Here is a 282,752-nt window from a genome sequence, read left to right as displayed (position 1 = left end):
CTTCTTTCTTGCTTGTCATAACTTTTGTCCTCCCGGTATTTATCGTCATTCCATACTCCTCGCCCATTCTTGCAATACCCTTCAGTATCTGCTGTAGATCCTCTCCTGATTCTACCAGCACTGCCTGATCATCCGCATATTTTAAAGTCTGACATTACACTTACATAAATTCTCCATATTCAGTACAAAATCATAAATAAACATAAATTATAACGAAGTATTCACAAAATGCTTGTAGAACATTGTTTACAAACAACTGAAAATAACGAGTGGCATGAAGTGTTGATGTTAAAAGTAGAAACGAATGAAGATTAGGACTTAACTGTATATAGAATGGCAAGGGCGAGGCAAGCAATGGTGAAATGGTTTTCCATAAGCTCAATACATATTAGCGTCAGCTAGTTGTGACAGACGAAAATTTATGCCATACAGTAACTCGAACCCGCATTTCCGGTTTCTCATGAGCGGTCGCTTAACCACTTCGGCTACCCGAGCACGTCCCCAGTGTCGCTCTGAACCTATATACACAGTCAAAGTCCTCTCACTCTATGAAACAAAGCATAGGAAGACTTATTATTGGGTTGGTGCCTAAGTGCATAGCGTATTTCCAAAAGCTTAAAGAACACAACAGATCCACATAAGAGTTTAGTCATCAATAATATATTCTCCTTCTCTATTTACCACAGTCTGCCAACGCTGGGGCAACTTTTTGATTTCGCGACGATAGAAATAACGTTTCAAGGCAAAGACCTCATCGAGTCATGTTCGGAGCCCATTTTCATCAGCAAAGGAACTTCCTTAAAGGTTGTTCGATAGACGGCGGTAAAGGTGAAAATCCGAGGGCACAAGATCAGGTGAATAAGGTGAGAGCACAATGTGATGGGGCGTTATCGTGGAGTAGCATCTGTTCATGCAGTCTTCCTGGACGTCGTTCTTGGACTGCGCCTGCAAGACGTCTCAGTTGTTGACATTTATTGTCAGCAGTGACGGTTATACCGCGGGGAAGCAATTCGTACTACACAACGTCCTTTTTCGGCCAGATGCGTAACATTCCTTTTTATGGATGCACGCAGGTCCTCGTAAAGGGAGTTGTTGTTTTGTGTGGCCTCAACCATTCCTTTCCGTTTGATATGTTAGCATAAAGACACAATTTCTCGTCATAAAATGGTTCAAATCACTCTAAGCACTATGGGACTTAACATCTGAGGTCATCAGTCCCCTAGACTTGGAACTACTTAAACCTAACTAACCTAAGGACATCAGACACTTCCATGCCCGATGCAGGATTCGAACCTGCGACCGTAGCAGGAGAGCGGTTCCGGACTGAAGCGCCTAGAACCGCTCGGCCACATCGGCCGGCTTCTCGTCATTAACGGTACAGGGTAGGAGTAAAGGTGTTATTCAGAAGCCAACTGATGACAAGCAACCAGATATGCACATATGGCCAGCTGTTTTTTATGAGTTTTGGCTTAGAGGATGCGGTACGCGTACACCCGATTTTTGACTCTTCCTCATGACATGCAAGTATCGCACTCTGGCGGCATGGTCACAGTTCTTCACAGTTCACTGACGTGGATCATCGTGGGTTAATGCGTTTAAACAATCTTCATCAAACCCCGAAGTTCTTCCTGAACTTGAAGAGTCACTGATGTCAAAACGATTCCACTTAAAAGCAGAAAACCATATTCTTGACGTGCTCTGTCCAACGGCACTATCCCCATACACGGCGCAAATGGTTGTGGCTGCCTGGGCTTGTCACACCTTTACTGAACTCAGACAGAAGACAGTGTCGGAAATCTTCCGATATCTTCACCCCCCCCAGGGGGTCCACAACTCTTCTGTGGATACGTGCGTGGCGAGCACGGGGCCCCGAGCCATTGCAGCCTTCTTTCTCTCCCGGGCTGCATTTCCTTTCCCTTCCCCTCGATGCTCCTTTCCCCTCGCCCTCTCCTCTCCCTCTATTGGTGTCCTTGCTTATGTTGGCCCCCGCTATCCTCCTGGTTCTGTTGGTTTTACACTCCGGCTTTGTTGCGTAATCGTCTCCTCCTTTTGGCATTCCTTGGTCCCCCTCTGGGGTTTGACCTCCATTCCAAAATTTCTCCTCCGTAGTGTGAGCCATTTGGGGAAGAGCACCTTACCTAGTGTCTCCGACGTGCGCCCTCCTAGTACATTCCACCTTTTCTTTCACGTCGTTGTTTGATGCTAGGGTGCATAGCCAGCACGGTAGCCAGCCCGTGTGGTGGGGGTCGCTATGTACCCTTTTGGTTGAGCCCCCTGAACACACAGGGATCACACTTCTGACACCTGAGCTGTGACCTCCTCATGCATGCCTTGGAGTGGTTGCTCGTCATCCTGGAGCATCGGAACTCCCGGCAATGGCCACTGTACCAGACGGCCCTTGCTGTGGCTGGGTGGCGCCCGTGAGGAGAGCCCCTGATCGGAGTGGGTTGTATCAGGGCGGACGCTATGCAGATGAAACGCATACGGGTCCAAAACTCTAGCCGTTCTTCTGCGGCCGTCTCTCTGCGTGGAACTGATTCCTCAAGTGCTGCTTCTCTTGCTCCTTCGGCCTTCCCTTCCATGGCTACCCCCTGGGAAGAGGGTCAGGCCTGTCGTCTAGGGGCAAAACCTTTCCCTCGTTTGCACCAGGACTGATGGAGATACTTTCACCAGTGTCAAACCTTTATTCTTTGTGGAACACATTGAAGACAAGTTTGGCGAAGTGGACTCCCTGAGCAAGATGCAGTCGGGTTCGTTGCTGATAAAAACTGCTTCAGCTGCCCAATCTGCGGCCCTTCGTGCCTGTACCCATCTTGGCACAATTCCTGTGTCCATTACCCCTCACCAGTCTCTAAACATGGTACAAGGTGTGATTTTTCACAGGGACCTCATCCTTCAAACTGATGAGGAACTTCGAGACAATCTCGGACGGCGGGGTGTTCACTTTGTTCGGCGTGTTCAGAAGGGTCCTAAAGATAATCGTATTGATACTGGTGCCTTTATCCTGGCCTTTGAAGGGGATACCCTTCCTGAGAAAGTTAAGATTATGGTCTATCGCTGTGATGTGAAGCCGTACATCCCACCTCCTATGAGGGGTTTTAAGTGCTTGCGGTTGGGCCACATGTCTTCTCGCTGTTCCCAGGACCCTCTCTGTGGTGACTGTGGACGTCCACTCCACGAGGGGAGTCCCTGTGTTCCCCCTCCTGTATGTGTAAATTGTCATGGTAGTCATTCTCCACGTTCACGAGATTGCCCAGTATATAAGAAAGAAAAAAAGATACAGGAGTATAAGTCCCTCGATCGTTTAAGCTACACAGAGGCCTGTAAGAAATATGCACGACTGCACCCTGTGTCCATGACATCTAGTTACGCCTTGGTTACATCTTCACCCCCTTCCTCCCCCTTCCTTACCCCCATCGCGGACCCCTCTCCTCCCCCCTTCCCCTGCGGCTCCCACACCTTCTCCTATGGGCGCTGCTCCCCCTCCACAGCCGGAGAAGTGTCCCACTCCTTCGGCGTCTGCCAGTCAAGGGCGCCTCTCCCGGGATGCCCCTTCCCAGCACCTTCCAGATCAAAGGTCTGCTGCCGCGCGGCGACCGCGAGAGCCGCGGTCTGTCGGCCCCCAGGTCGCCCGGTCTCTTTCTGTTCCTGATCTTGCTGCTGCTGGCTCCTTTATGCTACACAGCCCTCCTCGATCTCAGCCTGAAAAGAAGAAGAAACATAAGTTCCGGGACAAAGAGCCTCTGGTGTCACCGGAGGTCCCTTCCTCGACTTCAAAACCGGATTCTGACCTGTCGTTCATGGATGTCGCCCCCTCCTTGTCGGTGACGGGTGGGGACCCGGCGGTATGACTGGATTTAGCGTGTTCAGCCCTCACTTCAACCATCGTTCTGTGGTTCTCCAATGGAATTGTAATGGATACTATCGTCACCTTCCGGAATTGAAATCCCTTCTTTCGTCCTACTCCGCAGCTTGTGTGGTTCTCCAGGAATCTCATTTTACTGATGCTCACTCACCGACCCTCCGTGGGTTCCGTGTTTTCTGTCGAAATCGGGTCGGACCCTTGCGGGCTTCTGGTGGCGTTTGTACGTTGGTCCGTACAGACATTGCTAGCACGTGGATTCCTCTCCAAACTACATTGGAAGCGGTTGCTGTTAGGGTCCACTTAGACTCTGCAGTCACAGTTTGCAATCTTTATCTCCCTCCTGACAGGACTCTTACACCTGCTGCCTTAACCACCCTTCTTCAGCAACTTCCTCCTCCCTTCCTCCTCCTTGGGGATTTTAATGCTCGTCATCCTTTGTGGGGCAGTGCCTTTCCATTTAGACGAGGTCTTCTTATAGACCAATTTATTGCAGACCACGACCTGTGCCTTCTTAATGATGGCTCCCCTACTCATTTCAGTGCCGGTCATGGTACCTTTTCTGCCATTGTTCTTTCTCTTTCTTCTCCCTCTCTCCTCCCTTCATTACACTGGTCGCCACACGACGACCTTTGTGATAGTGACCATTTCCCGTTGATTATCACGCTCCCTTCCCGCTCCCCGATGGACAGGTTACCTCGTTGGTCTTTCCACCGCGCCGATTGGCCTCTATACAGTGCACAGGTCGAGTTTTCTCCCTCTTTGTCGGGTTGTATTGATGACGTCCTACGTGACGTGTCTGACGCGATTGTTCGCGCTGCTAACATTGCTGTCCCGCGCTCATCTGGACCATTTCGTTGCCGGCAAGACCCGTGGTGGAGTACGGCCATTGCCATTGCCATCCGTGATCGCCGTCGAACTTCGCAACACTTTAAGAGGCACCCATCCGTCGCCAGCCTTACTACCTTTAAACGCCTCCGTGCTAAAGCCCGTTATTTAATCAAACAGGGTAAGCGGATATGTTGGGAACGATTCGTTTCTACTGTCCCTCTGTCACGGGTATGGGCTACACTTCGTTCTCTCCAAGGTTTCCATCGGCAGTCCACCCTCCCAAGCCTTCACCTCCCAGATGGCATTTGTACGGACCCATTAGTTCTTGCAGAACATCTTGCGACCCATTTTGCAGTGGGGTCAGCGTCAGCCTCCTATCCAGCTGCTTTCCTTCATCAAAAACAGCTGGCTGAAGCTTCCACCTTATGTTTCACCCCTTGTGAGTCAGAATCTTACAACGAACCTTTTACTGAATGGGAATTTCTTTCTGCTCTATCTTCTTCTCATGATACGGCACCTGGCCCAGATTCCATTCATAACCAACTGCTTCAACATCTCAGTGCTCCACAACGCCAGCATCTTCTTCGGGTGTTTAACCGTATCTGGCTCCAGGGTGACTTCCCTTCTCAGTGGAGGGATAGCATTGTGGTTCCTGTCCTTAAACCTGGTAAGAACCCCCTATCTGTTGACAGCTATCGGCCAATTAGTTTGACCAATGTTGTTTGTAAGCTACTTGAAGGGATGGTAGCCCGTCGGCTCGATTGGGTCCTCGAATCTCGGGATCTATTGTCCCCTTACCAGTGTGGCTTTCGAGAGGAACGGTCTCCAATCGATCATTTACTCCGCTTGGAATCCGCAGTCCGGCAGGCTTTTTCCCAGCGCCGCCATTTGGTTGCAGTGTTTTTTGACCTTCGCAAAGCCTATGACACGGCCTGGCGCCATCACATCTTACTTACCCTTCATCAGTGGGGTCTTCGGGGCCCACTCCCGATTTTTATCCGCCAGTTCCTGATCCATCGGTCATTCAGAGTTCGAGTTGGTACTGCTTTTAGTTCTCCACGGACCCAGGAGACGGGCATCCCACAGGGTTCTGTCTTGAGTGACCTTCTTTTCCTCATTGCTATCGATGGACTTGTGGCCTCTGTCGGTCCCTTGGTCGCCCCTGCCCTGTATGTGGATGATTTCTGCATTTGGGTTAGTTCCTCCTCGATGGCATCTGCAGATCGGCAGCTCCAGGTAGCTATACGGCGTGCCTCTGCATGGACCCTCTCACACGGGTTTCAATTCTCTCCTTTAAAATCGCGAGTGGTCCACTTCTGTCGCCGTACTACGATCCACCCTGATCCAGAGCTCTATCTCGTTGCACAAAGATTGCCTGTGGTCCCACAGTTTCGTTTCTTGGGTCTTCTTTTCGACAACAAGCTCACTTGGCTGCCCCATATCAGACTCCTGAAGGTAGGTTGTTTCCGTAAACTCAATGTCCTTCGCTTCCTTGCCCACTCCTCTTGGGGTGCGGACCGTTCCCTCCTCCTCCGTCTTTATCGTGCTCTAGTTCTGTCTCACTTGGACTATGGTTGTGAAGTTTATGGTTCAGCTGCTCCTTCCACACTGCACGTGCTGGATCCAGTCCACCATCGTGGTATCCGTTTGGCCACTGGTGCCTTCCCTACTAGCCCTGTTGATAGTCTCCTGGTTGAAGCTGGGATCCCCCCCCCCCCTTTCTGTTCGGCGGTCCCAGCTTCTGGTGTCTTATGCACTCGCTATCCGTTCCTCTCCCACTCATCCTTGCTATTCTATCCTGTTCCCAGACCATGGACGTCGCCCACCCGACTCCCGCCCTCGGGCGGGTTTACCGGTTGGGCTGCGCCTTGCGTCTCTTTGCCGTGATTTTCAGCTTCCTTCTTTGTCCTGTCTTCCTCGCTCCCTCCCCTCTACCCCTCCTTGGTTAGTTCCTCGGCCTCGAATTCGGATGGATCTCCGCCGAGGTCCGAAAGATTCCATCCCCCCGGTGGTGTTCCATTCCTTTTTCCGCCAATTTTTATGGGAGTTTCGGGATGCTGTTGTTTTTTACACTGATGGCTCTAAATCTGCTGATCATGTTGGGTATGCCTTCACGTCCTCTGTTGGAACGGAAAGTCATCTGCTGCCACCTACATGTGGGGTGTTTACTGCGGAATTGATGGCAATTTCTCAGGCCCTTACCTTTATTAAACAGTCCCAACACAACCGCGTTTTGTTATGTACGGACTCGATGAGTGGCCTTCTTGCTATTGACCGGTGTTTTTCGCGCCATCCCTTGGTCTCTGCCATCCATGACCATCTCGCTGGTATTCACCGTGCTGCTTGTTCCATTGACTCCCTTTGGGTCCCTGGCCATGTGGGTATCCCGGGTAATGAGCTCGCTGATCGTTTGGCTGGGGGAGCAGTTACTTACCCTCCGTTTTCTGTAACCCCTCCTGCAGCGGATTTACGGCTTCACATCAAATCCCACTTCGCACAGTCATGGGCCAATTCTTGGGAGGCTACTCCCCTGTCTAATAAACTTCGTGCAATTAAGGTGACACCAGGCCCGTGGCGTTCTTCCTTTCGCCTCTCCCGAAAGGACTCGACCACACTGTGTCGTCTCCGCATTGGCCGTACCAGGCTGACCCATGGTTTTCTTTTGCGTGATGAGCCACCCCCACTTTGTGGTTGTAGAGCCTTCCAGTCAGTAGCCCACATTTTGGTTGAATGCCCCCTTCTTTTGGCTCTGCGTGCTAAGTACAGGCTCCCCCGCACTTTACCTTTGCTGTTGGCTGACGATTCCCGGATGGTCTCTCTGGTTCTCGGTTTCCTCCGGGAGAGTGGTTTTTATTCTCAGTTTTAAGGTTTTTAATCTCTCTCTGGTGTTGGGGCAGGGCGGTGAGTGTTTGGGTGTCTCCCACTGTAAGCAGTGTTCGGAGATTCCCGATTACCCTCCCTGACCGACATCCTCTTTTCTTTCCCTTTTACTCTGTTTTTACCATTTTTTTACGGCTTGGTTAGTCTTTTTATTCCCATACGTACTTTCTCCATTCTAGCAGTTGTACCTTTTACGTCACAGGTGGTCTTGCCTATGCTGCTTCAGCATAGTGTTCGTTCTCTTGCCGACTTCCCTCCTTTTGTTTTTTACCAATGACAACATGACTGCCCTTTTCCGTTTTTACCTTTTTCCGTTTTATTTTTCTGACTTTACTGAGATGTCCCATTAGCGGAATGGAGCCTATTTGAAACAAGGGACTGATGACCTTGCTGTTTGGTCCCTTAAACCTCAAACAACCAACCAACCAACCGATATCTTCACTTGGCACTCAATTTTCCAGCGTCCACATCTGCACCCATTATCTCCATATGACAAAATGACAGCATGCAAACTGAAATAGCAACAGTGAACTACAAATGAAGAATGACAATCGATAAATAAACCTATAGCAGCCGGCATACCAACAAGCAAAACAAACGTTGCGAACGTATACACCAATCTAATATTTTTTGTATCGTTATTTTAGCCCCGCCGGGCGCGATTATATTATTTAAAGCGACTGTGTCTGTGTTGATGCAGTAACTGCATTTATTACAATACAATCTCCTTCAGGTATGCATCCATGGTGAGAAGGGAGAGCTACGCGAGGAGTGCAACGTTAAATTTCTCGTCGATGACGCAATGATTAGAGGGGGAGCAACAGTCCCGGATAGAACAAGGACGTTCTGGAAGCCGTCCATGTCGGTTTCGAAGTATCCACCCCTACATTGGCGATAAGCGATTTCATGGAACTGCGGGAAAAAGGAATATGAGTGGCGTACGGCGGTCTGAATGCGTCTTCTCCCATATATGCATATCTGTCCAGCATGCCAGGCGAGAGGAACAGTCGGCAGCGTGGGTTCAGCCTGTCCAGCCCGTCAGCTGCTTGCAGCCGCTTGCGTGGCGGTCTCAACCCGCAAGGCGTTGACAAGCAAAAACAAAGCGGCCACTGTGAGGTCGAGCTGCGCAAAGCTGTCCGTGGGAGCAAGGTTCAGCCGAGAGTCTTGGCTTTTACGGCTACGAGAAAGACCCAACATCACCGCAGAAATAAGGTGATCTCACTTTACTGGAGAACTATTGGTCAGGTTTCTTGCCATCATGACGTAACTGACACTGTGCAGGAGTCTAACGGGTAGTTCTTTTGCAATCTTACGACAACTGTCACATACATCCGTTTTGTCTCAAGAGCACATTTCAAATACGAGAACGTGCTGTAAAGGAATGCATCCGAATTTTTTATATGAAAACTCTTAAAGCTTTTTAAATAAAGCAAACTTCATTAAGGTTTATAACTGCCCACTGTAGCTTGAATGGATTTTTAAGTTTGTTTTATATGCCCGACTTCTAATTCCACCACACAAGTCTCCGGGGTTGAGCAGCTATTGCCCGATGACGACACGCAATACAGTTTGTTAAAGCGGAGCTCGCCGTTATTAATTATGTTTTTAGATTTAATTTTATTACTCGTACAGAGACTCAACGTTCCTTTGTTTACCAGCGCGTCATCAAAATAAGTATGAAATGCTAATATCTTTGCAATACATAATGTCGACTGTTGAGTTAAAGTTCGTACTTATTTTGCCATTTTTTTGAGAAGAGGAACTTTAAGCGCTTGTGCTTCTATAGTCTCAGTATCAAATGTTCACTAATTTCAATTTACTTCCTATCTCAGTTCAGTATTTGACACAAATTATATATCAATGTCATTTCAGAGATATTACGTCGGTTCCACACTAACGGAATAACACGTAATTGTCATTTAACATCACTTTTATTAATAATCCTTTTTCTTATGACATTAATGTTAAAGAATGATCACTATCTAGGAGGAAAGAGGGATTGATCCTAATCATGAGATAATAGCTTTTAATGAGCCCGCAATCGTTAGTTAAATAAAACGTCAAGTTCAAGGACGATATGCGAAGAACTTTCGTTACGTCCGTTATCACGTACCTGTCAAAACTAATCCTGTCGCCCACAATTCAAATTAACACTGACGTTAACCCCTTTTGTCGGAACATCGAATCGTAACTATTATGTGAAAGTTTATTATAGTCCCCGAATTAATTCCTTTCAGATACGTGCATGACCGAGCAGCAGAACGGAACACAAACGACATGTTTTAACAACCGAACTACGCGACGTTACATTACGACAATGTCCGCCCAATGAACATCTCTTTGACTTTATCTTTTCTACTCTGCTTAGTTAAATTATGCCTAATTACAATTTATTCAGCTATTTAACGAAAACATTCAACAAAAAATAAAATAAATTTATCCCAACCTAAAAGATCCGTTATAGGTTCTAAACTTTTTTCTTCATGTCAGCATATTTGTAATGCTCTGCCGCTAGGGGGATCCAAATTGTAGCATGTGACATTCTGGTGTGTGGTGCAACTATGTCGGCACGTGAGATATAGCGTGCTGTAATCCAGTTAAGAGTTAGAAAATTTTGTACACAAACGGAGCAGCCTCTCCTTCAGCATGCCAGTGTCAGACTACACACGAGCGCTGCGACATCCACAATAATCAGACGCCTTGGTTTCACTGTCATCGATCGTCCGTCACACAGCCCCGGCTTCGCCCCGTCTGATTTTCATGTGTTGTGAGCGACATGTGGGTGCTATTCTGTCATTCTGCGCAACGGATTAATCTGAGATGTACCCTTTACCCAGTGGCCCCTGCAAGATGCAATTTCCACCCCCCACACTACTACAGAAATCAGACAGACGCTCCTAACGTTCTAAAGAGACATGCCTGAAAAACTTTCAGCAATAAATATCTTCTGGAGTCGTCCGTTGTAAGGAAATGACACAAAAATTCAAAAAAATTCTTACCTAACTAGTGGGATACTTGGGTACTGGAGTAGTGCTAGTTTGTGTAAGAAAAACATGAAACTAACGGATAATTATTTGTTTTGCTAAAATTCTGAGAAACCACAATGCCACTTTTAGTTATGAACTGAACAAGTTATTTCCAGGTTCTTTTCGAAATGTGAAGTTACCTCTCAAGGATAGGATTCGCTAATGAAATTTCTATACAAAGTTTAAGATTGTTATTGACTTGGCAGAATGGCTGAGAGCCGCGCCTACTCAACTTGAATAATCATCCGTTACAATGTTGCTAGGTACGGTCGAGGCTGTCGCATGTGAAATACAGTGAAGTGTACTGTTGTGGAGGAAATATGGGGCTCGCAAAAGCTGCAGCGCACAATACCGTAACCTGTGATGACTGCTGTCTCTGCCGCTCGCTGCTGACAAATAAGATAACTCTCCTATCTGGATTGACCTTCGCCAATCAAAGTATCCCTACGCCTTGATGAAGTCAAGGACTCCTATTCGCCCCTAGTCTAACTATTGGCGTGGTACACCGGTCAGATAACCAGTCCACCGCGATGCCACTCAAAAATTCGCTCACAGGCGTTTAACTATAACTCTGTCCGTTCACGCCGCGCAAGTGTGGTGGCCAACACAGTGAACAACGCTTAATCGCAAGGACTCAATATAGTCGCTCTCGTCAGAAGTGCTTTCCCAGTGAAGTACTGAGGAGAGACTTGTTCCTCGCTCTTTGAGTACACATACGACAGCACACGCTCTCGTTATGTGTTCTCGTTCCAAGCGCGACAACAGAACGGCCCCTCTCCATGCCAGACATGAAGGGGTATATCTTTCAGTCTCTTCCATTACTCCTTCAGCTCGAGGCATCAGGAATATCGCCTGCCAATCAGCATTGCTCTTCTAAAACGGGAGGATGACGTTTCGTTTAAGGTGATCAATCTGGAAATCTGTAGCATCGGCGTTTGGCGTTTGCTGTCTCCCTGTGAAAACCTCAAACTGCGTGCTCTGTTTCTAATGAATGCATGGGCTGGGCACTCCCACACAGTGTAGTGTAATTTGCTTTTAAGCTGAACATGGCGTCGTTCTTCCTTTCGCTCGGGCTAACGCTGTCCGCTCCACGGGCGGCCGAGGTTGACTCATCCTCTGAAGGGACCGGTCTCCCGGCGTGTGGTCTGCCTATCTCGAACTAAAAGCTCCTGTGACCGTCGTGTGTGGAATGTGTGTGTGTAAACCAGCCTCGAGTATTTAAACCACGGTGAGCTTAGTTATTTGCATATCGTTTACATGAATTCATACAACATTGACTTTATCTTATCGAGTTTGGGTTCGAATGAAGCGTCTTGATGTGCAGAATATAATTGTGAGGGCGGAATATGTAAGCAATGAAGGTCGGAAGACCACGACGTCTTACACTGTTCCCAAAACTTCGAGGACTTCACGTTGATAGTGATGAAGCAATGCAAGCAGAGGTGAAGTTGTGGTTCCATCAACAAAGTCAAACGTCCTACAGTGACGGTACGAACAAACAGATCTCTCGTTAGGAGAAACTTGTTCGTCACCAGGGTGACTATGTTTAGAAATAAATATATAGAGATGAAGAATAAAGATGTAAAATGTTAATGACGTGTATTTTATTTAGAAAGGTGTAAGAGGCATTACTTTTCAGTACGCCCTTGTACATACATCGCAGCACCTTAATAAACCATCGTACCTTACGTATAATGCTCATTTTCGGTGTATTGTGAATGCGGTTATTAAATATATACCTAGTGTCGAACGATTAATATAGTCGAGATTCCGCCAGTGGTCTCATTCAAGAGAATTTGACTTTTCGTATGGAGTTTACCTCTGGAGAGTGTTTTTAACATGGTACTCTGGGTAGCCTATCTGGTTTTAGGTCACATGAAGACACTTACGAACTCCAGTATCAGTGGGCGTTAAGTTTTTTCGCTATGGGGTAAATGCGCCAATAATTTAAAAAAAATGGGCCCACCCTTACTATACAAGGACGATCAGCATTTAATGTCCCTTCGACGAGGTCATTAGAGACGAAGCATGCGTTCAGATCGTTTGGTTAAGGATGTGGACGGAAATCGACCGTGCCCTTTCAAAAGAACCATCCGGCATTTGCATGGAGCGAAGTGAGGAAATCACAGGAAAGCTAACTCTGGATGGTTGGACGCTGATGCGAATCTTTGTCCACCTGAATGCGAGGCCAGAGTATTATCCACTGCGTCACCCCGCTCGATCACCCGCCCCTCGTACTTGATACATGATACGTAACTCAATGTTGACCACCAGAATATCGATGGATGATTCCTCTGAATCACTGGAAAAGTTCTTAGACGTTAGAAACGCATCAGTTTCATCAAGGTAGACTTGCAATGGATCGACGATTGGCGAAGACACCGGCAGATGACCTTGAGCGTAAGTAAATGCAACTTATTCCGTATAAATTAGTGAAGAAATTGGTTTGTTTGGTTACTCCTTGCTTTGCGTCTGGGGTCCTGTGTCGTCCGAACAAGACACAGCCAGGGCAAAAGCCCCACACACGCAGAGATACAGGCTGGTGCCAATGCAGTAGATACTCGCCACTTAACGCGAGCTCCACCAGCGCCGCGGGCGGCGCTGAGAATAAAGATATCGACTTCGCCTCGGACAACTGCCGACCGAGTACAATCCGCCAATGACCGGACGACAACGGAGAATGTCTCTTTGGCTCTTGCACACTTGGTTATAGAACATCGTCTATGGCTGACTTACACAGGGAACGTCATGTAGCGATCTCTTAGAATTGAACAGACAGTTGCAAATTCCTTTTTATATGTATGATGATGTTTACCTACCTAGATCATTTGCACTTAGACATTTCGGGCCATTACATGCAGTGCCGCAGACTTCATTATTCGACAAGTCGCAAAGATACGTAAACCTTTCAACTCACTTGTGGGAATCTGTCACTAATTTGTTGGAGTGTTGCAGAACATTCGTTCTCCTATCCCGTTACCTGACCCTAGGGCATTGCTGGATAATAGTGGCACGGAGAAATTATCTTAGCTACATACTGCACCAGAAGCCGTTCAAGAACTCGAAACCTGCCTACCGCAACAACAGTGGCAACGCGGCTTCCACAGCGGTAGCGACGAGGCCTATACAAACTGACAAGGGCTTACAAAAGACTCAAAGGCTCTTTTCACTACAAAGAAACAATTTTAGCGTGGACGTAGGCCTCTTGGCCTCCAGATATACTTTTTATGGACTTTTTATAAGCGGGCAAGATTTTTGATTACATCACGGCTCATAGTACAATATTTCAATATTTTTGCAATGAGGTCAGAAAATACCGCAGGTATACAACAAGTGATTTTGTCATTTTCCAACATTATTACGAAAATAAAAACTTGGCCTCAATGCACATTCTCTAGAGACATTTACGTCTCTTGTTGCAATCAATTCGTAGAAAATACATACATATGCATTATTGAAACTAATTAATTCACAGTTAGGAATTACTTTTTGTTGAAGTAAGACATGGTATCATATTTTATACATAATTGATGATGATGTACGCTATGAAAGGTGTGGTGTCACCGCCAGACACCACACTTGCTAGGTGGCAGCCTTTAAATCGGCCGCGGTCCGCTAGTATACGTCGGACCCGCGTGTCGCCACTGTCAGTGATTGCAGACCGAGCGCCGCCACACGGCAGGTCTAGAGAGACTTCCTAGCACTCAGCCCAGAAGCTACAGACTTTCTTACTAGACTCAACTCCTTTAACTGTTCCAGACCTCACGCCAGCCTGCGTGTGCTTAAACGCGTGCCTTTCGGCTATCTCATAGTGGCTTGGCTGTCTTGCCAAGTCACAACAAAAGGGGCTACAGGCTCATGCAGGCTTTGGCAGATAGACACAAGTAATAAATTTTTGGAAATGTGGATCGGAGTGATGAGTGATGCTGATGTAGAAATGATAGAGGAATATATAGAGGTCGGAGAATATGCGGATGTAATGAGTGTGAACTTCGTAATGGTATTCAGGAAACTAGTGCGGCTATCCTTGCATATCTAGAAGTGGACAGATAACATAAGACATACCACCACTCGATGTTCCCAAGAACGCTTTCAAGAATACAATACGTGAAACTCCACATATCCCAAGTCACCTTAGACCACAACTGCATACAAGGGCAGATTGTTTCAGACTTTTTGTCACCACATAATGTGCTGAGTGCAACAGTACTGTATAACAGTAATCGTGCAGAAGACAGTAAAATTCTATAGCCATACCTTGAACACTGAGTTGAACTTGACTCTACAGAACTGCAGATACTCATTCTTTGGTCTGGTTTACACAAGGCACGTGGGAAACCTCTGAGTGAATTTTGGTCGGATGAATACGGCTTACGTATATTTCGGTTGTCCCTGAGACGTTCTGATGTGGCTCCGGTTCGGTGACAAACTTCGGTGACAAACTTACAGGAGAGAAAAGAAAAACCGTTTCTGGATCCATTGCTGAACCTATAGTGTCTGTGTCCGAAATGTTCTTTGATGCCTGCATTTCTTCTTATATTCCTGGGTTGTATATTATTACAGTTGATGAGCACCTGTCTAGTTTCAGGGGATGGTGTCTATTCAAGCTGTACATTTCTTCAAAGCCTGGAAAGTACGAAATAAAAATGTGGGCTGCTATAGATTGAGAGACCAAATACCTCATAAATGAACGACTGTATACAGGGAAATCTGCTGAAGGAAGGGAATAAATCAAAAGAAACAAGTGGTGCATGTTTCAGTTGACCACTTGAGGGGAAGAGACTGGAACATTGCCTCTGATAATTTTTTAGAAGTTTGCAGCTTAATTGGAGCATGCAAAAATGGAGAAAGACCTCATACATACGTTTTTCCAGAGCTGATACCATGCGAGAGTTACGTTGTTGCTGATAATCTTCGGAAACTGTAACAACCCTAAAATACTTAGGAAATACTGCTCAGAGCGACATAGAGTGGGAACATTACACAAAGCTAGTAGCAGGAAAACAGATGTCACGCTGAGATGTATTGGAGGTATCTTAAGGGAATGTAACTTATCCATGCTCTCAACACATCCGTTAGGCCGATTCTTGAACATTGCTGACCAGTCTGTGACCCTCTTCATATTGGGTTAATGGAAGAGACAGAGAAGATCCAATAAAGAGATGCACATTCCCTAATGGTAACATGTAGTAACCGTGAGAGGATTAGTGAGATGCTCAACAAAGTCTGGTGGCAGACGCTACAAGAGATGCGTTGAGCATCATGCACAGGTCTGTTGTTCCAGTACCGAGATCGTACTTTACAACGAGGGCCAAGAAAGATATCGCTTCCTCCTAAATGCATCAAACATATTGCTTCCCCCTAAATATACCCTCCGTAAAAACCACGAAGAGAACATCAAAGAAGTTAACTCATGTAGGCCTTACTTGCAGTCGTTAGCACTACTCACCATTCGCGAATGAAACACGGAAGGTACCAAGATAGAATCACCCGAAGAACTCTCAGCTATACACAGTAAGGTATGGATATAGATGACGACGTTCCTGTGGCATTTTATGTGCCTGTGTTCCGGTCTGATCTTGAAATCTTGTTCCTGGAGGAGGTATTGCTGCACAGGGATCTAGTGAATTGCCTCACTGTCCTGACTTTCGAGTAAAGAATTCCTTCTGACTCTCCTTGGATGTCACAGGGTCCACCCTCCATTGCTTACTCGCGACAGTGGGAATCTTGCGCTCAAGAGTAACTTTGCACGGCGCACCTCCACTGTTGAGTCATTTTGATGCTTTATGTAGAAGGCTTCTAGAATCTGACCGTCCTTTTAAATAATATACTGAAATGACATAAACTGTTTTAAAAGAACGAATTACTCATGACTTAAGCAATGTGGGAGTAGCTATGTTCCCACTTCTCAATACTAGGAAAAATGTACTTTCTATGTCGTTGGTTTTCGTATTTGGAAAGCAACTTTTGTATGAAAAAACCCACTGCCTGTTCTTAACAAAACATAATTTGCTTACACCATGAGTTTATAGTAATCTAAGGACCTAAATACGTAGGCAAAAATAAATGACTTAAACTGAGTTTGCGTTAAGTTCTGATTTGGTATTCGACTACCGACTAAGTAATTAATGAGTATTTTTCACCATGGGAAAACTTGTGTATTAAACAATGTTAGTTCTTGGAAGGACCTTTCGCAAACTGAAGACTGTTACTGGCAACGGGCGGCGCTAAAGCGTAAAGATAGAATTTTCTCGTTTTGAGAGTACTGAAGGATCGATCTGTTTTATTTGCTAAAAAATATTCATACGCCGAGATCGCATAAAATATTCTTTATTTAAGACACAGTTTCGATAGACTTAGCTGTCACCTTCACGTCTTAATGTTTTATTGTGAAACATATTCATTTTATGTTGAACCTCGCTCCAAGTTGTCAGCACAAACCTTTTATAACGTGCTGATTTTTATCCACTTGACAACTTGGGTCCCAGTTTTATATAAAATGAACATGTTTCACAACAAAAGATTTTTAAGAGCTGAAGATGACGTCTAAGTCTGTCGAAACCGGTTCTCTTAAATACTTTATGCGATCTATGCTGCTGAATGTTTTCATATGAAAGAAAAACAAAATGAAATTACAGGTGTATCACTGAAACACCGTAAACTGACAAATTATATATACCCACAAATCATATTCATATGGCTTCCAAAGATACGTGTAGGGTGTTTATAAACAATTTACCTCTATTTTGCTCCATCCTGAATACCCACAAATATTAAGCAATATTTTCATTATGAGCTACTTGCCACAGAAATGATAGGATAATTAGGACTCAATTCATAGAACTTTTTAAAAGGCGATAATTCAATGTTTTGCTGTAGTAGTTTCGTTGGACAAGTTTCAAAGAAATTATTAATCGTGTTGTGAATTACATATATTTTACCTCTGAGTTTCTCGTGTAACGAATGAATCGTAATTGTAAATGGTTAAGTAAATAATTTTATCGCCTCGGCTCCTCGAACGAACTTGATGCAATAATGTGTGAATTGAAACTTCCTGGCAGATTAAAACTGTGTGCCCGACCGAGACTCGAACTCGGGACCTTTGCCTTTCGCGGGCAAGTGCTCTACCATCTGAACTACCGAAGCACGACTCACGCCCAGTACTCACAGCTTTACTTCTGCCAGTACCTCGTCTCCTACCTTCCAAACTTTACAGAAGCTCTCCTGCGAAACTTGCAGAACTAGCACTCCTGAAAGAAAGGATATTGCGGAGACATGGCTTAGCCACAGCCTGGGGGATGTTTCCAGAATGAGATTTTCACTCTGCAGCGGAGTGTGCGCTGATATGAAACTTCCTGGCAGATTAAAACTGTGTGCCCGACCGAGACTCGAACTCGAGACCTTTGCCTTTCGCGAAAGGCAAAGGTCCCGAGTTCGAGTCTCGGTCGGGCACACAGTTTTAATCTGCCAGGAAGTTTCATATCAGCGCACACTCCGCTGCAGAGTGAAAATCTCATTCTGGAAATGTGTGAATTGTCTGAAAATTTCTCGGAAGAGCTTTGAAAGTGCTCTACACTCAGATACTCTTCGAAAGGCAATTACTATGATTCAAAAACTCACAGATGGCTTCGTGAATGTAGGTAAAATGAGTATGAGGGAACAGAACATGAGGGACTTATCGTAGTGCAGTCACTGGTCGCATTCTGTCGCCCGTGTTTGACTATCTGTATTTGTTTTCTGTAAACCATCGTACGGTCTAAGTATAAGGGCACACTGCATTAAAAGTATATATTTCCCCACTTCCTCCTGTATCCACGGACAGTGGCCGAAAATAAATGCAGTCTACATGCCATCGTATATGCCTGAATTTTTCTAATTATATAGCCATGGCCCTTATTTGAGATATAAGTGCGGGAAAGTAATTAGTTTCTTCGCTCACGTATGCACTCGGAATGTTAATGCCTTACCAAGATGAAATAGCTCCTAGTTGCTATAATTAAAACTGATACAAATGATTAATCACAGGTGATGTAAACAATACAGGTATCTTTGCTGTTCTGCACTCATCCCGCTCCTGTTATTTCCTCTCCCTACTGCCCTGACGTATTTTTTCTTTTGCCTGTTGTCCCTTTCCCTAGACCGGACCGGACTGTGCTGTTTCTGTTCTTCCCTTGATTTCTGCCATCTTAGACCATGGAACCGATTACCTCGCCGTTTGGCCCCAACCCCATCAAAATTAACCAATCTTTGTCTGTTCAGCGCATTTATTATACGTTCATATGCTACGCTGAGGGCCTACTACCAATCATAGCACCAAGCACTGCTTTACCAACAAGTCGTCTTAAAACTTTCTTACGATGGGTATCTGGCAAAATGATCCTCTATCCTCTTCACAAGAGCAGCATTTCATCACTCACGTTTATCAAAACATAACTACGCATTCAAAAATACTCTATATTTGTTCGCTTTTCTCTACTACTTCATTGATTTGAAAGACTTAAATCACTACAACATGCTCTGAACAGAAATGACGTTATGCTGCCTAATAGCGTGTTGGCACATGCAGTACTGGACCGCTTCTGCGAGAGAAGTCTTTGGTAGATTTCGAAGGTATGTGACACCAGATGTGTAAGCACAGGTCACGCATTTCCTGTAAATTACAGGCCGGTTCTTTATGGCTACGGAACTGGCGCCCCATTGCTGTCTCAGATGCGACCAGTCGGCTTCAGATCCGATGAATCTAGTGGCAAAGACACCAACGTGACTTCACTATTATAACCTCAAACAACTGTAGCACGATTCCGGTCTTTGACGCAGCTGAAGACACCTTCGACGCCGGAGAAGACATCAAGCATGGAGGGCTGCAGGTGGTTCCCAATGATACTCACGTAGTCGTGATGGATTCGATTACCACCACAGATCTCTCCCATAACTTAATACTGACTCCACCGGCCTGTGTTCGCGGTGCGATGCATGTTTCGAGCAGCTATCCACCTTGACACGACCATCCGATTAATACAATGACAAATGTAATTCATCCGACTAGGTGACACGTTTCCCACTGAAATCGTAGTTGACATCTTTGGGTCAACAGGGGAGCCACATATTCAACAATGTGCCCTGAACTGTGAGCTCTGAAACATTTGAGCCTGCACCAACGCTGTAATCTCGTGTAAGATCCACAACAGATCCTCGCCTATTCTACTTAACAGAGCAGTAAAGTGTCTGACATCCACATCCTGGGATGAGAAATGAACGTCCAAACACCGTGTGGCCTCCTCGTGGTTTCACAGTCCTTCAGTAAGTTTCCATAAATACTCGTGACAGCAATCGGACAGCTGACAAGCTTAACCGTTTGCGAGTTTCTTGTTCCCAGATACCGAGCCATAACCTTCTGCCATTTATCTAAATAGTTTTTAACCTCCCAACAGTTAAATTATTTTCGTAACCTCACAATAAAAATGTGACTCATATATAGCCTATCAATAATTGACTGTGAATCTAAACTGGTGAATCTAGACGTCATCAATGCTGCGGCATTGCCCTGAAAAGTCATTCTGAATAAACTGAAAATTCTTACCTTAGTGATGTCGCCGGATAACGCGTATATATATATCTGCTCCTGTAAGAAATTTTTCTGGCACAGCCCAGTGCAATGCTAGCCACTAGTTTTTGTTATGTATGAAAAACAACTGATTTTATTTACGATAATTGGCTTGCCTATGGATAGGAGAAATTAGCAAAAAACTTTAAATTCAGGTGAATGACTGTCAAAAGTTATGTTTATAAGAAAGATTATTATTGAAAACTTGTTGAAAAAATATTTACATGAGACTTTGATGTAACAATAGTGCAAAATGAGTTGTTGCAAATTACATATGCGCGCGGCAATTAATAATAATAATAATAATAATAATAATAATTTTTTGCTTTTACCTTATACTACATCGCTCGGGCACCGCCATCGTTCTCCACGACCGGCCTTGGTAATTCCATACAGGACACAAGTGCTCTCTGTGAGCTACACAACTAGACAACTGCTCTATACGAGCGACCTGACCCCAACCGCCCGACTGCGAGCTGCTGCTGCTGCTGCTGCTGCCGCTGCTGCCGCTGCCGACATTGCTCTCAGGTCTGCGATTCTGTTGTAGCTTACATACCTCAGGCAGCGCGTGAGAAATCCATCGAAGTTACATCTGCTGGAGTGCGCTAGCAATAAATTCCTTAGTCATGTACGTCTTACAAGTTTGTCAGCGGATTTCCCCATTTTAGACCCGTATCGTCGCTAGAATGCTCCCCCATCTTCTCTGCTCCGCTTACATACTGAGATGACGAAAGTCGTGGGATACCTGCTAATGTTGTGTCGGACCTCCTTTTACCCGGTGTAGTGCAACAACTCACTTTGGCATGGACTCGATAAGTCGTCACTTGAAGAAATACTGAGCTATGCTGCCTCTATGGTGGTCTATAATTGCGAGTGTGTTCGCCGGTGCAGGATTTTGTGCACGAACTGAGCCTCCGATTACATCCCATGAATGTTCGCTGGGATTCGTGTCTGGCGATCTGGGTGGCGAAACCATCCGCTAGAATTGTTCAGAATGTTCTTCAAACCAACCGCGAACAATTCTGGCCTAGTGACAAGGCGCATTGTCGTCCATAAAAATTCCATCGTTCTTTGGGAACATGAAGCTCTTGAACGGCTGCAGATGGTCTCGGAGTAGCCGAACATTCAGAGAATCCAGACCATTCCATGTACACACATCCCACATCATTATGGAGGCACCACCAGCTTACATAACGCCTTGTTGACGACTTAAGTTCATGGTTTCGTTGGGTCTGCACCACGCTCGAACCCTTACCATCAATACTTACCAACTGAAGTCCGGACTCACACGGCCAGGAAATGGTTTTCTAGTCGGCTAGGGTCCAACCGACATGGTCACAAGCCCACGAGACACACTGCAGGCGAGTCGTGCTGTTAGCAAAGGTACTGGCTTCTTACGTCTGCTGCCATAACCAATTAACGCAAAATTTTACAGCCCTGTCTCAATGGATGCGTTCATCGTACGTTCCACATTTATTTCTGCTGTTATTTCAAGAAGTGTTGCACTGACACCTCTACGCAAACTCTCGATCGTTAAGTGAAGGCCGTCGGCCACTGAGTTGTCCGTGGTGCGATGTAATGCCTCAAATTTGGTATTCTCGGCATACTCTTGACACTGTGGATCGTGGAATATCGAATTCTCTAATTTCCGAAATGGAACGTCCCATGTGTCTAGCTCCAGCTACCATTCCGTGTTGAAAATATTTTATTTCACGTCGTGCGGCCATAGTTATGTTGGAAATCTTTTCACATGAATCACCTGATTACAAATAACAGGCCCGCCGATACACTGCCGTTTTTTACCTTGTGTATGTAATAGTACCGCCATCAGTAAATGTGCATATCTCTATCCCCGTGAGTTTTGTCACCTCAGAGCATACTTTACAAAATATAATGTGCAATAGTGTAATGTCAAACAACAGCTCCGCCATTACACCAGTGATGCAAGCGAAGCAGCAGGATGATTAAATTGTAAGTGATCAACTGTCATATAAAAGGCTTTCACACTATTTTCGTAACACATAACTGATGCAAATCTATCTGCACCCTATACAGGCTGCTACAGTAAAAAATAATGGACAAAGTTTTCTAGATTAATCTAGTTTAAGACTGTTTATTTTTAAGTAACATTTCTCTATGTGTATGTATGTATAAACGCCTGAAGATGAACAGGACGTGTTCGAAACGCGTTGCATTGTGTTAGATTAAGCATAAAATAAAAAGTGACTGGCAGCAGAAACTTAAAATAAATAATTATCCCACACAATCACGGTTCACAAACAGCCATTATGGCTGAAAATAATACTTTACAGAGTCATGTGGCCTCAAAGAAGTTCAATCTCCCGGCGGGCAGTAAATATGCTTGGGCTCAGTGTACAAGTACCTACCGCGGTCAAAAAGTATTCTTTCTGTCTGAACAACTTGAACGTAGTTCCTCATCCCAGTTGGCATCGAATCGCGAAAGTACGCGCAGTGAACAGTTTGTGTTTCACCGATGCTCATTGTAGATGGTACTCTGGTCGTACAGGTAGATGCATTCGGCTTCTGCAGGATGGAGTGTCTTCCACGGGAACGTAATTTTTACAACAGGTGTATTTCGTGGCGAACAAGCTGGACCGAAGGTATGCATGACGCCCGGCACGTGGCCTTCCAAGCGAGAGCAGGCGAAGCCTGCGGGCAGCGAGTGCTTGCAACACCACCGACGTCACAATTGCTGGCCGCAGTCGTTGGCTGCAGCACTGGCGTGATGCAAGAGAGGAGAAATACCTGAGGCTCCGCGAACCTGTCTGCATGTGAACGCTGTGATGACTCAGCAACACGTCCACGTACAGTGCTGGAGTAAGAAAATTGCAATATTGTGAGAAACTCATCTGAAAAACACCTATTTCAAACGGTGAATGCTTTGAACGTAAAATTATCGTTCCAGACGAGTACCATTACAACGCTGAAAAAAAAATCCTGTTTAGAGTCCAGGTCACTTAAGGCCTCTTCGCATCAATGAATTCAGTAAGAGATGTTCTGACATGTTTCTGAGAAACTTACTGCCAGGTTTTGATGTTCTAGTTGACATTCGTTTTATGGGCAGTTGCCAGTTCTGTAAGGTATGTTTGGCAAAGCTCCAAGGCATATTTTTCTGCCTAACGTTTCGTCCGCTACTTCGGGAGATATCCTCAGAAGCTATAAAGATGTAATAACTTAATTTTCAAACTTAGCCGAAACTATAGAATTTTTTATTGGTAATCTCACAGCTAGCAATTGTGACGCCACCCGACCGCTACTAACAGTCATGCTGACGCGTGTTCCGTAACTTAAACAGCAGAAGAGTTAGCCGTCTTTTATTTATTTATTTATCTATCTATTATTTATTTATACTGACCTATTAGAACCTTCAGGCCCTCCTACATCGGACTGGGGTTTCTCACATACAGTATAAATTACATCATAGTAACCTAAATAATTAACAATGTTAGTATGACGACTGGTATTAAAATGATCAGAGTGTCTGCAGTGCCCGTGTGAATAAATTATACTGACTATGAAGTAACAAAATTAATATTGGCATTGCTTCTACTACAGCTGCAGTCATTAGTAGTGACAATAGTAACAGTAACGGTGGTGGTTGTGGTGGTAATGATGGTGGTGTTAATAAAAGTAGTAACAGCTACAGTATAAAAAGATAATTTATACGTCTAGCATTAAGGTATACAACTTGTCTGACTTTAGTTTTTCCTCTTATTTCCTTTTAACGTTACTTTTTTTAAGTTCGAACTTCTGTGACCTCTGTACAACGGCATGATAGGAACTTGATAAAAGTTTAGGCACAGAAAAACTCCTGAATTAAGCCCATACAACACGTCTCAAAAATAATATAGGAATAACGGCCGTGAATTCCTGTATTGCTATTCTTATTCTGTTTGTTATTAATATACGAGCTGTCAGGTTAAGAGAGACGCGACACAGTTCGTCTTGTGGAGAAGGCTTTCATCTGAACATCATGCGGTGTTTTTCTGTCGAACAAAGCCAGCGGTAAATGAAAGAAACAGCAAAAGTTGTATGCGGGCAGCCTTCTGTCTGTAGCAACTTGGAAAGTGTGCAATCTGCAGCCACATGCGTGTAATAGGACCAATTTACAAACGACCTCAGAGACACTGCGATGGTATCTTTGTTCGCCAGAGAAACATCGAATTTGGAGAGAAATGAGGCGGATGGTTAAAATCATATAAGGTGGGAGAACGCCGATTACTGGCTCTTTGCAGACTGCGTCTTTGCTACGCTCTTGTCTAATAAGAGTTGCAGAGTCATGAAGCAGTAGTGACGATGCACGATACGACGTCACTCACTCCTTCAACGTTTACTCACCTGCGAGACTGGTTTTTGTCTTCAATAGACTCGTGTAGTTGGATGTACAGAGAGAACACCCTCCTGTTCCCTTAAGTGAATTCCGATAACGTTTTTCAGTATACTCTGGGACTGGCAACCGTAATTTGTTTAACTAATTGTGTACAGAAGGCTGGAAAAGGAAAATGAATCTCTTTAGATGACAACCCGTGTCCCTTCAGGAAAGGTAAAGGCATCAGAAAGGCTATTCTGATGTGCTTGATACTGGAAAGGAGACTTAAAAAAGAAACATAAAGACCTGGAAGACCTGGTAAAAGGATTTGTTGACCTAGGAAATGTGTTCCACAATGTACAGCGTTGGAAGATGTTCGAAATTCTGAGAAAAATATGTATGAGCTATAGTATGATTCAGTACGTAGAGGGAGACGAAAATCTAGTATTCGGGGGGGTTGGAATGCAATTGTAGGGGAAGGAGTAGAAGAAAGAGTTACGGGCTTAGTATTGGGACTGTGAGAGGCGAAAGACTGAATTCTGCAATAAATTTCAGCTAGTAACAACGAATACTCTGCTCAAAAATCACAAGAGGAGGAGGTATACTTGGAAAAGGCCGGGAGTTTGATTACATAAAGGTCAGGCAGATATTTCGAAATCAGATTAAGGGTTGTAAGGCGTACCAAGGAGCAGATATACACTCATTTAGACCAATATCACAATCTAGTAGTGATGAAGAGTAGGCTGAAGTTTAAGAAACTAGTCAGGAAGAATCAATGTTCAAAGCAACGGGATACGGAAGTTGTACTGAATGAAGGGATACGCTTGAAGTTCTCTGCCAAGGAATAGCTCAGTAGGCAGTTCAGTCGAAAAATGGTCATCTCTCAAAAAGGACAGTTGCAGAAGTTGGGGAGAAAAAGATAAGATAGGTACAAAACGGTAACTGCAAAGAAACCATGGGTAACAGAAGAAATACTTCAGTTGATCGATGAAAGAAGTACAAAAATGTCCAGGGAAATTCAGGAATACGGAAATAAGTCACTTAGAATTGAAATAAATAGGGAGTGAGGGGGAGCTAAGGCGAACTGGCTGCATGAAAAACATGAAGAAATTTGAAAAGAAATGATTGTCGGAAGGACTGAGTCAGGGTTAAGAAATGTCAAAGCAGTCTTCGGTGAAATTAAACGGAAATTGGTAATTCGGATCTAGTATTAGAATTAGAATTTAGAGGAGATTTGGAATAATTAAGACTGAATGAGGCAGAAGGGACAGATAACATTCCGTTAGAATTTCTAAAATCATGGTGGGGGGGGGGGGGGGGAGAGGAGGAGGAACAAAACGAGTATTTACGTTAGTCTGGAGAATTTCAGACTTGAGATATACTAGCTGACTTTCGGAAAAACATCATCTACACAATCCCGAAGATTGATAGAGCTGACAAGTGCGAGAATTTTCGCGCAATTAGCTTAACGGTTCATGCATCCAAGTTGATGACAAAAATAGTTTACAGAAGAATAGAAAAGATAATTAAGGTTCTATTACATGAGGGTAATTTTGGCATTAGGAAAGGTAAAGGCACCATAGAGGCAGTTCTGACGTGTTTGATGATGGAAGTAAGACTAAAGAAAAATAAAGACACGGTCGTAGCGTTCGACAATGTCAAATGGTGCGAGATGTTCGAAATTATGAGGAAAATAGGGGTAAGTTTTAGAAAAAGACAGGTAATATACAATATGTACAAGAACCAAAAGTAAACAGTAACAATCGAAGACAAAGAACGAAACTCTCAGATCAGAAAGGGTATTAAGCAGGATTGTAGCCTTTCACCCCTACTGTTCAATCTAGACATCGAAGAAGAAGTGTCGGAAATGAAAGAAAGAAAGAAAGAAAGAAAGAAAGAAAGGTTAACCAGTGTGAATGAAAATTAGGGTGAAAGAATATCAACGAAAAGGTTCACTGATGACATTGCTATCCTCAGTGAAAGTTAGAAAGAGTGACAGGATCTGCTGAATGGAATGAACAGTCTCTTGAGCATACACTATGGTTTGAGAGTAAACCGAAGAAAGATGAATGTAACGAGGAATAGTAGAAATGAGATTACAGATAAATTTATCACACAAAATGGTCACCATGAAGTTAGAGAATTCTGCTACATTGAAAGGAAGATAACCTCTGACTGACAAAACAAGGATACAAAAGCAGGTTAGTACAAGCACAAAATGGAGTCCTGGCCAAAAGAAGTCTACTAGTGTGAAACATAGACCTTAATTTAAAGAACGAACTTCTGAGAATGTACGTTTGTTACATAGCATTGAATGAAAGTGAATCGTACACTGTAAAGCCCGAGTACACACATGAAAATCCACTAAAAACGATACTTTTGTCTAGAGATGTTTCTGTTGGTCAATCTGTCTCATTTCATTTCTGTCTTACCGTGCAGGTTCTTTCTTCGTCTATGTACTCTGATCGTCCCATGTAAGGTGAATTATTTACTGTTTAATATGTACTGACAGAGCTGTTTTCGAAAATGTCTGGTTGCATGTATTACGGGATTACCATTTCATTTCAAACGTGCTCTCTTATTTTTTTCATTTGTGTCCAGCTATTGTTCAATTCATCTTCCGCACCCACTGCTGACACTTCCAAAGGATATTGGATATAAATAAATTGTTGTGGGTCTAGTTTGGCCATAATAGACCGTGGTCTTATAGTAGGAGCAATCCTGGCTTTTGACTGCAGTAATTTAGGGAAAGCAAGGAAGATATATAGCATGATAACCACATGGCTATTAGAGCCTGTGTCTTCCCGAATACAAGACTACTCTGTTAAAAAGGTGCAAATTCGTTCGGCTTACCCGTACAGTATAATACCGTTTCATTTATTCATATTTTATGCATAGTCTATTTGCAAGAAAAAAGTTATTTCATAATTTAAAAAGTTGGTGCTATGCTGTTCATTTTTCAACAAGAATCACACTATTCGCACAATCAGATGAGATCAGGACCACAACAATGATTTTTGATTTCATATTCTGTACAGCAGCTTCTTATTTGCTTGCCTAAAAATTGAGTCAATACTTGTGTATAAGAGTGAGATGTCGAGTTGAGAAAGAGTTTAAGATGTTAGTGTTATCCATTGAAAAGATTTGGTGTAAGTTTATCCGAAACTTTTGTACTGTAAATGCGTTTTCTTAAACTTTGTGATGAGTTGTTATGCGACCTACGTCATAATTACTCTGCGTGTAGCTTGTTTTAAGACACTTACTGTATGTCTTTATTTTCACAGTTAGTAACTGCAGATCACCTAAGGAGGACCTAGGGGCCAAAGACAGTTTTCTCAATAAAAACCTTTTTACGCTACTGGAGCTGATACTTTATCAATTACTTAATCATCTGGTGAACTGATCCTTCCGCCGACCGGGAAACTGGAACATCAAACGTGACAAGTGCACAGAAAATACCCTCCGCAGCGCACCATAAAGTTACTTGCGGAGTATAGATGTAAATGTAGATGACGCAGATGTAGTAGCTTTCGAGTTTGTTAGTGACGTAGAAGCAAGTCAAGTGTGGAAGACTCGAGATTTCTGACAAATATGAAATATTCAGAGTGTCCGTGGAAACAGTACACGGCAAACCTTTTTATTGGGGTGGGGGGCTCAGGTACAATGGCACCCGACACTGATGTGATGGAACGGCAAAAGAAGGAAGTAGCGGGCTTCAAAGTTGTGTCGCCACTAACTGTCGTACGATATTATCGGCAGTGGCAGGAATACCGGCTTCCTTTGAGTTCATGGGACAACTATGGGCACAAACCTAAATAGACCCCCGAAGAATATGCTAACATACCAGAAAACTAATGACTAATGAGGAAGAAAGTGCCGAACAGTGCTGGGAGGATGAATCACAAATGCTTAACAATGCGCAAAAAATTGGTAAAAACTCCTTCCGCTCCTCTGTATACGTGTCTGATGACGCGGGTAAGAAACTGTAGTTTCGTAGGATTCATGGAGCGGTAGTCAAGTAGAAGAGACGCATAAGTGATGTTTTCAGTACAGGTGTTTATTGCTGGGAGGGACGGCTTGATGAAGTACCTCATCAGCGTGATTTGCCGTGACTGGTAACGTAATGAGGCACCGGAAGACGGAAATTCACCCCTCACTGCGGGAGACTGCTAATGCAGTTCGTTTGTTCCACGATTGCGAACATACAAACACTGCGAGAGGATTGTTACGTATCAGAGAATGGTTGTTCATAAAATCATGCTGTAGCGATCGCATTTAGGTTTGCGTCAAAATAAGTGTATATCCTATTATTAGCATTTACCATCCTCATCATTAGCAGCAGCAGCAGAACCAGTCCGTGAGATTTGTTCAGGCGTTCAGTCTTTGTTTACTCGTTTCGTCTTCGATTTTTTAAACTGTAAGGGGCGATCAAAAAGTCTTCGTCCGAGGGTGTGGCTGTAGCCTGTATGCAACGAAGCGCGACTCTGATGTGGCACCGACATGTAGGCTAGGGATTAGAGTGACATTCGTGTCTTTCCGGCGTGCGTGCGGCAAATGCGTGAACGTGGAACTACGGACGTAGACGTCCATCGGAGAATGAAGAATGTGTAGGGAGCAACGGAGCAGCATGCCTGTGGAAAGCCACCGTTGTCGGGTGCTGCTGCTTCATGACAACGTACGTCCCCATATCGAAAATGCAGAAACGCAAAAGTTACGCCGACTCACGTGGTAGACAGCCGAGCACCGGCACCATAGGCCCATTCTCTCCCCATACGATTGTCACGCCTTTGGTCCCTTAAAGAAACACCCTGAAGGGTTGACGATTCCTGTCGGACGAGAATGTGCAGCAGGCAGTTACAGACTTCTTTACGTAGCAGAACACGGTGTTCTGCAAAATGGATATCTTTATCAGCGCTAGTTGGATGATTGTCAATGCTCACGTCAAATTTGTCTGACTAACATTCAGATTCTGGACACTAAGACCATTGAGTGGAAACTTCTTGATCGTTCCTTCCATTTTTGTTGTTGTTTTGCATCTATCTCAGCTATATCATCGCGGTTCTGTCAATTCCGCATCTAGCCATGCGTTCCTTTAATTCGTTCTCATATATTACACTGAGGGGACGAAAGTCATGGGACACCTCCTAATATCGCGTCTGGCCTCCTTTTGCTCGGCGTAGTGCATGTGGCATGGACTCAACAAGTCGTTGGAAGTCTCTTGTAGAAATATTGAGACATGCTGCCTTTATTGCCATTCATAACTACGAAAGTGTTGCCGATTCAGGATTTTAGCACGGACTGACATCTCGATTATGTCCCATAAATGTTCGATGGGATTCATCTCTCGCGATCTGGTTGGTCAAATCATTCGCTGCCGGCCAGAGTGGCCAAGCGGTTCTAGGCGCTACAGTCTGATGCCGCGCGACCGGTACGGTCGCAGGTTCGAATCCTGCCTCGAGCATGGATGTGTGTGATGTCCTTAGGTTAGTTAGATTCAAGTGGTTCTAAGTTCTAGGGAACTGATGACCTCAGCGGTTACGTCCCATAGCGCTCAGAGCCATTTGAACCATATAGTGTTTTCTTAAGCGCAATAAGTGCACCGCACTGTAACACTAAAAAGACGCCTATACTGTAACGTCATCTTCTCCATTTTGAGTGTTGGGATTACTCTTGATGAGAGGTAAAATTCTCCATGCATTAGGCAAACCCAAACCCTTCCATTGGATTGCAGCAGCGTACAGCTTGATCTTCTTCTTAAGTTGCCAATCCTAAGATTGATTTGCAGCAGCTCTCCATTCAGTGCGATTGTCGGCCAGCCTCTTCAATTCCGTGAAACTTCCGCATCCTAGGTCCTGCATTATCTGGCTGATGTACTTTCTTCTAGGTCTGCCTCTTGCCCTTTTGCCCTCCACAAGGCCTTCCATTATAGTGTGGAGAAGACTTTCATGTCTCAGAATGTGTCCCATCCATATATCTCTCCTCTTCTTGACCGTCTTCCAAAGAACTGGAACTTCCTCCGCTCTCTGCAGGACTTCTTCATTTGTCATCCTGGCCGTCCATGGAATTTTTAACATCCTTCGCAGACACCACATTTCGAATCCTTCAATCCTTCTTCTTTCGTCCTCTCCAAGTGTCCAGGTTTCGCTGCCGTAGAGAAGCACACTCCCAACAAAGGTCTTTATTAACCGCTTCCTTAACGCCAGACTTATCATATTTGATGTGAGGAGTCCTTTCCTTTTATAGAATGCAGTCTTTGCCTGATTTATTCTACTTATTACATCTTTCCTACTACGACCATCTGATGTTATTCTGCTTCCCAAGTAGACAAAGTCTTGTATTTCTTTCAGCTTCTCTCCATTCAGCTTGATTATTTTGTTTGCTTGCAACTAAGATTTTTGTTTTTGACTTATTAATTTTCATGTTGTACCGTGTAGCAAGAGTGTTTTCCATTTCCTCCAACACTACTTGTAATTCTTCCTCATTTTCCGCTAGGACAGCAATGTCATCCGCAAAACGCAGCATATCAACTATTTTTCCCTGGATCCTGATTCCATTAGCTTGTCCTAACTTTTCTCTGACCTCGTCCATTGCTTTCTGTATGTACATATTAAAGAGGACAGGGGAGAGTGCACATCCCTGTCTGACACCCTGTTTAATTTTTGCTTGTTGTTGATGTTCCCCACATCTCACTATTGCCACCTCTTCTTTGTATAAGTTCCATATCGTTCTCCTGTCCTTGATGTGACACTCCAAAGCACTCGTTTCCACTTATCCACTTCCACTTATCCACTTCCACTTATCCACATCCACTTATCCACTTCCACTTATCCACTTCCACTTATCCACTTCCACTTATCCACTTCCATTCTCCAGTGGTGTCGCTCTTCACACCGTCTTAAGTGTGCGTTCACTACGCAAATATATGTCTTACGAGGAGCTGCCGATTCTTAGCTCCATATCCAGTCACTGAAAGTTGGACTGCTGGTAGCACTGTGGATCACATGAATGATTCCTTCCGCTGATTTTATGCGATTTTTTACAGCCCTCAGCAGTCTACGACGGTCCCTCTCTATCAGCACATGAGGTCTGCCTGGTCATGGTTTATCTGTGGTTTTCCCTTCACATTTCTAATCCATTCACGTCGCCAGCAGTAGATTTGGCTGATTTATTACGTTACCATCGACTATCCCACGTTCGAAGTCACTGTAGTCTCCTGACAGCTGTCTTTTACACTGGCGGTCTTCCTCTCGTGACTTCTAGTTGTCAGTTCCGCATTACATAGGCATGTCCAGATACTTTAGATTCGACAGCATAAATGTCACTCGTATGTGGTGAGGCTTCTGATAACAGATCTCACCGTCTCGCCGACATACACTGTTCCTTACTCGCAGCTGCTTTCATTGACTCCAGACGAGTGCAGTTTAGCACCTTTCTTTGTTGGTCCTAACACATTTCTGACTTCATGAACAGTGTGCTACCAATTGTGATTTTGGAGCACGCGTCACGGACGTGCCCGAGCCGTTTGGGAAGGGTTGAGGTCAATGGAAAGTTGGTTTAGGTCGGCTCGTAAGACTAGCTTGGACAGCGTAGCTCAGAAAGTACTGTCAGGCATCCAGGTTAGAGTGCCAACACAAATTAGAATTTTGCTTCATAAGTATTACCGATGAAATGTATACCTGGCACAAGATAAAGATTCGGTGTATTAACGAATGGTATCCGGAGATTAAAATTGAATCGTTATGAATCAAGACACACACACACACACACACACACACACATGATTGATTTAAATGGTGAAGTTTACTACATTAAAAAGAATCTAGTGTATTATAGCTGTAGTTGATAATTAGACAAATCAGAATGGATTCAAACCTTAGAGTTCTTTGAAGTAGGCGAAAGAGAAAAATGCCAAAATGTTTATTATTATTTCAGACTAGTTTCCATCTTACATCACGTTCACACCAACAAATTTAAACGAATCTTTCTGCCGTGTTGTGTCGGTACTATTTGGCAACATGATTATTTACAATCTATGCCAGTAAAAATAATAATAATTAATATTATTGTTAAAATTTCTTCAGAAACAACTGTAACCATTCGCCTTTTGTGATTATTCATTTTTTATTATTTTTAGGGCTGCGTGCCTCAGTCTGTAAAACCTCAGTCTGTAAGATCGCTTTGTTGTCTGTCCATCAATTAAGACCATTTTTTTTCTGAAACACGTTGGCGTATCAAATTCATATTTATTTTACATACTAAAGTCTAAGGTCACAGTGTGGTTTAAAAATATAAGCTTATAAGTCAATGCAATCAAAAGAGTCATTAATATCACATATTTTGATAAAAAAATTACTCATCAAAACCAATAGGGTACTTTTCGTTGACCTATAATCATGAAATCAAGGTTTGACAGGACGAGTGAAGTAAAGATTCTGAAACTTGTTAAACTCTAATAACATCACATAAAAATCTTTTGCCATCTGAACATACTTTGCTTTCATCATCACTCAAAAGCCTACGACGAACAGTCATGCATTCAAACGTAAAATGTAAGTTGTAATCAATTTTTAATAAATAAACAGATGTTTTGTTAAATGTTACCTCTCTACCTATACACACACTGAAGTCCCCTGCTCGCCTCTTTCTGTGTGTCCGGGCTAATCTGAAGAATTACAGCGGAGATTCTGATATGATTTTGAATCCTTTGGGCTAATATCTTGCAAGTATCGACATCGATAACAGGCAAAAATCGTAGATTCGTAGACCTTCTCGAGTCATTATATATATACCTAATGATTCGCTTTCTAGTATTTTTCGACAGGCATTTTTTGTTGTAGAAGTCTCGAGTTATACCATATGCGCTTCCCATTTCGTTTCCTTTCCTTCATAGCAGCTTTTTACAAACAATTCTCGTCCATTGTCTCACCAAGAATTTAAATTTTAAAATTTTTCATTTTGGTCAATATTTGTTTTCAGAAATTTTTGTGCATTTTTAATGTTTTTAAAAAATATTATTTCTTTCTCTACAGAAATTCTTGAGATAGTTTTATTTACTATGTTCTTCTAAAACATTAATTTGTGTTACAGCAGATGTCACATTTTCAGAAAGAGTAGCAAAGTCAGCCTTCTTCCCGACGTTGTTGGAGAAATATTACATTCATTCGAAAAAATTTAATAGTCAGTGATATTTATTCCTTGTTATGGGTTTCAACAGACTGTAGTCTTCTGACAGATAAAGAACTTGCTGTTACGCGTCCCGTTCCATTATGACTATCGCACATACCATGTTGACATCCTAGTGGATATTGTGTTGGATATTCCACACAGGTTTGTCAAAATTAAAACTCAGTTTGTCAAAATTAAAACTCAGTTTGTCACAAATAAAATAATTACTGCACTTGTTTACATTTACATGACGAATTAAATACTCCATTGATCTACATTATTTAACAAACCTGTGTCAACAGTCCTACATAATACCCACTAGAATGTCGACATAGTATGTGTGATACAGTAATAATGGAACAGGACATATAACAAGTTTTTTTAACGAGTCTTAACTCTTGAAACTGTTAATCAGGAATAATAGTACTGAATACGATCTTGACTATTAAAATTACTCCAAACCAATTACGGATAGCTGCTCCTTATCTCTATTATGAGAAATTTGTTACATTCATTCAGCCTTTCATACCAAATTCGCACTGTTTTCTCTAGAACACAATCTGAAGGAACTGGGTAAAGGTCATCACCTTGCTATATACCTGTAGTTATTCTGAAGGCTTCAGATATTTTTCCCATAAATTTCAGTTTAGATACTGTTTTTATTTATTTTTTATTATTATTATATCATAAAGCAATGCTCTTGGCGGTTTTAATATACCTTTTCCGAATGTTGTTATGTAAAAATTTAGTCATACTATAGCATTTCCTGATTTAACGTAGTATGTGATTCTTTTGTTCCGAAGGTCGTGGCACATAAATCAGCCATGTCGAGAGGAGATGGAGCGAAACAGGTGACGCCACCGTCTTGGCTGGACAAGGCCTTTGTCGCCGACGCCCTGAAAGCTTCTGACCCAGCAACCGATGAATCCAGCGTACAGATCGTCTCTGTGGCGGAGGTGTGTGGCGGCTACCTGAGCGAAACCTTCAGGGTTGTCGCGCGGAACACTGTGACTGGGGCGACCCAGAGACATAAGACCACGTCGCTGATTGTGAAGATCGCGCCGAACTCCGACGGTCTCCTCAAGGAGGTAATCGAAAGTGGAGTGTTCACCAAGGAGAAGATCGCCTACAGCAGCTTCCTCCCGGCCGTGGAGGCTGCTCTCAGAGCGGTTGACCTTGACGAGTGGCAGCCTGTGTGGCCCAAGTTCTATTATCAGGGCTCGACGCCGAGCGACTTTCTGGTGATTGAAGACCTGGACGCTTCCGGGTTCCGTAAGGTGGACGAGGCCGTCTCTCTGGACCTGGAGCAGTGTACGGTCGCAGTGCGAGGTCTAGCCCGCCTGCACGCCGCCTCCGTCGCCTTGCTGGACGACGAGCAGTATGCAGACGGTCTATTCCACCAGTCGCTCATCTTCAACGAAAAGATGCTCGAGAGGTACGAGTCCTCAATGGCGGACGGATTTGGTAAAATGATAAAGATCTTCGAAGACTACGCTTGGTTTCACAAGTACAAGGGCAAGCTGAGCGATTTCGGGCTTCCTCTGCTGCGCACGACAGTGGATGTGGTGACAAAGTCGAAAGTAGATTTCAGAGTTATGCTACACGGCGACTTCCACAGGAACAACATAATGTTTCGCAGGGACGGTGAAAGTCTACAGGTTCGCGTCTTCGATTTTCAGGTGAGATATTGGAGAACTTTTTCTTGTTGTTAAATTAATCAGTATAGAATCCTTTTGGAGATGCACCATTATACCAGTAAACCGACTCTGAGAAAGTGGCAAAAAGGAATAAGCAGTTGATAACCGTATACATGAATGTAATTTGTATGTGTGACTCGAGACTGGGGAGAAACTCTGCAAAGGTGTCTAAGAGGTCAGTGCGAAAAGTAACCCCCATTTCCTCGTGGAGGTAGCAGAACAGTAACCACCTTTTCTAAACCAGTAGGTCAGCGTGTCCATAGCTGCAGTAATGAGAAAGTAACATTGAATTTCACTCTCATACGGTTTTTATAGTCAAAATGTGAAAATAGTTGAGATTCATCATGGAATTAATGCTGTATATGGACCGAATAAGTGGATGTGATAGTCACTTACAACGTTAGTTAAGATTAGATGGACAAATGCTGGTCATCTATAGTAAGCAAAAAAACTGGTGCAGGAAATTGATGAAAAAGTTTGCGACAACCGGTCTTTCAGGATATTTAAAATGTCCGCAGAATTTCTCGATTATTTTGTACGAGATAATGACAAAAAGACTAAGATGTCACATGTTCTGTGTTCTTTGAGTTTCAAAACTCCATTATGAAATTCAACGGATAACTGCAGTTCTTTTCCTTTATATAGTGTTGTCAGCAGCGTCATGAGGTCTCTACCCTTTCGCGGTTTGGTCGAAGCTTGTCAAGGTACCCGTTTGAACCTCCAAGTGTGAATTCACTAGTGGGGTGTGAATTCACTAGTGGGGTGCCAATGATGATCTTGGTAAAATTTCAACAATGCCCCAGGTTCACGTCCAGGGGGGAGGGATGGCGACGAACCCACCGTCCTCAGTGATAGTATGCCATCATCATCCCGCCTGTGGCCATAAACAGCGCAGCATGATTCAGGATCAGAGCATTCCTGCTGCACAGGCAGCTCAGCAGCTGCTGGTGCCGAGTTAGTGATGGTGACTCACCTGTATTTCCTGTCAACACGGTTATTTATTTATTTATTTATTTATTTATTTATTTATTGTATGGCTTTACCAGTGCAAGTGCAGTATTGACATCGTAAGTTTACATAACATAACACATAAATACAAATATACATATACACACATACATAATAATATAACCAGAACAAACACCAGTCATTATTAAATCTGAGCAAAGTTGAAATATAATCACAGTGACAATTCGACAAAAAGTTATGTCCAAATGTGACAGCCATTGAATGGCAGCAGGGCTGGCCTCCACGAAGTGTCCCCAGTCACCACAGAATCTTCGCAGTGGGCGATCTTGCACTAGACGTTGTAATGTTTGTTCATCAGTTTCACAGTCACACATTGGGTTATCATTGGCGCCCCATTTGTACAGCATGGATTTAGTTCTCGCGTGTGCAGTTCTCACACGGTTAAGCTGGCACCAGATTTTACGAGGAAGCTGCATTCCTGGGAGTTGTTGGCTGGGGTCCTCTATATTGTTTTCACTATTGTTCCACTTGGTTTTCCAGGATTTGTGGCAGTCATAGGTATTTCCTTGGGCAAGTGTTCTGTCTTCCCATATTGAGGCTCTTGATTTAAGGCGATATCGACAGCGGTCATCTAGTACTTGGTGTATCGGTAGTACTCTTGCCTTATCTGCATGATTTATTTTTTGCCATTCCTGAATCGTTGCCTGCTGTCTACGGATCTCAGGCGCAGTGATGTTTGAGAGGACATGAAGCCATTCTAGAGGTGTTGACTTTAGTGTCCCTGTTATTGTCCTCATGGCTTCATTGATCTGGGCGTCAATCTTCTTTACATGGGCACTCCTACTCCACACAGGGGCACAGTACTCTGCCACGGAATTGACGTGTGATATTGCTGCAACACGTAGTGTATTTGCATCCGCTCCCCATGTGGTACCTGCTAATCTCTGGATGTTATTTCGGGTTTTCAATTTCTGGCTAGTTAGTTCCAGGTGTTCCTTGAAGGTAAGTGACCTGTCAAGAGTTATACCTAAATATTTGGGAAATTTGTTATGTATAATTCGTTTTCCGCAGAAAGTAATATTTAGTTCTCTATCTGCTAGTCTGTTATTTAAATGGAAGGCGCAGGTCTCTGTTTTATTTGGGTTTGAGCACAGTCTCCATTTTTTGTAGTACTGGTTTAGTACTTCTAGGTCAGCAGTTAGAGTTCTTTCACCATCTTCTAGCCATTTGCATTGAGTAGCTATAACCATGTCATCAGCGTAGCAAAACTTACTTGACTCAGTGTCTATATGTCACTGTTGTAAACATTAAAAAGCAGTGGAGCCAATACAGATCCTTGGCGGAGTCCGTTTTTTATTCTTATTGACTTGCTGCTTTGTGGCCCCAGGTTTACTTTGAGATATCGGACTTTCAGCATTATTTTCCAACAGGTTTGTCACTTTCAAGCATGGAATCATGTTGGCAAATTTCAAGATAAGACCATGTATCCATACCGTATTATAAGCTGCACTGAGGTCGACAAAGACTGCTAATGTTTTCAATCCGTTTTGGAATGCCGATTCTATGTGTGATGTGAGGGCTAATACTTGTTCGCAGCAACTTCGATTCGTTCTGAATCCGGCTTGTTCGTGAGGCAGGTGTTTGTCTATCATTGGGCATATCCTATTGTAGATCAGTCTCTCCAGCAACTTATAGCAAATGCTCAATAATGCTACTGGGCGGTAGTTCGCAGGGTTTTCACCAGATTTCCCTGGTTTAAGGATGGCCAGAGTAAGAGAAATTCTAAATTCCTTCGGGATATCTCCAGTTTTTATTATGTCATTGAAGTAGTCTTTAATCCAGGTTCTTGCTATTGGTCCCAGATTTTTTATAAATTCAAGAAATATATTATCAGCTCCAGCTGCTTTCCGTAGTTTGAGGTTTTGAAAACTGTTTTCTTGTAGAGTGCGCTTTACATCTTTGAGTGACTCCTTAACGGATGTTCTATTCTCTTGACTCAACATTACATTTTCAGCTCTCTTTTATATGTGAGGCAATCTGGTTGGGTGATATTGGTGGTTTCGGGGATGGTGTATGAGCAGCTGCCCCCAGACGTCTTAACAATGACTAACTTTTCCGGCTAGAATGGGTGAAGTTCATATTTACAGTGGTTTCTTCCCATGTTTTCTTCCTTTGCTCATTGAACGACTCTAGCAATTGGCTTCCTAGTTGTGGGTTACTTGTTTCCTGGTATTCTCTGTACAGTTCTTCAGTTTCAGAGTTCCAGCATGGTATGTACTGCTTTATATATCCCCTTGGTATGTTTCTCTTCGCCGTCGCTGTTATGAGGCCAGCAAATCTCGCATAATTCTCTTTGCTGGAATAAACCGTATGTTGGTATCAATTTCTCTTTTATATGTTGTCCAATTTGCTTTTCTGAAGTTCCATCTTGGCTTCTTGACTGATTCCATCAGTGGGAGTTCTATACCCACATTTACTGAGGTTGGACGATGTTGCGTATTGAGAAAACCGGGCAGTACCTTTCTCGTGTGGACTATAGGTATTCCCTCATTGTTGGTGATCACAATACATAGGTCAGGATAAGTATCTGTCTGCCAGTGTGCTGAGTGGAAGGTTTTTTGATCTTTAGCGTCATAGCTGAGGTATAAATTTTGTTCTTCGATCCACTGCTGTAAAGCTTCACCATTCTGGTCATTAGTACTGTATCCCCAGTTGATGTGGCGGCTATTGAAGTCCCCAAGGAAGATTGTTGGTTTATCTTCAACTTGCAGTGGAGGATTTAGGCGTGTTGTTTGGTGGTTTATATACTGACACCAAGTCTAGCTTGGGAAGTTCTACTGTTATCGTTTCAATATTGCAGGTGTTGGACTTCTTTACCACTTCATAGTTATTGATGCCATTACGTATGTATAATTGACCCATACGTTTCTGAGAGAACTGTTTCCACCACTGTATATCCTTGAATTTTGGCCCTGGTTAAGATATCCGTTTCCTCAGATAAATGTGTTTCTTGCAGTGGAATTATATCAACTTGGTGTTCCTTAGCCATTCTACCTAGGTGCTCACATTTACTGCGACTGATGCCTTCTATGTTTAACTGCATAATATGGACTGATGGTCCGATATTAACTGTCTTAGCCCTCAGACGGTTTCTTCGCTGAGGATGCACTTGCTGCTGTTGACCGTGAGGGACTCTCCGTCCAGTTCGGTCGCCGTTTCTGTAAACTTTCTGCCGTGCTGCTGTCGCAGCCCGTTGCCCGGGAGACACCATCTTGGAGGTTGTTTACACACGTCTCCCGTCAACACGGTGAGCAGTTGGTACAGATAGCCTTCCTGGTAGTGACTTCAGTTGAAGGCGATGTCATCTGTGGAGCAAAATCTGTAACACCAGTCCTGCCAGCGTCCAGCGACAGCCTAGTATGGGTCCAGTTTAAAGCCCAGGACAGCCGATTGCAGATGGAGAACCTATGGCAAAGTCTCGTTGAACAATACTGACATCGATTACTGCACCAGCGGACAGCGATTGATTGACAGTCTGGACGATAGGGCGGTAACCCAATGAAGTGGCCACTGACACGCTGCCCTGTGCTGCTTGAGAGGGAGTTTCTTAGACGCGACCTTGATCCAGCCTGTTGTGATGTAGGTGCTGAAGGTATCCTCTGGTCACATGTTGGAACGCCCAAGCGTCATGCTGAACAATGGTCATAGCGACATAATGGGGCCAGATTGAGTGGTTTAATGCAGAAACAGATCCCTGACGCAATATGCTGTAGTTATGCAGTAGTTAAGTGGTGACTTTCAACTGTTGGCTAGTGGTGTTACATTTATGATGTGGAACATGGGTTTCCTGTTCCGTTGGTTTTCAAACGTTTGCAATCCACAGATCCCTTGACATAAGAATAGTTATACATTATGAACTGCTGACACAATACATTTTAAGCAACTTAAAATGTTATTACATCTTATTATTTCAATGCAATCAATTCGAAGGATGAGCTTGCTTCTGTATATCAGTCCCACAAATCTTTGCAAAACAATGGAAATTACGGCTCGCATCTTTCTCCATATTCGTGTACAATCTATATTTCGTGTTGATAACTGCGAATGCTGAAAAAGCTACCCAAGTACTAAGTTGCAAAAAATTACAAAACATGTGTGGTCTTGTTACCTACTTGGAGATAGTTCTGTTTCACTAAGCTCCGAAACGAAAGCAATGATGAGGAAACAAATTATACTGGAAAGATCTTTGATACAGTAGTGTTGATCAACTTGTTGTGGAAATTGCTACAAAACGTTTTTTTAACGTTTTACATGCCCAATCGTGTCTTCAGTATTCAGATTTCCAAAGAATGTGCTATATTTACTGCAGAGGTCCATGCGATTCTAAAGGCAATGAAGCAGATGAGACATCTTTTGGGCAAACAGTTCATCTGCCCCAGTTCCCCTTCTGTCATAAACTCGTTGCAACACACATACCCGCAGAGAAAACGGCCCAGCTCATACATGACAAACTGTACTTGCTTCAGCAGTGGGGGTGGTGGGTATCATTCTGCCGCGAACCAGGGCATGTGAGGGTTCGGCAGAGTAAGCCGCCAAGCAGGCCTGCTGTGAACATGGCATGGCACAATGTGCTATTCCCTTTCAAGCTGTCATTTAGTTTGAGTGTCAGAGATACACACATGAGGAGGAGTGGCTGCTGGTGATGGACAATAAGCTGTGATTGATTGAAGCCAGCTATTTAGCCTGGCATTCCTCCTCCTGGTTGCACAGGCAAGATGAGTGTCCCTGATCTGAATCGAAATTGGAAACTGTCCCATCACATATGGGTTTGTATCTTGGCAAGAGGATCACCCCCACCAGTCTGTGATGCATGTGTTCTACAAATTACTGAAAGCCACATTTTCACTGGGCGCCTTTTATATTGTATTAAATGGATAGAAGCTGGTTTAGTTGTGAACCTGCCCTTTGATGGTGAATGTGGTGAAGATTTTAAAGTTTCGTGCTATGTCTGGCCTATTGTGGAAATTTCGATTTTAGTGTACTACAGAGTGGCTGGCTCATCCTCTTTATTCTGGTGATGAACTTTAACAGTTGCTTGGTAGATGATTCAGTTGTTATAATATGTAGTATGTCCAGAACAGCTCTTAAAGTATAAGATTTTCCTTTGTTACATGCTAGACAACTTTTTAAGATGAAAGAAGGGCCTCTGTAGGAATCGTAGCTTATTTAGTGAATGCTTTCATTGTTCTGTCATTTCTTTTAACTTGAGGGAACATTTTTTCATTGGTTTGTTTACTGAATTACCGTGATTCGACAACAGTCGTTACGTTTTACTAGGTAACATACCTTTATTAGCTAGGATTTTGAAACAACTGATGCTCCCAAGCAACAGTACACGTAAAACTGAAATCAAAGTAACTGTCGGAATGTTTCTTGCATTGTCGTCTATTCATGTCATTAAGAGCGCATGATAAATTTGAAATTTCACTTTTTGTACGTACATTTAAAATTTTGTTCATGCTGACAAAAATTAAAAACGATCTGCGTTTTACAAAGCAAACATCCAAACTGGATTGTTACAGAATAAAAACAAAGGAGTCACATAGTAAGATTTGGCTGCCATCTACCACGCTACTATAGTAGCAATACCTACTTGCTGATCCCCTAGATATCAGAATTAATGCACACGTCATTCCTTCTCTCAGAAAGAGAATAATAAATGAAATTATTATTTTTATGAAACCACTAAGATGCCTCTACTGCAAAGCCACATACATTCTAACAGCAAGTGCTTGAAAAACCAAATCGTCTTACAATATGATCAGTACCAAGTCAACATTATATCTAGCTGGATAAATAAAACATAAGACGTGATGTTGGTGAAAGAAAACGTCCAACTGAAATACAAGAAGACAGAGCATCTGAATACTAAAATACACATAACATACCTAGAAAAGGGCAGGCTAGCACAAAACACAGTATTTAGCATTACGATGAACATTACTACATATAACATAAACGATTGGACATCAACACAGTAAGAACATTAATTCTTCACTAACTAATAAATAACTCATGTAACGGACAACAAATTGAAATTGAAAATTTGAATTCTACAAGAGTGTAAGACTTCTCAACATCGATCTTATCAACTAAAATGTTTACAGAAATGTTGAACTTACAGCACTGTATGAGATTCATACCAGAGTAGTAAAGCAGAAATGATTGAACGTGTAAAAATTGCAGTAGATGCAACAAAAACCCAGCAGCAGAATAAAGCAATGTAATTTGTAAAAGATCGCCGATAATCAAGAAACAATTATAAAAATTCCAATAAGTCAATTGATCACAAAAAGCAAAATCGTAAATGCTATTAATGACAAAATAAAAGATAATGGTGCTGTCATTTCAAAACCAGACAAAGCAAACACCATTGTAACAATTAAACAAGAATACTTCAATAAAACACGAGCATTTTGTAGAAACAGAAGATGCATTGGCAGAAACCCAACAAACTTATTTCAGGCACTTATTTAAAAAAGCGTTAAACGGTAAGGACACCTTATTTGACAATACTGAAAGATGATGGGGTAAAATGATAATCTGTCGGTTCTTAAATTACGATCTTCAACAAAAAAAGACACAAAGAAAATGTACCATGTAGGCCTATAGTTAACTGTATGAAACGTCTAGCCTTTCACTTGAGCAAAAAGCTAAACAACATTCTTAATAAAAATTACGTTCCCGACAAGCGAATCTATGGTCCCAACATCGTGGCGTCCCCTTGTTAGTAGTACTCGATATGAATAAACTGACTTACAAAACGAAAATTCTGTAAGTATCTTTGTACAAAGAAGACGCAAACATTTAAACTAAACATAAACAATGCTATGGTAATTATAGTATACATTTTAGTTTTAAATTAATTGCATTTTATATATTAGGGCGTGGAGAAAAGTAGTGCCTTCAATTTTTATGTGAGAGCTCTTAAAGCTTTATGAATAAAACAAACATTCTACATCTTTATTCTTCATGTCTACATGCTTATTTCTCGACATAATCACTGGTGAGAAGCACATTTCTCCCAACGAGAGACCATTTGTTAAGGATGGGGAAGCGAAAGGAACCATGCTGGCATGGCGATCTGTGGAACTGATGGACTAAGTAAATGTGGATTGTCGGACTTGGCTTTCAACCATCGTCGTCCCGAAAGCGAGTCTTACACACTGATGGCTGCGCCAGTTCTCTCGGTATGTGTTATGTTGGTGTGTAAGGTCATGGCGTTTTTGTTTTGCTTGCTGGTAATACGGTTGCTATAGATCTTTCTATTTTTTTTGTAGTAGACGGGTGCCATTTGAGTTTACTTATTGTCATTATGTCATTTGGAGATAGTGAGTAGAGCTATGGAGGCTAGAAAATGGAGTGCCATGTGGATAAATCGGAATATTTCCGACATATTCTTCTGCATAAGTTAAACAGAGAGGTGACAGTAGCGGAGGCAGCCGTGTGTGGGAATAATGCCAGTACACACAGCATTGCAAGAAAATTGATGATCATTTAAAGGTATTAATCGACAACTATACACGCCCACCCACATTCTAGACCGACAAAAGAGCACTATACAAGAGTTGGATTGGGAAGTCATTTCGCACTCACCTTATTCAAATGATCTTGCGCCCTCAGATCTTTCACTTTTTCCACTCTCCATCTAACAACCTTCAAGGAACTCCCTTTCCGGATGAAAAAGTGGTACGAAAATGGCTGGAGCAGTTCTTCACATCATAAGCACGTGATTTCTACAGTCGCGGAATCGAAAAGTTAACCTAACGATGTCAGACTATTGTAAGTAGTGAAGGAGACTGTTGTTGATGACTAAAGTCTCTGTTCTGTTAAACTTATAGAAATACGCCGCAGCTTATGCACCAACCTAATACTTCCCTGCGAATAGTGAATGTCACAGGTTCGACCATCGGTCCGCCACACAGTTTAAATCTGCCAGGAGTTTTCTAGTCTAAACTTGTGTGCACGACACCTACGGATCAGTACGTAGGGGTTGTGGTATACTCCTAGATTTCTCGCCGCGTGGGATTAGCCGAGCGGTCTGGGACGCTGCAGTCATGGACTGTGCGGCTGGTCCCGGCGGAGGTTTGAGTCCTCCCTCGTGCATGGGTGTGTGTGTTTGTCCTTAGGATAATTTAGGTTAAGTAGTGTGTAAGCTTAGGGACTGATGGCCTTAGCAGTTAAGTCCCATAAGATTTCACACACATTTGAACACTTTTTTCCCTAGATTTCTCATTTAAAGCTAGTTGGTGACGTCTGTAAATAGGCTTTTGGGGAACAGTTTTTATCTATATTAAAGTGTCACCTAGTTATGATTTTTTTGTCTTGATGGGTCGAGCAATCCTGTGATCATTTGTGCTGCCGTTCTTTATATAGCTCAGTAACCGCTGTAATCCTATTTGATACAAGTCTCTCACTATAATAGATAACATGAATGTTTTGTAAACAATCTCGTTTGTAGACTAATCACGTTTTCCTGATTTCCTACCAATGAACAAACGTCTGCCACATGCTTAACTTTAGACGCACCGCTATGATCATTCCATTTAATATCGGCTCACTGGACATCTCCAGAAACACCTTAGAAAAGGGATGTGAGGAATCTCAGGAGGGGCTGAGCCGGCCACCGTAAGCACGGTTGCTTGAACTTTGCTTCGACATTGCAGGGTATGTACGTGGGGTGTCCGGCGGTGGAGCTGCAGTACTTCCTGCACACGAGCGCCAGCCTGGAAGTGCTGCGCGACCACGTGGACCAGCTGCTGGCAGAGTACCACGTGGAGCTGCAGCGCGCGCTGCGGGCCCTGGGGCGCCTCCAGCAGGCGGACGCCTACCCGCTGGACAGCCTGCGCCGCGACTTTGACCGCTTCGGCATGGTCGGCGTCTACGTCACCTTCCACATCTTGCCGCTCATCCTAGACACCCACATGGCGGGGCAGATGGCCGACATGACACTGGAAACTTTCCAAGAGCAGGCGGACGAGTTTTGTCAGAAGCACTGCAGAAATGAAAGGTTCCTGCGTTACGTCGAGTACCTGATCCCTCATTTTGACTCCAAAGGGTTGTTTGAAGTAAAGGTAGAATAAATCATATGCAGTTCAACGCTCTTGACGTAAACATTTTATGTAAAACGAAGAAGGGGTGGGATATGACAGTTTAATGTCCGGCCGACGACGTAGTCACGAGCTCGAATTGGGCAGCTGACGAAATATATGAATATGGATGGGAGGACATGTGGTTGAACCGGCGTCGTCGTCTCGAATGCGAGTCAAGTGCGCTTATAACTGTGCCATGTCTGTCGGTATGTAGGAGGAGGCAGAACTTGGTTCTAGCCGGTCTTGGGATTGACAATCAGTGTCTGTGTCAGCACTAAAACACTCACGCCGATGCTCTTCCTCCAACTGAGGAAAGAGGCTCAGTGAGATCGCAGTAGTATAGATTTGATTAGAATTCCCTTCCGGCCATCTAGATGGAAACTTTCCACGCTTTTCCAGCATCACATAAAGGCAAATTCCGGTACTGTTCCTTAAAGGACACGGGCGATTTCCTTGCCCCTGAGGTTCCGTATCTAATGACGGGATGTTACAAGCTAACATTCCTTTCTTTTCCTCCAGTCACAGCCTGTACTCTATCTCTGATGATCTCGCCGTCGATGCAACGTTAAAGCACAATCTTCCTGCCTTCTTTCTTGCTATTCTCACGATACACAGTTGTTCGTAGCCCATCTGAATGTGGTTCTTGTCTAAGGAGCAGACCATGACTTGTCGGTTATATTTCGACATATATTTTAAAATATCGTTTAACCACACCTTCTCTAAAATCGGTCAGCCTGTAGTTGACCTATTACCATTAACACATGTAGGTCAGACTGACCTCTCGTGACATTTTGATGTGTCTTTATATACGCCGTCGCACCGTGGAGTAATTCACTGTCACAATTTTAGTTCTGATTATTGCAATTTGGGTTCCATAAGTAAACATCTTCGTAGCGCATGACGTTGTTTACTTTAACGTCAATAGTAACAATTGCACTAACGGATGCAGTCCCGCGTCCCATCTCCTCTGCATCTGAGCGTCGCTTTCTTGGGAGGAACAAACTTCGATTACAGCAGAACGCCAAAGACGCACGACTTTGAGGTTGGCAGAGATTATAGCTAAGCTGTTGTTTCGACGTGAGAACTTTTAATGGGCAGCTGCATGAAGAATATTAAGTCACTGACATAGGCGTTACGAATTCATTAAAATCTCCCAGTTTCTATTATTCGTGCGACTGTGAGAACAACAACAGGGAATGTGGGTGAAGGGAAAGAAAGCGTAATAAGAATAATTTGCTACTTAAGAACATGTCGGAAACCAATCAATGCTTATTCACAATTTAAAGTTGAAGAAAACCAGTTAGATGTTCTTATGTAGTCATATCCTTGCAACCAAACAGCAGTGGACAGAAGTAATATCCAAGGGCATATAAGGAAAACCATGTTTATGGTGTAGTTTGTTCTGTCACTCGTACCTGTCTCACTGGGTACATGAAAGTTTGCCTGTCGTTATGTCTTTGCCACGGATCGACACACACGCCAGCTCTCTCATTTCACATATACCTACCGCAATAAGGCTGTGGTTAAAATACTGGTTCGCGTTCGGATGCACGTCTCCCTTCGGCCACTCGGATTTATGTTTCCCCTTGATTTATCTACACGACTGAGGCGAATGTCAGGATGATTTCCTCAGTATGCTGTCGGATAACAGTGATACCCAAACTACGTTCCCTCCACTTCGTTGCATTTATACTGGCTAAAACAAATACATATCCCACTGATATAAGGTAAAATAAGACACACTGTACGTATTTTATATTTGTGCTTGCTTTTTGTTAAGTTACATTTTGTTTAATTAAAGGTTGCTCATATACTATAGTACTTAAGATGTGTACATGCATTATGTATAAAATGTGTATTTCGCTTTGATTCGTACATGACTTAGCCTGCATTGTAAGCTAGAAACAAGAGTTCTATACTAAATAAAGCTTTCTAGATACTTTTATCACAGTAACTACGACATTATTCTTTGAATTTAGCACAGAAGGAAATTCTACTGCCTCTGTATCTTGAATCATACGTAACTATAGTTCTCTCAAAAATATGTTCTTATTCCAAAAATTACATTTTACTTATTAACGACGTTCATTCTAGTACCTGTTTATGTATTATCGATACGTATTTTTCTTGAAATATGTAGAATATTGACACAGTTGTTACAAAGATGCTTTCATGTGTACTCTGTCATCTGTCGCTTCAGCGTGTTACTCTATAACTAACTCATTTAACTTCCTCATCAATCATCAGAAATCTTATATATTTGTAAAGCTTATTCCATTCCATGATGGTTTGAATGTTACAGCAACCGGTTTTTCATAATTATTACACATATAATGTAAGTTCCCTGAAAAACAAAAAAGCCAGTGGAGAAGACTGTATTACAACTGAACTTATAAAATGGTCTCTCCCCTCCCCGAGAAAATAGTAAGCGAATGGAAACTAAAAGAACATTGCATCAGTAACATTGGGGACTATAAACAAAGATAGTGAAATTCAATCTAGCATTTGCAGATGATTTTGCCGTTCTTTTTAAAACCTAACTAATGCAGTAATAGAAATCAACCTCTTAGAAGCAACTACCAACAAAGCAGGTTAAAGAATTTCTGTAGAAAACACAATGTGGAAAACATAAGTTAATATCCAGAAATTCTCATAACATATATTGGACAAATAGAGGATTAACAAATTTGAATTTTTAAGAGAAGTGATTCCAGAAAATTGTTTAGAGAAATTCGCTGTGGAAGAAAGAGTACGTAAAAAGGAGAGAGCATTTGGTACAACCAGAAACATTTACAACAAGAAGTCTCTGCCTAAAAATTTGAAAATACAACACAAGACAGCAGTAAAAACAGAATGTATCTGTGCAAGTGAATGTTAGTACTAAATTACCCATTACACAAATTGAAGTCCTAGAAAGAAGAATCATTAGGAAAAAATACACGGTCCGCTAAGAAATGCAGAGGCATTCATTAAGAAGTAATGAAGAATATCGCAACATAGAAAACATAATTGAAACGCAACAGAACAGGTGATGGATGTTTCTTTACACGTTTATACAGAATGAACGGCAGCAGATTAACTCAAAAGATTGTTAAATATCCTGGGGACAAGAAGTCAACAATAGCCTGGATACAAGAAGTTAGGAAAGATTTGGAAAGAAACAACATAAGTGAAAAAATGCAACAGATTTTTAAGAACTTGTTAAATATTGAAGCATTCCAAGGCAGGAGGGCGAAGAGACGGACAAAATGGTCTGAGGATAGGGGGATACATGTTGAGAACATGAAAGAATATTGGAAGAAGAACGAACAAAAAAGGAGGAAGCATTGAAATCGGCACCTGGTTCTTATGACTCAAACGGAAAAAGAAACAATCTCGGTTGCAAAGCTAGTTTATTATAAATAACGCGTTTCACATGGTTAAGCCTCCCTCAGGTTTTCTAGAAGAAAAGAAAAAGCAAGGATGTAGTTATACAAAATTAAGAGTTAAGGTGCGTGGTATTAAGATGCGTGGTATTAAGATGCGTTAAACGTTCCAGTTTACTTTAAAAGTGCAAATTAACAATTACGAAAGGCTTTCAAAGCATTACATTTCACCGGCTGGTTGGGCTGTTAGTCAGAAAGATGGTATCAAACCATTTAAAGGAAGAACTGTCGTACAAGATACACTGGAACAAAACAGTGTAAAAAATTCAAAGGATAAAAAACGGGGAAAACGGGGATATATATATATACGTCCGTGGGAGGACTAGAACCTTGGGCGGGAGGGGCCGTGCAACCCGTGACATGAAGCCTCAAACCTCGCGGACACTCGGTGCGGCAAAGGGGAGCAAGGTGCACAGACACAAAGTAACGGAAAATACAGCCGCCAGGTGTGAAGTGCTGCGTAGAGCCACACGAGCATCGAATGACCTGGCTATAAGATGACTAAACGGTCTAATAGATGGCCAAATTGAAGCGGGAATGCAGAGGAAAACTGTTCCCCGTGTTATTAGGTTGCTATAACAACAGAAGGCAATAGTATCGCTAAAACTTAACTAATCTCGGCCGATGTTTATAAGAAGGGGCTACAGGAAATAAACAATTTTCAGTTAACATGCGATCTAATTAGGATACTTTCATTTATTACTATACCGTAACTATAGAAGAGAGAATCCTGTCATAGACTACGGCTTAAAAATTATCAGTTGTTAAAGTATTTTAATGATAAACGTTGATTTAAAGCGGTATTACAACACGTAGAGCTGCTAACTGTGTGCTTATTACAATAAGAGAACTGTTTCCAGCTTTATTGGCTGTAGTCATTATCAAGCAACTGAAATTCTTAAAAATGTCCTGATATTCCATTTGTGGCTAATCAGCTTTTTTCTTTTCCTTTTCTTTTTTTTTTCTCTGTCACCACTTAGTGATTTGGTTACTGAGTTAACATTCACGAAAATCATTTAGCGAAGATATAGCTCTAATTAATACCAAATACCTATTTTACCAAATCGTAAGTCCGAAAGTTTGTTCCAAGTATTTAAAGTAATTAAATCTGTTTCTGTAGTTCTTTTATGGTAACCTACTTTTAACGCGCAACACAATAGCATTTACCTCTTTGTTTCTCGCATTGGGTTATCGAGACTTACAAATCTGAAGCTATGTCTATTTCCTGCGATAACCAAATGAGTTATGAAAGAGGAATGTCAAGAAAGACACGTTCGTATTAAGAACAGTGTAAGGCAGGACTGCAGCTAATAGCTACTGTGCTTTGCCTCCTGTATTCGAGAAGCCTTGAAAGAAAGATCGAAACTAAGTTTCACCTTTCTCACTGAAAGTAAGGAAGGCTTCAACATGGCTGACGAAATTTGCAGAAATTAAGCATTGTAGGTAACAAAGCGAAGAACAAGCGATGCTGACTGATTGAAAGGAGAACCGCGAACTGGGCGTTTTTCGGTATCACAGCTCGCGAAAAAATTCTCCTGTTTAGGAAGTGGAATCACACAGGGTGTCAGAAACACCTCTCCGAAACAGTTATTTCAAATGGAGTAAGAATTGTAATCCATAAAGCTTTCCCAAAGTAATGAGTATAACGTCAACATATTGTTACAAAATTTCGGGTGGCAGCCATCGAGCCATCTTCAAGTGAGTGTCTTACACTGAAGATTGCTGCTCCACGTCGCTAATTTGTGCTGAGGCCGTAATTTTAACTCCACAGCCGCAAGTCAACAGATGGCATGCATGCACTATCACCTCCAAATCGTTAGCACACGACGGAGCGTGCATTCGAACATCGATCTTTGAGCGTGCCGAGTTCCTGACGTTATAGCATATTAAAAATACGCTGGGGAGTCCACGCAGGGCTCACTGCTGCTGCAAGCCGGTGACTGGCTGGCCCGAGCTGCGCTCCAGACGCGTTGCAACTGAGTGGCAGGGCCCGACTCACGACCCGAACTGCAGCCGCGAACTCTGCTCCTCGCACGTTCCGACTCACTCCACGACAGATGACAAGCGGGAAGTCATAGCAGCCGAGCAAAGATCCTGTCGTAAAGCGCTACTAGCGCCGATGACGGTTAGGCAAAACAGCAACTCAGTAACACCAGTAATTTAAATAAACGTGGTGAGATGGAAATACGTTAAAATAGGATGTAAAATACCAAATGATGGGGCGTTGAGCCATGCACGGCTCAGCTGGAGCACATGACTGTCTAGGCATGAGACGTGGTCAGTGTGGAATCCGAAAAAAAAAAAGACTGGATGTATCTGAAATGTGGCTCAATCGAAGAGTGTAAATAAAAAAAAAGTGTGAACTGACAAGCGAGGATATGAAACCGTCGTAATGACAATGGGTGAGGGAAGAAATCTCTGGAAATAACTGACACAAAAGAAGCGTTAGTTTGGAAAAATATTGCCGTTATTAATGTAGACCACACAATTTATTGATTTTCCGAAACTATTATTGTGCCGACATCTGCCTTGACGTCTAGAAATATGAGTACTTGGTTTGAAAGCATCTGCCAGGCCATCACGAAACACTTACTTTGGAAGTAAGTAAATGCGGAGGAGGAAAACTGTAAAATTAATAGGGTTTTGGATATAGTTGTTACTTGGATATGAAAAGAGAAACGTAGAGGAGAAGGGAGAGGCTTGATTCGTACAAAACAAGGAAAATATCCACAGCTTCTCAAAGTCAGTAATTGCAATTAAAAATTTTCATTGCGGAAATAGTTTGATTCCTTCCCTTAGGCATTTTATTGGGAAGTCGTTAAGCGCTTTCTAAATCTCTGAGACGCCTGATGTAAGCATCTTCATACAAATTCTCTAAGTCAACAAGGAATAGAATCATTTTCGTTACAAACGAAATGTTCTCTTCTTGTCCTGAAAGAACAAGATTGCTTTTGGCTTGCAGCTAGTAAATGACCTGATTTATTTGTAATATGAAGTCCATTTGAGATCACACGTTCAACAAATTTTGATGATCTATTAATTATGCTTGCTGAAAAAATTCGGTCTCGAAAAATTTTCAAATCTGGGATAAATTTCCCAAATAACTATCAATCAAACGTTTGAAAATTGAAGGAACTTAGCCTGTGCGTAGAACTCTTACAAAGCATAACTGAAACATGAAAACACTGTATCAAGGAAAAAAGTGAAACATTATGCTTGAAAGCTCCGTCAATGACGTCTTTAGGACAAGGATAGAGGAGGCCGAAGTCTTTTTCAAAGTAACAGCCGCAGCGTTTGCCTTAAGCGATTTGCAGTGTCCACGGAAATCCTGATTGGACACTCTTTGTGATTATCATCGTTTTGATTGGTTTGATGTAGCCCCTTTACGAATTCCTCTCCTCAGCCAGCATCTTCAACTTAGAGTAGCACTTACACGCAAACTCCATCTACCCCTATAGCTTTTACGCTCTAGTGGCACGGAAATTACTCATTGATATCTTCAGACGTGTCTTTAGCAGCCAATCGCTTCTTCTTGTCAATGATTTGCACTTGTTACTATCCTCGAATTTCCAAATTTCTGATATCATTAATCCACCAAATTTTCGTCATTCATCCACACCATCTCGTCTCAAACGCATCAATTCTTTTCGTTTTCTCCATCGATCACAGTACACTTCCATACATGCTGAAATGTTTTCCTTTACTCTCAATATGTAGTATCTGTTCACTGGACTGTTTATTTCACTGCACTGGCGTTGCAGTTTCTCAGTATCACTGAGGATAGCTGAGGATCTTATAGATATACTTTCAACCTCAATATTTCCGCCATCGCTCTTTCGATGAATAGACTGAACAGTAGTGGCTAACCACTACACACCTGTGTTGTACCCCTTCTGCTTTGACCATTACGTTCTCGGCCTTCTATTGTTATTGTTCCCTCTTGATTCTTACACATATTGCGTACTTCCCGTCTATCCTTCTAGCTTACACCGTTCTTCGAGATAATTTCTGACATCTTGCACCACTTTACATTGTCGAACGCTTTTTCTAGGTCAACAAATCCTATGGAAATGTTAAGTCTTGCTTCCATTATGAAACGCAATCTGAGAATTGCCTCTCTTGTGCCCCTGCCTTTCTTGAAGCCAAACTGATCGTCATCCAGCAGATCTTCAATTTTCTTTTCCAGTCTTCTGAATATTATTCTTGTCATCAACAAGGATGTTTGAGCTCTTAAGCTGATTGTGCGACAGTTTTCGTACCGGGCTTGCACTCTTCGAGATTGTGCGGATAACATTTTTCCAGATGTCTGACGGTATGTCTCTAGATTCTTCTCCTCAGCTTGAGCAGTCGTTTGCTTTCACTTCCTGCAAAGATTTTAGAGATTACGAAAGGATCTTATCAATGCCTTCCAGCATATTTCACATGTTTGACAAATAAAAATTTTGCATCATCAGTCTCGTTTCCTTGTGCCAGTCCTCTACAGAAAAGAAAGTCAAATGGATTACTCGCACTTAGAAGATAGCTTTAATCGCTGTATCTAGGAGCGCGCAGACAGAACTGGCCATGACACAGTTGGTGACTAGGTCACTGCAAGTGGCTAGTGTGACTCACCATGAAGCGTATCGAGGTCAGACTGCGACCACTGGCGTCCGGGGCCATGACAGCTGTCAGTGTCTGCAGCTGATTGCGCAACGGAAGCAGCCGCTCTTCGCAGCTGGAGAAGTACCGAGACGCGCGTGTGGAGGTTGATCACCATGTAAACGTTTCCGTGATGTCACTTCTTAGCATCGCTTAATGTAGCAGCTGACTTACATTTACCAGCACTGCCAGATAATGCTTCGCATCACCTAAACAACTGCAGTGTCTTTGAACAGGGATCTCACCTAATCGAAAGCACTCAACTCTGTATTGATATACTTCACATCATGAATACATCCAGTCACGTATTACTGCTAAAACTTCGTATTAAGCCTTTAGAGAGTTAGCAAGTTGTATTCGAACACACGTGCTATACAGATGGTCTGGTTTTTCCTTGAGCAATGTTATTTTGGTGTTTCAATAAGGAGAAGCACGTCAGATGTTAATTACTCCGGTGATGTTAACGGTTTGATTATTTAACGAAATAATGGAAAAACTGGTAGAAGCGGACTTCGGGGAAGATCAGTTTGGATTCCGTAGAAATGTTGGAACACGTGAGGCAATACTTACCTTACGACTTATCTTAGATGAAAGATTAAGAAAAGGCAAACCTACGTTTCTAGCATTTGTAGACTTAGAGAAAGCTTTTGATAATGTTAACTGGAACACTCTCTTTCAAATTCTGAAGGTGGCAGGGGTAAAATACAGGGAGCGTAAGGCTATTTACAATTTGTACAGAAACCAGATGGCAGTTATAAGAATCGAGGGGCATGAAAGGGAAGCAGTGGTTGGGAAGGGAGTGAGACAGGGTTGTAGCCTCTCCCCGATGTTATTCAATCTGTATATTCAGCAAGCAGTAAAGGATACAAAAGAGAAGTTCGGAGTAGGTATTAAAATTCATGGAGAAGAAATAAAAACTTTGAGGTTCGCCGATGACATTGTAATTCTATCAGAGACAGCAAAGGACTTGGAAGAGCAGTTGAACGGAATGGACAGTGTCTTGAAAGGAGGGTATAAGATGAACGTCAACAAAAGCAAAACGAGGATAATGGAATGTAGTCAAATTAAATCGGGTGATGCTGAGGGAATTAGATTAGGAAATGAGACACTTAAAGTAGTAAAGGAGTTTTGCTATTTGGGGAGCAAAATAACTGACGATGGTCGAAGTAGAGAGGATGTAAAATGTGTAAGTAGGCTGTTTAGGTTTTTTATTGGTAACGCCACCTCTGTATGAAAATCACTGGCTGTGCTGTGTGCAGTCTGTGGCTGCTTTGCATTGTTGTAATACTCGCCATTGTAGTGTTAGGCAGCTGGCTGTGAACAGCGCGTAGCGTTGCGCAGTTGGAGGTGAGCCGCCAGCAGTGGTGGATGTGGGGAGAGAGATGGCGGAGTTTTGTAATTTGTCATGAACTGCTATATATATATTATGACTATTAAGGTAAATACATTGTTTGTTCTTTATTAAAATCTTTCATTTGCTAACTATGCCTATCAGTAGTTAGTGCCTTCAGTAGTTTGAATCTTTTATTTAGCTGGCAGTAGTGGCGCTCGCTGTATTGCAGTAGCTTGAGTAGCGAAGATTTTTGTGAGGTAAGTGATTTGTGAAAGGTATAGTTTAATGTTAGTCAGGGCCATTCTCTTGTAGAGATTATTTAAAGTCAGATTGCGTTGCGCTAATAAAATATTGTGTGTCAGGTTAAGCACAGTCGTATGTAAAATTGTTCTAAAGGGGACGTTTCAAATGTAGACTGACAATGGAAAGGAAAGCGTTTCTGAAGAAGAGAAATTTGTTAACATCGAGTATAGATTTAAGTGTCAGGAAGTCGTTTCTGAAAGTATTTGTATGGAGTGTAGCCATGTATGGAAGTGAAACATGGACGATAAATAGTTTGGACAAGAAGAGAATAGAAGCTTTCGAAATGTGGTGCTACAGAAGAATGCTGAAGATTAGATGGGTAGATCACATAACTAATGAGGAGGTATTGAATAGAATTGGGGAGAAGAGGAGATTGTGGCACAACTTGACAAAAAGAAGGGACCGGTTGGTAGGACATGTTTTGCGGCATCAAGGGATCAAAAATTTAGCATTGGAGGGCAGCGTGGAGGGTAAAAATCGTAGAGGGAGACCAAGAGATGAATACACTAAGCAGATTCAGGAGGATGTAGGTTGCAGTAAGTACTGGGAGATAAAGAAGCTTGCACAGGATAGAGTAGCATGGAGAGCTGCATCAAACCAGTGTCAGGACTGAAGACAACAACAACAACTAAATAATGTCTTTTGACTTCATAGATCTAACTATTCTACATGAATGCAGAAACATGCACGCGTCGGACATGGTAACATTCCCAGAATTCACTTATTCTTAGTAGTGTCCACTGATACTGGCGAAGAAGGTACTGTAAATGTAAAAATTGGGCAAATACGCTATTTCTACCTTTTCGGCTTATTTGAAAATCAATGTCAATTTCTTTTTAAACACATATTTTCATCGTTTTTTTCACGCTGTGGTCTTGATGTTCAGTTATGTGTTTCAAAATTGTAAATCACGGCGCCTTAACATGTCATGAATAACGTATAGTTGGAATTTTAGGAGTATAGTCTGTTCTCGAAGCTGAGTGGAGAAAGAATCAAGTGCGATATGGGTCGCGTTTTGTATTGGTTGAAAGTGGACTTCGCCCTCGCTAGTGGACACACGCTGCAAAATATGAATATTGGGTGAAACTAAGCGTCCCTTCTCAAGCCAGAAAAAAATGCAGAAATCATGTATGTTTTCTTACCTAAAAATATCGTTCAAAAGTAACTGATCAGCCAATTACTTTATTACCTGAAGCTCAGTTGTTAATACCACTATGTTAACTTTATTATTAAATCATTATGACGAGAAAATCTTATTTTCCCACCAAAACTTGTTATTCTTTTTTGACAAGTCTCTTTATCCAATGGAAGCTTACAGCGATACTTTGATACGACCTGGATGACATAGTGCTTTCTCGTTTCGTATGTAAATTATTTATTATAATCCTCCATTAGTTTGACATCTCTCTCGAATAAATTTGTTTTTGGTTACTTTCCGCCTTGAGCAAACACAAACTTCCATTTTAACAACTTGGTGTTGAGCGTTGATGAAATCTTCATTTTCATTCAACTGCGCAGTATCTGTGTTAAGGAACTTGCCCCTCATACCATTAAATCTGGCAAAAAATACTCTTATTTTTATTAGAAACATTCTGTTCAATTCCATTATTTATAATATTTGGTATTTTATCGAGTCTTACTTTAATCCTCTTAACATTTCCAGAACCGATGGTTCTGCGTCATGATGCAAAGCACCAACAATTAGTTCAAATGGCTCTGAGTACTATGGGACTTAACATCTGAGGTCATCAGTCCCGTAGACGTAGAACTACTTAAACCTAACTAACCTAAGGACATCACACACATCCATGCCCGAGGCAGGATTCGAACCTGCGATCGTAGCAGCAGCGCGGTTCCGGACTGAAGCGCCTAGAACCGCTTGGCCACAGCGGCCGCCTGCAAAGCACCAACAATTTTCGTTTTTTTATTTATAAGTCTAATTAGGATGAAAGATGACTAAGGCGACAATAGGAGACAGATATGGTACACAATTTTTTAATTTTTATGACACAATATTAGAAATAAATAAAGTGGAGATCAAAGTGCAAAATGCGGCGAACTGACCTGTCTGAAGAGCGCAAAGCGCAAAGCGCGAGCTGTCGTACCGTTGAGTGCCGAGGACTGGCCTCCATACCGTGTCGAATTTTCTCGATGTTTTCTGCTCTTCTAACAATCCGAATACCTCCCCGAGCTGTTGCAGGGCTCAGCGTTCCTCTCATTCTGAAGTTGTGGAACTACTTTATTATTGAGAACCACTTTATTATTGTTGGTCGAGATGGGACAGCACCGTACATCAACCATTGTTTACGCGATGTTTCCGCCACCACTTAAGTTATAGCGGAGTCTGATACGTAATACTTCCCTGCCAGACCCTGTGTAATAAACATACGCTGCCGCGTTATCTGAGGAAACAAATGAAATATTTCGTCTTGTGCGTAAATCACTTTCGTAACATTCTTCCCTCTATTCAATTGGTCGGTGCATCATGATTTTTCCGGAGATATGTAAAGGTTGCAGCTTCCTGTTTCAAAAATCATTAAAAAAACAGGGGCACTGTATCCTCTAATATTTCAATTAAAATATTCACCAATCAAAGTTTCATAGCATTCTTGTAGTCACTGACTGGGTCGCTAAGTTATCCAGACATACTCATACTCTGCAAATCACATTTAAGTGCCTGGCAGATAGAAATATGAAAGTTAGAGCTCTGAATCGAAAGGGAGCTAGGCTAGTGAGTGAGTGGTAAGGTGGTGGATCGTGTAAATCGACACAGTTTCAATTACGTTATATTACGTTTATCGTTTTCCATGGATCCCATGGAGAGGAGTCTCTGGGATGTGGAAAGAGTCAGTTTTTTCCTCAGATATATGGATATTGTACAATTCTAATGCAGACAGTTATGAGCTATAATCCTTCTGAAGATATTCATCGATGTAGTTGGCCAACAGGAAGTTTTTTAATTCACTCTGAAACCGATATTCATCACTTACAAGACCTATGATATGTTCTGGGAAGTTATTGAATATATGAGTACCCATGTATTTGACTCCTTTTTGTACTGATGTTAAGCTTTTATAGTCCTTATACAGATTGTTTTTGGTTCTGGTATTATGATCACGTTTTGCACTATTTTGTGTAAAAAGAGACATGTTGGAAATGACAAAGGACATCAATGAGTACATGTACTGAGAAGTAATAGTTAGAATACCAAGTTTCTTAAAGAGGTAACTGCATGATGATCTAAGACTGACACCAGATATAATTCTAATGACTCGTTACTGAATTTTGAAAATAATCTCTTTGTGAGAGTAGTTCCCCAAAAGATGATTCCATAACTCATTAGTGAATGGACGTAGGCCGAATAAACGAACTTCTTCATTTTTAAATGACCTATTTCTGCTATCATGCGTACTGCAAATGTAGCTGAATTAAGGCGTTTCATTAAGTCTAGAGAGTGAGTTTTCCAATTTAGGTTGTGGTCAATTTGTAGCCCTAAAAATTTGAATTTGTCTACAGCTTTAATTTGATTGTTTGAATACATTATGCTTATATGATCATGTATTCTTTGTGAGGTACTAAACTGTATGTACTGGGTCTTGTAAAAATCCAGTGACAATCCATTTACTGTGAACCACCCATTGGTACTTACAAATATTTCATTAGCTGATTGCTCAGTGAGATCACGGGTGCTGTTTTTTTATACCAATACTTGTACCATCTGCGAATAAGACAAAATTTGCATTTTGTGACCCTGCATATGGAAGGTCATTAATATATAATAGTAACAACAAGGGACTAAAATAGAGTCCTGGGGCACCCCTTGTCTGATGGTTTCATATTTTGAATGACTATTGTTATGTGGTACTAAACTCACAGTTTTCTATTAAAAAGATAGGATGAGAACCATCAGACTGCTACTCCTGTTATCCCATAATATTTTAACTTTCGTATAAGGACATCATGCTTAATACAAAAGCTTTAGCTAGATCACAGAATATTCCAAGTGGTAATAAATTTTTTTAACGATAAGATCAAATACCGAAACAACAATAAGTTTTAGCTCTGTTAATGTTCCAGACGGACACTACAGAAAAGCAATTGACGTTCCATTAAATTTTATGATATGAAAAACACTCAGAATAATGACGGCACCAGCAGTAAAATATGAAAAACTATTCTAATTATTGGCCGCCATAAAAGGCAATAGAAAAAAAAGTGATTTACTAAACGTCTTCTTAGTGACTAATGTGTTTAAATACCGTTTTAAAAGTTACGACTAGCAGCTTGTCTTAGTTGGCAACCAAAATAAGCAAAACATACGAAAAAAAGCACTTAGGAACAGCTTAGATAGCAGACAGAACAAATTACCAAAACGAAGAACATTACAATTTAACTATCCTCCTCAGGAGATCAACTACGTTTCAATTGAGTTGCCAAACTAAATACTCCACGCGAACTGCTGAAGCCATTCCCTCGGCATTACACGGAGCAATTAGAAAAATGTCACCTGCAAGTCACACTACTACAGTAGTAGCTCAACCAGCCTTCTTGCATTGGCTGGAGGAGAGCTTTTATCCGCGCAAAGAGCAACGTGGCTGCCAATTAGCGGGATGCCCGAGGTGCTATTATCATGCAATGGACCAAAGATGTTAGGCTACAGCGGCAGCTATGGATAAAAGCTCTCGCACGGCTCAGGCTTTGTGACATTTATTTAGCGTTCTTTTCCAGATATTGATAGCTGAACGCTGCACTATCTGTAACATATAGTTCATAGATCTTTGTGTCTCGTACCACACTGAAAGATTCTTCCATATGAACCTATCATCATAAATCCAGAGATCACACTATAGCAACATGTCGTCGTCTTATTTAGCCTTTAGTTTCTATTCTGCTTCCAGAATTTAGATAAAGGTTTCCAGTTAACATGATCACGGAATTGGTGGTAACAGTTTCAATCGTTTATTATTCATTCACAGGTACATTCTACTACCACATAACAAAAAAGGTTACGTTAATTCACGAAAGTCTGCTAGCAAACATAGCTGACACTAACTGATACGTCATTTTTACAATATGGATCACATTCTTTATTTTTTAATTTCTCAGGCATTTTCAGCTGCGTTTTGACTCAGCGGAAAGCATCATTTTGCCAGAAATGGTTGTCGGGTCGGTAGTAGATTCATCCGTTGACTCGACAAACATGAAACAAACAGAAAAAGTCGAACGTTTTGTAGAATTTTGCAACACAGACTTAATGCAACAAAATCATTTATCGTTCGATGAAATAAATGACTTAATTTACTGCAACTCATACATCGTGACGGCGGCATAACTCGTAGGGGAACAGCTTCCATTGTTGAAACACTACTATACCACATTCATAAATATGGTATTTATAATGTTTTGAAAGAATGCTGAAATCCATATAAGGCGCCATGGCTTCAGAAAGGACTCAGTTTTCGGAAGGGGTTTGATACGCACAATCATAAAGAAAATAGAAATACAGTGAACTGCTTCCCTCATTGTAGTCAGATTTCATATTCATTGCGGCATAAAGATTTTCAAGCAACTAAAAGATTTCTCTCTTTCTCTAGTAACACAGATAAGCCCTAGAACAGGAGGTTCCGAAACCTTTCCTCCGACGCAACACTTTGAGTAGCCTGATACTTTCATGGAATGCTTTATTTTGAAGGTTAGTAACATTTTTTAAGAAATGAGAAACTTGTTCTATTCACTGATTACTTTAATTTTAGATCATAACTAATTACACAGAAAATTAAGAAAATAGTGTCCTCAAACTGTCGAAATAACCGCCATCTTATTAACAGTTTTTCGTGTAGCGTTTCTTCATTTCCCGCGGCACACTGGTGTTGCATGGAACTAAGTTTGGGAAACACTGCCCTAGAGCACGAAAAGATACTGCTTGAGATGATCGACAAGAGAGATCGCGGTTAGTTCCGCAAGAGCTCGATTTACAACGTTCACCTGCTCTTTTCCATAACCCACGACGGTAGCATGCATAAAATAACCATCACTGAATGGGCGATCATGCATTGGACTAGAGAGCAGCACGCATTCGCCCTGGCGCCTTACTTTTCCAGTGACTAATCTGTCGTCGCAACCCAGAGTGCACTCAGGGTAAAGTTTAATATCGCGCCTGCAGGTCGTGTCCCTGACTGAAAAGTGATTGTTATGTGGGTGGACACGTTTATGGATAGTACTAGTGAGCAGAAAAAGCGACCAAGACCTTCGAGAACCACCACGACACCGGCAAAAGAGAAAGGAAGGCTGGAGATTTTGAATTCCTCCAAACGATCTGCACGCAAACATGCAGCTGCTCTTGCAGTTTGTGATTTCACAGTGACGCGAATTTTTCATGAAGACTTGAAATTTCATCCACAAAAACTGGCAGTGATGTACACACTTAACCAATGCTGTTTTGTTTCACGAAAAAACGCACGTGAAGCCTTGTGCGAAAACCTGCTCCATGACGCCACTGCACTGTGCGTGAATCAGTTGCGATACTGTTGTGACACGAACCATCCGAGAGCTTCTCGAGTAGCCCCTGAGTACAGAATGTGTGACTGCATGATGTTCATTACCCAAAATTGGCATTATTGGCCAATGGTATTTCGAAAAGAACGCTAGGGCTGTTACGGTTACTTCTGAGCATTATGTTCAGAAGAGGTATTTCTTCTTTCCGAACTTGAAGAAATGGACGTGGGGGATGTCTGGTTCCAATAAGATGGCGCCCGGCTCATACGGCACGAACGTTAATAACTCTCTTGCGCGAACACTTCCCCGACTGCGTCACCTCTCTGATGGGCGATCTTCCTTGGCTAGCACGCTCGGCAGATTCCTCCCCATGGGACTTTTTCGTGTGAGGCTGACTTAAATCGCTGCTGCATACCAATCGTCCACAAACCCTGGTGAGCTGCGAAACAATAAATCTTGCTGCTATTGCCAGCATAGACAGAGACATGCTGGATAAAGTGGACCGTAACTTCTGATTTCGACTCTCCAAATGCATTGATCTTAACGGAGGCCACCTTCAAGAAATAATTTTCAAAACCAATTAAATATGCCTCTAAGTAAAGAAAATAGAATTATGATGTTTCATGATTTCTTTTTTTCAAAAAATAAGGAAGTTCATAAATACATACAAAACTTACTGAACCGTTTAATTATCTCTTTCTTCTCTCCTCTTCACACTTGTCTCTGTTCGCTCAGAAAATCTCTTTTTCAAACAATTGTGATCGATTCCATGCATGAGGATGGTCCTCCTTTCAACTGTTGATTGATGAATAACTGACTACCTTCTGGAATAGCAAGGGCCTTTAAAGTATTAGCATGTGTTCCGTCCTCAGGACTGTGAAAACAATTAGTTCCTTTTCGTTTATGAACCTCCAATGACCATTCAGCATGTTTTTGTAGTTGCCTCCGTTGTTTATACAAAGCTTCTGAAATCAGCTTCTCAGCTCCTGTGCCATACTTTTTACTTTTCCCAAGAAACCATCACTTTCCAAACATTGCTGTGGCACATTAATGCGCAGTTAATACAGACACTTGCAAACTATTAAAAAACCTATAAATTGTTTTGACAGATGGCAGGCTATTCCCAGTTGCTTCGAGCATAAAGCGCGAGAAAATATGTTATGTCTCTTAAATGAAGACATTGTACTTGCTACGATTTCTGCCATCCCAGAAAGTAAAAGACTGTTGGGATTGGTCAGGACTGGCGGAAAAAAAAAAAAAAAAAAAAAAACAAACAAACAAAACTGCTCGGTTCGTTCTGCAGCCTCGTTACGTGCCTTTTGTCATTGTTTCCTCACGTCACCAACCCGCTAGATAGGAATGCATTCAGTTAAGGAAACTGAAGTAAACAACCTACATTAGGTAAAAGATAAATTTATTATGCGTATATAATATTTTGGCAAATTACCGATTTTCCTATTCTGAAGGCTCAGGGCCACCCATCCTTAGCCTACAGAATCTAAATATTAGATTGTCATTTTTACATAGAATTGAACGTAACGGGAGAAACTCAAGAATAATTTTAATTTTTGAATTATCACGATGTCCACATTAAAACAATTCGTTGTCGAAGAGCCAAGTATTTTTACGGAAAACTGCGCCTAACGAACTGGGTTGATGGTACATATTTCATATATTTTCATTCAGAATCACGTCTTCTAATGAGTATCTTCATGTGTACGTTGAAGCACCATCTGTCAGTAAAACTGGCCGATGTGAACTTTGGCTCTATTGCGACGTCACTAAACTGAAACTTCGACACATTTACTGAGAAACTTTTTGATCTCAGTGTATTTATCTTATACTTTGCCATACTGTAACTGGGTTTTCTCTTTTGATGCTGGCCAATTGTCAGGAAGAGCATTACTGCAAAGGGCATTTGATTCTAAAGCATTATGTCAGGGTGAAAGACACTAAATAAATTACTTTTTCTCTCTTAACAACCTGTGGGCAGGGTGGGTTCTTCCTTGGCTCGGGTATGAGGTAGAATGAAACAGCATTTTTACATAAGATAACGTTTATTGAAAGATTTGTACAATGATTTTCTTACTGGATTGTTCTGGCTGGGAGAGCGGCAGCTGTGTCGTTTGCGAAGCCTTCTGCTGCGACAGTAGCGGCGTCTGATTACGCCTGGCGGTGTGTATCTAGTGTCGCCGTCTCGCCCAGTTGACTGGAGACGTACATCGTGAAGGGGCCCGTTTAATTATTGAGAACGAAGTCGTGAATCGGATGGTGATACCTTGGATGTGGCGTCCCAGTGTTTCTCTTCTCTATGCGGCTGCGTATGTCAGTGTTGTGCGTCGGCCAGCGGAGCGGCGCGGCGGGGGAAGGCCAGTGTCCTGGACTCGAACAACGGACTCCAGCTTGCCAGTCTTTGGCTGTCAGATCTTCATCCCAGCTCACAGGTGGTCTGATGTGAGGCCGTCTCCTTCCCGTCCTCGCGAGTCACCCGGGTACGTAAAAGTCAGTCTTCAAATACCTTCTAACTTCTGTCTTCTGACGGCGAGGCTGCTGCCTGCTATTCCATTACAGCGGCGAACTTGGTGCTTCTGTGTACGATGTAGTCTCTTCCTGCATGACAGTCTTCAGCTCCGAAACTGAACTGAAAATTACTCTCTCTCGGGCCCACTGCGTCTCGCGTATTTATTCACTTCAGTTCACTGGAGGTGAACGAATTCACGGTCATTGCCTCTTCTGTCACGTTGAAAAGCTTCTCGAAGAATGTTCTTAACGTCGGTCATTGGCTCTTGGAATGTAGGCGAGGGCCTGTGATCACATGTGACAATTGAGAAACACGTGAGCCGGTCGGGCGATGCCCTGACGGCTGAATCGACGGCATCCGCTTATGTGGGGAGGGCGATGGCTTCTCTTGAATGTGCTGACTTGCAAGCACCGGACGTTGCCACTGCTGCTCTGTCTGCTGTTTGCCAGTGTGTAATTCTTCTAAACTAAGCTTTTCATTTATTTTCTAATTTCTACTTCACTTCACATTGATTTCACTGATTTATTTACCTATCTTAAGTACCACTCAACAATATCTCTTCACGACAAATGTGCTACTCAGGATTCGTTGCAGCCAAGTAGAGGGCAAATGGTATCCCATTCGCTCTTTGGGTGTTGCTTGATGAAGAAAACTGTGAAGAAATCAGATCGTATTATTAAATGTCAGTCTATTTGCTACTCTTATAGCACCGTGTAGTGTTCCTTAAGGGTATTAGCTGAGGGAAATATACTTTAAATGAGCTATTTTAAATGTATTCTAGCAGCATATCCTACTGTGGTCACTATTATGGTGAAAAGCCAGGTCGAAGTGATCGAGCTATTAATATACATCGATGGTAACAAATATAGGAAAAATTAAACTGTAGATATTTATTGAACTGAATTATGTAAACATAAAGATAGAACATTCCCTGAGGTGATCAAAGGTGGATTACAAGAGTCTGACGTTAACACTCTGCTTCCCTCGGCAGGATTCATGTAACGACGGCCACCACCACTATCCTAATCTGGATTCATTTATTTGATCATCGAAGATCTTCTTCTCAATTGTAATTTCGTCACCCTCGCCTAATATGGGCTGTGGGTGAGCTGTCAATGGTACAACATTCCACTCTTCAGACAAGAGCTTTTCAAAATATAACAAAGACAAAAAACAAATATTATTAAAAGGAGAAATTGTACAGCGACTTTCGAAAACTATAAAAGGATTAAATTTTGTCGGTGTTTGCGTAAGAACAGTAATACTGTTGCCTTTTATTTAGGTTAAATTCAGAGGACTAAAAGTTAAAAATGCAAAAGATGTAATTTAAAAAAAATCAGAGAAAGGTGACATTCCTTTTAGAAGCAGTGCTACACTTCCATTTAACACCTAAAGGGTCTGCACTTGAAGGGAGGGATTTGGGGAGGAGAGAATATGTTCTATGGGGTTGAGTGTGATGGATAGAAAAAATATATGGGGTTTATAAGGTAGGAACTATGTAGGTGAAGGTAGGTGTTGGAGTGGACAGTGAGAAAGTGAACAGGAGTGTAGCAGGTCCGTAATGTCACAAAGGGACAGGACTAGGAAGAGGGAGGGGGCAAACCTAATGTTGAGTAGGATAGGTGGCGAAGTTATTGTTGGTAGGGCGGATAGATATCAAGTCAGATCGCATTGTCTGGTAGAGGTAGTTGAATTTGGAGTGTGTGTAGGTGTAGGGACTGTGGGATTTGTTGTTAAGGCGCCGCTGTGTACCAGATTGATGATCAGAGGTGAAACAATAGGGTTTTTATGATTTGCGAATAGTGTAAGATAGGCAGCGGTGCTATCTGTGGGCGAGGAGGGGTGAGATTTAATGTCAGCGGATTCACATGGTGGCAGGGAAACTGGAAAGCGAGACAAGGTGTGTTTCGTTAAAGGATTTGGAGGAACTTACGGAGCTTTAGTAGGGTGGATATCCTTGTAACATTAACATGGATTAGGATAAGAGAGAATAGATCGGACTAACGTTTTATATGTGTGGCGGATGGTGGAAAGATGTGATTGCTGGTCAAGGTTTCGTCCGAAGTATTTTATGGTACTATGATAGTCATAAGAGGTAAGATAAGTCATGGGAGGTGCACGTGGTTCATTCTATAATTATTGCCTGGATCTTTTGAGGCAGCGGATAATAATCCAATGGTCGATGCTTCGCCATGAAAAGACTTAAATTGGGCGATACGAGGAAGCATCAGTAAGGGATTTGTGAGGAAAGAAGAAGTGCAGGATTTTGGAGGTTTTCGATAGGTAAGTATAGTAACCTGTGGAGATTATTATAAAAGGTTGCAAGGTTGTCTCGAAAGGCTGGGGACATTCTTTGAGGTTTCGGTAGGTAATGTGGTCATGACCTGGGCAAGTGTTGTCTTTTCTGTACTTATTTTATGCTTTGTGCTGTGTTTGGTACATTTAAGTCTGTTTGTTGTATGTTTCCTAAATACTGTGTGCTGGGAGCCAGGAGTGAGACAGTGGTGTTTTTGCGTTCACAAACTGTGGGGAACAAGGAGTAGTAAAATTGGGGTAACCAGGAACTGAGATGTCAGAGAGATAGGATGTAAAGCGTCCAGCTCCATTTCAGGTTGTCATTTAAGGGGTAGATGTTATAGAGGAGTAGGTAGTGAGGGATAGAATTACTATCAGTGTGTCGATTGAATGCTTTCCAGTACTTGGGAGAGTTCATGAGGACTGTAGCATTGAGTCTGTTGCATGTCTGGCGCCACTCCCTGCATTTTTTTTATCACTGAGTAAATTCCTGATGTTTCTCTGTATTTTCGGAGTTGCGCGTGAGTATATCCCAGTCATGAGTCCTTAGGAAGGTGCTGTGTAATTTACAGGATTCTTGAAGAAGGAATAGAGCTTGTAGAAGATTGGGATGATGAAGACATGTGGGCTTGGTAGGACTATGGGCAGATATTTTTTCTGATAAGGTCTGTGGCAGGTGAACATGTCTAGTGTGGGGGGCATCATCATGTTTCTAGAGAGTTATGGGGTGGCTTCCAATCTGAGTATCGATGAATTACTGGTAGGCCTTCCAGTTGGGACTGGAGTAATCTTGGATGGCTTTTGGACGAGGATGAGGTAGTGTGAAGTAGTGCATAAGAAGTAGTGATGTGAACAGGTAGGTGGTTACTTTTAACTGGACTGAGGACTTGTGCAGTGAGGTGTCCAAGGAGGTTGGGAGATGCTAGGGTGACATCTGAATTAGTGTTGCTTTCTGCATGGGTGTGCTGTGGGATGGGGTCAATGTCGCCTTGGGGAGACCCTGTGAACTCATGCCACCATTGGAATTCTGCAGGGGATCTGCTGTGGATGTTGAGCAGCAGTAATAAAGTTGGAAAAGATACAATCGATGTTAGTGAGGAGGTCATAGGGAATGGGATGATTATGTTAGATTTCGATGGTGGTACAGGTAACTGTTAAGATTCTGAAGAAGAGGGTAGGGGTAAAGTCTTCAGTAGAAGTAATGTACGAAGGCTGTGGCCGAACAGGGCTGGTAGCAACTCTGCCTCTGGCCGGGGGAAGGGGATTATCTTTGTAAGTGGAGGATATAGGGAGAGGTTCGGATGATGTGGTAGGGCTGAAAGAACATCTTATTAAGGATGGACATTGTGTTGGGACGGGATATGCAATGAAAGAGGCTTGTTGGTGAGTAGGGAATGGACATTGTGGTACAGGATGCTACAATGCTCTCGTGCCAAGATGAAAAGGTAGGTGGTGGGCTGAGTGGGTGAGAGGCAGAGTGGCTTTAAACGACCATTTCAGCATAATATGAAATGCACTTGGTGTCTGAGGTAAGTGGCTTGGATATTGGTGTGGAATACGGAGTGGGTGGCAAGGCATATGGTCATCTGAAACGATAGGTATTTTGGAGGACGAAGGTAAGAAATCTGATGATATCTTTGGCAATGGAAGATGGTAAGAGGGAGTTATTGGGATGTAGAGGATTATCAACACATCAGACAAGAATTGTTATTTCTGGCTTGATGGAATTAGGCTTGGCTTTGCAGTTGGCAGAATATGTCTGATAGGTATCATTGCAGGTATTACATGTGGGAAAGGAGGTAAGGTTTAGACGTTGTTTGAGGAAGTGTGAGGCTTTACAGTGAGAACCGGTCGATTAATTTTTGCAGCTGGGAGCCAGATAGCCATTGTAAAAGAGGCACTTTTGGCAATTGTAGGACTCTGGGAGGGATTTCGAGGGTTCAGTTTCGTGGCGACCATTGTAAATCAGGGATCTCTCTGTAAGAAAGTGGTAGATGGTGGGTGCAGACTCAGTGGAAACGTACATGAGGAAGGTGGGGCCTGAGTCACTGTAGATGTGGAGGGCTGTGCGAATTTCTATGGCAGGATGGGATTAGAGTTTGGAGGCCATCTCCTCTATTATGAACTCAGATCAAATCTTCGTTATCAAGACAGTGAGGGTGGTGAAATGGCGAGGAGTCTGGAGTTGTTTGGCTTGGGGGGTACTGTTGAAATGGACGAGGGAGGCATGTGAACCGATGGTGAGGCGTGGGATTTTGAGGATAAGACATATGTCGAAGTTAGAATTCATGAATTTATAAGAAAATCTTTGTGGTGTTTGATTTTGGGTAGTGGGAATGTGTGGTAGGTACTTCTTGATTGCAAGGGTAAGGCATTTGGAGTAAAAGAATTTGGAGTAAAGGAATTTGGGACCAGGACAGGATAGGAAGGTGTGAACAGTTAGGGAAAAGATGGAGGAGGGGGGAGGGAGGGGGATAAGGAGAGCAGTGTCCGTATATTCAGTGGGACTGGTATTTATTTATTTGTTTTTTATTTTTGGTCATACTGCTGGTAGTGTGGTCTATGCTAGGATGATTTTGTTGTTTGCCAGCTGGAGTGGCCGAGCGGTTCTAGGCGCTACAGCCTAGAACCGCGTGACCGCTACGGTGGCAGGTTCGAATCCTGCCTAGGGCTTGGATGTGTGTGGCGTCCTTAGGTTAATTAGGTATAAGTAGTTCTAAGTTCTAGGGGACTGATGACGTCAACAGTTAAGTCCCATAGTGCTCAGAGTCATTTGAACCATTTGTTTGTTTTTTTTTGGAGACGGTAAGATGGGGTTTTGGAACTGCAGTAGATGGAAGTTGTCATGGTGCAGGTAAAGGTGACGGCGTCGGCGACATAGACGAAGCCAGCGATCGACAGTGGCAGTGGTGGCAGCGAGATATGAAAAGACTGCAGTGGCAATGGCGAGACGGACGTGGAGAGAAGGAGACGCCGACGACGAAAGGGCTGCGACAAAATGAAGTCAATCACAGGGGATATGTGGAGTAGAATGATGATCACCACACATCCACACACAGAAGAAGACTCAAAGATACATATTAGATACACACAATCGGTACAAATGTGAAGCGTAGAGGAGTACCCCTACCAGTCTATGCAGGACAAGTAGATGGATGAGGTGAACCATGGATATAGAAGTAGGGAGTGTCCTAGCCAGTCTTTTCCAACGGCTGATGGGATTATCGTCTTTGAAGATAATTCTCTACATATATAAATCAAAGTCCTCTGCTATCTTGTTTCTGTACATTACAGCTAATCTCAGGAACTACTGTAATGACATGATTTTTGCTAATAGGTAGACCGATTTATGAAGAAGGTTTGCATGTACAGTTTATAAATATTTCGAGCAAAGTGGCTGAACTATGATGAATTTGTGAACGGCTGCTGTGCAGATGATGCCATCGCCATCTAACGTGAGCGACATAACTCAATGTACCCAAAGTCCTGTGCAGCACGATGTACCCATCGCTAAACTGTCTGTGAATACGCTGCTTTGTTTGGTGTAGTGACAAGAAGAAGAACGTATTCGGAGTGGTGCAGTCGGTGGGACACGACTCAACGTACTGAGATGTTATTTATTTGGACACCAAAATTAGGCTACATTTCGTGCACAGCACTGATAGTATCAACTGAACAGTAACAGCATTGCTCATAAATGTTAGTAGATGTGTGAAAAAACCACCAAAAAGAACGGCTGTTTCAGCTCACCGTGGCTTGCGAGCTAACCGTCATGAGATTGAAGTGGGCGCGATGGGCATGAAACGAAAAAATTACCATATTTGGCGAGTAAGCGAGCGTCAGTGACGTCACAACCAGCAGCACGGCTAGATAACGTCGCCGCAACGCTGACGCAGCAGTCATTTACTATTTGACACTGGCTGAGGAAAGCTCAGTCGAAATACCTAACGCGGCTGGAAGCTCGAGAAATTTTATTAATTGTCCACATTTGTCTCAGAATTGCAAGCTTCATTTTTCATCTTATTCTGAAGAAGGTTTTGTCTTGGTTCGCAAAGTGCAGAAAAATTCATTATCGTTAGTCTCCTTTGCATAACTAAGCACACAGTCAGTATTGCATTTTTCTTTCACAAAACAAAGCTGAACTTCATCCGTAACCTCTTTAATTTTCCTGTAGCTATTTTTTGCATTATTGTGGAGAGCAGTTTATAAACGTCACATGCCAGACACAATTAGTTTTCATGTTTCTCCGATTGTGCTTTGCTCAGTGGCCTTCAGTTCGGACTATCGGATTTGGTATTATATGCATCGGCCGAGTGACACTAGCGGGTTATCTGATTGTTCTGGTTTAGGTCCACTTTCGTGTCCCTACATGACTTCATGTGAATGTCTGTCGTTTTTAGGATTTCGTACTACAACTGGTAAAAATGGGACACTTACAGGACTATATCTGTATGGGGCTTTTAAGTGAGCATGAGTATTTATGTTCTGTGTGCTGTGTGTGATGCTTCACGTAATGATTGTTTTGACATGCCGATGTACTACGCCACGCATATTTTTGGAATGTATTTATTATGTGACACAAAGTATTGGGCACATGGAGAAGATGCTTTGAAGTGTAGTGCATGAGGTCCGAAGATGGTAACATAATTTTGTCGAAATCGATAGCCTGAATAAATGCTGTATAAAAACGATCCTGGCATTTTGAAGTTTGTCGCTTCTAGAAGCGTTCCGTGCCTTACTTTGTAAAAACGGAATCCTTATAGGCACACGTGGTTGTCCGTCTGCCTGCCGGTCTCTCTGTCCGACTGTTCGAATATTTAGAATCCTATTTGTCAGTAACGTAACAAGACGTATCGAGTTCACATTTATGTCATACAATACGAACAATGCTGTTGGTGGAACATCCGCAACTGAGCATGATAACAGAGAATGAAAATACCGCTACAGTTGTAAAGTTCTTTTTATTATCACACGACCGGTTTTGGGCTCTTCTACGCCCATCTTCAGGTTTTGTAATTTGGTGCTTTGACCCCCGAACGCCGCGGAGCATGCTGCGCTCGTAGGTAGCACACCGCGCCTTGTACACGTCCTCCGCGGCGCTCGGGGGTCACAGCACCAAATTACGACACCTGAAGATGGGCGTATAAGAGCCCGAAACCGGTCCTGTGATAATAAAAAGAACTTTACAACTGGAGCGGTATTTTCAGCCTCTGGTATCATACAAATCGGTCTAAGGTAACTCGGCAGCGGGAAAGTTTTGAGCTTCTAAGTGAATGCAAACAAAAGATACACCCCTTTATATCACATACTTTGATACTCGGAAACCAACCCATCAAAACATTTAGGGTACTTCCCCTTGACCTGGAATCACGAAATTCCGCGAGAAACAAAGTTTCACAGTACAGGTAAATTAAAAAATTCGAAAATTGTTAATTTGTGATTATGTAACACGAAAATATACTATTTTCTGTTTTTCTGTCCGTTTCATTACGACCCCTTTTTCTCATGAGTAGGTTGGCGTATCGAATTGAAATTTGTCACCAAGGTCTACGGCCCCGTGGTGGTATAAAAAATTTAAAATCGTAAGTGAACGTAATCAAAAGATTCGGCTCACAAAAACCGATAAGATATTTCCCGTTGACATTGAATCATCAAGTTGTCAAGAAATACGGTTTCACAGTACAAGCAAAGAAAAAAAAAATCTGAAAATTCATATCAGATAACAACATCGCTTTGCCGTTAGGAAATACATTGTGTTCATCTTCGGTCAAAAGCGTAATAGACGAACATTACTGCAGGCAAACATAAAATGTAAGCTGCAGTCATGTTTTAGAAATAAATAACAAAAATTTTATTAAATCTTCTACGTTTGCATATATATACTCAGTTCCCCTCAATTCCCTTTATCTTACCAGTATCTCTATCGAAAACAGAAAGTATTACTTATGTATTTATTTTACATTTAATAATCGATCACACATATTGTACAACCTTCAGTTTACCACATAGTTACTTTAAATGTTGAAAATGTTCACCGTTGGCAGCTATACACATAACAGAACGACGAGCGGTCGCCGCAACTACATCAGTCACTGTTACAGTGGAGATAGCTGCACATGTCGCTGTAATTTCCTGGCGAAGTTCCTCCAGCGTGCGTGGCTTACGTCAATAGACGTTATTTTTCACAGTTCCCTCAAGTAAAAGTCCTTAGGCGTTAGATCTGGAGACCGTGGAAGGAACTCATAATGGGCCCTCTTCGTCCAGTCCAACGCCCCGGAAAACTGTCATCCAGGGAAGCTCGTACGGCTAGGTGGTAGTGTGGTGGCGCCCCGTCCTGTTGGTAGAAGACATCTTCATCAGGTCCATAAAACGCATGTATACCTGGAAAAATTGATGTGCTTAACATTTCCAGATACACTTCTGCAGTGACAGTAGCATCAAAGAAAAAGAGTCCTACATAGCCCCTAGATGATAGTCCACAACACACATGAAGCCCTGGAAGATTGACCGCTTTATCCAGATAAACATGCTGATTTTCCGGTGCCCAATTCACACTGTTATGCCGATTCACGGTTCCATTAAGTTTCAATTGTGCCTCGTCACTCCACACTACCTTCGTCACAAATTGTTCGTCATCAGTTACCATTTGCTGATACCATTTGCAAAATTGCAGTCGGCGATCAGGATCGTAGTTACTGGTAGCAGTTACTTCTGTAAAATATCTGAGAGTATGCGTCCGGAACGATTGGAAGTGGAATGATCATATAAAATTAATTGTTGGTAAGGCGAGTGCCAGGTTGAGATTCATTGGGAGAGTCCTTAGAAGATGTGGTCCATCAACAAAGGAGTGCCTTACAAAACACTCGTTCAACCTGCACTTGAGTATGGCTCATCAGTGTGGGATCCGTACCAGGTTGGGTTGTCAGAGGAGATAGAGAAGATCCAAAGAAGAGCGGCGCGTATCGTCACAGGGTTATTTGGTAAGCGTGATAGCGTTACGGAGATGGTTAGCAAACTCAAGTGGCAGACTCTGCAAGAGAGGCGCTCTGCATCGCGGTGTAGCTTGCTGTCCAGGTTTCGAGAGGGTGTGTTTGTGGATGAGGTATCAAATATATTGCTTCCCCCCACTAATGTAAAATTAGAGAGATTCGAGTGCAAACGGAGGCTTTCCGGCAGTGGTTCCTCCCGCGAACCATACGCGACTGGAACAGGAAAGGGAGGTAATGACAGTGGCACGTAAAGTGCCCTCCGCCACACACCGTTAGGTGGCTTGCGGAGTATAAATGCAAATGTACATGTAGATGTAGATCGTTATCATTAATCACGTGCAGTAATCGTGGAATGTAAACTTTCCATTTTACAGCTTTCAGAATTCTTCGTGCACTTGTACTAACCCCCACTTCACGTGCACATTGCATAGCAGACTTCTCTGGAGAATTAAAATCGTTTCCGACACGAGAGCCGACGAAGCAGGACTTGTAGTAGCTGTACGCTGTCTCCCTGATCTTCCTTTGTGAATATCACAAATTGTTCCATGCAATTCGGACTTGACAATGAGATGTTTATTGTTAGGCGGGTTGGCGGTTCTGTTTCCTCCCTCCCCCCTCCACTGACGTTGCATCTTCAACGGCATTATCAAACTTGAAAAATCACTTCGTTGTTCGAATGTCAAGCATGATCCAGGTATCTTGTTTTCTCAATACCGAGATAGATGTACTAACATCTGTTCAGCCAAAGACCATACTGCAACACACTCGAACTCAAATCGAACGACAAAGTCGACATCTCGATAGAGCCTCCGTACGTCCGAATGTCTGTCTAACTTAAGGGACGTGTACACGTATGAATATGCCACGTATTTTGAAATCTTTCCAGTATCGGTACCGATAACAGGCAAAAAGGATCAAAATTTTCGATTCCCAGGGTGGATGAACTATCTGTACTCGTAATTAAGTCTGTACGCAAACCTCCGTGTGCGAACCGTACTCGCTCTCTTGAGGATTTTGTTTTCGTCAATACTCATATGACTTTCATAGTCGTCTTTGCATAACTCAGCAGTCATCCACCTCCAATTATTTCGCCATCAAGGGAAGATTGAACTATAATTTCCCTTATTTCTTCATATGTTGAATTACTAAATAATTAATATATTCCTGTATACAATGATACCAATATGATCGACGGTGTCGCCTCATTGAAAATTCAGTAACACTAAGAGAATTTGTAGAACTTGTGGAAACCTTTCAGGAACATGTCTTCCTTTGATTTAAAATGGAGACTTAAAATACATTTTTTTAACGATATCACTCTTTGGAGGAACTGAGACAAGCTGTAAAAATAATTTTCAGAGAATGGATACAATGTCAGAAAAACGAAATAATTTCTTCTAACATTAAAAAACGGTGTTTCTTCAGCTGTGAAGTTGTAATCTGAAATTATTAGTGATTGTACTGGAATAAGTAATTACAGTGGCAACAAAGATGACAGTTGTTGAAAAGGGCAAAAAACCGTTCTGTTGCGGTTAAGTAAGGGGGTAATGGCGTTTCCAATCCTGGTGGTAATTATTTTTTTTAGTCATTCTCTCAGTAATCTCACCGCACAAAACATTCGTCACTCCCTTAAAAGCAATCACTGGGCTCTTAAGAAAGTTGAAGACGACAACAACCGTGTTAAAAGGACCGCTTTCCTACGTTCATAGTTCGAAGGTCGCCGAGCCACCTATCCCATCCCTACTGGCCCGCAGGCATCACCCAAAATGAATTCAATAGAAATCGTCTGGGACTATTTTGAACAGCAGGCGAATCTTAGAAATCAACAGGCCACAGTTGGATAGCTCTGCGATGTCTCATCATCAATGACTGACTTCATCAGGTTACGGCTTACCAGAACAGACTTGTGCTCTCTCTTCCCGTCATAGTTGAAAACGGTGTAAGCGCCATGTCTTCCAAGGGGTGCTTAATTTTTTTGTCTTGTGCGCTTTTCTTTGAATCGAACATCCTCGCTTTTGCTGTCATGAACATCGACAATCGTTGCCTTGAGAACCACACAACTACTGTATGTTACCCATTTTTACCAACGATATACTTTGACCCATGACAGCTATCATTTTTCCTTAACCCAATATCGACTACTATCCCCGCGGTGACCACACAATATGTAACACATTTTTTCACACGCGTGCGCTAATCACGCCTGACACTGTTCCACAGAAAGGCCAAAACGCAAGTTTCTTGCTCTCTCCTTCGGTGGTGTTTCTCTTGCGCATCCACCAGTAACGGCCTGTGATACCTGGCAGTGGTTTTAGCCATTTTCTCAGAAGATTCTTCGGAGGTGGCTTAGTTCTAGTGGCAGGTTTTAGGCACTGAGTCGACTGTAGTTCAGATCTTCGCGTTTTTATTGCCGGGTGATAGAGACTGACAGCGTGCTGATACTGATCCGTGTGTGCAGATTTCCTGTAGGCTATGTGGCTAAGGTGCCCACTGGTTGGCGGCGAATGAGTACGTCAAGGATAGAGAAAAAGCTTGGCTCTGAATATACCTAGCAGATTTGCCACTACCACGCGGTCAAACTGGTCGAAATGCTGTCCGCCATCTAGGAAATATGATACTGTCAATGTGTGCTTAAACAATCCCTCTGCTGTACTATCAAATAACTGGGAGAGGAGATCTATACAGTCTTTGACAGGAACACGCGTAAATAGGGAGACCACATCAAAGTTCACCATTATGTCACCTACCCCAAATTGTGACTGACAAAATCCTCGATTTTCTTGTGATGCACACAACTACCCACATGCGGATTATGGGATAATGTTATTAAACGAGCTATAAAAATAAATATATCTGAAAATAGCTTTAATAAGGACTGCCGTTTGCAGCTCAGCACGGTCTTGGACCCTATCATGTTGAGGTTGAAGCAGGTGCGACGGACGCGGCAAGGAAAAGATACCACATTTCGTGAGGAAGCGAGCACCAGTGACGTCACAGGCAGCAGCGGAGCTATATAACGGCGTCGGCACATCGACTCGGCAGTTATTTACGAGAGTAGAGCCCTGTCAAAAGCTCTTGGGATTTTTAACCACCTGATGTGGCTGGAAGACCGAGGAGATTTTATTGATTCGTATCGCCGCGGGGCAGTGCGTTCTTACAAATGGGCATGCAGAACAGACGAAAAATACGCAAAACAACAAAACACAGAAATTTGAGAGAAAGGTCAGTAAAGATAATTCAGCGTTAAAACGGATGTAAGATGCGGTCACAGTTTATCACTGCTGTTGCTCAACCTATATGTAAAAGAAGTTATGGAAGAGGAACAAAATTGTAAATTCCATAATTTGCCGTGCTATTAGTAGGTGGGATCCTGTCGTTCCCTTCAGTTCCTGAGATAACAATTTAAGCTGATACTATGTTAGGCTACACAGAGAAGTTATAGAAATTGGCAAATTCGATAATAACATCACTAGGAAAGAGTAGGTATTATCGTCTTACGTATTTGGTCTCCAGCACCGAAAAGTAAGTCCAGTTGCGTGTGATTTAGAAAACTGCGTGACTTCACTCGCTGACACAGATGTATCTTGCTACGAAATTTGTCTTGATTTAACAGTGAGTCACTATGTGCAGTGAATCGAAGCCATAAACTCACTCTCCACTCTCCTGAAGATTTTCTTTGGAAACAGAGATGGAACGTTGTGTTAATCCATAAATTCCATTCGGTCTCAGCTTAACAGAGAATAAAATTTTAATAACTGTACCATCCGCGTCCTTCAGAGCTAACATTTTGTGGATCTATAGGTAACGAATAACTAGCTTTGCTGTAATTAAGCTTAGCCCCTCTGGCTGGAAGTAATGAAACTTTATGAAACCTGTTAGACGGAATTGAGTTGGTAGAAGCACATGTCAGCTAACGTGATATTAATCAGTAGGAAGGAGAACGACGACGCAACGTCAGAATTTGGAATGACATAGTAGAGGCGGAAATGAAGTAATTCACTTAAGTACGAAGTAAAATTGAAAGGATGTCCGAAGCAAGATAGCAGAAACAGATTTCCGTTGGCAAAAAAAAAAAGCTTTCTTAAATTAAACATCTCCACAGTGAAAGTGTTCGCTGCAGGACTGAGTGCTACAGCAGTGAAACGAGGGCCATACGTAATCGTGAGTGATGCTAAAAACTACAGGTTAGGAAAGAAATCTACGGAAAACCACAATAAGAAGGGAAAGTTTCGTGGGGTATCTGCTACAACGTCCGGAGATGGTTAACTTAGTACTTGATGAATAAAATCTTCCGCGCTGGCTGTCAAAATACTTTTATTAAAAAGTCGCAACCGGTTTCGCATCACTGGAGCTGCATCTTCAGGTGACAGGTTTCTTTATTTTTTTTTTTTTAACTGTAATGGCGCGGCAAAGTAAATGCTAAGAGTCAAGTCCCATCGTTCACCGTTAAGATCCACTTGGTACTAGCAGGAGCAGTGGGGAGAAATACATTGACAGAAACAAGTGTTAATATCGTGTGGCGTTAAGTCCAATATTATAAAACTTTAGGGAGGAGCAAAGCTGAATTAAATGAACTTCCATTCCATTCGGAAAAGATGACCATCATCGACAACAGTATGACTGGTAACCCCCGTAGGCAGCAATAAAGTCCTGTATTCATCATGGCATGGAGGCTAACAGCAACCGAGTGGTATGTTGGGGAACTTCTTGAAATTCCTGAAACATATACTGTGTCAGTTCATAAAGAGTGCTGGCTGAATGCTGGTAGTAAAGTGTGCGTCCTGTCATCGCTTCCCAGATCCTCCATTCAATAATTAATAAATCAAACCTGTATCATACCCAGCAGGAATAGATCCCACATTATGGTTCCAGGAGTTGGTTGGGTCTCGAGCATCGCAACATCATCTACATTTATATGACTACTCTGAAATTCACACCAAGTGCCTGGCAGTAGGTTCATAAAAAAATTTCACACTAGATATCTACCATACCTCTCTCCAAAAATAGAGGGCAAAATCAACACTTAAATCTTTCCGTAGAAGCTCTGATTTGTCTTATTTTGTTACAAAGATCATGTACGTGGACGTCAACAAAATGTTTTAAAATTTCGCGAAAAGATCTCCCCGTAACGAAAAACGCCTTTGTGTTAACGATTTCCATCCCAATCCGCTTTTCATACCCGTGACACTCTGTCTCCTATTCAGCGATAGTACAAAACGTGCTGCCCTTCTTTGGACGTTGTCGATGACCTCCGTTAAGCCTATGTGGTAAGAGACCCACACTACACGGTAATATTCTAGCAGAAGACGAAGAGGCGCGATGTTGGCAGTCTCTATGGTAGTCCTGTTGCATCTTCCAAGTGTTCTGCCAAGAAATCGCAGTATTTGGTTTGCTTTCCCCACTACATTATCGATGTGATCGTTCCAATTTAAGTTGTTCATAATTATAGTTCCTAGGTATTTAGCTGAATCGACAGTCTTCAGATTCGCATGATTTATCGTGTAGCCAAAATTTAACGGGTTCCTTTTAGTACTGATGTGGATGATCTCACACTTTTTATTATTTAGGGCCAATTTGCTTTTGATCTTCTGATGACTGTACTAGACGGTACACAACAGCAAACAATATAACAGGGCTGCTAAGATTGTCTCCTACATCGTTTATGTAGATTAGGAACAGCAGACGGTCTGTAAAAATTCCTTGGGGAATACCAGTTATCATTTATGTTTTACTCAATGATTTTCCGTTAATTACTACGAATTGTGACCTTTCTGACAGGAAATCATGAATCCAGTCGCACAACTATGACGATGCTCCACAGCCAAGCAATTTGATTAGAAGCCGTTTGTGAGGAACGGTAATAAAAGCCTTTAGGAAATCTAGAGATATGACATCAGTCTGACTTCCTCTGTCGATAGAATTCATTACTTCGTGAGAATAAAGCACGATGTAATTTTTGACAAGAACAATTTTTTTTCGAATCCGCAGTGACTATGCGTCAGTAGATCGTTCTCCTCGAGGTAATCCACAATGTTCGAATACAGTATATGTTCAAAAATCCTGCTGTAAATCGACGTCAGTGATATGGGTCTGTAATTAGTGGGTTTACTCCTATTTCCTTTATTGAATGTTGATGTGGCCTGTGCATCTTTCCAGTCTTCAGATACGTATCTTTCGCTGCGACCGGTTTTACGTGAGTGTTACGTACGGAGCTACTACATCGGCGTCCTCTGAAAGGCGTATCATTGATGTAAAACTGGAACGGAGGACTTGCTAAGTGATTTAAGCTGCTTTACATACCGAGGATATTTATTAAGCTACTCACGTCGACAGCAGTTCTTGATTGGAATTCTGTTCTTTGTTGAAGGAATTTCAGAAGACCGCATTTAGCAACTCGGCTTTAGTGGCACTGTCATTGGTCAAATTACAATCACTGCACAGTGAAAGTATTGATTGTGTCTTGCTGCTGGGTACTTCACATTCGACAGAATCATTTTGGATTTTTCGCTGACCTTTCAGCAAGTCGCTTACGAATACACAGTGGAGACTCATGCCGGACACCGCAGACCGCCACTCATTGTCCCGGTTGGCTCTGGCTCTGCAGCATGCACAGCGTCTGTGGACTGGTGTCAGAGGGAAAAGGCGCGTGTTAACGCGAGAGCTCAGCGAAGACTCTAGTGACTGTGCCGACAGTTCGGCATGGCCCTCTGTCTGTAACCTCTGCCCGGATTCAAGCTGTCATTATCCACTGGTAGGAGGCAGTTAAACAATACTACGATCTTTCCGTGGTGCAGTCATTTTGGAAGAGGCCGTGCCTACCCTTCTCGCCTTCTCTTCACCACCCGTTCTTCGGCTATTGTACTTTGGTAAATTGAGCGACCTATCAACATGAAGCTTCCACGTCACTCATACCAATGATTCGATCTTTCGTGAGGTTCAAAAGATGGCACTAAGGTTCACATAGTAAGGTAGAATTGAATAAAATAATTTATTTTACAAAATACCTTTACAGGCTTTCAGAGTTATCTCAATTCTTGCTTATGACAGCTTCCCAACGTTTTGGCTATCTGATTATTCCGGTCACGTCGTTGGAATCTTCATCAACTGAATCAAAACGTTTTCCACGGAGTTGCTCCTGCAATTTGGGAACAAATCAAAGTAAGTTGGGCTCATATCAGGACCGTACGGTAGGTGGGAAATATTTACCACTCATATTTGTCGAGCGGTTCTCTCAGGTAGGTCAATATGCGGTCTTGCATTAGTGTTGAAAATGAGTGGTTTTAGAGGAGGCTTTGGTACCAAAACATTTTGCAAAAGCAGCTTGAAGTACGCACCTTTTACAGATGTCCTTAGGGTACTCTATTTGCAGCTACGTCTCTATTCATGACATACGCGAAAATCATCATTATCTTCACCTTTGATTGCCGCCGGCGGAAATTTTTAGGCGTGGAGGATCGGGACTTTTCCATTGTGACGACTGACAGCAGCTCTGGCTTAAAATGTCATATCCAGGTTTCTTCAAGTGGAACAGTTCTTTTCAGATACTGTTCTCCTTTTTTCGAGAACGCTGGAGCAGTTCTTCTGCGATTCCTTTGCGACCTGTTTTCTGCTCTTCATTCAGATCATACCGAACCTATCTGGCAGCAACTTTCCTCATCTTTAACTTTCCGGTAATGATTCTGTAACCTAATGTGACAGACATTCTGGCCTCATATCCAATTTCCTCACATGTTTTTCGTTGATCCTCTCCCAAAATGTCACCATTAATAACCTGGAGGTGTAGTCTGTTGCAGAAGATATCTCGCCACTTCTTGGGTTGTCGTCAGAGCTTACCCAACAATCACGGATACGAGCAGACCACAGTGATACTACGACCCATTACACTATCCTCACACCCCCTCCCAAAGCGATGTAACTTTCCATTGGGTTCTTTCCATGCAGGGATTACTGAACACACAGCCCCGTGAACCAGCAAATACATATACTACCGTCACGCCTAAAATCTCGCCCACAAGTGACATGAATATCAACTTGATCACGCACTGTGACGATTGCGCATACGCAGTATGCAGGACTTTTGAAGTGACCGTCATATTTCGTAATGTTTACCACAGCTGTAATCGTCAGTGACAGTGTCTGTTCCTTGAGATGTGTATGCAAGTCTGAAGGACATCGTATTGGTGAACACAGAGACATTGTATAAACACAGTCAGTGTAACAATAAATGATGTGTTCTTTCAGACATGCATTATAAAATTTATGGGCTAGGTTGTGCAAACAGAGCAGCTAATTAATAATTCGTGTGAACACTTACTGAAATGAACTTTGTAGCGGAAAATAATGTGTTATTATCTGAACCAACGACATGGCAAATATAAACAATAAGCATCATGTACTCACACTGTTGTTCATTTGTAGGAATGGCTTTTTCTGAGCTTCTGTTAAGGTCGCATAAGGATCAATGTTAAATAAATATAGCTCACAGGCATATAAATCTTGGAGAATCATTTTGAATAAAATAATTTGGGGCATTAGGTCGCGTCATTGCAAAACGCTAAATCGACTAAATCGCGCCGCGCGGGATTAGCCGTGCGGTCTCTGGCGCTGCAGCCATGGACTGTGCGGCTGGTCCCGGCGGAGTTTCTAGTCCTCCCTCGGGTATGGGTGTGTGTGTTTGTCCTTAGGATAATTTAGGTTAAGTAGTGTGTAAGCTTAGGGGCTGATGACCTTAGCAGTTAAGTCCCATAAAATTTCACACACATTTCAACATTTTTGACTAAATCGCAGACGTTTTGACCAACTTGCTGCGGTCCTCTTCATGGTGGTTGACTGCCCTGAAGACGACCGCAGCAACTTGGCAGTTTAATTGCCTTAATGTTTTACTATGGCGGGTACTAATATCCAAAATTATTTTATTGAAAATGACACTGACGGTGGAAGCCTACTAACTTATTGGAGATTCCGTTCGGTAGCACCCTGTCAAGGCGTTCATGGTGTAACAGTTAAAATTTCCAATTGCGTATTCCTAGGGACAAAGAATAAAAAATATAGAACAATATATAGGAAATATTGGGCGTAGTATTTATGTAAAGATGCAAAGACTGTCGCAGTATAAGAAGAGGTGAAGGGAAAATTAAAAAGATATCTTACCTTATTAAATTCAGTTTAATTTTCTTTCTTTGAAAATGTGAGCTTTTGCTGATCGCTGTCTTGCTCTATGGACCTTCGTTATGATGGTAGCAGGATTGTAAGTAGATCTGAAAATCGACGGATCACAGAAGTATCTTTCATTGACCTTATAGTTACAAATTACACAGTGAACCACAGTATACTCTCACAGAAATGGTTTGCATTCATCAAACTTACCAGATTCATGTCAATCTTGCCATGGAATCGTAGATTTTTGTTGATATTCGGGGTCAAAAAATTAAGCGGAGAATACAGAAAAATGGAATGCCCCAGGGCAGCGTGATATCTCCATTACTATTCAATATTTGCACCAACCACTCCCCAACAACAAAAGACTTTTACCTATGGAGACGACCTTCTACTAGCTTGCCAGCACGTAACCTTTGAAGAGGTAAAACTCGTAAGGCAGAACTAACCCTTAATAGAGCTCTAAAGAAATTGTCACATACTGGAAGGCTAACGATCTCAAGCAAAATCGATCAGAATCCCAACTTCGAGCTTTACACCTCAGGAATACTAGGCTCCAAGAAAATTACAGCTCTCCTTTCACCCCAGAGTATCTCGGAATAACGGTGGACCACTCACGTAATTTTAGAACACACTAAATCCAACATTAGGCATAAAGGCAGTGCCAGAAATAACATCCTGAGGAAGTTAAGAGGTACAAATTGAGATGCAAAACCATAAGTTCTCAGAACCACAGAATCGGCTACGTGTTATTGTGCTGGAGAATATGCATCGCCTGTGTGGCATACGTGATCCCATGCCAAGATCATGGATCCTGCCTTGAACGAAGCTTGCGACTTAATCAATGGGTACCTAAAACCCACTCCTGTGTGGAAAGATAGACTGTTTTGCTGGCACTGCAACTCCAAGTATTCGTCGAGAAGTCGCTGCTAATCAAGAACGATTGAAGGGAGAGAACGTTGAAGCGCACTTACTGTTTGGCCGTCAATAAATTCAACTAGGCTGAAATCGTTGAAAAGTTTGATCCAGATACCAATGTCTTAGGAAGTAGCGCCAGATAAGGCAAGACTCACTGTGGAAATACCAGCACCAAAACTGGATGGAGCCGGGTGAGCATCTTCCGGCTGGTTACAACGAGGACTGGAGACCCCTTAATCGAATAAGAATTGCTGTCGGTAGTGCTAAGTCATCATTTAAGTCTTGGGGCTTTTGAGGACAGCAAGTTCGGGTGTGGTCAAGAACAAACAGCAATATGTGCCACTGCCCTCTCTGTCTGTTTTCATGTTCGGAAGTAAATTCATTGCTTGCCGGTGATATTGCCCTTGATGTGACTCAGTTTTGGAAAAATGTTATGTGAATGCAGATTGGGTCAATTCCTTTGTCTTGTTAATTTAGCTTTTTGTAATCTACGTATATGTCACTGTGATCGTTATGTAATCAAGTATATATTTAATTGTATGTGTGCACGTTCTGATACGAGCAAATAAAAAAGCAAGTAGATTGATAACAGAGCCTATGAAGCTTACACAAAGTATAGTAACAGCAACGTACGTGCTGTGCTGTTACTTGGTGTCACTACTTTTAATGTTTAAGTTTCGTTATGTTCTCTTCGTAGCTTTCATATCTGTATCTTATTGATTATTTATTGACATACGGGAACAAGTGCTGACATGAGATGATATCAGACCAAGGAACGGTTTGCTATGAGAATCCAATAGCGCTTGTATTTGGATAACAATATGATTTTTTACGATAAAATTGCGATCTTTTATAAAAATTATTAAAAACGAGTTTAGGAACTATGAGTCAGTGCAAGATCTGTTACTGGTAGAAACTTGATCATAAATAAAACTGACATTGTTTACTGAATGCGGCATGATGCTTTATCTAGACCGGATATGGTAAGAGCTAGCAGTTGTAGATAAGGAGGCAAATGGCGTTACGTCATTCCCTAATGCGCTTCGAATGAATGAGCGTCCTTGACGAATATATTTGCAACGTTATTTCGCTCAGTATATTCTGAGGACGTCTTGCTAACTGTTTTAGTGTCGTCCTGTACACCAAGCAACGATTCCCTGCTCATCAGGGACGACAGATGTTTTAGGATGGATCCGCTGGATACACAATGGGAACTGTGAAGCTGAGTTTCACTGGAAATTTGATTCATTTTTTAACGTGGAAAACAGAAATGTACCAGAATGCTCAGGGTCAATAATATTTCAACAAAAGAAAGAAGTGTAGACATACAAGTGTAATTCAGTTTTATGGGAAAATCGTAATGGAATATAATTATATAAATGAGGTGCACTGACGGTACAGCTTCCGTGTTAAATATTAACTAATATCAGAACATTATTCAATGTGGAGGAAGGCTACTGAAGACATGTCTTTCTAGTACTTGCTTACCACAGCACAGAGCACAAATAAATTATCGTTGGTGAACGTGCTCCATTAGGGTCGTGAAACTAAATAAGCTGTTCTGTGAAACTATTGTGCGATACTGCGAACAGTGCTGCAATGAGTGACGTCACAATATGTGACTTGCAGTTCCAACATACGAAGTTAACAAAATGAAAATGAAACATAAAATTACTAATTGAACTTTGAAAGAATGAATCACCCAAACGTTTCTCTAAGATCCCTTGTGAATTCACGTACGTAATCTGACTGAAAAAAATTGCAATCCCTGAATAATACACAGGCAAACGTAACAATGCACTGTGAGGGTAGCTGTCTACATATGAAATGGGATCTGAAACAAACTGATCTGGCAATGAACTTTGAAAAGCATAGCTAAATGAATGATCTAAATGTACTGTAAACTGATCCTAAAAGACTTCGTGTGGTTTACCTGTGACAACGAAAACTCGGTACTGCTCGAATTGTACATAAAATAAGCAACTGCAGCAAGTAAACTGAAAGGAAAGAAAAGCCATGTGCAGCACAGCGCAAGTTCGTGAAACTGTTCTAAGCAACTTGTGCTTCAACCACTGCGTTCCGCAAAGAGCAATGCGGCGACACGAACAATTTGAAAAATGACTTCCTTTCGTGTGGAGACGCTGCTGGAACTTGATCTTGGTAAATGTTTGACCTTTAAAAAACTATACTGCATAAACTGAAACTCATTATCTGACTATTACAGTCATTATTACAAAAAAAAATATCATTTATAACACATTTTGCTCTGCCAAGATTACTTCATGGAAATGGTAAAGGAGTGGTAAAATCTACAACCTCTCGGTGCATGCCAGGTGAACAGATAACCTTACTTACTCTGGTCTGAACAATGAACTAACTAACCTACACCAATAAAGAAGAAAATTATAAAAACTTTCCATCTTTCAAACACATCACGATTACGTGCAAGTAAGCAACGCAGCAACACGTTACCAGAAATCTCTTCACCTCTCCAATTAATCTTTATCAAATCATAATTCACAATTCATCCTTTTCTATATCTTTATCTCTGGGACCTGCAAGCCATATCCATCAGCACTATATCGTAGCCAACACCCGACGTTTTCACTGTCTGCTCCGTGAATCCCAACTGCAACGACAATCCTACCAGCAAACAGAGATCACAGTGCTTGTGCTCAAAACCTCTGTGGTGTAACATACCGACTATTAAAAACCAATGTTTGAAAAATGTTTAGCGTAGAATTATGAAATATGACACACGCAATGAAAATATAAAGCTCACATCACTTTCCTTGAATACAAAAAGAAAAAAAGAAAAAAAGAAAAAAAGAAAAAAAAGAAAAAAAACTAGAAACCTTAAAAGTGACGCGAATGAAATGCAAAATGCCACATTTTTCTATATACCTTTCGAGCATGCAGACGAGTAAGTATTACTTCAAATGTTTCAGGGAACTAATCTTGTCAGTAGTTCAGATCTGTTCCAAGAAGGTACGTCGAAGAATGTGCTGCTGTTACCAGTATATAGATTGCATGTTAAATGAATATATTTAAGCTCGTAAATGGTCACTGTAGCCGAGTAAACAACGTACAGCCTCAACTTCGAATCCATGTCATTCTTTTTTTTTTGGGAGGGTAACAGTTTGTTGTCTACGAAGCCCTCCATTCCATTATTTGAAACGCTTTTCGATTATGGCAGCTAATATCCCACAGAAAATACGTCAGAATTTTGGCTACAAATTGATGAGATTATGGTGGGGAATGAACTCCTTGGAGTGGAAAAATATTTACTATCTCTATTCGACTCAATTCGTGATAATCATTCATACAGTTTCATACGGAAAATACGGTAAATGTCTGACAGTCTGTCGAGGCGACTTGGGTATGTAAGACAGTCATTTGTCACCTACAGTAGTCAACGACAGTACAAGAGTAAGGTCAGATACCTGCACAACATTGTTTTATGTAAAATCACATTATTTATGCTCCATGCCTCGTCGTAGGCCGAGACACGGTACAGCGTTCACAAGGGCACTGCGTGATAACGAATAAAATCCAGAATGCGTGTGGGAACTGGACTTTGGCGTGAAACAACACCTATTCAGGATAACGAACTTGTTAAAACGTCACGGCAAAATCCTTTTTTTAAACGCGGTGTGGTTGCAACATACCATTGCGTTTCCCTGATCAGTGGTTAGAGTTCGCCGCCGGCTTCGGGAGCCCGGATTACTTAGCAAACGTTCGGCCATCAAGAAGAGAGTCCGTGATAATTCTGCTCAGCCATTTAGCGTTTGCTGAGGACGATGTCAATTGTGATTGACAGAACCTGATACTTTCCGACGAATTGGTATTGTCCTCAGCGAATGATGGCCCAATAAGAGCATACAGACCACAAGGGGCCCCTTTCAAATCCAAATATATCCATGAGTCATCCCGCAGTGGCTTTGTGTCTGTAGCAGTTTGGGCCTGGATGTGTTCCCGTGGACCTCACAGGATGGATGGTCGACTTGATGCTGTTCGGTATACCCATATTATAATGTTATGCGCCCGTCAGTTCGACAACTATATTCTGTGAGACCAATCTCCTGTGTACGTGTCAGCGATAGTGAATGAGTGGAGATTCCTCTTCTCGACTGCCTTCGTTCCGCAACATACCTATCGCTAAACGGGTCTAAGGCTTCCATTCAGTCCCTTGTCGACCAGTTTGGTGTGGCAGTTGAAGATAGCCAAACGAAAGCCGAAGTTGTAAATTTCACGTTCAAGCAATCGTTCACACAGAAGAATCGTACAAACATCTCGTCATTTGGCAATCGGACAGACTCCCGTATGGACAACATAGTAATAAACATACCTGGTGCAGAGGAACAACTGAAAGATTTGAGAGCATCAGTTTCGGATGGAATCCCAGTTAGATTTCACAAATAGTACTAGCTTCCATTTGTCGTGAATCTCTCGCCCATCACAAAGTGCCAAGCGACTGGAAAAAGGTGCAGGGGACTCCAGTATACAGGGTGGTCCATTGATAGTGACCGGGCCAAATATCTCACGAAATAAGCATCAAACGAAAAAACTACAATAAACGAAACTCGTCTAGCTTGAAGGGGGAAACCAGATGGCGCTATGGTTGGCTCGCTAGATGGCGCTACCGTAGGTCAAACGGATAACAACTCCGTTCTTTTAAATTGGAACCTTCATTTTTTATTACATATTCGTGTAGTACGCAAAGAAATATGAATGTTCTAAATAAAACAACACTTGACAATGGCCAAGGAGTGCTTGGCCGAAAGCTCGTGTAGTTTTAACCAATTGACGCGGTTGGAAACCCGAGAACATTTTATTCAATGTTATCGCCGCGAGACTCTGCATTCATACATGACTGTTTTAGTTGGACCACTTTTTTCGCTTTGTGATATTCGAAATGTTCAAATGTGTGTGAGATCCAATGGGACTTAACTGCTAAGCTCGTCAGTTCCTAAGCTTACACACTACTTAACCTAAATTATGCTAAGGACAAACACACACACCCATGTCCGAGGGAGGACTCGAACCTCCGCCGGGACCAGATGGCGCTGTACTAGTCACAAACGTATATGTACGTGGTATCACGTAACATTCCGCCAGTGCGGACGGTATTTGCTTCGTGATACATTACCCGTCATAAATTGCGGAAAAGGTCGATATCGTGTTGATGTATGGCTATTGTGATCAAAATGCCCAACGGGCGTGAGGTATGGTATGGGACTCAACTTCTGAGGTCATTAGTCCCCTAGAACTTAGAACTAGTTAAACCTAACTAACCTAAGGACATCACACACATCCATGCCCGAGGCAGGATTCGAACCTGCGACCGTAGCGGTCTCGCGGTTACAGACTGCAGCGCCTAGAACCACACGGCCACTTCGGCCGGCCGGCCTGCAACAAATGATGATGCCCAAGTAGGTGTTTTAGCTGCTGTCACGGCTAATCCGCACGTCAGTAGCAGACAAATTGCGCGAGAATCGGGAATCTCAAAAACGTCGGTGTTGAGAAGACTACTTCAACATCGATTGCACCCGTTCCATATTTCTGTGCACCAGGAATTGCATGGCGACGACTTTGAACGTCGTGTACAGTTATGACACTGGGCACAAGAGAAATTACGGGACAATAACAGACTTTTTGTACGCGTTCTATTTAGCGACGAAGCGCCATTCACCAGCAGCGGTAACGTAAACCGGCATAATATGCACTATTGGGCAACGGAAAATCCACGATGGCTGCGACAAGTGGAACATCAGCGACCTTGGCGGGTTAATGTATGGTGCGGCATTATGGGAGGAAGGATAATTGGCCCCCAGTTTATCGGTGGGAATCTAAATGGTGCAATGTATGCTGATTTCCTACGTGAAGTTCTACCGATGTTACTACAAGATGTTTCACTGCATGACAGAATGGCGATGTACTTCCAACATGATGGATGTCCGGCACATAGCTCGTGTCCGGCTGGAGCGCTATTGAATTGCATATTTCGTGACAGGTGGATTGGTCGTCGAAGCTCCATACCATGGCCCCCACGTTCACCGGATCTGACGTCCACGGATTTCTTTCTGTGGGGAAAGTTGAAGGATATTTGCTATCGTGATCCACCGACAACGCCTGACAACATGCGTCAGCGCATTGTCAATGCGTGTGCGAACATTACGGAAGGCGAACTACTCGCTGTTGAGAGGAATGTTGTTAGACGTATTGCCAAATGCATTGAGGTTGACGGACATCATTTTGAGCATTTATTGCATTAATGTAGTATTTACAGGTAATCACGCTGTAACAGCATGCGTTCTCAGAAATGATAAGTTAAGAAAGGTACATATATCACATTGGAACAACCGAAATCAAATGTTCAAACGTATCCACGTTCTGTATTTTAATTTAAAAAACCTACCTGTTACTAAATGTTCGTCTAAAATTGTGAGCCATATGTTTGTAAGTATCACAGCTCCATCTATCACAAAGCGAAAAAGTGGTCCAACTAAAACATTCATATTTCTTTACGTACTACTCGAATAGGTAATAAAAGTGGGGATTCCTATTGAAAAAAACACAGTTTATATCCGTTTGACCTATGGCAGCGTCATCTAGCGGGCAAACTATAGCGCCATCTGGTTTCCCCCTTCAAGCTAGACAAATTTCGTTCTTTGTCGTTTTTTCGTTTGATGCTTATTTCGTGAGATATTTGGCCCGGTCACGATCAATGGACCACCCTGTATAAGAAGGGTAAAAGCACTGTCCCGCAAAATTACAGACCACTATCCTCGAACATATTCTCAGTTTCAATATAATCAATTTTCTTGAGACTGAGAAGCTTATGTCCGCGAATCAGCGTGGTCTTAGAAATCACCGCTCGAGCGAAAATCAGCTTGCCGTTTTCTCGCATGATATACTACGAACTACGGATGAAGGGCAACAAGCAGATTCAATATTTCTAGATTTCTGGAAAGTATTTGACATAGTATTTGACACAGTGCCGCATTGCAGGCTGTTAACGAAGATACGGGCATGTGGAATAAAAAAAATGGCTCTGAGCACTATGGGACTCAACTGCTGAGGTCATTAGTCCCCTAGAACTTAGAACTAGTTAAACCTAACTAACCTAAGGACATCACAAACATCCATGCCCGAGGCAGGATTCGAACCTGCGACCGTAGCGGTCTTGCGGTTCCAGACTGCAGCGCCTTTAACCGCACGGCCACTTCGGCCGGCCATGTGGAATAAGTTCACATATATGTGAGTGGCTCAAAGACTTCTTAAATAATTGAACTCTGGACAGTGAATGTTCATCAGCGACAAGGGTATCGTCAGGATTGTCCCACGGAAATGTGATAAGACCGCCGTTGTTCTCTATATACATAAACGATTTGGCGTACACTGTGGGCAGCATTCTGCGATTATTTGCTGATGATGCTGTGGTGTACGGTTAGGTGTCCATGTTGAGTGTCTGTAGGAAGATAAAAGACGACTTGGACAAAATATCCACTTGGTATGATGAATGGCAGCTAGCCCCAAATGTGGAAAAATGTAAGTCAATGCGGATGAGTAGGAATGTTCGGTACAGTACTACTAGTGTCCTTCTTGACACAGTCAAGTTGTTTAAATATCACGTTGCAAAGTGATATGAGATGGAGCGAGCGTGTGAGGACTGTGGTGTGGAAGGCGATTGGTCGACTTCGGTTTATTGGGAGAATTTGAGGAAAGAGTGGTTCTCCCGTAAAGGAGACTGCATGTAGGACGCTGGTCCTGGTGTTTGGGATCCATACAGGTCGGACTGAAGAAAGACATCGAAGCAATTCAGAGGCGAGCTGCTAGATATGTTACCGGTAGTTTCGCACACCACGCGTAAAAATTGAGATCAATTTGATGCCTAAACATTATCATGTTATGATTCCAACTTTTATTATGAAACGTTCATAGGAAAGATGTCACAGAAATTTTCAAAAAATGGTTCAAATGGCTCTGAGCACTATGGGACTCAACATCTTAGGTCATAAGTCCCCTAGAACTTAGAACTACTTAAACCTAACTAACCTAAGGACATCACACACACCCATGCCCGAGGCAGGATTCGAACCTGCGACCGTAGCAGTCCCGCGGTTCCGGACTGCAGCGCCAGAACCGCACGGCCACCGCGGTCGGCAGAAATTTTCCACAGACCAGCAAACGTGTACTGCAAACCATAGAGAAGCAGTCAAAGAATAGCGATATTGGTATTAAGTATCGAAAAATCGTGTTTTTATATGTTGGTATCATAGTCGTTGTATATATTCATGGTGACTGGTACAAATTCTGTAGATGGTGTGTGGCAATGCAATTAGTAATAGATAAAGTTTTGTGTTTGTAGTTAGTAGCATCTCCAAATCTACTCCACTTCCTTACCAAATCTTGTACAAGACCTGTCCTGACCCATTTCTCAACGTATGTAAAGCTGTGTCTATGTTATATAAAAAGTATCTTTGTTGTTTGAATTTTGGGTTCAGTGTCCCTCTTGTGAAGGGAGCTTAGGTAATTTTTTTTTGCTCGGCGAAATTTTTAATCACCGAGATGATTTCCTGAGAGTTAAATTCGTTTCCTTTTACGGTTAAAATTAACCCTAATGCTTAATAATTGCTCATATAAGTTTTCTTCTTTTTCTATATTTTTATGAATGACCTCCATGTAAAACCATTTTTGGCCAATTCTTCACGTATTAATCAGTAGTAGTCTTTTTTGTAATATATGCATCATATATATGTGAAAGTCTCTGTGAGTGCAACTATTAAAGGGCAGAACATCGGCGGGCCGCCTAGTGAGCCTGCGCATCAGAGAGTACGGGACTTGCTGCAACGGCAGGTCTTGTGGAGCCTTGCTATCAGCTGTAAGGTAGTGGTGTGGCGAGCGGTCGTGGCTGTTTCCACGCCAGAGGGGAGCGGATGCTGGTTTTGGCCCAACCCCAGACTGTCGGCAAGCGCAGATGGCGTGGCGCGGGGCAGAGCATCACCCTGGTCGCTGATCCAGGCCAGGTGCAGGCATGCGGCGCTGGGTTAGCGTGATGCGGAGGAGCGTCGCTCGCGCACACACAAGCCAGATTTGGGCACTGCCCGTGGTACAACCTGAAAACATAAATACAGTCTGGCGGCAGCATGGCTCCTGGTCTATTGAGACGCAACCATCTCAGGAAGACGTATCATGGCACAGCGGGGGGGGGGGGGGGGGGGGGGGCATGCGACAAGTACAGAGCTGTGCATCTGACCGCTACCAAACGGCACCTGAAGTGGACGTTCCCTGCTTGCTGAGCGAAGGCTTGAAGAAGAGCTTATTAGTGCCTTCCTCGTGCGGGAATATCCTGACGAACATTGCATGGATCTACCAACCGAGCAGTGCGCAAACGATGATGATGATGGTATGAAGACCGAAGTGACGAACCTGAATTAGTGAGCATAAAAATAGAAATCAAAATCGCATTATCCTATAAGTAAACACATAAAAGATTGTAAAAAAAATCAAATCATTTGCCCATGACCATAATTTCTCATCTTACTAATTGTCATACGATACTCACAACCATTGCACTATTAATCACCACGTGTCGCAGGAATCCCCACATACCTTCACTTTATTTTGCAGCCGGCCGGTGTGGCCGAGCGGTTCTAGGCGCTACAGTCTGGAACCGCGCGACCGCTACCATCGCAGGTTCGAATCCTGCCTTGGGCATGGATGTGTGTGATGTCCTTAGATTAGTTAGGTTTAAGTAGTTCTAAGTTCTAGGGGACTGATGACCTCAGATGTTAAGTCCCACAGTGCTCAGAGCCATTCGAACTTTAACTTACAGATTGTTGCCTTGATTATTTACCAAATATAAAATTGCATGCAGTTTGTTTTGATATTCATCTTCCAGGGCTTCCATATTCTGGTCTTAATTGTACCTAGTTGTAGGTGGTGGCAAATTGCAACTTCTAATCATCTTATAATGTGGCGTCACTGAAAATCAAACACTATTAGTCCCACTTCATACACAAATTCATCAACCAACAAGTGGTGAAATCGACTCACAAACATCCCAGTACAGTTGCAAACCTCACAAAATCATCCTCACTAAGAGGGAATAAATACACCACAACTGAAATTTATCATAAACAACCACCTTACAACCATTTACTCGCCACACCACCACATTCTATGCCGTTTCACTCATGAGAATAAAAGTTTTATCTTACTGTTAGAGATAGCCCCTCATTTGACCCTCATAACCATTCATAGTCTGATGTTATAAAATTAAGCAGCACGCTCCTTTTCTGCTGAAAATAAGGCACAACAGTTAACATATTGGGAAATTCTTCATAATTCATAGGAAATAATACACTTTAATTTCACCCACACAAGAAATGAATCAAAAACATAGGGGAAACACTTCGTTGCGATGTCAGAGGTGCATGATCGTCTGCTGCTTACTCAATATACGGTTTTACGTTGTAGATGTGTGCTGGCCCTTCGACTTGCCAGAGCGAACGGTTTCTACTTCAAGTGCGTTCGGATGTGGAATACACTTGATTCTGTATGGCCCATTGAATAAGATAAAGAACTTCTTTGATAACCCAGCACTGTTATTTGAGTGCTTGTGTGAGCGTACAAGTAATTTCTGACGTATGTGAAAAGCTGTGTTCCGCACCTTCTTTTTGCAGGCTCTTACGCGAGCTTCTGCAACACTCTATATTTTTCAGGGCAAGCTCCACAATTTCAGATCGCCGTAACCTCGGTTCCGCTAGCCAGGGAACCACCTCTTTTATCTTACTTGGGGGATCCTTGTTTTTCAGGACTAGAATCGGTGGAAGCATCGTCGAGGTATTTGGTAATTCATTCAGTATATTCTGGAAACCGGATAGTTTCGTGTCCCACGTCCAGTGGTCACGTTGGCAGTATAACTGACGCAATTTCCCAATTTCCTTCATCCACCTTTCTGCTGAAAGGCAGAAAAGGGATATAAAGATCGGCCTAACCCGCTTTCTCCGAAGCATACACTCCCAGTGACGTGATCTAAATTGTGGCCCGTTGTCCGAGATCACATGCTTCACAGCCCCATCCTCCTGTAAGAAGTGGTTAGCGAACACGGCGGTACGGCCTCCCCGATGGCCCTACACATTGGGCTGAGACAGACGAATTTTGACGTCTGCTCTACTGCCGTTCGTGGAGCGCACTAGTGGCCCGAATAGGTCTATTGCCGCGAGATCCCTGAGTTTACTGGGAACGATTGGGTGCATTGGTGCGGCAAATGATACAGTGGGCAGCTTGGTTTGCTGACAGGGCCTGCAAACCCCAATTACTTTACGGACACCCGAAAGCATATTATTAAAATAGCAGGTTTCCCCCAGTTTCTCCAAGCACTTCCGCGCACCAAAGTGACCATAGCTCACATGCATGTACAATATGAGCTTATTCACCAGTTCCTCAGGAATCGTTAACAGCCACCTAGAGTCATCCAGGGCTCGCCTCTTAAATAGGACACTATTCTGTACAATATAATACTGCCTGATAGCTGCACGAGATTTATCGTGCCATTTCTCCTTGATGTCACATAAAATTTCGTCCTTGTTTTGCTCCACCCCCCCCCCCAATTCCTAGTGATGTAGTGACATAATTTTCAAATGCCTTGTTCTGTAGGTATAAATCACTAAAATTGTTTTCATCTATTGCACTATCCTCAGCATGGGTGAGCCCGATAGGCATCTGAGACAGAGGATCTGCAATAATGTTCTTGTGCCCAGATATATTCAACCGTGAAATGGCGTTCCTGGAGAAACACTGTCCACTGTCCTAGCCTACCATAATTAATCTTGGCACTCATTAAGAATTGTAAAGCCCTATGGTCACTGTACACCATAGTTGTGGGTCCGAACAAATAGTGCTGGAATTTCTTGAACGCCCAGACAATCGCCAGGGTTTCAAGCTCTGTGACAGAGTAGTTCTGATCACTCCGTGAGAGCACACAGCTGGCGAACGAAACAGTTTTCCAGGTAGACGAGTCCTTTCCACCTTCCGTCTGGAACAACATCACTCCCATCCCAATCAGTGAGCTATCTGTCATCAGACAGAACACCTGATTCAAATCTGGGCACATGAGCAATGGAGCGCTAATCAGTGAATTTTTTAGCCCTTCAAATTCGCTGTGTGCTTGCTTGTCCCAGATCCCGTCAGTGCACACAAACGAGGGGTTGACAAAACAGTGAGATTTAAAAATCTTTTGTAGAAGTTGCAGTCCCAAATAACCCCTGAGCTGGCACTTTGAAGCAGGTGTCACACACTCCACAATGGCTGCAAGTTTGTCGAGGTCTGGATGAATCCCATCTACTGACACAATATGATCCAGAAACTTTATACTTTATGTGTCTGAACTTTAATTTGTCCAGATTCACAATCACCCCAACTTTCTTGAATACCTTGAGCCCAGTTGTATTCCTTTCATGACTTCTCTGCAATGAGAATGTCATCCACATACACAGTTATGCATGCTCTCAGGTCATCAGGTAGTATGCTGTTCAGGCCTCTTATGAAGGTGGCTGAAGAAACATTCAACCCAAAAATGAGGCATTTAAACTTGTAGCAACTTCCATAGCAGAGGAATGCAGTGTATTGCCTCCATGACAAATCCAGCATTAGTTTGCCAGTAGCTGGACCGGAGATCAATAGATGATAAAACTTTCACACCGTGAAGGCATTACAAAAGTTCCTCCAGTCTTTCTGGCCTATCCATTTCCGACATATTAATCATATTTATTTGTCACGAGTCCAACACCAAATGCACAGACTTCTCCTGCTTTGGTACTATGAGTAATGGCGAGTTATAGGAGCTCCTTGCTCACTCTATTACACCCTGTTCCAGCATCCTACTTATTTCAGCTTACTCTTGTACACCAGTGGAATATGGTAGGGTTTAACAAGAAACGGTAGATGTTCACACAATGTAAAGTGGTACAGAAATCCACTGATCACCCCAGTGAGTTAGAAAATACTCGGGCATGGCTTCTCAGAACATGACACAGTACCACTGGATTAGTGTCTGTGGCTCTCGCACCGGCAATACACCTGTCCACAATGCCCATGAAAACAGCATTCCTCTCATGCTCACTAGATTGTGAGTCCAGGTCACTAATCAGATTTGCAAAAACCTCCTGCACAGGTCACAACTCAGTTCTAACATGTAATTTCAGACAGCTCACCTCAGACTCCTTGCACAAAACACATTCCTCAAAAATTAGACTGACGGGGCTGCTCCTGGTGATGACAGTTATAACACCTCCAGCCACATCAATTAAGGCATGGTGTGCATTCATAGAGTCAGTTACCAATATCATGTTCATTAGAGGCATCACAAAAAAAATTGAACTCAAACTCACGACCTTGACAAATGAACTTTACTCGAGCCTGTATTTTAATTTTGATGCTTTTTCTGTATATTGTGCCCCTGAACGTGGTTCTTCTCGCCTGGAAAGTCGGCCAACTCCCCGTCTATTCACGCCTTCGAAACGCTGCCTGTCTGATAAGTGACAAGGGGCTGCCTGTATTGAGGACACACCTAAGGTTGACTTCTCGAAAGGAAACAGACAAGACTGCACTTACCACTGGCACACAAATACTGTGGCCCTCCCTCAACAAATCTTCCCTAATGCTGTCTTCCTCTATCGAACGTGCTCCATTGTTGTCAATAGCACTGGTCCTCAGTAAGTTGGCGCCTTCTGCGTCAGTCAACTGTCATTGTTCCATTTGATTAGGGGAATTAGGCAGATTGGGTCAGGGGTTTGCCCTGTTCTCAGGTGAACCATGTTTGTGGTATAATTGGTTGTAGTTGATTCCATCTGAATAGAGGTTGGCCTCACAGTGGTTTCATGTAAAAGTGAGACTGTGTTGTAAAACGAATTAATTCAAGGAAATATATGTATAGCCTCTATCCCAATGTATGCTTTGCCTATCAAACACCACTCCTTCTCTGATTTGTGTTTGTCATTTTTGATGTTAGAATTATCAGCCAGTTGCAGTTCCAGAAGGAGTAATAAAATTTGTCGTTATTTTGTAAACTTAAATACACCACTGTTCTCATGCATACTCACTCTAGTATTGACTGTTTTTATTTTATTGTGGTGGTACATGGGTACACCAGCAATTTAAGGTTCAGTCTTATTAAATTCATGAATTTCATTATTAATTTGAGTTCTGAAAGTGACCACAGGCATTGGCAACGAAAGTTCAGTGAGTAAATTCACTAATTCATTTATAAAATTAAGGGTGGAGCTCAAGATTTGAGGTTAATATAATACATGTAAAAAAAAAAAACATTTAGCATCACTCAGACATATAATTATGCGTGAAGCAAGCGTCTGCTTGCAAATGTGCTATTAGCCGTCTTTAGACATCATAGAGAGGTATTGTTAGAGCGCTTTCATTGGGGTCGTTTCAATATAGATAACAATATTTCCATGTGATACAACGAATTTCAGTTGTCATTAAATATACACTGATGGAAAAAAATCGCATCATGAACTATTTGAGCGACGTAAAGATGGCATCTCTTCAAATTTAACGCCAGTCGTATAATAGTGGCGCTAGTAGCTGTTAGTAAAAAATGCCTTTAAGCCGACAAAGAAACCGTTATCAACACCTGACTGAGTTTGAACGAGGTTGTGTAACAGGGCTACGCGAAGCTAGATATTCCTTCTTGCTGAAAGGCTTGACAGGAATGTAGCCACTGTACATAACTGCTGGCAGCCATCGTCACGAGACAGTATGGGCTCTGGCCGGCAACGTGGCACTTCCGAGAGGGAAGATCATCGTGTTCGGAGCATGGCTTTGGCACATCGCACTGTTTCTGCAACAGCAATTTGAGCAGCAGTTGGCACCACAGTGACACAACGAATTCTGACAAATCGATTACTTGAAAGATAGCTCCGAGCCAGAGGCCCCGCAGCGTGCATCCCATGTACCCCAAACCATCGCCATTTGAGACTTCAGTGGTCTCAAGCGAGAGGGAGGGTGAAGGTTTGTTGTTTTCTTCTGAAAACTAGTTCTGCCTCGGTGCCAATGATGGCTGTATGTTGGTTACAAGGAGACCAGTTGAGGACCTGCAACCAACCTGTCTGGCCGGCCGCGGTGGTCTCGCGGTTCTAGGCGCGCAGTCCGGAACCGTGCGACTGCTACGGTCGCAGGTTCGAATCCTGCCTCGGGCATGGCTGTGTGTGATGTCCTTAGGTTAGTTAGGTTTAAGTAGTTCTAAGTTCTAGGGGACTGATGACCACAGCAGTTGAGTCCCATAGTGCTCAGAGCCATTTGAACCAGCCAACCTGTCTCTGTGCTAAACACGCTGGATGTAAGCCTGGAGTTATGGTCTGGGCTGCGATTTCGTGTTACAGCAAGATCACTCTCGTGGTTATTCCAAACACTCTTACTGCAAATGCGTAAGTCAGTCTGGTGACTCGCCTTTTTTCTTCCATTCATGGACAGTATTCCAGTGAGTGTTTTCCAGCAGGATAACGTTCACCGATATACCTCTGTTGTAACCCAACACACTCTACAGAGTGTCAGTAAGTCGCCTTGGGCTGCTCGAACACCAGATCTCTCTTCATTCGATCACATATGGGACATCATCGGACGACATCTCCACAAACAGCATTAACCTGTCGCGTATTGACCGACCAATAGCAAAATTCATGAAACTCCATTCCATTAACTGACATTCGGTACCTGTGTAACACAACACGTGCACGTTTTCATGCTTTCATTCAACGTTATGACGGTTACACCGTCTATTAACGTACCAGCATTTCAAATTTGGAATGCCATATTTTGCGCATACGCTAACCTGTTATCATGGAGTGTAAGTACCTACTGCGTTACCTAGACAAATATATTCCCGAAATTTCATTGCTCTGCATTATCTTTCGGTGATGCGAAGCTTTTGCATCAGTGTAGATAAAACTGTAGTGCCTACAGCAAAGAGAAAGAACCCAATGTTATCTGATTACAAGATTAGTGGTGATCGTCAAGAGCACGTCAGATCATGGAAGATTTTAGGAGGTAATTCTAAGAAATCATTGGAAATACTCTTCTTAAAATGTAGCACATCTGTAAAGGAAATCAATACAAGACGCTAGTACAACCAGCTATAGCGTGTTTTTCCTACGTTTAGACCTTATCGAATAGGCATAGCAACAGACGTCCAACGAATTCAGAGAAACGCTGCTAGGATTGCAACATGTTTTGCAGCCTATACTAAAGTCTAGCAGAAATTCTGTGGGAACACAAATGGGAATTCCGTGGAAGGAAAACGATGTTGTCCACGCGAAATGCTGTTGTGTGAATTGAAAGAACCCATATTCGAAGTAGACTGAGAGACCAACATAGCGTACACGTGCCGAGATCGTGACAACAAGATGAAAGACGTTAGAGTACTTTACAGGGACATACGGACACTGGTTTCTCACTTGATCAGGACCAGAGCGGGGTAGGAAAGAAAATCAGTACCACTGGTTTCTTCCGTCATGCATTGTACAGCTACTTACAGAAAATAGAGCTACAGAACAAAATGAGATGATCACCTCTCTGTTTGCGGCGTTCGCTGCTAATAAGTTACATTGTTTTTTCAGTTTCGATGGACTGTGAGCGAATGGAAGCGATTGTGTCTGCCTGTGATTGCTCCGCTTCGGACGCCTTCCGTCGTTTGGAGTTTTGTCGATAGTTGTAGAGCTAGACTTTGGAGCACTTCAGAGATATTTGCAATCCTCAATGGCTCTCTATGAAACGGATCAAGTAAACGACATTCTGAGCCAGTGCCCGACCTCTAGTCGAATCGGCGTATCCCGACCACAACTCCTGGGTATCTAATACCTAGGAAAAGACTGATACTTATGTCCTAAACACAACTTGATCACCACGATGTTTAGCCTATCTGTTTTAATCCTCTGATTGCTGGGCTAGTGTGGATTACGGAGGTAATGCTTTCGTGGCGCTGTGTTTCTTCATGTTGAAGTGGAGCGTGTCTTACTGGTATTTCGCGCAAGCGGCGGGTAAATAAATAGCCGTAAAGCATTTCCCTGGTCACCAGTCTCTGCTATTCTCACTCTTATCTGTAGACTGACGAACCGCGCGATATCATTGTTACTTGCTGTGTGCTTCGTTGTACCAGCGTACTTCATACCAATCTGCTGCTGACGTCTCTGCTACACAGGCCATGTTTGCTGTTGTGTAACCTGTGACGGTGAGTGAGCTGTAATTATGGAACCGGTCGTGGGCTGGGACCCAACCGCATGGGAAAGAGATATCTTTGTACCGTCGTTCTCGGAAACGCGCACATTGAATTGTCACCTCCCCTCGCAGTATATAAACAGGGGACATGCTCAACAGCCTGGGGCGCGTGCGCAGTCGATGTCTAGTGCACGCACAGGGAGCAGCGTGGCAGCCCCACGTTCAGTCGCAGTATTCCGAAGTACGCACGGACGCCTTGCTAATCTCCGAGGGGAGGAAACCGCAGTAGACGTAAGCTCTATTCTTACTGCTTGTCGAGTGAAGCTATTTTCAGTAGCTATGGCTGAAACAGAAATCGAGAGATATGTAATATTGTTTTATTGTTAATATCCATCTCTTGCTGAAACATTTCACTGCTAATGTCACTGTGTTCTTTTGCTGTTTCTACATATAATCGGAGTTGTAGCACGCCTTCTTAATCAACGCACACAAATTAAAATGCGAGCAAACAAACTGTACTTTTTTTGCCATTTTACCTTTAGACAATGTATGTAAATGAACTCCCCAAACCATATGAGTTACATAGTACGTGTAGTGGATCTTATCACATTGGAAGATGGAAGCTATTTGCCGCAACCGGTTATGTAATTATTTTATATGCATTTAAGCGATCGGGACGTAATAAATTAATATGCAAACACAACGATATCATATTTCCTGCTGACAATTTGTCAATTTTTAACAAACTTTCATTTGCGCCAGGCAATGAGTGACCGGGGTGACCGAGCGGTTCTAGGCGCTACAGTCTGGAACCGCGTGACCGCTACGGTCGCAGGTTCGAATCCTGCCTCGGGCATCGATGTGTGTGATGTCCTTAAGTTAGTTAGGTTTAAGTAGTTCTAAGTTCTAGGGGACTGATGACCTCAGAAGTTGTCCCATAGTGCTCAGAGCCATTTGAACCATAAACAGAAATCCTCTTCAAAAGCTATTAACGTCTTGCTATATACTGTTCTGATTATATTGTGATAATTAGTTTCACTAGAAACCGTTATTGCAATAAAATGTTCCTTAAGCAACACAGTGTGAAGACATCTACGGGTTGTAAGCAGTGTCTGAATTCGAGTAAAACGCTTTAAGTATATGTGAATTTATTGCCACTGTATGTTTTGGGAAGGTAATTAATATTTCGTGTAACTTTAATATACTTCAGAACTGCTTAGATGACTGTCAGTAAACTGCTATAGGATTTTTAATAATCACTTGCGTAAAGAGTAGTAGAAAACGTAACAGTTAATGTTATTTTTCATGATCGCAAACGCACGTTTCCCTTGCCTGTTAGAAACATTTAAGCAGCTTGAGACATAGTTGTCATCATAGGAAATCAGTGACTTGAAACTATAAGTCAACTGTTTGACTTTTCATTTAGTTGGACGTAGAATCCTGTCACATAAGTTTTCAGACTGTGAACCAGAGTATGTGCGCTGCTACCAAGTGCAGATCCTCCTATAGGTAGCTGCCAAAATGTGACAGTGTTGTGACCGTGTTCGTGATCTGCGTGTGTGTACAGTGAGTCAAGTGACTGTCAGGAGACATATAAGGTATCTTTAGCTGTAGTAGTAAAAAATTCATTTCTGATCTCTGTCATAGTTGCCAACACTTTGGTCTACTTCAGAGTTGGTAGTATGAGTATATTCTTAGAGAATCTTTTCCTCCCCGGCCACTGGAAAAAGATAAGGTGCGGTAAAAAGGAAATTACTGTGACACACTGTCTGAAAATTCTCCGACATTCACGAAGGGCAAGCGCGTCACCAAGGTAGCTTTCCCAAGCGACATGCATGTTGGATGCCAAATATGTACCCGTTATTTTACTAACACTGGGAAGCCCGTCCTCTGAAAGGACATGTCTACTGATCAGGCTGCTGAGGCATTGATGAAACGGGAGTTACACCCACGTTGCATCACCCATTTGCCTCTGCAGAAGAAATGTGTAATTTGAGTCTTTGTAACAGAAAGGCAGACAGAAATATTTCTCCGAAAACCTGTCGCAAGCAACGAAAATGAATCATGAAGGGTGAACATAATATCTCCCTTTAGAAATGCAACAAGAAGAACAATCAGAATTAAATAAAAGTATGCAATACTAAATACAACCATTATCGCGAAATACACTCCTGGAAATGGAAAAAAGAACACATTGACACCGGTGTGTCAGACCCACCATAATTGCTCCGGACACTGCGAGAGGGCTGTACAAGCAATGATCACACGCACGGCACAGCGGACACACCAGGAACCGCGGTGTTGGCCGTCGAATGGCGCTAGCTGCGCAGCATTTGCGCACCGCCGCCGTCAGTGTCAGCCAGTTTGCCGTGGCATACGGAGCTCCATCGCAGTCTTTAACACTGGTAGCATGCCGCGACAGCGTGGACGTGAACCGTATGTGCAGTTGACGGACTTTGAGCGAGGGCGTATAGTGGGCATGCGGGAGGCCGGGTGGACGTACCGCCGAATTGCTCAACACGTGGGGCGTGAGGTCTCCACAGTACATCGATGTTGTCGCCAGTGGTCGGCGGAAGGTGCACGTGCCCGTCGACCTGGGACCGGACCGCAGCGACGCACGGATGCACGCCAAGACCGTAGGATCCTACGCAGTGCCGTAGGGGACCGCACCGCCACTTCCCAGCAAATTAGGGACACTGTTGCTCCTGGGGTATCGGCGAGGACCATTCGCAACCGTCTCCATGAAGCTGGGCTACGGTCCCGCACACCGTTAGGTCGTCTTCCGCTCACGCCCCAACATCGTGCAGCCCGCCTCCAGTGGTGTCGCGACAGGCGTGAATGGAGGGACGAATGGAGACGTGTCGTCTTCAGCGATGAGAGTCGCTTCTGCCTTGGTGCCAATGATGGTCGTATGCGTGTTTGGCGCCGTGCAGGTGAGCGCCACAATCAGGACTGCATACGACCGAGGCACACAGGGCCAACACCCAGCATCATGGTGTGGGAAGCGATCTCCTACACTGGCCGTACACCACTGGTGATCGTCGAGGGGACACTGAATAGTGCACGGTACATCCAAACCGTCAACGAACCCATCGTTCTACCATTCCTAGACCGGCAAGGGAACTTGCTGTTCCAACAGGACAATGCACGTCCGCATGTATCCCGTGCCACCCAACGTGCTCTAGAAGGTGTAAGTCAACTACCCTGGCCAGCAAGATCTCCGGATCTGTCCCCCATTGAGCATGTTTGGGACTGGATGAAGCGTCGTCTCACGCGGTCTGCACGTCCAGCACGAACGCTGGTCCAACTGAGGCGCCAGGTGGAAATGGCATGGCAAGCCGTTCCACAGGACTACATCCAGCATCTCTACGATCGTCTCCATGGGAGAATAGCAGCCTGCATTGCTGCGAAAGGTGGATATACACTGTACTAGTGCCGACATTGTGCATGCTCTGTTGCCTGTGTCTATGTGCCTGTGGTTCTGTCAGTGTGATCATGTGATGTATCTGACCCCAGGAATGTGTCAATAAATTTTCCCCTTCCTGGGACAATGAATTCACGGTGTTCTTATTTCAATTTCCAGGAGTGTACAATATAGAAGAAAAATAAAAAGGGGTCAGTTTCAATGTGTGGTATAGTTAGAAGAGGCTGACCATAGTGTTTTCATAGATAACTCACTTCTGCGAAATTTAAACTGACATACAGTCACAATGGATTTGAGAAAAAAAAATGACACATCTTGCCCCAGGTCACTGTAGATTCTGTGGTGTCACCGCCAGACACCACACTTGCTAGGTGGTAGCCTTTAAATCGGCCGCGTGTCGCCATTATCAGTTGCTATTGATATTGTGAAGAATGTACAGACAAGAGCTACGTTCAACATTGATGGATTAAAGTTAAGTATTCCACCAAGTACCATCTTTTTTCGGAAGTCTGAATTCCTTGTCCTGTTCCAGACCTCACGCCAGCCTGCGTGAGCTTAAACACGTGCCTTTCGGCTTCCTCCAAACTCCGTGGGTTGGCTCCCTCCAATCAACAACAGATTCAAATAATCAGTCTGAGATTTTCTGAAAAATAAGTAGTTCATGAAAATAGCAAATGATCTTGCACAAATAAATTTTTCGAGCATGCACATAGACTAATCAGTGCAGTTTGTGTCATGTGTTCCTGTACAAAGGAAGTAAACAACGATAATGATGAATGATAAACAATGATAGAAAATATCTGATACACTTCTAATATTTTTAAGTCTTACACTGAGACAATGACATACCCAACAGTGATAAAAAATTACAAGTACGCTCCTCATGTTATTTCAGAATTATAATGTAGTGATACGTTGCGAACAAAAAACAAGAAGAAACACTTTAAGTCTCTCTCACTCTTCCTCTTTGTACTGTTTCATAAACGTGGGAGAATCACAGGGTGAAAAGAGGCTTGAGTTTCGATGTTTGTTAAAAGAAAAGTGATAGAAGAACAAGAAAGACCTGCTGTCTTCTGTAGGGCAACGGTGTAATGAATCCAGTCCGTAATAATGGAAAACGATCGCGAAACAGAAAACGCTTGCACGAAGGGAGCAGGTAACTAGGAACCATGTGGAGACCAGCAGTATCACAATATTGCTAAGCCAGAACAGATAACTGAATATAATTAATTTTCCCATGATGTGCTACAAATACAAAAGTGACAAGTCCTGGATTTGGTAGAGCTTTGAGGCTAATGATCATCGACTGAACTCTCTATAATGCAAATGTATTATATCATTAGCCCTTATTAATTACGTGAGCTACAGAAATACAGTTATTTGTTTCTTTATGTTGGTATTTTGGGAAATAATAGTTCTCTCTTGGATGTGATAAGCGCTTAAAATCTATTACGCAAATTTGGCACCTGTGCCAATAATCGACATACACAGATTACACTTAGTACAACATACGTATTCTAAAGGAATGGGGAAGTGAACTCATACCCATGATCAGATGCATTCAAAGCAAACGAGATTCATACACTCGGAACACACAGTGCGACCTCCAATGAAACTATGGGCTCGGCTCTGAGCACTATGGGACTTAACATCTGTGGTCATCAGTCCCCTAGAACTTAGAACTACGTAAACCTAACTAACCTAAGGTCATCACACACATCCATGCCCGAGGCAGGATTCGAACCTGCGACCGTAGCGGTCACGCGGTTCCAGACTGAAGCGCCTAGAACCGCACGGCCACACCGGCCGGCATGAAACTATGGGAAAAGCAACCCAGAAGGATGTTCATTAATGTAAGTGCTAAGAGGAAAGGCTGTATTCCGAATGATGGCCAGTGGTCTCGGAAATCACTCCACTTGAGACGGATCTAACACAAACAAGGCTTAAAAAACAATAATTTTAAGAAACCGCATGACTGCAATAAACTGGCGGAAATGATGAACGTATGTGTGTTCAATAACCAGGTCAAAGTGCTATGAAACGCGCAAAACTAACATTGACTAGATATTCGGTGAGCAAGGAAAATATGCTTCCAGTTTAGCCCATAAAAACTAAAACAAATATAATGCATAAAACTTCAGTTAAGAATATATATGGGCGTGTACATATGAGAAGGTTAAAAACAAGTTATCAGTCATTATAACGCTGACAGGTTGGTATCGGAAGCAGAATGATTTTTCAAACAAAACCTGGAGTTTAACACCAATAATAATAATTTCAAGAATTATAAGGAAAATGAGCATGAAAGATTCCACCAATCCCAATTAAGGGGAGATTTCAGTAAAAGACATGAGCCGTGGCTGGCTCGAGTCCTGCTTGTCTTGGGTTAAACTATAGTTGCCGTATTATGGTTTTATTTCTTCTGCAGTTATCGCGATAATATTGCTGTCCTCTCCATGAGTGGCAGCAGCAGCGTGTATCGATACTAGTACTGCTGTACTATCTTTGGTGTGGCGGATGTAGTTTCCGGCTGGGCGGTGTGTGACCAGTCGGTCGGTTGGCATGGAGCAGCAAGGAAGTCTCCATCTTCCATAGTAAACCGAGACTAGCAAATGTCTTTGCACACAATATTGCACAGGTAAAAGATACACCAAATTTATGGTACGCGAGAATAGGGACAGAGTAACCTAATTACAGGTGAAGTCTACCGATTGGAGATTTCAGATCATTAAAAGGAAGCTATTTTCTTTGATCAAATGAAACTGTATGGTTCTTGAGACGTTTTCAAGTCTCAAACATCTGTGACGTATACAGGGAGTTCAATTGACACATGGAAAGTACAAGCCAAAAGTAGCTAAAAAGCTGCAATAAACATGTGTTCACAAATGAACTGTTGTCCAGATACAACACATTTTCCGTTGCGGTTCGTCGGTGTCTACGAATACTTGGAATATCTGAACGTTAAAATAGGTGTTCGAAATCTTGTCCATGCGTCTGAATGCCACATTGAACTCGTCTCTTAACTGAGTTGCGACTTCTCTCAGACAGTCCTTGGGAATTCAGTAAATGCTGGAAGGCTGCTTCAATCCGCAAACGTAATTCCTCAAGAGAGTTGACCTCGGTAGCGTAGACCAGACTTTTGACATGACCCCACATACAGAACACCCTGGGATTTAAATCCAAAGACGTTGGAGGCTATGGGTCAGGCCCTCCTCTATCTATCCCATGTTGAGCATACGTCCGAGCTAGACGCCGGCGCTCCCGTAAAAGAGAATGTGCTGCAGAACCGTCATGCATGAACGACATGTTCAGGGGTCGGTTCAGTGAAACATCGTCATGTACATCTGGAAGTACAGTCCGCAGAAACCGAATGTACTGTTGTGCGGTTAGTCTCTGTGGTAGCAAGTATATCCAATTATGTGTTCTCCGAGCAGTCCTGCCCAGAGGTTCAACGAATAACGTTTCTGATGTCGTGATACTTGTATTGCGTTAGGATTGACATCGGCCCAAATCTGACAGTTATGGTAGTTATAAATACCGTCATGGGTAAATCCAGCCTCATCCGTGAACACAATACTGCTTACAAACAGGGGATTCTGGGTACACTGTTACTGCATCCATTGGGAGAAATTCTGTCTTGGCGGGAATTCCTCGTTTTTGAGGCTTGCGCTCGCTGGAGATGATATGGATAGAGGACTTACCGATGTAAAATCCGCTACACACTGCTATGACTCAGGAGACGCTCTTGGGTAGAAATCCTCCTTGTTGAAATACTCGGACGTTCGTGTACAATGCGTAACATACTTTCCTCAGCACCGGCTGCTATGGATGGGGGTCGACCTTCTCGTACATGGTGTGCGAAATTCTTGGTTTCTTTAAGGCGCTGATGTAACCAGCTAAATGTGCGCCTCAAGGGCAGCCGGCGGAGAGGAAAAGCTTCTCCATGCAATGATGGAGACTCAAGGGCACTGTTATTCGCTTTATCATACAAGAAGTGCATGTCAACATACTCTTCACTGATGTAACCTCTGTCCATGGTGCCTTCACGTTTGTAATTGATTGTGATGCCGATACGGCACAGTGCACGGAGGGGGAAAAGGGAAGTAGTTGCGCATGAGTAAACAAAAAAATTGTCGATTGAAAATTTTGAGATGCCAACGTGAATACTGCAGAATCCGGGGGCGTTAGTTCTCACCTCGAATTAATGCGATTCCACGCTACGGTTGATTTGTGGACACAGGACCTTTTTAGCTACTTTTGGCCTGTACTTTACATGCGTGAATTATTGACTGTCACTTCTGAAACAACGTGCATGTGCAGACTAGAAGGGACGAATAAAAATTTGTACCAAGGTCAGGATTCGAAATCCGGTCTACTACTCACTATTAGGCAGATGCACCAACCGCTACGCCACCCTGGCGCAGTAATGATGCCCAACTGCACGTGACCTAGTGGTTAGCGCATCTGCCTAGTGAGCAGAAAACCTGGGTTCGAATTCCGGACTTGGTACAAATTTTCATTTCTTCTTTTATTGAGACTTGAAGCCGGCCGGAGTGGCCGTGCGGTTCTGGGCGTGGCCGTGCGGTTCTGGGCGCTACAGTCTGGAACCGAGCGACCGCTACGGTCGCAGGTTCGAATCCTGCCTCGGGCAGGGATGTGTGTGATGTCCTTAGGTTAGTTAAGTTTAATTAGTTCTAAGTTCTAGGCGACTGATGACCTCAGAAGTTAAGTCGCATAGTGCTCAGAGCCATTTTTGAGGCTTGAAAAGGTCTCTGGAATAAAATCGTTTCATTTGATTAAAAGCACCTATGCCTAGGTTCCAGGCAGCATCCTCCCTTTTCGTTCACTGCCGAGGTGCCATTCCAATATATTTGTACTTCTAGTTCAAGGACGATACCAAGTGGGCTGAGGCGTGAATGAGAATTTTGATGAGGAGGGAGGCGTGCTAAGGTAGTCCGCGCAGTTGTGCGAAACCACTGTGCCTGGGTGGCGTAGTGGTTAGTGCACCTACCTGTTGAACAGGAGAACTGTTGCAAATTTCCGTTTGTCGATTCAGTCTGCATGTATACGTATTTTATTTGAGACGGAAATTCACGAAAAGGAGATGAATGAGGGAACAGAAGTTATTAACCAACTCTACGGCAGATACTGAATTTAAGGCCGTAGTGAATTAAAGACCGTAAATTCAACTAAATACCTAGAAATTACAGTGATGAACAACTTAAATTGGAAGGAACAGATAAAAAATGTTGTGGGGAAGGCTAACGAAAGAATACGTTTTATTGGCAGGACACTTAGAAAATGTAACAGATCTACTAAGGAGACTGCCTACACTACTCTCGTCCTTCCTCTTTTAGAATAATGCTGCGCAGTGTGGGGTCCTCACCAGATAGGACTGACGGAGTACATCGAAAAAGTTTAAAGAAGGCAGCACGTTTTGAATTACCACGAAATATGGGAGAGAGTGCGTAACCACCCTCTTACTAATCGGCCTAGCCTGCTTGCGATATAAAATATGACCGTGGATCGCGTGTATGCCTAATGGACTTTTTTATAATTGTATAAGGCTATCTTTCCCGAAGAAGTGACACCGATAGGTAGGAGGAAAGTATACAACCGACCCTTCTGATGGAAAGTATATTGAAAATGAAAGTAATTAAACCGAACAGGACTATAATTTGGAAAATGAAAGTTATTTTGTGCATTCACTCGCGAATAACACTGGACAGAAAGGGGTACCACTGATCATGAATCCAAAACTTACACTTATGAACGAAAAGGCAGTAATTAACAGTCGCCAGCGCACTAGGGCAATTTACATCCAAAATCCTGTACAAGATGATGGGAAAGAAAAATATGTATTATTAAACACTGACGTGGCAACTAAAGGTTGTCACGGTTTTTTTGTTTTTTTACTAATTTTAAGTGACTATGTAATGATAAACAAATCTGAGAAGTCACTGTTAGGTTATTTTGAAAAAGGCAATCGAGTAGTGATTTGAAAATATGCAGTTAAACTATATGTTAGTACTGAACTTCGTTACGTGAACAATGACTGTCGGTGACCTCAGCACAACGCCATCAGAGAAATTTAGAAAAAAAAAGCAAGCACTTTGTTTCTTTGCCATTAGTTATTTTGCAAATAGGATTTGATATTATTGTCTGAACAACTGAGCTTTTTTAACTGACTTGAACAGAACTAAATACTAGAATACGTACCAAACCAAACAGCCATATGCTCCAAGCTATATGTAAAATAAATAAAACTTCTGCACTCTTAATTTATGCATTTCATTAGATTTGGATTTTTTCCAGTGATTGATTCTCAAGCTTGAAAAATGAAAAAGCTTTACTTTAGTCATATACTGAAGCGTCAGTTGTACAACAGTTAATTGAAATAGACTGGGGCTAAAATTCTTAAAAGAGAAATTATTCATTAATAAACTGGCTGCAAGTATTCAGTTTATTTCTTATGTCACTCAGTTAGCATATTAGGAAAACAAAAGGAACAAGGATCCCGCTTGGCAACAATGTCTGGGGGCAATGAGGACACAATCGCCCTGAGTTTAACTGATTGTTATTTAAATAAATAATATCCATCAAATCACATTCAGTTGTGCTGCTGGGTTAGCCGTTAATACTTTCTACTAATGAACAGTCTTACTTCAGTGCTGTGCATACGACGAAACTCGGAGCCGAAGACGAAACTGTGTTGCTGGAACTGCTGCTGTCGTTGAAGACGGTAGCATATTGTGGAGCCATGGTTAATTATAGGAATGGGCAATCGTAATTAATGCAGCCTCTTCCGCCCGTCCACTGTCCATGCTCCTGCTCTAGACATCTGGCCGACGCGTGTACATGATGCCGCCGAAATGGTACACTCTACTGCGAGAGCGTTAACACCACACTTCCGCACACTACAAGCGCTGGAACCCGTCTCCTCTCTCCGCGCGCTCTGCGGAACAACTCCCTACCCAAAGATTTTACAGCGCACAAGCACTGCTATTATCGTTGCTAGTCGATGCAAATAACAATTCCTTTGGCTTTTTCCCAGAACTTATAAGTTTCACAGTAAAACACAGATATATACAATGAAACGTCAACAGACTTCTACCTAAATGTACACATACAGTGAAGCAATGTCGTTACTTATTAAAAGAAGCATTTAAATTATAGATATTTACATACAATTAAAAAAAATTATATATCGTCAGCAGGTGCCATGCATCCTGCATTTTCGGTGTTACAAGTGTCACTGAAATGGTACAGGATTTGGGATGGACATCATTGAAACAAAGGCGTATTTCGTTGCGGAGGGATCTTCTCACGAAATTTCAATCACCAACTTTCTCCTCCAAATGCGAAAATATTTTGTTGGCGCCGACTTACATAGGGAGAAACGATCACCAAGATAAAATAAGGTAAATCGGAGATCGTACGGAAAGATATAGGTGTTCGTGAAAGAAAAACGTCTTCTAACGCAATACCACTGTTACTGGTAGATATCCCGAAATGTGAACGCGCAGTTCTGCATAAGTACTGAAGCAACAATATAATGCTAATACAAAAATTGTTACAACACACTATAAGTCAAACTAAATACTTCTATGACTGATGCTTAAGCGTAACGGAGAGAGAAGGTCTTACCCAGCAGATGCGGTGCAAGTGTAGCGGGCGCGTTCATGGCCTGCGTGTAAGAGCCGTGGGGTGACAGGTCAGGTATCTTAAGCAGGAGTAGTAAAAAATTTCGTTTCTGAGCCCGGCACAACAGTGACCATCGCTGGAAGTACTCTAATATCCAAATTTATTTTTAACGCTTAAAATAGCTTTGTGTCTGTAGTTCCATCTACAAGATTACGTCTATTACAAAAAAAGGCCAGTTTTCATATTCATACAGCTTTCTTCGTAATGCTTCTCATAGATTACTACGCCAGATGCGGAAAGTGTGACGTTACAGTTGATGTTACATGCCATTTCATGATTATAGAATGTAGACAAATAAGCACGTTCAACAGGAGATTTCTCGCTGCGTTTATGTAGTCACTCCCATGGTTCTATGTTCAGAAGGAGAGGCTGTAATTAAGAACTTTTGCTCTCACTGAACCCTTTCCAGCCCACAGGGTCCAAATGGACCCATTTCAGTTTTCGATATTTCTGCAATATCCACGAAAGCCCATTGGTTCCACAAGGCACCATTGCAATCTTATGTGTAAACAAGATAACTAGATGTCAGCACCAACAGGATGAGTACTGAGTCCGAGAATTTTCAAGTCGAAAATAATATTTTAATTTTTTTTTTCTACTCCAACATAAAATCTGCGCTGCAAAGGGTTAATCGCAGGTGGATATTCCACAGTAATAATTTTTTCTGCTTTATTATATACAAATGAAAAAAGTCCATCTTTTGCAACTGAATGTTTAATTTGTATGTACCAAACATGTTTCGCCTATTCATGCTAGGCACCTTCAGTGATCTATGATATGCAACAAAATAGTACATATTTTAATTAGGAATCTTTAGTGATTCTTAACAGCTAATTTAAATTACTTAACTGTTTACAAATATACTGTTGTGTGTTTTTACACTTACATACATTTGCATGTACTTTTCATGTATTCATCTGTTCCTTTGCATGTACTAGAATCATATAGTAGCGATTTTTCCACTCAATAGGTCACATCTAAACATTTCACCGCACATTACCTAAACTGTAGCATACTTGCATGTGGTCCTTCTGGAATGCTTTAGGGATGACTGAGGGATCATGGAAGCTGTAGAGGGTGAGAGTAAAATGGAATGTTGGGCTGCGGTGGAGGGCGGATGGGTGGTGGGGCTGTGAGTGAGCGTGTGTGTTGTAAAATTTTATTATTATTTTTTTATGGAAAACTGTGAATCAATTTGAGTACTGTACTACTTTTACTCTTTTGGTCTTGAGGGTATTGTCGTTTCATTTAGGAAATTCTGTAGAGTAAGCATTCCCTTTCTTTTGCTGTTCTGGCATAAGACTACCATATCTATTTTTATCCCAGTGTGAAGGTGATTTTCTTTTATTAGACGTTGTGCATTAAGTGTCCTTATATGTTATGTGTACCTGACGTTAAAATTTCTTGCGGTCATCCCGTTATATTTAGAGTGTTGTATTTTAATTTATACACTGCTCGGCCAGAACATTATAACTAACGACATGTTACCGGATATAAACCCGTCCACGCGTTAGCAGTGTCAACTAGCTTGGGATGACTGCTAATCAGACACACACACACTGTGCATGTAGTATCAGTGAGCGTGCTTCAAATGGTTGAAATGGCTCTGAGCACTATGGGACTTAACATCTGAGGTCATCAGTCCCCTAGAACTTAGAACTACTTAAACCTAGCCAACCTAAGGACATCACACACATCCATGCCCGAGGCAGGATTCGAACCTGCGACCGTAGCAGTCGCGCGGTTCCAGACCGAAGCGCCTAGAACAGCTCGGCCACCGCGGTCGGCAGTGAGCGTGCTATCCGAGAGTAGAATGGTGTTTGAGCCAGGGCTGATTGTGATGGCACGGAGACGTGGTATGGGCATTTCGAAGAATGCACGACTTGTCGGGTATTCGAGGAGTGCTGTGATAAGAGTCTTCAACACGAGGAGCAACCAAGGTGAAATCACGTCCAGACGTCGTTGGGTAGGGCAGAAATCCCTTATTGCAGATATTGGACGTCGTAGGCTGGGCAGACTGGTGAAACAGGACAGGCGGCGAACTGTGGCGGCACTAACATCAGACCTTAATGCTGGGCAGAGTAAAAGTGTGTCTAACACGCAATGGTTCGAACATTCGCAACAAAGGGCCACCGCAGCTGAATACCCATTCATATGCCAATGTTAATACCACGACATCGGCAACTACGACTGAAATGAGTACGTGACCATCGGCACTGGATGTTGGTGCGTGGCAGAGCGTTTCATGGTCTGATGCATCCCGGTACCTTTTTCATCACGTTGACGGGAGGGAGCGAATCCGTCGTTTTCCAGGGGAACAGCTCCTTAACCCATGTAATGTTGGACAGAGACAAGCTGGCACCGGCTCCATTATGCTCTGGGGAACATTCATGTGAGCATCCATGGTCCAGCGCATCTCTTGCAAGGCACCGTGATGGCCAAGGAGTATCATACATCCCTTCATGACGATCATGTTTTACGACAGCAGTCACATTTTTCAACAACACAGTGGCGCGTTCCAATTGATGTGCTCATTAACCCCCCCCCCCCCTCCCCCCCCCCCCGTCCCCCACAACTCGCCAGATCTGAATCCGATATTCTAACTTATCTGCGATATTCTTGATGTCTAATTCCATTGGGAACTGCGTGCACCACGACCCTATTATTGTCAATATATTTTGGATAAATGGCAGCATCGGATGTAAATACTGAAATCCTTTATTTCAAAGTCCGACTTCGGTCACTGTGTGACAATCCTCAGTGCAAATGATGGACATATCGGCTATTACTTGAAGATGGTGTCTGGTGTTTCGGACATGTCCGAAAGAACAGATAGCATTGGTGATCTATCAGCTCTCGAAGAATGGAATTCAGACCATTAACTGCTTACAGGGATTCATAAATATCAACGGGGACAGTTGAAAATGTCTGCCCCGACCGGGACTCGATCCCGGGATCTCCTGCTTACATAGCAGACACTCTATCCGGCTGAGCCATCGAGGACACGAAGGATAGTGCGGTTGCAGTGACTTATCTCTGGCACGCTCCCCGTGAGACTCACATTTCCAACTTACTGTCCACACACTACATTTGTAGTGCCCCTGCCCACTATACTCATTACTCGCGGCAGTCAGTCTACCGATTGCAGTAAGAGTTTGAGCAATGTGAGTGCATCCGCACTAAGAAAATCGTTAGCCGGTAAGCCTTATCTATATAAAGATGGTATCTGTTTTTTCGGACATGTCCGATTCATAGAGGAATTAGAGAAGACACAAACAATAGCGTGTTTCGTTACACGTTTATTTGGTAAGCACAGAAGCGTCGCTGATATGATCATCCAGCATCACTGCCAGGCGCTGAAAGAGAGGCGTTCTCCATCACAGTGTGAATAATTGTTAAATTTCCGAGAGCGTATGCTCCTAGAAGAGTCAACAAATCTGTTGCTTCTTTTAACATGTGTCTCGGGAAAAGACCATGAAGACAAAAGCAGAGAGCTTCGAGCCCTCACAGAGGCTTACCAGCAATTAGTCTTCCCACGAACCATCCGCAGCTCGAACAGGAAAAAGACAAGTGACACTCCGCAACAATGAATTTGCTGCTGTGTAAAAACAATGCGAGCGTTATGTAATAGAGTGCGTTGATTCCGATTTTGCAATCGGATATGTTGCAGCACGTCTGGATTGAAAGTTATAGCTGAAAGTCATATGATATTAAAAGCATGTACATGGGTTAATATGTAGCTGCATCAACGAGTCGTGTTTGACATACGATTGTGTGAGTGTGTATATGTGTGGGTATTCTCAAGGTTACTCTGCTTTATGCGTCTGTGGAAAGATAAGTGTGCACTAGTAAAAATAAAAAGACAGGCGTGGACAACTTCTAACTAGTCCGCTCAAGTTCCAACTTGTCCATAAGCTACAGAATGCAGGCATGTTTCAACATGTCTTATAAAATTAGTTCCAGTGCAGTTTCTCCTGTTTGTCCATTAGTCTGATTCAGAGGTGACTGGAGAATAGTTCGTACTAGTGTGGTTCTGTGTTTTAGTAATCAACAGTCACAGTAAATTGCGTTTAAGTGATTTCGTATAAGACGATTCGGTAATTTGGTATATGGGGAATCAGTAACCGAAATATGAATAGGCGAAGTTGTGTGAATTTCCGGACTGCTGTAAACGACGTCCGACTAGGGCAAGAACATGATCAGAAAGCTACATATAGCTTACAAACATTACTTCGGATGTGATATCGTAGATCAAACAAAATCCTGGGTTCATCATGTCTGTTGCATCGTCTATTACCCCGGCATAACCCAGTGCTTAAAGGATAAGCGAAATCTAACGCCTTTTGTTGTTCCCATGATTTGGCGGGAGCGGAAAGACCACTATTCGGATTGCTGTTTCTGCTTGACCAACATATCCGGGTACAGAACAAGTCAAAAATGGTGTATCCAGATTGCCAGTCTGCCCTAAAACCTATGACGAATCGTACGGATTACCCGGTATCAATTCCTCTTTGTACCGATGCAATTAACAACGAAGAAAGTGATGCTGAAGGCAATGACAGTGACGCCGGAGCTATGGAATGCACGAATGATTCCGACAATGACATTAAAAAGCCACATTTGATCAGCCAAGCGGAACTGGATGAACTGCTTCGCGATTTGTCCCTATCGGAAGAAAAGTCTGAACTGTGGGTTCCACACTGAAGGAGTGGAACTTACTCAAGAGAGGTGGTACAATTAAGCATTTTCGAGATCGCCACGTGAAATTCGATGGACTCATAAAGGAACTAGATAACAAATACGCAACAGAAGAGTGCAGCTCAAGTAGTCTCAGAGCTGCACTATTACACAATGGCAACCAGAAACCGTCAACTCCTATTTCTCATGACGTGGGAATTCAGGAAACCTACGAAACAATGAACACTCTCTTGATGCTGATTAAGTATTCTGAGAACACTTGGAATATATTCGGTGATTTGAAGATCGTTGCCCTTCTGCTAGGAATACAGACTGAGTATACAAAGCATATGTGCTTTCTTTACCTGTGGAGTAATCGCATTGACAAGAGTCACTATATAGTCAAAAATTGGCCACCCAGAAATTTATCTGTAACCTGACAACGCAACGTTCAACATGTTCTTCTTGTGGATCGTAAGAAGATTATGAGACTGGGTCTTATGAAACAGTTTGTTGCAGCAATGGCTGAAACAAATAGTGGTTTTCAGTACCTAAAAGATATGTTTGGAAAGTTGAAAACTGACGCAAAATTCAAAGCAGGAGTTTTCACTGGACCAGAAACACGGAAGTTGATTCGAGATCCACAAATCAGATTGGAGCTAACGGAACGAGAACTAGGAGTTTGGGACACATTTGTGCTTGTCGTGCACAACCACAGAGTAGACAACTATGCAGAAATTGTGGACAACTTGCTAACAGCCTTCCAGCACCTTGGGCGCTGAATGTCACTAAAGATGCATTCGCATCTCACCTTCTTTACGAGAAATATGGGGGCCGTGAGTGACAAGCACGGTGAAAGATTCCATCTCACTTTTAAACCACGTCTTTGTCAATCTTAGTGTAACTAAGGCCCCCTAAATCATTTCAGAGGTAAATAAACATTTTATAATTCACTTCTTAATTATAATGTTTAGTGTTTTCATTCCAAAGTACGAACGTTAATTTTCCAAAAATTTTTCACATTCGCAGTTCAACCTAGTTAATAGCATTGTTCTTGATAACTTTTACACGTACATAACATCTTTTCCTGACGTGCCAGAACAAATCCGACAGCAGTTCTGTATTCAGCGCCTATGAATTACTATAAGGGACATATTTTAAACCCAGTAGAAGTGAAAATATTTTATTTTGTTGCATGGTGCAGTCAACCCTTCTCCGCATCTCATAAATTGTCTTGCGGTTTAGAATTGTACTCATAGATGCAGAAAAGCAGACTTGGTCGTAGGAAAAGTCAGTATTCTTGTTTTATGGAAAAAAGTGTAGGTCGCATCTTTGTTTAACTGTTGATCGAGACTCTTTTGTTCGTTACAGAACAAATAAAATATTATACAGCCTGTGTCCGGAAGAAGTATGACCTCGAGTCAGACTGTATGCTTTGACATACAGGAAGTTTGCATGCTATGCAGCATTATTTTGTGTTGTGGTGCAGTATTGAGTCTTTGCACTTACGTACTGAGGTTCAGGCAACCACAGTTGTTACAGGGTTTGGGTGGTAGCCGTCATATCAGGCGCGAGTGCCGTGCCCTAGAAAGCTTGATTACGTTATTTTTGGCACAGAGCTTGAATAACGTGTTACTTTGTTGAGTTAAATAATAGTGTTGCAGGAGGGATGGTCACTGCTGAGGGATACGGCAGGGAAGCAAAACATTCTAGTAAACGTGGGCCCTAAAACACGTACCACAGGAGCTGTAAGTACTTCGGTACTTCATCATTGACACTGTAAAACAAAATTCTGCAAGCTCTTTGCTTTCCAGATTTTGAGAAACTGTAGCATGGAGCAAAACAAGAAACAAATTTCCAATAAATATGGGCTCTAAAGTGCATATGTTAAGAGCTGTGAGCACTTGTTCATCTTCGCTACTGTGAAAGGCATTTCTTTCTCTGAACAAGTGCTCGAAGCTTAGAGTCTTTCCTATCTACGAGCCACTGAATAATTTTCCGCTCACATGACTAAAATATAGAGATCCAGTCTGGGTAAAAACTGGTCAGCTGGTCCCACAATGCAATGATGAAAGCGAAGAATGAGGAAATCAAAGGACATCTTTCCATAGTCATGAGAAAATATGTAAGGCAGATGAGTTATCCAATCCTCGGAAAAAAACCACCAAAGAAAAATATGGAGCTCCCTCAACTATGTGATAACTGGCGATGCTGTGACCAAAAATTCTATACACACTTTGGGAATGATGAATAATGGTCAATGTGGCTGCTTAACATCGGAGCAACAATTGGACCACATTTTGTACGACTGGCCAAAAACAAAATTTGTAGGTACTCGGACTTCGCAGGCGCAAAACCTGAAGCAGTCAAGTGACTAGTCTCTGCTGGGATGGAATATAGTTATCTCAACATTTTATAGTTACTGTCAGTTCTCAAAATTACGCAGGTTGAAGAAAAATTGGCGCACTCGGATTTTGCAGTGCGATTGCTCACCTTCTAGCAACACAAAAATGTCTGTTACAGACTTTCATCTGCGCATATTTCCGGCAGTAAATGGAAGTTTAAGATTGGCAATCTGGCAATCCTGTAATTTCTTATATGGTAACTGCCTGATTCTGTGCAGTTGGTGCAGTGGAAAGCGTTGCGGGTTAGCATGTAGGAGGTCGATGGTTCGGTTCTGGGTCGAGGTGAATTTGTTGCTAAGCGTAGTCAGCGAGGTACAGTATCTCGCGCCTCAGTCGTCATACAGAGATTACAATGGGTCTTCTACAAAATATTTGCACTTACGTACTCGAACACAGAAATTAAAATCCAATCGTTTTCATTTGTCAGCTTTAAAATAAGCCTTTTGCACATCGTGGACGCGAATTATTTCGCACCACTGCATCTGCTAGATTTCAAACAGGTTTTCTGTGTACCCTCCCCCAATGGCCCCATCGGTTAGTACCAATTTTTATTCTTGCTCAGGTCCATTACATTTCGTTAGGGCCTTAAATCACTAGGAGGGCTGGCAATGAGCTTTGCAAATAATTTCCAATCTCGATTACCAATTGTTCGTATTATCACCATGGAACCAGTAACTATGCCCATGGACATTGCGTCTGATAAGCGCATACTGCTTAGTAAATATCTCCATGCGTTAATATTGTTATTATTATTATTATTATTACTATCGATGGAAATGTGGAAACATCACGTCCATTACCGTGAGGGAAACAGCGTGATTCGAAAACGAACATTTCACAATACACAACCAGTGTCGGGAAGAATCAAACAGAATAAATGCTGTAAGAGAGGTGAAGCGCGTTAAGTGGAGCAGACCGCTGCGACTAATGATGTGTTTATACTGTTTGCGCTGTTCACCAGACAGTTGCTAGCGGAGTAACGCGACCGTAATAGACTTCATGTACGTTCATAAACATGTTGTATTTTCTTCTTGTGTCATTTTCAAAGATTGTGGCAGATGTATGGCACACACACATTATGAATATGTGGATATGCTTCTGGTCCTTGCTGCATCTGATAACCCGTCTGGCGTTGCCGCTCGCGAATATGCTGCTAGATCTGCTAGATATCCTGGTTGACGTCATGTAGATAAAAATGTGTTCTGTCGACTGGAGCTTCACCTTCGGGAGAGTGGTTCTCTCCTTCAGCCCTCGCGTGACAGACGTTGTCCATGGACCCTCCTACTGCAACTACTGCGGAAGTTATTCTGGAGGTCATGCACCAAGATCCCTGCGAAGTACATGCAGCGTAGGAAAGCAGCTGCTCGTCTCTCAACAGACGGTCGTTGACGAGAGGCAGTTCTATGAATAGTTCCAACAACAAGGGGCAGCCAACAAAGACTTCATAAACACTGTAATTGGGTCGGATGAAGCAGTGTTCACTCGTCAGGGTTGTATGCACAACGTGACGTTAACCCGAACGTCTCCCGCGACCTTGGATATCAGGTTCGCTTTGGCATCAACGTCTGGGCCGGAATTTTGGTAGACAGGAGTTTGGGCCTGTACTTGTTGCCTGACTGGTTGACTGCACGAAGGTATCATGTATTCCTCCCAAATTATTTACCTGAAGCACTGGAAGATGCTCCAGTTCATATTCGGCGGAGGTTATGGTTCCAACACGGTGGTGCACCTCCACGCTTTGGAATTAATGCGTCACGATATTTACACAGAATATTTCCAGGGAAATGGCTCCATCCATGAGGTCCAGTTGTACGGCCTCCGCGTTCATCTTACCTAAATCCTCCGGATTTCCACCTGAGGGGACACTTGAAGAAGCATGTGTATTCTACTCTACTAACACCTGTGGTAGAAGTGATAGGGGGTGATCATGCTGATCGTGTATCTGTGGTTGCAGCCATGTTGCGAAGAGTCCAGAGCTGTATGATCCAGCGGGTCTTGCAATGTTTTGACGTGCAGGGATCTGCTCTGAGGACAACGTATTCTTTTGTAAACGTCATGCAGTCATTAATTTGAAAATTATTATTGTCACTGTTTGATAACGTGTTACATCCGAGCGGACGTACTGCATGTAGCACAAATGACTAGTAGAGGCTGAGTTACTTAACTGAGCAGTCAACTTTAGCACCTCATTGTTTTTGTAGTTATTCTGTCCTATGACGGGTCATTTTTTTAGCCGTTTCTGATTTGCTTGACCGCGTTTTTGTTATGTTAACCATTACAGAACACTGTAGGAGGATACAAGATGCCTTGGACAGGATTTGTGATTGGTGTAAAGAGTGGCAGCTAACTCTAAATATAGATAAATGTAAATTAATGCAGATGAATAGGAAAAAGAATCCCGTAATGTTTGAATACTCCATTAGTAGTGTAGCGCTTGATACAGTCACGTCGATTAAATATTTGGGCGTAACATTGCAGAGCGATATGAAGCGGGACAAGCATGCAATGGCAGTTGTGGGGAAAGCGGAAAGTAGTCTTCGGTTCATTGGTAGAATTTTGGGAAGATGTGGTTCACCTGTAAAGGAGACCGCTTATAAAACGCTAATACGACCTATTCTTGAGTACTGCTCGGGCGTTTGGGATCCTTATCAGGTCGGATTGAGGGAGAACATAGAAGCAATTCAGGAGCGGGCTGCTAGATTTGTTACTGGTAGGTTTGATCATCACGCGAGTGTTACGGAAATGCTTCAGGAACTCGGGTGGGAGTCTCTGGAGGAAAGAAGGCGTTCTTTTCGTGAATCGCTACTGAGGACATTTAGAGAACCAGCATTTGAGGCTGACTGCAGTACAATTTTACTGTCGCCAACTTATATTTCGCGGAAAGACCACAAGGATAAGATAAGAGAGATTAGGGCTCGTACAGAGGCATATAGGCAGTCAATTTTTCCTCGTTCTCATCTGGAGTGGAACAGGGAGAGAAGATGCTAGTTGTGGTACGAGGTACCCTCCGCCAAGCACCGTATGGTGGATTGCGGATTATGTATGTAGATGTAGATGTACTATATAAAAGTTGGATTCGTGTGGCTTAAGAAGCGATGTGTACTCCAGTATTATATGGCAGAATGAAATTGGCAAATAAAACCACTACGCCTCCACCCACAATCGAACCCTAGAATTCCTACATGCTAACTCAACCGATATCACTGCACCAATTGCACAGCACTAATGTGATACGCCGTCGGAGGTAGTTACGTACATCTGATTACAGTGTTGCCAGATTGCCAATCTCTAACGTCCATTTACTGCTGGAAATATGCGCAGGACGAAATTTTGTGATAGCCCTTTTTTATTGCTGGTATGTGAGAAATGGCGCTGTGAAGTCCTAGTGCGTGAATTTTTCTTCACCCTGAGTAATTCTTTAAACCATACACTAAATAAATAATCTTTCCCCTTAGCAGTCGGCTGCCAGAATCTTGTGCCAGTTGAGAGATCATGAAGACACTTTTCCAGTTCTGTGGATACACATTACTTGCCTTTTTCATCTTTATCACGAAGCGAAGCGGCACGTTAATTAGCATGCTGGACTAGTATTCGGGACGACAACTGTTCAAGTCCACATCGAGCTATCCACTTTTAGATTTTCCATGGTTTCCCTAAACCACTTAAGGCAAATGAAGGATGGCTGCATTGGCAGGGCGGGGTCGGTTTCCTTCCGCATCCTTTGCTAATCCGAGCTGGTACTCCGTCTCTAATGAGCCCGTTGTCGACAGGGGGTTAAGCTCTAATCTTCCCGGCGGAGGTTCGAGTCCTCCCTCGGGTATGGGTGTGTATGTTTGTCCTTAGGATAATTTAGGTTAAGTAGTGTGTAAGCTTATGGACTGACGACATTAGCAGTTAAGTCCCATAAGATTTCACACACATTTGAACATTTGAACATCTAATCTTCCTTCCTCCTTGCAAACGCATGTTGTTGATTACTGCTTATTCTCCCACCTTTGCAAGAGATTGCCCTGAAACTCTGTCCACTCCTCTGCATCCTCTGACAAGGCTTTTGGAAGAACAAGGGAAGTCTTCAGCCTTTATTGGTGATAAATCCTGTTAAATATTTATACAGTGGCTGGGCTCGAACCCAGGGCACACGTTTGAAAGTCAAAGATTCTGCCATTTCACTGTAATGGGTCTTTTGTGTCGCAAATCCTCAATATAATTATCTGTGCCTATAAAAAGTATATTCTTTGTGCAGGAAACCCAGACGTATTGCAGCAGTGATGGGAACCGTACCAGATGAGCAAAAGGCCATTCCATCGTGGCTGGACAGAGCATTCATCGTGAGCGCACTTAAGTGTGGCGACCCGACAGTCGACGAATCAAGTGTCCAACTAAAGTCGATGGGCCAGGTTGGTGGTGGACTCCTAAGTGAAACTTACAGAGTAGTCTCTCAATTGCACTCTCTCGGAGAGTCCCATGAGCGGGAGACATCAGTTATCGTGAAGAGCTCGCCAACAGTGGGTGGCTTCATCAAGGAACTGGCGGACAGCGGTGTGTTCACCAAGGAGACGGTCGCCTACGGTAGCTTCCTGCCCGCCATGGACTCCGCGCTCGAGACCATCGAGGGCGAAAGCTGGAGGCCACTGGCTCCCAAGTTCTACCACCAAGGGTCGCAGCCTACCAGCTTCTTGGTGGTCGAGGATCTGGACGTCTCGGGATTCCACAAAGTGGCTCAAGGTGTCAGCCTGGATGTGGACCAGTGCAGAGCTGTGCTGCGAAATCTGGCTCGCATGCACGCCGCCTCGGCGACAGTACTTCATGACCAGCAGTACAACGAGAAACTCTTTCATCAGTCACTCATCTTCTCCAGAAGACTGGTGGACACTTTCCAAGACAAAAATCAGAGGAACGTGGACGGTACATTCGATTTCCTGGAAGATTACACGTGGTTTCAGAAATACGTAGACAAGATGGAAAAACTGTCGACGCATTTTGTGGGAGAGGCAGTGGATGTGGTGGAGCAGTGCCAGGTGGACTTCAAGGTCATGGTGCATGGAGACCTGCACAAGAATAACGTGATGTTCCGGGAAGATAGCGACGGCTTGCAGGTCCGGTTCTACGATTTCCAGGTGAGGAACAAGTACACGTTACTAATTATATATTTAACTGTCTACGGAGTTGGTAAACTGCAGAAACTCACGGCATTATCGTTCACTGTTATGAAAGCTTCTCACGTACTGTAACATCTACAGGTCTTCTTCCTCTTGTTCTTGTTCTCCTTCTTCTTCTTCACTCCAAGGAGTATAGGCTTGTAGCATGTTCCGTCTTCAAAAAAGCCAACTTTTCCTTATGTTCCTATATTTCTGTTTTCTATAGGGCTATAGTCTATGACGTATCCGACTATTCTTTCCGTCCCCATTCTTTCAATGTTCTTCTTCTAATTTCTTATCTCGTTTTCTGTCCTTCCATTCATGCAGAATATATTTCATTCGTTCCTTAATGCATTATGATCTCTCAGAGTGCATCCTTTTACTTTCCTTAACTTTACGGTATATTAATAATTTTTACTTATAGACCGTCTGACAGCAACTGAATAAAACACAATTTTAGTGCCATACGCGTTTCGCCTTTATTTTCTGCAAGGCATCATCAGTGGCCTGGAATATGTACATATGTTAGCTATTTTATTTACATTTTTGTCATTGTGCCTATAGGTTATAAACAGTTCTGGTGGTTGGTATTTCCTATTAAGTAGTAATGTTTTGAACTGTACTTACAGGTTGCGTGGACTATTTCCTACATATTACTCTCCTGTTGCATTTCTGGTGTTGTTCTTCTTCTTATGAACGCCAATTTGCGGTTTTTTCCCATTCCACAACACTATGCACTGAACGCTTGTTTTAAAGCAATGTTTTGGTTTCTGTTGCCGATTGTCAAATGTTTTTACCAAAGATCGAATGTTATTGCCAAACTTATGAGTGTAACTATTGAAGTATCTGTGGTCTGTTCGTGTATGCATTTGTGTGTGCGTTTGTGTATGTGTGTGTGTGTGTGTGTGTGTGTGTGTGTGTGTGTGTTTTGGTGTGATATACACTCCTGGAAATGGAAAAAAGAACACATTGACACCGGTGTGTCAGACCCACCATACTTGCTCCGGACACTACGAGAGGGCTGTACAAGCAATGATCACACGCACGGCACAGCGGACACACCTGGAACCGCGGTGTTGGCCGTCGAATGGCGCTAGCTGCGCAGCATTTGTGCACCGCCGCCGTCAGTGGCAGCCAGTTTGCCGTGGCATACGGAGCTCCATCGCAGTCTTTAACACTGGTAGCATGCCGCGACAGCGTGGACGTGAACCGTATGTGCAGTTGACGGACTTTGAGCGAGGGCGTATAGTGGGCATGCGGGAGGCCGGGTGGACGTACCGCCGAATTGCTCAACACGTGGGGCGTGAGGTCTCCACAGTACATCGATGTTGTCGCCAGTGGTCGGCGGAAGGTGCACGTGCCCGTCGACCTGGGACCGGACCGCAGCGACGCACGGATGCACGCCAAGACCGTAGGATCCTACGCAGTGCCGTAGGGGACCGCACCGCCACTTCCCAGCAAATTAGGGACACTGTTGCTCCTGGGGTATCGGCGAGGACCATTCGCAACCGTCTCCATGAAGCTGGGCTACGGTCCCGCACACCGTTAGGCCGTCTTCCGCTCACGCCCCAACATCGTGCAGCCCGCCTCCAGTGGTGTCGCGACAGGCGTGAATGGAGGGACGAATGGAGACGTGTCGTCTTCAGCGATGAGAGTCGCTTCTGCCATGGTGCCAATGATGGTCGTATGCGTGTTTGGCGCCGTGCAGGTGAGCGCCACAATCAGGACTGCATACGACCGAGGCACACAGGGCCAACACCCGGCATCATGGTGTGGGGAGCGATCTCCTACACTGGCCGTACACCACTGGTGATCGTCGAGGGGACACTGAATAGTGCACGGTACATCCAAACCGTCATCGAACCCATCGTTCTACCATTCCTAGACCGGCAAGGGAACTTGCTGTTCCAACAGGACAATGCACGTCCGCATGTATCCAGTGCCACCCAACGTGCTCTAGAAGGTGTAAGTCAACTACCCTGGCCAGCAAGATCTCCGGATCTGTCCCCCATTGAGCATGTTTGGGACTGGATGAAGCGTCGTCTCACGCGGTCTGCACGTCCAGCACGAACGCTGGTCCAACTGAGGCGCCAGGTGGAAATGGCATGGCAAGCCGTTCCACAGGACTACATCCAGCATCTCTACGATCGTCTCCATGGGAGAATAGCAGCCTGCATTGCTGCGAAAGGTGGATATACACTGTACTAGTGCCGACATTGTGCATGCTCTGTTGCCTGTGTCTATGTGCCTGTGGTTCTGTCAGTGTGATCATGTGATGTATCTGACCCCAGGAATGTGTCAATAAAGTTTCCCCTTCCTGGGACAATGAATTCACGGTGTTCTTATTTCAATTTCCAGGAGTGTATATTTTTTTGTGCCGATATATATTTTTTTGTGATGTGTGTGTGTGTGTGTGTGTGTGTGTGTGTGTGTGTGTGTCTGTCTGTCTCCAGATGATGTGGGGAAGAGTTTTCTTTTTTTTCTTTTTTTATGTTTTTTATTATTTTTTGTTTTGTGTTATCATTTCCTTTTCTAAGTGTAGTAGGGAGCCTGTGCTGATGTGTGTTTGTTCATTTATCACATGTTTGTTTTCTGCTATGGCTTTCTGGATGTGGAAGTTTTCTTGCATTTGTACAAGATGTTTGTCATGGTTGCTTATTCTCATTATTTTCATTTCTTGTTCCATGTTTGTAGGATGATGGTTGTAGTGTTTTAAATGCTCTGCAAATGTAGAATGGTTTGTTTCATACTTCCAACATCTGATATGTTCTTTGTATCTTGTTTGAAAATTCCTGCATGTCATGCCTATGTATACTGCATCACAACTTTGACATTCAAGTTTATATATTCCTGATTGTTGGAATTGCAGAAAATAAAGGCGAAATGCGTATGGCACTAAAATTGTGTTTTATTCAGTTGCTGTCAGACGGTCCATAAGTAAAAATTATTAATATACCGTAATATTACACGCAACTGAGGAAGACAGGACTATAAAAGTTGAAGATGTTCCTTAACTTTTTTTTTATTTTTTCTGACTGTATCCTTCTTTGGTGTTTCCTGGTTGTTATCCAGGTCTCACTTTAGTATGTGAGCATAGGCGTTGTTATTACCTTGTAGAGTTTTGTCTTACTGTCTTTCTTTGTTTTATTGGCTAATGTTCTACGTATACTGCCACATGAAACATATTCAAATTATTGGAGATGTCATTTTCATATTGATAACATATATTAGATACCTGTTCAAATGATTTTCAATTTAGCATTATTTTAGAACATAGTATGTGCTTTCCTCTAAAAGCCGTACATTTGGTTTCATTTTCTGATATTTTCAAGTTACAGAGTTTACCCATTGAGTCCAAGCGATGAAGAGCAAATTGTAAATCACCATATGTCTTCCATATAATTATTTGAACGTCAGCAAATAGTATAGTATTTAAATGCGTTAAAAACTTTTTAATATTACTGGAGAGTACCAGCGATATATAGACGGTTAAAATTCTAATCAGTCTCGGTCGCAAGGGTTTATTAAAATTAATAATCGTACGTCCAAATGGTTTCGATTTTATCAAAAATTACCTTGAGACCATGTCTCGTCGGATGGTGAAAAGAGTCGACGGCTGGGGCACTGGTCACTGTCGGAGGACACAACTGGTAACTGATCAATCAGGACTGAATAGTATTTTAATCTAAATGTGTATTTCTAGGAACTAAGTTTACCGATTAATCAAAATTTCGTTGTTTAAATACAACTTCTTATGACCTTTAGTAAGATTCTTGTTCTGGTCTCTTTTCAGTTATCTGCCGCACTATTCTAATATTACTGCATGATCACCCTTTTCTAGAACCATTTTGCTCTTCCAATAAGAGGGCGTCAGCTATTCTTTTCAGTCGGTTATTAATTATTGGTGTATGTAATTTATACCTAGTGTTCGACAGTCTTATTCCTCTGTAGTTTTCACAAGCACTTGTAATTCCCTTTTTATAGACTGATGTTTTTTCCGTCACTCTCCAAGAATCAGGTATCATCTGAAAGTTCCAACTTCATTTAACAGATGCAGCAGCCTCAGCTCTAACATTAAAACACAATATTTAATAATTTCTGCTTTAGTATTATCGCATCCTGCTGCTTTTCTATTTTTCATCTGCTTTAATGACTCTTGGGTCTAAGACGGTGCAGTCATGGACTGTGCGGCTGGTCCTGGCGGAGGTTCGAGTCCTCCCTCGGGCATGGGTGTGTGTGTTTGTCCTTAGGATAATTTAGGTTAAGTAGTGTGTAAGCTTAGGGACTGATGACCTTAGCAGTTAAGTCCCATAAGAATTCACACACCGAGCGAGGTGGCGCAGTAGTTAGACACTGGACTCGCATTCGGGGGGACGACGGTTCAATCCCGCGTCCTGGCATCCTGTAGGTTTCCCGTGATTTCCCTAAATCACTCCAGGTAAATGCCGGGATGGTTCCTCTGAAAGGGCACGGCCGACTTCCTTCCCCATCCTTCCCTAATCCGATGAGACCGATGACCTCGCTGTCTGGTCGCCTTCCCCAAAACACACACACATTTTGAACATTAATGACTCTTGTATCTTCCCCAAGGTAATGTTGTCATCTTGGTGTATTTCATCTCTTGTTCTTTGTTCTGGTCTACTTTCATTAGTTCTATTTTATCATTGTTTTCTTATTTCATCCTCTTGTTCTGGTCTATTTTCATTAGCTCTACTTTTTCTACCATAATGCCTGATAGCGTTTTATCCATGCTTCTTTGTATATGACTTGTAATCGTCCAGAATGGTTCTCTTGTCTGTTAAGTTTTTTTCAGGAATTTATATTGCATGTCTTGTCTACTATGTAGATCAATTTCAGTGTTTGATATCATTCTATCACGGGTTCTTGATGAGCTGCTCTCACTATTTTATTTACGGTAGAAGTGTACAAGTTAATGAGAGAACTGAATCGGAGTCGCCAGTAAGCGTATTTGAGGGTATTGTTGTAAAATCCAGTTAGGACTAAGAGCACAGGTCCTCAGAAAATTGAAAAAAATTGACTTTTCTGGCTCTTGCACCAAAGATATTGATATTTTCAAGTAAATTCTACACCGATATTGAATTCTTCATCACTCAGAAACCAGTAATGAGAAAATAAATTAATAAACAGTACTGAAATAGGAATTTCCCAAAGTTTCACCAAGCGTACGTTTGTTTATAAATGTTGCACGTAGTGTTCTCATTGATTTTTTTTTGAGAGACATGCGACAGTTTATCATAAAAGTAGGGGTTCACTGATGGAATGCAAGCACACCAAGTAAAGAGTTAGTAACCCTAGCCGACACCGCGCTGATACCGAGTAACGCAGCGTCCAGTCTTGATAATGACCTCAGTTCGGTGAGGAAGTTACTTGGGTGTATTGTATTTGGCGTCCTGCCCACTCCTCACTTTCGGGTGCTTAAAGGACCCTGCTTTCTCGGATAGTTATACAATAGTTCAAGAGATTCACATTAATGGTTTCTTATTACAATAAAGTTTACTGACAATACTTAACTTTGATTTACAACAACGTGTCGCAAGTTATGGGCGCTATGCAAACAGTCAGGGTCCTTTTCTGTATACAATGTACATGCAGGAGATTAATACAAGGCACAGGTATCAGTATAACAGTTAGGATGTCCGCGTCTTCTACTCTCCGGCTCTACTATTGCCGGTCTGCTACCGTCACGCCGAGGCTGGCGGGAAAGGCACTTATATTCTCTTCTTGTAGAGGCCACTCCTGTCGTGGTGACGTCCTAGTCAGCATGCTGTTGGCTGACGCCGTCTCACAGCCCTCTCTGCTCTTGCGTTGTTTATCTTCGTGCCGGCGTTTGTCGTTAGGCCGGGACTTTGTACACTGCTGGAGCGTCTTATTGATGGCTCGATACCAAACTGTGAGGACATCGACTGCTACGTTTAACCTGTTTCAAAATAGTCCGAGCCACTTTTTGTGGGATTATGAGCAGAAGATTTAGCAGGGTACTCGATGTGTGACAGGGTGCCTGAGTGTTAGCCAAACACATACGTACACTCCTGCGAACACTCCGATTGTCATCTTGTAAGAGGCAGTGTCCACAGTATAGCTCTAGAAGGAAGTGTGAGACTTGCGCAGCACGAATGTTAAAATAACCATCCTCCTGGTTCAAGTTCACGATAACCTGAATGAGTGGGGCCAAGTCATCGAACGAAATACGCCCCCAAACATGACAGCACTGCTTCCGGCCTGCACGGCACCTTACGGGTTTAAAGCTTCACTGGGCCTCGTAGCATTTGGAAAGAGACGAAATCGCCACTCGACGTCGACACTACAAGCCTCTAGTCAGCTACCGTCCGTTTCCTGTGTTGTATGGCCAACTGGAGACGTGCACTTACATTTCCCGAGGTGAGAAATTGACTTCTGGAAGGCAGCTGAGTGGAAATTATTACATGCAGCTCTCTTCGCAATATTCGCTCGTGAACTGGAAGAAACGGACGTGCATTCACTGACGGCAGGAGTTCCTGTCGGGATTGACAGTGTTTGTCACTGCTGAAGCTTGACACTTTTCTTCGGTCCATGTTCTCACGTGTTACGTAACTGGGAGACGAACACCAATTCTTGTAAACACTCTGGACAGTCGCGTTTGTAAACCAGCAAACTAGGAAACTTCATTCACACTGTGGGCACAGGAACGTCCAAAGACGATAACTACTTTCTGCCATTTTGTCGCATCTCCATATAGACCCATATATTGAACTGCGGGCAACCGCAGCCAAGTGTCCATATTGTTACATAAACGCAACAAACACCGCTGTGACTGTAGAAAGTTTATTAAAACCACAAACGGTTTCATCCCAATTTAGGTGCATCCTGAGGTCACCTAAACAGGGGTTGCAAAGAAAGTATTTTCATTTTTTCTTTTTACATAGGCTTAATGAATATTGTTACATGGAGTAGAACAGACCAGCACATTAGGCACTTACATAATTGTGTCTACAACATTATTTAACGCTTTCTTGAAGCCTCTCCTCGTCGTTCACGTCGTTGCTTAAAACCCGCTAGAAGCGTTTGTGAAATAGACAAAATGCGGTGTCCATAAAACAAAATAAAATCATTATGTGGCGCGGGAGAGTGAAATAAGCCCTTCAAAGCGTATGAAACCGTGTATAAAGAACAACAGAAACACACGATAATATCAGCAGCAGGCGATGCGGGTTCAGCCATAAGGAATACTAAACTATCTGGAACCCTATGCAAGCAGACACCGCGGTATCCGAAAACCCAGCGATATGGCGCTAGAAAAATTAGGGATACTGGACCGAACAGCGAAACGTGGTAGAGGGGGAGGTGCTGTACATAAAATAATTACAATTTACATCAGCAGTTGATGTAAAACATGGAATATGGTTGGACAAAAAACTAACACTATCAATGTTGTATGATACAGACCACTATTATTTTTAATGGATATTGTACCTTACATTGTAAGAAACAATGGAGAATTTATAAACAGTAAAAGCTTTTACTCGCAGCAAAATACGTTGTCGAAAATTAGGACAATGGGCTATGTGGATAGGTAGTCAAAATTTCCTACAATATTCCAGTGTCTCAGTTCCGTCTGGATGTTGAAGGTGAGCTGAGGACATTTTTGTAAGGCTCGGAAAGCCGCAATCGCTTCTAAAATACTAAGGTTGGTTCAAAATGGCTCTGAGCAGTATGAGACTTAACATCTGAGGTCATCAGTCCCCTAGAACTTAGAACTACTTAAACCTAACTAACCTAAGGACATCACACACACCCATGCCCGAGGCAGGATTCGAACCTGCGACAGTAGCGGTCGCGCGGTTCCAGACTGTACCGCCTAGAACCGCTTGGCCACCACGGCCGGCTACTAAGGTTGTTACCCTTATTTCCCACATATATGATCTGAATACTCTTGTGTATGTACGTCAGTTATCTGATCTCCTGTGTCCCGTAAATACGCCCTTAATGCTGACCCTGAATTCGTGCAATCGGTATGCTCTTTAAACAGAGTTGAAAAACTTCTGCCGATTTGGCCTATATATCTGGTTTCAAAATGCAGTAGACGTACGATGACTTAAACTTAAACCTCTCACTCACCCTTCTTCCTCTCATTGTTTACCGTACGTTATTTGCTTCGCCGATTCTGCGGAAATTTCTTGTAACTCCAGTTGATTTTCAACAGTCTTCTGTAGAGCCACGTCCCACTGGCTTAGAGTCTCTTCTCTTCCGGTTTTTTCACTATACATGTCTCACTGCCACCCCACGCTGTGCTCCAAACGTATGTTCTCAGAAATTTGTTCCTCAGTTTAAGGCCTATGTTTGATACCAGTAGACTCCTCTTTACATGAGGCACACTGATTCTTAGGTCCTCCTTGCTTTTTCCGTCTTGGGTAACAGAATTCCTTAACTTTGTCTTCCACGTGACCTCCAGTTTCTAGTTTAAGTTTCTCGCTGTTCACATTTCTGGTACTTCTCATTACTGTTGCGTTTTTCGCATTTACTTCCAATCCATATTTTGTGCTCATTAGACTGGTCATTCCGTTCAACAGATCCCAAGCTGATCTACACTCTCACTAAGGGCAGCTATGTCGTCAGCGAAACTTATCATTGATATCCTTTTACCATGAACTTTGATCCCACTCTTGGACCTTTCTTTTATTCCCATTCCTTCAATGTATAGATTGAACAGCATTTCGTTCTTCGTCTTTCAGTTTTATTATTCCCGCTAGCTCCCCTTCACACTGTCAGTTGCTTTATCTGTATGACAGATCTTTTGAGTGTGACATGATTTTTCTTCAGTCTTGCCACCATTACCAAGTTCAAAGTTAGAACATGTCTGTGGTGCCTTTACCTTCCTAGACCAAATGATCGTCATCTAACAGATTTTCAGTTTTCTTCTCCATTCTTCTGTATATTATTGTTGTCAATAGCTGTGGTGCATGAGCTCTTAAGCTAATTGTCCTTTATTTGCCGCACCTACCTGACGTTGCTACCTTCTGAATTGTGTGGATGATATTTTCCGGAAGTCAGAAAGTACGTCGTCGCTATCATAGATTCTACGCACCAACTTCAATAATCACTTGGTTTCCATTTCGCACAGTGATTTCACAAACTTCGATGGAATATTGTGCATGCCTTCTGCCTTTTCTGATTCCTAGTCTTCCACAGCTCTGTTAAGGCCCTCCTCTAATTGTGGATCTCCTACGTCTCCCTTATCAACTCCAAATCTTCTTCCATCAAGTCATCAGACAATTCGTCCGCCTCCCAGAGGCCTTCACTGTACTCTTTCCACCTACCAGCCCTTTCTCCTCCGTTTAACAGCGGAAATCCCATTGTACTCTTAATCTTGTCACCTTTACATTTAATGTCACCCAAGGTTGTTTTGACTCTTCTATATGCTGAGTCAGTCCTTGTGCTGGTCTTGTCTGTTTCGATTTCCAGCAGTCATTTCACATTGGCTGCCCGGCACTTCCTATTAATTTAATTCCTAAATTAGCCATATTGCTGTTACTTTCCCCGTATTTATGTTTGAATGTCCAACATTTGTAATTACCTTTTTCAGAGAGTTCCAATCGCCAACAGCTAAGCCAGCTTCTGTTGTTTTTCTTATTGCAGATCCAGATCCTTAGCGAACTTCAAACACATCTCATACGTCTCGTAATTTCTCCCTACCATAGTATCCCACTTTCTTCGACACCGATTCTTCCAGAAGATTCTTTTGAACTTGAGTCTGCTCTTCATCATATTTAGTAAATTGTGATTGGAGTCTATGTCTTCCCATGGGTTCGCTTTAAATTCAGTTCATGATTTCGGAATGCCTGTGTGACTATGATGTAATCCAGTTGGAATACCTGTGTCTCCGGGTACTTCCAAATATACGCCCCCCTCTTGAGATTCATGAACCAGATATTCTCCATTACCATCTAAAACTTATTGCTGCACGCAGTTAGTCTTTTTCCTCTCTCATTCATACTGCTAATCCTATATTCTCCCGTAACGCTTCCTTCTATTTCTTTTCCTATAACCGCATTCCAGTCCTCCATGATTACTGGATTTTCATCTCTATTTATGTACTGAATTGCACGTTCTACATCCACATATACTTTATCTCTTCATCTGTGCTTGCGGCATCGGTTTGTATACGTAAGCTATTATTGTCAACTTTGGTTTGCTGTCGAATCTGATGACAACAACCTATCACTCAACTGTTCACAGCAGCCCTACTTTCCCATTCATAACTATATCCCGGAAAAAAAAATTGAGATAACAGCGACGGCACTGTAATGGTTTCTAGCAAATCTCGATTTACTTCTGGAGGATGGATACACACACAAAAATATTAAATCAATTTATTAAAGTGTGAAGTCTGTAATATACTTAACTGGGAAACAATCCACGTCCACAGGAATGTCTATGTATTCGTTACTGCCGCAGAACACTTTATCACTTGATACAATACATAATGAAAGTCTCTTCTCAACGTACAATTGGCTATGAACTTCGATTGGCACTTCTGACTTCTAATGCTGCTCTCGCTGCTGGATCTGACGTCAGATGATGCTGTGGTCGTAAGCGATGATCCAGACCGGGCAGAGCGACGCTGCGCTCCGACGTAAGTACACTTCCAGCAGCAGCGGCTTGTGGAACGTCCTCAGGTCGTGTCTTCCCCGTCGTCTCTCATTCGTAGAAGCGTCAGGCAGCGACTGTTCTTGCTTGTGGTTTCGGGGACCTCGTTCTCCCGATGACACCACAATAACAAATGCTACTCCCATTACACCACTATACGCTGCTGTTGATATTACCCTGTATTCGACTGTCTGGAAATCCTTGTCTTCTTTCCATTTCATTTCACTAACAGCGTCTAAACATTGAACCTTTGCATTACCCTTTTTAAATATTCTAGCCTTCCTACTACGTTTAAACATCTGACATTCCCTGCTCTGACTCATAGAATGTGGTTATTCAATCTGTTTCTCACGGCCCCGTCCCCCTTCACAGTTCCCTTTCGGATATCCGAATGGCGGACTTACCCGGAATCTTTTGCCAATGGAGATATCATCTTGACTCTTTGTTAATCTAAGGTCCTGTGGTTGCATCTTCCTGCCACTGATCATTGCTGATTCTTCCGCCTTTAGACGCAGCTGTGCACCTCAAGGACAAGACAGTGCTGTGAACTTCTGCCCGCTCTTCCGCCCTCATTGACAAGGCAGCTGGTTTGCTGGTATTCGGCCACCAATGCTGATGATTTTTATTCAGAATTTAACCAGTGGTTAGATTCTAATGCGGGACACAGGAGGAGTTGATTACTAGTGAAAGACTCTTCTGCAGCTAGCTGTTGTAATCTGTCTGTGTTGGAGACTATGATCGTGGTAATGGGCTTTCCTTTTGAAGAGTGAACGCATTTATCGCGATGCGTAAACTCACAGGTTGACAGCCTCAAAAACCTCATCAGCTATATCTAGAGCCCGTGTGTGTTTTGAAAAGTGGAGTGCAGTGCGCAGTTAGTGCAAATAGAACTACTGGGCTGATCTTTTACCATCAAACCATAACTTCTGACAGACGTATGCTGCAGTCTTTTCCTCAGAGAACTAACAAATAACGAAAAGACCTACGCTTATTTCATGCACCACAATGCGAAAGGATACACAGCCAGTGCATCTATGACAGTTCTTTTGGTGATAAAGTATACTTAGATCTTTTAGATACTTACTAGTTCTCTGAAATGTTTCAGTACATTGTCCAAATACGTATTAGATGTTATATAATGGTGGAAAAAAGTCGGTCCAGTATCTTAAGTAGCACTAATTGCACACCACCCTCCTGTTTTGACATCATGCTGAGGCTTCTGATGAGGATTTTCGAAACTGCAAAGTCTTTTGTTCTCCATGTTCATGTGCCGTACAACAATGAATGTTGGCAAGATCCACCAGTACAAGCTCTACCTCACAGACTGCAATTTCCATCTGCAGTACTAGTACTGACAGACTGGACTAATCAATCTGTGCATTGCCATTACTTTGGACAGTTGCACTCTGAATTTGTGTACAGCTGTAAGTTCGTATGGTTCCAAGGCCAGTACCAATTCGAATAAAATGATTTGGGCATTACGCACTGTCATTTTTAAAAGCAGTACAGCAACTAAACTGCCGACATTTCGACCGACTTTTCAGCATTTCTGTTCAGGGCGGTTAACTGAAGAGGACCACTGCGAAGTTGGTCGAAACTTCGGAAATTTAGTTGCTTTAGTGTTTTATGATGACGCGGCGTAATACTCAACATAATTTTATCATGTACAGCTGAGTAAGCTGATGCTAAATGGCACACCGATATTTTTGAGTCTCTTTCCGATGCCACTTCTATTTTCGGTTTAAGAAGTTATGCCATCTGCCACACTGATCGAGGAAAGGGGGTCACAGCGTCTTGAAATTCCTGTGCAACACCGATGACTGATCTTTTATCTTTCGTGAAATACTCTGAAAGCTTCTTGTTCTTCTTTTTAGGATTACGTTCCTCAGTCGGTAAAAACGGAACCTTTATAGGTTGAAAGGTATGTGCTAAGGTCTGATCAGGGTAGATCCAGAAAATAAAGTCGATAGTTGCCACCGCAAGGTGATATGAGTATAATATCTTTGAGTAGGAGGATCTTTGATGTTTAAGAGAGCCGGGTGCGCTCAGTAAAAAACTCTGTCGTCGCAGCTAGGTGCTCCAAGGAAGCAGATGTGTTATGACAGCTTTAAGTTAGGATTCGTGCTACGCAGTTTTCAGGTTGTACACTGAGCAAACTTGAGCACGTTAATGGGAGAAGCTATAAAATGATTTAAAAATGTTTTTTGTTAGATAATGTTCGAGTTAGGATTTGCATGTCCGAGTTTTGACGCAGTAAGCGTTTTGTAAAATTGTTTGTAAGAGTGAGTCATGCTATATATATATATATATATATATATATATATATATATATATATATATATATAGAGAGAGAGAGAGAGAGAGAGAGTTAAAAATGTAAATCTTATACAAAAATTACCATTTCCAACATCTAACAGCCTGAATCATAATCCACACCCTTTGTTTGTATTGAATATGAAAATGAATAGTAAAGTAAAGTTACCCACCAAATGAAAGAATATAAAGAAATGAGGCCTCTACTCAATATATATGTGCAGTTCATGGTTTGAAATCGATTTTGGTATAACTAAAATTATCAGAGCAAAGTTATTTCAAATAACTAATTTTATGCCATTGCACAACTGGAATTATTCAAGTCAAAATATAATTTCATTAAGTAAACGTCAGGGCAAAAAGTTAATTTTTCAGTACCATCATGCCACTGCACAAATGGCACTATTCTCTTAAACTTGATTGCTGACACAAATACATGTTTCGTTACTGGCAAAATGGTGGAGTGCACGAAACAAGTTCACAGGCGCAGTCAGATGCAGGTTTGCTGAATGATAATTTTGGAACAATTTTACCTTTGATACTTTCACTAATTAAAAAGGAAACAGTTTTGGGTTAGATACTTTCACTTTTAAAGATAATTTTGGACATGATACTTTCAAGGTTCACTTTGTTGTCTGTCTGTCTGTCTGTCTGTCTGACTGTTCAAAACCCTTTTTCTCAGAAACAGGTAGACGTATAAAGTTGAAATTTGAATCACATATAAGGTCTTCGGTTCCTTGTCGAAGCAAGAAAACGTTGAAGTCAGTGCAATCAAAATATACAGCCATTTATGTCACACATTTTGAAATTCGCAGAACTCACTTATTAAAACTTGGGGATACTTCTTCTTGAGCTAGTATTATGAAATTGGGCAAGAAATACTTGTACGATACAAGTGAAGGAAAATAATTAAATAATTATGAATTTGTAATTATGTAACCCGAAAAAAGATATTCCTTTACTCATTTGTTAGCCGATTTCAAAATTGGAATTAAAACATTCTAGAAAGTCTTCCATTGTGGCACCAATATCTTCCCATTATCATATTTGTTAACAGGCCAAAATCGAAGAGATCCTTGATTTGTGGAATGGGTGAACTGGCTGTGTACATAACTAAGTTTGTATGGAACCCTGAGTGGGCGAATACTACTCGACCTGACCAGTTTTTTTTTCCTCACTCCCCTCATTGTTTTGATGCTATCCACCACGAATTCCTGTTCATCTGAAAGTAGCGCTTGCATCCAACACCCTCAATTTTTTGTTGGATGTAGTTCAATCCGTGTCTCCTCCTGCAGCTTTTACCCTCTTTAGCTCCCTCTAGAACCATCGAAGCTATTCCTTGATGTCTTAACACATGACCTGTCATCCTATCATTTCTTCTTGTCAACGCTTTCCACATGTTCCTGTCTCCACTGAATCGCGCAGATCCTCCCAATTTCTGATGCATCACGTCTTTAGGACCCCACATACGGGTGACTCATCAGAACGATCCGTCGTATGGGCGACCGATAAGCTTCATAGATCGCGCGTGTGTACGCAGATCGCAGCGATCGGCCGCTGATCTCTGGACCCATTGAATTCCCAGGCAATGTGGTGGATTGCATGCGGTTCGTTCACGCAATATGACTGCCTGGTTGGTAAGCAGCAGTGTGGTGCAATGTGGTTGCGACTCGTTTTTCTCTTTATTAAGAGTGATTGTGCAGTTTTGTTCCGTTTCACTTTGTCCACATTGAGTAAGAAATTTACGGTAGAATTTATAGTTATCGAGGAACCAGGAACTACCCTGAGAAGTGAAGTGGAAGCCAGAGTTTCCATTTGCATTAAGAAGTAATACATAATACAGCACCCTGTTTTGCAGTGAATAACATTGTGAAGCTTGTGCTATAAAAGTAGAATTGATGGTAACTTCATAGTAATAATCGCGATACAGTGGCTCCCTCTTATCATTTTGAGTTATTTATGAAATAATTATAAGCATTATTAATATTTGTAACTTCTAACCAGAATGACGCATGTGCCTATTGTAATGTTAAGAGGACACTTACAATGTTAGGGGAAATCTGATTAACAGTTACAGTCAAGTTCCTTATCATTTGATATAATCTAACTCTCCTTCAAACAGTTTATGACAAGAGTTACAGTAATCGGCAGTGCTGCTGTTAATAATAACTTTATAGACACACCCAGTAAATTATTCAAACACTTGCAGTTAAACTATAATACTAATGCTTAAAAATGGAATTGTGGACTAATAAAAGTAAAACGAATTACATTGGCACACGGAAAAGAAGCACACAATCCATTTGGGGCCATTGAATAATCTAATACATTCTGTAAAGTAGCCTACAGTTCCCAAGAAAACAATTCAAACCCAGTTTCATAATCTATAATTGCGATTTATTCTAAATTTGTGTTTAACAAGTATTTGTGTATAATACTGACTGGAATTGCTTGGCAAATCGCTCGTGTATAGGGTGTCAAGGCAAGCGACATTGTATGCGACGGATCACTGCAGTCAGTCTCTCGTGTGTGCGTCCCTCTAAACGCTTCGATTCTCTTATTTTCAGCCTAAGGTAATTAAAATTTGACATATTGTGATATGTTTGGCCTGTGTGCTGCAGGGAATCCACATCGGGTCTCCAGCGGAGGACCTGCAGTACTTGTTTCACACGAGCGCCAGCCTGGAGGTGCTGCGCGACCACACGCAGGGCCTGCTGGCCGAATACCACGCCGTGCTGCAGCGCACGCTGCGCGCCCTGGGGCTGCAGCGGCAGGCGGACGGCTACCCGCTCGAGCAGCTGCTGCGAGACATGGACCACTTCGGCATGATCGCCGTCTTCGTATCTTTCACTATGCTGCCTTTTATGCTCAATTTCGGCGAAATGGAATTTGCAATAGATACTTCGGACGATCAGTTTGAAGAGAAATCCAAGAAATTCTATGAGAAGAGTTGGCGGAACGACAGATACCTTGCATATCTTCAACATCTTTTGCCTGTCTTCGATTCGAAAGGGCTCCTTGACCAGAAAGTTTGATTCGATAAAAAATATAGGGGTAATCAAGTAGTTATATTGGTTCCCATCTGTTTACACGTTGCGTATACTGAGCGAGGCTGCCCGGGGTGGCCGAGCGGTTCTAGGCGCTTCAGTGTGGAACCGCGCGACCGCTACGGTCGCAGGTTCGAATCCTGCCTCGGGCATGGATGTGTATGATGTCCATAGGTTAGTTAGGTTTAAGTAGATCTAAGTCTAGGGGACTGATGACCTCAGATGTTAAAGTCCCATAGTGCTTAGAGCCATTTGAGCCATAAGACTCGTCGTGTATAGAATCTCCTTATGTGGAAGGACGAAAATATTGATTCAGCAATTATACAATTAATAGTTGCTCTGTATATTTCCCGTGATAATGTCGCAATAAAGATAACTTTAGGAAACAGTTAGGAATCTATGTTCAGAATATAGACAGCTAGTTTTCACTTGGGGACCTACATCCTGAACGGTGCCCACATACAAAAAGGTAGCGTTTTTACAATACGCCCTTACATATTACACAATTTCGTTGATCGTGTAACATTAGTAAGACGAAAGGAGCACAATGACTGGCGTGTATAAATCAGTGAACATCACAGAGATAAAACAATTGTAACATTAGTAAGACGATAGGAGCACAATGACTGGTGTGTATAAATCAGTGAACATCACAGAGATAAAACAATACGTGCTCAGTGGTTTGTATGTTAAACTTCTGAAGTGTTCGCAGAAATAGCAGGAGCAACGATTGGAAAAAGCTTCGATGGTATAAATGAGGATCCACTCAATGTTAATTCTCAATAATGGAGGCAAATAAGCCAGAAAAAAATGAAAAGAATTTCCTAGTATTCACAATAAAAAATGGCGCACGTACATGTCGATTAAATGTATATTGAAAGAATAAATATTTATTTTAACATGCTGTGAAATTGTTCTATTTTAATTGTACTGAGTCCTAAATTATATATGCTAGTTATACACTGAAGAGCCAAAACATAAAAAAATTAAAAAACTTGTATAGCCATCCGTATTCAAATACAGAGACATGTAAACAGGCAGAATACGGCGCTGCTGTCGGCAACGCCCATGTAAGACAAGTGACTGGCGCAATTGGTCGATCGGTTACTGCTGTTACAATGGTAGGTCATCAAGATTTAAGTGAGCTTCAACGTGGTATAATAGTCAGTGCACGAGCAATGGGACACAGCACACGGCACAGCATACAATGGTAGGTCATCAAGATTTAAGTGAGCTTCAACATGGTATTATAGTCGGTGCACGAGCAATGGGACACAGCATACAGCATCTCAGAGATATCAATGAAGTGGGGGTTTTCCCATTCGACCATTTCACAAGCATACCATGAATATCAGGAATCCGGTGATACATCACATCTCCAACATCACTGCAGCCGGAAAAAGATCCTACAAGATCAGGACCAATGACGACTGAAGAGAATCATTCAACGTGACAGAAATGCAATCCTACCGCAAATTGCTGCAGATTTCAATGCTGGGGCATCAACAATTATCAGCGTGGGAACCATTCAACGGAACATCATCGATGTGGGCTTTTGGAGCTGACGGCCCACTCTTGTACCCTTGATAACTCCATGACACAAAGCTTTATGCCTTGCCTGGGCCCATCAACACCAACAATGGACTGTTGATGACTGGAAACATGTTGCCTGGTAGGACGGTCTCGTTTTAAGTTCTATCGAGCAGACTGATTGACGTGTACGGGTATCGAGACAACCTCATGTATCCATGGACCCCGCATGTCAACAAGGGACTGTTGAATCTGGTGGAGGCTCTATAATGTTGTGGGTCGTGTGCAGTTGGAGCGACGTGAGACCCCTGATACGTCTAGACACAACTCTGACAAGTATCCTGTCTGATGACCTGCATCCAGCCATGTCCATTGTGCATTCGACGGATTTGGGCATTCCAGCAAGACAATGCGACACCCCAAAAATTCAGTATTGCTACAGAGTGGCTCCAGGAGCACTCTTCTGAGTTTAAACACTTACACTGGGCACCAAGCTATAGAGACATGAACATTGTTGAGCATATTTGCGATGCCTTGCAACGTGCTGTTCAGAAAAGATCTTCAGTCCCTCGTACTTTACGGATTTATGGACAGCACTGCAAGATTCATGGCGTGAACTCCCTCCAGCACTACTTCAGACGTTAGCTGAGTCCATACCATGTAGTGTTGCTGCACTTACTGCGTGTTTATGAGTTCTACACGATCTTAGGCAGGTATACCAGTTTCTTTGGCTCTTCAGTTCCATCTCATTGGCCTTTTGGGAGCTACACATACGAACAAGAAGTAACAGCTGCCTGAATCTCCTCATACTTATCGTAGTGACCGTATTAAGACGTGTCTAAAGTGATACGCTATGATTTAAGCGAGAAACATCATCCAACGCGAGCCACTACCAGAACTGATACATGTATGGAAGTGAAATAGGCAAATACTTCGATGATGGAGGAACCTCTGCGTATGAGAGTCACAATATAACTTTGAGTTAGAAAGTTTGCTTCGACAGGCAAAAATTTAAGGCAGATGATCGTGAAATCTAGGAAATCTAGATTCGATTGCTGGTCCAGACGGAAAGTTTAAAATATCTCTTTACATGTCTATCTCACAGTGTTCACGGACGATATAGTAGAGACTACAGAAAGTAAGTTACAAATGTCGACTCACAGACATTTGCATGACTCGATTAGCGCATTTTCAAGACAGAGTACATGTTCGGGAATTCCTGCAGAAAGTCTTCTGATGGATAGCAACAGGTGCATCGGGGTGTGGGAGTGAAACTGCATGACATTTGGAAACGTAATCCGAAGTTGAAGTATACTGGGCCAGTAGGATTCTTGTGGACAAAATGTCTAAATTTCACACACATCGGCAGTAAGTGAGTTTATACACCAGTTCTTCTAATACCACGCTCAGATGCGTAAATTAAAATTCGTGTACAACGAAATACAGTTCCATGTTCAGACAGCCGAAGTCACAGTCGTAAGTCTTTGTTCAGAATCTACCACCAGCCGGCACCCCGAATGCGAGAAACATAAGTCTCTGATCGTCGTAACCAAACATCAACTCTCAGGTTAGAAAAACCAAACCAGCGTTCTCTGTCCAATGGCCGTAGGATAACCTTCTTGACTCTTCCAGCACCTCCCAAGAGCACATCTCACACCACCATGTCCACCGATGTTAGCATACGTTATTAGCCAATGGGATCGCAAGCTGCACCCCACCACATAACGCACTTCTTACAACCTTCTGACACACCATATGCAATTAAAATGGAATGAACATTAAATGTACATGTAAATATAAATTGAACACCATTCCTATACTAAACAGTTCTACAATTAAGTTACGTAAGTAACATGAAATATTATTTGTTACTGTGTCCACTGACACTAATTATGATTCATTTAAAGGTAGATGTATGATTTCCATAGACAAGGAAACAGAATTTGTAGCTTTACCTACGAATTCTATCAACTATCCCATTCCTAATTTATGGTTCACTTTCGATAGACAAGTATTTACAGTGTCTGATGACTGTACCTTATCAGCAAAATAAAATCGTTCACGTTTATCTAAAATTAAAGCAAGGTAAAAAAAGAAACACTTTACATCGCTTACAGCACTGAGTGCACGAGAACAACTATGAAAAAATAATTAAATCCCCAAAATTATGCAAAATTTCAGCAAAGACCTTTGAAAGGAAATTTTTCTTTTTTCTTTTTTTTTCTTTTCTGCTGAATGTCACTGTTGGACTCTGACATGGATCTTAACTGTCACCCATAGATCCATCCATCTTGTTCTTCAGGTAGCATCTTGGCAACAACTTGTGTAGGTGATATAGCTGCTGATGCACGGGCATTATCATTTTCTTTGCGATGGGCTTGTAATAGCAAATAACAGTAGTACTGGCAAGTAAAAATAAATCCATTAGGTATTCACTGTTCCCTCCAGGGCAAGGAAATAACATTCACAAATCATATATATATACAGGGTGTTACAAAAAGGTACGGCCAAACTTTCAGGAAACATTCCTCACACACAAATAAAGAAAAGATGTTATGTGGACATGTGTCCGGAAAAGCTTAATTTCCATGTTAGAGCTCATTTTAGTTTCGTCAGTATGTACTGTACTTCCTCGATTCACCGCCAGTTGGCCCAATTGAAGGAAGGTAATGTTCACTTCGGTGCTTGTGTTGACATGCGACTCATTGCTCTACAGTACTAGCATCAAGCACATCAGTACGTAGCATCAACAGGTTAGTGTTCATCACGAACGTGGTTTTGCAGTCAGTGCAATGTTTACAAATGCGGAGTTGGCAGATGCCCATTTCATGTATGGATTAGCACGGGGCAATAGCCATGGCGCGGTACGTTTGTATTGAGACGGATTTCCAGAACGAAGGTGTCCCGACAAGAAGACATTCGAAGCAATTGATCGGCGTCTTAGGGAGCACGGAACATTCCAGCCTATGACTCGCGACTGGGGAAGACCTAGAATGACGAGGACATCTGCAATGGACGAGGCAATTCTTTGTGCAGTTGACGATAACCCTAATGTCAGCGTCAGAGAAGTTGCTGCTGTACAAGTTAACTTTGACCACGTCACTGTATGGAAAGTGCTACGGGAGAACCAGTTGTTTCCGTACCATGTACAGCGTGTGCAGGCACTATCAGCAGCTGATTGGCCTCCACGGGTACACTTCTGCTACTGGTTCATCCAACAATGTGTCAATCCTCATTTCAGTGCAAATGTTCTCTTTACGGATGAGGCTTCATTCCAATGTGATCAAATTGTAAATTTTCACAATCAACATGTGTGGGCTGACGAGGATCCGCACGCAATTGTGCAATCACGGCATCAACACCGATTTTCTGTGAACGTTTGGGCAGACATTGTTGGTGATGTCTTGATTGAGCCCCATGTTCTTCCACCTACGCTCAATGGAGCACGTTATCATGATTTCATACGGGATACTCTATCTGTGCTGCTAGAACATGTGCCTTTACAAGTACGACACAACATGCGGTTCATGCATGATGGAGCTCCTGCTCATTTCAGTTGAAGTGTTCGTACACTTCTCAACAACAGGTTCGGTGACCGATGGATTGGTAGAGTCGGACCAATTCCATGGGGTCCACGCTCTCCTGACCTCAACCCTCTTGACTTTCTTTTATGGGGGCATTTGAATGCTCTTGTCTATGCAACCCCAGTACCAAATGTAGAGACTCTTCGTGCTCGTATTGTGGACGGCTGTGATACAAGACGCCATTCTCCAGGGCTGCGTCAGCGCATCAGGAATTCCATGCGATGGAGGGTGGATGCATGTATCCTCGCTAATGGAGGACATTTTGAACATTTCCTGTAACAAAGTGTTTGAAGTCACGCTGGTACGTTCTGTTGCTGTGTGTTTCCATTCCATGATTAATGTGATTTGAAGAGAAGTAATAAAATGAGCTCTAACATGGAAAGTAAGCGTTTCCCGACACATGTCCACATGATATATTTTCTTTCCTTGTGTGTGAGGAATGTTTCCTGAAAGTTTGGCCATACCTTTTTGTATCAGACTGAAATTGATTTGACAACAAAAATGAGACATATGTTGGTGGTTTCCTGAACCAGATCCAGCTTCTTATGCCATCGAGGAAACTGTGGATTGATAGCACCAAATAGCACCACATAGCGATAAATTCTTCAGTCACCTACAAGTGACTAGCGACAGAAACAAAGAAATGTTTCCCACAAGTCAGTCTGCCGAACAAACGGATTTTCGTCAATCTCTCAGCCAAATATTAACCAATTTTAAAAATTCAGAATGTTAACATAATGTATATGAAAATGGCTATTCAGAAAAATAATAATGAACAAAACTGGTATCACTAGATACTCAATTTTTCAGTTTAAAATTTTTCAGTAGGTTTTCAGTGTTTTGCATGAAATGTGGATTTCTTCCTTCTATACATAATTGAGGAGGCGTTCGTGTCCTTTGGTATTTTATTATTGAATGTAGCATATAATTTCATAGTAGTGCTCTGAGTAGGAGCAATATTCTTTTGTCAGTCATGTTATCACAGAGATAGAACAGTTAATTCCGAAATAAATGGACTTATATCTACACAGCCTTTCAACAAGAAATGCATAATATGCCTTCATTTAATTATTTGGTGGATCCAAATTCCACATTTAATGAGGAAATATTTAATTCCTTCTAATCAGAATAAAAATTTTCTGATTTTTAACATGATTATACAATGAAAAATCAATCAACTGATTATTTTTTTGATTAGTTTGAAACACAACGAAAATAAAATAAGTTATTTCAAAGTTTACTGAATAACAGCACGTCATGATATCTAACTTGAAATAGTTCTTCACACTTAATCCTGCTACCTCAGCTGTTTGTATTTTATAGAAAGGTACTGGAATATTAGGATTTTTCATTATATTTTCTTGGTACTGAAGTTCATAATTTGGTTAATATTTAACAACAGGTATCGGGTAATATCAACAGCAGCAGAAAATAGTATAAGAGGTGTAGGATTCGTTATGAATAGGAAGGTAGGACAGAGGGTGTGTTACTGTGAACAGTTCAGTGGCTGGGTTGTTCTAATCAGAATCGACAGCAGACCAACACCAACAACGATAGTTCAGGTATACATGCCGAAGTCGCAAGCTAAAGATGAACAGATAGAGAAAGTGTATGAGGATATTGAAAGGGTAATGCAGTATGTAAAGGGGGACGAAAATCTAATAGTCATGGGAGACTCGAATGCAGTTGTAGGGGAAGGAGTAGAAGAAAAAGTTACAGGAGAATATGGCCTTGGGACATTGAATGAAAGAGGAGAAAGACTAATTGAGTTCTGTAACAAGTTTCAGCTAGTAATAGCGAATACCCTGTTCAAGAATCACAAGAGGAGGAGGTATACTTGGAAAAGGCCGGGAGATACAGGAAGATTTCAATTAGATTACATCATGGTCGGACAGAGATTCCGAAATCAGATACTGGATTGTAAGGCGTACCCAGGAGCAGATATAGACTCAGATCACAATATAGTAGTGATGAAGAGTAGGCTGAAGTTTAAGACATTAGTCAGGAAGAATCAGTACGCAAAGAAGTGGGATACGGAAGTACTAAGGATTGACGAGATACATTTGACGTTCTCTAACGCTATAGATACAGCAATAAGGAATAGCGCAGTAGGCAGTTCAGTTGAATAGGAATGGACATCTCTAAAAAGGGCCATCACAGAAGTTGGGAAGGAAAACATAGGTACAAAGAAGGTAGCTGCGAAGAAACCATGGGTAGCAGAAGAAATACTTCAGTTGATTGATGAAAGGAGGAAGTACAAACATGTTCCGGGAAAATCAGGAATACAGAAATACAAGTCGCTGAGGAATGAAATAAATAGGAAGTGCAGGGAAGCTAAGACGAAATGGCTGCACGGAAAATGTGAAGACATCGAAAAAGGTATGATTGTCGGGAGGACAGACTCAGCATACAGGAAAGTCAAAACAACCTTTGGTAACATTAAAAGCAACGGTGGTAACATTAAGAGTGCAATGGGAATTCCGGTGTTAAATGCGGAGGAGAGAGCAGATAGGTGGAAAGAATACATTGAAAGCCTCTATGAGGGTGAAGATTTGTCTGATGTGATAGAAGAAGAAACAGGAGTAGATTTAGAAGAGATAGGGGATCCAGTATTAGAATCGGAATTTAAAAGAGCTTTGGAGGACTTACGGCCAAATAAGGCAGAAGGGATAGATAACATTCCGTCAGAATTTCTAAAATCATTGGGGGAAGTGGCAACAAAACGACTATTCACGTTGGTGTGTAGAATATATGAGTCTGGCGACATACCATCTGACTTTCGGAAAAGCATCATTCACACAATTCCGAAGACGGCAAGAGCTGACAAGTGTGAGAATTATCACACAATCAGCTTAACAGCTCATGCATCGAAGCTGCTTACAAGAATAATATATAGAAGAATGGAAAAGAAAATTGAGAATGCGCTTGTGACGATCAGTTTGGCTTTAGGAAACGTAAAGGGACAAGAGAGGCAATTCTGACGTTACGGCTAATAATGGAAGCAAGGCTAAAGAAAAATCAAGACACTTTCATAGGATTTGTTGACCTGGAAAAAGCGTTCGACAATATAAAATGCTGCAAGCTGTTCGATATTCTGAAAAAAGTAGGGGTAAGCTATAGGGAGAGACGGGTCATATACAATATGTACAACAACCAAGAGGGAATAATAAGAGTGGACGATCAAGAATGAAGTGCTTGTATTAAGAAGGGTGTAAGACAAGGTTGTAGCCTTTTGCCCCTACTCTTCAATCTGTACATCGAGGAAGCAATGATGGAAATAAAAGAAAGGTTCAGGAGTGGAATTAAAATACAAGGTGAAAGGATATCAATGATACGATTCGCTGATGACATTGCTATCCTGAGTGAAAGTGAAGAAGAATTAAATGATCTGCTGAACGGAATGAACAGTCTAATGAGTACACAGTATGGTTTGAGAGTAAATCGAAGAAAGATGAAGGCAATGAAAAGTAGTAGAAATGAGAACAGTGAGAAACTTAACATCAGGATTGATGGTCACGAAGTCAATGAAGTTAAGGAATTCTGCTACCTAGGCAGTAAAATAACCAATGACGTACGGAGCAAGGAGGACATCAAAAGCGGACTCGCTATGGCAAAAAAGGCATTTCTGGCCAAGTGAAGTCTACTAATATCAAATACCGGCCTTAATTTGAGGAAGAAATTTCTGAGGATGTACGTCTGGAGCAGAGCATAGTATGGTAGTGAAACATGGACTGTGGGAAAACCGGAACAGAAGAGAATGGAAGCATTTGAGATGTGGTGCTATAGACGAATGTTGAAAATTAGGTGCAGAATCAAAGAGGAAACGAATATGTGGAAAACACTGATAAGGAGAAGGAACAGGATGATAGGACATCTGCTAAGACATGAGGGAATGACTTCCATGGTACTAGAGGGGCCTGTAGAGGGCAAAAACTGTAGAGGAAGACAGAGATTGGAATACGTCAAGCAAATAATTGAGGATGTAGGTCGCAAGTGCTACTCTGAGATGAAGAGGTTAGCACAGGAAAGGAATTCGTGGCGGGCCGCATCAAACCAGTCAGTAGACTGATGACCAAAAAAAAAAAAAAAAAAAAAGAAACCAATATTTCCATAGATTCTACTACAATTTTACTTTCTTTTGGAAGTGTATTTTGTACTTCAACTTCAGCATTACTGCACTCCCTATAGAAACTACCAAGCATATTTAATGGATAGAGCAATTCACTTTTCTTACATTGTACTTTACCATTATTGAGTATATGTTGCTCCATAGTTATTTTATCATTTAAGAGATGAAGTTAAATACAACAAAACTACATGAAATAAAAGGATCTTCTACTCTACATATAACATCATCTCCTTTCATTACAGTTAGGAAATCCAATAGCTTTGCTATGTAATTAACAATTAATTTTTTAACATATTTTGCTGTAAAAGTTTGATAATCAACTCTAATAATACTGAAGCTCATGTGCAAGCGAGGATGATCAGGATGAAGTTGTCTATGTCCTGTATTTATGTTAATTACTGTTTCGTTATTAGGAATAGCTAAATAATTTTTTTACGTTTCATTCACAGGGAATATGTAGAACTTTTGTTCATTATTTATTGAAGCCAAAAAATTACTGAAACACTGTAAAATAACTATTTAAGTCGCACCTCTGAAGACAATCAAATTATTATTTTCATCAGTTATAGTTATTTCTAATCCAAATATAATTCAAAAAGTCGAAATATATACAGGATAATGTGGTTTGCGATTTGTTGGTCCATCAAATTCTGCATTAGCCTTGAAAGAAGCAATAATATAACTTTCTCAATGAAAATAATCAGCATGCCTCACAAACATTCCATCAGATAGATTAAAATTTATGCTGATTAATTCGAATCATTAGCAGCAGTTTTTATTAGTTTCAATAATTTGGTTACTACATCCAGGATCACTTCTATTACTATCTTTTACATCCATGTATAATTTAATATCACTCTCAATGATAATTATATTTAATATTTCATGTAGTGTAATGTGAATATGTAGCTTTCATGGCTGAATAAATTTTTCCAAGCTTATCAAACTATATTGGCCCACAGGAATTTCTGTCATTTCTCCATCACAATATAATTTATTATTTTTGTGTAACATTTGGACTTTGAAATGTCATAAAAAAACCGACTAGTGCGACATTATTAAAACTTTTGCATGTTTTTGAGAACAGATGACTTACCACTCAATGGAACCAGATGATGCATTTAATGACTCATTTAATATTAATAAAATTTTATTCAGTTAACGGAAAACACTTTAGTAACGAAAAATAAGAATTCCAGAGAAGAAAGAAAAAAATACAAATTGTAATCTCTTGCATAACTTTCTTTGACATGCTGAAAGAGAACCAAGTTATTGTGGAAAAACAACATTAATGATTCATAGCTATATTCTAGGTGCAGGATTGTTGAACTTGAATAAGAGAAATCATTTGCATGTTTATTCTAAAAGTTTAAATCAAAGGAAATATCAAGAATTTATGAGAATGTTTAAAGAGCTCAACATAATGAGAAAATTGCTTCATTTTTTGGAAATAACGAAGGAATTATACTACTAGATCAATGCCAAGATACTTCATTTGTAGTATTTGAAGATTTCATTCTTGTAAATCAATATGTAGTTATAGAATATTGTACTAGAAGAAGTCATAGAAGAATAGGTTGCTTTTATTTAGCTCAGACATATTAAAAATATGTAAATTTTAAAAATATTTATATACAAGATGATGCACATTTGAATTGTATCTACCATAAGTTTTGCTAGTGGTGATCAAAAAATTGATGATTTTAAAAAAAAAAGTGTACTAAATGTTGCAATGATCTGATTTTACAATAGATTTGACTAGAAAACCTAACAAAGGGAAATACAGATATCTTATAAAAGATTCCATTAATTACATATAAATTATATATGACTGAACAAAATGGTTGCAAAATACAAATAATTAATACAATAGATAATATAGTATAAATTGGATCTACTAAAAAGCTGTTGCAAAATAAAATTAGTGATACAAATTTCTAGACTTCATAATTAAATATTGGGTAGATGCTCTCTTGTGGGCTCTTGTGACGTAAAGACCATGTTCAGAATTTTTGTTATGACGTGAGACACTTGATGCCACCTCAGTCACGACAGTGTTATGATACACACCCTTGCTGGAGTCAGCCGTTGCCGTCCGACATAGTCCATTGTGCACGTCAACAAAAATAGATCGGACAGCCATGTTCCGAAAACAGAAAGTAGGTCTACAGTGGGAGAGATTAAATGTAACCATGCAAATGTAATCTGAAAAGATTCAGTATTACTGGAAAATTAATCAAAAATCAGTTTATTTTCAAAAAACAATATAAATTTTCTAGAAAAGTGTATGAATGTCGAGTAGTCACATATCTGGTACGCTAGTAAATCTTATAATTAATGAAAACATAAAATTTACTTTGTCTGGGCTCAAGTGGTCTTAAACATTAATGGCAATAAAAATTGGTACTTGATTTACGTAGCTACAGTCATTCTTGTAACTGATGAAATTTAACATATTTCACTGCCATTGCTTAATGAATTCCATTGTACATTTTAATTTAACTAAACACTCTATACACACGTCTCACCTGCAGTGTACACAAGACTGAATGCTAGCTTTTTCATTTACAAGAAATTTTTAAACTTTGTTAGGTGATCTAATGGAGCAGTCACTACCCATTTCTTCTCACAGAACATTTCAACACGTTGTACTGTATGCCCAATAATTCCAGTTTTCTTAAGGTATGGTGCCCTCCAAGAATTAAGACGCTTTGTGGTGCAATACTGCATCTTACGAGGTAGAGCTAGATGTAGACAAGATAGATATTACAATTTAAATTTGATCACTCATTAGGATAGTCAAAAATACTGAAATATTATTTGTCTTTGGGCAATTGGGCGCGAGGGTCAAAGCATTTTTCATCATTATTACTTGTACCTCAGTCGAGGAAACATTTTGTACCCGAGTTTCCGGTCATCTAGAGCACGCCCTGCTTCTGAAAGTGAGGAGACAAGTATTCGATGCAACTGAGGTATGTAGGGTTGCTGTACACCTTGGTGAGTATTTCAGCTTGCTTGTCTTCGCTGCTGTAGCTCTGTTGTATGTCGGCTCCGTGGGCCTCCACCCCGAGTATGACGCCCATGAGGATCGCGCAGTGAAGGGCGATGGGAGCGCAGCGGTCTATGTCCCTCCGGAGCTCCTGCAGTGGGTAGGCGTCAGCTTGCTGGTGCAGCCCCAGCGCCTTCAGCGTGGCCTGCAGTGTGCCGTGGTACTCAGACAACAGCTGCTCCAGGTGCTGTCGGTGGGTTTCTTCGCTGGCGTTTGCGTACAGGAAGTGCACCACGTCTATCGCTGGAGCTCCAGTGTTCACCATCTGTGGATTTGGAAGTGGGATCTGTTATTATCTGGTGAAAAGTAGAAGGTAAAGAGACAGTTCATTCATTCATTAATTCACTGAGTGCGTTTCGCAGATCCCATCAAAGAAGATAACCTTCAGTGATGTAGGACAACTTACGTTACATATTAACAAAAGACATGGGTATCGTAGAAACATAATGATTTCGCTGTATTAACAATGGACTGTCAGTACATTACTTAGTGGTATTCATGCTTAAGCCATTTATATTTAATCACGTATTCAGAAAGGAAGCTGCGACTTTACTAAACACTGCTACCTCTTCAGTTACGCTAGATATTTATTCTTCATATGCTATTTTTAGAGTAATATTTGCTTCAATGCAGTGGTATTTGAAACAATGTTATCAAGATCTCTTAATATAGAATCCTGTTGACAGGATGTAACTTTACAGTGAACAACAGTTCGATGTTGGATGAGTCCATGGTATCATGTAATTACAAAACATGGTCGCTCACGCTTACCGTTGTCAAAATTTGTTTTGTTATTCGTTGTTTTTCTCATCTTCAGGGACAAATCCGAAGTGCAAATTTGCACACAGGCGTAAATACAGCCGCTAGTCCAAAACTCAAGCAAGAGTTAACGGATACACTAAAATAGCTTTGACTACCCGTCTAACGGCAACTGAGATGGAAACCTCAAGTACTAACCACCCAAGAGGAAGCCTACAATAGACTGAACTACTGAATGCCGAATTCGGGGATTACACCACTCCACTATCCTCCACACCCAAAAATCCTTTATCTCACCAGTTATCCCCTACGAAAATGTTGCATGGATGTATTGCTCCCCCTAACCAGTGCCTCCAAATCAGTAAACGTAATGCACTCACCCCCCCTTTTTTTTTTTTTTTTTTTTTTTTTACCTTCGCCTACCTGTATCTCCTACCACCTCATCATATTAGACCCCTCCTGATGCACATTAAACATCTCCACATATCCTATGCTGTCAGTAAGCTAGACTCGTAACCCTACTGTTTACCCTCAGATCATCAATTCTGATATGCTGCCACGCCTTTACCAATGCAGGCCACTGTCCCTACACATACATAAATTCCGTATTTTATCCCAACGTAACTGCAACCGACTTCTAAAACCAAACAATAAAATTCGCCCTGATATTTATCCATCCTGTCAACTGAAGCTCTACCCTACCCAACTCACTATACATCGGGCCTACCCCCTCACTCTTCCCTCTCTTCTTCCTCACTCTTATCCTCGTCACCCACACTCTCCCTCCTAACCCCTCCTCAACCCAGCAGACTTCTCCTCACTTTTGTCTTTCCTCCCACTATCAAATTCAAGATCTACTCTCATCTCCATAATTGATATCTGTGGGATCCAAACAACGTTAATCACAACCTTCATCCATATGGAATCCAAGTCAGCAATTGGAAGCAGTTAATTCCATAAATTATCTGGGAGTACGCATTAGGAGTGATTTAAAATGGAATGATCAAATAAAGTTGATCGTCGGTAAAACAGATGCCAGACTGAGATTCATTGGAAGAATCCTAAGGAAATGCAATCCGAAAACAAAGGAAGTAGGTTACAGTACGCTTGTTCGCCCACTGCTTGAATACTGCTCAGCAGTGTGGGATATGTACCAGATGGGGTTGATGGAAGAGATCGGGAAGATCCAACGGAGAGCAGCGCGCTTCGTTACAGGATCATTTAGTACTCGCGAAAGCGTTACGGAGATGATAGATAAACTCCACTGGAAGACTCTGCAGGAGAGACGCTCAGTAGCTCGGTACGGCCTTTTGTTAAAGTTTCGACAACATACCTTCACCGAAGAGTCAAGCAGTATATTGCTCCCTCCTACGTATATCTCGCGAAGAGACCACGAGGATAAAATCAGAGAGATTAGAGCCCACACAGAAGCATACCGACAATCCTTCTTTCCACGAACAATACGAGACTGGAATAGAAGGGAGAACCGATAGAGGTACTCAGGGTACCCTCCGCCACACACCGTCAGGTGGCTTGCGGAGTATGGATGTAGATGTAGATGTAGATTTTCTCTTCCCCGTATCCGTTTCTCCCAGTGAAATCCCTTCAGATTTTAGTGAAAATGCAGCCAGTTTTTCTTTCTTTCTTCTTTTTTTTTAGAACATCACAGTTTCTGTGTATTTTAAAAATATATCTTTTCTTTTAATCTTTTAGTGTTTAGATTTTAAATCCAACAAATAAAATCAACAGCTTTAATGTTTTTTTTATAAACGGCAAGAAAGCAAGAAACTTTATCTTTTTATAAATTTTAAAGAGACGTGGAACTTCCCTTCTTTTAAAAAAATCAGGTGTGTTTCGTCTTTGTTTATGTTCCTAAAGCCCTTGGCTGAAAAGCGGAATCTTGTACCGCTGACAGCCGACCACCACCCATCTGGAGTGAAGGGAATGGAACAGAAATAAAGAAAAAAAGAAACATCAAACGAGTACTAGTGATATCCATAATTTGGATGACATGAATAAACACGAAAACAGATAAAATACTCCGCTTTAACATATGTCTGTCGCTCGTATGATCCCACTTGATAGATGTCGTACTTTTCGACCATCGTTTTTATCTGGTTTTGTGTTTATATTTATGTACTCTTTGATTTGACACCGTTCATACTCGCTTGGTCGTTGAAACAGGCTACATTTATGCTAGTGTGCATATTTGCATTTCAGTATCTGCATGAAGGCGAGTAATACTCGAAATTACAACCACAATAAATAAAAATTAAAATAAATTTTAATAACTGTAACCGGAAACGATCATGTTTAATATTTACAACCAACACTGCTGCTCTTGCTGTTGCTAACAGAACTTTTCAACCCTTGCCTCTACATATGCAGATCATCCGGAAGAGTAGCTGATGAGAAATGCTTTGTTTTTTAATTGAAAGGGATTTCAAAATCTGTAAGTTGTATGGAAACTTGTTGAATATCTACACACCACAGTAAATAATCAAGTTTGAACCCTAGGACACCAGGTAAAGCTTACATGAAAGTTACTTTTCTGATTTGTATTGTAAGTGTGGAAACCACAGTTCAGCCGTGACTGATTACTATTCTCAGTAACAAAATCCAATCAGGAAATAATGTTTTGGGAAGTGAGCCAAAGAATTCTAAGATTCTCGCAATGTGAATAGTTATCTAATTTACACAAGATTCTCATTGTTCGTCTCTGACGAATAAGCACATTATTTACTTCAGGTGCACAGCCTCAGAAGAAAATTCAATACGCTCCCAGGAGTGAACACATGCAAAGTAAGCCAACATTTTTGTTGTTAGGTAAAGACAATGAGAGGTACTTCACAGAAGAAAACACCTTGAAATTTGCTTCCCGATTAGGTTAACAGTTTTACAGAAAAAGATAATCACATATACACCGCCAACTGCCTTAAAATGATATCCTCCTGGGCGTGGCACGCGCAATGTGTGTAACAAGTAAAGAACAGTGTACCTCTTAGCCTTCGACCTCAATAAAGTGAGGGAAATGTGCCAATACAAATCGTATGCTCTTCAGACAAGTACATAGTATTGGAAATCGGTATAAAGGCATGGACATTTGTAGGGAAATTGAAATTGCCAGTTGGAATAATTGTGTCCAGTATGTACGCAATAGTCTGAGATCCAGTATACTGACAAAAGCAGTCAAATAATATCGCATTCGATGTCAGTAATAGAGTATACAACAAGACATCAACGAGTCAGGTGCTAGAGGGTGGAACTTGGTATAAAGGCAGTGTTAGAGTGTGTGTAAATGCCATTTCTACAGATAGGAAACAGAAAACTTTATCGACAGTGTGTATTGTGTATACAAACCACGATTGTGACATATCCACGCGGAAAACAATTATCATGTGATGAAAAAGTAAAAATCTGTGCGTAGAAGGAAACGGCACTCTCTAATCGTCAAGTCGCCAAGAAGTTGAACCGTTAAAAAATCAGTGATTTATAATTTCGGTAGATTCGGCGCACGATATGGACAGAACGGAAAATATAGGCAAAGTAGAAAATTGTCCGAGACATCGAAACGGTTACATTTCCGCAAATGAAAAGCCGCAAATCGTTAATCCTTTTACGTTTTTGCTGATTTACCGTTACCAGTAACAGCCAGACGTGTACGACAAATTTTGTCAAATGAAAACATCTTGCATTCAGAAACGCCTGCATAAACAAGCTAGATTGAAGTTTGCTGAAAAACATGTGCCATGGACTTGAGAATGGGATAAATTTATCTTCATTAATAAGAAGATGTTTATTTTAGGTAGTCCGGATGGATTTCAATATGACTGGCATGATCTGAGAAAAGAGCAGCAGGTAAGAACGAGCAGAAATTTTGATGGTGGAAGATTATGATTTGGGCAGCATTCTCCGCTGAAGGTAAACCATACATTGCTTGAGTGAGGACTAGAATGAACTCAGATTCTAGAGACAGAACGTATTAGACTGTACAAGGGCCTAGGGGCGAAAGTCTAATGTTTCAATAAGATAAGGCACCTGTGCATGTTTCTGCAGAACGACAAAAATGTTTAAAGGTAATGATATCAATGTCTTGTTTGCCCTGACCTGCCCGTAGCCTTGATTGGAAGTCCGTGGAAAACATTGGGAAACACTTGCAATGCGTGTTTATGGCAATGTAAGACAATTTGTGGCCATATGTGAGCTGAAAAGAGAGGGAGGAGTAGGCGATAATTTCATTTCAAGAACTACAAACCATAATAAAATCAACGGCGAAAATAATTTTTGAGGTAATTAGGAAGAACGGAAATTGGACAAAATACTAACAGTGTAATAACACAATAGGACAGCCAGTGCTTTAACACCAATTTCCAAGCAGGAAATTGGAAATGCCTTGGTTTGTTACCCATGTTGTGAAGGAAATTATGTAATTGCGTCCAGCTTGTTTATATCTACTTATTTGTATCTACTACATCCACAATAAATTCGATATATGAATGCTTCAGCAATTATATATTACTTTCGTAGGAACCCTGCCTTAATACTGATCTCCATTGCTGTAGATGGTGTTGGAACACAGAAGCCACTTCAGCTGGTGGAAACAACCATACTTACAGTACAGTAACAACACATTTTGTAAGGAGGAAGGCAACATAAATTAAGGAAGCCTTAGAATATTCAGAAGAAAAAATACATTGCTACAAACAGGATGTATATACAATCATGTCACTGAAGATGTTTCACATATAACCGAAACAAAATGTGTGTGACTGTGCTCATACAATCAAACAGGTTGGTGCCTTATGATAACGTCAACAGTCTTGTAAGTCGAACGGTTGCCCATATGGAGTATCGCAAGCCAGTAGCCGTCGGCATGCGGACCATGCTTTCGAAAGTCAACGTTGACGGTGTCAAGTTCAACAACCTGATGAACGCTCAGAAACGAAGCGACCTGCGCATACGGTCCGTGTGCCTCAATGTGGTATACGCGAACGCAGCGCGCTCCAACGGCAGTTGCCGTCTGTAATTGGCTCGCAAAGAATACTATTTACGAAATGGACGGCCATGAAATTCCTACGACAGTTCTATTAAAACCCACATTTTCTTCCCTTGTCCACATGCTAGTGATGTTGTTCTGACGGTAGTCTGCATAAAGAAAAATTTCAATATCCATGAACATGGTATAAGGCAAAAAGGAAAGCCCCACGTCCAGTTAGTAAGGATATCGGCTTATGAAATTTCCATTAGAAATAGCGCCATGAAAATACAGCATAGTTCTCTTCACAAGGTAAAAATTACTTCATCATTCTCCCTTTTCAGTAAAGCCCTAACGTCATTCTTACTTCATCTCTGTTTCTGTTCAGCAGCAGAATATTTACAACATGTGAAATACAAAACTTGAAAGAAGAATGTGCAAAATGTCTTTCTACAAGCAGTGCAAGTACTCTTGTACATAAACCCAGTCTCATTAAGTCTCTCCTCAGTTGGAGTACACTGATTTTTACATAACTTCCATTATAATAAAATATTCTTATTGGTAAGAATGTATCAGAAACTATTAGAAAACACGGAGGTTAGAAAAAAAAATCTACGTCGCTGCTCATTATGCCACACCTACCCCAAACAATTTACGACGAAAATTTGTGTCTTACCATCTCCTGAAAGCTTTAATTGTAGATATATTGTTAACTGCCATTGAACAACAACACACTGTATAAAGAACAACGCCGGCCGAAGTGGCCGCGCGGTTCTGGCGCTGCAGTCTGGAACCGCGAGACCGCTACGGTCGCAGGTTCGAATCCTGCCTCGGGCATGGATGTGTGTGATGTCCTTAGGTTAGTTAGGTTTAACTAGTTCTAAGTTCTAGGGGACTAATGACCTCAGCAGTTGAGTCCCATAGTGCTCCGAGCCATAAAGAACAACGCGTTCCAGTTCTTGTTGGATCCTCAGTATACGACATAAATTCATAATACGCAGTTTACAACAATTCTTTAACCATCAGAATTCAGCAGTAAGTATTGCTTGGAAATGGAATCAGCAGGGCCGGCCGAAGTGGCCGTGCCGTTAAAGGCGCTGCAGTCTGGAACCGCGAGACCGCTACGGTCGCGGGTTCGAATCCTGCCTCGGGCATGGATGTTTGTGATGTCCTTAGGTTAGTTAGGTTTAACTACTTCTAAGTTCTAGGGGACTAATGACCTCAGCAGTTGAGTCCCATAGTGCTCAGAGCCATTTGAACCATTTTTTTGGAATCAGCAGGAAGATCGTGAGGCTAAATCAGGGTGCATGGCTAAGGCATTGTTAGAGGAAAAACAGGCGAGGCTTAGAGGATGACTGCACGGAATCTCAGGAAAACGACAAGTAAATTCCTTAATGTACAAGGAATGGCACAGACACATAATAAAAACTAAGTGGGAGTATTAGGGAGTGACGGGTACCAGGAGTCGAAACGGAATTTGGTTGGAATCCGTATAGTGAGCATACATAAAGAGTAAGAAAAGTACGAGTGGGGAAGGTTGGTGTAGTAAATTCGAGTAAGTACCTGAAAACATATCATCAATTCATTTTTTCCTTCGGGCAGCGTGCGAACGTGTCCATAAACACGTTTCTGCTTATTATTTCTACTCCATATCTTCGCAATAACATGAATTCATCTTCTTCACCATTTTATAAATTTGTAAATTACGACAGGGTATTACAATGTAGTTAACGGTGATTGGTGAAAGTCTTTAGTCATGTGTGCTATCACTAATTAATTCCACACTGCTTGCGGTTTTTATTATGCACAGCTTATCTTCAGAACATAAAACGTTCTATCAACATACTCAACACCAGCGTTGTCAATGCAACAAAGTCGTGGCTAATTTCCTTTTCCGATCCTCGCCCAAACTAATAATAGTTTCGTCCTCAATTATGACGATGTCCTAGGCGCATTAGATTTTACATACTTGTTTTTCCTGTTGCACGTCCTAACAGTTGATTAAGTGAACAGCACAAAGCATTTGAAGAGTGAAACAGAGAAAGATGTATGAGTGATCAATGTAAAAGGTCCCGTAGGACTGCATGTCAATCATCGTGCTGTAGAGTATTACAGCTATTTAACATCTCGTGAAATAATTTTAGGTGTAATGTGATTAGTTATTATTGTATTTTGAATAACCATTTAAAATGAGCATATGTTCTACAAACTACACACACAGTTGTACCAGCTTTAGTACCCAAGTTTAGTTTTGTAGTTGGGTACAGAAAGAAATTTTCATTGTAGTTGTCGCATTTCTGCAGTACCCTGAGGAAGATCGAATGGTAATCGTCAGTTTGCAAATAAAACGGAGGCTTTGTGACGCACAGAAGACGCACAGGTAATGTTTAAGGAGGTATTGAAAGAAGCTCAAAACATCGCACACTACAACGGAGGATTCGCTTAGTGATTCCTAGAGTCTGTAGGGGACACTGGGAGGATTTCTCCTCCGAATCAGGCGTACATAATTTTGTTGGTGAGCAGAATGATGATACGTGGTAAGGCTTTAGTAGAATACACGACAATAAGAGGAACGTAACTTTGCAAGTTTTATTAGCAACTAAATATGGCCCATTTTCGACTTCTAAGAAGGGCTAGCGACAGGTGCATAACTGTTTTTTTTATATTTATTGGGCCTCTAAAAATTATATGACCTGCTCTCCATCTTTTGAAACGACTCTTTTTTCTATTTTGTACTCTTCCATATTTCAGCAGTATTCAGACTTTACCTAAGACATTTTGTCAACAAAATCCTTTGAGTTCTGAAGCGGTCAGTAATACACTATAGTATCACAAATAGTTACTCAATGAAATCATATGAGGGTGGAAGCATCAGAATGACTAGATGGCAGTTTTGAATCATGTTCCTCCCGAATACGGGTCCAGTGTCTTAAGGTCGATTCGCTTTGGACATCGTGGAACGGAACGTCAAAACCTCCTACAGCGTGTTTCAATCGGCGGCATGCGCACAGTACGTCAACGGGACTGGTCGGAACGGAAAGGGTCTTTTCTGGGGGACAATGACGACGTGTGCTAACGTTGGAAGTTAATCTGTTCTCACTCAAATCACATAGGTACCAGCAGTCTCTTAAGTTTTTCTATTTCCTTAGTATTTATTTTATGTTTATTTTCGTGAAAGATTGGTTACGTTCCATGAGGACTTACAAATATTTTCTGTGACTGTTCTTCGACAAAAGAGGTCAAATACCCGTAAGCGAAAAGTGATTTACGTTTTACAATAGCCGGACAAAGAAAATGCCTGCACTGCACATACACAATAACAAAAATAGTTAAAACAACTTTAATTGAAAAACGTTTTTCAACTGTGAAAAAGTTAGAGCTAGGGATAAAAATACAGTGGTTTTCAACGTTGTTTGGTACTTGAAACGAAAACGAAACATAATGGATGAGGTAAAGAGACTCTACATACGGTCTTTTAAATTCCGTTTGACGCGTATGTAAGCGTAAAAAAATGGTTCAAATGGCTCTGAGCACTAGGGAACTTAACAGCTGAGGTCATCAGTCCCCTAGATCTTAGAACTACTTAAACCTAACTAACCTAAGGACATCACACACATCCATGTCCGAGGCAGAATTCGAACCTGCGACCGTAGCGGTCGCGCGATTCCAGACTGAAGCGCCTAGAACCGCTCGGCCACCCCGGCCGGCTCGTAAGCGTACATTTTGTTGGACGGATACTTGTCGGTGTCTTGAACTGTGTGGATAACACCTCGATACACTTTCATTCCTCAGCACTGTGGGAGATTTATTATTCGACCTTCGTCAAGAACGTAGATTATGAACTTTGCTTCGGGTATTAATAGGCTCTACCATTGCTACTTCCTTATATCTGATACTACACTGAGCAACAGAATTAAAGGATCACTTTTTCGAAACGTCGTAATTGTCTCCCGTTCCGACGCATAAGTTTTAGATCTGACTCAAAGATGTCTACGACCTTCTTCTGTAATGGTGCAAAAGCGTGGCGCTCTGAGACGCCACCCACGGACTCGACAACGCTTCAAACAGCCAGGAGTCGACACACGCGAAAAGAAGGCAGAGCTCAGAAGTGTAAAGTTGCTTGACGATGTGACATTGTCACCAAATTTCACATCTCTGCCCAACGCCGCTGTGGACGTGTCACACTATGTGAAGGTCGTCACAGTCCCCCCTTACCAACATTTCACCCCTCCTTTTGAGACCTCTGCGGTGCAGGGCATAACCGCGATGCCCAGCGTTTAAATTACGTAGTTTTCTTAGGAGTGGCCGATGAAAACATTTCAGATACTCAGCTGCTCAGAATCGAAACGCAAAGCCCTCAAGGGAAAGTAACGGGTGATCAAAAAGTCAATATAAATTTGAAAACTTAATAAACCACGGAATGATGTAGAAAGAGAGGTAAAACTTGACAAACATACTTGGAATGACATGGGGTTTTATTATAACAAAAAAAAAACAAAGTTCACAAAATTTCCGACAGATGGCGCTGGACAGCAAAACGTCAGTGACTGCTCATGACAATCGTGTATAAAAGGAGCTGTAACGAGAGAGAGAATCAGATGCGCCAGCAGTCGCAGCATGTTGGCGTTACCTGAAAAGGCACTTTTAGTGAAGCTGTATTATCAGAATGGGGAATGTGCTAGTTCAGCGTTACGATCCTATCGCCAAAGGAAGGGAATTCGAACGGGTAAAGGTCCGTTGACAAATGCAGCTGTGGCGAGAATGATTTCGAATTTCGAAGCCACGGGTTGTTTAGACGATAGACCCCGTAGTGGCCGACCGAGCACAAGGCGTAATGCTGCTGAGACAGTTCAGGAAGAAATGGAGATTGTGGCTGGTTCGTCTATGCACGGGGAAGTCAGCGCTCGTGTAGTCGCACGTTGCATCAGCATTCCATACACTACTGTTTGGTTGGCACTTAGGCGTACCCTCCGATGCTATCCGTACAAAATCAATCGGCTTCATGAACTGTTACCTGGCGATTTAGTGAAGCGGAGGGAATTTGCGGTGTGGGCGTTTCAAAAGATGGCGAAAGATGACAATTGGCTGAGTACCGCGTTGTGGAGCGACGAAGCTCATTTCACGCTCCGAGGGTCTGTCAACGACCACAACTGCAGAATTTGGGCTACCGAAAATCCTAGAACTGTCGTGGAAACTCCATTGCACGACGAGAAAATCACGGTATGGGTTGGATTTACCACATCAACTGTTATCGGGCCTGTTTTCTTCGAGGAAATGCGTGATTCTGGTTTTGTAACTGCTACCGTGACGGGTGAGAGGTACACCGATATGTTACAGAATCGCATCATCACCAGCCTGGCTGATAAACACCTGCTGGAACGTACGATGTTTATGCAGGCTGGCGCTCCACCCAATATTGCTAGACGCATGGAAGATATCTTGCGCGCGTCGTTTGGTGATGATCGTGTGCTCAGTCGCCACTTTCATGCTTGGCCTCCCAGGTCCCCAGACCTTAGTCCGTGTGATTATTGGCTTTGGGGTTACCTGAAGTCGCAAGTGTATCGTGATTGACCGACATCTCTGGGGATGCTGAAAGACGACATCCGACGCCAATGCCTCACCATAACTCCGGGCATGCTTTACAGTGCTGTTCACAACATTATTCCTCGACTACAGATATTGTTGAGGACTGATGGTGGACATATTGATCACTTCCTGTAGAGATCGTCATCTTTGCTTTATCTTACTTTGTTATGCTAATTATTGCTATTCTGATCAGATGAAGCGCCATCTGTCGGACATTTTTTGAACTTTTGTATATTTTTGGTTCTAATAAAACCCCGTGTCATTCCAAGCATGTGTGTCAATTTGTACCTCTCTATCTACATTATTCCGTTATTTATTCAGTTTTCAAATTTATACTGACTTTTTGATCACCCGGTATAATGGAAGCCAATGAAACCACGTGGTTCGACGAGCAGAAGGACAACCTGTGGCACTCCCGACACATTCTGCCCGGTTCTACCGTTCTCAGAGAACATTTCGAGGCTGCAGTCTCATTGAATTTGGTCTCAAAACTTTGGAGTCCAGTGTGATCCCGATTTTTGCTCTTGTGTACCGGATGGAATCCCTAGGGACCGTTCAAAATAATTCGACGAAATGTGAACGTGATCTGAAGCAGCGAAGTTTCATCACGCTTTTTCAGTGCTCCTGTTTCGCGCGCTCCTGTGGCGTGATCAGGGGGAGGTGTGACGTCGACACATGCATGAATAAAACGGCGAAGGGTTCCTCAAAAACCTCCCAGTTTGGCAAAACTATCTGTAGCAAACCACCCACATTTACTGAGAATTTTAAAAACATATGTGTCTTTGTGGAGAAAATGTGATGTAGCTCGAGATGCCTGGAGGGAGGCAACCACTTGACACTTCTACGAGGCCTGTTGTGTGCCTGCAGGCGCCTAGGAGTATTTTGCAGGTTTTCTCTGAACAGGCACATTTTCAAAACAATAAATGTGGTCAGATACCACCGAGCGTTTTGCTGAACTGGAGGGGAGGGAGGTCTTAGAGGGGTATTTTTCTGTTTTATGCATGCATGTGATCACGTCACAGGAGGGTATGTAACAGAAGCACTGAAAAAGCATAGAGCAGAGGGAAACTTCGCTGCATCGGATCATATTCAGATTTCGTCGAATGGTTTTGAACGATCCCTAGTGGTTCCACGCTCTGCACCAGAGAAAAAACTGCGATCACACTGCACCTCCAAGGGGTGATATGTTTCATGAGACTTGTAACGTATTACTATCTTTACGACTTTTCTCACCGAGCCTTTGTAGCTACTTCTCTCACACAAATAATGATAAAAATTCAGAAATTCAGGGTCGCCACCAGCCCAAGCCCTTCCTAACCATTAAAAAAACGGAGCTGGAAAATTATCAGTTTAATTACCTTAATAACTTAATTACAAGTATGTAAATTTATTTAAGTAGCCAGAGAACTAGCACTCCATGTCGTGCATGAAGCAATTTGATTAATTCAGGATTGGAAATCGGAGTAAGTGGGTAAGAACAACAATACAGAATTTATCTTTCACGTAGATTATTAATTATATCTAAGTATTTGGTTGCACATCCTAACTACACATAACTGGTGCCTGACTAGAAATATTTAAGTAAGAATTGCGTGAGAAAGTAACAGAGCACAATTTAATTACAGCAAGAAGAAATACAGAAAACGGGGTAGGGAAACAATGATACTATCATCTCCTTTTCATTCATACCATAAAAATATCTCAGTGAGATTCGCATTACGATTCTATGCATGCAGTATTCTGGACAGAGGTTTAACCAATGCACGAGGTTGTGCGATAATTATTCATCATACTAACTGCGTCTGCTGCTTGCAAACGGCCGAACTAGAGCACGTGGTGCATTCCGAATCAAACTGTTGCGCTGCTTTGTAGAAAACGCACGAAAGAACAGATATTCTTGCAGAAATTATAGCTCATTAAACAAGCAGTTAAAATAAAGCGTATTGCGCTGCCGTGGTGGGCCAGAAGGGGCATTGATTAGCAAACACGTGGCACAAAATCGATACACAAAGACAAAAGCAACTTCTACAAAAAATAAGATTAAGAATCGTACTCGCTTCGACACAGTATTACACTCACGTACGGTTGAAATGATCCTAACCAGCTTTTCCCTAATCAGATTTACCGTTTGAAATTCTACTTCATCGTTGTTCAAAATGAACAAAGTAACTTCTGCACTTTTAACTCAAACACCCAAAAATCGCCTATTTAAAGCAATATAATCATGGCACATTCGGAAATATAACTTTACACGCTTCAGTTAAGCTGAAGTATTTCAACAGTTAAACATAACGAAGTCCTAATTCAACCTGCTTCCCATCACCTGAAACCCCCCTTAAGAACTACGATCCGCACTCACCAAGCGTTCACCGAAGAGTGCCGCTTTCTCTTTCGAGATTACCTAGCTCCCCGTGCAGCGGAAGCTACCAGAGGGGTAGCCCTCCGTCACCAACCTCACACACAAAAAACAGCCTTCGACGCAGCCTTCGACTAAGATGGGTAAACCTCTCTGTTCAGGTATTGGAAACCTATGTTAGCCATCCTGTGCTCTCCTTCGAACTAGCAGCAACATTGTCTGTTCCCAGCAGACGATGACAAACTCAGCGTTTCCCACAAAACAAAACCGAAACCCCACATTAAAACACACATATAATATTCAATAGGCCTTATTTGAGTGCTCAGTCTTTCTGGAAGAGTTCATGAATTGAGCTAAAATCAGGTAGTGAAGTGAGTAAGTTGTAGCGAATTCGACAAGCGTCTTATGAAACGACTCCATGGAGACGTTTCAGACTGCTGTTCCGAGATGTCTATCAAGTCAGATGAATCGCACAGGAGACGTCAAGAGTGCCAAAGGCTGTCTACAACGTCGTCCTTTTGTTTACTGCGCTGCAAACTGTCATTTTCTACCCTGAAATGTATGAGGGTCAACACCCCAAGGAAAGGCGTAGTTTCAGTGACGCCCCTTATGCCATGCCACCCCCTAGAGGCCCTTTCGTGTCGAGTCTGAGCGGCGGTATGTCTCAGCCACTCATAAGGAAACTGCATGATTTCAACTCTGGACATCGCGATCCACCACAGGGGCGCAAAAATAAGGGTTGAAATGTTGGTAAGAGAAGCTGTGACGAACTTCCCATCTGGTAACACGTCCACGGTAGCACTTGGCAGTATTCTGGCGAAATTTGGTGCCAAAATCACATCATTAAATCAACTTATACCTCAAATGAACTTATGAACTCTAGCCTTTTTTCCGTAAATGTCGAGACCTTGGCGTTTGAAGTATCACCGATCCGGACGGTGACGCTGCAGCGCGCCACGCTTTTGCGCCACTAGCCGGCCGTTGTGGCCGAGCGGTTCTAGGACCTTCGGTCTGGAATCGCGTGACCGCTAAGGTCGCAGGTTGGAATCCTGCGTCGGGCATGGCTGTGTGTGATGTCCTTAGGTCAGTTAGGTTTAAGTAGTTCTAATTCAAGGGGGCTGATGACCTCGGATGTTAAGTCCCATAGTGCTCAGAGCCATTTGAACCATTTTTTGCACCAGTACAGAGGAATGTTATAAACGGGTACCTTTGAGTCAAATTATATGCTTAAGCGTTGGAATGGGAGACATTTACGGGGTTTCGAAAAGTGATCTTGTAATTTTGATGGACAGTGTATATTTGCAGAGTGAGATTTTTCACTGTACACCGGAGTGTGCGCTGATATGAAACTCCCTGGAAGATTAAAACTGTGTGCTCTGCCAACTGAACTACCCAAGCACGACTCGCGCCCCGTCCTCACAGCTTTACTTCTGCCAGTACCTAGTCTCCTACCTTCCAAACTTTACTGCGAAACTTGCAGAACTAGCACTCCTGAAAGAAAGGATACTGCGGAGACATGGCTTAGCCACAGCCTGGGGGATGTTTCCAGAATGAAATTTTCACTCTGCAGCGGAGTGTGCGCTGATATGAAACTTCCTGGCAGATTAAAACTGTGTGCCGGACCTTGACTCGAACTCGAGACCTTTGCCTTTCGCGGGAAAGTGCTCTACCAACTGAGCTACCCAAGCACGACTCGCGCCCCGTCCTCACAGGCAAAGGTCCCGAGTTCGAGTCTCGGTCCGGCACACAGCTTTAATCTGCCAGGAAGTTTCAGTGTATGTCTGACTTTCTGTAATGTGGGCGATATCTCATAACCTCACTTTTGTTGTTCGCTACTGGTCTAAGAAAACTGACGTCCTGTTGTTGTTTTCGCTCGTGTGAACACGGCTCCACTACATGGTGAGGTTGCATACCGTCCTGTTGACGGTTAGTCATCGTGTTACCGTCCCGCTAAGCTAGAAGAGTAGGCAGTGCGGTACCACTTGCCTGGAAGTCGAGTAGCCGGACGTCGGTGGGCTGCTGGCCCGAGTAGCGGAAGAGGAAGTTGTTCTTCCAGACGTCGCCGTGCAGCAACACCTGCAGCGCCGGCGGGCTGCCGCCATCCAGCTGCCTGAGGCGGCCCACGATGCGCTCTGCCGCCGCCTCGTACCTGTCGGCCAGAGCGCCCCGTCCGCTGGCTGCCAGGGCGGCGGAGAGGGCGAGCGCGTGACGCGGCACAATGCTGGCCAACTGGTCGCACGCGTCGCGGCTCGTCAGCGGCGACCGCGAGAACAGCGGGTCCGTCCGCAGCGGGGGCGAGTCCTCCAGCAGGCGCGCGGAGGCGGCGTGGAGGCGCGCCAGAGCGCGCAGGCCCAGCGAGCAGTGCGCGCGGTCCAGCCCCGCGCCGGGTGGCGGCGTGCGGAAGCCGCTGGCGCGCAAGTCCTCCAGCAGCAGCCAGGCGGGCCTGCCGTCGCCCCCGGTCGCCGCCCCCAGGGTGCGCGGCGCCAGCGGCCGCCACTCGCCGCCGCCGCCCCCCTCCGCCGCCCGCAGCGCCTCCTCGGCCCGCGGCAGCAGCTCCCGGTAGACGCGCGCCTCGCGCTCGAACACCTGGCCCTCCTCGGCCAGGTCGGCCATGGGCCCCGCACGCAGCCCCACCTTGAGCACCAGACTGCGCGCCTCCGCCGCGCCGCCGCTGGCCAACCGCACCTCGCACGACAGCCGCAGCAGCGAGCTCATGAAGTTGGCCCCCGCCTTCACCGCCGGCTCCACCCTCAAACTCGACACCTCTGCTACTTGCTTGCCCTCCGCTTCACTGAGCGCTTCCTTTACGAATTTCTCGTCCACCCAGGCCGGCGTGACCACAGCGTTCTCTTCTGATGAAGACATGATGATTCGTCACGAATACCTAAAACGCAAGAGGGAGATGGTTGGCTAGGTATTTCCCGTGTTCCGTGCATCGTAACTACGATCCCTCAGTGGGATGTGGAACGACAACGTTTCGCAGTTATAATGTACACTACTGGCCATTAAAATTCCTACACCACGAAGATGACGTGCCACAGACGGGAAATTTAACCGACAGGAAGAAGATGCTGTGATATGCAAATGATTAGCTTTTCAGAGCATTCACAGAAGGTTGGCGCCGGTGGCGACACCTACAACGTGGTGACATGAGGAAAGTTTCCAACCGATTTCTCATACACGAACAGCAGTTGACCGGCGTTGCCTGGTGAAACGTAGTTGTGATGCCTCATGTAAGGAGGAGAAATGCCTCCCATCATGTTTCCGACTTTGATAAAGGTCGGATTGTAGCCTATCGCGATTGCGGTTTATCGTATCGCGACATTGCCGCTCACGTTGGTCGAGATGAAATGAAGCAGAATATGGAATCGGTGCGTTCAGGAGGGTAATACGGCCTCGTATCACTAGCAGTCGAGATGACAGGCATCTTATCCGCATGGCTGTAACGGATCGTGCAGCCACGTCTCGATGCTTGAGTCAACAGATGGGGACGTGTACAAGACAACAACCATCTGCACGAACAGTTCAACAACGTTTGCAGCAGGATAGACTATCAGCTCGGAGACCATGACTACGGTTACCCTTGACGTTGCATCACAGACAGGAGCGCCTGCGGTGGTGTACTCAGCGACGAACCTGGGTGCACGAATGGCAAAACGTCATTTTTTCGGATGAATCCAGGTTCTGTTTACAGCATCATGATGGTCGCATCCGTGTTTGGCGACATCGCGGTGAACGCACAGTGGAAGCGTGTATTCGTCTTCGCCATGCTGGCGTATCACCCGGCGTGATCGTATGGGGAGCCATTGGTTACACGTCTCGGTCACCTCGTGATCGCATTGATGGCACTTTGAACAGTGAACGTTACATTCCAGATGTGTTACGACCCGTGGCTCTGCCCTTCATTCGATCCTTGCGAAACCCTACATTTCAGCAGGATAGTGCACGACCGCTTGTTGCAGGTCCTGTATGGGCCTTTCTGGATACAGAAAATGTTCGACTGCTGTGCTGGCCAGCACATTCTCCAGATCTCCCACCAATTGAAAACGTCAGGTCAATGAAGGCCGAGCAATTGGCTCGTCACAATACGCCAGTCACTACTCTTGATGAACTGTGATATCGTGTTGAAACTGCATGGGCAGCTGTACCTGTACACGCCATCCAAGCTCTGTTTGACTCACTGCCCAGGCCGTTATTACGGCCAGAGGTGGTTGTTCTGGGTACTGATTTCTCAGGATCTATGCACCCAAATTGCGTGAAAACGTAATCACATATCAGTTTTAATATAATATTTTTGTCCAATGAATACCCGTTTATCATCTGCATTTCGTCTTGGTGTAGCAATTTTAATGGCCAGTAGTGTACTTCTTCAGTATGGTAACAGTTTCACCGTTTGCTTGATTTAGTAATTTTTGGAAACGTAAACGGTATGAAACAGTGCTCTGGTTACATAACTTTAAATAACAATCATTCTTGAGTGCAATTCTTTTTCTTAAAAGTTAAAATAACGTGTCAGTGGTAACCCATTTCGATCATATGTAGATCATCTTCAGATCATGTCTCTGGAATGCAAAATAAAAATTCTCCTTACAGGGTAACAGTTATCAAAATTATACAGTGCATCTACTCACCAGGGGAGGCCATGACGGATATACTTCAAACTTTGTTCACCTTTAGTTGGCCATGAAAACAACAGAATGTGCTTAGTAGTAAAGTGCACTACTCCGGCAATTCCGAGAAAATCGCAAGTGAAGTTTCATATTTCTATGATGTGCGTAGTGTATCTACGCGTAGGTTATAGACATTGGACGTAATGGTGCTCTAATGTTGCCGGCACGGTTACTCAGAGTGTGTTCGCAGCTCGTGGTCGTGCGGTAGCGTTCTCGCTTCCCGCGCCCGGGTTTCCCGGTTCGATTCCCGGCGGGGTCAGGGATTTTCTCTGCCTCGTGATGACTGGATGTTGTGTGCTGTCCTTAGGTTAGTTAGGTTTAAGTAGTTCTAAGTTCTAGGGGACTGATGACCATAGATGTTAAGTCCCATAGTGCTCAGAGCCATTCGAACCATTTTTTTAAACTCAGAGTGTTCGATCAGAGGGCTAGCAGCCCTCTGTAATAAAAAAAACTGAGTCAATGGAATGACGATTGACTTGAACAAGCGTCATGGGATGTCCACCCCGAACACATAAAACGAGCCTTCACGAGGAAATTAAGATCAAACAAAATAAAACAAAGTGGTTAGCGTTCGAGCTTCCAAAGATACATAAGGCGATGGGTCGACTCCATCTAGAAACTTCATTTTTATAGTATAAGTGTAAGTTCTGTGATTGCACCTACACTAATAGTTCTTGCTACTTTAGCAACGTCTCACCGCCACGCAGGTTAACGGTCAAATGGGGCCTGCCTCTGTGTCTGCAGCTTTAAGCGTCGATGCGCAGACTAGTTCCGCGTACCTCGGTTCAAATGGTTCAAATGGCTCTGAGCACTATGGGACTCAACTGCTGTGGTCATTAGTCCCCTAGAACTTAGAACTACTTAAACCTAACTAACCTAAGGACATCACAAACATCCATGCCCGAGGCAGGATTCGAACCTGCGACCGTAGCAGTCGCACGGTTCCGGACTGCGCGCCTAGAACCGCGAGACCACCGCGGCCGGCTCCGCGTACCTTCCCAGATTGAATATATAATAGATTTCACATATCACGACAGGTATACGTTTTCAGGAAAACTAAGTATGTCTTCATTTATTTGTCGATAGTTACAAATATCTTTGTTCTAATACTTAAATTTAATTAAAAATAGCAAGTAGTCAGAAACATGAAATTGACTTCACGCAAATACATGTGTTTTTTTTAATTATACTGCATCTCAAAAGTCATAAATTAAAAAATATGACCAATGATGAAAAAAAATATAGATTAAAAATTGAGAGTATGCGGGAGATGAACTATCACCTCTTACACGTTTGTCTGACATACCTCGAAAGCTAACCACTCGACCACCGTGAACTCTAACGTGCAGCACGTACGCACAGATACATCAATTACATAAAATGACGTATAAAACTTCTCTTGCGATTTTCTCGGAATTGTCAAAGTAGTTCACCTTATCACTTGAACATTATCCTGTTTTAATGGCCTACTAAAGGTGTACAAAGTTTGAAGTAAATCTGTCGTGGCCTCCCCATGTCAACAAAACATGGAGACGAGAATACAGTAGGATATACAGAGCTTTCTCACCTTTAGTTGTTGACCAGAGACGATAAGCGGAACGCTGACGTGTGTCGCAGGGACACTTCCGGCAACCGCCAAGTAGCGCCTATACGCTACGCGTTATAAAGCGGAAGCTCCGCCCCTCGCCTTCTGCATAATGTCATCGGTAACCAATAGCGCTTAACATAAGATCGTAATGTATGTGAAAACTTAAAACATCAATCGAGTTACAGATAGAACAGTAATTACTCTTACGGCAAACTTACGTTTCCGTAATCTTTCATATCGTGCTTCTTTTCTGTCTAGATTGATATTTAAGTTTTGACGTATGTTGCCATTGTATGTTAAGCGCTATTGGCTCCCGATGAGATCATTCAACAGGCGAGGGGCGGAGTTTCCCCTTCATAACGCGTAGCTCTTTTTTTTCCTTTTCTCTCCTTTTTTGACGCTATTCAGCAGTTGCCGGAGGAAGGGCTCTATTTAAGCACGACTCCCGCTGTTCGAACAGTTTAAGTCACACTTCGAGAAATTTCGGGTTCTGTTCCATCTTTTGACTGGCCTGCCATCTAGTGGGTTTTGTTGGTATAATCACAACGAACTGTCTTGGCGTTTTTAATCTACTACGCATTTTAAAACCGAAAAATAACTGGAACACTGATTGAAATATCTTCTAGGGTGCAGGCTATGCGTAACAATCGAAGCAAATAAATAATACCTTTCCTTAAAATGAAGCACAAATTTTTTACATCCATAAGTATGTATCATGATTCTGTACAATTCTGGAGCTTTCTATCGTTCTGCGATCTAGTGAGGTCTAATGGTGCTATCTCCAAGACTGATCATTCCGCTTTAATTTATTCTCGCGATAATAATTAATCACCTTATTACCATACATTTCGTTTGGTGGGCAATTAGTTCTTAATTATCTTCAATGCTTCACCTCAATGTTACCGTCTTGTTTCCAAACTCATTAAACTCTGGTAAAGTTTTTATCTGTTACTATAATGAACTGTTCTTTTACAACCTACTTGGTAAATCATTAACGCCTCTCATAAACGACTGAAATATTATACTGGGTTCAGTCAAGATTTATTTTATTTTATTTTATTTTTTTTTTTTTTGGCCGACATTTTCGTCTTTGTATGTTACCTTTCCTTAAAATGCAGCATATGTGTTTATACATCCATACGTACCATTACTGTATGGGAACTCGTAAATTTGATCAAAAACAATAGGAGTTTATGCATTGGTAGGATTCAATGCTATTTTCTCCACTGTTTCACCCAGTCTTCAGTTATGAAGATCCATAGTTACTGTTGTGGCTAGTTCGCAGTATTCCTTGCACACCCGCCGAGCGAGTCAAAAGTCACATGATTGTTCGAACAAGCTCGATACTGTATCGAATGTAGCGGCGTATCACGAAATCTCGAGCCTATTCGAACGCGATATCGTTTGCACAGCCCTAGTCGGAGGTATCTTGCGACATTTGTCAGCGCACCACTTGTCATCTCTGCTCACCATGCTCACCACATAATGGCACATAGCTCCTTCTCTTTTATTATGATCGCGCATCCATAATTTATTCTGTACATTGACTGCATAATTTTGGCTTCTGTTAACCTCTAAGGAGAATCACTTTTTTCCATTGCAGAGTGTGGTGTGCGTACTGTAAGACCTTTGGTACACACACCATCAGATTATTTGACTTGTCGCTCTAACGGAGTAGGCGAGTGTCAACAATATGTCTCGTGGTCTTATCGTGGCGTGTTTATCTTCTGCCATTAGGTCAGACAATAGAAATGCCACTTGCACGCTTAGAGTAGCAGATTGATGGTGACCAACTTTAAACTGAACTTGATTAATTTTCACACACATTTATTAAAATAATAAAAAGCATAGACATTACGTAACTTGATTCTGGATGCTGTTTACAATTGACAATCTGAAGTTCCTTTGGTCTTGGTACATTAATCTTATTCTCACATATCTCTGATACTTGACAAAGTCTCTGTTCATTTATCTTACTGGCTATGTACAGGAATATGGTAATCTTGTTAGGCGCAGACTGAAACTTGACTATAGACTCGTACAGACAAATGCAGACTGGTACGGACAGGTGCAGATAAATGCAGACTGGCTAATCGGAGGTCCGTACCCTCGTTAAATACCTCGTGCATTCATGTATCACTACGCGAGTGTGATCCGCGAGGAGAAAAGGTTCTACGTTAGCAGCAATCTCATTGACTGCGTTACATATTAATACGCAGATCGGCGGAAGCAGAATTTGGTCCGTCTCTCAGGCAGCGCCATCTCATAGTGCGGAGACGGACGAGGGCTCCGCCCACGCTGTTGTGCTTAGCGTGGCGCGCTCTAGGGGGAAAGTTGTGTACGCGCTGACTATGCGGAACTATGTAGACAACACAGAGACATGATCTGACGATGATCCAGATGTGATCGAAACCGTTTACCATTGGCACGTGATTTTAATTTGAAAAAATGACAATCAGGATTGATTATTACATATTATATGATTACCTTAGCCGGCCGAAGTGGCCGTGCGGTTAAAGGCGCTTCAGTCTGGAACCGCAAGACCGCTACGGTCGCAGGTTCGAATCCTGCCTCGGGCATGGATGTTTGTGATGTCCTTACGTTAGTTAGGTTTAACTAGTTCTAAGTTCTAGGGGACTAATGACCTCAGCAGTTGAGTCCCATAGTGCTCAGAGCCATTTGAACCATTTTTTTGATTACCTTAAGTTTTATTTCAAATGTTTTCGCTTCGCTCAAACAAGACTTGCTAGATATTACACAATGAATTTTTGTCCCAATTTTCCTAGCCAGACAAGAGTTAGAAGTGGGCAGATGGGGTATCAAACTATCCAGCATGAGACATAGTTTTGCAAAACTGCTTGGAAGTAATTAGGGTAATTCAGAATAACTTAATGAGTGACTTGAGTAAAAATATAAATATTTCACAAACATCAGCTGCTAAAAATCTAAATGAAGTATCAAAAAGTTCATTTCTTGAAAGGGAAGCTATTTTCGAATCAAACATTTCACTGGTGTAATACTGTCAACAACAAAATTTGGAACTACAAGCTTTGAAGAAAAAGGTCAAGTATTCTATGACACCATTTGCATAAATACAACAAATAAAACAAATCAGGGAAGCATTTGGTGCGTCTTTGAAGGATGCTCGAAACCCTGTACAGAAAATGAGGTGCCCATTGAGAATTTGAAGTTCGATGTTTTAAGTCGGAACCTCAGAATTTTAAAGAGTGCCAGAGGATATTTGTTTGGTGGATTATATAGACCGTGTAGTCTCATTTGCATCATACAAAGCAGAATCAAGAAGAAGAAGAAGAAGAAGAACTTCGTCCGAACAGGCCTTGGAAGGTAAAACGGTACCGACCGGCCTCCGTGTCATCCTCAGCCCACAGGTGTCACTGGATGCGATTTCCTTTAATTTTTTTACATATGTAAGGTTAGTGGCAAAGAGTTGAGTGAAAATCGACAGGTGACGGAATGGAAATTTTCGCTCTTCTTTTAATCTAGCCTTACCTCTCAATTACATGTGGTTCTGATTCCACGTTAAACTGCATGTGCTAGATCAGGGACCACACACGCACACGCACACACAAAAACACACACACACAAGTATATTCCTAATATTCATACACATTCGGTAGTTCTGCTATCTTGTAGAACGAGATTTAAAGCATATATGATTTCACTAAAATTATTTTTAGTTGTTAATCGCATATACAGGGTGTTCCATGGATAGTGACCAGGCCAAATATCTCACGAAATAATCATCAAACGAAAAAACTTCAAAGAACGAAATTCGTGTATCTTGAAGAGGGAAACCAGATGGCGCTATATTTGGCCCGCTAGATGGCGCTTCCATAGGTCAAACGGACATGAACTGGGTTTTTAAAATAGGTACCGCCATTTTTTACTACATATTCGTGTAGTACGTAAAGAAATATGAATGTTTTAGTTGGACCACTTTTTTCGCTTTGTGATAGATGGTGGACAAACGTATAAGTACGTGGTATCACGTAACATTCCGCCAGTGCGGACGGTTTTTGCTTCGTTATACATTACCCGTGTTAAAATGGACCGTTTAACAATTGCGAAAAAGGTCGATATCGTGTTGATGTATGGTGTTGTGATCAAAATGCCCAACGGGCGTGTGCTATGTATGCTGCTCGGTATCCTGGACGACATCATCCAAGTGTCCGGACCGTTCGCCGGATAGTTACGTTCTTTAAGGAAACAGGAAGTGTTCAGCCACATGTGAAACGTCAACCACGACCTGCAACAAATGGTTCAAATGGCTCTGAGCACTATGGGACTCAACCAAGTAGGTGTTTTAACTGCTGTCGCGGCTAATCCGTACATCAGTAGCAGACCAATTGAGCGAGAATCGGGATTCTCAAAAACGTCGGTGTTGAGAATGCTACATCAATATCGATTGCACCCGTACTATATTTCTATGCACCAGGAATTGCGTGGCGACGACTTTGAACGTCGTGTACAGCTCAGCCACTGGGCACGAGAGAAATTACGGAACGACGACAGATTTTTTGCACGCGTTCTATTTGGCGACGAAGTGTCATTCACCAACAGCGGTAACGTAAACCGGCATAATATGCACTATTGGGCAAAGGATAATCCTCGATGGCTGCGACAAGTGGAACATCAGCGACCTTGGCGGGTTAATGTATGGTGCGGCACAATGGGAGGAAGGATAATTGGCCCCCATTTTATCGATGGCAATCTAAATGGTGCAATGTATGCTGGTTTCCTACGTAATGTTCCACCTATGTTACTACAGGATGTTTCACTGCATGACAGAATGGTGATGTACTTCCAACATGATGGATGTCCGGCACATAGCTCGCGTGTGATTGAAGAGGTACTGAATAGCATATTTCATGACAGGTGGATTGGTCGTCGAAGCACTATACCATGGCCCGCATCTTCACCGGATCTGAAGTCTCCGGATATCTTTCTGTGGGGAAAGTTGAAGGATATTTGCCATCGTGATCCACCGACAACGCCTGACAACATGCGTCAGCGCATAGTCAATGTATGTGCGAACATTACGGAAGGAGAACTACTCGTTGTTGAGAGGAATGTCGTTACACGTATTGCCAAATGCATTGAGGTTGACGGACATAATTTTGAGCATTTATTGCATTAATGTGGTATTTACAGGTAATCGCGCTGTAACAGCATGCGTTCTCACAAATGATAGGTTCACAAAGGTACATGTATCATATTGGAACAACTGAAATACAATGTTCAAACGTACCTACGTTCTGTATTTTAATTTAAATTACCTACCTGTTACCTACTGTTCGTCTAAAATTGGTTTCCCCCTTCAAGCTAGACGAGTTTCGTTCTTTGAAGTTCTTTCGTTTGTTGCTTATTTCGTGAGATATTTGGCCGGTCACCATCAATGGACCACCCTGTATACTGTATTATGATTACCAGTTTCAACCTTAGCCATATTCTGATATTTTGCAGCAAGCATAAAGGAAAAATTACAGGTAAAAGTTATGTTACAACGAACATAATGTTCGAAATCTCGTAACACAAAACTAGAGGTAAAAATTATGATACAATAAACATAATGTGCAGCAGTTCACATTTGTATACCCTCTATGTATGATACAGGTACAGCACTGTTCAATACAAAACTGATCACATAGTAAGTTTTTGTGTACAGAATTTACATGTCACAATGTAAAAGTGATGGAGATGAACGTTACAGGTTCCATATAGATGACGGCAGCTACATACTAACTGCAGCAAACCCTATGGACCAAAATTAGTTTAGGTATAGACAATTGCACGAATTTTCGGTTTTATTTATTATTAAGAGGCAACGGCCTTGCCGCAGTGGATATACCGGTTCCCGTGAGATCACTGAAGTTAAGCGCTGTCGGGGGTGGCCGGCACTTCGATGGGTGACCAGCCAGCTGCCATGTGCTGTTGCCATTTTTCGGGGTGCACTCAGCCTCGTGATGCCAATTGAGGGGCTACTAGACCGAATAGTAGCGGCTCTGGTCAAAGAAAACCATCATACCGACTGGGAGAGCGGTGTGCTGACCACACGCTCCTCCTATGCGCATCCTCAGGATGACACGGCGGTCAGATGGTCCCGCTGGGCCACTTGTGGCCTTAAGACGGAGTGCTGTGCTTATTATTAAGAAATGAGTTTTGTTTTTATCGCTCGTGCTGTAACGTAAACACCGTCTTGCGTAACTTCGGCAGCTTTTTTCCCCCAGACGTCGGCCACGCCATCCTCTTCATTGCCGTGAAGTCTGCGGCCGACACTGCAGCCCCAAAACGCGTTGCCATCCACCAGCGCCCGCGTGACACCTGTATCCTGCATACTCTCTGCCCGTGATCCTTGCACGAGCGAGTCTTGAAAAATATTGAAGTAAGAGTTGTAATAATTCACACTGCTTTTGAGCGGTGGTCCAAGATCACTTTTTCCATGACGGTAAATTTCTAATTCTTCCCCAACAGGCTAAGTAGATGTCACTTGGTATATTTATGAAACACGTTTAGACTTTCTTGAATATTTCCGAATCCATGGATCTTAGTTAACAGATGTGTAGTAAAAGTAGTTATGTTATTTGCATATGAATTTTCTTCATCGGATTGCAATATTGCAACATTTCTGGCAGTTTGCCCAATAAATTACGAGTCGTAAATTTGGCACTGTATTTTATATACTCACGAACCATGTAATTTTCTTTTACTAACGTTATCTCAGCATTTAAATTTGATCTCGTTTTTCGTCTGAAAACCTATCATGAAACTGGTATTCCTTAAACCCTTGCAATTTCGTCTGAAAGTGTCCCATTGTAGGTAGGCCGTCGCGGCGTACGTCTTATTTTCGCTGGTTGCTTTAGGTATTTATAATGATTCCTGCTTTTTAGGATAGGATCAGTTTATGAATTATTATACGATCTATGACATACTCTTCCTTATAACCATTTGCTATTGCTACTTGTTTCGTGGTATTTTCTTTTTCGATTGCTTCAGCATCAAGTGCCAATTTCAACATATTACTCAACATAGCCTCAAAATATGCCCATTTGTGTCGCTTTGGATGGCGCGAGCATTCAATTATGGTAGGAACAGTTATAGTAGGCTTCTGAAAAGTTCCGAATTTATGCCTGCCAATACGCTTGGTTATAGGTCTAAAAAGTTAATGCTCATATGTCTTCAAACTTCATGGTGAAATTTTTTAGAGTGTATTTTTCTTATTTTTTCACTGATTTATTGTATATCTTTGTCGCTGCTGCCCTGCAAGAGAATGGTATCGCCGTCATACCTCCGATACTACAGGACATTCTGCTGGATTTATAGGTTTGATTCGAAGAACTCCTTTTCGAATTGTAGTAGTATCAGACGCCAAATGCGACGTATTGACACCAAATGTAGTGGTCGGGTGCCGGGAGGTGCCGTATTAAAACTCGTCCGAGCTTTTCAAGTGATTTATTTTTTTCCACTACAGAGTTCCGTTCACCTCGGTCCACCTCACAGGCCCTACCTTGCTGAGGTAGCACCCCAGCGGCTGTGCAACGCACTGTGTCGAGCCGGCCCTGTATGCCAGCTGCAGAGTTCCAATTACGTCAGGATGGCTGCGCTAGCAGGCGACTCAGCGGCGACCGTCCCCAGTGACTCTGCACTGCTCCTCCGGGAGCCGTAGCCGGCCGCGCTGCTGATTCTTCCTCGGCTGGCGTAGCTGGGCATGCGGCAGCAATGTCCGCTCCCGTTCCGGCTTCCAAACCTGTGGCCCTCGCCTTTTAAGTCTCCGGCGTGTGTCGGGAGCCGAGACGACTGTCCGTGGTAGCGACCCGAAGAGTGGCCCGCCCTGGCTGGCTGTGGGCCCCGCATCGGCCAAAGAGGGTCAAACCAACGACCCGCCGTGGACTGGGACGCTGTCGCCGCATCTGTTGCCGTGTGTCGCCGGTAGTGTGACACGCCCCGCCGTCCAGGAGAGCTGCCACACTTGAATGAATCTCGTTAGAAAACCACACCTTCGCAGCTCTGTTTCGCTAACGCAACGCTCCAAGTCACGTACGCCCCACACCACGGTTGCGTCAGTGAGCCCCCTTCTTCCTATAGCTTGCGACATGCGAACCGCTGCGTTTACGCTTTTCAGCAGTTCCATGGCTCCTGTGGCCTGCTGGTCAGCGTAACTTTGCAATCCAGCCCGCACCTGGCTGTAATTTGTGTGCTCTGAAATACTGCACCAAATCTAACTTCCCTATCTTAAACTGTGGTGCAGCTACAGAATGATTCAGTAAAATGCCTGGAAGGGTTCCTATCAGGGTGTTTTCCATTTCTAGGTCTAATGAAAAATTGTTTTCTTAAATTTAAAACAGTTGAAAGACAGGACATTATGTGACTTTTTGTAGATACATGATTTAATTTCCAGGTAGAGCTTAATTTTAACCCTATAAGAGCAAAAATTGGTCGTTTCCCTTAAATGAGCACACTATTTCCTTTGAAACACATTGTAGTGAGAGTAGAACTGCTACTAAGTGTTGACTTAAATCATTATAATGGCGCGGTGTGTATGTGCCAGTCGGTTGCATGGAATCAGTGCAGTAAGATGGTAAAAGATGGAGACGTGACAGAATGGTAGAAAGAGCTATCACGCCCATGACCACACTACGAGTGAGATTTTCCAGTTTTGTGCTATATCAGTGCGGTCAGTCCAATGAGTCTACGAAGAGTGGTGTACCGCTCACGGCCGTGTAGCACGGCCTAAGAACAGTGGTCCTGTCTGCCAGAGGCCAAACATACACAACTAGTAAATGACAATCGATTTCAAAACAGAAAGGAATTGCTCCCTGCAGAAAATAGAAATCCATCTCAACGAGTTTCTGAACAAATATTGCTGTGGTAACTGGGTGGTACCCGTGGTCTAGTCAACAAAGAACTTAAACGGGTGTCTTACGGCGTCCGCCTCGAGCAGATCAACGAACGAAAACGAACAAAATGAGAATTAAAAAAAAAAAAAAAAAAAAAAACGGGTAGCGTCTTTGATTCATAATCAAAACGTCTTCGGTCCCGGGTTCGATTCCCGCAACTGCCTAAATTTTTATAAATAATCAGCATTGGCGGACGATGACTTCCGGCATAACAAGTCAGCCTCGTTCTGCCAACGGCCTTGTCAAAGAGGGCGGAGGAGCGGATAGAGGTTCAGGGCACTCTCTTGTCCTAGGGGTGGGAAATTGCCCCTAAAGGCGGAAGAATCAGCAATGATCAACGGCATGAGGATGCAGAAGGCAATGGAAACGACTGCATTAAAGACACGTAACGTGTATCCACAGGACATGTGGCCTGTAATTGAAGAAGTGTCATGATGATCTCTCCATTGGCAAAAGATTCCGGAATAGTCCCCCATTCCGATCTCCGGGAGGGGACTGCCAAAGGGGAGGTTACCATGAGAAAAAGATTGAATAATCAACGAAAGGATAACGTTCTACGAGTCGGGACGTGGAATGTCAGAAGCTTGAACGTGGTAGGGAAACTAGAAAATCTGAAAAGGGAAATGCAAAGGCTCAATCTAGATATAGTAGGGGTCAGTGAAGTGAAGTGGAAGGAAGACAAGGATTTCTGGTCAGATGAGTATCGGGTAATATCAACAGCAGCAGAAAATGGTATAAGAGGTGTAGGATTCGTTATGAATAGGAAGGTAGGGCAGAGGGTGTGTTACTGTGAACAGTTCAGTGACCGGACTGTTCTAATCAGAATCGACAGCAGACCAACACCGACAACGATAGTTCAGGTATACATGCCGACGTCGCAAGCTGAAGATGAACAGATAGAGAAAGTGTATGAGGATATTGAAAGGGTAATGCAGTATGTAAAGGGGGACGAAAATCTAATAGTCATGGGCGACTGGAATGCAGTTGTAGGGGAAGGAGTAGAAGAAAAGGTTACAGGAGAATATGGGCTTGGGACAAGGAATGAAAGAGGAGAAAGACTAATTGAGTTCTGTAACAAGTTTCAGCTAGTAATAGCGAATACCCTGTTCAAGAATCACAAGAGGAGTAGGTATACTTGGAAAAGGCCGGGAGATACAGGAAGATTTCAATTAGATTACATCATGGTCAGACAGAAATTCCGAAATCAGATACAGGATTGTAAGGCGTACCCAGGAGCAGATATAGACTCAGATCACAATATAGTAGTGATGAAGAGTAGTCTGAAGTTCAAGACATTAGCCAGGAAGAATCAATACGCAGAGAAGTGGGATACGGAAGTACTAAGGAATGACGAGATACGTTTGAAGTTCTCTAGCGCTATAGATACAGCAATAAGGAATAGCGCAGTAGGCAATACAGTTGAAGAGGAATGGACATCTCTAAAAAGGGCCATCACAGAAGTTGGGAAGGAAAACATAGGTACAAAGAAGGTAGCTGCGAAGAAACCATGGGTAACAGAAGAAATACTTCAGTTGATTGATGTTCCGGGAAAATCAGGAATACAGAAACACAAGTCGCTGAGGAATGAAATAAATAGGAAGTGCAGGGAAGCTAAGACGAAATGGCTGCAGGAAAAAGTTAAGGCATCGAAAAAGATATGATTGTCGGAAGGACAGACTCAGCATACAGGAAAGTCAAAACAACCTTTGGTGACATTAAAAGCAACGGTGGTAACATTAAGAGTGCAATGGGAATTCCTCTGTTAAATGCAGAGGAGAGAGCTGATAGGTGGAAAGAATACATTGAAAGCCTATATGAGGGTGAAGATTTGTCTGATGTGATAGAAGAAGAAACAGGAGTCGATTTAGAAGAGATAGGGGATCCAGTATTAGAATCGGAATTTAAAAGAGCTTTGGAGGACTTACGGTCAGATAAGGCAGAAGGGATAGATAACATTCCATCAGAATTTCTAAAATCATTGGGGGAAGTGGCAACAAAACGACTATTCACGTTGGTGTGTAGAATATATGAGTCTGGCGATATACCATCTGACTTTCGGAAAAGCATGATCCACACAATTTCGAAGACGGCAAGAGCTGACAAGTGCGAGAATTATCGCACAATCAGCTTAACAGCTCATGCATCGAAGCTGCTTACAAGAATAATATACAGAAGAATGGAAAAGAAAATTGAGAATGCGCTAGGTGACGATCAGTTTGGCTTTAGGAAAAGTAAAGGGACGAGAGAGGCAATTCTGACGTTACGGCTAATAATGGAAGCAAGGCTAAAGAAAAAATCAAGACACTTTCATAGGATTTGTCGACCTGGAAAAAGCGTTCGACAATATAAAATGGTGCAAGCTGTTCGAGATTCTGAAAAAAGTAGGGGTAAGCTATAGGGAGAGACGGGTCATATACAATATGTACAACAACCAAGAGGGAATAATAAGAGTGGACAATCAAGAACGAAGTGCTCGTATTAAGAAGGGTGTAAGACAAGGCTGTAGCCTTTCGCCCCTACGCTTCAATCTGTACATTGAGGAAGCAATGATGGAAATAAAAGAAAGGTTCAGGAGTGGAATTAAAATACAAGGTGAAAGGATATCAATGATACGATTCGCTGATGACATTGCTATCCTGAGTGAAAGTGAAGAAGAATTAAATGATCTGCTGAACGGAATGAACAGTCTAATGAGTACACAGTATGGTTTGAGAGTAAATCGGAGAAAGACGAAGGTAATGAGAAGTAGTAGAAATGAGAACAGCGAGAAACTTAACATCAGGATTGATGGTCACGAAGTCAATGAAGTTAAGGAATTCTGCTACCCATGCAGTAAAATAACCAATGACGGACGGAGCAAGGAGGACATCAAAAGCAGACTCGCTAGGCCAAAAAAAGGCATTTCTGGCCAAGATAAGTCTGCTAATATCAAATACCGGGCTTAATTTGAGGAAGACATTTCTGAGTATGTACGTCTGGAGTACAGCATTGTATAGTAGTGAAACATGGACTGTGGGAAAACCGGAACAGAAGAGAATCGAAGCATTTAAGATGTGGTGCTATAGACGAATGTTGAAAATTAGGTGGACTGATAAGGTATGGAATGAGGAGGTTCTACTCAGAATCTGAGAGGAAAGGAATATGTGGAAAACACTGATAAGGAGAAGGGACAGGATGATAGGACATCTGCTAAGACATGAGGGAATGACTTCCATGGTACTAGAGGGAGCTGTAGAGGGCAAAAACTGTAGAGGAAAACAGAGATTGGAATACGTCAAGCAAATAATTGAGGACGTAGGTTGCAAGTGCTAAAAAAAACTGGGTGCAATGGACATTTTTGTACATGATGATTCAGGAGGAATGTCACATAATTTGTGGGGTGATTTGTGAGGTGATTCTAAATGTGAAAGTAAATGGAAAGTGTTCTATGAACATGTGTTCGATTTTCGGTCGTTGTAGAACTGGAAGGCGTTGAAGACTACACCCATCCATGAATAGATAGGAAGATAATTGTGAACAATACTTTTGTGTAGGCGATGTGGTGGACGGAATAATGGTCAGACAGATGGCTGATCCATCCTAAAAGGAGCGTCAGGGTTCTCAACAGATGACAGCACTGTGACGTCATACTGAGCTAACAGTTGCAAGCATACCTAGTCTGCAATCGCTGCTTGGATCACTGAGGAGTTGTGAGGTTGTGTGGGTGTAGTACTTGAGTGTTGTTTCGCCGAGAAGGTCCATTGTATCCGTAAATACCAATATGACACATACACCCATACAGAAAACGCAGACATGTTGTTTGTGTATGGATATTGCAAACGCAGTGCCCATGCAGCTGTGACAGAATACCACAGACGTTTCTCTGATCGATGAGCCCCCTGTGTCAGGGTATTTCCCAAGTTTTTCAGCATTATATCAATCCACAACACTACCCAGTGCACACGCAATATCAGAACGTGAGGCCGACCTGTCAGCCGAGGAAAACAAAAATTGTTCAAATGGCTCTGAGCACTATGGGACTCAACATCTTAGGTCATAAGTCCCCTAGAACTTAGAACTACTTAAGCCTAACTAACCTAAGGACATCACACACACCCATGCCCGAGGCAGGATTCGAACCTGCGACCGTAGCAGCCCCGCGGTTCCGGACTGCAGCGCCAGAACCGCACGGCCACCGCGGCCGGCTCAGCCGAGGAAAGAGAAGACATTATTGCAGCGGTACAACAGAGACCCATCACCGGCACACAGGGAATTAGCGTCAGCTCGATATGCCACAAACGCGACTGTGACGTACGTTACATTCCGAGGGCTTGTACCCCTTCAATGTGCAGCCCATAAAACATCTGCATGCAGGTGACTGTAAGAAGACAACAATTTTGTGAACGGTTGGCTGTACACAGAGGCGTCGTGCAGTACGCTTTATTTCCAGATGAGGCTAAATTTATATGGAATGGTATCATGAACACCAGCATTGTTCACACAGGGGCGATGGAGAATCCACATAACACCAAGTAATCAACATTCCAAATAAGGTTGTCAGTGAACGTCTGGTGTGATTTGATTGATTACCTGGTGTTATCGGGTGACGTTATGACATGGTAGAATACTAGGGCGACTGGAGGCTGGTCAAACACAGCAGGTCGTAGCACGGGCCCTTCGTGTGCCACAAAGTGTGATCTCAAGATTATGGCAACGATCCCAGCAGACAATAAACGTGTCCAGGCGCTACAGTGCGGGGCGTCCACAGTGTACAACACCACAAGAAGACCGATATCTCACCATCAGTGCCAGCAGACGGCCATGGAGTACTGCAGGTAGACTTGCTCGGGACCTTACTGCAGCCACTTGAACAGTTGTCTCCAGACACACAGTCTACAGACGACTGAACAGGCATGGTTTATTCGCCTGGAGACCTGTAAGGTGCATTCCACTGACCCCTTGTCACAGGAGAGCCCGTAAAGCTTGGTGTCAAGAACACAGTACATGCTCATTGAAACAGTGGTCCCAGGTTATGTTCACGGACGAGTCCAGGTATAGTCTGAACAGTGATTCTTGACGGGTTTTCATCTGGCGTGAACCAGGAACCAGATACCAACCCCTTAATGTCCTAGAAAGGGACCTGTATGGAGGTTGTGGTTTAATGGTGTGGGGTGGCATTATGATTGGTGCACGTACACACTTGCATGTCTTTGACAGAGGAACTGTAACAGGTCAGGTGTATCGGGACGTCATTTTGCACCAGTATGTCCGCCTTTTCAAGGGTGCAGTGGGTCCCACTTTCCTCCTGATGGATGATAACGCACGGCCCCACCGAGCTGCCATCGTGGAGGAGTACCTTGAAACAGAAGATATCAGATGAATAGAGTGGGTTGCCTGTTCTGCAGACCTAAACGCCATCGAGCATGTCTGGGATGCTCTCGGTCGACGTATCGCTGCACGTCTTCAAACCCCTAGGACATTTCAGGAGCTCAGAGATGCACTGGTGCCAGAATGGGAGGCTATACCCTAGCAGCTGCTCGACCACCTGATCCAGAGTATGCCAACCCGTTGGGCGACCTGTGTACTTGTGCATGGTGATCTTAACCCATACTGATGTCGGGGTACATGCGCAGGAAACAGTGGCGTTTTGTAGTACATGTGTTTCGGGACGGTTTTCTCAACTTTTCACCAATATCGTGGACTTACAGATCTGTCTCGTGTGTGTTCCCTATGTGCCTAAGCTGTTAGCGCCAATTCTGTGTAGTGCCATGTGTATGGCACCACATTCTGCAATTATCCTTAATTTATGAGCATGAGTGTAGGAGGGTTGTCTGTGTTGCACCACGGACGCGCTGCACTCTCGACTTTCAACAGCAAGTCTTTCGTCATGTAGAGGAGAACCCGAGGGCACGTACTCTAAACACTGCCCATGGAATGTGCTCCTACAGCACACGGGTCAGAGCTCACTGAGTCAGTTATGTGACTAAGTGAAGTGGGAGATTTGAAAGCGATCCGATCCTCAGACTGATTCTACATCCAAACGGTACATTTCCGAATATCTGTTCCTTATCAAAACTTCATCTACAACCCCTAAGAACCTGTAATATCACCCTGTATATTCACTATTATCACTGAACACAGTGACGTTTGAACAGCACCGAATGACAGTCAAAGAACAAACTGCATTTGACTGTTAACTTTCCTACACAGTTCTGACTAATTACACTAACTCGGTGCCCCGATATTAATTATTATGTTGCTGTTATCAGACTCGGCTATCAAAGACTAGGGCTGAGCGGCGCTGCGTTCTGACATACGAGGTGCGGCTAGAAAAAAACCGGACTGATGCTGGAAAAAACATTTATTTACAATTATTTACAATTTCATGTTATCTCCTTCAATGTACTCTCCTCCTCGGTCTCTACACCGCTCCATACGAATTTTCCACTGTTCATAGCAATGCTGCAGATCATTTTCGGTAAGTCCATACATTACTTCCGTCGCTTTTTCTTTTACTGCTTCAACAGTCTCAAATATAGTTCCTTTCAAAGCTGACTTGACTTTAGGGAAAACAAAAAAGTCACAGGTGGCCAAATCAGGTGAGTAGGGTGGATGATCTAAGATGGGAATGTTGTGTTTTGCCAAAAACGTCTTCACTGACAACGCACTGTGAGCTGGGGCATTGTCTTGGTGAAGGATCCATGACTTTTTTCTCCACAAGTCGTTCCGTTTTCTCCGTACTCGCTCACGTAGGGTAGCCAGGATGCTAATGTAGTAACGCTGATTCACTGTTTGTCCCTCTGGCACCCAATCAATGTGCACAATCCCTTTGATGTAAAAAAAAAAAAAATCATCATTGCCTTGAATTTCGATTTTGACATTCGTGCCTTTTTTTGTCGTGGAGAACCAGGAGTTTTCCAATGCATCGATTGGCGTTTAGTTTCGGGATCGTAAGTAAAAAACCACGTTTCATCGCAAGTAATAACATTTTGTAAGAAGGTGGGATCACTTTCAATGTTTTCCAGGATGTCAGAACAAATCATTCTTCGGCTTTCCTTCTGTTCAATTGTGAGACACTTTGGAACCATTTTTGAACACACTTTGTTCATGTTGAAACTTTCATGAAGAATCTGCCTAACACTTTCCTTGTCAACTCTTGTTAACTCAGACACTGCTCTGATTGTTAAACGGCGATCTTGTCGAACAAGTTTACCGATTTTTTCAATGTTTGCATCAGTTTTTGCTGACAATGGTCTGCCAGTGCGAGTGTCATCACTGGTGTCTTCGCGGCGATCTTTAAATCGTTTAAACCACTCAAACACTTGTGTTCGCGATAAACAATCATCGCCGTACACTTGTTGTAACATTACAAACGTTTCACTTGCAGATTTTCCTAGTTTGAAACAAAATTTGATGTTAACACGCTGTTCTTTCTGTACACTCAACATTTTCCGACGCACAGACAAAACGTCAACTACTTAAAACAGACGCCACGGGCAGACTGAGTGCAGGAGGCAGATGAAACTCGAGCAGTAGGCGGAGCGAGAGTCACGTGACAGGCCACGCGACTTTCAGCCTTATCGCATTCGTTTTATTGTTTCACCAGTACTAGTCCGGTTTTTTTCTAGCCACACCTCGTAAGTAGACTTCCCGCAACGACGGCGTACGGAACCTCTGGAGACGTATCTTCGTCGACGTCTCTCATTCGTGATTGCGTCTGGCAACGATTGTCCTTAGCTCGTAGTTCCATCGTGAGGTACCAACTTTACCTCAATTCGGACGACACCACACATCTGAAATCTGATATATATACTAAAAAATAGAGATCCATCTTCTGATAACAGCACATGAAGCTTCAATTCTTCAACGGGCCAAACAGCACAGCAATTGGACAGTAATAGATTGGACATTTACAGTTAGTACTACGAATCACCGTTTTGGCGCTTTCCAAATGACGTGAAAGGTGTCGAAGGTGTAGGTCGGTCCAGACAAGTTTTTCGTACCACGACTTGGGTCCACTCGTTCAGGTCACCTGAACATGACTAGATTTTTATTTCACTAGTGCTGGTGGTCAAGTGGCGGGCTTCCTTCTGCATGCTCATGGTGAGTAGGCTGTCTGCCAAGATGACAACAGCAATGCTCACAGAGCTTACTCGCGTTTCTCGACTAGAATGCTAAATGACCAGATCTGGATTCCATAGAAAGTATCGTGGACAGCTTGTAACAGTGGGTAAATTTAGCGGTTAACATATAAACAATGTGGTATATTGGGGGGATCTAATTATGAACGAGTGGTTATATCTGGAAATGAAATGCCTGAAGAAATGTGTGGACCTTATTCCTCGTCGAAAAGACGCTATTATTAAGGCTACAGGTGGTTTTGAGCCGTATTAGCATCGTGTTTCCTGGACACAATTTTTTTTTTTTTATGCAGCGTGCGAATCATGTATTTGCGTCTTTGAATCACTAAGAAGCTTTTATGAATTTTTGTGAGCTAGCACATCACTTGTTTCTATGTCGAACCTTCTAGTATTACGTATATGATTGTTACTGTCATTTTCAAATTTCGATTGAGTGTTCACAGCAAACGCACACGGATACAAGCACAGGTAGACAAACGACAAGCCGAGTTAAACACTAAATTTAGCCAAGAAGGGCAAATGAAAAGGAAGTTGTTTCCAGTGTGGTTGGAACACTTTTGCGTATTGGCACTTTTGCAGGAAGACATTTCTGCAGAGCCCGTGATCAGCGAAATTCCGCAGATAGTCTATAAGTTGGCGAAGCCAACGAATATGAAAGAAAATGTCCTGGTTGTTGACACAGACTTAAGAAATGTCCAAATGTTTGTGAATTCGTAAGGGACCAAACTACTGAGGTAATCGGTCCCTACACTTACGCACTGCTTAAACTATCTTATGCCAAGAACAACACACACACCCATACCCGAGGGAGGACTCGAACCTCCGGCGGGAGGGGCCGCTCACTCCGTGACATGGCGCCTCAAACAACGCGGGCCACTTCGTGCGGCGTCACAGACTTAGATGGAGGTCTACGTTAGGTTGAAATGAGGCAATCTGTTTGTGAGTTGCCGAAGCCAACGAATCTGAAAGCAAAAGCTACCCTAAGTGTCTTGGGCTCCATGTCAACATATTCAGTCTTCGCACAAGTCTCAGCCCGCACGTCTCACAAATATGTTTTAAGCATGTCATTCGTTTAAAGAGCAGATTCCAAGATTGGTTCAATTAAGTCTGTAGCTTGGCTTCTCGTTTGTCAACTAGCGTCTCTACTCATGTGTGTTGCATGTGATAAAGGACAGTTATGTTTATCTGAGAGATTAAATTGTCAATGTTTCCGCCATTCCAATACCGTTTAATATTTATTACAATGGTAGCGCTGAAGTTGGCTGTTAGACGTTTCCAAATATATATTTTATGTCCAACACAAGACACACACACTCGAGTGAATTGACTAATTGTTTATTCATAAAATTCTGATTATTTGAACAAACAACTTAAAATTACTTGGAGAATCTTCCACATTTAACACCAAATAAACAAACACTTATTCCGTAATTCTTAGCTGGCATGAAATGTTATTCTTGCTACTGCCAAGGCTAAAGTCACTTGCTAGACTATACACGGTAGTCCATTGATCGTGACCGGGCCAAATATATCAAGAAATAGCGTCCAACGGAAAAAAACTGCAAAGAAGGAAAGTTGTCTAGCTTGATGGGGTAAACCAGATGGCGCTATGGTTGGCCCGCTAGATGGCGCTGCCATAGGTCAAACGGATATCAACTGCGTTTTTTAAAATAGGAACCTCCATTTTTATTACATATTCGTGTAGTACGTAAAGAAATATGAATGTTTTAGTTGGATCGATTTTTTCGCTTTGTGATAGATGGCGCTGTGATGTGACAAACATATGCTCACACTTTCAGACGAACAGTTGGTAACAGGTAGGTTTTTTAAATTAAATTACAGAACGTAGGTACGTTTGAACATTTTATTTCGGTTGTTCCAATGTGATGCATGTACCTTCGTGAACTTATCATTTCTGAGAACGCATGCTGTTACAGCGTGATTACCTGTAAATACCGCACTAATGCAACAAATGCTCAAAATGATGTCCGTCAACCTCAATGCATTTGGCAATACGTGTAAGGACATTACTCTCAACGGCGAGTAGTTCGCCTTCCGTAATGTTCGGTTCAAATGGTTCAAATGGCTCTGAGCACTATGGGACTCAACTGCTGAGGTCATTAGTCCCCTAGAACTTAGAACTAGTTAAACCTAACTAACCTAAGGACATCACAAACATCCATGCCCGAGGCAGGATTCGAACCTGCGACCGTAGCGGTCTTGCGGTTCCAGACTGCAGCGCCTTTAACCGCACGGCCACTTCGGCCGGCGTAATGTTCGCACATGCATTGAAAATGCGATCACGCATGTTGTCAGGCGTTGTCGGTGGATTACGATGGCAAATATCCTTCAACTTCCCCACAGAAAGAAATCCGGGGACGTCAGATCCGGTGAACGTGCGGGCCATGGTATGGTGCTTCGACGACCAAGCCACCTGTCATGAAATATGCTATTCAGTACCTCTTCAACCACACGCGAGCTATGTGCCGGACATGCGTCATGTTGGAAGCACATCGCCATTCTGTCATGCAGTGAAACACCTTGTAGTAACAACGGTAGAACGTTACGTAGGAAATCAGCATACATTGCACCATTTAGATTGCCACCGATAAAATGGGGGCCAATTATCCTTCCATAATGCCGCACCATACATTAATCCGCCAAGTTCGCTGATGTTCCACTATCGCAGCCATCGTGGATTTTCCGTTCCCCAATAGTGCATATTATGCCGGTTTACGTTACCGCTGTTGGTGAATGACGCTTCGTCGCTAAATAGAACGCGTGCAAAAAATCTGTCATCGTCCCGTAATTTCTCTTGTGCCCAGTGGCAGAACTGTACACGACGTTCAAAGTCGTCGCCATGCAATTCCTGGTGCATAGAAATATGGTACGGGTGCAATCGATGTTGATGTAGCATTCTCAACACCGACGTTTTTGAGATTCCCGATTCTCGCGCAGTTTGTCTGCTACCGATGTGCGGATTAGCCGCGACAGGAGCTAAAACACGTACTTGGGCATCATCATTTGTTGCAGGTCGTGGTTGACGTTTCACATGTGGCTGAAAACTTTCTGTTCCCTTAAATTACGTAACTATCCGGCGAACGATCCGGACACTTGGATAATGTCGCCCAGGATACCGAGCAGCATACATAGCACACGCCCGTTGGGCATTGTGATCACAATAGCCACACATCAACACGATATGGACCTTTTCCGCAATTGTTAAACGGTCCATTTTAACACGGGTAATGTATAATGAAGCAAAAACCGTCCACACTGGCGGAATGTTACGTGATACCACGTACTTATACATTTGTGACTATTACAGCGTCATTATCAGAAAGTGGTCCAACTAAAACATTCATATTTCTCTACGTACTACATGAATATGTAATAAAAATGAGAGTTCCTACTTTAAATAATGCAGTTGATACCCGTTTGACCTATGCCAGTGCCATCTAGCGGGCCAACCATAGATCTGGTTTCCCCCTTCAAGCTAGACAAGTTTCTTTCTTTGTAGTTTTTTCGTTTGACGCTTATTTCGTGAGATATTTGGGCCGGTCACGATCAATGGACCACCCTGTATAGAGGGCTGTGAGCGATCAAACGGGGCTGCGTGTGTTTATTGATTACACAGCTCGTCTGTTTCACGAAAATCCGATCAATGTTCGCCATTCCAGGAATGTATGAAGTAACTAGCTGAATTTTCTCATAGGTTATAGATATTAATTTGGAACATTAATACATACCTCAGTATTTCTGCTTCTTTGTACAGTAATGGGACGATATATTCCAGAAGACTTCATAGAATGTAGAAAACATTCGTGTGTTACACGTCAAAGCCATCTTAAAATGTTATGTTGAAAACTTCTTTGCTCTATTTCATGTTTTTCATTGTCAGAACAATAATTGCATTAACTGCGTTTCGGTACCTATTTCTTATGATTTTACCGTAATTGGCACTCTGATAAAATCATTCTAAACTTAAAAATTTATTTCTGAAAATCCTAGGTTCACATGAAAACGTAGATCTAGTTAGACTCGTGCGACACATTTGTTCCACTTTAGCGATTTTCGAGCCTGGGCCAACTGTGAATCCAGCGACGTTACGCGAGTGTGCGTTGGCGGCGTGGGCTGCGGAGGCGGGTACAGCTGTGGAGAGTTTATATAAGGAAACACCAAGGGCCATGGGTGGACGCACTAACAGGAGCTCCGAGGAACCGCTCCAAGGTTTCTTAGGATAAGGAGCAAGAGCAGATTCTCAGACTCAGTTCCAAGAGAACTGCTGCATCAGTCACTTTACCTGAGAAACGTTTTTCAAAAATTATGATTGGGACTGCCGGTTTCGGTCAAACAGCAGACCATTACCGCTGCCCTCGTTATTCTTTTCCTTGTTGAGGGCCTGTTCCTTGAACGAAACTGGTAGTTTCAATAAAGCGAAATACCTATTGTGCTAGATCATGGTTTAAGAAAAAAAAAAAAAAGAAATTCGAAAACTTCCGGACGGAGACGATGATACTCTTCGAGTCGGTACATCGTAGCTGATGTAAGACCTTGTCATTCATAACAACTGCTACGTTCGCTTGCTAGATCTGAGCATGAAGATCACTGAGAACACACAGACTGACACCAGCACTAATGTTAGACGCTGAAGGTCTCCGTACGCGAGGCTTCCGACCGCGCCGGCAAGTAATACTAAGCTTCTTATATCGTCGTCCTCTTAGTAAGAGGATAAATTGGCTTTTATGACGATCACGCTGCGCGTTGAGAACAGAGCGCTAATGTATTTCTAAGTGTGACAGTGCTGATGCAAGAGCAACGCCAACATTATCGGCATCCAGAGAGATCAGTTGCAAATATCCCATACAGCCTAAATACTGAGGCTTTCCGAAGCGTTACACCTGCCAGCTGTACTGCGTTAGGAGCCCCATTTGTGTTAGCTGTGCTGGCGATCAGCATTCGGGGTGGTTTGAGGCAGAACGGCATTATCTCCAGGCAGTCGCGATCATTTGTTGTCTGTGCAGGTTTTCCAATCCCTCTTTGTTTTTTCTTCCATTTTGTTAAACCTCTAGCGCTCCCTCTAACATAACAGAAGTTATTTCCTGATGCCTTAGCAAGTGTCCGGCCATCCCGTCCCCTATTCCTGGTGGACTTACCACGTATTTCTTTTCCCGTCGATGCTCTGGAAACCCCTCCTTATTTCTTACCTTATCATCCCACAAAATTTTCAGCATATGTAAAACAATATCTCAAAAGTCTTGATTCTCCTGTTGTTAGATTTTCCCACAGCCCATATAGCTAAACACAGTGTATGTATGTGAACAACTTGCAAAATGTGCATTATCAGAATGAATTTGTCATAGATATCACGAGGCACTGCAGTCACCAAGACCGGAACTTCTAGCAGCACATAGTCCAGATAATGTTCCTGTAACACCTCCACCTGATGGTGACCCTGCAGTGGTTTGAACGTGATACAAAAAATAAGTTGTATTAAAATTAGAAGAAAAAGACTGGTTATATCCACATAAATCGGTAACCGTTATTGCGTAAGTTTCTCTCAGACCGTCTACAGATTAGATTTGCTCACTTTAGACATATACGAAGTGCGACAATAAAGTAATGAGACTGATTTTCTTTGCAAAATGTGGCAACCCTACAGGCTTGTGTAGGCACAATATCTTTGACCTTGGTCTATAAGCTGCTTCTACTCCAAGCGGCACATCGATGCAACTGCTCAATGGTGAGTTGTGCTGTAATAAGTTAGCACGTGTTTGTGCCTCTCGTCACGGAAATGAACCGCATAATATTGCGCAACGGTATGCCATTTCTTTTTGCGTTAAATTGGGTGAAAACTCGACGACAACTTACAGTAAGCTTCAGAAGGCTTTTGGACAGGAGGTTATGTCATGAGCTCAAGTTTTTCGTTTAGTGAAAGCAGAACGGATACTGAAGATGAAGACCGCAGTGGACGACCATCAACCTCACGGACGGATGTCAACTTGGACAGGGTGCGTGAACTCGTACGATCTGATCGAAGATTATCCGTGAAATGATTGCAGAAGAACTGAACATCAATCGAGAAATGGTTCGTCTAATAATAACTGAAGATCTTGGTATGAGAAAGATTTGGATTCTGCATCACGATAATGCGCCATCCCATACTGCTCTGTCAGTACAGCAATTTTTAACCTCAAAACAAACTGAAGTACTACCACAGCCACTTTATTCACCAGATATCGCTCCGTGCGACTTTCTTCTATCTCCAAGGGTCAAAATGGCGGTCAAGGGACACCATTTTCAAACATCACAAGATGTCCAAAAAGCTGTGATGAGGGTCTTGGAGGATATTACAGAAGATGAATTCCAGAACTGTTACCAACAATGGCAGAAGCGCTGGAAAATGTTTGTGCAATCAGAAGGGAACTACTTTGAAGGAGACAACACTAAACATGACTGAAACGGTAAGCAACATTTCTTTCACATCAGTCTCCTTACTTTATTGTCGCACCTTGTATGTGGTCCCTGTTACCATGTGTTAGCTTCGTGATCTTACATTCTGACAAGAAACAGAAATCGATCTTTGCTTTAAAAATGAGATCAGTGTTGTTTCTGTAGGAAGTCCTGAGAAACGACTCCATGTTAGGCATTTAGAGAACGTTCATGAACATGTAACTGAATAGCAAAATCTCGGAATGTCTTAAATACACTGTCGTGATTAAAGACATAGGATAGCGATATGCACACATGCACATGCGCTAGTATAATGTATGCAAGGTATAAATGGGCAGTGGTTTCGCAGAGCTATCATTTGCACTCAGGTAATTTATATTAAAAGGTTTCCGTTCAAAGTGATAGGAATTGATAGACTCTGAACGCGGAATGGTAGTCGGAGCTAGATGCATGCGACACTCCATTTCGGAAATCGTTAGGAAATTCTCTAGTATCCTGGCTCGACACCTTTGAGAGCCGGAAGGCCAGAAGGCATGGACGTCGACGACAGCCGCTGGGCGGCGCCCTTATAACTTGGGAGCGCTGCGTCGGCACAGCGCTATTCGCGGGCCACATCCAACGCGCCGGCGATCGGTGCTCACGGTGGTCCTATGAAGCCGGCAGCGCAGGGGCTCAGAACGTACCTTACCATCTGCGCCCGTTCTGTCCGCCTCTCCCCCACCCTCACCTACCTTGGCGTCACCATTGACAGTTACTTCACCTGGATCCCTCATCTCCGGTGTATCCAATCCAAAGCCCACAACCGCCTCCGACTCCTCAAACTCCTCTCTGGCCGGACATGGGGGTTGAACTCGTCTACCATCCTCCACACCTACAAATCCTTAATCCGTCCCATCCTCTGTTATGCCAGTCCCACTTGGATACCCTCCCCCCCCCCCCCCCAAATTCTATAAGTGCCTCCAGATCCTCGAGCACCATGCACTCTGGCTCGCCTTCTGTATACTCCTCCCATCCCCCATGCGGATCCTCTACGATCTCATTCCTCTCCCCCATCTGCTCCTATTCCTCGAACATATCCGCATACTCTACACCCCCCGCCGCCTTGATCCACTTCATCCCCTGGTTGCTCTTCTCTCCATCCCCGCCCCCTGCCACGCCTTCACTGTTGTGTCCCCCCTACCCTCCATCTCTGCACCCTTCATCTCCTTTCCCAATGTGGCCTCCGTCAACTCCCCCTCCCGGATGATGCCCTCTCTCCCTCCATTTATCCCTATTATCAACTCTGATCCTCACCTTCCCCTCCTTTCCTCCGTCCATTGCCTGGGCTCCCTCTTCCCCCCCTTCCATCCTGTTTTTTCCCCACTTACCCTCTCTTTGTATCCCTTCTCCCCCCCCCCTCGAGTCTTTTTGCATTCCCGTCCTCTGCCTTTCACCTCTTCCTCTCGCCTATGCCCACCCCCCCCCCCCGCCCCATTATGAGTCCTCATCCTCTGTTGGCTCCTTTCCCCCCTCCCCCCTATTCATTTTTCCTCTCCTTCCCACTTTTCCTTCCCATCATCTGTCCAGGCTCCCCCATCTGCCCTCGGCTGTGGTGTATCATATTTGTGCCAACTTTCTAGTGCTGTGTTGTAGTGAGTGTTCAGTGTTCTGCGTCTTTCCAAAGTGTTGCGAACAGAAATCATGCTGTCACTGCGTGTGATTTTTATATCTCTTACGAACAGAAACCAGACTGTCGACGTGTTTTTTAATTGTCTGTCTATTATTTTACCTGTCTGCTTCCTGTGTGTTTTTTATTCGCATCACCAACCCTTTGTTTTATGTTTTAAGTTCCACAATTTTCCGCCATTTTACCATTTAAGTCACCGATTTTATAGCCTGCTTTTATTATTTATTATCTTCATATTTTTAAAACAAATTCTGTTAGGCTGAAGAGCGGCGTACCAAGCTGCTGCCAGCCAGCCCCCTTCGGGGGGAATCGAATCTCAATAAAGGAAAAAAAAAAAAAAGGCTCAGAACGCGGTCCAGTACCGATTGCGCTCGTGATGGTTTATCCATTCATCGTTGCTGTGGTCGCTGATAGTTGCTATGTCTTGGTATCCGGTTTGGTTTTCCTCTCTGATCTTGCTATTTCTCCGTGCGGCCTATGTTGTCAGTCGTCCCTGCTGCGCGTGTCTGCGTTAAACCGACGATTCCCCTTTCACGCCATAGGTCGGTCGGCCGGTGCACTCCGGCCTCGCTCGATTACTAGAAACTCAGTTTTCCGAAATCCATAGTATCAATAACGTGCCGAGAACACCAAATGCAAGGCATTGCCTCTCACCACGGACAAAGCAGTGTCCGACGAGCAGTGGTGTTTGCGTTGACTTGCCAGTGTTAATCAGACAAGGAACACAGCGTGAAATACCACAGAAACAAGTTGGGCCGTGCGACGACCGTATCCATTGGGACAGTGCGGCGAAATTTGGGGTTAATGGGCTACGGCAATAAACGACCGAAGCGAGTGCCTTTGCTAACAACACGATATAACCTAAAGCACCTCTCCTGGGCTCGTGACCATAATGGTTGGACCTTAGACGACTGGAAAAGCGTGGCGTGATCAGATGAGCCCCGATGGTACGAGTTGATGGAAGGGTTCGAGTGTGGCGCAGATCCAGCGAAGCCGTGGACCTAAGTTGTCCGCAAGCACTGTCCAAGTTTGTGGTGGCTCCATAATAGTGTGGGCTGTATCTCCATCGAATGGACTGGGTCTTGTGGCCCAACTCCACCGGTCATTGACTGGAAGTGGTTATGTTCGCCTACTTTGAGACCATTTTCAGGCATTCGTGGACTTCAAGTTCCCAAACAACGATGTAATTTTTATGGTTGACAATGCGCCATATCACTGGGTCACAATTGTTCGCAATTGGTTTGAAGAACACTCTGGATAATTTGAGTGAATGATCTGGCCACCTAGATCGCCCGTCATGAAACTCATCGAACATTTATGGGACGTAATCGAGAGGCCAGTTTGTGCAGCCAATCTTGCACCGACATCACTTTCGCAATTTTGGACGGCTATAGGCATAGCATGACTCAGTATTTCTGCACGAGACTTCCGTCGACTTGTTGAGTCCATGTCACGTCGAGCTGCTGAACTACGGCGGGCAAGATGAGATCATCTCGATACCAGGAGGTGTCCCATGACTTTTGTCACCTCAGTATAAGCTGCTACACATAGGAGTTTACAGATCGATTTCTTCACTGAAACTCGTTAATGGGTGCGATAGGTGTAATAGGCCTGTTGCCAGTGGTGACTAGTTCACTGCACGTGAGATAGTGACATTAACTCATATTTACTCACTATCTGGAGATGTGCCTTAACGCAGCCTCTGATTTAATATTTCAAATTGTCCTTAGAGGATACCAGTTGCATCAGATACTTACATCTGATGACTGAAGGTTCATTCTTAAGCAACGCAAATCATAGAGAAGTATTTAAACAGCTTCTCGAAATGAAAGTTGACTTCTAAGACATGCACTTGTAACAAAGATGTGAAAGAAATGAGTTCAAAATGATGTCACATTTTGGTAAATATTTTCATGAAAGATTATTGTAAAAGTAAAGAACAATCTCTATGTAAGCAACAGTAAACGGAAATCAGTCATGTTTTCAGACTAAATGTAGATATCTGTGTATTATGTTTGAACCACCTGATATAAAGGCTGCATTTTTCACTTCAGATAAGGTTTGAAGGCCGCACATTTGACAAAACTTGGAAGGTGTGTTGTATGCAGAGTAATACTACTGCAAATGTATATAGTTTTTATTACCCCTGCTAAACTCGTTTTCAGGGCAATGCAGTCTACATGAAATGCACCATATATGACGGTTTATACATCGTTCAGGAATCTGATACTGGCAATTTCACCGTGAACTACTGTCACTTGTGCATGTGGGTAGCATTCAGGCTGTTACGTTACTAGAGAAAGTCTCAGTCTTACTTTGATTTGGGCCTCAACTCGACCCGTCGCGTACTCGCACCTGTATGCAGCACCAGACGACAGCTGGAAAGGTGTATGTTTATAAAACGCGGTTAAATATATTAAAATATTCATTCCTAGCGCCGGCCGGGGTGGCCGAGCGGTTCTAGGCGCTACATTCTGAAACCGCGCGACCGCTACGGTCGCAGGTTCGAGTCCTGCCTCGGGCATGGATGTGTGTGACGTCCTTAGGTGAATTAGGTTTAAGTAGTTCTAAGTTCTAGGGGACTGATGACCTCAGAAGTTAAGTCCCATAGTGCTTAGAGCCATTTGAACCATTTCATTCCTTGTGAACTCATTAACAATTTATGCAGGTCTTTCCGTCTAACAAAATAAATTTGTAGTTCCTCAAGGATACGCAAGCGTTTTCCTTTACCAATTCTGTGCAGAATTTTTGAATTTTCACTCTCGTTAATAACACTACGTTTTTCTTTACTAAGGCGAAGTCTCACCGTCGATTTGTTGCTGTTGTACGTATGATCTTGGAAACAAACGTCGAAGGATAACTGTTTGCCGAATATATTGCCGGTGGTGAACTGGAGCCGAGCTCGCGGCCGCAGACTGTATGTACCTGCCGTGCCAACGTCCGAGGGCTTCTCCGCGGTCATTTCCGGTGCGATTCGCCTCTTGCTACCTGCGACGGTCGTTCACTGCAGTACGGGAAGCCAGGATCCGTTTACCTTGTGACTTTCCTCTTTCTTGTTGAAGCTGTTCACGTGGTTTTTTGTTTCTACAGCTTCTCTGAACAAGCGGGTGTGATAGTGCTTCTCTACAGCAAGAACTTCCGTGTCGGCGAATTTTATTACGTGGTCGGTCTCACTCAGTGCGTGCTCTGCCGCGGCCGATTTCTCCACCTACTCCAGCCTGCAATGTCGCTTATGTTCTTTGATCTTGGTGTTGATTGATCGTCCAGTCATTCCGACATAAACTTTTCCGCATGTGCATGGTATACGGTATATTCCCGACATTGCAAGTGGGCCCTTTTCTCCTTTGCCGAGTGTTGGGCTCTGTTACACTTCTAATATAATGTGTGGAGTACCCATTGCTCCTCAGAATACTTTCCAGGTGCTGCATTTCGCGTCGGAGGTGCTGCTGCTCACATATTCGTCCTGCTCGCGTTACGAGTGTATTAATCATGCCTCTTTTCTGGCTCGGATGGTGGTTTGATAGTTTGTGCAGGTATCGGTCCGTGTGTGTCGGTTTTCGATCTGGGACACAGCGTGTATCGAAATAATTCACGAGGTCACACTAAAACACATAGTATACGTACAAGATCTGACAGTGCGATGGATGCATTTTCCTCCGTAACCACTCTAATTGTTTCGTCACTGCGTGTTTTCTATAAGGGGAGTGTCTCGCGCCAGTAAAACACCAGGCTGCGCTGACGTTTCAGACCGGAAATAGATAGCACGTCACCATACTCCACCAGCTTTAGAGGTCACATGGCTGTGCCTGTTCGACCATTCCGAAAGTCGCTGCTAAGACGTTTACTACGCTTGCCTACTCTTATGGCGCATGTTTATTCTCATTTCACTTGCTTTTTTTTGTTATTTTTTGTTTGTTGTTTTACATTTACAGCTGGAATTTACTTTACTTATTTTTTATGCAGTTTATGCTACTAAAGGAATGAATAGAGTAAGCAGGTTCAAAATGATGTAGGTTGCCGTAGTTATTCGGAGATGGAGAGGCTTGCGCAGAATATTGTGGATTGAGTGACTGATTGATTGATTTGGGGGAGGGGACCAAACAGCAGGGTCATCGGTCCGATTGGATTGGGGAATGATGGGGACGGAAATCGGCCGTGCCTTTTCAAAGGAACCATCTTGGCATTTGCCTAAAGGTCTGAACCGTTGTCCTCCCGAATCCGAGTCCAGTGTGCTAACCGCTGCGCTACCTCGCTCGGTAGTGTTGTGGAGAGCGGCGTGACACCAGTCTTCGGTCTGAACGTAACAATAACGACGACGTGGTTATGGTGACGACTATCACTGTTTAAGTAGTCTGCTGTTCCTTGCCCATTACGTTAATCTTAGAAAACGAATCTCCAGAATGTAAATACACAGTAACGGCAGAATACCTCAACTCTTAAAACAGGGGTTTATAGGAGTTTCTATATTTACATCCTTTATTATCCTAATGACCCTTTATTTGCATTCTGAAAACCTGTCTTAGCTGCTACAAAATTACCCCAGAGTATTACTCAAATAGCACGAACTTCTACAAACAATGCACCGACTAACATTTGCTACAGACCAGAAGAAAGGCACCACCCTCAGGCGAAATATCAGCGCAGTGATTTGGTCAATGGAGAAATACACAAGCTATATTTTTAACAATATTCCAAGTGATGAGCTCCTGCTATAATTTTCAAAACCTTCTCGCAGTATGCAATACATTCTCGCGACACACACTAACAGCAAGATGGCATAATGTTATGGATTACGAACAAGGTGCCAAAATTATGTTTTTTTGTGTTTAAATGAACGTAAGTACATGATAGACTACGTAACGACTTAGTACACACCAAACCGTATTCACAATACTACAGAAATCCCAATAGTATAACACTGACATACATAAATTCACTTTTTCATATTTGTTTTCTAGCAGCCATTCATACAGTTGTAGATGACATGTTGTATGCCGAAGAAACAGCAACAAAAATGCACAAAATGTGCCGGAAACAGCAGCAATGAACGTAAAATCCATGTTGTGACGTAAAGTACATAAGGTATTATAATACGATTTACAGACCATAATAATGTGGAACCAAACAGAACACATGTAATAATGTTTTACAGTATTTATTAGTGCGCTATTTTTGCATGTTTTAGAATTAAAGAACCCACTGATGATGGCGATATTGTCGCTGAAAGTACGCTACTGGCCATTACAATTGCTACACCAAGAAGAAATGCAGATGATAAACAGGTATACATTGGACAAATATATTATACCAGAACTGACATGTGATTACATTTTCTCGCAACTTGGGTGCATAGATCCTGAGAAATCAGTACCCAGAACAACTACCTCTGGCAGTAATAACGGCCTTGATACGCCTGGGCATTGAGTCAGAGCTTCGATGGCGTGTACAGGTACAGTTGCCCATGCAGCTTCAACACTATACCACAGTTCATCAAGAGTAGTGACTGGCGTATTGTGTGAGATAGTTGCTCGGCCACCATTGACCAGACGTTTTCAGTTGGTGAGAGATTTGGAGAACGTGCTGGCCAGCGCAGCAGTCGAACATTTTCTGTATCCGCAAAGGCCCGTCCAGGACCTGCAACATGCGGTCGTGCATTATCCTGCTGAAATGTAGGGTTTCGCAGGGATCGAATGAGAGGTAGAGCCACGGGTCGTAGCACATCTGAAATGTAACGTCCACTGTTAAAAGTGCCGTCAATGCGAACAAAAGGTGACCGAGACGTGTAACCAATGGCACCCCATTCCATCACGCCTGGTGATACGCCAGTATGGCGATGACGAATACACGCTTCCAATGTGCGTTCACCGCGATGTCGCCAAACACGGATGCGACCATCATGATGCTGTAAACAGAACCTGGATTCATCCGAAAAAATGACGTTTTGTCATTCGTTGAGTACACTATCGCAGGCGCTCCTGTCTGTGATGCAGCGCCAAGGGTAGCCGTAGCCACGGTCTCCGAGCTGATAGTCCATGCTGCTCCAAACGTCGTCGAACTGTTCGTGCAGATGGTTGTTGTCTTGCAAACGTCCCCATCTGTTGACTCAGGGATCGAGACGTGTCTGCACGATCCGTTATAGCCATGCGGATAAGATGGCTCTCATCTAGAATGCTAGTGATACGAAGCCGTTGCGATCCAGCACGGCGTTCCATATTACCCTCCTGAACCCACCGATTCCATATTCTGCTGACAGTCATTGGATCTCGGCCAACGCGAGCAGCAATGTCGCGATACGATAAACCGCAATCGTGACTGGCTATAATCCGACCTTTATCAAAGTCGGAAAAGTGATGGTACGCATTTCTCCTCCTTACACGAGGCATCACAACAGCGTTTCACCAGGAAACGCCGGTCAACTGCTGTTTCTGTATGAGAAATCGGTTGGAAACTATCCTCATGTTAGCACGTTGTAGGTGTCGCCACCGGCGCCAACCTTGTGTGAATGCTCTGAAAAGCTAATCATTTGCATATCATAGCATCTTCTTCCTGTCGGTTAAATTTCGCGTCTGTAGCACGTTATCTTCGTGGTGTAGCAATTTTAATGGCCAGTAGCGTAGTTTGGGAATAAACAAATATAAAACATAAGTTCAAAATGGTTCAAATGCCTCTGAGCACTATGGGACTTAACATCTTAGATCATCAGTCTCCTAGACTTAGAACTACTTAAACCTAACTAACCTAAGGACACCACACACACATCCATGCCCGAGGCAGGATTCGAACCTGCGACCGTAGCAGCAGCGTGGTTCCGGACTGAAGCGCCTACAACCGCTAGGCCACATCGGCCGGCAAAACATAAGTATTTTGCATCAAGACGGATCCACAGTCCCATACTGTTATTTCTGTTGTCCCCCCTTCCCCCACCACCACAGAGTGTATCAGATACAATCGTAGATATACTCGTACATGCGGGTGTGGACATGTAGAATAATGAGTGCAGTCACCCGCTACTAGTTACAAGAATTCTGCACCGAGTGTTTCCACGAAATGCTGAAATCTGCATTACTGCCTAAAAAAATACTGTGCAGCTAGGAGTATTCATTGTTACCTGGTCCAGAAATTGCAGATTAGGCGCGCAGCTTGCCGATACAGTGCGGAGACTCAGCTATTAGGGAACATCCAGGAAACAGCGAATACTGTTTGCTGGAACGACAGAGCTGCGCCTTTTTAAGCTGCGAGCTGGAGTGAGGGGGTGTGTCGCGACCCCCCACTCCACAATGCAGGCAGCAAGTAGAGTACCGGCTGATAGCGACCAGGTCAGCGGCCGCCCCAAGGTCGCAAGCGCTCGACTTGCTGACCCACTGGCGGCGTCGTATCCGCACCTGTCTCCTCCAAACCACTTCAAAGTCCCGGTCATTCACCTCACTAATCGGTAACTGCGGCAGCCGGGCAAGAATGTAAGGTCAGCAGCCGGGCAAGAATGTAAGGTACGTGATGCAAGCAGCGTTAATGGTTGCTCCGCTATCAGACACTTCAGCTGCGATCAACGTTTCCTAATTCTGCCGAGTTATCTCAGAGATGTTAGTATTTCAGTGTGTCAGGGTTGAAGTACTTGTTGCAGGTAGTATCCAACGTGCATTTTTAATGAAATAAGGAAGCAGTAATTTTAGAAACGCATCAAGGTCGCTGCACAAACATCAGTGACGAGGCAGTGGCGTGACCGGCCCCTGATTACACCGGCCGTGGTGCCACAGTGACGCCTATTCACATTGCTCAGTGTTTCTTCCAGTGTGTGGCAGTGCACTCGAGCGGCCATGGGGGCTTTGTTCTCGGAGAACGATCTCAAGCCGATCGCTACGCTTTTGGATGAAGAAAAGGAAAAGCAAGTGAAAAAAACGGAAGTTGATACATCAGTTGTGGAAAAATAAAGCAACAGAAGGAGAATATGCCACTCCGCACAGTGAACTGATGGACGACGGAGCAAAGTTTTATAAATATTTTAGAATGTCAGAAAATTAATGCTAATTACTATTGAACAACTTGGCAGTTCATCTGAAAAAAAGAAAAGAAACACACTGGAAAAAGCCGTCACATCAGCAGAATGGCTCACGGTGTATTTCAGGCTAGCTAATGTGTAACATAATTGACATACACTTTTACAGGTTGTTGCTAACTGAGCATATGAAATGAACATTCATCATTATTGGCTTTTGTTATACAGTCTTGAGTGTTTTCTTCTGTTTATCACGATACTGATTCATTATCGCTAAGACCACTTGCGAAATCTTTATCTTCTTCCTGCTGTTTACGTTTTTTCAGATGTTTGGCCACTGGAGATGCGCCGAACACGATTTCATTTAGTTATCGCGGGGGGCATAGTATGGTTCACAAGATCGTACGAGAAACCTGCAAGGTAATTACACAGAATGTAATGGACGAAACAATGCTGCTTGGCAAGAACAAATGTGGAAGAACGGCTCTAAGGATCTTTACGCAGTGTGGAATTTTCGCAACTGTATAGGGAATTTGGATGGCAAACACATTACTATTTAGGCTCCTTCGAGCACTGGGTCAGAATTCTTTAATTACAAACAGACGTTCGCAGCTTTATTGGCCCTTGTAGATACTCAACTGCCATTGCTGTCGGGGCATATGAAAGGGAACACTCTCAAACAATAATATTTTACCTGCCTGGTTGCATTCATTGACGTAAAACCAGAAATATACACGTCTGTACTGATAAATTGTTTTTATTTCTGCTCCTGTTTCTGTGATTTGGGTACTGTAAGACCTTCGGTACACACACCATCAGATTATTTGACTTGTCACTCTAACGAAGTAGGCGAGTGTCAGCAATATGTCTCGTGGTCTTATCGTGGCGTGTTTATCTTCTGCCGTTAGGTCAGACGATAGAAATGCCACTTGCACGCTTAGAGTAGCAGATTGACGGTGACCAACTTTAAAAAGAACTTGATTCTGGATGCTATTTACAATTGACAATCTGAAGTTCCTTTGGTCTGGGTACGTTATGTTGTGGCTTGGCAAGACAGCCAAGCCAATATGAGAGGGAGCCGAAGGCACGCGTTTAAGCTCACGCAGGCTGGCGTGAGGTCTGGAACAGTTAAAGGAATACAGACTAGCAAAAAGGTACGTAGCTTCTGGAATACTTAACTTTAATCCATAATTGGTGAACATCGGTCTGACGGTACATGCATCACAAGATAAATAGCAAATGATAATGGCGCCTTGCCAGGTCGTAGCAAATGACGTAGCTGGAGGCTATGCTAACTATCGTCTCGGCAAATGAGAGCGTAATTTGTCAGTGAACCATCGCTAGCAAAGTCGGCTGTTCAACTGGGGCGAGTGCTAGGAAGTCTCTCTAGACCTGCCGTGTGGCGGCGCTCGGTCTGCAATCACTGATAGTGGCGACACTCGGGTCCGACGTATACTACCGGACCGCGGCCGATTTAGAGGCTACCACCTAGCAAGTGTGGTGTCTGGCGGTGACACCACACGTTAATCTTGTTGTTGTTGTTGTTGTGGTCCTCAGTCCTGAGACTGGTTTGATGCAGTTCTCCATGCTACTCTATCCTGTGGAAGCTTCTTCATCTCCCAGTACCTACTGCAACCTACATCCTTCTGAATCTGCTTAGTGTATTCTTCTCTAGGTCTCGCTCTATGATTTTTACCCTCCACGCTGCCCTCCAATACTAAATTGGTGATCCCTTGATGCCTCAACACATGTCCTACCAATCGATCCCTTCTTCTAGTCAAGTTGTGCCACAAACTTCTCTTCTCCCCAATCCTATTCAGTACTTCCTCATTAGTTATGTGATCTACCTACCTAATCTTCAGCATTCTTCTGTAGCACCACATTTCAAAAGCTTCTATTCTCTTCTTGTCCAAACTATTTATCGTCCATGTTTCACTTCCATACATGGCTACACTCCATACAAAGACTTTCACAAATGACTTCCTGACACTTAAATCTATACTCGATGTTAACAAATTTCTCTTCTTCAGAAACGCTTTCCTTGCCATTGCCAGTCTACATTTTATATCCTCTCTACTTCGACCATCATCAGTTATTTTGCTCCCCAAATAGCAAAATTCCTTTACTACTTTAAGTGTCTCATTTCCTAATCTAATTCCCTCAGCATCACCCGACTTAATTTGACTACACTCCATTATCCTCGTTTTGCTTTTGTTGATGTTCATCTTATATCCTCCTTTCAAGACACTGTCCAATCCATTCAACTGCTCTTCCAAGTCCTTTGCTGTCTCTGACAGAATTACAATGTCATCGGCGAACCTCAATGTTTTTATTTCTTCTCCATGGATTTTAATACCTACTCCGAATTTTTCTTTCGTTTCCTTCACTGCTTGCTCAATACACAGATTGAATAACATCGGGGAGAGACTACAACCCTGTCCCACTCCCTTCCCAACCACTGCTTCCCTTTCATGTCCTTCGACTCTTATAACTGCCATCTGGTTTCTGTACAAATTGTAAATAGCCTTTCGCTCCCTGTATTTTACCCCTGCCACCTTCAGAATTTGAAAGAGCGTATTCCAGTCAACATTGTCAAAAGCTTTCTCTAAGTCTACAAATGCTAGAAACGTAGGTTTGCCTTTCCTTAATCTAGCTTGTAAGATAAGTCGTGGGGTCAGTATTGCCTCACGTGTCCCAACATTTCTACGGAATCCAAACTGATCTTTCCCGAGGTCGGCTTCTACTAGTTTTTCCAATCGTCTGTAAAAAATCCGCATTAGTATTTTGCAGTCGTGACTTATTAAACTGATAGTTCGGTAATTTTCACATTTGTTAACACCTGCTTTCTTTGGGATTGGAATTATTATATTCTTCTTGAAGTCTGAGGGTATTTCGCCTGTTTCATACATCTTGCTCACCAGATGGTAGAGTTTCGTCAGGACTGGCTCTCCCAAGGCTGTCAGTAGTTCTAATGGAATGTTGTCTACTCCCGGGGCCTTGTTTCGACTCAGGTCTTTCAGTGCTCTGTCAAACCCTTCGCGCAGTATTGTATCTCCCATTTCGTCTTCATCTACATCCTGTTCCATTTCCATAATATTGTCCTCAAGTACATCGCCCTTGTATAGACCCTCTATATACTCCTTCCACCTTTCTGCTTTCCCTTACAAGTGGTTCTCTTTTCTCTGAAGGTCTCTTTAATTTTCCTGTAGGCTGTATCTATCTTACCCCTAGTGTGATTTGCCTCTACATCCTTACATTTGTCCTCTAGCCATGCCTGCTTAGCCATTTTGCACTTCCTGGCAATCTCGTTTTTGAGACGTTTGTATTCCTTTTTGCCTGCTTCATTTACAGCATTTTTGTATTTTCTCTTTTCATCAATTAAATCCAGTATTTCTTCTGTCACCCAAGGATTTCTACTAGACCTCGTCTTTTTACCTACTTGATCCTCTGCTGCCTTCACTACTTCATCCCTCAAAGCTAACCATACTTCTTCTACTGTATTTCTTTCCCCCTTTTCTGTCAACTGTTCCCTTATGCTCTCCCTGAAACTCTGTACAACCTCTGGTTTAGTCAGTTTATCCAGGTCCCATCTCCTTAAATTCCCACCTTTTTGCAGTTTCTTCAGTTTTAATCTACAGGTCATAACCAATAGATTGTGATCAGAATCCACATCTGCCCCTGGAAATGTCTTACAATTTAAAACCTGGTTCCTAAATCTCTGTCTTACCATTATATAATCTATCTGAAACCTTTCAGTATCTCCAGGCTTCTTCCATGTATACAAACTTTTTTCATGATTCTTGAACCAAGTGTGAACTATGATGTGCTCTGTGCAAAAATCTACCAGGCGGCTTCCTCTTTCATTTCTTACCACCAATCCATATTCACCTACTACGTTTCCTTCTCTCCCTTTTCATACTGACGAATTCCAGTCACCGATGACTATTAAATTTTCGTCTCGCTTCACAATCTGAATAATTTCTTCTATTTCATCATACATTTCTTCAATTCTTCGTCATCTAAAGAGCTAGTTGGCATATAAAATTGTACTACTGTAGTAGGCGTGGGCTTCGTATCTATCTTGGCCACAATAATGCGTTCACTATGCTGTTTGTAGTAGCTTACCCGCATTCCTAGTTTCCTATTCATTATTTAGCCTACTCCTGCATTACCCCTATTTGATTTTGTGTTTATAACCCTGTAGTCACCTGACCAGAAGTCTTGTTCCTCCTTCCACGGAACTTCACTATTTCCCACTATATCTAACTTTAACCTATCCGTTTCCCTTTTTAAATTTTCTAACCTCCCTGCCCGATTAAGGGATCTCACATTCCACTATTTTACCTCCAGAATATTTTACCCAAGAGGACGCCATCATCATTTAACCATACAGTAAAGCTGCATGCCCTCGGGAAAAATTACGGCCGTAGTTTCCCCTTGCTTTCAGCCGTTCACAGTACCAGCACAGCAAGGCCGTTTTGGTTAGTGTTACAAGGCCAGATCAGTCAATCATCCAGACTGTTGCCCTTGAAACTACTGAAAAGGCTGCTGCCCCTCTTCAGGAACCACACGTTTGTCTGGCCTCTGAACAGATACCCTTCCGTTGTGGTTGCCCCTACTGTATCGCTGAGGCACGCAAGCCTCCCCACCAACGGCAAGGTCCATGGTTCATCTTATTCTCACATATCTCTGATACTTGACAAAGTGTCTATTCATTTATCTTCATGGCTATGTACAGGAATATGGTAATCTTATTAGACGCAGACTGAAACTTGACTATAGACTGGTACAGAGAAATGCAGACTGGTACAGACTAATGCAGACAAATGCAGAGTGACTAATCAGAAGTCTGTACACTCGTTATAATACCTTGCGCGTTCAGGTATCACTGCGTGAGTGTGATCCGCGAGGAGAAAAGGTTCTACATTAGCAGCAATCTCATTGGCTGCGTTACACATTAATACGCGGATCGGCGGAAGCAGAATTTGGTCCGTCTCTAAGGCAGCGCCATCTCGTAGTGCGGAGACGGACGAGCGCTGCGCCTGCGCTGCTGTGCTTAGCGGGGCGTGCTCTAGTGGGAAAGTTGTGTACGCGCTGACTACTATGTACACAACAATTTCATTATGTGTGTTCTTCAGCTCTGTGTCCATCTACTTGGGATTGGGGAGATCATACAATACGGGGTAGTTGTGCACTAATTCAATAAATTTTCACCATTCATGTTTATGATGACAGACTACTAGACGACAACACAATACTCTGATCGCGCCACAGCTGTGAAGTGAGTTCCCTATAAATTCATAGAACAATATCTCCAAACAAATGGCCATGTAGCGGGCCAGGCACTGTCGCGTCAGGTAAGTGTGTGAAGCGAAGTTAATGCATAATAATTTTTAGTGTGGATTTTATGACAAAAATTTCTTCCACCTTCGGCAAAACAAACAAACAAACAAACAAACACACACACACACACACACACACACACACACATGCACAGAGAGAGAGAGAGAGAGAGAGAGAGAGAGAGAGAGGGGGGCGAGAGGGAGGGAGAGAGAGAGAGAGAGAGAGAGAGGCGAGAGAGAGAGATAGTTGTCAGTATCCCAACTGAGTTAAAACCCATAGGACCACGGGATTCTGAGTAGTTGTTTTCCTGAAATTTATTTACGTGCTTACTATGCGATGTGGTTCAAATCAAATGGCTCTGAGCACTATGGGACTTAACATCTGAGGTCATCAGTCCCCTAGACTTAGAACTACTTAAACCTAACCGACCTAAGGACAGCACACCCACCCTTGCCCGAGGAAGGATTGGAACCTGCGACCATAGCAGCAAAGCGGTTCCCGACTAAAGCGCCTAGAACCGCTCGTCCACAACGGCAACGCGATGAGTAAGTGGGAAGAATTAACATGTTCTTTGACTCTTCCTGGAAAACGTGCCCATGAAATTTTCGGAGTAAGCCTGTGAACGTCTGGGTCGTAGCATATCCTATTGGAGTATTTCGGTGACGCTCACGCGTCACATAAGCAAACAAGAGACGAAACACGTCACTTTCCCCATCCCCACCCCTTCACGCCTCCGCCAGCCTCCAGCCTCTCATCTCTCTCTCTCTTATGTTGTTAAACGGAATTTCGCAACCGTCCCACGCTGGTGAATGGCACTTGGGAACTGCTCGAACAGAGGTGTTGAAGGAGACTTTCCTGGTAGGTCATTTATATTTCCTTGGGATTTATCCGATATATTTCAGTCTATGGTGTGTGCAGTGAGTGCATTATGTCGGAGCTAAGTGAAGTTGAGCGTGAGAACATATGGTGGTTGATTCTGTAACCGAGGATATCGAAGTGTTTGGTGTTTCATGAGGCACCTTATCGAAGATTTATACTGCATACAGGCAAAGAGGAAAAATGTCAACCTCTTCGTAACAACGATGAGAAAAATGTGTGATGAACGTTGGTGACAGACTGCTATTGAAGATGACTGTGATGAAAAATAAGAGACAACACCTGCAAAAACCACGGCAGAACTGAATGTCGCACTCGCGAACTCTTATCAGCAGTGAAACGACACCAATCAGCGATTGCAAATGCGCGTAACAGGAAATTGATGTGTCGAAGCCATAAAAATCGGATTACGAAGTAATGGAAGAATAACATTCGGTGGGATGAGACATGATTCACACTGTTTCCAACTTCTGGCCGAGTTTACGTTCCAAGTGAACCATGGCGAGGTTCGGAGATGATTCGCGAGGCCATATCGTGGTATTCTGGGAGATCGAATTTCTGCCTAAGATTATGAGACCATTTTGGCTGATCAGATCCCTCCAATGGTACCATATCAGTTCCCCAGTGGTGATGCTGTGTTCCTAGCTGACAGGGCCTCTGTTCACACAGCTCACGTTGCCGAGGAGTAATTTTGTGAGCATCACAATGAATTGTCGCATTCCAGTCATCAGCTCTCAGTGTTATTCAGCCTTTGTGGTCTACTTTGGAGAGAAATGAGTGATCGCTATCCACTTTCACCATAGTTATCTGGACTTGTCACTATTTTGGAGGATGAATGATGTAGGATCCTTCATATGTGTGACCATATTGTCCGTAGTTGCTTTGCGATTCCTGAGGGTATTTTCGTTCTGTCGTTGCAACTACAAGAAACTGCGTGTTTTTCTCAGCAGTAACGTTTCGCTTTACTGAGGTAAAGGATCATCAGTGGTCTGTAATTAATGATATTTACAATCTGATTTGTTTTTAAGTTCGAAAAACAGTTCCTTAAAAATATGTTGGTTTTTACTTACAGTGATTTCCACTTGTTTTCTCTCCTACATCGGGAAATACCGTCTGCTAGCACATCTTTGGTGTTCCCCTTCGTTAGACACTGATACATGTAGTCTAATTTTCAGTTGCTATGCAGAAGTAGGCATTTCTTACGTTTTACACGGCATCCTTTCTTGTACATCACTACTCTTACACAGTATATAGATTCGCAGCAACATAGTTAAATAAACTTACACACATACAATTAACAAATAAAGAAAAAAAGAGTATACGTCAAAGACAAACTAGTCGCAGCGTTACGTTGGCAACACTACAAAACACAAATCACAATACATACTTAGAAGCATAAAAATAAACAGAAAGCAGTGCTGTGCGAGAAAGTGTGCTGTGTAAAACGTAAGAAATGCCTAGTTCTGCAGAGCAACTAAAAATTAGACTACAAGTATCAGTGTCCAGCACAGAAAAAACGACCAAGAAGCAGTGGGCATTTTTCGATGTAGGTGAGAAACCAAGCGGAAATCACCGTAAGCTAAAAGCAACATATTATTAACGAACTGTTTTTCGATCTTAAAACAAATCAAATTGTAAATATCTTTAATTACACACCGCTGATAATGCTTTACCTCAATAAAGCAAAGTCGCGTCTGGCAAAAAAAAAATGCTGTTTTAAGTAGTTGCAACGACAGAACGAAAATACCCTCCGGGTGTATGATCCACTTGGAAGCGTGCAGGACCGGTATTTATTCATTGCCAGATGAATGGAAGCTGTTTTGACCTTCGACCGTTTTCCTACACCGTACTGGACATGGTAATTAGTTGTGTTTTTGGTGTCTCCATATTTTTGACCACCACCGGTAGGTATAAGGAGATTGCACAGTGTCTTTCGGAGACGTCGTGTCGAGTCTGCGCTAACGAGAAGCCCTCCAACAGTTTAGTAACACTCACCAGGTGACCGAATTTTCTGACGCTGAGAAATCAGAAGGAATGATCTCTTTAATTAGTATAAACTTTCAAAAGCCAATATCGCATAAATATTTCTTTCTTCACAACAACCGGTTTCGACCCTTTGCTGTCATCTTCAGGTATTTAAAAACTGTTGTTATGAAACGTGTTCACTTCGAGTTGGAACCTCACGCCCAGATGTCATGTTAGCGGATGAAATGAAACACGTTGTACAAAGGTTATTCATAAATAAAACATTTAAAATCAAAAAGCATCTTGTGCACATGGCCATGCCCATCCATATACACTGAAGAGCCAACGAAACTGGTGCACCTTGCTAATATCGTGTCGTGCCCACGCGAGCAAGCAGAAGTGCCGCAGCATGACGTGGCATGGACTCGATTAATGTCTAAGTAGTGCTAGAGGGAAATGACATGATGAATCCCGCAGAGCTGTTCATAAATCCGTAAGAGTACGAGAGGGTGGAGATCTCTTCTGAACAGCACATTGCAAGGCGTCACAGATATGCTCAATAATGTTCATGTCTGGGTAGTTTGTTGGCCAGCGGAAGTGTTTAAATTCAGAAGCGTGTTCTTGGAGCCACTCTGTAGGAATTCTGGATGTGTAGTGTGTCGCATTGTCCTATTGGAATTTCCCAAGTCCGTCGGAATGTACAATGGAATGAATGGATGCAGATGATCAGACAGGGTGCTTACGTACATGTCACTTGCCAGAGTCGTATCTAGACGTATCAGGGGTCACTTATCATTCCAACTGTACGCGCTCCACACCGTTACAGAGCCTCCATCAGGTTGAACAGTCCCCTGCTGACATGCAGGGTCGATTGATTCATGAGGTTGTCCTCATACCCGAACACGTCCATTCGCTTGATACAACTTGAAACGAGACTCGTCCGACCAGGCAACATGTTTCTAGTTATGAACTGTCCAAGTCGGTGTTGACGGGCCCAATGGATGCGTAAATATTTGTGTCTTGCGGTCATCAAGGGTACACGAGTGGGCTTTCGGCTTCGAAAGCACATATCTATGATGTTTTGTTGAATAGTTCGCACACTGACACTTGTTGATGGCCCAGCACTGAAATCTGCAGAAATTTGCGGAAGGATTACACTTCTGTCGCGTTGAACGATTCTCTTCAGTCGTCGTTGGCCCTGTTGCTGCATGATCTTCTTCCGGAGATGTCGGAGATTTGATGTTTACCGGATTCCTGATATTCAGAGTAACTCGTTAAATGGTCCTACAGGCAAATCCCCACTTCATCGGTACCTCGGAAATGCTGTGTTCTATTGCTCGAGCGCCGACTATAGCATCACGTTCAAACTCACTTAAATCTATCTGTATGAAAAAAGCAGATAAAAATGCTCTTAACGCCTTTTTAAGAGACAGTCTGCACTCCTTCCCATCTGATCATGTAAGCGTAGAAAAGTTGTGGAATGGTTTCAAAGAGATAGTATCGCCAGAAATTGAGAGATATATACCACATAAATTAATAAGTGGAGTTACTGATCCCCTATGGTAACAAAACGGGTCAGATCGCTGTTACAGAAGCAGTGAAGAAAGCATGCCAAATTTAAAAGAACGCAAAATCCACAAGACCGGCTAAGTTTTGCAGAAGTTAGAAATATAACGCGTACTTCAATGCCAGATGCTTTCAATAATTTCCACAACGAAATGCTGTCTCGAAATGTGGCAGAAAACCCAAAGAGATTCTGGTCATACATAAAGCACACCAGTGACAAGACGCAATCAATCCCTTTACTACGCGATAACTACGGTGAAGTCATTGATGACAGTGCCGCTAAAGCAAAGTTATTAAACACGATTTTCCGAAACTCCTTCACCAAAGAAGACGAAGTAAATATTCCTGAATTCCAATCAAGAACAACTACCAAAATGAGAAACATAGAAATAGATATCCTCGGTGTCGAAAAGCAGCTTAAATCACTTAATAAAAGCAAGGCTTCCGGTCCAGATTGTATACTTGTCAAGTTCCTCTAAGAGTATGCTGATACAATAGCTCCATATTTAGCAATTAAATACGACCGCTCGCTCACAGAAAGATCCATACCTAAAGACTGTAAATTTGCTCAGGTCACACCAATACCCAAAAAGGGAAGTAGGGGTAATCCGTTGAATTACAGGCTCATATCACTAACGTCGATTTGCAATAGGGTTTTGGAACATATAGAGTATTCGAACATTATGAAGTACCTCGAAGAAAGCGATTTATTGACACGTAGTCAGCACGGATTCAGAAAATATCGTTGTTGTAAAACACAGTTGTCTCTTTATACTCATGAAGTAATGAATGCTATCGACAGGGGATGTCAAATTGATTCCCTATTTCTAGATTTCCGGAAGGCTTTCGACACCGTTCCTCACAAGCGTCTTCTAACCAAACTGCGTGCCTATGGAATATCGCCTCATTTGTGCGACTGGATTCGTGATTTCCTGTCAGAAAGGTCACAGTTCGTAGTAATAGACGGAAAGTCATCGAATAAAACAGAAATAATATCCGGTGTTCCGCAAGGAAGTGTTATAGGCCTTCTATTGTTCCTGATCTGTATTAACGACGTAGGATACGTTCTCAGTAGTCGTCTTAGACTGTTTGCGGATGATGCTGTCATTTACCGTCTTGTAAAGTCATCAGATGACCAAAACGAATGATTTAGATAAGATATATCTATGGTGCGAAAAGTGGCAATTGACCCTGAATAAGGAAAAGTGTGAAGTTATTCACATGAGTACTAAAAGAAATCAGCTAAATTTCGATTACGCGATAAGTCACACAAATCTGAAGGCTGTAAATTCAATTGGCTCTGAGCACTATGGGACTCAACATCTGTGTTCATAAGTCCCCAAGAACTTAGAACTACTTAAACCTAACTAACCTAAGGACATCACACACATCCATGCCCGAGGCAGGATTCGAACCTGCGACCTTAGCAGTCGCGCGGTTCCTGACTGAGCGCCTAGAACCGCTATACCACCGCGAGTAAATTCAATTAAATACTTAGGGATTGCAATTACAAATAATCTAAATTGGAACGATCACACAGATAATGTTGTGGGTGGAGCCATCCAAAGACTGCGATTCATTGGCAGAACACTTCAAATGTACAACAGGTGTACTGAAGAGACTGCTCACACCACACTTGTCCGCCCTATTCTGAAGTATTCCTCTGCGATGTGGGATCCGCATCAGATGGGACTGACGTATGATATCAAAAGAGTACAAAGAAGGGCAGCTAGGTTTGTATTATGGCGAAGTAGGGGAGATAGTGCCACAGACATGATACGCGAATTGGAGTGGCAATCATTGAAGACAAAGGCGTTTTTCGTTGCGACAGGATCTTCTCATGAAATTTCATTCACCAGTTTTCTCCTCCGCTTGCGAAAACATTCTGTTGGCACCCACCCAAATAGGGAGAAATGATCATCACGATAAAATAAGAGAAATCAGGGCTCCCACTAAAAAATTTTAAGTGCTCGTTTTACCCGCGCGCCGTTCGATAGTGGAACGGTAAAGAGACAGCTTGAACGAGGTTCATTGAACCCGCTGCCAGGCACTTTATTGTGAATAGCAGAGTAATTACGTAGATGTAGATGTGGACTTAGAAATGTTGATAACCTGATATTGTAGCAGCAGTAACCGATCTAACAACTGCGCTAGACACTTGCTGTCTCATATAGGCTTTGGCGACTGCAGCGCCGTATTCTGCCTGTTTACATATCTCTGCATTTGAATACGCATACCTATACCAGTTTCTTTCGTGCCTCAGTGTATATAGCGCTTACAGATGATTGTTACGTCGCAAAAATCATAGCACACAATAAAATGCATAGTAGTTCTAATCATTGATCCACCTTAGACGGCGTATACGATACAACTCATGTACCTTACAATGATTAGAGCATATCCAGTTAATGTAAACAGATGTGCTACTATACATTTTATTGTGTGCTGCGATTTTTACGACGCAACAATCATCAATGAGCGCTACATATGTGGACATGGCTACGGGGACAAGGTGCTTTTTGATTTTAAATGTTTTATTTAAAGGTAACTTTTGCATAATGTGCTACATTTTACGATTGGCTTGAGGTTCCAATTCAAAATGAACACATTCATATTAAAATTTTTTAAAGACCTGAAAATACAGCGAAGTCTGTCAAAACCGGTTGTAAATAAAGAATTATTCATCCTATCTTGGCCTTAGAAAGTTTTTACTAAATAGTCACCGGTCTTCAAGCTGTTCATTGTTACTCTATCCACGAAGTGACAGATAGGTGAGCTGTAAAATAACACGGTGCTTGTACTAGTATTTCTCTGTCGTTGCGTTTGCGTGTGTCGCAACCACCAGAAAAATGGTTCAAATGGCTCTGAGCACTATGGGACTCAACTGCTGTGGTCATAAGTCCCCTAGAACTTAGAACTACTTAAACCTAACTAACCTAAGGACAGCACACAACACCCAGCCATCACGAGGCAGAGAAAATCCCTGAACCCGCCGGGAATCGAACCCGGGAACCCGGGCGTGGGAAGCGACAACGCTACCGCACGACCACGAGGTGCGGGTAACCACCAGAAGAGGAAACCAGAATTTAGAAAATCGTTTTGAGTGTTGTGTTTACAGGTTAAGGATTAAAGTGGTTTTTCTGGATGGATCAAACATCAGTTTTGCGATCGTCAGTTATTTTGCACAACGGCGTCTGGAAATTGGGTCGCTCCGATTCCTGATTTAGTAAGGACAATTTCGGTTCCTCTTCAATTAGATATTATTGGTAGACAGCTTTATGCTCGCTGTAATAATTCAACTTGTTCTTCACTGCACGAAGAGTCACTGCGTCCCAACTAGCCGAACATTTTTAGAAGCAAGACGAAACCTGATAACCCAAGCACATTTCAAAATCAGATTGCGTTTGGGTGGGAGCGAAAGCAACCGTTTCTGGAAGAGGAAGTCCGGCAGCTGCACCTGGATCAGAATAACAAAGCGATTGACTGTTATAACGGATAGGGTCGTCGTTGTCAGTTAGCTGTTAAGGCCCCCGTAAACGATCAAACATTTTCTCAAACTTGACTATGCTTGCCAAATAGTTGACCGTGTACAATACTGTTTGACGTATTTGTCCAGCATAGATTGTGCTTGAGGAATTTGTGAGAAATTTTAATTGACAGAGTTTGATAAGATGGTAGACATCGTTTGTGTCAATGATACGCTGCATATGTTGTCCGACTGTTTATCTGAATGGTAATGGGTTCGCTTACGATACAGTGGCGCGGGTTCGATTCCCAGCTGCGTCTGAGATTTCCTCCGCCAGTGGACTGGGTGTTGTGTTGTCAGCATCATTATCACCGACACGCAAATCGCTCAACTTGACGTCACGTGAAATAAGACTTGCAACCGGCGACCGATCTCGCCGTAAGGGCACTCCGGGCCAGCAGTTCCACACGATCATTTCATTTTGCCGCATATGTTTAGTGAAAAATTGTTTATTATAAGTCATTTCACTGTATCGTGAGTTTTCGCAACTATGGAAACCACGATCAAGGATAAAAACGAAATAGTATGTCATTTACCAAAATGGTAGAGGCATATATTACGTAGGAAGAGGTTATGAACAAAAGCTATATTTTATGCATAACATACAAGCGGGCGTCCAATGTAATAAAGGAAATCTCTGGTTCTTAGACGGACGATGTGGACTATAAGTTTCCACGCTGTGATATTTTAATGAATGTCTGTCATTACAGGACTAAGTAGAAGAGACTAAATTTTCGCTTACACTACTTGTGTTTTCTTTTTCAACGTGAGGGTGAAGTTACCACAAGTTTCAATGTTCATCCGCACATAATTGATATAATCGTCAGGTTCTCTTTCTAATATTATAGGCTCTCATGTATATATTTCTCTCATTTTAAACCATTCCCTGGACCAGTGTCTTGTTTTCTTCTTCTTCTTCTTCAAACATAGTTCCAAAGTCAATGTCAGGACTGCTTTGGCTTTGTCTACTTTTGTGAGTATTCTCATTACTGTCAACATACTCACGAACACGGACAGCGTCTACTTCTAAAGTGAAGTTACAGTGACAAACATTGCTTGTACGTGTACGGACTTGCTTGGCAGGATCCGTGACTAGATAAGAGTGAGTTTGTCAAATACATTTATCGTTTACGTTGACCTTTACACGCAAACCCAATACGGCTGCGGCAGCAACAGCTGTTCAGTTTACTAATGAGCTCTTTCGAATGTTTTTCGTTACTCTTCAGTACTGAGTTCGGCTTGCTGGGACGCAATATCCTCATCACTTTGCTGCTCATTTTCATTATTAGCTACGGATATTCTTTTGTGATTTATGAAAAATAATTAGCATAAAGAAAGCATATGATGAAAAGGAATGGCAACATCAACGTTAGAAACCATAATTGTCTTGCGCAGAGCTATTTGGCAACTGCTAACGAAATGGAAGGCACGGACAAGCTAGTTCATTTTGGGTTGATGCTATGGCAATTCTTTTATAAACAACTAGCTCGTCAAACACCTTGTTATCCTGACTCGGGTACAGGACCGCGTTTCCAGAATCGATACTTGGAGGTTTACTTGACAAACCAGAAGTGATACTAGGAAATCAGTGTACTACATCCGTTTATGGGATCCCCTTATGAAAATACAGTCATGAAAAAAGTTGTTGTTCATATAGAATCCTTTATTTATTAGAACTAAAGATCGTAATCAGAGAAGTTCTTTGGTAAAATAATAGTACTGGGTTTCCTTCCTAATACATAGAAAGCTTAACTAAAGCCATCTGCAAAAAGTATTTAAAAATTCTGAACCACCTGGCTTCATACAGTGGGGAAAAAGTATTCACACACAACTAGAAATGTAAACGTAGATATGACCAACGAACTGGTTGCAGCAAGAAACGCCTTAGAGGCAAGCTGCACCTCGTGCATGTTGGTTCTGATATGCGGTGAATGCCGTGCAAGAGTAAAATGTGCCGCAAAGCGTAGGAAACAACTGTAGAGGAAAGGTCAATATGAAAGGCAAAATGAAAGGCCAATATGAAAAGGAAAAATTATTTTCAGACATAGTTAATATTATGTGAAGATGTCGGGCAACTGTGCATTACATAATAACTCGATTTAGAGAAATAAATTCTCTTATTAACAGCGAAAGAAGAGCTCAATCACAGAAGGTAGTGCAAAGAGGCTGCAATATGTTAATGAGGATGGTAGAAAAAAGACAGCTTCTGTTTTGTCTGCACATGTTAATCATCAGTTTGGGAAGGAAATCTCACCAACGACTGTTTGCTACATTTTAAGTAGTAGAGGTTACGGAGCTAAGATACCTAGAAGGAAACCATACGGCAACAAGAACAAGAAACTGAATTTGCTCGAGGACATGTAAGTAAGAATGCAAGTTTCTGAGAGAAGGTACTGTTCACAGATGAAAGTGAATTTAACATATTTGTACATGATGGGAGGATTTTGATGTGAAGGCGTCCAAATGCTGAGCTGGTTCCCAAACATGTTGAACCCATAGTAAAGCACGGTTGTGGAGGAGTTATGGTATGGGAACGTATGTGGTGCTGGACAACTTGTTTTCATTGAAGGTAAGGTGAATAGATGTCAGTATTTAAATTTCCTAAAGAAAGCGGACCTCGGGGAAGATCAGTTTGGATACCGTAGAAATGTTGGAACACGTGAGGCAATACTAACCTTACGACTTATCTTAGAAGAAAGATTAAGAAAAGGCAAACCTACGTTTCTAGCATTTGTAGACTTACAGAAAGCTTTTGACAACGTTAACTGGAATACTCTCTTTCAAATTCTGAAGGTGGCAGGGGTAAAATACAGGGAGCGAAACGCTATTTACAATTTGTACAGAAACCAGATGGCAGTTATAAGAGTCGAGGGGCATGAAAGGGAAGCAGTGGTTTGGAAAGGAGTGAGACAGGGTTGTAGCCTCTCCCCGATGTTATTCAATCTGTATATTGAGCAAGCAGTAAAGGAAACAAGAGAAAAATTCGGAGTAGGTATTAAAAGTCATGGAGAAGAAGTAAAAACTTTGAGGTTCGCCGATGACATTGTAATTCTGTCAGAGACAGCAAAGGACTTGGAAGAGCAGTTGAACGGAATGGACAGTGTCTTGAAAGGAGGATATAAGATGAACATCAACAAAAGCAAAACGAGGATAATGGAATGTAGTCAAATTAAATCGGGTGATGCTGAGGGGATTAGATTAGGAAATGAGACACTTAAAGTAGTAAAGGAGTTTCGCTATTTAGGGAGTAAAATAACTGATGATGGTTGAAGTAGAGAGGATATAAAATGTAGACTGGCAATGGCAAGGAAATCGTTTCTGAAGAAGAGAAATTTGTTAACATCGAGTATAGATTTAAGTGTCAGGAAGTCGTTTCTGAAAGTATTTGTATGGAGTGTAGCCATGTATGGAAGTGAAACATGGACGATAACCAGTTTGGACAAGAAGAGAATAGAAACTTTCGAAATGTGGTGCTACAGAAGAATGCTGAGTATAAGGTGGGTAGATCACGCAACTAATGAGGAGGTATTGAATAGGATTGGGGAGAAGAGAAGTTTGCGGCACAACTTGACTAGAAGAAGGGATCGGTTGGTAGGACATGTTTTGAGGCATCAAGGGATCACAAATTTAGCATTGGAGGGCAGCGTGGAGGGTAAAAATCGTAGAGGGAGACCAAGAGATGAATACACTAAGCAGATCCAGAAGGATGTAGGTTGCAGTAGGTACTGGGAGATTAAGAAGCTTGCACAGGATAGAGCAGCATGGAGAGCTGCATCAAACCAGTCTCAGGACTGAAGACCACAACAACAACAACAACAACAAGAAAAATCTTCGAAAAAGTGGCGATAGCTTGGGCTTAGGCACAGATGAATACTTTCTGCGGATGTTGCTTGTTTGTCATTGTTGTACCATATTGCCCACGTTCTGAAGTTTCCACCGCAGAGCGCAGACCTAAATCCAATTTAACATCTTTGGTTTACGAGTGAAAAAATTGTGATAAAAGAACCGACTGCTCTGTAACAAGGTCTACAAGGAGAACGGCAAAAGATTATCTCAGAGACTGCTAAAAAACTGGTGCATTCCACGCCAGCGAGGTTAACAGAAGTGATACAAAGAATAGGAATGGTTACAAAGTATTAATACTGCCATTAAATTTATATACTTATAATTTTCTTTGAATAATACGTTTCTTGTAGTGACCGTTTTCGCAGCAGCTGTATATAAATTGCAGTTGTTTCAAAGAAACGCCTTTTTTGCATGCTGCACATCGAAATTTTTGTTTTTATTTATACATCCAGACGCGTTTCACCTTTTTTACAAGGCATCTTCAGTGGGTGTCAGGTAACGTCTAATTCACTGCATCTAAGCGAACTGCTTTTTCTCATCTGGCAACTAGGTGGACATCTTACAGTTCACTTTCAGTTCACTTTTTACGTTACACACCACTGTTCAGTGATGTGTAACGTAAACAGTGAACTGAAAGTGAACTGTAAGGTGTCCACCTGTTACCCAGATGAAAAAAGGCAGTTCGCTTATGTGCTGCGAATTAGACGTTACCTGACACCACTGAAGATGCTTTGTAAAAAAGGCGAAACACGTCTGGGCGCATAAATAAAAATAAAAATTTCGATGTGCAGCATGAAAAAAAAGCTAGAATGTATGAATAGTTTTCTCCGCTCTATGTGAAGCCATCTGGTACAGAATTTTTATTTACTTTATGCAGAAGGATAATTATTTAATCCTTTTATACAGGGTAAACATTAATAAAACCGACAAACCTCAGTGACAGAATTCTGCCTGGAAATGAAAGAGAAAAGGTCTGGTATACATGTATCCGGAAATGCATCGTTGCCACTGTAGATGGCGCTGACGAATGAGAGTTCCTCGACCACGTGCCGTATGCTATTTGTGTGTTGCAGGCTGTGTGACTGACGCACGGTACAGTACGCAGCAGAATGGTCCTGTGTTCAAGTCGGACACAAGCCGAGATGATGTTTGCGTACGGCCAAACAGATGAAAACAATCGAGAGGCAGCACTATTATACCAAAACAAGTACTCACACGGATACCAGCTACATCGCACCACATTTCAAGCCTTTTCTTCTTGGTCATTTGGGTGATCGTGTGTCCTCTGTGATCACGTGTCCTTTCAGATAGATTAACGTACAAGGAGGTGGCGTACTGTGTGTACACCAGATTTGGACACCGAGGTCTACAGGACACTGAGACAAACCTCAGTACAAGCTCCAGGCAAAAAAATAAATAAATAAATAAATAAAATAAATAAATAAATAAAAAATGTTCAAATGTGTGTGAAATTTTATGGGACTTAACTGCTAAGGTCATCAGTCCCTAAGGTTACACACTACTTAACCTAAATTATCCTAAGGACAAACACACACACCCATGCCCGAGGGAGGACTCGAACCTCCGCCGGGACCAGCCACACACAAGTTCCAGGCAAGTTACCCGCCAACATAGTGTAAGACAAAGTAGGTTTACATGTATTCTGCATGTTAACCGCGTGCAGTGCATCCCATGGAGGACGCTTTGAATATCTGTTGTGATGTGGATGCGATGCAGCTCTGCATTGTGTTCGCGGACGAATTATCGTCGTTGCACGCACACCATCAAGTTCCGGATACAAGTTGACTGGACATTTTCTCTTCCATTTCCAGTCTAGAGTCCGTCCCTGCAGCTTTTCGGTTTAATTAATGTTCACCCTGTAGTATACAGGTTAGGAAGAAAAACCCTTTTATTGTTAGTTTATCAAATAACAAGGTTCGCAGAAGAGCTTCTGTTAAGTTTGTAGGGTAGGAGACGAGGTACTGCCATAGGTAAAGCTGTGAGGGCGGGGCGTGAGTCGTGCTTGGGTAGCTCAGTTGGTAGAGCACTTCCCTGCTAAAGGCAAAGGTCCCGAGTTCGAGTCTCGGCCCGGCACACAGTTTTAATCTGCCATGAAGTTTCATATCAGCGCACACTCCGCTGCAGAGTGAAAATCTCATTCTGGAAACATCTCTGGTGGTGATCTGTAGTTAGCTATTCTTCATGAGCAACGGTGTATGAATCCTTTCTGATGTGTCGACAGAAGTGCCGACACATTGTGGTTTGAGGAGACCGATATGCACGCTATAAGCTCACGCAGGATGGCGTGAGGTCTGAAACAGGATACGTAATGAATGCTATAAAGAAAAGTGCGTAGCTTCTGGAATACTTAACTTTAATCCATCATTTGTGTACATCGTTCTTGATGAGACATGCTTCATACGATAACTATCAATTGCTATGGCGCCTTGCTAGGTCGTAGCCATTGACTTAGCTGAAGGCTATTCTAACTATCTGCTCTGCAAATGAGCGCGGCTTCGTCAGTGTGCATCGCTAGCTAAATCGTCCGTACAACTGGGGCGAGTGCTAGTCAGTCTCTCGAGACCTACCGTGTGGTGGCGCTCGGTCTGCGATCACTGACAGTGGCGACACGCGGGTCCGACATGTACTAATGGACTGCGGCCGATTTAAAGCTACCACCTAGCAGTTTTTTTTTTGTCTTCCATGATGTTCCCCTTTTTTATATTTATTGTTCACCTTATTCTCTCCTTTGCTGTTTTTAAATGTCTTCTCTTGTTTTGTTCTATGTCTTTCGGCTGAAGAGCAGCGCCTATGCTGCTGCCAGCCCGCCCCGATGGGGAATTGAAATACAATAAAGGAAAAAAAAAACCACCTAGCAAGTGTGGTGTCTGGCGGTGACACCACACTTTCTTCCGTGACTGTAGTGTGTGAGCGCGAGCTGAGCGCCAGCGGAACTCACCCGTGTGGAGCCGCCAGCGCGCCTCGTCCTCCGCTCTGGCCGCACCTGTGCAGCGAGTGAGGAGAAACGACTAGAAGTTGCCACGCCGCATCCCCCCCACCAGCCGGCAGGCGGCAGGCGGTACCCGCCCAGCTGATAGCAACGCCCGCGCCAAGGCCGGCACCACTGCCTCGCTGACCCACTGGCGGTCTCCCCTCCCTCTCCGCCCCCCCCCCCTTCCACCAACCCGACTCTCATACCGGAGCTGAGCGGGGATATCCCGGCCGTTCACCTCGCTCGAAATGTGAACAGTAAACAGCGCCTGTGCTCAACACGACACAAGGTGGCAGGGACAAAGAATCCAGTGATATTTTTTTAAGGGCATTATCTGAAAACTGCCTTGAGCAGTTAAACAGAGAAACGACTAGTGGTGATAACATATTTAGACCTTCTGGTGACAAACAGACCCGAACTATTTGAAGCAGTTACCGCGGAACAGGGAATCAGCGATCATAAAGCGGTTACTGCATCGATGATTTCAGCCGTAAATAGAAATATTAAAAAAGATAGCAAGATTTTTCTGTTTAGCAAAAGTGACAAAAAGCAGGTTTCAGAGTACTTGACGACTCAACACAAAAGTTATGTCTCAAGTATAGATAGTGTTGATGATCAGTGGACAAAGTTAAAAACAATCGTATAATATGCATTAGGTGAGCCGGCCGGAGTGGCTGTGCGGTTCTAGGCGCTACAGTCTGGAACCGAGCGACCGCTACGGTCGCAGGTTCGAATCCTGCCTCGGGCATGGATGTGTGTGATGTCCTTAAGCCCGTCTCGGGCTGTAAGTTTCCTTGCTGGCTCGCGCGACGGCTACCTTGCGGGCTCCGTCGTGTGCTAGCGGGCTACCTGGCTGGGAACCCTGTAAGATTTCCAGGATAGGTCCGGTGCTATTTTTCTAGTAAGGTTCCCTGCGTGCTACCTGCGTTGGCCAATCATGAGACGTTTCGTTTGTGACGTTAAACGCGGAAAGCTTTGGCGGGAAGCCTTTGTTGATAGTCGCTTTTCTGCTGTTGTGAGGTGCGGTAGGAAGCTCTTATAATTAGTAAATAATGGCACCGCCGTGGTCCAAGGAAGCGATTGAAGCATTGATATGTACTTATTGGGAAGAACAGTGTCTGTACGTCGTGGAAAGCGGAAACTGTTATAATAAACACTTGCGTGCAGAAGCACTAGAAAGAGTTGCTAGTGCCGTGTGTCTTGTTCGACCATATACATCCATTCGTATAAAATTTGAAAAGGATGTACGATATTCTATCCTATAAAATAAAGTCGTATATAACAGTCATTATTGGTATATTTATAAAGTCAAACAGTAATGAAATGGTGATACTTTTCAAACAAAAGTAGGTATGCGAACTAACCTCAACTCTTTATGAAGCATGGAGGGCACACCTTTTCCAGCGTTTCTCCTCTTAATCCGGTTTTTCTTCCATTCTTTCTTTCTTCTTCACTCATTAGCATGCATTTCTGCATCTTTTAGCACCAAAACAGCTAATAACGCCAGTTTGTTCTGAACATCTGTACCTGAAGCAGCCATCTTCGTTCGATACAACATGCAGCCGATCACAACACAACTAGCTGCCGATCTTGTACCGTGGGAGAGCTTCGGCATGGACGATAGCCGGCTCCTTTCCTTGCAAGCCGGCAGGCATGCACGCCATCTCGCAAACATGCGGAGAACCTTGCTCCGTGTGAGACGGGCTTTAGGTTAGTTAGGTTTAATTAGTTCTAAGTTCCAGGCGACTGATGACCTCAGATGTTAAGTCGCATAGTGCTCAGAGCCATTTGAACCATTTTTTTTTTTTTTTTTTGCATTAGGTGAGTATGTGCCAAGCAAGATCGTAAGAGATGGAAAAGAGCCACCGTGGTACAACAACCGAGTTAGAAAACTGCTACGGAGGAAAAGGGAACTTCACAGCAAACATAAACATAGCCAAAGCTTTGCAGACAAACACAAATTACACGAAGCGAAATGTTATGTGGGGAGGCCTACGCGAGAGACGTTCAATGAATTCGAAAGTTAAGTTCTGTGTACTGAATTGGCAGAAAATCCTAAGAAATTTTGATCTTATGTCAAAGCGGTAGGTGGATCAAAACAAAATGTCCAGACACTCTGTGACCAAAATGGTACTGAAACAGAGGATGACAGACTAAAGACCGAAATACTAAATGTCTTTTTCCAAAGCTGTTTCACAGAGGAAGACTGCACTGCAGTTCCTTCTCTAGATTGTCGCACAGATGACAAAATGGCAGATATCGAAACAGATGACAGAGGGATAGAAAAACAATTAAAATCCCTCAAAAGAGGAAAGGCCACTGGACCTGAAGGGATACCAGTTCGATTTGACACAAAGTACGCGAAAGAACTTGTCCCCCTTCTTGCAGCGGTGTACCGTAGGTCTCTAGAAGAGCGTAGCGTTCCAAAAGATTGGAAAAGGGCACAAGTCATTCCCGTTTCCAAGAAAGGACGTCGAACAGAAGTGCAGAACTATAGACCTTTACCTCTAACGTCGACCAGTTGTAGAATTTTGGAACACGTATTAAATTCGACTGTAATGATTTTTCTGGAGACTAGAAATCTACTCTGTAGGAATCAGCATGGGTTTCGAAAAAGACGATCGTGTGAAACCCAGCTAGCGCTATTCGTCCACGAGACTCAGACGGCCATAGACACGGGTTCCCAGGTAGGTGCCGTGTTTCTTGACTTCCGCAAGGCGTTTGATACAGTTCCCCACAGTCGTTTAATGAACAAAGTAAGAGCATATGGAAAATCAGACCAATTGTGTGATTGGATTGAAGGGTTCCTAGATAACAGAACGCAGCATGTCATTCTCAATGGAGAGAAGTCTTCCGAAGTGAGAGTGATTTCAGGTGTGCCGCAGGGGAGTGTTGTACGACCGCTACTACTCACAATATATATAAATGACCTTGTGGATAACATTGGAAGTTCACTGAGGCTTTTTGCGGATGATGCTGTAGTATATCGAGAGATTGTAACAATGGAAAATTGTACTGAAATGCAGGAGGATCTGCAGCGAATTAACGCATGGTGCAGGGAATAGCAATTGAATCTCAATGTAGACAAGTATAATGTGCTGCGAGTACATAGAAAGAAAGCTCCTTCATCATATAGCTACAATATAGCAGGTCAGCAACTGGAAGCAGTTAATTCCATAAATTATCTGGGAGTAGGCTTTAGGAGTGATTTAAAATGGAAAGACCATATAAAATCAATCGTCGGTAAAGTAGATGCCAGACTGAGATTCATTGGAAGAATGCTAAGGAAATGAAATCCGAAAACAAGGGAAGTAGGTTACAGTACACTTGTTCGCCCACTGCTTCAATACTGCTCACCGGTGTGGGATCCATACCATATAGGGTTGATAGAAAGAGCAGATCCAACGGAGAGCAGCTCGCTTCGTTACAGGATCATTAGTAATCGCGAAAGCGTTGCCGAGATGATAGATAAACTCCAGTGGAAGACTCTGCAAGAGAGACGCTCAGTAGCTCGGTACGGGCCTTTGTTGAAGTTTCGAGAACAAACCTTCACCGAGGAGTCAGGCAGTATATTGCTCCCTCCTACGTATATCTCGCGAAGAGACCATGAGGATAAAATCAGAGAGATTAGAGCCCATACATAGGCATACCGACAATCTTTCTTTCCACGAACAATAGGAGACTGGAATAGAAGGGAGGACCGATAGAAGTACTCAAAGTACCCTCCGCCTCACACCGTCAGATGGCTTGTGGAGTATCGATGTAGATGTAGATGTAGAAGGTCTGTGAGTAGAGATGGGCAAAGTGAAACATCTGATTGTTTACACATTAATGAAACAGTACAATGAAACAACGAATGCCGGACATTTGCCACACTTGCCCCTTCGCCAGGTAGTGATCCCTCAGGTAAGGGACGCCCTTCCTCGTACTTCTGTCCGCTTTCAAACCGCCGACTCCACATCTTTTTCGATACAACCAGTACATAAGGAACCTTCTTCTACGCCGGCCGCTGTGGCCGAGCGGTTCTAATCCCTTCAGTCCGGAACCGCGCTGCTTCTTCGGTCGCAGGTTCGAATCCAGCCTCGGGCATGGATGTGTGTGATGTCCTTAGGTTAGTTAGGTTTAAGTAGTTCTAAGTCTAGGGGACTGATGACCTCAGATGTTAAGTCCCATAGTGCTTAGAGCCATTTGAACCATTCGAACCTTCTTGTTTGACATCTTGGGCAAATACAGAGCTTCTTTTCCGAAATCGAAATATTTTTAAGTTTTGGGAAACGAAAGCAATACCGACGATTATGTCAGTATTTAATTAGTTCCGCCAAATATACACTCCTGGAAATGGAAAAAAGAACACATTGACACCGGTGTGTCAGACCCAACATACTTGCTCCGGACACTGCGAGAGGGCTGTACAAGCAATGATCACACGCACGGCACAGCGGACACACCAGGAACCGCGGTGTTGGCCGTCGAATGGCGCTAGCTTCGCAGCATTTGTGCACCGCCGCCGTCAGTGTCAGCCAGTTTGCCGTGGCATACGGAGCTCCATCGCAGTCTTTAACACTGGTAGCATGCCGCGACAGCGTGGACGTGAACCGTATGTGCAGTTGACGGACTTTGAGCGAGGGCATATAGTGGGCATGCGGGAGGCCGGGTGGACGTACCGCCGAACTGCTCAACACGTGGGGCGTGAGGTCTCCACAGTACATCGATGTTGTCGCCAGTGGTCGGCGGAAGGTGCACGTGCCCGTCGACCTGGGACGGGACCGCAGCGACGCACGGATGCACGCCAAGACCGTAGGATCCTACGCAGTGCCGTAGGGGACCGCACCGCCACTTCCCAGCAAATTAGGGACACTGTTGCTCCTGGGGTATCGGCGAGGACCATTCGCAACCGTCTCCATGAAGCTGGGCTACGGTCCCGCACACCGTTAGGCCGTCTTCCGCTCACGCCCCAACATCGTGCAGCCCGCCTCCAGTGGTGTCGCGACAGGCGTGAATGGAGGGACGAATGGAGACGTGTCGTCTTCAGCGATGAGAGTCGCTTCTGCCTTGGTGCCAATGATGCTCGTATGCGTGTTTGGCGCCGTGCAGGTGAGCGCCACAATCAGGACTGCATACGACCGAGGCACACAGGGCCAACACCCGGCATCATGGTGTGGGGAGCGATCTCCTACACTGGCCGTACACCACTGGTGATCGTCGAGGGGACACTGAATAGTGCACGGTACATCCAAACCGTCATCGAACCCATCGTTCTACCATTCCTAGACCGGCAAGGGAACTTGCTGTTCCAACAGGACAATGTATGTCCGCATGTATTCCGTGCCACCCAACGTGCTCTAGAAGGTGTAATTCAACTACCCTGGCCAGCAAGATCTCCGGATCTGTCCCCCATTGAGCATGTTTGGGACTGGATGAAGCGTCGTCTCACGCGGTCTGCACGTCCAGCACGAACGCTGGTCCAACTGAGGCGCCAGGTGGAAATGGCATGGCAAGCCGTTCCACAGGACTACATCCAGCATCTCTACGATCGTCTACATGGGAGAATAGCAGCCTGCATTGCTGCGAAAGGTGGATATACACTGCACTAGTGCCGACATTGTGCATGCTCTGTTGCCTGTGTCTATGTGCCTGTTGTTCTGTCAGTGTGATCATGTGATGTATCTGACCCCAGGAATGTCTCAATAAAGTTTCCCCTTCCTGGGACAATGAATTCACGGTGTTCTTATTTCAATTTCCAGGAGTGTATATATAGATTCCTCTGTCTGTACGGTACCTTCCTTTCACGCTTACTGATTGCGATAGAAACAGTCAATCGCCATGGGAGCAACAAGAAAGGAACGATGTAAAGAGAATGAGAATGTACGATAATCATTTCTTTTTGATCAATGAATTTGTGCCTACTTTAATTACTGCATCTGCATGCCCAAAAGACAATAAGGAAAGAAGAGATGGGTATGTGAATGCTTGAAATGAAGAACGACATACTCCATATTAATTTACTCTCTAAAATTCGGTATTCCTTGCGGTGAAACATTAGTTAATAATGTGTAGGGGGACAATGTTGAAAACATGACTGAAAATACGTTCAATAAATAGAGATAAGAACATCTATGATTGACATGTCATCTGAAGTCGACGTACAATTTTAAAATGTTAGATATAAGGAAATGAAGTAATACAGAATGCTATGCATGTAACGTACGTTGTTGTTCTACATTGCTTAGCTCTGGTATTTACAGGGTCAAAGAGAAAGCATCTTAAGTTCTGGAGGGAAAAGCCGTAATTGTAATGATCTGCAGTACAACAGAAACAAGAAGCACAATTTAAGGAAAAATAATGTAATGTGTGTTTCAGCTCACAAGCGACATTGAAGCAGATAGTTCCTGTGACTTAGTATGGGCAGAGCTTGTATTCGACAACCGGAATAAATTAATAACTGGCTCCTTTTACTGACCCCCGGTCTGAGATGAAACAGTTGCTGAACAGTTAAAAGAAAACTCGACTCTCATCATAAATATGTAGCCTACTCATACAATTATAGTTGGCAGTGACTTCAATCTACCTTCCGTATGTTGACAAAAATACATTTTCAGATCCTATTGTAGATAGAAAACAACTTCCGTAATTGTTCTAAATGCTTTTTTTAAGATTATTTTGAACAATTAGTTCACGAGGCCATTCAAATTGTAAATGGTTACGAAAACACACTTGACCTCTTAGCCACAAATAATCCTGAGCATCACGACGGATACAGGGATTAGTGAACACACAGTCGTAGCGAGGCTCAATCCCGTAACGAAGAAATTCACCAAAACTAAACGCGAAATATTATTTATAAAAGCAACCAAAAATTCGGTGACGTCTGTCTAAGAGACAGTCTCCAATCCTCCCAAACCATGTAAGTGAAGACCATATGTGGCTTAAGTTCAAAGAAATAGTATCAACAGCACACGAGATTTCATACCAAACAAATTAATAAGAGACGGAACTGATGCCCCATGGTACACAAAACACGACAGAAAGCTGCTGCAGGAGCACCGAAAACGGCGAGTCTAATTTAGACGAACGCAAAATCTCCCAGATGGGCGAAGTTTTACTTAGGCTCGAAATTTGGTGCCGATTTCAATGCGAGATGCATTTAATAGTTTCCACAACGAAACTGATGCCCCATGGTGGCGGAAAATCCAAAGAGATTCTGGTTCTATGTTAAGTAAACCAGCGGAAAGGCTCAGTAAGCGATGAGGAGGAGGAGGAGGAGGAGGGGGAGACAAGGGACCCTACCCTTCGGAGCACGTAAAATCCTGGCAAATGTCCGGCGTGGCAAATGTCCGCACACCTGAAACAACGGGGCATCCACAACTGTTATTCATTGTAAATGATAAAATCCGCTACAGCTGTACAAATTATTAATATCTAAAAAGGAAAGCACCGCCCGGTTTCAGGACATGTCTCACCTTCAGGCGCATATTAAAATATGAGACTACAAGGATGCTTAACTAAGGTTAAAAAAGGTAAAAATGTGAAACAATAGTGCAACCGTGGTACATGAAATGCCAGACAATATTCTTTTCAGTCCCGCGTCTGCCAGAAGCTATAGGCTTTACACGGTTGACGGTGCCGTGTTTGTTGCTGTTAGAAGTAGTTATCTTGTAGATAAGATAGTTCCTGTTAGTTAGTATGGGTAGAGGTCATTCTTGGCAACCGGAAGAAAACAATAGATAGATCCCTTTACCGACCTCCCAACGCAGATGATACAATTGCTGAAAGATTCAAAGAAAACTTGAGTTTAATTTCAAATACGTACCCGACTCATAAAATTATAGTTGGTGGTGACTTTGGTTTACCCTCAATATGTTCGCAGAAATGCATGTTTAGATCCCGACGTACGCATAAAACATAAGAAATTGTGCTAAACACATTCTATGAAAACTATTTCGAGCAATTAGTTCTCGAATAGTAAACAGTTGTGAAAACACGCTTGACATCTTAAAATCAAAAAATCCTGAGCTAATAACGAACATTAAACGCATAACGGCGTTAGTGAAGACCAAGTAGTCGCAGTGAGACTCAATAATGTAGCTCCCAAATTCACCAAAAATAAACGAAATACACATCTTTCGAAAAGTAGGTAAACATTCGCTTGACGCCTTCCTGAGAGACAATCTGCACTCCTTCGACGTTAGCATTGTAAACGTAGACCACGTGTGGCTTGAACTCAGAGAAACAGTATCGACAGCAATTGAGAGATTTATACCAAATAAATTAACAAACGACGGAACTGATCACCCATGGTCCACAAAATAGGTCAGAACGTTGTTGCAGAAACAACGAAAAATGCATGTCAAATTCACACCCAAGACTGGCGATCTACAAAAACTCGAAATTTAGCGCGGATTTCACTGCAAGTTGTTTATAATAGCTTCCACAACGAAACTTTGTCTCGAAACCTAGCAGAAAATCCAAAGAGATTCTCGTCTTATTTATGGAGTGTAGAATGTATTAATCTGGTTGGTTCAAATGGCTCTGAACACTATGGGACTTAACATCTTAGGTCATCAGTCCCCTAGAACTTAGAACTACTTAAACCTAACTAACCTAAGGACATCACACACATCCATGCCCGAGGCAGGATTCGAACCTGCGACCGTAGCAGTCCCGCGGTTTGGGACTGCAGCGCCTAGAACCGCACGGCCACCGCTGCCGGCTACGAATCTGGTGGTCTACCATATGTCTTTAGGAAAAGTATCATCCACAAAATTACGAAGACTGCAAGACCATAATAGTGCGGGAATTATCACACAGTCAGCTTATCAACTCATGGATCCAAGTTTCTAACAAGAATAATATGCAGAACAATGGAAAAGAAATTGAGGTTGCGTCGGATGACGATCAGTTTGGCTTTAGGGGAGATAAGGGCACCAGAGAGGCAGTCTGCTAATGAAAGCAAAACTAAAGAAAAATCGAAACTCGTTCATGGGATTTGTCGAATTGGAAAAAGCGCTCGACATTGTCAAGTGATTCAAGATGTTCAAAAGTCTGACGAAAATAGGAGTAAACTATAAGATGAGGCTGGTAATGTACAATTTGTACAATAGCTAAGAGGGAATAATAAGAGCAGAAGACCAAAGCTGAAGTGTTCGGATTAAAAAGGGAGTAAGATAGGGAGACGAAAATTTAATAGCCATGGGTGACTGGGATTCGATAGTAGGAAAAGGAAGAGAAGAAAACGTAGTTAGTGAATATGGAATGGGTCTAAGAAATGAACGAGAAAGCCGCCTGGGAGAATTTTACACAGATCATAACTTAACCATAGCTAACACTTGGTTCAAGACTCGTGGAAGAAGGTTGTATACATGGAAGAGGCCTGGAGATACTGGAAGGTCTCAGACAGATTATATAACGGTAAGACAGAGATTTAGGAACTAGGTTTTAAATTGTAAGACATTAACAGTGGCTGATGTGGACTCTGACCACAATCAATTGGTTATGAACTGTCGATTAAAACTAAAGAAACTGCAAAAAGGTGGGAACTTAAGGAGATGGGACCCACATAAACTGACAGAACCAGAGGTTGTAGAGAGTTTTAGGGAGATCATAAGGGAACGATTGTCAGTAATGGGGGAAAGAGATACACTAGAAGAAGAATGGGTAGCTTCGAGAGATGAAATAGTGAAGGCAGCAGAGGATCAAGTAAGTAAAAAGACGAGGGCTAGTAAAAACACTTGCATAACAGGAGAAATATTGAATTTAATTGATGAAAGGAGAAAATATAAAAATGTGGTATATGAAGCAGGAAAAAAGGAATACAAACGTCTCAAAAATGAGATCGACAAGAAGTGCAAAATGGCTAAGCAGGGACGGCCATAGGACAAATGTAAAGATATAGAGGCATATATTACTAGGGGTAAGATAGGTACTGCCTTCTGGAGAAAAGAGAACCACTTGTATGAATATCAAGAGCTCAGATAGAAACCCAGTTTAAGCAAAGATGGCAAAGCAGAAAGGTGGAAGGAGTATATAGAGCGGCTATACAAGGTGTGGTGTACTTTAGGATGATATTATGGAAACGGTGAGAGGTGGCATGAGCCCCTCTCATATTTCTTACTCTGAGTAATTCGATTTTCCTCTCTAATTGCATGCAGTGAAAAGTTGCTATCCCTTCACACGCGGACTTCCCACGCAGGGACCAGAAGGAGCGGCTGGGCTAGAGATTCCGAAACTTCGCAGAAACTAAGTGAAAACACTTTCTGGCGGGCTACCAGCGAGGTGTGGGAATGACTTGTGTTCCCAGGCAGTCTTGGCGAGCAAATTCCCGCGTTTTCTGCAAAATCGTAACTGTGATTGGCTTGTTCAGGGCATAGCTCCATGACGTAGCAAAATCGGCGCAGCATGTCAACTGTCGATCTATATAAGTAAGAGTAATATTAGTGCGGGCCCACACATTTAGTTGTTCATCCAATGTATAGCATCAGTTGTCACACACCACGTACAGTAGTGAGATCGGTCTCCACACAAATATCAAGATAAATTATTTCCATGTCTAGATTAGATACACCAAGATTTTGTTATAATGATAGCCATGGATTAATAACTATAAAAGTAAAATAAGAGTATCTGAAATGACAGACCATCAATGTATCGTTATGTAAATTTATTATAACATAGAAGGTCATGGGAAAAAGTTAGGCATAAGACTTTTGTCAGAATTGTGCAGATGACGGTTATCGTGGCAATGCAGAGGCCAGCCGGAGCAAAAACAAGAGGTCATCGGCTACCTGTAAGAAGGGGAGTGTCAGCGCGCCACCTAACAAGAAGGACGCGGCAGCATTCAGTCCTACAAGCTGACAGTCGCCGGGCCGTATACCTGAGGGATTAGGCGGGGGACAACCCTCTCCAGGCCACAAGTGAAAGCGAGGCTGGCCGTTGACACTGACACACAGCCACCACACAACAGCCAGCTAGCTCTCCAGACACGGCAGCCGTTTGGAGGGATTCCCTGCGGCAGACCACGTTGTCGTGAGTACACGAAGATCACGTACGGTGTCAGAGCCTGCGCCTCATGTGCCTTAGGACAGAAAGGGACGCTATATACTCATCTGTTTGAGTTTTCACAACTCACTAGCATAGGCCGATCTGCATACACAAAGCAGTATCGTGCCACAAACTCTAACAGATGAATTGTCTCATTTCTAACTTCTCCTCTCACTTAGAGAGCAGTTGCAGCAATCGTCGCTCCTAGTTAGATCCTGTCTGGATGACCTCACACACTTGTGGAATCACTCCACGTGCCATCATCCCTCGTCGAACTGCAATATTGTGAAACGTAAAGTACTGTCCAGGGAGAGAAGAGATCTGGACTAGTGATGTATCCCAACTAGTAGACCTCAGAGACAATTGATCGACATGTGGAGAGCCTGTCACTATGTCTTCCTACCATACTGCCGTGATCACATGTGTGGGTCTTGCTGCTATCTCAACAGCGTACTGCAGATGCCCCAGCACACCCTACTGCTGTTGCAACAATTTGGCAACAACACCCTTTGTTTAGCACTATGTGATGTCAGTACTGTGGCCCCATCCCAAAAGCCCCCTTCGATGCTCAAGACATGGAACTACGTGCATAAATGCATATGACTCAACATACCAACCCAATCAGAGAAACTAACGAATTTGTGAAGTGCTTCGGATATTGCTAATAATGTGATTTAGTGCCTCATTCCCAGCACAGTCGTGAACATTATACAATGTGCAAGCACAACTTGACACCCCATGAACCTTGTTTTTTTTCTTAAATTTCTTTCTCTAGTGTTGTTCTTGTAATGTATGTTATACCTTGTATGTGTTTGTGTTTTGCACTGTAATTCTTATGTAAGTGATAGATTAGGGCGCACAAATTACTGTATTGTTCTCTACACCATGTTTATTTGTAATCTGTATTTATTGTTGTGTGTATGCAAACAGTGTGCCTGAAGTCCCCATAAACTGAAGCAGATACCACCACTGTCATTGTGAATGGACCATGAGTTCAGGTAACATTTTGTAAAGGTTATTCCTGTTGCAGGGAGACAGAATGAATTGGGGGTTGTAATTACATTCTGAAAGCTCACAAAGGGATTGGTAACTTAAATAGTATCATGTGAGATCGAGCTCAGGGAAGTTTAATGATTGAAATTGTTGTAACACATTGGGCATTTAATTGCAGAACACTCCAACTCTGATTGTAAAGAATAAACTGCTCCATATTTGGCTCACATGCCTGGGCCATATTTAGAGCATAAATGTCTGTGTGAATCGGTGTTTGGAAGGGGCTCCCTGGGTATGGATGTGTGACGTGCATGTTAGATTTCCATATTAAGAAGGTGAAGTTGGCTACATCATAAATAATCCTCCCTCTATGAGCTGCATTTTCTGTTGTAGTGATTTTTTTTTTCATAGAGTGCGGCATGTAGAGTCAGTTTGCAAGATTGTTCTTGGGCGATTGACTCACTACCTTGCTCCTAAGTGAGCCAACCGCTCACCAATTACAATCTAAAATGGCATATGGGCTATGAGAGGTGGCATGAGCCCCCTCTCATATTTATATCTTACTCTGAGTAATTTGATTTGCCTCTCTAATTGCATGCGGTGAAAAGTTGCTATCCCTTCACATGCGGACTTCCCACACAGCGTTTCTCGTCACCCGGGTGGTCCAGTGACAGGTGGATTCTGCTGCTCTTGAAAGGGTTAAGTGGACGGGTGTGAGGGAGTCGAGTGGATGCTTTCCAGACGCCGACATTGTCACAAGAACGGGAGCGACACGCCCAGAGGGGCCAGAAGGAGCGGCTGGGCTAGAGATTCCGTTACTTCGCAGAAACTTTGTGAAAACACTTTCTGGCGGGCTACCAGCGAGGTGTGGGAATGACTTGTGTTCCCAGGAAGTCTTGGCGGGCAAATTCCAGCGTTTTCTGCAAAATCGTACCTGTGATTGGCTTGCTCAGGGCATAGCTCCATGACGTAGCAAAATCGGCGCAGAAATTGGCGCCAAGAATCTCCATTGGTGGAATTGTAGTGCTTGGGCAATAGAGTGGAATTTTCCGCCGGTTTTCGAATTGCTGATTGGAACGTTTAACCACGGCCACTGTCTTGGCGGCGGGAATGTTCTGTGTTCGGCTTGTACGGGTGCTCTTGAGAGATTTTTGGTCAGAGTAGGTTATAAGACTGAGCTCTCGCTGCTCTGGACAGCCTGTCTTCCGTTGGCTGTCTAATATGCTTTCATTTAATTCTAACTGTTTGGCGAAGATGTTGAAGTTTCGACTTCAACGTAAGTCTCCGAGTACAGTTGGCAATTGAGCGTTCTGCGTAGAAGCGGCCTATGTTGTCCGTCTTGAGCAGTTTTGGCCAAAGTTGACTGTACTGGAGTTACTGTGTGACTTCTCTTGTTAAAATCACTCACTGTACCGTCAGTGATTGTGTAGCGAGCCTTCTTCGTCTCCCTCAGAGGCGTATTTGTGCTCCTAGGAAGTCTTTAGTCTGGAACAACCATACCAGGAGAATTTGTTTCGGGCTATACGCACGACATTATCATCACCACGACAGGATTCGAAGCAACCAACCATCGCCTCCGGCATGCAAGATCGTGTCCTTGCAGTTAAGAAGACAGCTTGGTAATGTATGTCTGCAGCACCGGCAAATCAGGGAATTTTGCTAGGTGATAATCAGAGCTCAGCTGAGCGCGCCTGTTCGTCTTTTCTAACTTAGTTCTGTCTTGGGTGTTCATTGTCTGAGTTATCAGTACTGTAGCAGCAATTAATGTGGGGTTGGTTGGGTGTTTCTCTTAAAATTTGAGTTACAAGGAATTGGCTCCACATACCACTTGTTCATAAATGTCACAATCTAGTTTGTGGACAGCTTCACCTTCACAGCATTTATTTGAGTATACAATCTGATGTATTATAAATGTTTCATGTGTATTGTTTATTATTTTGAGTTTAGTCATAATAATATTTTGGACAGAACATTCATTCTGCTAATCGGTAGAGCAACCCTTTCATTTCTCACTACGTTAATGAAACTTTCCTTTATCTAATTAATTTCTATCCGATTAAATTATTGCAGGTGCCAAACCCTTTTTTACTCTACTTGCAGGGTCGATTACAGTCAGTTCGCGTTTCTTCTTAATCCATGTGCAACAGCAAAAGTCGGAGTTAGGAAATGGGGGGGGGGGGGGGGGGGCTTAGAGCATCATTTCCATATGAATATTCGAGAAGAATTTAATGTTAAATACACTTCTAGCCCCGGCACCTTGCAATGGAAGAGGATGCAGATGAAGATGAAATAGGAGATAAGATACTGCGTGAAGAGTTTGAAAGAAGGCCCCGGGAGTAGAGAAGCTCCATTATAACTAATGACAGCCTTGTGAGAGTCAGCCCTAACAAAACTCTACCATCTGGTGAGGAAGATGTATGAGACAGGCGAAATACCTGCAGACTTCAAGAAGAATATAATAATTCCAATCCCAAAGGAAGCAGGTGTTGACACATGTGAAAATTACCGAATTATCAGTTTAATAAATCTCGGCTGCAAAATACCAACGCGAATTCCTTACAGAAGAATGGAAAATCTGGTTGAAACCAACCTCGAGGAAGATCAGTTTGGATTCCGTAGAAATACTGGAACACGTGATGCAATACTCACCCTACGACTTCTCTTAGAAAATAGGTTAAGGAAAGGCAAACCTACGTTTCTAGCATTTGTAGACTTAGAGAAAACTTCTGACCATCTTGACTGGAATACTCTCCTTCAAATTCTGAAGCTGGCAGGGGTAAAATACAGGGAGCGAAAGGCTATTTACAAGTTGTACAGAAACCAGATGGCAGTTATAAGAGTCGAGGGGCATTAAAGGGAAGCAGTGGTTGGGAAGGGAGTGAGACAGGGTTGTAGCCTCTCCCCATTGTTATTCAATCTGTATATTGAGCAAGCAGTAAAGGAAACAAAAGAAAAATTCATGGAGAAGAAGTAAAAACTTTGAGGTTCGCCGATGACATTGTAATTCTGTCAGAGACAGCAAAGGACTTGGAAAAGCAGTTGAACGGAATGGACAGTGTCTTGAAAGAAGGATATAACATGAACATCAACAAAAGTAAAACGAGGATAATGGAATGTAGTCAAATTAAATCGGGTGATGCTGAGGGAATTAGATTAGGAAATGAGACACTTAAAGTAGTAAAGGAGTTTTGCTATTTAGGGAGTAAAATAACTGACGATGGTCGAAGTAGAGAGGATATAAAATGTAGACTGGCAATGGCAAGGAAATCGTTTCTGAAGAAGAGAAATTTGTTAACGTCGAGTATAGATTTAAGTGTCAGGAAGTCGTTTCTGAAAGTATTTGTATGGAGTGTAGCCATGTATGGAAGTGAAACATGGACGATAACTAGTTTGGACAAGAAGAGAATAGAAGCTTTCGAAATGTGGTGCTACAGAAGAATGCTGAAGATAAGGTGGGTAAATCACGTAACTAATGAGGAGGTATTGAATAGGATTGGGGAGAAGATAAGTTTGTGGCACAACTTGACTAGAAGAAGGGATCGGTTGGTAGGACATGTTTTCAGGCATCAAGGGATCACAAATTTAGCATTGGAGGGCAGCGTGGAGGGTAAAAATCGTAGAGGGAGACCAAGAGATGAATACACTAAGCAGATTCAGAAGGATGTAGGTTGCGGTAGGTACTGGGAGAAGAAGAAGCTTGCACAGGATAGAGCAGCATGGAGAGCTGCATCAAACCGGTCTCAGGACTGAAGACCAGAACAACAACAACATCATGTCATTTCTGGAAACCCAGAATCTACTCTGTAAGAATCAACATGGATCCCGGAAACAGCGATAGTCTGAGACCCAACTCGCTTTATTTGTTTATGAGATCCAGAAAATATTAGATACAGGCTCCCAGGTAGATGCCATTTCCTTGACTTCCGGAAGGCGTTCGATACAGTTCCACACTGTCGCCTGATAAGCAAAATAAGAGCCTACGGAATATCAGACCAGCTGTGTGACTAGATTGCAGAGTTTTTAGCAAATAGAACACAGCATGTTGTTATCAATGGAGAGACGTCTACAGACGTTAAAGTATCCTCTGGCAAGCCACTGGGGAGTGTTATGGGACCATTGCTTTTCACAATATATATAAATGACCTAGTAGATAGTGTCGGAAGTTCCATGCGGCTTTTCGCGGATGGTGCTGTAGTATACAGAGAAGTTGCAGCATTAGAAAATTGCAGCGAAATGCAGGAAGATCTGCAGCGGATAGGCACTTGGTGCAGGGAGTGGCAACTGACCCTTAACATAGACAAAATAATGTATTCCGAATACATAGAAAGAAGGATCCTATATTGTATGATTACATGATAGCGAAACAAACACTGGTAGCAGTTACTTCTGTAAAATATCTGGGAGTATGCGTGCGGAGCGATTTGAAGTGGAATGATCGTATAAAAGTAATTGTTGATAAGGCGGGTGCCAGGTTGAGAGTCATTGGGAGAGTATTTAGAAAATGCAGTCCATCAACAAAGGAGGTGGCTTACAAAACACTCGTTCGACCTATACTTGAGTATTGCTCATCAGTGTGGGAATCGGTACCAGGTCGGGTTAGCAGAGGAGATAGAGAAGATCGAAAGAAGAGCGGCACGTTTCGTCACAGGGCTATTTGCTAAGCGTGATAGCGTTACGGAGATGTTTAGCAAACTCAAGTGGCAGAGTCTGTAAGAGAGGCGTTCAGCATCGCGGTGTAGCTTGCTGTCCAGGTTTCGAGAGGGTGCGTTTCTGGATGAAGTATCGAATATATTGCTTCCCCCTATTTATACCTCTCGAGGAGATCACGAATGTAAAATTAGAGGGATTCGAGCCCGCACGGAGGCTTTCCGGCAGTCGTTCTTCCCGCGAACCATACGCGACTGGAACAGGAAAGGGAAGTAATGAGAGTGGCATGTAAAGCGCCCTCCGCCACACACCGTTGGGTGGCTTGCGGAGTATAATTGTAGATGTAGATGTAGAGCAGAATTATCTCTCAGGGCTTTCCACCATGTGTAATCCAAAATGATTACCACTTGAGTGTAGGTGCAGGTGCTAGGCATAAGTACAACAAATGCGTACCGGAGCAGTATAAATTTTGAGACAGTTTCAGTTGGAGCTTTGTAGTACTAACAAGATGCCAGGGCTATGCTACACGATGACATGAGTGGCTGCCGCCAGCTGCTGCCGTGGGTTCAAGACTGGTTTGGGCAGCTGTCTCTTGCACTAAGTTCAACCTGTGGGACTTGGTGCCATAGCACAGCGGACCTGCCATCAGCCTCCTGTCTGGAGGCAGCAGGTCACGTCATTTGCACAACCGTCTTGCCTTCTCGCTGCAGAAGACGCAGACCATGTCTGGGTCACCTAGGTGCAGGCGTGTGACAGGAGGAGACTGACACAGCAAGGAGAAGAAGCGTACTGCTGATATGAGGGCCTTGGCCTAGTGCTGCCCTGTCAGCCTGATGTGTGACTTGACATCAGCATTGCAGGGCACCGGCATGAGTACCATCCCACTGGGCAGAGGGCAACCATCCGCTGATAGAATGTCTGCCTCACGTTGATGACGAGGAAATGTGTAACCGAAAAGTAAAAAAGTGCTTTCTTTCGAGCAACTGTCTATCACTGGGCTCCACCGGTGTGTTGCTCAAACCCACCCTCAGCCAGCTGCCCCGTCCGAGTGATACCAGAGTGTCCCAAGCTATAGAGTAGTGTCAGGAATGATGACGTCGCCGCCGGTACAGAGCGGAGGGTGTGCAGCCTTCCAGCTTGCCCCCCGCTCCATCGCATCCTGGAGTGTGGCAGTGTGACGTCCAAGCCGCAGCCTACATTATCTTCACTGTGGGATGAATGAAACTGTTGTATGCGTTTTGTGACAGACGTGGGGTCAATAATTAAGGGTCATCATAACTGCAAAGTTACTTTCGTGATGCCAGAAGAACTGATGGATGTCTTTTAATTTAGGGGCCGTTGTAAGGATAAGTAGTTAGAACCTGTGCAAAAGGCACAATGTAATTTGCTTGGGCATTCTCCTCCTTCCCTTATTCCGAATCTGTGGCATTTGCCATTTTTACATGTCTCGTTATATGGCCAAACAATAGTGGAATCCAGGACGATGCAGGGAGTCCAGATGGCTCAGGATTACACGTAAGATATAAGCATGGTCGTGTTGTCGATTAAGGACTGCTCTGTTATTGTTACTGTTGAATTGGCAAAATAAGAGTAAGTTTATTGCAGTGGTGGAATCAGACACTTAAGGTGTCACCAGTCTGGAAGCTGTGCAATCGTTAGTTAATGAAATGGCATAGTTGGGAGCACAAAATAAACTTGAAAATAATGATCTGTCGAGGTTAATGAGCCGTGTTGTGGCTCGATTTGATTAAGTCGCCGATCAGATTTACTTGAAAACATTGGGGCACGTATGTTTTCCCTGTTCTCCCCGCTCACCGATCACCGCGCGGACAGGGGGGTGGGGGTCTTGGCAGTAAGTGCGTACGCGTAACGTCAGCCGTGCCTGCACAGAGAAAGAGTCGGCTAATTTCCGTTTAGGATATCGAGGTGGCAGCTAGTGGATGGAAACATACACAGCAGGACAGCAACTCGTGGCAAGCAGCGCTACTTCCTTCATGTGGGACGAACGGTTGTTTGGACGATTAAGTGGAAGTTCTCGGACCAAGTCGCTCCTCAGTATGCTGTACATTATGTGACTGCTCTTCCATTTGGACTAATACATGTTGGATTTGTGCCACCGTAACAGAAACTGGTGAGCATTTGTTCTAGGAAAACCTCGTGACTGTCTTCAGACCCGATTGTTCTTGTAATGCCCCTGGCCATGCTGTAACATTTATTTCCTCCGTGCTGGTCTGCTTTTCCAGTGAAATAGTGTATGCATTTTAAGGGTGGCAAAGAATTAGTTGTTATTTTTATTTGAATGTTTCATGGAATACCTCCAGCAGTGAGTCTCTGAATTCTTGCTGTACTTCAGCTATCTTTTATTTTCATTTGAACAGTACACAGGTACAATTTTGTATCTTTTGCTATCGCAGTTTAGCAATATCTGTTGTGAGCTGTGACTGCCATTCTGGTAAAATTTTGTATGTAGCAGTAATCCGAGCGTTCCTTGATGCCTTGTCTGTATTACGCTGTCTGGTATTAACGGTTGCACGAGCGTGTAAGGTGCAAGCAGCATGGCGCCATTTGACTCCTTTGTACAGAAGTCATTTCCTTCAACAATTTGGGTTATGTGTTTCTTAGTATTAAATTTTCTCACTGTGTAACTGATATACGAGGTCGCGTTGAATATATCAGAAGCTTGTGCAAAAAATGTTTTTAATCAACTGGAAATAATGCTTTCAAAGTCGTAAGTTTTATCTGGTTAGTTAAGCTTTGTGTAAATTAATGGTGAATATTGAAAGTTTCATGAAAGTCCTTTTTTGTTAAAACACACTAGATTCTCTTAACACTATCGTTTCTTTTAGCTGAAAGCTTTTATTTCAAATTAAGATAAAAGCAGTAATAGCTGAGCTCAGTACATTGGTCCAGAGCTTTAATTATTGTTAGTGAAGAGTTGATTTCAAACAAATTATTTTACCAAATTATATTGTCTACGGCAAAACTCAAAGTTCACAGTTCTTCTAACTGAACTTAAATTCCTTCTCGTTTTCTTATTTCATTTTCTGGTTGCTAAGTGTGTAAACTGAATAATATAAACGGTATGCTGGAACATGTCTCACTTCATTGCCAACTACAGTTCCGCTTTCATGTCCTTTGACCCTTATAACGTCAATCCGACTTCCCTACAAATTGTAAATAATTTTTCTCTCCTTGTATTTTATCCCTACTATGTTCAGAATTTGAAATAGTTATTCCAGTCAACTTCATCAAAAGCTTTCTCTGATTCTGAAAATGCTAGAAACGTAGACTGACCTTTGGTTAACATATATTCTAAGATACGCCGGCCGGCCGGAGTGGCCGAGCGGTTAAAGGCGCTACAGTCTGGAACCGCACGATCGCTACGGTCGCAGGTTCGAATCCTGCCTCGGGCATGGATGTGTGTGATGTCCTTAGGTTAGTTAGGTTTAAGTAGTTCTAAGTTCTAGGGGACTTATGACCACAGCAGTTGAGTCCCATAGTGCTGAGAGCCATTTGAACAATTTTTTTTAAGATACGCCATAGGGGCAGTACAGAGATGCGTGCTTCTACGTTTAATTAGAAATCACACTGATTTTCCTGAGGTCGTCATCTACCAATTTTTCCATTGTGCTGTAAATAATTTATGTCAGTATTTTGCAACCATGGTTTATGAAACTGATATCTCAGTAATATTTGCGTCTGTCAGCAGCTGCTTTCTTTGTAAGTGAAACTATTACTTCCTTCATAAAGTGTGGAGATATTTCCCTCGTCTCATGTGAATTTCAAACCGTATGGAATATTTTTGTTGTGGCTGAGTCTCCCAAGGATACCACTGAGAGGTTGCCGTCTATTCCAGAGTTCTCGTTTCGACTTAGATCTTTCAGTGCTCTATCAAATTCTTCCTGCAGTGTCATATCTCCCACCTTCATCTACGTCTTCCTCCCTTTGTATAATATTAGCTTGAAGTTCATTTTCCTTGTGTAGCACCTTTATATATTTCTTCCACCAATCAGCTTTTCCTTTTTTGTTTATTACTGGCTTTCCATCCTAGCTTTTGATATTCACTTAGCTGTTTCTCTATTCTCCAATGGTTTCTTATTTTCTTATAGGTGGTATCTATCTTTCTCCTAGTTATACAAGCTTCTACGGCCTTGCGTTGGTTCTCTAACCATTCCTGCTTAGTTATTTTGTACTTTCGTCAATATCAGTGTTGAGACGTCTGTATTCCCTTTCGCCTGCTCCATTTTGATATTTTCTCCTTTCACTAATTAAACTTAGTATCACCTGTGATATCTGAGCATTTCTACTTGGCCTCGTCTTTTTTTCAGCTAACCTGTCTTATTCTACCTTATCCCTTTCACCTGTTTCAATCAAACTTTTCTTGTACACCATTAAAATTCTCAACAGTTTCTGGTGTTTTCAATTTATCCACATCACATCTCATCAGTTTCCTACATAGCAGCAGTTTCTTCAGCTGTAATCTACAGTTCATAACCAATAAATTGAGTTTTAGGTAATATTATACAATTTATTATATAATTTGGCTTTGTGTCTACCTTGGCTATGATACTGCATGCACTAGGCTTTTCAATGAAACTTACTTGAATTCAAATTTTATTATTCATTATTAGGTGTACTCCTGCATTACCTCTGTTTAATTTTGTATATCTGTGCTCACTTGATCAGAAATCCTCATCCTCCCGTAACGAAGCTTCACTATATCTAACATCAAACTATGCATTTCCCTTTTTAAATTTTCTATGCCAGCCGCCCAATCAAGGGATCTGACATCCCACTAAGTAGCACAGAGAATTCGTTTTGTTTTTCCAGATGACAGTATCCTCCTTAGTAGTTCCTACCCGGACAATAGAACAGGGCAGTATTTGACCTGTAGAACATATTACTGAAGAGGATGTGTTTACCATTTAGCCAAACAGTAAATCTGCATGCTCTACAGAAATGTAAGAGCCATAGTTTCCCGTTGCTTCCCGCTGTTTGCAGTACCAAAACAGGAAGGCCTGTTTGCAGTAACACCATAGGAATGCCGGGGTGGTTAATGTTACAAGAACTAGGTAAGTCAGTCATCCAGACTATTGCCCACACAATTACTGCAAAGCCTGCTGCCCCTCTTCAGGCACCATATGTTTGTCTGGCCTCTACGCAGGTACCCAATCATGGTAGTTGCACCTACAGTATGGCTATCTCTACCATTGCAGCATGCAAGCCAACCCACTTCGTCCAAGTCCAAAGAGTTACATAGTTCATAAAATAACATTACATCCTCTGTTCTTCTTTACTGATGGCCATTCCAAACAGTGCTCTTTTAATGTAGGCCTTCCCACTTACCCAAGTACCTTCCATTATGATAAATTAATGCTCCTAATAAAGGTAAGGATGTTTTAATCTATAAACATCCGAAACTGCAAAAATATTTCAAACTAAAGTCTTACCTTCCAGTCTTATGTTGGCATCTGATGACCAATAATGAATGATATTGAAGTGAATATAATTTTTAAGTTGCAAATCAAATATCCAGTCAGTCGTATTATTACATATCGTCATTATCATGCTCTATTTATGGGTGGAAGTTACTGATCTGTTCCATAGATCATTTGAATGATTCTTTCATCGAAATGATGTGGAACAAGTCAGTTTGTGGGATATGTATATGGTATACGATTAATATTAATATTATTGAACACAATATTTTTTAGTCCTACTCATGCACACTTAAAAGTTTGTTTCATTATTTTTTAATTTATTACACACAATCAGTATTTAAATAGAAATTCGTCTATGGAATAGAAGGAGCTGTTCAGAAGAAATCATTCTTGGCTAGTTGTCAGACATTTAATGTTGTTGGGCAAATGATCTAAAATTTTTGTTGCTATATATTGGACTCCTTTCTGAATCGTTGTAAGTTCTAATAACAGATAACGAAGGTCTTTTCTCCTCTAGTATTGTAGGTATAGGTATCAGTGTTCTTCTCAAATGTTGATAGATTGTTGCTGATAAAGTTTTTTGGTGAGTATATGTATTTTGACAGTCGAGTTAAAATGTCTTACTGCTTGAAAAGATACCTAAACGATGACCACTGGTATATACAACATATTATTCTTACTCAAGGCTTTTGTGCATTAAATTTTTTTGAGTGGTGAGTTACTTCACAAAATAATTCCAGAAGATATTACGGAGTGGGAATATGCAAAATATGTCAGGAGACCAATTTGTTTGTTTCCAAGATCAGCAATTATACAAAGAGAAAAAGTACTGTAAGTTAATTTTTTGAGAGGACCACTATATGCTTTACCAGTACGAGTATTAAACAGCATGTACCCCAAAAATTTGGAGCTTTCTGTCCCATTTATTGACTCCTGTTCATGTCCTACATCAGTTGTAGTGACGTTATTTGTGCATAAATGAATATAGTGGTTTTATTCAAAATTTATGGAAAATCCATTTTCAGGAAATCCCCTAACAATTCTTTGAAAAACATCATTAAAAATATGTTTTGTTGCTTTCTCTCATGTGGAATTTGCTTACAACACTTACATTGTTAAGAAAATCACAAATCATACTTGTTGAATGTGAAGTGGAACGTCATTCACATATATAAGGAAACAATTCAAGCTCTTGGGAATCTCTTTGTTATTTCTTCCCAGGTACTAAAAATTTCTACCCTTACCACTTTGTCTGAATTACTAATCACAGCTTTTTGCATTTCATTTATTAAGTATGATTCAGACCAGTTGTGTGTAAAGCAATGAGTTCCATAAAACAGGTTTCCTAATAATATAACATAATCTACACAATAAAACCCCTTGGAAGGATCAGATAAATAGTAACTGGCGTTATTTAATTAATTAAAACTTTTAATATTTATAGAGTGTAGGTATGTATGGCATTGTCTTGTATGGTAGAAATGCACAAAATATGAACACAATCCCCATATCTCAGGAAAGCACCATAAGAATAATAGCCAATAATAACTGTTGAGCTAATTATAAAGACTTGTTCAAATAAATGGGGATTCCAACTGAATTGTATTAGCACATTTACCAGTTAACTGTACACATCAGCAATAATGTTGATAATTAGTGCAGAAACAGCTCTGGATATGACCATAGAACCAGATCTAGACCGAACTACGATTTATTAAGAAAGAATAAACAAGAAATGGCATTTTCTACCATGGAATAAGACTACAATAAATTGCCAAAGACGATTAAGGAAATTTCTAAAACATATTTATTTAAAAAGACAGTACCTGTTAAGGAATTCATTCAGTATATTAAAGGATGACTTAGATAATACAAAGTCTCAATTCTATTCATATAAAATTTAATATGAACAAATAATAATAACTATAATAAAACAGCATTCCATATAATATTTTAATCCTTCTTTTCTTTTCTGGGAAAGGTTAGTCAGAAAACTATGCAATGTATAATACTAATACCTTATCCTCCTTCTGAGCTCTATCAAAGAATATGTGTATGGTGTGCATAGTGACTGCAAATGAGATATGAATGAAAAGTGTAGCATTAGCATTGTACATTATTAGATAACTTATTTGTAAAACAATATTGTACACTATCGATAAACAAAATGATGTAGCATCCAACATCCCCGAATTTGCATACAGTAGTTTATGGAAACCACAGGAAATCTAATTAGGATGGATGGATGAAGACTGTAGCATCCCCACTCTTAAATACAAGGCCACTCTGTTTAAAACAGTACTGTCTCACTGTATTTGCTCCACTCTTCATCCAACCATCCTAATTACGTTTTGCTGTGGTTTCAGTAAAGTACTTTACACAAGTGCTGGGAGAGTTCCTACCATAAGTCCATGAACAACTACTTGTGCCATCCTTGTCATGCCAGATAGTAAATATTTAAATGCTTATATACAGGAATAAACATTTTGTTGTTCTTAAATTGCAACACCAAAGCATGTACCATATCTCTTAGATACATTAAGTAGTAAAATCCAGAGTGCTGCTACAGTAGTTTAATGATGTATTAGTTGTGATGAAACCATTTTGACTTTAATGAGGTCTTGAGACGATCTGTAAAAGTTACATAATGTTTTTTAATTTTATGATGATATTGGTGAATCACATTTCTTGATCTACAGTTTTGTTACCTACAGATATATATTGTCAGTGGTTGCTGTCATCCTGTATTATAACATTAATTGAATTTTATGACTCTTTTGCTGTAAGTTGTTTCGTAGTTTTCTCATGTTACTAATGGTCCTTTCTTGTAATTGTTATACTGTAGAGTCTTAAGGCTTATTATTATTATTATGTAGTATTCTGCCTAGTGGCAGGTCCATGTCTTCATATGGAGAATTTCTGATTCCACTGTTCCCTGTCTTCAGCTTCTTCCTTCCATCTGTTGTATCTCCTTCCACTCTTCATGTCGTCCAGATGTTGATTTCTTCTTCTTCCTCGCCCTGCGTTCCCTCTGAGTTTCCCTTCGATGAAATCATGTATGAGTCCCTCATGTCTAAGTACATGTCCAAGCCAGTTGGCCTTTCTCTGAAGAATTGTACGCAGAATATTTCCCTTCTCTGCTATTCTTCGCAGTACATCGTCATTTTTTATGTGACCTGTCCGCTTGAGCTTTTCCATTCTCCTCCAGCACCACATTTCAAAGCTCTCTAAGTATTTTTTTCTCCTTCTTTCTCATGATCCATGTCTCTGTTCCATACAGTGCAATTCTCCAAATGTAGCACTTTATCAGTTGTTGCCTCAATGGCAAACTCAACTTGCTGGTCAGCAGAGTCCTCTTCTTGTTGAAAGCAGCTTTGGTCATGGCGACTCTTGCTCGGATTTCGTTAGTGCAGTGGGAATCCTTTGTGATAAAACTTCCCAGGTACTTGAACTGATTCACATTTTCCAGTTCCCGATTGTCAACAGTTATCTTCAAGTGTTTCTCACCTTTTGATATGCGCATCACTTCTGATTTTTCGATGTTGATTTCCATGCCGTATTTTCTTCCCGTTTCCACCAAATTGTTCATCATATGTTGGTGCTGTCTCTGATTTTTGGCGAGCACTACCAGGTCGACTCCATACTTGATGGTGTTGTTGAGACGTCCTCCTACTTTGAAGTTTCTGCATCCTTTCAGCGCTTCTCTCGCCAGCATTTCTTCATACAGGTTGAAGAGACATGGCGACAGACAACATCCTTGTCTAACTCCTCTTCCTCTCAGTCGTACCTTTACCCTTTGTCCTAGGTACAAGTTCCTTATAAGTCTCCGATATCTGCAGTTGATTCCTATCCTTAAGGGTGTTCATCAATATATTCCAATTGACTCTGTCGTAGGCTTTCTGCCAGTCTACAAAACAAACGCAAACTTCTTCGTTAACGGTCAAAACTCTCTCTGGCAATATCTTCATCATTCTAATGGCGTCTATGGGCCATTTTCCTTTCCTGAAGCCAAACTGGTCTTCTCCCATCACTTCTTAAATTTTGTTTTCCAACCGTCTATTTAGTATTCTTACAATGATCTTCGCCACAAGCAATATCAGACTAATTGTTCTATTATCACTACACTTCTTGGCTTGCTTTTTCTTCTCAAGAGTTACCATTGTGACGTCCAAAAAGTCTTCAAGCCATTCTCCAGTTTCATAGATTTTGTTTATGAGTTGTGCCAGAACTTCCAAACTTTCATTTCCGATTTCTTTAAGGAAATCCACTTGTATGTCGTCATCCCCCGTAGCTTTCCTACTCTTCATGTCCTTTATCGCCTTCCCTACTTCCCTTGTCAGTATACTGGGCCTTTTATCATCTTCGTCAATAGCTTCCTCTGGCTCTATGTCGATGTCATCTGGGCGATGTTCTGTATCATATAGTTTCCTTATATATTCTTCCCATGTTTTCAGCACTTCCACTTGTCCTCTAGAATCTTCTATTCCGAACGTGCTTACACTTTTTTCCCTCCTTCTTCCATTTCCTTCGCTTTCTGGTACATGAGGTCGTACTTTCCTCTTCTTTGTATTTCTTCTATTTCGTCACACATTTCTTCTAAGTACTTTTCCTTCGCTTTGTCTGTTTCCTTTCTGAGGGCGTTGTTAAGTCTTCTGTATTCTTCTTCATAAACATTCTTCTTAAAGCTACACCACGGTATAGCACACTGCAGTGACAGCGACCACTGATGATATATAGGGCATAAGTATCGAATTTGTATATCTGAAAATAAGATTCATCAACATTATAATAAAACAGAACATGTTATGTAATTTTCACAAATGGTTTGAAGATGACATTCTTGTGGAGATGGATCCATTACAATAAACACATCTTTAAACTACTGGATTTTATTACATATTATCTCTTTATTACATATTATCTCTAAGAGGGTCCACTGAATTGTAAATGGCCAAAACCCTGGTAAAAGAGATCTATGCATTAAAAGCACTAATACTATTACTATTACTACTACTTCTACTACTACTGTATAAATAGCATTCTCAGTCAACCAAACCTTCTGATACCCAAACAGATATGCAAAGTAAATTGTTTCTACGTAAATGTGAGACTATTCATGGGTTCATTACTTTTTCAAATATTCTGGAGATCGATGTAGTAAGGAAACTGGATGGTAATTATTTAGTCTTTCTTGTATCCTTTCTTATACAGAGGTATAAAAATTGCCTATTTTAGTCTGTCTGGGATAATTCACTGTGGGAGTGATACATTACATATATCACTAACGACATTGTTCATTATGTTAGAACATTGTTTCAGAATTACATTCCTTATTATGCAGAACGGATGTTCAGAATTGTGTTAGAAATTCTGTAAAAGCATGTGAGCATTTGTTTTTATAGCTTTTATAATTCTATTAATTTAAGTGAAGAGTGTTGGTGGTAGTTTCAGTTGCTTAAAGCTTTGTGAAATGAAGTTTTATTATATTCTCTTGATTATTCAACCAAATCGCTTAATCCTATTTTTGTGATACATATAGAAAGTGATTATTAAAAGTACTCAAATGGCTCTGAGCACTATGGGCCTTAACATCTATGGTCATCAGTCCCCTAGAACTTAGAACTACTTAAACCTAACTAACCTAAGGACAGCACACACAGCACCCAGCCATCACGAGAAAATCCCTGACCCCGCCGGGAATCGAACCCGGGAACCGGGGCGTGGGAAGCGAGAACGCTACCGCACGACCACGAGATGCGGGTATTAAAAGTACTCACAGCTTGTGAATTATCAGTCGCAAAACTTTCATTTAGTTTAATTGTTATGGTATTTTGTATGCTGACTGGCTGTTCTGTCTTGACAGCATACCATAGAATTTTAATCCTACTACCCATCTCATTAATTTATGCCAGAATGTATGTACTTCTAGGCATTTTAATTCGTTTTCTTAAAATGTTCCGGTAGTTTTTTGTAGTATACATATATTGTTTGATTTTGATTTGCCCTGACCATTATATAAAAATCTCACTCTTTCTTACATGAGATTTTCCTTCGATTACTTATCCATGGCTTATCTATTATTTTAGTCGATTTTCTGGATAACTTTTTAAGAAAGCAGCTACTAAATATCGACACAAATTCACTGTGGAGTAAACTGAATTTGACATTAGCATCTCTTTCCACATATACCTTATTCAGAACCAACTCTTTTAACTTAGTCTTAAAACACTGTATATTGTACTCATTTATAGGGCTCGCTGCTTTGTACAAACCCGACTCAGGACTGTAAATTGTTGTACTGTGCATTTCCATTAACTTTATATGGTACTCATACTGTTAGTCAACAATTAAATACATATCTTTTCTACTTCTTGTTCCATGTTAACTCTACATGAAAATTAAGTTAGTCTGTATTCCCTGACATTTTACTTCTCCATCCCTGTGGTCACATGATGTTCAGAGAGGCACAGAAAATCTGTAATTCAGAATTTTCCAGATGCTCTAGGCATACAAGAAGGTCATCTATCTTGTTTTTAACCCATAATGTTCTGACAAAAATTAATTTTATTTTTTGGAAGCTGCTACATGTATTATGTTCCTGTTCTACTTTCTTTCAAGTCTATCTGTCTATAACCTGATTCTAATATAAAGCATGTGCTCCTCTGACTGAGGTACTAGTAGAAATTTTTGCTTTTGTGCTAAGGGGAGGGGGGGTGGCTTACATTTTCTACAACATACTCAGCTAATCTGTCCTTGTCCCTCCTATTCAAGTGCAGTCCATAATTTATGCATATGCATCTCGAAATTGCAGCAACAGACATGGCACAGATATGAGACTTTGTTTCAGTAAAAAGCAATCCACTCAACTCTTTTTGCCTACATAGTTAATAGCAGTGTCAACAGAGGACTGGTCATGGCCCTGGGAAGCCTCCATAAGACCAACATGTGTGTTGTTGCCGCTCCTAGTTACTATACTGTTTCCTGCACTTTCTACTATAAGTACCTTATCCTCTTTCTCAAACTCTATGGACAGAAAAAAATGGTTCAAATGGCTCTGAGCACTATGGGACTCAACTGCTGTGGTCATAAGTCCCCTAGAACTTAGAACTACTTAAACCTAACTAACCTAAGGACAGCACACAACACCCAGCCATCACGAGGCAGAGAAAATCCCTGACCCCGCCGGGAATCGAACCCGGGAACCCGGGCGTGGGAAGCGAGAACGCTACCGCACGACCACGAGATGCGGGCCTATGGACAGAGCCTCTATGTTTTCTATTACCTGGTAGAACTTGACATTAGGTTTCTTGATGCTTGTTACCTGTTATGGTACCCCTAATTTTTCTTGTAGGGTTGGCCTGAAACCCTACCATGACTGCTACCTGGCAACAGGACTCCTTTCTTTCTACTTGGCTATTCTATCGACCTAGCCTTTAATTTCTTCCTAGGAGTGTACTGCATTCTACTTAGCACAAAAACTGAATCAGGATCTTACGTTTCGGGTAACAAGTCAAAGTGATTGTCAACCGGAATTTGAAAGTGATTTCTCAGCTTCTCTGCTTTTACTTATCACTTAGCAGCTTTTCCCAGCTTTCATTTTCTCTTTCCCCCTTCAACCTGTCTAATTCAAAATGCATCATTTGTAGTTCTACCTGAAGGGCACCATTTTTCTTCCCTGTTCCACGATTTCTTTGGCTCGCCTACATAATCTATACCTCAATGGAAGAGCCTAATCAGATACTTTACTGGCTTCCCCACTATAATCACGACAGGGAAAACTGATCACCCTACATTCCTGACATATTTCTCATTTACTAATTACTCAACGGCAACGTCCACATTTGTCACACATGACGCCACTTCCAAAAAGCACTAACACACACCTAAAGCCGGCCGGGGTAGCCGAGCGTTTCTAGGCGCTACAGTCTGGGACCGCGCGACAGGTACGGTCGGAGGTTCGAATCCTGCCTCGGGCATGGATGTGTGTGATGTCCTTAGGTTAGTTAGGTTTAAGTAGTTCTAAGTTCTAGGGGACTGATGACCTTAGAAGTTAAGTCCCATAGTGCTCAGAGCAATTTGAATTTTATTTTTTGAACACACCTAAACTGTAGTGCTGATAATTAGTGAAAACGTATCTTTCAGTGAGCTCCACAGCTAACTTCTGGATGGCAGGCGGACGTAAAAACACCAGATTCAGTACACCACACAAATGTTCTCCAAACTTAAGTACTTGGTTGCAGAAGATACGAAATGAATGAAAACTAAAAAAAGCAGAATATTTTTGAACACAATGCAGTCATGAAGTTATGCAAAGAACTGCCACGCATCCAAATCAATACGTAGTTCTGCAACTCGATGAGAAAGGACTTTTGGATAGTACTGCTTTATTAAAAATATTCACAGTTTTCACAAAAGCTACTAAACCGAAATGTTCTATAGACTCAGAGTAGACGTAAGCTAGAATATCATGAACGTTATGAAATATCTTTTGTAACAGATATAGCTATATAACGTTAAAGGTTCAGTATTACATGGCTTTTGTCAATGTCCTCTCAAGATATGGGAAAGCAAGATATTATATTAAATTACATGTCATTGGATGAATTCCATGAGTCTCGCGAAGAGGGGCATCTTAGATGGGGACATTTTGCTTAAATGTAATATAAAGATATGACTTAGCATTATAAAACTTTATTGTATTGTACTTCTAGTGTTAGGTCCAAAAATCATAAATTTGATGAGTGTGTGTAAAGATATAGTTCATTGGGGAGAATGACTTTTTGAGCAGACAGTACTTTAATGGGCCAGCAGGCAATTCAGCTGAAGAGGAATGGACATATCTGAAAATGGCAGTCACAGAAGTTGAGAAGAAAACTTTGGTACGAGGAAGAAAACTATAGGTAATGATGGGTAACAGAAGACGTTCCTCATTTGATTGACGGAAGAAGTATGTACAAAAGTGTTTAGCAAAATTTGAGAACTTAGAAATACAGTCACTTAGCAATGAACCAAATAGGAAGTGCGGGGAAGCTAAAGCGAATCGGCTGCATGAAAAATGTGATGAAATCAAAAGAAAAAATGATAGTCCGAAGGACAGATTCGGCATACAAAAAAGTCAAAACAACCTTCGGTGAAATTAAAAGTAAGGGCAGTAACATTAAGAATGCAATAGGAACTCCACTGTCAAACGCATTGAAGAGAGCAGATAGGTGGAAAGAGTACACCGAAGGTTTCTCTGAGATGAAGGACTTTTCTGATGGCGTTATAGAAAAACAGCAGTCGATAGGGAAGAGATAGGGCATCCATTATCAGAATTTAAAAGAGCTTTGGAAGATTAAGATCAAATAAGGCGAAGGCAATAGATAACACTCCATCGGAATTTCTAAAATCATTGGCGAAGTGGAAACGAAGAGGCTTCACGTTGGTGTGCAGAATGTATGAAACTGGAGATACCCCGTCAGATTTTCGGAAAAACATCATTCGCAAGACCAGACAAGCACGAGAATCATCACAAAATTATTTTAATAGCTCGTGCATCCAAACTGCTGACAACAATAGTACACGGAAGAATTGAAAAGAAAACTGAGGATGTGTTAGATGACGATCAGTTCGGATTTAGGAAACGTAAAGGCGCCAGAGAGGCTGTTGCCGTTGATAACGGAAGCAAGGTTATAGAAAAAGCAACATAGTTTCATAGGATTTGTTGACCTCTAAAAGGCGTTCGACATCGTCAAATGGTGCAAGATGTTCGAAATTCAGAGAAAAATAGGGTAAGTTACAGGGAAAGAAGGGTAATATGTAATATGTACTAGACCAAGAGCGAACAATAAGACTGGAAGACCAAGGACGAAGTGCGCGGATTAAAAATGGTATAAGACTGGGATGTAGTCTATCGCCGCTAGTGCTCAAAGTATTTATCGGAGAAGTAGTGACGAAAATAAAAGAAACTTTCACGAGTGGGATTAAAATCCAAGATGGAAGAATGTTAGTGACAGGATTCGCTAATGGCTGTTTGCCGCCAAGTACCTTTCACTCATTTAATCGAAAACCATACGACTCCTCTGACAAGTCTGTCTCCTTTCAGAACTCACGTAAAAGGAGGAATCGCTCCCTTGAGCTCTTTACTCGAAAAGTCACAACGTCCACTTGACACCAATAGTGTTCCTCTGCTGTCTGCTTTAACACTGGTTGAAGGCCATCCGCATCAAGACCACATCGTTCTTACATGCTACAGACATGTGTTGACTCATTTCGACGATTTTCCCGCACTTAACTAATATTTAAAAAAAACATTTGCATAAAGAAATGTTATAAGTATCCGGTCACACTTCACTTAAAACTTCCGGGCTGATAGGCCGTGGTCGAAGTATAAAACTGTCTCCTAACGTTTCGTCTCCGACTGCGGGAGACATCATCGGAGGTAAAGAGGCGAACTGCAGTTCGCCGCTTTACCTCCGATGATGTCTCCCGCAGTCGGAGACGAAACGTTAGGAGACAGTTTTATACTTCGACCACGGCCTATCAGCCCGGAAGTTTTAAGTGAAGTCAATACCGGCCGTGAAAGTTTACATTGTATGATTATCCGGTCACACTCCCATCCTTCGCAATGATTGTATATAAAAGATAGTTCATAAATAAATAAGCCGGTGTTCTTACTCAAGTGTACAATGAATTGTCATTAAATATTATTTAAACAATTATTTATGCCTTCTTAACAGCAGCGTCTTTTTGTTCTCTTTTCAGTCGTAGTGGCTGCTGACACACGCGATTGACCTCAAGTAATAAAATAGATACAGTTACGTAGCTTTCAGGGATAGCAACTCTAGTGCAGTGAAATCACCTGAGATACCGTTTGTTGAAGTCACATAAAGCGATTAAAATTCGTTAATTCAGCGGTTCATTATGTGAATGTTTATTAACTTTGAAATGTTAAGTTCTGTATTTTTAATGATATTGAAATGTTGTTGTTTCATTGGATGCACCTCATTTATCTGAGATCGCCAGTGTGTTGAGATTTGTGTTAATATATAACTGTGATATATTGTCGAAGTTCAGAGAGCGTCTGACACTTCGCCATTTCTTCGAGTATTTTCTGTTGTCCTCGGCGACTGTCCGTCCGCAAGATCCCCACATTGGGATTAAACCACATCCGGTCCTTCACTGAGGCACCTGGCTCGCCTGGAGCTGCCGCTGGAGTTCACGCTGAGGCCCGGGCTGTACATCAAACATACGTTACCTCGTAGCAGTTTTGGCATATTAATTAAGTGCCAAATAAACACGTAAGTTTGAGTAAGCTCTCGATTCAGGTTTATCTTTTAAAAAGTTCTTAGCGCTTTGCGATCATCTGATAGCACTTTTTTGCTTTCACCTATTATAGCACTTCACCTTCATCACAAACATAACGTACAGTTGATATAATTGCGTAGGCTTCAGCGGCCAGAGTCAGTCGACATAAAAGTTTTCTGGGTATGGTACCGTGGCATAGTGTAAGAAACTACTGCTGCTGGAGAAAAAACCAACGTTTCGCCCACGGTTGCAGCGGCCTTCTTCAGGGTCTAATGGTGCGTTCTAGCTACGCAGTGTCCTTTATATTTTGTTGTTACTGTTCACTGCGCATGCATTACGTGGCATGGTGTAATGGTGCGTTCTAGGTATGCAGTGTCCTTTATATTTTGTTGTTACTGTTCACTGCACATGCCATTACGTGGCATGCGCATGACACTGCATAGCTAAAACGCACCATTAGACCCAGAAGAAGGCCGCTGCAACCGTGGCCGAAACGTTGGTTTTTTTCTCCAGTAGCAGTAGGTTCTTACACTATGGCGCAGTTCCATACCCAGAAAACCTTTATGTCGAACGTACAGTTGGTCTCGTGGCATCGAAGTTTCGATGGTTCGTACTCCAGGTGCCTCTGCTGAAATTCGTATCACCCTTGGCTAAACATTGCGATGAAACTTGCGTCAATTTGAAGTCACCATTAGTGCCGGAGTACTATAGCTTTCCAAATACGACTGTCGTTTAGTTTCCGACAATCATATGATTTTCCAAATTCCCATAGATCAGGCACTGAACGCTCTGCTCAGTGGTATCGATACATTCAAACAGGAGCAGGGTAGCAAGAGAAACTGATTTTAAGCAAAACACTCGATTCAGTTCGACATTTCACATATTCTGTGGATCTTCCCATCAGAAAACACGTCTTTCGTGCTATTAAATTCGTTCTGCACCATAAATCAACTAACATTTTATCATTTCCTACAATTTTATTTCGTCTAATTAGAAGCTTTGAAACTAATACTACCCTGAGCAGAAATCGCACATCTAGCTTTCATTTTAATTCAGTGCATAACTGGATCATAACTAATCAGTGTAATACTAGCGTCATAAAGCGCTCAGTCATAGAATTATTTTTGTCAAGTTTACCAATAAAAATCTATTAAATACCCTTTCAAATGACATATATCAGAGAATTAAACCAATTACACAACCCAAAAAACTTGTATCAAAATTTGCACGTAGCTTCATGTTTTACTCCCACAAACAATTAACATTTCAATAAGGTCTGGTGACCCCTCTGTGAGCATACAAGCTTTTTGGGGGGGGGGGGGGGGGACTAGAGCGGCAGTTTTCCGCCGCTGACACGTGGCTGGCGGTTGCTACTGGCGGTTGCTACGGGGCCGTGGCGAGCGGCTAGCGATTACGCGGCCTTGGAAAAACCCGAGCGGAAGCTTGGGCCGTGTTTGTACGCTTGGAGAAGATTATATGCCAGAAAAAAGTTGATAAAAACTGAACTAAGAGTGACATTTACGTGCGAGTTGACACTCAAGAACAGGAAATTATGTAAAACAAAATTATCCAGACGCGCCACAAAAATATATAATAGTGTAAAAGTTATTGTTATCTTAAAAATTTAAATGTATGATAGTTCAAAAGCTAATATCTCGGCAATGCATGATTAATATGAACAAAGTGTTTACGAATGTGGCTAGTAGAGCTGCATCGAGCAATCACAGCCAGTTTAGCAGGATATGTATCATTTTTGAATAAGAGATCGGAATATGGGATTCGACAAAGAGAAACTGTGTTTCTGGTAATAAATAAATTTAAAGGGACGAAACTGGTGGTAGCATTCTAAAGTATAAAGAGGTAGGTGAGTAATTAAGTATGTATTTTTATTTGTTTATTTATGTTTAGAATCATAAATCTGGGAAAAGTAAAATCACGCCACAAGAACATTATTTGTGAAAAAATGGTGCCAGATACAAAAAATTGGTCTTTAGATTGTTATTGCCCGGAAAATTTCCATATATTTCAATGTATCATATGTGTTTTTGTGTTTAGTTTTAGAATATTCCTAATTTTTTTTGTCAAACATCGTTTTGAGTTCGTTAGTCGTTTCGAGGGTGCATAGGGCTGTTATCTTTAAGGACAGTGAAGTTGGCTTTGAGCGACGCTAAGAGCCGGACGTGCCGCGAATCTGGGGGGAGTTGTGAGTTGGTATCCACGATCGGGGATAAGTATGTGTGTAGCGACGTTCGAAAACGAACAAGTTGAGCGCATTATCATGGTTTAGGACTGCAGACAACAGTGTATTTCGTGAACTGTCAAGAGACTGTCGAGTGCTGTGATCGAGACATATGAATTGTATAGTGAAGTGTTGTAGCATCAGTCATTAACGGCCACCCTTATGTAAAAGCCCCTCAGACTGCATTTTACGTATTTAGTCAATATATTGAAGAACTTCGTGGGAAAATAGAAACAAACTACTTGTTCAAATTATAAATCAACTTGAGTGACTCAATATTTTTTTAAAATTTCACCGCAATACCTGCCTGCATTGTTTTTATATTTTTATTTCAACTTGAAAATTGAGTTTACGACAGTCTTGAGCTGGCACCCTATGACTGAAAACGTAGCCAAACACTGAGACCAGCCACATCTCTGGGCCGCTCAATTAAGCTGAATGTTGAATGTAACAAATATACATGTTCTCATGCTATAGCACGTGGGGGATGGTGCCAACTACACAAATCTACAGTGCTTAGGGCTTAGTACAGTAGTACCACACACAAATTTCTTGTGAACAATAATTACAGATCAGTTATACGTATCACACAAGGAATCGATCTAAATTACTACAAGTAACAAACATAAATAACGCCTTTAATTTTCCCCTCAGGTCTTAGGTACAGAACAATTTATATTCTTCTCTTACGTAAATAACAAAATTAATTATGTTTTGACGACCCCAGCGCACCAAGAGTCGTGTGGCCAATGTCGATACTCTCCTTGCACAAAGTTGGGTCTACATACATCTTACATTCCTTTTAAACAAGCATATAACCCTCAAAAATTCTTATAAGTTACACATGAAATTACGATTATATATAAACTTATGTAAATACAAGTAACGTTTTTCATTCCACAGGTGCAACTCGACAATCGTTGTCCCTTATAACATTCAGCTCGCCAGTGTATGTTCTGAAACTCACTTTTTGCAGTTTTTTTTACCTGCTCAAATTCGCGCTCTCGTTAGTGTATGTTCTGAAACTCACTTTTTGCAGTTTTTTTTTACCTGCTCAAATTCGCGCTCTCGTTCCTCTTTTACCAATGGACTCCTACGTTTGCAGACAAAATTGGTGACCACAGCTGTAACTCCATTTTTACATTTCCTTTCTTCAACATCGTTTATTTGATATAAATCCTGCACGTTTTTAATTTCCCCCCTCTCTAAACACTACGCTGTCAAATGATCAGTTTCAACGGCCCTTCCTTTTTTCTTCATATTTATGGTACCCATTATAACTTCAGAACAACCCTCAACTTCATTAGGCCACCTTCCATTCAGAAGGCTGTTGCACTCAGCGACTGTTATATTGACTTGTAACAAGCGAGCTCAGGTACACGAAAATCATGTATCGACCCAGTTTCGAGTTTGCGACTTGGTTTGTTCAGGAAGTCGTTCTGAAGTCGCGGTTGCTTTGCTCCACTCCAGAATTTGTTCAGAAAACATTTCTCAAACACTACATAGGTAGTAAGAGGGTGGTTTGAAAAATTCTCGGAATCACCATGCTAGCGCAACTACTTGTTTACGTGATATTCATTGGACTGTTGCCTGTAAACACGTGTCGCGTCAGTGTTCTTAGAAGAGAGCTGTGGCGGTGACGTGACTCTGTTGTTGTTCCCGCGTAGTGATTTGCGAAGATGGAAAGAAATCGAGATTCGAGCATTGATTAAGTACTTCGTACAGAATATGAAAGGAAAGGACATTCATGCTGATTTCCAGAATACACTGGGGGACACTGCTCCTTCGTGTTCAGCTGTTACCAAGTAGACAAATGAATGTAAATTTGGTCGGGAGAGGTTAGATGGCGATCCGCACAGTGGTCGGCCAAGATGTGTCACTACTCCAGAAATCATTGCAAAGGTGCACAAAATGGTAATGGCGGATCGCTGATTGAAAGTGTGTGAAATTGTTCACGCTTTCCAGATATCATGTGGAAGGGTATATCGCATTTTAACGGCAGAATTAGAAATGAAAAAATTATCTGCGAGATGGGTCCCACGACTTTTGACGCTGGATCAAAAATGGACGTATCGGAACAATGTTTAGTCCGTTTTAGGAGAAATGGGCAAAACTTTTTGTGACCACAAATGAAAATTGGGTGCGTTACTATACCCCAGAGACAAAACAAAAGTCAAAGCAGTGGAAACTTACTGATTCTCCGCCATCATAGAAAGCAAAGACCATTCCTTCGGCGGGGAAGGTCATAGCATCAGTTTTCTGGGATGTGAAGGGGGATTCTGTTTGTAGATTATCTCCCCACATGGCAAACAACTACTGGAGAATACAATGCTAACCTCCTGGACAAATTGCAACAAAAGATACGCGGAAAAAGACCAGGTTTAGCAAGGAAGAAAGTCATCTTGAGAGGGAACAGTTTGTTCCATCGCATTACAATTAGTTTTTTGTTGCATTATATTGAATATACTTTTAAAAATTTTTTTAGTTTAAATGGTGTGATGTCTCCAGTGAAGTTACTACCTGTTTATTTAATTCAATTCATAATTACATAAAGGCACTTCCTTTCCCTAATCCCACTACGTTGCCTTGGGTTGATCAAGTTTGGGGTTTGTATTAAGAGTACGTCTGCTGGTAGCGCCAAGGCAGAGATGTGGTCACTCTGTAGGTGGGTTACTGCCAGCCGGCCGAAGTGACCGTGCAGTTAAAGGCGCTGCAGTCTGGAACCGCAAGACCGCTACGGTCGCAGGTTCGAATCCTGCCTCGGGCATGGATGTTTGTGATGTCCTTAGGTTAGTTAGGTTTAACTAGTTCTAAGTTCTAGGGGACTAATGACCTCAGCAGTTGAGTCCCATAGTGCTCAGAGCCATTTGAACCATTCGGTTACTGCCAACCTAAGCCTGGAGTAAAGACAGAGATATGCACCTGTTTGCCAGGGGGAGTCCGGGGTTGGTAAGAGGTCCCCCTCCCCTCCATGTAAGGGAACGGCCGTTGAGAGCCGCCATGATAGTCACTCTTAGGGGTAGCGGCTGAACTGAGCGGACGTAATCGAGGGCGATCTCCGTCTTTGCGGCCAATTTCACCGTGGGATGAGGTGTTATGTTTTACACTGTTGCTAACCCGCTCTTGTTCAGGATTGAAATAGTTAGCGTGTCGTTACGGCCATTCATTCATTTTTTGAGAAATTTTGCCTTTACAATTATAGTTTTCAGCTAGGGTTTCTTTTTTGAGAGGCCAGCATGGGGGCTCGCGTTTATAGTGCTGCAATCACTTGGTGCCTTCAGCACACGAGAGCAGCAATACCTCTAAAAAAAGAATCGTATAGTTTCGCTTTTAGAAGTGGCGTTTTTTGAAATGTTAAAGTAACCTGGGGCCTCACCCCCCCCCTCCACCCCACCCCTAGTTAACACGTGGTCGTAACGGCTGATGAGTAATTTGGATGACGATTCCGTGTGTAACCTGGTAGGAGATGCGTGTGTGACTTACTTAAGGTTCTAAGCGTGTGACGTAAAATGTTTCTAGACCGTCTCATAAATTTTGTTCACGGTTCCTTTTTAACCCCATTTTGCAAGCAGCACGTCCTAACTACTTTGATAATGAATATGTTGCGTGTGAGAATGATTATACAGTATGGAAAGCAAGAATGAACAGAGGGGTGAGTACAAAGAAATTAGCTGTTGGTATCGGTCATCCACGTGGTGCCGAATTGCACTGCCTGCGAGCTACCGGTTCGTTTTTGGAAATTAGTTAAGGTGAGGATTCTTACGTGTGCTGTTAATTGATGATTTGCGTGTGTCGTATTTCACAGGATGTTTTGGTTCAAATGGATCTGAGCACTATGGGACTTAACTTCTGAGGTCATCAGTCCCCTAGAACTTAGGACTACTTAAACCTAACTAACCTAAGGACATCACACACATCCAAGCCCGAGGCAGGACTCGAACCTGCGACCGTAGCGGTCGCGCGGTTCCAGACTGTAGCGCCTAGAACCGCTTGGCCACCCCGGTCGGCCAGGATGTTTTATTCTTTTGTGAATATGGGAGATGTTTGTGTCTGCTTTGTTCCCCCGTTTTCCCGACAAAGAGAATTTTTGTTATTCAGTCCTAGTGGTAATCTTGGGTGCGAATTTCGATCACTGTCCCAGCAGATGGACCACAAGGGCAGCAACGTAGTCCCATTCTCTTTCACAGTGCTTAAGTAGAAACGAGATGCCTGTTAGTTTAAGCACCTTCAGTGCGAGACAAAACTAGAAGTTATTTGACTTGACTTTGTTTGCTGCAATTATTAAATTTGTAAAGTTTTTCGGAATGTAGATAATAGATGTCATATTAAGTTTCTAAAGTTTCTGGGAATCTAGACAATAAATGCCCTATAAACTTGATGTCATGGATTTAGTGGTCATTACAAACCCCAGTGCTGTGTAGAGAGCAATGTTACCAACAAAGTGGTGTCCTTATAGATCACGATAGAGCGTGGCCTTTACTGACTTGTCCCCTTGGTTGTTTGAGCCCTCCCCCGCGTTATCCGTTGCGCAATATTAACATAATAATCATCAGATCATTTAACTAAACGTCGGGCCGGCCCCTTAAATTCAATCCTTGCGAGCAATGTATCAAGCGGGCAAGCACGTGTCAATGAGGTGACTTGGCCACACACACGTCCGGCACGCTCTAGCATAGATAGAAGGAAACAGAGGAAGAGAGATACAAAAAGGTAACGATGCATAACTAAACAGAAGGAACCTCTCAATCTTCCATCAAGACAATGAAGCGCCCGCGCACATATGCCGTCGCCATGGCAAAATTACACGAACTAAGATATGAATTGTTGCCATACCCGCCTTATTTACCTGACATGACTCTGTCAGACTTCCATCTTTTTCCCAATCTGAAAATTTTTCATTGTGGACGAAGGTTCACTTCAAACGAAGAATTTGGCTGGCCTGGCCGGCCGCGGTGGTCTAGCGGTTCTGGCGCTGCAGTCCGGAACCGCGGGACTGCTACGGTCGCGGGTTCGAATCCTGCCTCGGGCATGGGTGTGTGTGATGTCCTTAGGTTAGTTAGGTTTAAGTAGTTCTAAGTTCTAGGGGACTTATGACCTAAGATGTTGAGTCCCATAGTGCTCAGAGCCATTTGAACCATTTGGCTGGCCTGGAGGAAACTCATTTTCGAGATGGGATGAAGGCACTGGAACATCGTTGGACCCAGATACTAAATTGAAAAATAAAAAAAAGACGTTTCTGTGATGTAAGTACTTTTTCTCTATTCCATTCCGAGAACTTTTTTCAAACCAGCCTCGTAGCTGAAACACTGAATAGATTTGCCCATGGCTGTGCACTGTCCTTGAGCTGTATTTTATCGAATACTTGCCTTTTCTGACGTTCCACTCACAAAACCATCTCCATGCGCAACAATGTAGTCGTCAGGGTGGTATTTCCGATCATCTCCGAAAGACTTTGTCGTTTCTCAAGTAACCCGTGGAACACCTGTCACATTACCACAATCAGTTTTTGAACGAACTGGCCCACTCACATTATGTGAAGCACACGGTCTGGGTGACTGCTCATTCGTTGAAGGCTCCAGCACCGACGAGAACACTGCGGATTCACACGTATCAACACTACTGCTACAAGTACTTAACTTCTCGGTCATGCTGACTGCTGTTGCTGTCTTGAAGCTGCCTATCGTGTAGATGCTGCTCATGCCGACGTCCTTGACGAAGATGACTAAGTCAAAGTCGCCACTGGTAGTCCGCACTGCCATACCCACCGCTCGAGGTGTCTACTACTGCTGGGGTAGCCTTCTTCTTCTTTCTTGAGGTTCCGCACCTGACTTCCCCACATATAACTTTTGCTACTAATTCTCATGCGTGGAATTGCTGTAAAACCTTATGCTCTGAGCACCCACACAAACTGCCTGTCATGTAATAGTCTTTGGACGTGGATCACTAAATACTGTAAAGTGTTAGAATTACAGTTGATATTCTAAAATGATTAAATTCATATCCCGGAAGAGAAAACCTCAGTTGCTCTTCTAAACTCCATCCAATACGAGCAAACGTGTTGCATGTTTCCCTGCAATTACTCGTAGTTTCGGTGCTTGGGCTGTGCGCGGCTCTGTTTAAAAAAGAATAGCTCGATGCAGTCGCAGGGATAAACAGCTCACGTCTGCTTCCATGCTCCGCAACTAATCCGCTGCGGATAATACAGTGTAGCTGTGTTCCTGCTGTCAAATAGTCCATGCATTGGCTAGAACTGCGAATCAGTGAAATGCACAGAAATACAAAACTAAAGTCAAATGAATAATTCAAGAACAAGAGTTCTGTTCTAACGTTTTTAACTGACTTAGAGCACAGAGAATTATGCTGATTAATGCTCATTCAAGAAAGGACCTCAAATAAAAGGGAAATAGTCCTACGATTTTCAGTTAAGTACAGATAGAAAATACCGTTATCAAATGCAGTATAGTTACGTTGAAAGCGTTACGAGAATGATAGTGAAATCCCCAAACTAAATAGCCATCAAAGACTCTGGACAACATAGTCCATTTCGTGATTATAACACACAAAAGATTCACGAGCTCAAAACAGTTTATAATTCAACATGATGATTCACAACGCGACGCGGTGAATAGCAAGTCATATCTGTCTATTCTCACGTCCATAAATCAACCTGCAAAAGTTAGAATCCCACTCTGGAGCACATTCAGAACCCTCGAAATATAAAATCCCTTGAGAAATTAAGGTATGGCAGCGGCCGTTCACAGCCAATAATCTACCACCCATTTGATCAGAAACCACACGACACCTCTGGCAAGTCTGCCACCGTCCAGAAGTCGCGTAAAAGGTCCAGAACCGCTCCCTTGAGCTCTTCACTCCAAAAGTCACAGTGTCCACTTAACTCTAATAGTGCTCGGGGTGTAAAATAGCTCGCGTCAGCAGTAGAATACTGCACATGCACCATGGGTAACGCTAAACGATCTAGAGCATTTTTTGGCAGCCAGACTATATCTTTGATCTCCTGGCAAACATTCATGGATCCAAGAAGACCAGTAAGTCAAGGTCCTTATCAGGCCAAAATGACAAAGAACCTAGGAAAAATAATTCGTATCTGCCAACTAAATGCTGAGGGACTTAGCAGAGTCAAGAGTGAATACATATCGAAGTTCTTGCTAGAAGAAAATATTGACATGGTCTTGATCCAGGAAACTCATATAGAAAACGACAACCAGCAACACTATAGGGGTAAAATCCATGCAAATGAGCTACTCGTCGCTACCTGTCATCGGTTATATTGCGTCGCGGCCTATGTTCGGAAGAACATCAAAAACGCCCAACTAGTATAGTCAAGCACAGATGGCGATATGCACCAATTAACTGCCAAAATAGCCGATATAACTGTTGTTAACGTATATAAGCCACCGCAAATACAATGGCCCCAAGAGGTGTTATATGTCCATCCACACCCAGCTATATATGCGGGAGACTTTAATAGTCATCATACAACTTGCAAATATAGAACAACAGATCGAAACGGTGAACAGCTTTTAAATTGGGCAGATTCCTATAATGTCAGTTTAATTTTCAGTGCAAAAGATAGGAGAACCTTTTGATCGGCGGCATGGAAGACATAAACGAACCCAGATCTATGCTTTGTTACACAGGACACCCAAAACCGTCCAGTCACAGTTTCAAAGAGGGTATTGAACTTCCCGCATACACAGCATTGACCTGTTATACACGAGGTTGACATAAAAATTCCTGTTATTCTTTCCATTTCAGATCCAGATGGAACCTAAAGAAAGTAGATTGGGACAAATTTGCAGCACAGTTAGATGGGATTGTCAGGTGGATATCTCCCAAAATTACTAAATGCGACCAGTTTACAAGAGCTTTTAATTCCACAGCAAAGAGTTTTGTACCACGTGGCTTCTGTAAGGTATATATCCCTGGTTGAAACAGCGAAACTGAGGAGCTGTGTCAGGAGTTCCAGAACGGTGGAGACCATGAGGTAGCAGACGAGCTTTTCAACCCACTTGACATAGAACGACGTAAGAAATGGGGAGAAACCACTAGCAATACAGATTTTAAAAGATTGAAAAGGAAAGCTTGGAGCCTCTTCAGGAAACTAGGCAGCACTAATACCTCCACCCAGGAAATACCAGAGGTAATAGCTGACGAAATCGCCGCACGAACACGAATTGTAACGCTCTCCAAGACTCCCAGTATGAAGCAGCACACGAAAAGTATTAAAAAACAGCTAAAAACTCTTCGTCGGTCAATAAGAGCTCATCCAGAATACTCGAGACCTTTCACCGTAACAGAAATAAACAGAGCATTAGATTTCACCATATCTGGCAAGGTCCCTGGGTTTCATGGGATGCACCCAGAATTTTTCAAAAACTGTGGCAAACATACAAAGACGTGGCTGGCAAAATTTTACTCAAACATCTTATGAACAGGATATCTCCCGCAAAATTTAAAAAGAGCAAAAATTATCTCATTATTCAAACCAAATAAACCGAAGAACCTGCCAGAGAGCTACCGACCTATTGCTCTTCTTAGTGCATGCTACAGATTACTAGAAAGGATGATTCTAAACGGATTGGACCCTGTTATATTTGAAAGTGTCCTAGTGGAACAGTCAGGTTTTAGACCTTAGCGCAGCTGTTCTGACCAAATAATAAGCCTCACAACGCACATACAAGCTGGGTTTGAACGTTAACTAAACACCACTGCTGTTTTTGTCGACTTAACTGCAGCCTGTTATACAGTTTGGAGAAAGGCCTTATTTAAAAACTTCTGAGTAAAATACCATGCATCCAGATAGTATCCTTAATAAATAACATGCTTTGTGACTGGCCTTTTCAAATACTCATGGGAGAAAGCAAGAGCAAAATAAGGAAACTGAATAATGGCCTACCCCAAGGATCGATGCTCGCACCTACTCCTTTCAGTCTATATACCTCTGACATGCCTCAAACAAGATTCAAGAAATACGGTTATGCTGACGACCTAGCGCCAGCTGCCTGCAGCAAAACCATAGGAGAGGCCAGCAATATATTTACAAAGGACCTCTCCGTGGTGGACAAATACTTCGCTGACTGTAGACTTACTCCTAACATGAATAAACCTGAAGTGTCCAGTTTCCTCTTCAACAATGGACAAGCAAATAAGCAGCCAGTAGTATATTTTGACAACCACCTCCTACGCTACAATCCATACTCGAAATACCTGGATATCACAATGGGCAGAACGCTGTCGTGTAAAAGGCACTTGGGGAACATGGCAGCCAAAGTTAATACTAGGAACAATAAAATCTACAATTTATGTTGCACAACCTGGGGTGCAAACGCATCCACACTTAAAACGTTAGCTCTTAGCCTGGTGTATTCCGTTGCTGAATACTGCTCCCCAGCTTGGCTAAATAGTAGCCACACAAAGTCGACATCAAGCTGAATGAAACTACGAGAATCATCAGTTGTAGCTTGAGAAGTGCTCCAGTTACCTGGCTTCCTGTCCTGTGTCACACTGCTCCTCCCCCCCCCCTCCACCCCCACCCCCTACCCACATTCTCAGACAAGAACACCTCCTTAGAGAATACAAAAAAGATATTAGCAAATCACAGTCTACCGGTCCTCGAAGACCTCCCTGGTATAGCTCTGAAAATACTTAAATCTAGGTCTCCTCCACTCCTTACTGCAGAACAAGTACTAGCAGAAAATTCCAATACAAATGACAAATGGGGGAACTACTGGGAGTCCACTATGCAAGTAAATGCGCCCCCCCCCTCTCCCCACACCATCGACTCTACTGAGATCATGCCAGAAATGGAACTGCCTCGCCATATATGGAAGACAATAGAATTAGAACTTCCGATGGTGTCTGTCAGGATGCACTTTACAAATGGGAATTTTCAGAATCATTGTACTGCGACTGTGGTGAACCTCGCCAGACTATCCGACACATTACAACCACCTGCCTGCTAAGATCACATTCCTGGAGACGCAGCCGATTTCTTCCAAGCTGCAGACACGGCGCTGGACTGGATCAGTGGCCTCGATATTAAAATATAGTTCTAATTGTCAGATAAGGAAATAAAAGAAAAATTTGGAGTGGGACTTAAAATCCATGGAGAAGAAATAGAAACTTTGAGGTTCGCCGACGACATTGTAATTCTGTCAGAGACAGCAAAGGACCTGGAAGAGCAACTGAACGGAATGGACAACGTCTTGAAAGGAGGATATAAGATGAACGCGAAGAAAAGCAAAGCGAGGGTACTGGAATGTAGTCGAATTAAGTCGGGTGATGCTGAGGGAATTAGATTAGGAAATGGGACACTTAAAGTAGTAAAGGAGTTTTGCTATTTGGGGAGCAAAATAACTGATGTTGGTCGCAGTAGAGAGGATGTAAAATGTAGACTGGCAATGGCAAGGAATGCGTTTCTGAAGAAAAGAAATTTGTTAACATCGAGTGTAGATTTAAGTGTCAGGACGTCGTTTCTGACAGTATTTGTATGGAGTGTAGCCATGTATGGAAGTGAAACATGGACGATAAATAGCTTGGACAAGAAGAGAATAGAAGCTTTCGAAACGTGGTGCTTCAGGAGAATGCTGAAGATTAGATGGGTAGATCACATAACTAACGAGGAGGTATTGATTAGAATTGGGGAGAAGAGAAATTTGTGGCACAACTTAACTAGAAGAAGTGATCAGTTGGTGGGATATGTTCTAAGGCCTCAAGAGATCACCAATTTAGTACTGGAGAGCAGCGCGGAGGGTGAGAACCGCAGAGAGACCAAGAGATGAATACACTAAGCAGATTAAGAAGGATGTATGTTGCAGTAGGTACTGGGGGATGAAGAAGCTTGCAGAGGATAGAGTAGCATGGAGAGCTGCATCAAACCAGCCTCTGGGATGAAGACAACAACAACAACATAATAAATTTTAAATATGTGTATAGTTGTTGGTATTCAAACTGTAAAATTATAATTATGTATATGTATATAGTAGTTTGTTTTGTAACTCAACATCATCATCCTATTAACACTGACTTAGATATCTGCTCTTGCTTTTATGTTATTATTTCATCTATGTAAATAATAAATCTATGTAAATAATAAATCCTATGGAGTTCCGCTACTGTCTGCTTTTACATTGGCTGAAGGTCTTCCCCACCAAAAACAGATGTTCTTACGTGCTACAGTCAAGAGTTGACGCACCTTGATTAGTTTTCCACACTCAACTAACATTAAACAATATTTACATAAATAATGTTATAAATATTTGGTCACACTCTGATCGTTGACAATAATTACAAATAAAGGATTTTTCATAAATAAATAAACTAGTGTCTTGCGCAAGTATGCTCACGTTAAATGACAATGAATTGTCATTAAATATTATTCAAATAATTATTTGTGCCTTATTGACAGCAGCGTCTTTTGGTTCTCTTTACAATTTTGGTGACCGCTGACAGAAGCTACAGACCACTTTTAAATTAGCACAGTTATCTAACAGCACTTGCATTCAACACCTAATTCAGGTTACTGGCAAAACAGTAAACTGTTCATTAAATAAAAACAGAAGGATGGCAAAATATGAGATACTAATGCTGTGTTCATTTGCTGTGTAAATGTGGAAGATACGATTATCTGAGGAACATTTACATATTAAAAAAATAAAAGACGTACTTAATCAACAAATAAAATAGATACAGGTTCATAGCTTTTATGGGTGATAGCTAAAATGCAATGCTATCATCTGCTGAAATCACATGAAGCGGTTAAAAGTTGTTAATTCAATGGTTGTTTGTGTAAATTTTTATTCACTCTAAAATATTAACCGCTGTAATTTTAAAGATACTGAAATATTGTTGTGCCACAGGATGCGCCTGATTCACCTGAGATCGTCGATGTATTCTGATATGGATTAATATGTAACTATGATTTATTGTCGAAGTTCAGAGAGCTGTAACTTAGCCATCTTTAAGATTTTGTTTGTCCATCCTTTTAGCAGGAGGTCTCTGGGGCGACGGCCGTTTACTATCGTGAGTTGGCAGTTGATGGTAGGATTGCTGACACATTATCTGCGTATGCAGTAATGCTGGCAACTGATGGGTTATGCATGAGGGTCGTATCAATCTGTACCGCATCAAAACAGCCTGAAGATGACGCAATGAAGCTTTGAAACTGGTAGCGACAAAATAAAATAAATTCATAAGGACGGCTGTAGGTGTCTTTATTTTTTGTAACGATCTTTAAGAGTGTCTGACACTCCGCCATTTCTTGGAGGATTGTCTGTCCTCCTGAGCGACCGTTCGTAGCCAAAATTCGCCGTACTGGGATTAATCCACATTCGGTCCTTTGCTGACGCACCTGGCTCTCCTGTACTCCCTGGTGCGGCTGCGGCGGTCCTCCCTGAGCCCCGGACACATATTTCCTTTTCGGCGTTCGGTAGGAGGTAGTAGTGCCCTTGTTTGTTGCGCTAAATTCCATCTCTAGCTCGTGTTCATTTAAAGGCGCCTTTCCCTCAATTGAAACGCAAACTGTTCCAAACACTTGATTAAGGCGATGCGTGGAACATGAAGGTTGCGCGATTATTTGACGCGGCACGCGATTAATTCATCAGTCACATCTGGTTTTCATTGTCCGCCGCTTGAGGTTAGCTTTTAGCGTATACCGTAGCTTACTATGGATCCTCTGAAGGACGTAGTTCGTGATATTTTGGACAATATTAAAATCGTAAAATATTATAGAGACAATGATAATTACCAATGTGAAATTAGATGCTCTTTATCTTCGGAAGCCGCTGTGGCCGAGCGGTTCTAGGCGCTTCAGTCCCGAACCGCGCTGCTGCTACGGTTACAGGTTCGAATCCTGCCTCGGGCATGGATGTGTGTGATGTCTTTAGGTTAGTTAGGTTTAAATAGTTCTAAGTCTAGGGGACTGATGACCTCAGATGTTAAGTTCCATAGTGCTTAGAGCCAACCATTTTAACTTCTGCAGCCGATAACGAAACAAGGTGTGGTTATTTCATTGCAAAATTTTCGGAGTCAGTTCAAACAAATTGTACTATGATGAGGCGTTATTCTCAGGAGATACGATAGGATTGTAGAAAAGTATATAATTGTCATTGCCAACGTCCTTGCCGCAGTGGTAACACCGGTTCCCGTCGGATCACCGAACTTAAACACTGTCGGGCTTGGCTATGACTTGGATGGGTCATCGTCCAGGTCTGCCGAGGGCTGTTGGGAAGAGAGGTGCACTCAGCCCTTGTGAGGTCAATTGAGGAGCTACTTGACTGAGAAGTAGCGACTCCAGTCACCAAAACTGACAACGGAGAGGAGAGCGGAATGCTGACGACACGGCCCTCCGTATCCGCATCCGCTGACGCCTGAGGACTGAGGATGACACGGCGGCCGATCGGTACCGTTGGGCGTTTAAGGCCTTTTAGGATGGTTCTGGTTTTGTTTGTTTTGTAAAACTGTCGTCTTTCGGAACGAAACAAAAATTAAGACCAAAGGAAATACACTATCAAATTTTGAAACGTAACGAAGAGTACCTTAAAAGTCACCGTTAATGAGATAGGGTTGAATGGCCTAATAGAGATTAACTACTCGTATAATCATGCCCATTGAGTCAATGTCGCCTGGCCATTGAAACTTCTACGTTGTTCTGAAGACTTTACAAAGCAATTTGAATCGTATTTTGAAGGTGGTATGATAGTTGCAACAGGCAAATTTTAAAATGAAATGACTATCATTGAGGAATCACAGAAAAACCCTTACATTACGTTGTGTAATACACAAAAAATAATGCCCTTGACTGTCAAGTTAACACGGAAAATGGCGCCATCGAAGCTATGGGAAGCGAGACATCAGTGATGTTATCGCCCTTTTAAAGCAAAAGAAGACTGACAAGGGGAGGCCACCAATTGTGAAATTCAGATTCGATTCATACTGCGCATAATAAAAGCTCATGGCCAGAGGTGTAATGTGGCAAAGCACCAAGATGCACTTCTCAGCCGTTGTCGAGAAAATCGACGGTTAAAAGAAACCGCTGCGGTGAAATACTCTCTATGACTACTAATTCTCCACAGCGTATTGGGCGCAGCGGTAAGCGCTCGGGTTCGTAATCCAAAGGTCGTGTGATCGAATCTCGCCACATCCAATATTTTTATTATTAGTTTTTTGTAATTAGTGAATTGCTTATGCATGTTGGTGAAGGCAGATTGCTCTCCAATTGTACCGCCTCCATTTTTCCGTTTGTTTAACAGGGTGTACCAAAGCTCTCACGTCCGCACCAATTTTCGACGATGTTAAGTTGCGCTAGGGACCGCATCTACCTTCTTTCGAAGTTAGCAGGCAACTACGCTGTTATGCGGCGGCTCGTTTCGGCCCATTCAACACCTGTCCTTCAAGTGTAACGAGCGAGTAACGGAGTTTATATTTCATACCTGCCACAGCAAATTTGTGTTCGTGGGGTCTCTATTCTAATTCGAATGTTTGACTTACGCTATATGTATTCGTTTCGGAATATCGTTTCTACGTCTTCCGTTAACTATACGAGGTTAACATTATGAGGACAATTAATAACATTTATGAAATACAACTTTGTTTGCGGAAAACATCATGATGTTCGAAGTCGCCAGTTTTTCCACGACAAACGACTTTCGACAACTTATTATATGCATAATTGTTGCAACAGATTGCCGGGAATATATATTTGAATTACAAAAAACAAATACTAAAAAAAAAAAAAACAAGAATGCATGGCGCGAGATTACGATCCCGAGCGCTTACCGCTGCGCAACGACGCTGTAGAAAATTATTAATCGTAGAGAGTATTTCACCGCAGCGGTTTCTTTTAACTGTCGATTTTCTCGACAATGGCTGAGAAGTGCGTCTTGGTGCTCTGGCCATGAGCATTTATTATGCGCAGTATGAATCGAATCTGAATTTCACAATTGGCGGCCTCCCCTTGTGAGTTATATAACATCAATGTATATATTTCGGTCAAAGAAGAAAAACAGCATGCCTTATGATAACAATACAAAGACTGTTTATGGCTGGTTTGGCAGATGAAATTTTGCATTTTAATTCCCATTCAGTACACACAGAACGTGCTCCAAAACGAACACAGAATTGTAGGGCTCAGTCAGTGCGCATGTAATTATACTGTAACCTCATGCACAGTTGGAGAACGCAAGCCTTGAACTGAACACGTGTTTAGAAAAGGAATTAGCCCTGCAAACCCGAGTGTGCTTCAGGACACCCATGCTGCTGGTACACAGGAAAAGAAATACGCGCCCCGGGCCCGTTAGTGTTCAACCGTACATCAAATGCACCTTACCTCTTAGCTATCCTAGGTGGCCGATTAGCTCGCTTACATATCCTTAACGTTCCAAGACCCAGGTTCAAATGGCTCTGAGCCCTTTGCGACTTAACATCTGAGGTCATCAGTCCCCTAGAACTTAGAACTACTTAATCCTAACTAACCTAAGGACATCACACACATCCATGCCCGAGGCAGGATTCGAACCTGCGACCGTAGCGGTCGCGCGCTTCCAGACTGAAGCGCCCAGAACCGCACGGCCACACCGGCTGGCCAAGACCCAGGTTTAAGATCCCTAAGAATAGCAGGTGCTGCCATGACTTTGTTAAACTTCATCTGTGTGTGTTCCGTAACTTTATTTGCAGCTTTTTTTCCAGATACCCAACAGATTGCGTTACATTTTAGGATCTTGATATCAATTTCTGTGTCGAAATTTCATCCTAACTCCAGCCGAGATACTGTAAATGGGTTATCTATTCCATTATTACATTATTTATTGCAATTTTAGAACTGATGGGTGACTTTTCCCTTCATTGCAATAACTTTTGTTTTATTGGTCGAGATTTTCACGTTATCTTTAGAAACCTACAAATTAAGATGGTAGAGGACACTTTGAAGATTATTTTCATGTTCTTGGGTTATTATTTGGTCATCTGCATATAGTAGGGCACTAGAACATTTCTCTCTATTGACCTTTATGCTGTAAGTGATACTTTGTTTTGAAGGTCAGACTAGGTCATCTCTGTAGATGCTGAAGAGAATTGATGAAATGCCACTTCCTTATCTAACTCCCGGAGTTATTGCTAAGTACTTAGATATTTTATCTTCATCTTCGATTGTAATTTTGGTCTGTTTGTAAGGATCTTCAGTAGAGTTAATGAAATTCGTTATGAGGCATTTTTTCCCATAATTTGCCACAGTAGCTATCTACTGACGTTGTCGAAAGCTTTTTCATAATCCACGTAGGATATATGAATCTCATAGTTAACTTTTTCCCTGTTCTCCACAAGCTTATACTAAAGATACCGTCAGTGAAGGATCGTCCATTTCTAAAAGCCATTTTTTCTTTAATAAAACAGTGTCATACAGATAGCGCAGTCTATCATTTATGTTAATGCTATAGATTTTACAGCCCGTGTTAACGAGCCTACGTCCTGTGTAGTTATTTAGGTCACTTATGGTGCCTTTATTGAATATAGAGAAAATTTTAGTTCTGTCCCACGCTTCATGTACGTTAACTGCAGCCCAAAGTAGTTTAATGAGATGTAGCATGCCGTCCTTCAGCGGAAGATCCCCGTATTTAAACATTTCAGCATTTATTCCGCCTGTCCAGGCTGCTTTCCTGTTCTTGAATTTTTGAACTTCTATATCCAAGGGAACTGCCAAGGGGGAGGTGACATTCAGAAAAAGAATGTACACGTTGCTTTCCTGTTATTCAGTTCTTGAACTGCTATATCCAACGCTACTGCCAAGGGGGAGGTGACCTTCAGAAGAAGAATGAATAATCAGCGAAAGGATAACGTTCTTCGTGTCGGGGCGTGGAATGTCAGAAGCTTGAACATAGTAGGGAAGCTAGAAAATCAGAAAAGGGAAATGCAAAGTCTCAATCTAGAAGTAGTAGAGGTCACTGAAGTGAGAAGGAAAGAAGAAAGCGGTTTCTGGTCAGATGAGTACAGGGTAATACCAAGAGCAGCAGAAAATGGAACAACGGGAGTAGGATTCGTTATGAACAGGACGGTAGGGGAGAGAGTGCATTACAGTGGGGAATTCAGTGATAGGGCTGTTCTTATCAGAACCGACAGCAAACCAACACCGACAACGATAGCTCAGGTATACATGCCGACATCTCAGACTGAAGATGAAGAGATGGAGAAAGCGTATCAGGATATTGAAAGGGTAATACAGTACGTAAAGGGAGATGAAAATCTACTAGTCATGTGGGACAGGAATGATGTTATAGAGGAAACAGTAGAAGAAATTGTTACAGGAAAACATGGGCTTGGGACAAGAAATGAGAGAGGAGAAAAAAAATATTCAAAAATGTGTGTGAAATCCTATGGGACTTAACTGCTAAGGTCATCAGTCCCTAAGCTTACACACTACTTAACCTAAATTATCCTAAGGACAAACACACACACCCATGCCCGAGGGAGGGCTCGAACCTCCGCCGGGACCAGCCGCACAGAGAGAGGAGAAAGACTAAGTTGGATAGATGGTCAGAGACAGAGCACCTCGTGATCCTGCTGCTAATAAGGAGAGTACACCTTTCGTTTGTTATTTATTTTTACGAGGTTGCAACACGAGCGACTTATTTACAGATATACGTGTACTTACTAGATTGTTTTTGTAATGCCTTGCGTGTTCGAGTGCTTACTAGGCACAAGCTTTTATTTTAACGATATTGTAGCGTACAACATCGCCGTTGTTATCGACTCTTATATCGACCCTCGAATCGTACATGCTTTTGTTTGTTTTGGTTAGTGTAGCTCTCTGTCGGACAGGCCGTCAGAGACAGAGCACCTCGTGTTCCTGCTACTAATAAGACGAGTACACCGTTCACTTCTTATATATTTTTACGAGCTTCTAACAGGAGCGACTTACTTACAAATACCTGTGTAGTTACTAGATTAGTTTTGTAATTTCTTGCGTATTCTTGTGCTTACTAGGCAGAACCTTTTATTTTAATAACAACATAGCCTACAGTACCGACATTGTTATCGATCCTCGTATCATATAGGCTTTTGTTTGTTTTGGTTAGTGTAGCTCAGTGTCAGTTAGACCATCAGTGAGAGAGCACTTCGAATTCCTGCTGCTAATAAGCCTAATACACCGTTCGTTTGTTACACATTTTTACGAGCTTCAAACAGGAGCGACTGCATTAATGGATAGGAACTGTGATTCCTGTGTACAGATGCGATCTGAGTTGGTGATCCTTCACTCAATGCTCTAGGCTGCTTTGGCTTGTGTCACAGCTTGAGGCTGCTGCCAAGGGGCGTCATTGTGGGGGGTCGGTCGGACATGGGTATGCGAGAGATGTCAAGCACGTCCCACGTGTCCCCTGATCAGTCTACTACTGTGACCACCCCTGATACCACCTGCACTGAAGTTGACCCCTCATTGGAAATGATGGTAAAGACTGCCAGGCATTCTTGCGAGATTAAAGCGGAGCTCACCATCTGGAGCATCGTCGATAGAACTGACTGTGGTCCTTTGAAGGAGAGCCGAGTGGAGGGTCTGAATGAGAGGCTCAGGCAGTTCTGTGACCGTGTAGGGTGCAGATTCCTTGACTTGCACCATTGGGTGGTGTTCCCAGGTCCACTTAATAGGTCAGGAGTCCACTACAGACACGAAGCAGCTGCACGGGTAGCGGGGGCTGTGTAGAAGGGACTGGGCGTTTTTTTAGGTTAGAGGGTCTTAGAAAACCACAGAAAGGCCACCTGTCTAAAACAGGGTGGGTAAATCACAGCAAAGTAGTTATACAAACGATTGGTATAGTAGTTGTAAATTGTGATACCTGTGTTGGCAAAGAACCAAAGCTTCCAGATCTAATGGAAAGCACTGAAGCTCAAATAGTTATAGATACAGAAGGCTGGATAAAACCAGAAATAAGTTCGGCGGAAATTTTTTCAAATGATCTAACAGTGAGTACTGGGACAACCTGTGTATGACCCCAAAGTACCGTTATCCAAGATGGCGGCGATGAAGTCATCCAAGATGGCGGCGATGACGTCATCCAAGATGGCGGCTGTGACGTAATTGAACATGACGCATTTTGGATGCAAGTCTGCATTTTGGTGGGAAAGTGCCATACCCCCCCTCCCCCAGAAAAAATGGCTGGTAGTTCAAATTCCAACAGGATAATGCACCACACTGTGGTTATAACTACTAAGCAAAGAAAATCGTAAGAAGATAGATCACTTGGCATACCTCCACTAACCTAAGTCACCTGACCACCACTTCTTCCTATGAAGAAGTTTGAATTTTGGTGCTAAACAAAGGTCAATTCACATCTCTCTACTAAGCTAAGAAAATGGCGCGAAAGAAAGGACACTTGTACTAACCTCAGTCATCTGACCGCCACCTCCACCTAGGGATTCGTGGGAAAAGGACTTGGTCATAAGTGTTTATTTTATTATTTTCATGCAGTACAGTCATCCAGTGTGTTCACCACGAGTCTCAGACTCCAACTGACTTAGTTCAAAATGGTTCAAATGGCTGTGAGCACTGAGGTTATCAGTCCCCTAGAACGTAGAACTACTTAAACCTCCTGTGACATCACACACATCCATGCCCTAGGCAGGATTCGAACCTGCGACCGTAGCGGTCGCGCGGTTCCAGACTGTAGCGCCTAGAACCGCTCGACCACTCTGGCCGGCCAACTGACTTAGTACAAATCGCCACCACCAGAGGGCACTCTCATCTGTGATGTAATCCAAGATGGCGGCATACATTGTGTTCGCCATGAGGTCTGGACTCAAACTGAATTAATACACAGTACCGGCACCAGGGAGCGCTATCATGACATCAGGTCACGATGCAAGTACCGTAATCCAAGATGGCGGCAAACTGTGTTCACCACGAGGTGTAGTACATATTGACACCACCAGAAGCGCTACCATGGACTTTGAATGAATTTTCGCAGGTGCTACAACACCTGATGTCCACCACGATCCTCTACTGATCGCCACTTCCCCTAACAACCCATGTTGGCTGGTAACGTGTACTAACGTGCAGTAACGTGTACCAATGCGCACAGTGCATGATATCATCCAAGATGGTGGGGCGAAATGGCCGGAAAACGACAATGCCTATGCTAAACATAAGTCATAATGTTTTGCAAGCAATGTCTCCACCATGAGATCTGGACTTCAAGTGACCTAGTACACGTTACTGTCACTAGAGTGTACTGTCATCCCTCCTGTGACCCAGATGGTGGCCTGTAGAGGGAATATGGCGCGAAAATGACTCAGGCTGTGCTGGGCTGCTGGGGAGCGCAAGGAAGGAGTGCACTCTATTTAGTTTGGAACATTTTATTTAGTGATAGAGTATATTTATCACACTGACGCAAAACACTCGCCCTGATGTGCTTGGGGTCACAATACAGTCTGCAGACACGCAAACAACTCCTAATTTTCCGAAATAATTTTAGTACAGACCTGCAAACTGCTCCTAAATAACGCAGCACAGTGATGTGTAGACACTCTCAGTAATCGTAAACTGTCCAAATAAGGCATGGCACAGCCTACAGACCCACTGGCAAAGTAATGCAATCAACACGTGCAAGCACAGCCCCCCCCCCCCCCCCCCCCCCCCGTCATCATTCCCATACCCTGTCCACCGGACTCTGAAGTGAAGCAGTCATTAGCTGTCAGGCCACGCACAGATGCCCATACACATGAGGTGGGGACATCACTTTCATACTTGATTTCTGAGAGATTCCAAATACGTGTTCACCTAGACACACATGCTGACGTGATCAGGCGGGAGCACAGCTGCAAGCCACCCCAAACGCAGGTGCAAGTGGTATCTAGGCGCCGTTGATGACACGATCGGATGGAAGTGAAGACTTATTTACAGAGCGCAGACACTCCAAGCTGGCCCTCGCACATAGGTTCGTCGCTACCCTGGCTGTAACTGCAGTCCGGCGAAGATGCTGCAGAAATGCATTCCAGAATAGCAGAAGCTGCTTGCTACTTAGTGATTCTAATGGACCATGTGTGATGTGTGGCTGACGCTTCTCCGTGTGTAGCTACTTACCATCGCAAGTGCATCTAGCAACGTTCTCAACATTATATGGAAGCCACATTGCTATCTAAAATAATCACCAAGTCGAAGTCTAGTAAATTGCATAGTCTCCCAGAAATACTTAACATACAATTTTGTAGGAGTTTTAATGTTGTCTCACTTTGTATGCACGGAAATTCATGGCCTAACAGAACCAATTTACGAAAATAGCACAGAATAACATCGAATGCACTCTTCCCAGTGATCCTAACATGATACGCCAGTCCATCATGTGTTACCCTTCCTGCTTTCAACACACACATATGTTCCCACCGCTATGTAGAGGCTCCTATATCCCAGCAGAAGGGATGTGAATGAATCGAGTATTATGATT

General features: G+C 42.6%; 3 protein-coding genes across 4 annotated transcripts in view; 2 read left to right on the top strand and 1 right to left on the bottom strand.

Moving 5' to 3' along the window:
* LOC126236840 (uncharacterized) overlaps positions 1–47,461 on the top strand; it is a 66,198-nt gene extending 18,737 nt beyond the window's left edge. Inside the window, exons 2-3 of the mRNA XM_049946442.1 lie at positions 34,502–35,377; positions 45,091–47,461. Of these exons, the coding sequence (XP_049802399.1) occupies positions 34,523–35,377; positions 45,091–45,507 (1,272 nt within the window). The 5' untranslated portion in view covers positions 34,502–34,522 and the 3' untranslated portion in view covers positions 45,508–47,461. The remainder of the gene's footprint in view (positions 1–34,501; positions 35,378–45,090) is intronic.
* Positions 47,462–100,992: 53,531 nt separating this feature from the next.
* LOC126236841 (uncharacterized) lies at positions 100,993–141,029 on the top strand. 2 transcript variants are annotated; one of them, XM_049946443.1, is made up of 3 exons: positions 100,993–101,115; positions 123,278–124,151; positions 139,751–141,029. In XM_049946443.1, the coding sequence occupies exons 2-3, from the start codon at positions 123,303–123,305 to the stop codon at positions 140,162–140,164; spliced, it is 1,263 nt and encodes a 420-aa protein (XP_049802400.1). In that variant the 5' UTR covers positions 100,993–101,115; positions 123,278–123,302; the 3' UTR covers positions 140,165–141,029. The 2 variants fall into 2 exon arrangements, with proteins under 2 accessions (XP_049802400.1, XP_049802401.1); XM_049946444.1 differs by having other exon boundaries at positions 101,001–101,065.
* A 9,821-nt stretch (positions 141,030–150,850) lies between these two features.
* On the bottom strand, positions 150,851–225,692 carry LOC126235256 (uncharacterized). Its single transcript, XM_049943986.1, has 4 exons — positions 225,631–225,692; positions 168,677–169,028; positions 168,131–168,565; positions 150,851–152,733 (listed from the first exon to the last, which is right to left on the bottom strand). The coding sequence occupies exons 2-4, from the start codon at positions 169,007–169,009 to the stop codon at positions 152,338–152,340; spliced, it is 1,164 nt and encodes a 387-aa protein (XP_049799943.1). The 5' UTR covers positions 169,010–169,028; positions 225,631–225,692; the 3' UTR covers positions 150,851–152,337.
* Between the last annotated feature and the right edge of the window lie 57,060 nt (positions 225,693–282,752).

This window comes from Schistocerca nitens, chromosome 2 (genome assembly GCF_023898315.1).
Source record: "Schistocerca nitens isolate TAMUIC-IGC-003100 chromosome 2, iqSchNite1.1, whole genome shotgun sequence".
NCBI lineage: Eukaryota > Metazoa > Arthropoda > Insecta > Orthoptera > Acrididae > Schistocerca > Schistocerca nitens.
The sequence above is the reverse complement of the archived record's forward strand: the minus strand, read 5'-3'. Positions and strand labels throughout refer to the sequence as shown.

Excerpts from the sequence above, each read along its gene's own strand:
- LOC126236841 (XM_049946443.1), top strand. The coding sequence starts at position 123,303 with ATGGGAACCGTACCAGATGAGCAAAAGGCCATTCCATCGTGGCTGGAC. Across the intron at positions 124,152-139,750 it reads TCCGGTTCTACGATTTCCAG|GGAATCCACATCGGGTCTCC; the intron begins GTGAGGAACAAG and ends TGTGTGCTGCAG.
- LOC126235256 (XM_049943986.1), bottom strand. The coding sequence starts at position 169,009 with ATGTCTTCATCAGAAGAGAACGCTGTGGTCACGCCGGCCTGGGTGGAC. Across the intron at positions 168,566-168,676 it reads TGCTGCCGCGGGCCGAGGAG|GACTTGCGCGCCAGCGGCTT; the intron begins GCGCTGCGGGCG and ends CTGCTGCTGGAG. Across the intron at positions 152,734-168,130 it reads TCCGGCTACTCGACTTCCAG|ATGGTGAACACTGGAGCTCC; the intron begins GCAAGTGGTACC and ends CCAAATCCACAG.